Consider the following 286,094-nt stretch of genomic DNA (forward strand, 5'->3'; position numbering starts at 1 on the left):
TAGTCGATGGAAGATTGAAGTAAACTAAATTCTGTGATGCCAATAAGAATACGAAGAGTTCCCATCCTTCAGAGACTGATGTTATTGCAACTCGTGTAATTCACTGTTCGGCACTTGTGTGCCAAAGAGCGCCCTCAAACAATGTTGTTATACTCAGAGCGAACCGTATATAGTCCGCTTCCCTGTCCCATTTAAATTGCCTGCCGCTGGCGACGGTTGCCCTTTGACAGCCAGGAGCAGAAATTTGGCAGGGGACCAGACTAAGTCGTATAGTAACCATGATAAATGAGGGACTCTACAGACGTTTTGAAGGAAAGCGCTGATCCTAGATCGGCCACGTAGAATGCAAACAAGGATACTATCGATCTATTTATTACTTAGGAAAAAACCCAGCGATAAAAATGTTTTAGTTAGCAAAAAAAGAGTAATTTGGTTATAAACAGTAAAGTTAGCAATAGGGGAACTCATCATTTTTCAACAAACACTATAGTACATGTTTCACAGTTATCCAGAAATAGCAAAATTCGATGAAAATTGAAACATAGTATTTTAAATGGAAATGGTAAGTCGATAACAAAAGAAACTAAGTTTCTTAGATTTACTACTAGACTGGCAGATTACAAATCATTGTTACCCTAAAATAATTTATCGACTTTTGTTTGCATTCGCAGAATTTAAAAATTGGATTTATTCAACTTCTATCAGGATTTTTTCACTTGAAAATGTGACTGTATACTATTTGATATTTATCTGGACTCCATTTCGTCAGAGAACAGAATTGACAGTCGTTGAAATGTGGAACATTTCTTAATATTGAATAAGTTTTAATATCTAATCATATGGTCGCATGCTTCCTGTATTAGGGAGCTTCCGGCTTAACTCATTCGTATATGAAAGTTATGAATGCTTGTTGTGTACTTTTTATAGGATGAAAAAAGTTGATGATTTTGCTCTTACATTTTCGCGCATATAAGCTTATAATGCGACGCGCCCTGAGCCCATTCTTACCGTACACGAAAAGGATTTGTCGTTTTCGTCCACGGTACATTCTTTCAATTAAATTGCATCATTACTGCATGTGTTCTTCTTTTCCACTCAGTGTCTTTTTGGACCGTCCCTATATGATAACCAAAGCCAGCGGAAAATTAACAAACTTAAAGTTTGTTCATTTTCCGTTGTTATTTCCAGTTGTATCAAAAGGGGCGTGACGCCTCACGTTGATGTCGCACATTCCATCAACGTCTTCTTTCGTGATTAAATGTGACACCCTTCCGTGTACCATCTTCCACGAAAGAACATTTATCACACTTTAAAAACGGTTTATTAGGATGAGTTCCCAGCAGCGAGCGTTTTTTCAACATGTACAAAGGAACCTGAAGGACGGAACGGTTGATGGTGACCTACTTGTGAATCAGAATCTTGAAAAATTACTTAACTCTTTCGACGCTAGACCTCTGGGCTCTAGACTATACCTCAGCCGAGTTGTATAGGGTACCGATGATTTGTAAAAACGTAATCGTCGACATTTTTGTAACCTTAGGGGTTCATTCTGCATATTAAATGTAATACTCTGTCAGTTATGGCGAAGCGAAGGAAAGCTGACAAAATACGCTCGTTTATATGGAATCGTGATTTGGGTCCATAATCAAAGCGTGGGCACGAGCATGGGGCTTTTGGGGGTAATTTTCCGCTGTGTCCCTTTGAATTTACTTTACTACTCAAAACATTACATTCAGAATCAGCTTCATGGATGGGAATTATCTGAAGCAGTCTCATCTCAGTCAAGTTGCAGATAGAGAGAGCAGTTTAGCTGCGAAAAGCTCGTGATGCAGTGTTAGAGTTTAAGTTTCTTAACTTTGATTCCATTTTTTAATTGTTTAAATTTCCATAAAATCGTTCGGCCGCAAAACTTTCCACGTACATTTTTCGCAAACCACAGCTTAATCATGATATATTCAATCCGACATTAAATACAAAAGGCTGGAATATTAAAAATGAATCATATTTGCGAATGCCCATACTTTAATGTGAATCGTCGAAATTGAACCGACATCGTCATTTCGGAGACTGTGATACGCGTAAAAAGTACTAGCCGACAAAACAAATAGAACAAAACAAAATAAAACAAAACAGTGTTACCATAACGACTATAGCATTAGACAGAATAACAGACAGACCGTCCATCAACAAAAACTCCGAGCCAAACTTATAAAGTCGCGATAATAATGACGATGAGAAAGGTCAGACTCCGAGCATGGAGAATAAAAATATAAGTTTTATATGGCAACGCTATGATGCGCTCCCTTCGCCATGATAGCCTACACATGACTATTTGTAGCTTCAAAGTTAAACTGAAGATTATGTGTTGTATTAATAATAGAAGTGAATAATTGATGCTTTAGCCCGCAGCATTTTTGTTATTATGATGTTTTGTCAGGTTGAAGGTTTTGTTCACTAGTATATTCCTGATTTTTCCACCATTGTTGTACACCGTCTGAATGCAAATTTCTTTTTCTAGCGTGTTTTCTTTTTCTATATTTCGAACAATGTACTCTGTAATTTAGTGTAAATAAGACGTTGATGTCAACAAGCCCGAGTTCTCTTATTCCAGACTTAAAATATTTTATGTTAGGTCGCTTTCTATTTGATTTAGCACATAGGAATTATTATGGTTTTCGGTAATAGGCCTACCTGAGCCCAGTTTCTTTGAGAGTGACTTTGTTGATATAAACCACACGAAATATTGTTCATTTTGCTGATACAGTTTTTTCAAAACGCGGGGAGGATGGGCCAAGGCTAACCATGTCTACCGTCTATTTGATGTTTCATGAATACAAATTGCCACCGTATTCATAGTTTTATTGGTTTGCAATTCTGTGCGCAATTATCGCACGATAATTGTCAAAAACTCTTCTTTGTCGACGGCGCATTTCGATGGCCTCATTAATATTCGCATAAATTAGGATCTGTGACGTCATCACCTATCCACATAACACAACAGCGGTCGTATCGGTAGCACAGCGACTGTGCAAATGTGAAGAAGGGACCGATAATATTTTTCCTTGGTTGAGTAGGATTATCTTTCACGAGCCCAGGAGCACAGAGCTGCTGTATTCTTTACTGTCATCTTCATCATCTACCAAGACTCCGCCTATTTCTGCCTTTCTTTGAGATTTAGTACGATATTTTTGTGTCACAAGCGATCTTCGATCGGATCCCCGTACTACATATATGGCTGCAGAGAAAAACATGGCGGCGACATCAACGGTCCCATATACGATCAACGTGTGCACAGTATGGTGTACATAATAACAACTGAGCACTTCGTCCATCGTTATTCTTAAGCGAATTTAACCATCACAAAACTACAAGAATGCCACTAACACAGATTTCAGTGATCCCGATGAAAACTGAAGACGATGAGGCGGGTAACACCGACGGTTCTCTGAAGGTGAGTTTTGGCTATCGACTCGAGCTAGTCCGTGAGCGGGGAGCATTTGTGTGTTTTACAAGCTGTAAACGATGACTTTTAGTTCCAATTCCAGTTTATCTTTGCTGTTCCCGGTGTTATAGGGTCACTTTAGCCTAGCCTTGAAATGTTTATATTAACGGTAAGTATACTTCGAAAAATTTGCGTTGTTGATAATACAAAGGGTGTATCAGACTCCGGCATCGGTTACGTAGGGCTTCAGAGACCTTTGTTATCAAGTGTATTTACAAATACACATACAATAGATAGACGGACTATATGTATTGTAGCACACACTAGTCGGTTTTGGCTCGACGTGCAGCGAAACTTTTAATAATAAGCACGATGGAATTGCCAGAATTCACATTTTTAAAAATTCGAACGATTTGTGCATCAACCAGGACATAGGACAATATTGTTAGTCTCTCCGTCACGTTGATGGAAACATGACATTATTATTGCCAGCCTTATGATGCACTCAAGTAACATCATATTGAACCACCACATCATCTACATTGATCTGAGACAACCATCCATTTAAACAAACAATCAGTTTACAAATAAACAAACAAACAGTCTATTCCAGGGCTCTAAAGCCAGATTTACAGTATAGACTGTTAGACCATAGGGGGATTCAATCTCCGATGATGACGATGATGATGATTAAATATTTAAAAATGAAGATAAATAAACATATATTTGGACTCAGTAATTTGTTGTTATTGTTGTTGTTATTGTTGTTGTCGTTGTTGATACTATTTGCAAAAAAGAACAAAGTATGCGCTGCAAATTTCAACACAGCCTAACTATACATGTGCGTCGCAAATTCAATACAGCCTAACTATACATGTGCGTTGCGAATTCAATACAGCCTAACTATACATGTGCGTTGCTGCCTAACTATACATGTGCGTTGCAAATTCAATACAGCCTAACATTACCCAAGGGGTGTCACTTCATTGCCACACACTTTTTTTCGATCGCCAAAAATGCACCTAGCATGCATCGAAATCGGTAAAATTCGACGTAGGGTCAAAGCACATTAGTCCTTCTCAATAATACTCCAACATTTTTACCTCTTACCGATGAAAAGTCGAGAATCAGCAAGTTTTTCAGCGTATCTGGACGTCTCTTACAGTTCAGATTTAAAAGGCGAGGCAGTGTATTGAGTCACGTGGGCGCTTTTCAAATCGAACCAATAGCAGAGCTGAATGGACCAGCGTGAAAACCCGGAGGCAACGTAAGTTTCTCACATCTTTGGAAAGAACGATCTCTTGCTGCGGGTGAACTGGAACTGTTAAAGTTACCAGAATTTCGTATGCAGACGCACGCAGACAGTGTCACCCATAGTCTTCCAAAGACGTGAGAAACTTACGTTACTGCCGGGTTTTCACGCTGGGCCCATTCGTTCAGTACGGGCTCTGACCCTACATCGAATTTTACCGCTCTCGATGCTTGCTGGGTGCATTTTGGCGAGCTCTGCTATTGGTTCGATTTGAAAAGCGCCCACGTGACTCAATACACTGCCTCGCCTTTTAAATCTGAAATGTAAGAGACGTCCAGATACGCTGAAAAACTTGCTGATTTCTCGACTTTTCATCGGTAAGAGGTAAAAATGTTGGAGTATTATTGAGAAGGACTAATGTGCTTTGACCCTACGTCGAATTTTACCGATTTCGATGCATGCTAGGTGCATTTTTGGCGATCGAAAAAAAGTGTGTGGCAATGAAGTGACACCCCTTGGGTAATGTTAGGCTGTATTGAATTTGCAACGCACATGTATAGTTAGGCAGCAACGCACATGTATAGTTAGGCAGCAACGCACATGTATAGTTAGGCTGTATTGAATTTGCAACGCACATGTATAGTTAGGCTGTATTGAATTTGCGACGCACATGTATAGTTAGGCTGTGTTGAAATTTGCAGCGCATACTTTGTTCTTTTCTGCAAATAGTATCAACAACGACAACAACAATAACAACAACAATAACAACAAATTTACTGAGTCCAAATATATGTTTATTTATCTTCATTTTAAAAACTTTAATCATCATCATCGTCATCATCGGAGATTGAATCCCCTATGGTTAGACAGCCAAGATATTCCCACTTACACAGTTACAGTCTGACCTATAACCGCATTCTTTATTCTCATTTGCTCTGTAACTTCAAACATAGAGAATGACTTTTCATACTGTCAGACACAAAACACCCACTTCATAGTTTTTTTTACCAAACATTCCATGAAAACTTGCGGAATAAAAAAGATACCAGAGAATCAGCTACACAGACCAAATAGATACATGTTATTATGTAAACACAATAAATACATTATGCTTGTGTGATTTTTGATTAATTTAGGAGTCCACATTTATTGGATTACCTGTTTTCTCAATGCACATACCATTTCTTTCTGTTTGTACCAAAAAGCTGAAAATTTTCAGAAAACAAATTTTGGACTAGAGGAGGCTGCAGCACATGTAATTCCACTGTGTATACAGTGTCCTCATGTAGTCTCCTACTTGTTTGTGATTTTACATTACAGCTGTGTTCCTTGTCATGTCAGCTGTCACAAAACAAGTCCATGCTACATGAACTTGTATGTGCTACTCCACTGACAGTTGCATTCTGGGTAGGCAGGTTGGTACTTTGCAGAGAGACCATACAGTATACCGTAACACAGTGTTTTTTATCAGGGCTTGTACCCAAATAAATTAAAACTTGGGTTTCAAGTCATGCTAGTGGGGTTTCCTTTCGAATATCGATGCAATTAAAAAAGAGAAAAGCAGATATGTAAGAAAGCTGTACTTACCTTATCCAAAGTCTTTGCCACAATTGTCAATGTATGGTCAGACAGTTTCTGTCATTTTGTCAAGCCCTTTATGCATGTAAAAATCTAGACAATGGTTAACAGTTTTTGAACTGTGAAGTGACTGGGTAATATTTTCGATAACTGATTCGAAGAAAAGTATGAAAAGTGATATCTCCATATCGTCGCACTCTAGCAAATGTGAACAAAGATGATGATGTTTTCTGATCAGTGAATGTAGAACAATTTTTCAGTGAAAAAATGAATGAGCTATATACAAACACATAGATTGGGCATATTGGCGCGGCAATGTTCGTTTGCATCCCCTTTGGCATGAGAGTCTACTGTAAGTCTCCCGTAATAGCCTGTACCTATCAAGCCTACAGCCTCATGAAGGAGACAATTTTTGCGACCTGCATGCCTTTAGGGAAACAAATCATGTATTCTGTTATAGCCTGTTACTTGGAATAGACTGTCAATATATGTAGGTATATGACAAGTATACTTTGACATGTGTTACCTCAGAATACTGGTGCTCAATGACTTTGTGTGTGTGTAGTTTGCCACTTACATGTACAACCCGTGCTATGCTATTCTCAAAACTTTGCCACTGGAAGTCGGGTAATTTATCTAGAACTCAATTACCCTGTTAATCCTTTGATAACTGAAATTTTTCACACCAAAATTTTAGTGCAACGTTGTGCAAATATTTATAAAATTTTCTGTGATATTTTGAAATTTTGGACCAAATGGACATCACATTTCATCAACTACTCTATTTAATCAAACTTTTAGCAAACCTCTGAAAAAAATTGACTTGGATAGATTTTGTAAAGGCAACAGGAACTGACTTTGATGCTGAAGGCGTTAAAAGGGCTGACCGAGACCTCATTCATGAACATGTCCATGCTTCGGCGTAAACAAAGGCAAGGATGCAGACACACCATCCGGATTTATAACAAGAATGTTTGTAATCTAATATATGCTGTATAGATTTTGTCTGATTGTAGCTGTTGTTGGTTGTCAGTAGACAAGGTTTCATAATCCAGTTGATGAGGAAGTCTTAAATTTCATTGATTGCACTGAAGACTTTTCAGTGGACGACGACATCGAGTTTCCACCATATGCACAATGTGATCTGGCTCTTACTTGTGTAGGTGTTATTACTAGCTGGTAGCCTTATGCACAGACCAAAAGAGGAAATATCTGATATGTTGGTGCAGTAAATAACAACTGGTAGACAGTCAAAATGCCTGACTGGCCTCAGAATGGGGTCTGACCTCAGAAATGGGGTCAGCCATAACATCTGTTTAACCATGCCAAACCACATTTTATGTCCATGATCTGTGTGGACTGCCTGCCTGTTTATTTTGGTTGCTCTCAAGTTTCAAAACTTTTCTACATGAGTGCTAATGTGAGAAACACACACTGTATTGCAAGCAATGATATCATGTCAATCACAGTTATCATTGTTAATGAAGCCATTCTTTATCGTTGTAGGGTCCAAACTATAAAATTTCAGAACTGTTTCGGTCTATTCTTGGATTTTTTTGAAAATCTTTGATGATGTTTAAGACATTTGCCAGCAGATATTACAGATACTCTGTGAAGAAGTTGAATATTATTATGGTAGTGAGCATAATTATCAGATTTCTGTATCAAATATTTGCATCCTTCCTTGTATAGAACCAAAAACAATCTAAAGCTTGAATTTTCTAGTGATATTTTTCTGTGCTCAGGCATAATAAATATAGGAATGTGCATTATCATGATTAGAAATACATATCTTTGACCCTTGACTGCTCACTTGAATGAACTTTGACCTTCCCTCATACAATAATTATAAACAATAGCATTTCCTCTATTGATCTGTATTATTTGAACCTGTACTATTCTGTCAGCAGTTTACTTGAATTGTTAACTGATAAAGTGATTAGGTTGACAATCGGTATTTTATTGGACTTTGGATTTGATATCACTCAACATTTATGTTAACACATTGTCTAGACCATATTTTGCCTCTGTAAACATCTGTCAGACTTTAAGTATACATTTTTCTTGGCCAGATGTGTTCTTTTCCGTTTATTACAATCAAATTTGTTGTACGTCATATTATATTACAGCACAGGGTGACATACATATAATTTCTGCAATTTTTATGAATTCATGTATACAATCATCAAAAATGTTTTTGTCAGCAGTGAATTCCTTCTACCCCTTCAACTGAATGACTAAACTTGCAAAGGTAGGGTTCAAGGATGTGTGAAGCTTTGTTATCAAAAGGTGTGACTGTGTTCATATGGGGTATGCAGTTGTGCTACCTCATTCAGGCCGAGTTTACACTTCTTTTTAATTCCATCACATTACAGAGAATAAGTTCTCCCAATAAGCAAATATTGACAAGCTATGTTACTAAATTTTATGCTTTTATATCTATCTACAGTCTTCCTAGACTTGTTCAAAGTCTGTGGGCATGTAAATATCAAAACAGAATAAATTGAATGAATAAACTTCAGCAGACTATTGGTAGGCTGTTGCCAAGACTGTGGGGTGAATGCTTTTGGCCCACAAGGCCAGCCAATACTGTAACTGCTGCCAAGAAAAGCCTTGTGATTGGGGCCAGTCAAGTGTCTTCCAAATATATTCATGTGATTCTGGTTAGCGTACACAGTACCAATCTACTGTATGTTTTAGCTTGAAACGGATATTTCTCCCAAAGTCGGCAATTGCTTCAAACAGCATACATTTACATGTATACATGTATGTACATCATCAACATTTTTATCATGTGAGTCTAGCTGTCACTCTATGTGAAATTGTTTAAAGATTTTGGCAATACAATACGTGATTTCATACATATACATGAGGTTTGCTATGATACCAACATTGAGATCAGCAAAAGAAAGTCACACGCCATAAATCTGCTCGATCTGAGTAATTTTGCTGATTCAGACGTTTTCTTTCAAATGGATGTGACTCACCCAAAGAGTTCATTTATTTCAGAAGTAGTCGACACGTAGTCTGAAAATTACTGAGTTTCTTCATGCATAATGCATACAACTGACATACTTCTAGGTAGCTTTTCTTTACCAAGGTAAAATACAATTAAGACATGGTACAATGTGTGCCTCTAGTTACCCGGCCAACTCCATCACAAATCCCAGCCCAAAACCTGTTTTCTTATAGTTTTTTCTGTTGTTCAATTCTCAAGAAACAGGAAAAACACATACATTAATTATTACATTCCACAATAACTTACCATTGAACTGTGTGATGATTGCTTGAAAAATGTATAAACAAAAGCTCAGAATTGGTTTGAAAGTGTCACCATCAAAACAAATATTATTTGTCAAATTTCAACACCACCAAGTCCTAAGACTATAGTATAATGGTACTTCCCGACCACACATATACTTGAATAAATATAAACAAAATATTTGTTTTCAGGGATGGATATATCTATCTATCTATCTATCTATCTATCTATCTATCTATCTATCTATCTATCTATCTATCTATCTATATATATATATATATATATATTTAAATAATTATTATATTCATAACTTTATATATACTTCAAGTATAAAGTTGTGTATATATATATATATATATATATATATATATATATATATATATATATATATATATATATATATATATATATAATAACACAAAATTACTTCAAGTACAAAGTAATAATATCTGTTAAGTTTCATGCATCCTGCAATCATCAGACAGAAGTACTGTAATTTCCAATGAGGGCATATATATATATATATATATATATATATATATATATATATATATATATATATATATATATATATATATATATATATATTAATTATTTTATTTATTTATTTATTTATTTAAGTACCAGATAGAGGAAACCTGTTCCAATTTTGTTGCCTTTCTTCTCCTTATAAAACACAGGACAGAATGCATTTAATGATATTAAAACTTCAGTTTGTATATAATGTTGCTTCACACTTGCCAAAGGTACCTATTCACAGTCACACAATACCTGTGGAATCTTGTTCATGGCAAGGCAACCTGTTATCGCAGCACAGGCATTGCAGTGAACACTTGGACCAAAGCATGTGATGATTAAAATCAAGTGGATGGATACGAAACGACGTTTCAGTGCTTGGCATTCTCTACTCGTAGCACTACAATATTACCATCATTCTACCTGAAGAGGTATATTCCCAGTGTTGATGGCTTTACTGGTTTCACGGTTCCGATCTAACTTGCATGGATGTAGTCGAGTGTGATTTCAGTATTCAGGTTGTATGGTCCTTGAATTGATCATATCAATCTGTGGCGGACCAAATCCTGCATTGCTTTACCAGCTACATATATCAATTCAGTATGTTTCTCCCGTCGCCTGTAGAAATGCTATGACTCATACATGACATCATTGCTTCACCAGATCTGTGTCTTATGCAGTCACCCCACCTTCTAAAAACCTTTGAAATAAAATGACAAAGTTGTTGCTTTTGGTGCTGTCATTCATCATAGGCATTCCTAAATACCTGTGTATAATTGACCATTGACTCCAAGACTCATGTGGTATGGTTAATACCAAATAAAACATGTATTCAGATGTTCTTATTTTTCTTGATAAAACATTGTCTCAATTTCCATTAGCATGTAATTTGGTATGTGTATGTATACCAAAAATTTATGTTATTGCTTTTTTGTATGTGTTATTTTAGTGAAACAAATGTCTTTTATCATTTCCTTTGAGTGTAATTCATCTGTCAAAAACATGATGACTGACTTCTTGAATGACACTGATACAAAACCATATCAAAAGATGATAATTCTGGGTCTTCAATAATTTTGGAGGTAAATTTTTGTTGAGTATCCCACCATTATGAACAGCTTGACATCATCTGTATCTGCTCTTCCATGCGGCCACCAGATCCCAACTTTTTACCAGTCAAATCATTATAATAAATTATGTACAAAAGCATCAACTTCTCAAAATATGTTTTTGATTTTGACATACTGGTATGTGTATCTGTGTCAACCTATGCAGTTGCATTTGGTATTTTGCAAATCATTTGATACAGTACCCAGGTACTTTTTTCTTATTTTGTATTCACAGCAGGTTTTGTACATTCAACATACAGTACTGGTAGAGTTACACAGTATAATTTAACCATTTCTTTCAGTAGCAGTGTACATTTATGATAAGTACACCCAAAAAACTACTGCTTTAGGCATTGTATTTCAGGCTCACTGAATATGTATATACTAGTTCTTAACTATGCAATTACAGTAGATGTTGACAGCTACCCACAAAGGTCAATGTGATTTAATATGAACTTTTCACTGTGAACAAATTTGGTTTTGCATGTGTGAATAAATTTTAGTATTATTAAATCAAAGTTGTAGCGCTTTACTTGAAAACGTCATATACCCCAGGATAGTGTCTGTACTGCAATCTACTTTTTTGCTTGTCACATTAGGTTATTTTTCAGACACGTTTTAATAAATAGAATGATGTAACTTTTTCAAATTTTTGGTAAAATGATTTCTCCATTGACAAGAACATGGTGATCATGTCGATCAGGAATTTTTTGGTCTTTATTCATGTTATTGGAGCAACCACAGAGACAATATTTAGTTAAACAGTTAAATCTTGTTGGATTTTGTCTGAATTACATCTTGAATTCGGTCAAGAGAAGTCACTGATAATGGTCTGTGTATTTATAAATGTGGCTGATGGAATGTTTGAACTTGCTGACTGCATTGTTCTTTTTTGTGGAGCAACCAAAAAATATATGTATGTGGTAAATATTTGTATGTGCCACCAATGGGTACCCCTGGCACGTTAGTCTTGAAAACTTGTATCAGAAGTTATGGGCACTAATGAAAAAAGACATTCCAAAAATTTGGTCAACTTGCAAGTTTATTGAAATAACTATAACAATATCAGTAGTTGACAGTAAACTAGATTAACTACCCTGTATGTATATGGAATTTCAAGCACCGACTGTCGTTATGAAATATTCACAAAACTGGATTTCTTTGTTGTGCTTGTCACATTATTAGAGCACAAATATGTCAGACTTGCTGGTCTGAGAATGAGTGCTTCATGTTTTCATGAGGCATTTGTTGCTAGCCAACAATGTTCTGTATCTCTGTATGCATTCAGCGTCTGTGATCTTTTTTTTCTCTCTCTGTCTCTATGTCATCTCAGATGTTAATTTTGTTTGCAGTTTCTTATTAGCTTTTACCCTTTCTTTGACGTAGACATACAGACAAACAAGTCGAAATGCAAATATGCAAATATGTTTGCATCAGTTTAGCATATCACGAAACACCACTCTCACTTTATTACATCGTAAATTATTGAGCAATTTAATCTTCTTTTATTGGACAGTAAAGCCAGAAAACAATACAAGACTGATGACAGGAGAGACTGATGATAGGAGAAAATACATAGCACTTTTTAATGAGGTTTGTGTGATGATGGAAGATTATTAATACATCGGGGAAAAACAGAAAAGCTAGGAATTTCCAACTTAATGTACTTCAAGAAAAATTCAAAAAATATTTTCCTTCAAAGGATTTACAGCATAATGCATAATGTTGGCACTTGTCTTGAAGTACGATCAAATCTTTACATGTATATCCTCAAAACATCATCACGACTCTGGACAATACAGCTGCTTCTTTTATCTGTGTATGGTCTGATATGCACAATCAATAACATTTCTGAATTTCTCATTAACAGTACGGTAAATGTCATCAAAGTGTATTGCATTGTGCCGTAAATTGGAATATTATTCAAACAATTGTATGTTAAAGTTAAACTTTAGGTTTGAGTATTGATTTTCCTTTACAGTGGAATTTTGACAGTCTGCACACAATTACGTCTATGGCTTGCTTTGCTAACATTCTTGATTGTCTCGCTGATATCATTAACAAATTAGGAACAAACAGAATAAGTTCTAATCAAACCGGCAGCTTTATACATCGGTGTATTATTATATTAGAATACTTCTAACCTTTTGATAACAGAGTGTTCATGAAAATAACGATTCGGGATGGACAGCAAAAAATTAAAAATTTCTCAGAAATATTGGAGGAGCATGCAAAGGGATAATGTTGACAGTTCAAAGGGACATGATACTATTGTTTGAAAAAAAGACAATGAAAAGGGACGTGAAATTGACAATGAAAAGGGACGTGAAATCGAAATTTCTAAAAAAAAACAACATCACCATATCAGGCTTGAAAATGAAGCATAAAGATGGAATGATTTTATAATGTACAGCACCTTTGAACAATTTTATTGGACACTGGCACTTTATAAATTTTCTTGATTGATTGATTTATTGATTGATTGATTGATTAAAATTAAGTACAAATGAGATAAATGAAGGAATGTCTGAGTTCAGAAAGTATGCCGAATTTAGGTTTATGACCAGCTACATGTATAGAGATGTGCAGATATCGTACCTAGGAAGTTTATATGTTGTATTTAAACTGTTCAGGAATGCAGTGTTCAGTGTTTACAGCAGTTTAGAATTCATATTTCATTGATTTATGCACGTAATACACAAACATAATTTGCCAACGGGCTCTCTCTACTGATTTGTTTTCAAGTTTAATATTATTCATTGTCCATGGTTCTGTCTAGCTGACATGTGCATGATGAATGCCAATCTATGATAACATTTTAATTAAAGTGTTGATTTTAGAGACTGTAGTTTACGAAGGACAAATACAATTGGTTTTTGTTTCACACAAATTTCTGTGGATCCTCTTACACAAGAACAAAAATGAAAACAAAAATGAATTCTTTAAAGTGAATGTGCCACTGGTGGAACTAAAATTGCATGCTGACCTTCAATTGAAAATATCATTAAAACAATTTTCCACAAATCTATTTTTCCAAGAACCAGCTGGCATTAGCTGATTGATGGAAATTCTCAACATGGAGGATCTCTTTCTCAGACTAAGTAGGGGGCATCCCTTCCTTTGCAACATTTCTGCTTTCATCACGCTTTGAAACTCCCATCTTCCCTTTGTTGGCTTTATCTAGATACATGATCTTAATTTGTACAGCTTTGATGTTCTAGGCAAGTCCATTCTGTGAATCTGCTGTGGGTAGATGGTCACCTTGGGGCAAACAAAGATGTAATTGTTGTGTGGTGATAATTACCTAGGCAACCAGACGATTCTCGCTATCATTGAGACCTGTATCATCATAAGCGCTATTTTGAATGTACACATAGATTCTGATGATTTGTATGTGACGTACATGAAAGAAAAAAAACCAAGGCTGGGGTACAAAGCATTCAAACTTGAACAATAGAACAAGGCTTCTGTATGCATTCATTTGTATGAATGCTTTCAATAGGCTGCATTTAAAGTATTGATCATAGCTGTATGATGTTGATATTTAGGATCATTATGCTGCTGGGTCAAGGGTCACCTGTTGAGAGTCATGATCTTGTAAGGAAAAATTATATTTACCGGTAATATCAGCACGTGTGTCTGTACATTTGATTGCATTTAGACTGCTACTGCACCTCTTTATATGAACGTATACTGATGCAATTGATCGCAAAGTGACACTCAAAGGTTATTTTTACACCTGATGTGCTTTGAAGAGGTTGTTTTCATGGCCACTGAGAGGTGTGAAAAGGTTTAGAGAGGTTTTGCGCCTGTGAAGTGCTCACTTTCAAGCTAATCTACAATGGTAGTAGGGGAAAGAGGCATATTTTCCAATCAGGATATCAAAATGGTTCATTGGCAGTTGTCTGTAAACTGTGACTTAATTGTCGCTGAAGACCAACACTGTGCCTTAAAGGGACAAAGTCGGCAATTTTTCATGAATTTTGTTTGATACGAGATACTACTTATATTGTTTGACATGTTGAAAGATAGTGAATGAATGGGTGACCGTGCATATATTCGACCCCGGTTTTAGAGATGATAAACGAAACCTTTGCGAAAATGAATTAACGGTCATGACCATTAATTCATTTTCGCAATGGGTTGCATTTGTCTAAAATCCAGAGTCGAATATATGCATGGTCAAACAAAATTCATGAAAAATGGCCGACTTTGTCCCTTTAATATGGGTTTTCACAAGTGAAAACTGGCAATGGTATTTAGTAAGTGGCAAGTACCAAGCAGGACAGGCTGACACTTTCTATGTCCCAGACATCGTTCCTTTGATTCGGCGAACACTGATACATGTATTATTATGGAAAATTGAAAAATTGTACAATGGATGGCACAAGACATGCTTACCCTCCTCATAGTACCTGACACAGTTTGAGCACTGATATTCTTTATTGTTCTGGCCTTGATCTGACCTGGTTCTTTATCAAAGCTGTTTCCTGTTTGCCAACGTAGATTATATTTTGTTGTTATTAGCTCTGTGACCATAGCAGTATGGTGGTATGTTGGTTAAATGTCAATGTCAAATACATCATTTATGATAAATTGGACAGGATATTAATTTTTACATGTTCATGTGAATGTTTTTGTCTCTGGCGTATAATAACTAACCCACAACTTGCTGATAATTACTCTATGAAAAATGCACAATACAGCTACTATACATGTGTACCTTTACTAGTCTATTTTATTGCAGTGAAGTTCAAGTTTTTGCAGGAACTTGATTGATTGCACGTTTATGATTTTAAAGGGTGTTTCTCTGTAGATCAGATTTCACGAGAATTACTTTAAGATAAAGTACACTTCTGAAGGGAAAATGCCATAGCAGTCTGTGAGTATTGCTAAACAAAAAAATGTCAGACCACAAAACGGAACTGTTCTTTGTACATGATGTGAAACGAGATCTGTTCTCCGTAATAACAAATTTTTTGGAATGAAGGAAACTATTGAAATATTCACTGTGCAATTCCGCTAGGTCCACCAAAGCACAGGATGTGCCTCATAATAGTTGTTCCCACCAACCACACTGGTGCATTTACACTGGTGCATTTACACTGGTGCATTTACACCAGTGTTACTTCCATGTAGAGGACCTACCTCAGATTTATTCAAATTGTTGTGAAAGTACAGCTATTGCTATGAAAGCACAGCTATGCTTCCAAAAGGGACCATTGTGTAAAGTAATTAGCAGTCTTTCATAGCTTAACTGCTATAGGCATGTAGCAAGTGTAGCTAATGAGGGTAACAGTGTTCCTAAATAGATGCTGGTATTATTTTCTTTGTCAGGGACATACATGGTTGTTGGTAATAGCCTCTTTGTGAGTTTCCTTGTGCTGAGACCATTTGTAAACTTCAGCTTACAATTTATAACTGCGTAATTATCTTTGTTGTTACGCTGTGATGTAATTTGACTATGAGAATGATGTGTATGCCCATGTGGATGTAGATATTAGGAAGTTGAACAAAAAGGTACCAGAGCCATATATTACATATTGATATGTGAGTATAATCGACATGTTTATTTGAAAATATATTTAACAAAATAGAATAACCCTACATAGTATATGTAAAGTTATACTAGTGAGATATCGTTCTTCAAAAAGTATGGTCCTGAGACACTTGTAATATTGGAAATTCAAGAATAAAATTTATTGATGTTAATTATCTGGATTTACGGGAACTACAGGTATGATGCACTTTTTCCAAGGTAGAAATGACTCACCAGGGTAGTCATTCTCTGTAGGGAGCTGGTATGTGAAACCTTTCTTTACATGCATTAAAAACATGTACTGCCAAATAATATTGCTTGTACCACACCGAGCAGGGACAACAGATTGGACAGTGAGCAGTCTTCAAGGCTGTCAAGAAAACAACACTTTCACAATATTGCCATCTCCAATTTTGAATCAAGAAAATTATCACTTTCTAGCTAATCTATGCCTAACATACAATTGGTATAAATTTGAGCCTTATAAAATGTGCTTTCTAAATTATCTCAGCTCCCCTCTGAGTTACCTTGCTCATACAGAAGACACGAAGCAACAGCTGTCGTTTCTCATCAAAATGTCTTATGAGTAATCTCAGGTAATGTGAAAGGACGCTCTCTTTGAGGAAAAGGTGTTAAAGATGTCATGAAAAGGCAGGAAGTACATTTCTTCATCTGTTTCAACAAGCCTTGTTTGATAAGTTGCCAATGAGATGAATGACTGTAACTTACCTTAGTTGACTCAATGTGTTTTAAAGACTGGCAATGTAATAACACATCATTAACACACACACACACACACACACTGGCAACTCTGACAAAATTGAAACCTGTCCAAAGTTTCTTAATTTGGCATCACGTCAGCTATTTGTCACAGAGACATCTTTGATATACAATTTACATGTAATATCATGCGAAATGTTCCTTATGGAATCAAAGACAATCTACGACAAAGTGATCTGAAAGGTATTGTTCTAATGACACGTATTGCCATGGTGATAGGATTGACTACCTGCATTCTGATATCTGTATGCCATTAATGCATGATCCAAGGCACGGAAATATTCTCCTTTTGCCTTGTATATTTAAATGATATTCATGAATACACTTTACATAAATTAATACTAATACGTCATGTTTCGCGGATGAAATGAACAGACATTACCCATTCTGACTGGCACAACATCAGTGAATAATCAATGGCGTGATCATTTGAGTCATGGGTCACTCGTACTTAAAGGATTAAAGAAACCATCAATTTTGGTACATGCATTAGCTGAACGTACCATCACATCACCGTACTAAGAGACCTGTTGCTTGGATACTTCATTGTTTGTTGCACACAGTGTGTAATTTGGGCAAAATTATCAGGAGAACTTTGTACTACACTTGGTGTGTGTCCCTGCATGAACTTAAGTTCAGCCCTTATAGAAACTCGCTGAACCTTGTCAATACTTGATAGGTTAATAATGACACGTTGCTTTTAAGTACTGGCATGAAGACTAAAATATATATGGCTCTATTTACAAGCGACATGTACTGTGTTTTCTTATCGCACCTCAGATCACTACAATGTGCCTTCTTGCTTTCCTTCAGATAATACTGTCACAGTATTGGTAATAGTAATAGCATTTCTACCTAGGGTTTAGGAACATTGTAAGTAATATACATGTATACATGTATTTACAAGGCAAGGGAACCCAATTCTGGTGTAACCCTACATATACCTGCTAGACAGTATCTCATCCCCATGTCCCAAGCCAGTAAAAAGCAATATTGAGCCAAAACCATATGTATTTCACTCACTTGGTTTAATCTATTGCACTTGTAGTAGCTTTAATCCATAAAAATCATGTTTATAATATCTACGGTTTCAGGGCCTTCAGATGTTCCGATTTTTTGTCGAAATCTACCATGTGGTGCATGTTGTACTTCATTAGTAACCGTTTTCCTGCCAGACAGTATCACTTCTCCATCAGCCAAGTCAGTAAAAAGCGGTATTGAACCAAAACATGATGTATTTTCACCCAATTGGCTTGGTCTGTTACAGCATCTTTAGTCCATAAAAATCAACTTTACAGTATTTATGTTTTCAACAGCCTTCAAATGTACAGTATTATGTTAAAATACATCATATGGAATATGTTGTGTTTCATTAATGTTAACCATCTTGACCTGGTGGTGAAATATGGACTTGGCAGGAAAAGGGGTAAAGTAGTATTAACCAACTACTCCTGATGGTGAATGATGAACTTGATGGGATAAGGGATGACCTTCACACAGCACAGCTACCTCAGCAAATTTATAGCAAGAGGAACCCGCTTGTAAAATGATATACGGAACTAGCAAAACATTTATGATTTAGAGGATATAATATTTCATCATTCCACACCAGTTCAAACAGTGCATTGTTTAACTTGCCATAGATACATGTACTCTGAGATTTGAGAATCTTCGGGCGGTACCTTGGCATTTGTCATGGACAACCACAGACTGCAAAAGAAATACGTAAGAAAGTAAGATGACTCAGCATGCCATGCGATACAACATTGGGTGCTAATAGAATTTTAAATCAGCGTTTTTACAGAGCATCAGTTATCACGTATCCCCCGTACAAATGTTACTCGCGAAGTTTGTTCCATCGGTATTATGTCAAGGTCTTCAAACCTTCAGTATTAACTCACGGCTGAGTCATCATGGACCTGAAGTGAAATATGTGCACAACATAAGTTGCTGATCTAATTATCATTTAATTACCGTGAATTATTAACCTCATGAGATGTTGGAATACTTCTGCATATTTTACATGGATATGACAGTTTTCCGTGTGATCACAGACATGTGATATGATTCAGTCAGTCATTTCGGAAAGTTCTGGTCAAGAGACGGTTTTCAGTTTTTATGTTCTGTGACTTGGAGTGATATCCGTCTTGTCATGTGAGCAGCTTAACATCCAGTTTCCAAGTATGAAGTATATTATTCATAAAGTTATTTAGGATGCCATCAGGAAGTTATAAGATAATCTGCTGAGAAGGCAACGTTTCACGGCTGGTATCAGAGAGTGTATTTATCATGATATACTGTATCTGCCATAATGGACTCAGGTAAAAGGTAAGCAGAGATCAGCATTCTTGATGTCGTATCTGGTGAAAGTTTCCCTTGGGATGGAAGAACATGTGAAAGTTAGTAAAACAGTCGATGAAAAGTTCAACTGCATTGTATGCACCAAGCTACACGTAAATTATTTCAGATTGCTATATTTCTCCTTGTACCAATGCATGCCAGTGTCGGTGAACCAAACCATAAGGTCACCCAACCAGTGACCTTAACTTGACCTCAACTCACCAAGCCACCTAGATAAATTCAGTTATCAAATTATATGCCCTTACCCATCGTCCACACATGATAGCTTATATTCACAGTTCAAGGACACAATGAACTAGGGTATACTCAACGGTACAGTACATGCGGGAAAAATAATGTCATTAAAAATATTTAGCATAGCCTCTTGCAACCATCATTGGTCCTCAGTTACACTTTGCTGTTGTCAGTCATCACGACAGCAAACTGTTACACATGTTTTGATGGTCAGGGCAAGGCTGTTGTACAAAGTGACTGTACTGTATATCTTGTACTGTTTATGTAAAAAACTACATGTATGTAAAAATAGTTCAGTCAAAACAGCCTCAGTTGAACAAGGTGTATTGTCGGAAAAACTACCGAATCCGCAAAACCAGCTAATTTATATATTCATGTTTGGCCTTTGCTAAGTGAACCTACTGCATAAGCTGATATGTTCTGAGATTTTAAAATCAGTCACAAGTACCGGTATATTTGTCTTACATAATTTGGATATGGTATAATACCAGCATTAATTCTTATACACCCCAAGAAAGCAGCCATCATAGATTAGGCCAAGAAAAGTAAAAAGTTTGTTTCTCATCCTAGACATATTGCAAAAATAATGCGGTGATGCGGGTTTTTTTCTCTCAATTTTTTTATTCTTTAATGAACAAGAACGTGCTAAAGCATGAAAACAACATAGGAATGCATGCAGAGATAAATGCACAGCAGTGTTGCTGTAGTATTTTTGTATAGCAACAGTTCTGCAGTTTGACTTTTAGTGCAGCTATATGCACAGTTTTCGCAGTGACATATGTTGTACAGTTCTGAATGGAATGTTAATGTCAGCTATTTTGTTTACAGCTCTGTTTTATACAGCACTGTGTGATGCACTATCGTCACGCATTTTTGTATTTATTTTGTTTTTTATTTTATTTCCTCATGAGCAGAAAAAAAATGTGGCGGGTCTAAATTTACGCGCATGAGGATGAGCAACAAACTTTTTATTTTTCTTGGCCTTAGCACTGCAGTGGTATGTAACTAGGTCAGTTCAAATGTGTTTGTCATTTTGTAACATCACATCACAGGTACCTGATGATGCCATCACAATATTTGCTCATCTTATCATTCTGGCACCCAGAATCCTTCGTCTGATCGTGTGATCAAACTGATCCTTAAAGGGACGATATATGCCATTTTTCATGAATTTTGTTTGATACGAGATACTACTTATATTGTTTGACATTTTGAAAGATAATGAATGAATGGGTGACCATGCATATATTCAACCCTCCTTAAAGAGACGATATATGAAACCATTGAGAAAAAGAATTAATGGTCATGACCATTAATTCATTTTTGCGCTGGTTCATTTAATTTGTCTGAAACCGGGATCGAATATATGCATGGTCACCAGTTCATACAGTATCTTTCAAGATGTCAATTAATGTAAGTAGTATCTGGTATCAAACAAAATTCATGAAAAATGGCCGACTTTGTCCCTTTAAAGTTTAAGCAAACCACTCTGATCCATTTCTGCAGAAACAGATAAGCACATACATAATGTCCTCCCTGAAGCATTAAAACCTCCGTCAACATACTTATGTGTCTTGAACAATAGAAATGCCAATTTCTATAATAGAAAAAAGAAATTATGTGCCATTGAAGGTATGACAAATGCGGAAAACATTAATGTAAAATTTTGTCTGAAAAATTACTCTAAACGTTGACAACTTTTTAGAATTTGAATTCATACCTTGTATTACTCTGAATGTAAAAACTGAATTGAAGTCTAGTGTCTTTATAGATATTGGTGTAGCAACTTGTATATCCACTCTGCATACAAATCTCAATTCAGCTCTGTGCGATGACAGTGTCATTATTCATTCATGGAATATTTGTCAGAAGATGATCTGTATAATGGACTTTTTGTAGACTTTTACATAAATGATAAGTATAAAATGAGTGATATGATGAAATCTGTATAATTTTAACTTCATGAGTGAATTTTTTGTGCATAACTTTACGAAATTGATGAAAAATGAAAGATAACATGGTGTCATGCTACAATTCATTTGCTAATGGCCACCTATTACCCCCACAGAGCTACATGTACCAACAACTTATTTTAAATGTCATACTTGGATCAGACAACGTGAGTGCCAATGTGCTGGTCTGTCAGGAAAGCTTTATCATCAATTTTCCTTCAGGCAATTTTTATACATCAAACTTTGATGATGATGTCGTATTTTGTATTCAGATAAGTCCTAATACCGGTGCCAACTTTTTGACGCAGAATAATATACTTTTTATCTTCTTTCAAGCAGGGGATCATAGTTGGTCCTTGTCTGGTTGAATGTTGAAAATACATGTATGCCAACTTTTTCCCATCGTGCAGTTGGAACTATCCTCAACAAGTTGCAGCATGTGATTTCAGGAATCATCCAGTTAGTGTCTATGAGTTGTCTCAGTTTGAAAAATTTTGTCTGTTAAATATGCCAATTATTTTGTCAGTTCAGAGATGTCACGGGCATACATGTAAACTGATACTCAGCAAATTTTGACTCATTATAGGAGAGGATTAACCCTTTGAGTGCTATAATTTTTTCCCTCCAAAATTTTAGTGCAAAATTTTACCAATTATTATGAATTTTTCTGTAAATTTTTTTGACAATGTTGAACCAAATAGACATCGTATTTCATTGGCTCCAGTTTTAGATCAAAATTTTGGCAAAAATTTGAAAAAATTTTGACTGGGGTATGTTTCATAAAGGTGACAAAAATTGACTCTGGTGAGTAGATGGTTAATTAACTGATCTGATGCTAAGCATTTTCAGTACAGATGAATCTTTATCTCATAAATTCCAAATGTAGGGGTGTGTAATGGTATTCAAAACCATGTGCAAAATACATGTATGATGTCATAGTGCTAGACATTGAAATGTATTCTATACTGATTCTGTGGCAAGATGACAAGTGTAGATAATTGCCTTTACCCAACATCTGAATTTTGTACAAATGAATGACACCACAAAATAATAAATATACATGTAAAGCAGCTAGGTTTTTAATAGATATAAAAAAATAAAGAAAATGATCACATACATGTAGCATATTGACATTTCCAATATTAATCTTTTTCACCCACCCCGAGTACAGGTACTATCAGAGCCATTGTGCTGTGCTTCGTGTTATCTGGTAACGTTGGTCTAGATATGTTTTTGACAAAAAAATGGTTCATATGTATTCATGGATGTAAAAGTGTATCTACTGGTATTCGTTTCGTGCTTTAATTGAAATCGCAGACAACCCACATTCACCGCCAATAACACCAAAGAGCTTTTATGCATACATGTACAGTATTTTGCACTGAAAGACATCTGAAATGATAATATCCCTGTTTAATTAATTTTATGGAAATTCGGGTAAAAGGTAGATGTAGCTTGGATTGAATCCCAAGGTCAACTTGAAATTGAAATCAATGAGTCCGCTACCACTGAATTTATCATGGTATATTTCTGAGGCTTAGTACATACAACATGACAGACTCATTTAAGGAAGAAAATTAAGGGCTTTGCAGAAATACGTCACTGTTTCCCTCTAGAATTAGGTCTTGCGGAAATAGAGGCGGTGTGATTTATTCGGCGCAGGATGACTTCATGTGAAATGTAAACTCTGACACGCTTGATGATCGTTACAAGTATATATCTGTCATTGCAGTTAGATCAGGCCCATTTCAAATGCTAGAATATGGTACTTGCTACAGAGTAGCTTGTCACAGAAAATTTTGGAGCCGTTCATTCAAGTGGGGGCTTAGTGAATTTGATTTTACAGATGTATCAGGATGTGTAATTCACATCCTTCGTAGGTACATGCTGTACGGTAGTTTTGGGCCAGCAGATATACAGTATTACGTATTTGCTTGCAGTTTGTATCACACAACCCCTTGCAAATGTACTTGGGCAAATCATTACACAGCGTGTATGGAACTGTTGTTAGTCCGATACTTCTTACCCTGGAATTGAAAGATAAAACTTATGCACAAATTTGTCTCAAGGAAACTTTAAACCATTCCCGTTCCATATCAAGATTAGGAATTTTGTACGGAGGGAACAAATGTATACCAACAATTGAAATTCAAAGTGGCAGCCTTCCCTGTGTTTACTCTATTGGGGAAAATAAGAATTTTCCATTCTCACAAAAATAAGCTGGTGAAGACTATTTACTCCCTGAGCTTCAAAATGAACCCCTACTGCAATACCAGAAATGTATTTTAAAATTTAAGAGTACCGGTATATCTTGTCTCCAAGGCACAGCTACTTTTTTATTAGCATACAGCCAGCCCGACAGTTAATTGCCTACTTTCATCTGAATATCTCTCACTGTTTAGGATGCTTTTATAACACTGCAGAGGTTTCATATAGGAACAGAGTGGCAGACACTTAGTCTCGGACCTTTCCTCAGTTTCATACCAGTATATGTTACGCTTTGGAGGAAGCATAGCCTACATGTACACCATAACCAAGGAAAGATCCTAGACTACAAATGTTGGGATTTTAAAGATCATAGATATTACCCCTGCTTGTCTGTACAATTTTGCGTCAGATATCCAATAGGACTATTGTGGATTCCATTGTGCTTCCTATCAACCATCAACAAGAAGTTATCTACATGTAGTCAGTTATCTTTGCATGATGAACAGATGTAATTTTAAGTAACATTTTGCCACTTACTTTTAAACAATAAAACGCACCAAAAGAGGGAACATATTTAAGTATTTGAACAAGAGTAAAATGACTGGAAAATTGAACTGCAAATTAGGTATCCAGCAATGTCATTTTATCAAACTGTGTATGTAGTCATTGTTCACTTTATACTGGTAGGATATTTATTTCCATCAGAACTGGTTCAGTCATAATGAGATGACAACTCATTAAGAGCTGTTAATTAGGTTAATTTTGACCAGCTATAAAGTAATATTATGCAGGAATCTTTTGTAATATTCACAGCAGTTTTTTTTACTCGTTCAAAAAGAAGCATTCTACATAAATGTACAGATCATATGGCCACCAAGATCGTGTCTGCGAGTATTTATTAGTAGATATTAATTGTGTACAGTGCAGTGTTTGTAACCTTATCTTGTGTAGTGTTTCTGAAATGTCATCGCCAGTATCATCTGTGATGCGATCAAATTCCATCTATTTGTTTTAATGGTTTTGTAAATTGGACATTTTGTCTTGTGGTCAGTGAAATCCATCCGCGCGTGTTTTGTCGGCACAGCTGCATTTGTGCGAGAAGCAGATGCATGGAAATTACCCTTTACCAGTCTTACTGGTTTAATTAACTTCATCTCACCATTTCTCTGGTAAAATGTATGTCTTTATGGCTGGGTATGAACTCACATAGCTACACGCACAATGACATGCAGTACCATACAACATGTGGGTGGTATACTGGTAGATTAATGAATATCCTTGGTCTGATGTGAATGCATTGGTAACTTGAGTCATGAAGGCACATTGTTGCACAGACCATTATTATTTCTCAAGTACACAGATGAATATTAAAGGTACACCTTTCACAAAATAAGCTGCCGAAATATTTAAGCTGTTTTGAACGCATCAATCATATCACGATTAAAATGTGACAAGACTGCAAACAATTCACTTTGGTGACATTTTGATCACTTTCCCTGTCTACATATCCACAGAAAATAATTTAATATTAACAAACATTTACATAATTTATGTTAATTAATGTACTTATTCATACAATGCAATTGCAATCCCATCATAGTGATTAAGTGTACATTGAAATCATTATTTCATACTCAACTAGCATTTAATTTCTACCTTCAAACAAATTTGTTGCTGGTTTTTATTCTGTTGGTCCAAAAATGTCTCTTTAACCTCATTCAGAATAAATACTTTTTGTCCTTGTAGGTTTATTTCAAAGACTTCCATTACATGTAATATTTTAAAATTGTTTCATGTGTATGATATACTGTATGTACGAGTTCCTGCTTGATATAATTTTTGTATTAATTTTTGCAGAATTGGAAGACTGTTTATGGCATTGTAGTGACTTGAAAGGCATTTCTTTCTAGGGAGGTCCAATTTGACCATAGAAAACAATTTACATTGTACAAACTTTGGTCATTGAAAAGCATCAATTGATGAGAGCTAATGTCTTTCCCCCTCTGTGAGACAATCTAGCTACATCCTTGAAATTGCTTTTGAATCTTTCATGAACAGAAATGGCTTTTACTAATAACAATCAGACGTCATGCTGGGTTAGAATGCATTTCATATCAATCAAATGAAATGGAAATTATGTAGGGAAGATAGTCTACTTTGTTGATTTGCTTAGCATTAGGGGGTACATCAACCCCAAATTCTGTCCACATTACTTACTGGTAATATTTTAGTCCTTGACGTATCACATCTGCACTGTTTAAACTGCTGTGGTTTTCAAGTCTGATGTACAAATGGCATAATTTTCAACTGGGGAAGTTTAAGGTGTTGGACTATATATCGCTCTGCTTTTTTAGCAATCAGAAGAATATGTTTCCACAAGGAAATAATATGCAAATTGTGCCTTGTTATGTAAATTCATAAGTGTGGTGAATTTTGGTAAATTGTACTCTGTCCAAGGTGTACATGAAATCATGTATTAGTAAGCTGCTCATGAAGTCTTTGACTGTAATCCAGAGTATGGCTGTACAAATCTTGGATGTAATTAACTAATTTATGTAAATTTGGGATGAAACACTTGTGGGTAGGGCATATAATTAAAAGAGAAAACAATACGGATTATTTGGCATTTACAATACAATTATTCAAACGTACTCATCTCAAAAAACAAAGCAAACAAAACAGTTCATGTGATGCATGAAGCATATATGACACACATGTAATGTGTATTTTTCACCATTTAAAAAAATTTTGTTGGAGTACCTATATGCGAATTCAATGTTGAATTAGAATAACTCGCTCATCATCAGTTGTGAACATTCATCTGTAAATTATGCTTGGGGCCATTATGTAAAATCATAGTTCTCCAGCCATGGAAGAGGGCCCTGTGGTTCAAGGGGCAGGTCATTTGTCAGCTTTATCTCAAAGCAAATCAACCAACCTGATAACTATGTCCATTGAAAACAAAGGACTAAAAATACTCAATGTCAACAAGAACCAATGCGAGAACCAGGAATTGAGGACTGCCTCTTTAAATGAACATGTTAGGGTAACCTAAAAACAGTACAAAATGGGGGGTGAGGTGGATGATGTACATGGCATGTTTATTGTACATTTTCCTTATCTTATTAACCTAAGAAGCCTCAGGGTATTTCAGCTGGTGAAAACAAAAAGTTCAGTTGGTCTTGAGGCACAGGTGAAGGAGTATAAATCTGGAGTATAAATCAAAAACTGAACTGCGGTGAAATGTGTTATGTCTGAGAGTTTCACATGATTAAGCAATCACCAGAGTACATTTTGGAGGGTTACTTTGTGAAACCAATCATCTGTATTGCCAGTTGTCATGTGAGAAGAATTTGAAAATAATAAAACTGGGAAACAACCCTGTATTTTTCATATTTTTTCACATTTAAAGCAAAGTGCATCCATTACCCGTTAAAGAAAAATTTTGACATCAACTTTTAACAAGGAAACTGTAAGGAACACTCTTTCATAATCCAGAATAAAATTCAGGGGTGGTGGTCCTTCAAGGTTATGAGAGAAACAAATAATATCAAAACTACCTAAAAACATGGGCTATGTAGTTTATGTTTAAAATGGCTCCTAAACTGTGTGCTTATTATATGAACAAATAAATTTTTACACATGCACTGTTGTGGAAACTTCATTTTGCTCTGAATGCATCAGAATGAATCCACAGCAAATCTTGAAAAATATGGTAAAAATTTGAGTGTCTGCAAAAAATCTCCTTGCCGCATCCTACGTGTACTCTGGAGTCAAGACGTGTACTTTACATAGTGTCACCATACCTGCACTTTAGGAGTGTTCAATTCATGTGCCAGTGCATGATAAATATACTATATGATATATTTGATTATTGAAAAATATGAAAAAAAAACCCGGAATCATTTAAAAAATGCAATGAAAAGATAATGTGTACATGTTGTACATTGTAATTGACACACATATTTTCAGCGCGTGAGAACATTTGGAACTGAAAGTTGTTGATGACAGATGATAAATTTCAATAACATTTTTGTAAAAATATTGATGACATTTAACTTTTGTCATTCTGAGTGAAAAAAAAATGCATAGTTACGGAGCTGAATTGAACTAGAAATCCTGCTATTTTGACAAATGAACAGTTTGTGTAATGTTGATGGATGATGTTTAGTGTAAGCTGACAGATTTTTGTGATTAAATGGTGTTGATTTATAGACTACGCTTCACGACGCGTTGTGTTGCTATCGCATGTAGCTGATAAACAAAAATGTCAGTGGTTAATATGTTCAGCATCCGTACCTGCGATGTTTTATTAGGTGATTGAATTGTTGTGATAATGCGAGGCAGGGTTTTGCCGAATTATTGCAGTGGACAGTGGATAGTGGTTCTCTGATACATGTGGGCAGGATGCTGGCCTTTTTAATGAAGAGTGTGATTTCTCTCGCTTTCTGTTCAGTTAAAGCTCCATAAGCTGTATCTTTTGGCTATATTTTCAGAACTTTTGTTTTGTGGTTTCCCTACACTTTCTACATGGAATCCCTAAACTGTAATTTAATACCAAGTATTTAGCATATCAACACAACCTATATGGGTATAATCAACATTATTATTGTTGAAAATTGTATTCAAGTCAGGACAAGAATTCATTTGTAAACAATAAACAATACTCACTACACACATACAAGCTATGTTGACAAAAAGAATACTCGAAATTTCAGCATGACAAACGGATTAGGGTCAGACACGGTAGTTGATATACAGAAGCAGAATACTGAAAAACTTGCCACAAGTTACAGCTTATGTCCCTTTAATTTTCAAAGAGACAAGAATTATGCCGGCACTGTCTTCATATTCCCTTAGATAGATAAATAAACGTGTTCATAATGCATCACTGACTATCCCCCAATGTTAATACGAAACTTTGTCCCAGTCACACAACTCCAGAAGTAATTCAAATAAATCTAAAAAGAAAAGTGCTTAATGAACAACTTACAGTGGGGTGTGCGTGCTCTGTAGGCAAAAGATTGTGGCGTCAGGACATGAGGCAGAGCTTTTCCTTCATCACACTTCGTGCAAACAACCTGCGAAACGTTTCAGTTTTCACATCATAAGCCAGCTGACACGCGATATTGCTCGCTTTATGGAGTCCACATGCCTGCGTTTGAAAGTGCTCATTTAATTAATGTGAAAATCATGTATGCAACCAAATAGCCAACAATAGCACTATGAATAGACTTATAGCTATTCATTTCATTTTCTTTATCAACATTACCCCCACAAGGAATGCATTGAAATACAGTATAACTGCCTGTTTTAATATGCCTAGTGTGATTGCCAAGTAATGTTGTGTGTATGAGATATCTTCTTGGCATACCGGTATATAAGAATATGTTCAAGTTGACACAGGTCAGAAAGGACCTAATTGTTACCATGGCAGCTGCTTGATAAATTGTTTCATTTCGCAAATGTAATCTGGCTTGATGGGCGCATACCATAGAGGCATAGAATCAGCTGGTAACATTTTAGATTTCTCATTTTAGGGATTTTCCACGCTGTACCCTGATATAAGATATTCATAATAGAAAGAAACAAAGAAGCAAATGTTTTCCACCCGAAAGCTGTTAAACATCTGAACAGCGTCAGTACGTTCTGTTGTTACGAGGTACATGTACAATGTACTAGTACTTTTATAAACATCAAAAAAGATTTTTCCCAGCAGCATATCGTGGCAGAAGATATGTTTACTGTGCCGCTCAAGTTTCCAAATTATGTGATAAAGAATTTAGTCTTCCAGAGTCTTTTTAGGGAGTTTTGCCAGATCTATACGAGTTGATAATAATTGATGTCTGTTTTGACAGATAAATTCCCAATGGCAAGCACTCATGCACTCTATCCTTTGGCAAATCCGCCGAGTTTATCCAATTTATTTTTGATAAAATTATCAAGATGACAGTAGCAGAGCTGAAAAATGGAAACAGAATCTCTTTTAATGCAATTTCAACTGTTCATGGAAGATACGTGTATGTGCGGTATTATTTACATTTGTACTTGCAAAATCAGATACCTTGTGACTGTGTCTTCCTCTTTCCATCAGATCCATTTTTCACCTTGCATTGATGAACAATATATCTGAATCAAAGAAAACATGAGGAGTCTTACTCTAAACCAACACTCACATTAGTTTTGTCAATTTGTAGACATCCAAGAATGGTTGGTAAAACATCTGAAATAAATGATTTTGAGTGAAGTGTATATATACCCCTCTTGTAGTTTTGTTTTCTAAGTAATTGGTTTAACAGAAAGAAACTCATTAAATATTTACAAAGCCACAGCATAGCTTGATCCTCTGTTTCCCTGGGACTTAAGTTTTTCCAAAGCTCAGCTAACTGGACAATTTCAGAAAGGAAAGTACTTAACAGTATAATATGTTCCATGCACTTTAACTATATGCTATCAATGGAGCATTATTGTCGAATATCACCCAAAAACATTGACCGGCAATTTGACTGGATATATTTTGGAGCTACCTTGAGCACAGCCACAAGTGCTTAAAAGCTTCCAATTAGACAGAAAAAAGAGGACAATTTTTTTAGGCTGTAGGTGATAATTTCATCATTTGCTATGTTTTGTTAATGCAAAAGTTGAGAGAAGTTGATTCTCCTACAAAAAAATGTAGAAAAAAACCGTCCTTGTACAGTCTTTGATGATTGAATCAATCATTCACACATGAAGCTCTAACCCCATGGTGTTCATTAGCTACCATCACTGTATTATCAACTCTCCATACACATACAGCTACATGGTATATACTGGTGTTAGGTCAACAACTCCATGTACATGTAGTTATTGCAAAGAACTCTATTTGAAACTTCTCATTTTGTGAATCAACATTACTGCTGTACTGGAGCTTTTGCCATGTGTAAGTTGATATCTATTGTTATTTGCTGTGTTTAATACATACCGGTACGTTCATGTAGAGAGATACTAATCCAATAGACACGTCCATGTATTATGCCCGTATTACAAATGTACATGTATGTCACATGGTACCGTACTGTATGTTTAACCTTTTTCCTGCCAAGTTCATATTCACCATCATGTCAAGTTGATTAAAACTAGTGAAGCAAAACCTGTCTCATAATCATATGGTGCATTTTAACAAAGACTTGAAGACTTGAAGGTCCCTGAAGACAGAGATAATGACTTTTACAGACTAAAGCTGCTATAACAAATAGGTGAAAATATATATGGTTTTGGCTCAATGCCGCTTTCTACTGACTTTGCAGATTGGAAGTGATACTGTCTGGCAGGTAAAGGGTTAATACTGGTATATGCATACTACCGTAGTACAGAGACAGATGCATACTGGTAGGCATGCACTGTGCATAAATTGATAATTTGTCAGGTAGATACTGGAGTACACTTGTAGAGTCAGTGATACACATCCATGCTGTTTGCATCAATACATGCATTGTACATCATTATATTCTGTTTGTATTCATGCCTCGGTGTAAATATTGGTTTGTGTCAGAAATTGGCAGAGGTTTCTTGTTGTTTGTCAGAGAGTTCCAGATACAGTTGAATAAGTAGGTTGCATCTCGCCAGAAAGTCCGACGCTGACAGGGCTCGCATCAACTTCTTTAAAATTTACAAAAACAGCAAATTAGCTTCTTTCCCTTGGGACTGTTACTCTTTCAGAGTGGGTTGACGTTTCTGATAATAATAGCTAGTATTATTACATTGACGTGCCACTGTCACTCATTGTCAGCGTCAACATTGTCCCATGCCGTCTGCCTTCCCTTCATCCGAGAGCATCCAGTAGGTCTCTTTGAAAGCTTGCTACCCAGACATCTAAATGCCTGCTGGAATCGGCATTTTCAAATATTTGGTTCCAATTAACTAGTTTGCAAAGGCACGCTGATTTCCCATGGGGAAAGCTGGGCTTAAGACAAATGTTGTATTTATCATTTCCTCATCCATAAAGTAGACGATGTTTGAAATTGCCCATGTTGCTGAGAGAAAACCATTTTAATAGTTCCATTGTAGACTTGTCATTGTCCATGCTTTAGTTCAGATGAATATTTTGTTCGTTTACTGACAGATCTTCAATATTTGTCTATTAATTCTTTTATCAGAATAAACCTACTTTAGTACTCTATCATGCGGTGGTGTATTAAAATTTCTGCAGCCATGTGAAAGATAGAGATACTGTATCCGTCCCATTCCCCAGGGGTTGAGATAATTGCTGGTTTAATATGGCTAATGACTTGAGCAGGTATGGGGTACACGTAAACCTGGAGCCGGCTGGATCAGTGTTTTCAGGGCACTGTTTCAGCATATTAACTGTAGGAAGAATGTTGGTCTTAACATTTGTGGTCATCACTCTGCCGTGTAGGATGCAGTACTGTGGTTCACTCTTTGACAACTCAAACTCACATAGCTGAAAAAAGGAAACATATAATCTACAATAATATGAAGTAGAAATCCAGCCATTGTGCCTACATGGTTGTTGTATGTTCATGGTCTGGGCTTATGTGTAGGGTCTAAGAAGCTTTTAGTCGATTGGTAGGCTAAAACTCTTGTTGAATTATTTCCAAGCAGCTAATCAGAGAGCAAACAGCGTCAGTTTCAGACTCTTTAAGTTGCTGTCAATAATGACAATATACCAGTCAGATGTACTGTAACTTTCCAGATGTATTAAACAACATCATTCGTAACCTGAGTATTGGAACCGTTGTGTCAGGAAATGGGTGCCAATATTTCACGAGGCAAATTACTTCTTAGATAGTGTTGGAGTCTGTCCATCAGCTAGCAAAAGCCACTACACGATGCCAGCATGGTCTGAAAACAGTGCACCACATTCTGAACTGATATTTCATCATCAAATGTGAGCTTCCCTATAAATACTATAGTGTTAAGTCCACATCAATAATATATGCTCGTGCAGGACATATTTGACTGTTCAAAATAATTTAAGAGTATGGATTTAGAGGCCCTTGCTTGTGTATTCACTCATGAAAACAATGAATTCAAACACTTGTTTGTATAAATCATTTCATTACAGCTGTAAAAATGTTTGATTTTATCAGCCTAAGGAAACTGGGAGAAAATTGGAAAAAAGTTTTATTTTCCTCATAACAAGATGGTGAAAATGTAATTTTCCAGACAGGTTTCAAAATAAACCCACAGAAGGGATTGTAATATTATGAAAACGCTCTCTGGGGCACGTTTTGCCTTAGCTGAACTTTTAACTGCACACATGGTGTATATAGTTTGTAACAACAACAACAGGAAGTAGAGAGTACATTGACCGGATCAGCTACTTTTACTCACAAATCTGTCGTCACTTGTCAAAGTTATTAACAGTCAGTGTAGGCATTGTTTCTGTATCTGTTCAATTATGCAAAAGTAATTGTTTATCTCTGATTATGTGCCTTCTACATCAATACCCGATACATACATTTCCTGGTTTCGTAACCCTTTCCACGAAGCCTCTTGCTTTGTCAGTTTGAAGTGGGGAGAAGCTGACGGCCACAACTTAAATGCAGTGATGTAATGAGATATAGTTACAGGAATTATGTCACATTTCCTTCCCTGTCGTCCAATGTGGTGAAACACTCATTTTTAAATTGTACATGATAAGAAAATAACTAGAACTGTATGATAAAACTGGGCTAAGAAGTTTGCCCGAAAATTTTTGCACAAAATTGGAATTCTGTATAGCACTTTGTGTCAGATCCTATCTCAAGGTACAGTTAACCGTTTGTACAAAGTGAACAGGACGTTTCCTAGTTTGTAAAGTGAATGTGTTGACAGTTTTTGGAATACCAAACTTATTTGAAAAGTTACACGTAACCTTGTGTGATTGCATTCAATATTGGCTGACATGACATTTGACAATCGCACTTCTGACATGAACAGAAAGAGACTTTAAAGGGACAAAGTCGGCCATTTTTCATGAATTTTGTTTGATACGAGATACTACTTATATTGTTTTACATGTTGAAATATACTGACTGAATTGGTGACCATGCATATATTCGACCTCGGTGTAAGACAAATTAAATGAAACCATTGCTAAAAAGCAATTAATGGTCATGACCATTAATTCATTCTCCTGATGGCTTCATGTATGGTGTCTAAAACCAAGGTCAAATATATGCATGGTCACTCATTCATCAAGTATCTTTCAACATGTCAAATAATGTAAATAGTATCTCGTATCAAACAAAATTCATGAAAAATGGCCGATTTTGTCCCTTTAAAGTACTCTGCAAGTCTGGCAGTAGCTTGATCTCCTCAGTGGGATTGTGTGTTTACTTTACCACTGTGCACTGCTGGATATGCAATTTCAAACTGTGTAGACGCCATCAAACATGGCTGTTACTGGGTGTTGAACAGGTCATTTTTGGTGTTCATCCTGTGCTTTTCTAAAATAACATTAAACTTGACCAGGTCATATGGGGCTTTGCCTTGCACTGTTTGACAGGATAACATCGACCTTAATTTGAGCTTTCTGTATTTTTAATGCTCCATCCACTCATGACTAGATGTGCATACATGTACAGCAGCGTATCATATTTCTTACTTGTGCCTTAAAAAAATTGGGGAATAAAGGAAATTTATAGTCATAGCAAAATGAATCCTTGTTATGTGAACTGCATTTATGTCAGATACAGGCATACACATAATCATAGATGAAGTACCTTAGAAATACCACTCCATGACTGTAAATAAATGTGTTAAACTGGAAAAAGTCTAAATTTCCATATGCACATCATTCCACAAACAAGTATAGTGGCTACGGAACATCAGTGAAATTTCTTTATTTGCCTGCAATACTTAGTTTGGTACTCTACATACAGAAGAGAACCATGGAACTTTGGTAAAAATCTACTGGTTTACAGTATGTAGTGGCCTTTCAATATACACTGCACAATTTGTTATGTTCAAAAAGTGAATGATTTTCCATAGGCTATATGTTATAAATAGCATTCTGAAGAAGGAGTTTAGATGCTAACATCAAGTGTTCACATACTCCTCTTGAAGTGGATAACCAATCTGTGAAAATATATAGCGCTTGTTGAAAGTTGTCATCAATGATAGTGCTGTTTGTGCCATGCTTGGCATATCAAAGGCAACGGCCTCATTGTAAAACTTGGCGATACCACACATTTAGTCAATAAGATAGATTTGCTGAGTGAGTGGTTGTGGACTTGTCCTCCCTTTAGTAGCTAGCATCGACTACTGCAGTTAAGTATGCAATCAGTGTGCTACAATCTGGTCTTGTAAGATTAATAGTTCCGAGGTCAATCTAGGTCATCCGTGTGTACAGTCTTAATGTCTGTTTATAGCACATGCAAGCTGTCCTGTACATGATAATAGAGAACGCTGATGGAATAGACTGCAATGATGATGGCCGTGTTTACCAATAGCTCCATTGTTGTTTGTTGGCCAGATATGTGAAAGTAAATTTACGCTTCAATCCTCTACTAAAGATTTCAAAGTTGTGCAGTTACTCTATGCCTCTACAGTAGTTATGGCAGAGGTATTAAAGCCCCAATAGCTGCGAATGTGTAGTAAATAGGTCTCAAAATATCCTCATTTTTCCAAGGCTTTTCTATGAATAAGACCAATTAAAGACTGAAAAAGTGTATAACACTGTATAAGTGTCGAAAGTGGCATGTCAAATCAAATGTTTTAACACCAGTTTAGATTTCCCGCCATTTTCAAAAAACTAATCATGTGATCGACCAAGAAAGTAAATATTATAACAAGAAAGTGTTGGCCATCATGTGTTGTGCATTCAAGTAGATGGCATCAGGCTTGTTTCTTTTACCGGTATGATCATGATGTGTGTGTGTGTGTGTGTGTGTGTGTGTGTGTGTGTGTGTGTGTGCAGGAAATACTGCATTTTTGCACTTTTCCGTGGGGGTGCCATTTTATGAGTGCAGCATCCGTTTATTATTTACCATAACCTGTTAAAACACGTAGACATGTTCCAAATCAGCGAGCTATAATACTTGTATAATGTCCTTCAGTTAGCACATTTACACGAACCAACTTTGATTTGAAAATAAAATCATGAAAATAATGCATAAAATTCGCAGCTACTTGGGCCTTTGCTATGCCATTCTTTCAAGGAGACACTTTATCATCACGTCCCAATACCTATTACCACTATACCGTTACATTTTGTTGATAGTGAGCTCTAGGTCTTGAGATGTACTTTTCTCAGAAATATACATGTACCTCAGCAGAATTTCAAACCACTGTCATTTCTGAAGGTACTAGTACTAGCTTGAAAGACTGTGGTCCTTCTGTGCAAGACAGGTACATACCGATATGTACAGAAAGATGATGCCAGATTGGAACCAGTGTAATAGTTGCTGCAACTCACAGTAAGCTTTTCTTCAACAAAGCATATGATTATTAATGATCTAGTTAGTTTTTTCAACTTTTGATATAGAGCTCACCTGAAGGTGTATGAATTTTCTAATGTCATAAATGACCCTGATATACCTAGCTTGCAAATCACGATCACCCCTTTGGCAGAATACGTGATTCCATATTCCATTATTACCTGTTTTGGTTCTTCTATGCATTTTATGATACATGGCTGGACTGGCCTTCACAGGCCCACAAATCAGGATTAACCCGCTTTCCTACCTTGTTGTCTGTTGCAGTCGGGTAACATCCATTAAGGTAGAACGCACCTCGGGGACAGACATTCGGACTCTCAAACTTTTACAATTCTCTTCTGATATACCACATGTGGGGGTTTATTTTAAAGCTCTTGGTGAAAGGAAACTTTTCACTGGCTTAGTTTTTCGAAATTTGAAAATTTTTATTTTTCTCCATAGAGTTAACACAAGGATGGCGGCCATTTTGAATTTCTAATATCGGTAAATCTTGGGTAATTTGTTTCTCTAGTACCAAAATTTGCACAGTTACCCCCTATTTTTATTCTTGATTTTGAAAGAGAATGATTGAAAGATTTCTTGATGAAAGTTAGAGCAAAAGTTTAAGTCTTTCACTTTCGAGGTGCATACTACCTTTAAGTAAATGAAGAATACTGTATACAGTGAATGAATTTGATCTGATTTTACTATTTGATAAAAAGAGTTTCTGTGTCTTGGCTTGCCAAGATATTAACATATAGACATGGTGATAATGTGTGTGTTTCACAGTGATCCATGTTCCACAATTTGTATGTTCATTTTATTGACTCTACCTGAAAATAATTTACATGTACATGCAAGTACATGCAAGTATGAAAAATATTATGGTTTGTGATGCAACAAAAATAATTTCTATGAAGTCACATGATTTTTGATGTCATTTTCACTTTTTTTGTTCATATTTTGTCATGACTAAGCTGTAACTTTTTAGCTACTATAGACTATAGTCTATAGAAGCTATTGGGATGGGTATCCGTCTGGCGTCTGTCGTCAGTCTGTATGTATGTATGTATGTATGTATGTATGTATGTATGTATGTATGTATGTATGTATGTATGTATGTCCGTTTGTGAGGCGTCCGTCCACTCAAATATCTTGAGAACCACAGTACTTACTGATTTGATATTTGTTGTGTAGATGAAAAATATAATTTTGAGAAACTTTTTTTTTTAATTTTTTGATATTGTTGAAAATAGGCAAATTAATGCCAAAAAAGGCGTTTTTGGTAAAAAATCTTCTTCTTCATAACTGCTGGTCAGACAGCTTTGTTATTTGGTGTACAGGTCCTTAGGGATAACCCAAATTAGATTTGTTAAATTGTGATGAAATATGCAAATGTGTATTTTTAAGGAATTTTTTTGTCATTTTTGGTCAAAATTTGACTTACATTGTATGTAATTCTTGTACTGTATAAACCCTATCAATTCACCCAGAAAAAAATAATTAATATGATTTTAAATAATTGAATTAATTAGGAAATCATCAAAGCCAAAATAATTTTAGTGTAGAATTATCAGAAAGTTGAACTTTTTTTGACAGTTCATAGTGAAATGCTTACCATCTTGGAGGATTAAAACACGTAAAGGCAACTTTCCTGAATCCCAACTTTGACATATTCTGAACCGTCATTTATTGTGCCCTGTATGTTATCTAATAGTTTGTCATGATAGGGTGGTCAAATAAATAGAGATAGAGAAAGTTCTAATTTCCATTTATGGTTGACTTGGTAAGGATAAAATAAAATTACTTTTCGAGGAAAAAAATAGAGTGGTCAATTAAAAGAGTGGTCAAAGTGATAGGGTTTTTATGGTAAAGCTGGGCTGTAAGATTCCTCATGTGCTATTTATAGCAATTATGCAATCTGTGTTAACAGTGCAATGAAAGTGTTACATGATTCCTTAAAATGCTTTTGATGATCTTGAACTTCTTAAGTTTCAAACATTTGTCTCTTCAGTGTGCTTTCTCTGAGTACGTACAGTCTCAACTTATTCAACAGAACTTACTTACAATGTTAATTTGAAAGTTAAAATGTGCTTGGTTAATAGGATGAAAATACTTATAAAAATAAGCAGCTTAAGATTCTTTATAACCTGACAGATATGCTGTTTTTTCATGACGTAAATCTTGATTTAAGCAAGTCTTGTTTACTTTAATTAGAATGTAATTTACTCTCGTTTATTAGCTACTATAGACTAATATAGTCTATAGAAGCTATTGGGATGGGTATCTGTCCAGCGTCCACCATCAGTCTGTATGTATGTCTGTATGTATGTATTATGTATGTATGTATGTCTGTTTGTGAGGCGTCCGTCCACTCAAATATCTTGAAAACTGCAGTACTTACTGATTTGATATTTGTTGTGTAGATAAAATATATGATTTTGAGAAACTCTTTTTATTAATTTTTAGCTACTATAGACTATAGTCTATAGAAGCTATTGGGATGGGTATCCGTCCGGCGTCCGTCGTCAGTCTGTATGTATGTATGTATGTATGTATGTATGTATGTATGTATGTATGTATGTATGTCCGTTTGTGAGGCGTCCGTCCACTCAAATATCTTGAGAACCGCAGTACTAACTGATTTGATATTTGTTGTGTAGATGAAAAATGTGATTTTGAGAAACTATTTTTTTTTATTTTTTGATATTGTTGAAAATAGGCAAATTAATGCCAAAAAAGGTATTTTTGGTAAAAAATCTTCTTCTTCATAACCGCTGGTCAGACAGCTTTGTTATTTGGTATATAGGTCCCTAGGGATAACCCAACTTAGATTTGTTCAAATTGTGATGAAATATGCAAATGTGTATTTTTAAGGAATTTTTTTGTCATTTTTGGTCAAAATTTGACTTACAATGTAATTCTTGTACTGTATAAACCCTATCAATTCACCCAGAAAAAAAATAATTAATAGGATTTTAAATAATTGAATTAATTAGGAAATCATCAAAGCCAAAATAATTTTAGTGTGGAACTATCAGAACATTCAAGTTTTTTTGACAGTTCATAGTGAAATGCTTACCATCTTGGAGGATTAAAACATGTAAAGGCAACTTTCCTGAATCCCAACTTTGATATATTCTGAACCACCATTTATGTTATCTAAAAGAAATTGCTCATAATAGTTTGTCATGATAGGGTGGTCAAATAAATAGAGATAGAGAAAGTTCTAATTTCCATTTATGGTTGACTTGGTAAGGACAAAATAAGATTACTTTTTGAGGAAAAAAATAGAGTGGTCAATTAAAAGAGTGGTCAAAGTGATAGGGTTTTTATGGTAAAGCTGGGCTGTAAGATTCCTCATGTGCTATTATAGCATTATGCAATCTGTGTAAACAGTGCAATGAAAGTGTAACATGATTCCTTATGATGCTTTTGATGACCTTGAACTTCTTAAGTTTCAAACATTTGTCTTTTCAGTGTGCTTTCTCTGAGTACGTACAGTCTCAACTTATTTGACAGAACTTACTTACAATGTTAATTTGAAAGTTAAAATGTGCTTGGTAATAGGATGAAAATACAGATATAGATAACCAGCTGAAGATTCTTTATAACCTGACAGATACTGTATGCTGTTTTATTATGACGTAAATCTTGATTTAAGCAAGTCTTGTTTACTTTTATTAGAATGTAATTAACTCTCGTTTATTTGCTATTATAGACTAATATAGTCTGATGAAATATGCAAATCTGTATTTTTACTGAATTTTTTTCCATTTTTGGTCTGGCCATCCTGAAATGAGCTATCAAAGATATCCTCCTTCTTCATCAATACATGTGTCACAAAAGGTTATTCTCTACATAACACAGCAGAGCTCTGTCAACTGTTGAGTTGCTTGTTTTTTCAAAACCGCTGGTCAGACAGCTCTAATATTTGGTTTACATGTCCCTAGGATGACCTTAGTGAGATAATTTCATACAGTCAGGAAATACTTAATTTTGTATCCATGTCTATAGTAGCTTCAGGGACTTTGGCCCTATGTTTGATATTGTTGAAAATATGCAAATTAACACCAAAAACGGCGTTTTTGGTAAAAAATCTTCTTCTTCATAACCACTGGTCAGTCAGCTTTGTTAATTGGTATACAGGTCCCTAGGGATAACCCAACTTAGATTTGTTAAAATTGTGATGAAATATGCAAATATGTATTTTTACGGAATTTTTTTTTCCATTTTTGGTCAGGCCATCCTGAAATGAGCTATCAAAGATATCCACCTTCTTTATCAATACATGTGTCACATAACACAGCAGAGCTCTGTCGACTGTTGAGTCGCTTGTTTTTTCGAAACCGCTGGTCAGACAGCTTTAATATTTTGTTTACAAGTCCCTAGGATAACCTTAGTGAGATAATTTCATACAGTCAGGAAGTACCTAATTTTGTATCCATGTCTATAGTACATGTAGCTTCAGGGACTTTGGCCCTATGTTTATATACATGTAATTATGGTTTCTTGTTCCACTCTCAAAAGCATGGCGAAGTTGTCAAAAACAGCATCTACTAGTATATGCTAAAATGCATTTTTTATTGTTTACATTTGAATTGTCATCTAGACCAGGATTCACTTGTCAACAATTTTAACAATGCTGTTTACACTTGTACAGACTGAGTTGACATTGACAAGCTCAATACTGTGTATCTCAACACTCCTTGGGGAGTAGAACAAGAAACTGTAGTTGACGTTAAAAATAGCAATGGTGAAAAATCCATCAAAAGTTACAGCTTCTTGCTTTTAAGCAGTGTCTACCTGATATATTTTATTGGTATGGATCTATTTCCATAATTTCAAGTTATAAAGTCTGGTCAGAGCAATATATAAATCAGATCGTTCAAAAATATTTGGTTCTGTTATTTTGAAAAATAAAATGGCAGCCAGCTGTATTTCCCAAAGTGTGCCCGGAGAAAAGACTAGAAGAGTACCCAAATTATGCAAATCAGGTGACATATTAACTGCATATACCGGTAGTATAGTATAGCATAGGTGAATATATAATTCTAGCAATAATGGTAGATATTCAAACATCATGCATTTCAAAGGACTATTTGCCTGCAAATAAATTGAGTAAGAATTTAAAATTTGCGAAGAGAAGAAGTGAATTATGGAAGAATGTACACCATTACAGCTATCATAAACTGAAGGACCCAGTTGTGTATGGGTCTCTCACCAGAAACTCCAACTCCAAGCACACTGGTAGTTTAGGTTAGAGTTTACAGAGACCCATGCAGTATAGTACATGTCTGGATCTTTCACGGAATACAGCTGGTCGTGCTTGATTAAATTAGCTCTGATATTAACTCAGCCAATTCTCGGTTGTCATGGTAACAGTGTCAAGTAGGGTCACCCTTTAATTGTGTATTTTCTCAAGTCATTTCTTGGGTTAGTGTTCCCTAGAGAAAATAAAATGACAGTACAAGATACTTAGTGTCATGCCACTCAGATATTTCTAAGGAATCAGAGTAGTCCTCTTGACCACAACAAGGCCCATTGACAGATTTAGTACCTAAATTGTTGTAGCAGTATATTCTATAATCATTATTTTGACTTTCCAATGAGGCAAGTATTTTTTTTTGAAGTGAATGAGGATGAATGAAAACGGAAAAAAATATTCTGATGAAATTTTACAAACCCTTTGCATTTGATTACGCCGTGTCTATTTTGTGGCAAAGTCACTTTATTATTCTGATTGTCCAATGTGACAAAAATTTCTACTATGAATGGAATGAATATGAATGAAAATTGAGAGATATATTCGAACTGATGAAATTTTACAAAACTTCGGATGTGGAAATTTTTCTGGAGAATACCAATAAAATACCAATAAAATAATTGTATTAGTTGTGTTTACTGAAGGTAAATATGGTTCCAAATGAAAAATTATGTGTCATTTTTCACGTCCATATACCTTTATGGGCCCATGTGTGATGGATCCCTGATACACGTGCTGGGACTGGCTCATGATGTGTAAATATGGGATCTAGTAATGTTAATATTATGCAGACAATGAAATTTAGCTGACAGGGTCTTGATAGATAGACCATTGCACTTTACATAGATGCCTTGAGACAGCTGAAGTAGACTTACTGACGACACTTTGATCATTATCTATGAAATAAACTGCAATATGGAAATGGTATAGCACTTTATTAAGAATTTACAGCATGGATTGGGTTGACTGTAGAGAAGTTAAGTTGTGTAACCTCTCTACATGTGTTCTTTAAGGATCTTAATGGTAAAATGTCTGTATTTACTTTCGATTTCACAGACCTCAGATGGAAGTCGGCCTGGTACGGCACCCTCCATAACGGTGACTCGCGAGACGATAAAGCGGCTGCCGTGCAAAAGCAAATCCATGGGGGCCATTCAGAGAATGTCAACAGACAGCATCGAGTATATAACAACAGAACGGCATGAGAAAATAACCGAATCAAAGCCACCCACCACCTCTCGGCCGCAGTCTCGATGCCAGTCATCTGTGTCAATGGTCTCATCCAATGCCGACATTTGCCGTATATGTCACTGTGAAGGGGACAGCGAGTTGCCTTTGATTACGCCGTGTCTATGTTCGGGAAGTCTGAAATTCGTCCACCAGCAATGCCTTCAACAGTGGATCAAAAGTTCTGATACCAAGAGCTGCGAACTTTGCAAATTCGAGTTCTTTATGCAGTCGAAACTTAAACCAATTGGAAAGGTGAGTGAACTACTGGAGTCTAGTCCCATAGCCTCAAGCGTTTTCTCTTCATCTATGTTGGTAATGCTGGATAATTTATACATGAGTGCCCATCGTGTCAGTTTTGTTTGTCTGAATTGGTGTTAAAGGCCTGTGCCAGCGTCAGATTGTCTCGCAGTGAAATCGACTTATTAGATTACAATTTCAATAGAAAACAAAAGGCTTTGACACTCCATAATCCTCTTAAAGACTAAAACAAACTTGATCCCGGGGATCAAGTCCCTGGCCTTTAACTTCACGTACATGTGTGCCTGTTGTTAATATGAAACAGCAAAGAAAGCTATCGTTGTATGTCTCGATGATGTTCAAAATAATATGCAGCGTGATTTGCTACGGTATTATAAGTACATGAACATTGAAATTATTTTATGAATATTGTACCATCACAGTATTTGAAATTAAGAAATACACAAAGAAAATTGAATTCCAAACATGGCATGTGATGAATAAAAGTTATTTTACCATATGCCAGCCATATCTGATCCGCTCTAATCTACTTCTTTGATTTTCAGAGTTGGTGTTGCATTAGGGTAGATGTTGAGAAAAGGTCATGCAACTGACTCATGTAGTATTGAATATGTAATGACGTTGCAGTTTATAAGTCAATTCCAAATAGTGGTTCGCAATTATATATTTTAATGTTTCATGTCTGGGAAGATATATTTCTCATAATAAGTTATCATATATACGCTACAAATTGCAATTTAAGACAATGATAGAATTTATGTTTGCAAAATACCCCCATGGGTAATAAAATCATATGTGTGTCAAAATTTATGTCATCATGATTGGTAAGTTTGTAAATGTTTTGAAATACTATGCAGAAATTTTTCTGTGATGCCTGTGTATATGTGTCAGTGCAGCTGTGATAGGGACAACAGTAATTTGCCACTAGCTCTGAAATATTGTATATTGCACCTATGGTGTTTTCTGGAATCCTGGCAAAAAGCGTTTTGTGTGCTGTCAGTATTAGTGTGTGAATCCAGCAGACTTTGTAGATACGGAAGTACTGAAAAGCTAGGGAAACTTCTCTCTCTCTGTCTCTGATAATCACATGACATTCCGTACATTTTGACAGCCGAGTAACCAGCATCTTTGTTAAGTGAACCCAATCAAGCATGATCAGTAGATATAGTTCCAGGAGTGTAACAAGTACTACAAGCACTTCACAATCAAGTTCAGTGTTGTAACTGCCTTCTTGTAACCTGGAAAGAATTCCATGTCAATTTGAAAGATCAAAACCAATGAGGAATTATACCATTCTTTAAAAGTTTTACAGATATACAACTATCTGAAGACTTTCACAGTAATCCTCTCTCCGACATAAACTAACTCTGTAAGTTACATACGAAGTATGAAAATAAATTTAAAATTCATTCTTTTTGATTTTCTTTTACAGTGGGAGAGGTTAGAGATGTCATCTAGTGAGAGAAGAAAGATAATGTGTTCAGTATCGTTTCACATAATAGCAATCACCTGTGTGGTGTGGTCATTGTACGTGCTCATTGACCGCACCACGGAGGAAATCCGCCAAGGCGCCCTGGAGTGGCCATTTTGGACAAAACTTGTGGTCGTTGCAATAGGCTTCACCGGCGGGCTGGTGTTCATGTACGTCCAGTGCAAAGTGTATGTTCAACTGTGGCGTCGGCTGAAGGCGTACAATCGCGTCATTTACGTACAGAATTGCCCGGAAGGGAAGCGAGTGGAACTGATGGTACAGAAGAAGCTGGATGGCAACAGTGGGGAACAGAAACCCCAAGGAAGCCAAGTAAACCAAAGCAGTGAGAACCAAGGAGAAGTTGCTTTGTGAGAATTTACAACCGAAAAAAAACAAACAAACTATTATAATAATGACCTTTCGGTAGGATCAAGGAAGTTTTGCTGCTATATGGATGCGTTCTGTAAACCTACAAGCAACAGTGCAAAAATGGTAGTGTTTTGCAACAGTCAACACGTCTCAATGTTGCCGAGCTATACTTGTCAAATAGTGAATACTCTACAACTAACATTACCAGTGTTGTCAGAGGAAATTAAAACTTTCAAGAAGCGAACGAGAACACTGTCATCTAAAATAAACACTGGATAGGGGTTCCCAAATGAAGCTATCTTCTGCCATTGCCTGATACAAGATACTCAGCTGTATCGTAACAGCGGAAGAGCTCACAATTAATCCGAACGATAACAATTCTACCAACACTGTCAATCAATCAAAAATGCTGATAAGTATCATTCTTACATCACCAAAGGATGAACATGTCCATAATATGAAAGTTGCCAAGAAACAGCTGTCACAGATTCTTAACAAGTGTTTCTCTTTCTCGTTGAGTGCAAGAAAAAAAATCTGTACTTACTCAAGTTTACCTGGTCGAAGAAAATTAATAAATGAAAATTTGCTGTAATAGAGTGTAAAAAGCTACTCAAGACAATATATTTGTATTTCCTAGAAATTGCAGGGCTATTTTGAAAGATGAAAGAGTTTTTGTACATCAAGCTTCAAAAATATGATAATTATAACTTCTTAAATCTGTAAATATTATGTTTTACTATTCTGTAAAAAAAAATTTGTCTAGAGTGAGCTTGTGATTGTGGGAGTAAGGGAATTCTTAGGTCAGCTGCTTGTGTTCGACATTATGTGTATTTTGTCGAGCAAACATTATGACAATTTGTGAATGTCCGTCAAGCAGATGACTTTCATGTTCAATCTACAGAATTGTGATGTAATGCTTTACAATTCAGATATTTTCCATCTGCATTATAGAAGACCAGTTGTGATTGGACGAGAGCGTCCACACTGTGTATACATTTTACCCAAATGACCAATGAGAGGCTGCCGCTTTGATGCATGTGTGACACCTTTATTTTGTAAGGCTGTGATTTGTCCTCTTTAATGGCTATTTTGTGATGTGTACATCAAAATTTTGGGAGGAAAATCATCGGGGATTCAGTGGCCCCTATCTTCTAGTTTTGATGTGTCTTTTAGGTTTAGCAACATCACTACACAATATCATCTGTGAACTCGAGTGAGTAATTTTGGACACTTTTTATTCCATATCTGACTGTATGTGTACATGAAAACCATATTTTAACATTGCAACAACTTACAGAGTGATCCTTTGTATAAGTACCGGTTGAATTGCTGTGTATCTCTGCAAAATTTCCTCATATCATAGTTTATCATAAGCAGCATTATAGTATACACAGGTACTAGTGTAAAGGTACAAAGTTGAGTTAAAGGCATGTGTTTCTTTTATTAGATTTATCAGTCAGTGGTCAAATTTTGTTAATGACAACAGCAACAACACCTCTATAATCCTTCTGGGTCAAAGTAAGTAAAGTCTTTGGTTTTTAAGTTTTTTGAAGAAACAACTAATAAAATTTTCACAGAATTTTTTATCTTTGGCAATATTCTGTGGCAAAACTAAGCCTTACAACAGTCAGATTACAAGCATTTAAGGCTGTGGTGAGATGTGCATGTAAAACAGTACATTCCAGAAGCATATAGTTACAGGAATGTGCATGTTAAAAAACAGTAAAAACAGGCACATTGATATTGTGTAAAATTTGTTGTGTGTGTTTTTAACCCAACCCGCCATCTGTTTGTAATTTTGAGTGGATGCCAGACAAAGAATTTACATACTTTGGCCTTATCACCAAAAGCAATCGCATCCTAAGGATTGAAAAACATGCCTTTAACTTCTAACACCTGGCCACATTTGCAGAGTTCATGTTCGTGTCAAGTTCAATGGTACAATGTTCCTGTAAAGAACAGCATGGATTGGAACTTTCTGCTCGCCACAGTCGTTGCCTATCCTCATTGGCTGCATGTAGCCATGAACATAATGTAACAAAATATGTATGTACTCGTGAATTTCAAGTGAAGGGTGTATAGCACAAAGTTGTCATCACTTTGTAAAATAAACAAAAGACCAACAGAGAACCAATCAGACACTAAAATTGTGAATATATTATGCAAACTTGAACTGATTGGTTGAAAGGTCTGCTCATGAATAATAAAATGCACAGGTGTAATTTACCATATTCATTCAGTGCACATGTCATTGTGTTTTCCCAGGTGTTAAATTAATGCATCCTTTGAAATATAACAGAAATATAAAAGACATTTAACACTCACAGACTCAGTTCCAGTAATGATTTACACTTTTCAATCGAAAAAATGTCCAAGTGATTTTAGAAAAATTTGTTTTCAAAATTTTGTTCATTTGTAATGGCGTACTTCAATATGTGTGAACGATTTCACTACGCTATCTTTTGTTGAGTGAAATATTATTTAATGCTTTAAAAAAAACAAAAGAACATGTCACATATTCCCAACTTTTCAGAATAGCTGTGGTGTGTCTGTTTATTCATATGGCCAAAGACTGATACCTGTTTGACTTTCTATAATCACAGTGAGGGACTCTTACAAAATAAATTAATCTTTCATCCTTTGAACCCTGCTCAGGTAAATTACCATATGATGATATCATAGGTCATCAAGAGGTCATGGCTCAAAGGTGAATGAAGTATATGAAGCAATGAAGTATAATACTATGACCTGCGGTTGCATGTGCCGTTTCTAAGCAACAACTATTCCAAACATTTGATTTTTATTTTCATTACGTTAATACATATTGCTGCTGCAGATGAAAGAAGATTCAAGGAGAAAAAAAAATTAAGCAATGTTTTTTAAAATTTTGCCGCAGCCTTTGACCCCCCTCTCCTTTAGATGTGTGATGTAAATTATGGTTTTGGGTTTAACGTATAAAATTCCAAAGAAAGGATGGAAAAAATAGTATGTAACAGCTGTGAAGTTCTCATGATACACTTGTCCATGTTATTCAAATTCTCAGTAATTGTATCTCTTTGCATTGCTTTGGTGATTACGTTTTAAAGGGACATAAGCTGTAACTTGTGGCAAGTTTTTCAGTATTCTGTTTCTGTATATCAACTACCGTGTCTGACCCTAATCCGTTTGTCATGCTGAAATTTCGAGTATTCTTTTTGTCAACACGGTTTCTATGTGTGTGGTGATCACTGTTTATTGTTTACAAATGAATTCTAGTCCGGACTTGAATACAATTTTCAACAATAACAATGGAGATTATACTCATATAGGTTCTGTTGATATGCTAAATACTTGGCATTAAATTACAGTTTAGGGATTCAATGCAGAAAGTGTAGGGAAACCACAAAACAAGTTCTTAAAAAATAGCCAAAAGATACAGCTTATGGAGCTTTAAATAAAATGACCAGACCGTCCGGTTGAATACATACCAGAGCTTGAACCAAATTGAAGGGATAAAAGGCGCTAAAAGCAGGCGTACCTTGCAATCTGATTAAAACAAGATGTAGAGTACGGCGACGTCTTCTTATGCGTACGCGGTATTCTCTCGCTGTCGCCTCTCACTACATCTGACCAACTCCCATAGAAGGTCGCGTTCAAATCTCGCGCATTTAAGCAGCCAATCAGATTGCACATTATGCGATCCATGTAAACATACGATCTAATCGTCGTTCACATCTGCAGCGTCAAGTACACAACACGATCGACGCACTTTCTAATTTCAGTCTAGCAATTTGTAGCCGCTCGGCTGGCTTGTACACATTATGTAGTGAGAGGCGACAGCGAGAGAATACCGCGTACGCATAAGAAGACGTCGCTGTACTCTACATCTGATTTTAATCAGATTGGCGTACCTTGCAAAACTCATCTTGCGGTCTGCATTCCTAGCTATTACTATACACTAATTATACCTATGTCACAGATTTCCATGTTGACACTAAATCTTGTACCACCCATTGTTTTATTTTTGCGGCAGAATGTGGCACCATGTGACACATGTGCCACAGCTTTCCAGTTTAAGGAAAAAAGCCACAGCAAACCATCTTAGCCTTGTCCCTATGAAAAATAATGCATTATGTACAGTACAGATCACCAACAGAGAACTCTGAAAGCAAAATTAGCTTGTCTGACACTTTTGAACGTCACAATGTAGTCCAACGGCAATGATTGTGTGGTTAGAGAACCCAGGCTTGAGAATCAGGTTTGAATATGTTCAAATTTGTCTGTCACCTGACAAAAAATCTTATGAACTTTAAAAACCAGTTTAGCATGTATGCAATACAGTGATGATATGTAAGTACAGGGACACAGGAGATGAATACATCGAAGGCTTTCAAACAAAAATGCTATATCTTGATGAGAAATTATGCAAACCCCCCCCCCCCCCCAGATACTTGGGACTGTTCACAGCAGTACTCATACATAAATAAATGTATTCTGTGTTTGAATGAAAATTCATATCTATGATGTAATTCAACACTGAGGTTATATGGGTTCTATGCGTGGATAAGAATCAACTGGAATTTAGGGTGAAAATTTTATGAAACGTTGGATAAACGCTCAGTCACCTACTTTTCTCTAGTAAAAGTCAATATATTTAGAGCATGTATGAAGCAAATCACTTCTGAACATCTTTCACGAGTAACATAAAATACGATGTTTGCTTGAAGCTGGTGTGTTGCATTTGTATCAATTTCTGTACACCCTGAGGGTAATCCTATAGAAAACCTGTTTCTTTTCATCACCCAACTATTTCACTGGTAGATTTGAAATCACAGTTACACATCGCATCAGACATGTCCCGTTTTTTTCCTCCCAGCGATGCTTCAGTAATGGGACTGTTGTCATGGAAACCAGATTCAGCAACTGATCTCCACATTTCATCAAGCATGACCAATCTCTGTTTTTACTCTGTTCAGGTGTTTTACAATATCACGCTTACCATTGGTCTCCAAGACTGCAGGTCTCATTGCTTGAAATCCAGCATCCAAGACTGCAGGTCTCATTGCTTGAAATCCAGCATCCTGTGCAAACACGTGTATCAAAGCTGATCTCTTCTTATTCAATAATAGGAAGTGTGAAAACGAAGGACACTTCAGTTTAGATTATGTTATCTTCAGGCAATAGACAGATAGCATAATAATATGTATGCCCCAAGCAGTGCGTCATCACTATCGGCACTGGTTTAATTCCTATTGAAATATTTCAGTTTTCAACACATTCTGAAATACAAACTATATATTGGTCAAATTACAGTCCCCATGCAGTCTTTTTCTATAGAAACTAGTGATTTCTCATTCTCAACCTTACTCTCTTGTGTTTTCATTATTGCGCCATGTATCTCTTTTTATGAAATACCAAGGGCAGCCTGTTCACTCCAGTTGAGTACATCCACAATAGAAAATCAGACCGGATTCCTGGATTATTTTCATGGTAAATTTGAAAAGCAGCCCCAAAAATAGATGTAGACAGCACTGTTAAACCCTCTCCGGCCAAAACCTGATCGCAATTGAGGTGTATAACCAGCAAGTCAGCACAAAAGGGTTAACCTAATACGTGTTAGAGATCCAACGAAAATGTCACTGCAGGTTGAGGTGTTCCGGTATGTTGGACTCAATGAATAAATACCTCTTGTATTTAGTTCCTAGTATCAAGAATATCTAGCTGCTTACAGCATCTCATAAACCTGCATACCATTTCACCTTAGCAACTTTTGTTTTTGCTATTGCCACTTATACTGCACACCTGCAGGGACAATCACTTTTATTTGAACAACAGCAAACCATCGTCAAGTGTGACTCATTGGGCCCTGGTTTTGTTTTGTTTTGTTTTCTTTTACTTGATAGTATACAACAGAGTAATTTACCTAAACTTGTCTTAAGTCTGTAAATTTTTTCTGACATTTGCTGATTACCATGGACACATCGCTTTTACTATCTAAAATTTTAAAGTAGAACATTAATTTGCCAAAAAATCACAGGAGAACAAAATAGACATTTTGTATAAACTTTCATAATCTCTTAATAGCTATCTGCCTGCTTGTAAACTCTGATTGAAAGTTCAACATTACACAATCGCACCAAGCCACAAGTCACTGAAATACAATTTGCAATGCAAGTCTTTGATTTGTATACATGTATTTGTCTGAGCTACACAACCATGGTACTGTCACATGTTTGTTTCAAAATAATTTAATATGACCCTGTGGATTTTATTCTATGTTGTATTGCGACTTCAGCATAGATACTTGGCCTTGAAAACGACAAAGAGTTTACTGGTAGGGTGGTGTGCGTACTTGTAGCTGTTGTTCAAGAAACCTTCAAAGTTTTTAGATCATCCAAAACCCAAAATAATCAGGGGTATACCTATAGCAAAATGATATTCAAAAGATCCATTGGTGAATGTGCAAAAAGATTTTAGGCTGACACCGAGTACAAAAGCTGAATAAGGGAAATAACAATAAACACAGACCACATCCTGTGACCTTGTAAACATCAATGCACAGTGTCACAGATCTGTACGTTTGTCTCAAAATAATACTGTGTGACCCTATCAATTGTATTCTGTATTGTATTGGGACTTCCACATAGATGCATGGCCATGAAAACAACATAGAGTCTCCCCACCAAGACTTGGACCCCTTGACCTTCCCTTTGAAAGGTCAAGGGCTGAAGTACAGTTGGCAATATAAACATCTTTCAGAAGCTCGATCTTCCCATTGTATCTTGGTAATCCATATTATAGAGTTTGAATGCTGGCTAGTGAATCAATTAAGCTACATTACTTTGCTTTTCCCCCCATGCTTTTACACTGTCAACCAAAGCATTTAATTGTTGACTCTTTTGGGTGAGGTTTCAGGTCATGACGATCGCTTTCCATTTTTTTTTTATAATAGTGTAATTTCCTCACAGATGTCAGGTACAATGACGACAATAATGACACTCTATAATGTCATGGTTTTATGTTATCAAATTTTCTAATTTATAGGCAGATATTTGGTGGAGACGTCATCAACTTTCATTGTGACTGTAATTTAAGCTGATGTCAAATTTTTTTTGAACACATCAAAACAGTTATTATGAGGAAATGGCTGCTTGAAGTTTCTATTGCTAGGAGAGAGTCTTCGGTGAAATAGCTTTGATCTTTATTTATTCAAATATATTGTTTAAAATTTTTCACTGCTGGTTGACTGATACCACAACACAGATGGTGTCCTTGTGGAACATTTTCATTACAAAACCAGTTACGAGTTTGCTGTTTTCTGGGTATATTCTGCATTTGGAAGAAAAATGTTAAAAAATATTAACAGCCAACCGATTTCTTTATATGGAAAGTGTCTTTGCTTTGCTGAATGACATCAATCAGTTGCTGAATCTGGAACTTTTAATTTAGAACATCAATTTGATGAAACAGTTATTTTATAACCTATGTATAAATATTGTTCCTCAAAAAGTCTAGGGATACTTGTGCTGAAACAGCCAGCCCTAATTTTATTTTTTTCATCGTCAATATTTTCTCTTATCTGTATTTTAATCTGCATTTTCTTTACTTTGGTTTTTTAAAGGAAAAGTTAAAGCTTTTGTACAAATGTTGATGTCTGCTTTAAAATATTGAAAGAGCAAGATAATTGCAATGTACCTGGTAGATGTTGGGTAGGAAATCACAGCTGAATTCAACTAATGTGGTGAATGCATGGATACGGTGATGCAACCATCATATGACGGTTCACTGTACAATATTTCATGAATGCTATCAAAATACATCTCTGTTGAACTATCGCTGAAAGCTCCATTTACTGTAAATTTTGATATTAATCTGGGTTTTTGTTCTTTGTACATTTCATAGTCAAGTCAAAAATGCCCTGTGTTTGACTTAGTCACAATAGCCTGCGTGCCAATTGTAATTGAATCACTGAATTTAAAGGGACAAAGTTGGCCATTTTTCATGAATTTTGTTTGATACAAGATACTACTTATATTGTTTGACATGTTGAAAGATACTGAATGAACGGGTGACCATGTGTGTATTCGATCTAGGTTTTAGACACGATACGTGAAACCATTGCGAAAATGAATTGATGGTCATGACCATTAATTCATTTTCGCGATGGTTTCATTTAATTTGTCTAAAACTGGGGTCGAATATATGCATGGTCACCCATTCATTCAGTATCTTTCAACATGTCAAACAATATAAGTAGTATCTTGTATCAAACAAAATTCATGGAAAAATGGCCGACTTTGTCCCTCTAAAGGGACAAGCTAAGCTGACGCTTTTTTTTTTACCTTTTTCAAATTTAAATGTCAACTACAGTTTCTTGTTCTACTGCCAATAGGATGCTGAAATACAAAGTATTCAGCTTGTCAACTCAGCCTGCTAATGTACTGATTGAATTGTTATTGTTGGCATGTGATTTCTGGTCCGGACTAGAATTCAAATGTAAACAACAGTGCACTTTACATATTAAATATATATGTATGTGCTGTCTTGACAAACTAATTAGTTAGCGTTTCCATATGCTTTCAGGAATACAACAGGAACTTGCCATTGACAAAAAAAATATTGTGAAAAAAATCACTTTGAGTTACAGCTACTGTCCCTTTTATGCTAGACTAGAATTCATTAATCAACAGTCCCATGGCATATTGAACAGAGTGTGCTGTGTTTGCTAGGAGAATACCAAGTATTTTATCAATCTTTAGGAAGAAGAATTGAAACAAAAATAATGAAAATATCATCATCATTTACAGCTATTGTCACTTTAAAGTAATTATAGTTTGTTTCTTATTAGCCAGATCACCTGCTTGCTCATCTAAACTCATAGTCATACATCTTTTTAAAAGATTGCCTCAGTTTAGACTTGTAAACAAAGCCAAGTTCAGCGTAACACATTTCTATGAGACTTGCGGTACAGATGTCATACAGTTGACCATTTTGTACATGAGCTGACTTGGACAAGTGCAATGAAATCCAGTTTTTGGGCACATTTGTTACAACACACATTCATTGAACTTTTCCGGCATGGTAATTATGGGGTGCCGATATTTATTTCAACGTTTTTACTTTGTATTGTTATGATCAAAAGTACACAGCAGCAAAATTGTTCAAGTGAAAAGATACATTGCAACACACAGGCATAAGATTTTGAGTAAATGTTGTTTTTAAAACTTAAAACTTTATTTAGATCTGTAATCAAGGAGAGTGCCCCATTTCAGTATCTAAATCTGCTTGATTAGGCTGACCCTACAAATACCTTGTAACTATATGCTTCAGTTGTGTCTTCCAAAACTAGTAACTTTTTATCCCAAATCACACAACTTTTTTGCACCTTTTGACACCACAGTGTCATCATATGCGAGGTGTTAAGTGTCAGACATACTTGACTTTCAAATTTCTCCAGATAAATTTACATAGTTTGAGCGTTCAGTTTTAATATTCCCTCTGGCTGTTCAAACATGTTAAGAAGCCATTACAGAGAGTTATATCATATTGATGTATCGTGCAACGATGTTGTTTCTAGCTATCTTTTCCTCAGTTTAGCCAATCATAATCAGACACAAAAATACCAGTATTTTACACAAAGGTTTTTGCAAATAATTTTAAAATTGCATTAATGTACTCCTTCAGAAATCACATTGGTATTTTTTGCCAGAGATGAAGCTTACCTTTCGCAATTATGTACTTCCTGTATTCAGCTTGATATATTCAAAACGAAAAATTACTTTTTCAATTACATGTTCCAGTGACTTTTCTTTTTAATTGTGCAACAATGCAATAAGATATTATCACATGTCGTGGGAGCCTCTGTGTTCTGAGGTCCATAGGCTTTTGGGTATTCTCATACATATGTCTATTCAAATGTACACTACTGGTATCTTATAGGCAACTCTATGTGAAACTTTCACCTAATTTTTCATCTAGAAATCACATTTTTATCCCCAACTTTGTGGACTTTAAATTATGGATTACATGCACACCATATATTGTGGTTATTGCAATCCTCCAATTATTATTTTCATCAACAACAGTTTGGATTTCAAGGTCAAAATCAACGAATAAGGCCCTTTGGGAAACCACTTTTAAAACTACTAAGGTCAGCGGTGACATGTTTTTAGAACACTGAACTTGGCTTTTCTTCAGACTCGTCAAATTTTGTTGATTTCATGATGTGTTTTACTGGGTATGACGACATGAACCACGATTTGTCTCGGGCTTGAAAAATCTTACAACCCTGTCTGTATATTTTGAAAATGAATTGTTACATGTGAAATAAATAGTAAAAGATAAACTGGACCTTTTTGCCTGGACTGTATTCTTGTGCCCACAGGCATGTAAATGTATATTTGATTGATATTTTTGTTATAGGGACAGTATAGCGGTAACTTTTGACAAATTTCATACTTTTATAGTTACTGGTTCTACTCCGTGAAGCATGTTCAGATTATATATATACAAAATATTAAGCTTGTCACCTCTGCCTATGCATGTGTAGACTGCATTGTTACCGCTGATGGGGGAATTCTAGTCTTGACCAAAATTCATATGTAAACAATATTTTGAATGACTATGCACTTTACATGAATACAAGTCATGTTGATAAGCTGAATATTGGGTGTTTCAACATATTTCTGGTGAGGAATATCCCAGAACCTATAGTTGACATACAAGACAAAAATTGTGAAAAAATCATCAGAAGTTACAGCTACTGTCCCTTTTAACCCTTTCACCACCATGGTTTGTCCCAAATCCATTGTTTTCTATGGTTAAAGTTGGACCTGTATACAGGGAACTGGGGGTGAAAGGGTAAGGGTCAATACTGTGGCTTTAACTTTTGACAATTACCACTATCAGATTTTATTTTTGTTCCAGAAAATAAGTATGTTTTCACTAATTGTTCTGGTCTTAGAATCTATTGAAATCTATTGTTTATGCCAGTACATGAGTACAAAATGCAATGTGTTTGTTGGAAAATCAATTCTTATACAGGGTAGTCAAGGCACAATTATCACCAAATATATTTGACTCTATATACATGTACTTCCTACAGGCTATGTTGACTAGTTGAACACTACCCGTAGGCATTTTGACATGATTCGGGAACAGAGCATGGAAATTTATTTTTTGCAGACGAAAGCAGAGAATACAGCAAATGGATTGAGGTTTGACAATTTCTTATTGGCAAATTCGTGAAAATTTTGAATCTACTGTATATTTATTCATTCCATGAAACTGAATTGTTTTTATCAGCTCTACACTGCAGGCTGGTGCTTGTACATTGTGTAAATAAGCATAATCTTGTGTATCAAACAGAACTGAGTTATTGCATCAAGTGGGTACATCAGTTCAGCTTAGAGGGCGCACTGTCAAATCTAGTACATTGATACACTAACACCAATCTCTCTCAAGTCTGCTTCAAGACTAACAATGACTATCTAAGAAGTCACAGCTTGAAATCATGCATATGATTTCTCTGTGCGAGGAACATTTCCTTGCATGTGCTCACGAGTGCAATACTGCGCCCTCTAGAGGCAGTTTCTGAATTTTGCTGCCTTTGAGACGTGCATTTAGTCCTTACACTTTGCTAGGACTTTCCCTGCATTTTCGGTCATTATTGATAAAACTTTGAACATATTAATATAAGATGCAAATAGTAAAAAAAACTAAAAACAGCAAAGCATCACTAAAATTTTAAAGAGTTAAAAAATATTTTAATACAAAATTACAAACAATATCCAAAAATATAACTATCATCAGATTATAAGATTTGAGTTTTATCACAAAAAATATCTCCGTATCAATGATAGTGAACTATTTGTCGTAGTTTCCCTGATAAGTTGATTGCAAATTTTAATTGAATGTAGCCATTTCATTGATACAAACAGCTTATGTGCACGCATACTGAATTAGGAGAAATTTGTAAAAATGACATGATTGTTCTAATGTTACAATTACTGCTAACATGGTGGCAACATGCTCTTACTTTCTTAGATTATTTTTCAATTTATTTTTTTATTTTTATCTATTATTTTGTTTGTTCATTTGCTTGGCAAACTTCAAACACTATAAAGCAGAATTAAAAATTGACAATACTAGACTTGATGAAACAAAATGCTTTTGGCAAGATTTTACATTGAGTTGTCAGCTTACTTAGTCTTACACTCATTAGTTCAAATCTATTCAGTTTGCTGTTGATCTGTCTTCTCAGAGATAACTAATAAAGGAATACTTGAAGTTTCCAAGAAGACAGATCAACGGCAAACTGAATCTTCTGCTTCAAAGATGATGCTTGACATGTGACAAATTTGAAATTTGGATGCCAGATGGTGATTGTTCACTTAATTGATATTTGTCAAGATAATCAGTTTCCACACCTTTGTGATTTTGATTGCAATATGAGTCTGTCATTTACTGGCAGATAACACTTTGAACAACAGAGTTCCGCCCGACATGCTGGCATATCGTCACCATGTGAAATGGAGGGAAGGCAAACAATATGCAATATTGAGGGAACGAATTTCACACAGCTATTTTACAATGCTCTGAAACAATGGCACAGATGAAGGAGAGTGGACAAACTTTGAAGGAGTTATCAGTGTCATTGTTTTAGACTCTGATGGTCCACTTCAAAGCCAACATCAACTGTAACTCTAAGAACCTACACGCTGACCCAGACCCAAACTCATACCAAATCATCAAATGGTCTTGCCAGTTGAAACAGTTTCATCACTTTTTCCACCTACGTCCACTGCTCTAGATGGGCCAGTAGCTGTAACTTCTGATTATCTTTTTGACTATTCTTGTTTTGCACATAAATTGAAGGTTTTTGCTCTACTTTCCAGAGTACGTTGAAACTGTGCGTATATCTCTGCAATGCACTGTTACTGTTTACATCGATTTGAATTCTAGTCCAGACCAGAATTCACTTATCAACAATACCATTGCAGTTGACTCATGCACAAACTGAGTGAACAGGCTGAATATTATTCATAAACTTTGGGGAATACAACGAAAAACTGTGGTTGACGTACAAAACAAAATTGTGAAAAAAAAATCATCAAAAATTACTGCTATTGGCCATTAATGCCTGTTAAAGGTGATTCAATGGTTTCCACTATACTTGAATGGAGTATCAATGTCTTTTCTTCTTTCTCATTTCTCTCATGTAGTCAAATAACTTTGAAGCGTCCTTCTCTCCAACTTTGATCATCTGCTGTAGGGCCATGGCCTGTTCAAATGATTGCCAAAAATCTTCAGGCCACATGTAGAAACTGTGAATATGAAAGGAAAACAGTGTAATTAGAAAAAATATTAAAGTGAACAAAAATACCTGGTATGGACAGGGAATTAGAAAACACTCTGACATGTGGTAGTGTTCTATCAATCACTCACAACAAATATGTCGGAAGTTGCAGTGATCATTCACAAAATCATCCAAAAAATCTTTGTGCTTCTTCTGAGCAAGTGAAAACGGTAGCATATTGAAAGTGAGAAAGTCACTATCTGACAATTTTGGTTTCTTGCGAAAGGAGTTTATGTTGATCATCATGTAGTTTCTGGCAGACTCAAGAACTTCTGTGATTGCTGTATACAGGACTATGATGCATAAGCTGATGATAATGGCCAGTGGGATAAAATAAATGACTTCAGCAAAACAAAACTACCAAAAAATAAAGGGTCCTGCTAATGTTGGCCAATAGAGGGATTACCACTCAAGGTGCTCAGTCATTTATAAATTCTCCTAAAAACAAAAACCAAACATTTTCATCACAATACCTTAGGGAAGTTAGACAGCCCAACTGTGCAACATTTTCCTATTTACTTTATTTGTTTGTGTTATTCAGGGCTTTGAGTTGAACTTACTCTTCAGTCACGGACACATCGCTTCTATCACCATAGGAAACATCAGGTGCAGGGCATCCCATGTGATTGTAAGATCCAAAATGTGGAACTGGTGATGGGAAAGTTGGATCCTCATTATGTCTTGACTCGGCTTCCATTCGCTCATTCACTTTGTCACACACGTAGCATTCAAAGCTAGTGATGAAATCACCATTCCCGACTTCGTCGTCGTGCCACATTCTGTTCATCATGTGATCAATTAAAAATTGATTTGTCACGCCTTCTTCTTTGAACTTCAAATACTTCAAGTACTCCTCATCGTCTTGGTCCACAGCTGTGATGAACTCGGCCAACTTTTGTGGGGATTCAAAATCTTCCATCATGATGATGGATTGGTCATTCGGCATCCAGTCTCTGGCTTTGGAGGAACCCCAGTAAATAGGTACGGATCCCACGTGAAGGGGTCGGAAGAGTTTCTCGGTCATGTAATCGTCACAGATGGCGTTTTCAAATGCAAGGTGGAACTTGTATCGTGAGATGAAAGTTAAAAAATCCGGGTGGTGCATCGTTAAAGTGTCCTCCAACTCTTCGTTTGGGAGCTTTTTGTTATTTAGACATTCTCCGTATGAATCTATTTTTATATACTTCATGAGTTCTTTTACATAACGGTCACGATCGGAAGCGACATTGCAGTGAGACTGAACGTATAACACGGAGGCCAACCCCTCAGAGTCTCTCAGTCGGTTTTTCTCCGTCAACGGTACGGGTTTTCTTGCCGTCAAATGGTCCAGTGACTGAATTGGTAACGAAGTAAGGGGGAAATCAGACTCGCGACGGAATGTCGCGGTGTGATTGAACATTCGCATCGTGGGATTGTGAGAGAGAATGTAATTATTCATGGGAGACTCTTCGTGAAGCAGGGCCCATTCGTGGTGGGGCTGTCTCGGTAGAGGACTCTCGTCTGCTCGGAAGTCGGTCCCGTAAAATATGATACCCCTTGTCATGGGGTTCTGCAGTTTTCCCTTGTCCTTTGTCGCTAAACACGATCCTCTGCCACAGTTAATAGTCGCACTGTCACCTTGGAAGTGTGGGAATAAGCTCCCCGTCCACCACAACACGATTGGCACGGACGAATTTCCGGATGAGAAAACAGTCTTAACTTTTGGCAAGAAAGAATCGTCACTGTTTGCCAATACTTGGACAGCAAATAATAGTAACACGTACACATAGTCCGCCATCACGTATACTTACATGTACTAACCAGTTCAGAATTTCGAACAATTCTAAACTCACTAAGGTTCAATGCATTGCCAGCGAGCGTCCTCGTCTAAACTGATACCAGTGATACTGATAGACTTACATGTCAAAACCCGGAAGTAACAGACGATTTTCTTCCCCCCTCCAGATTTTAGTATGGCTGCAAAAAATGAATATATCTCCTTAATACAGAACAGACTCGAAATTAATACAACTGTACGCGAATGTAGCTAATTATCTATTTCTATCCATCAGCGCATACTGTAGCAGGGATTCTGGTTTCTGAATCAAGTCGGAGAAAATAATGAATATTCATCGCTGTTGTTTCGCCAGCAGCAGCTCCGCAGTTTCCGGGTTTCCCAAGATTCCAAGCGAGTACCAAGATGGCGATGCCCATAAGGACAGCACCGTGGAAGGTATAAACTTTTCGTAATGTTTTAAAATTCATTTTTACAGTTATATGTATTGCATGTAATAGCGTTTAGGAGATCTAGATTCGAGTACGAGATAATACTATTTTCGAATTCAAATGATCGCACATTTTACGGCCGCATCTTTTGCAGCCAGAATCGTGAGAAAGGGACGCATGAGTCTGGGCCCTGGCTCCTTCGGCGAAACATGAGGCGGGCTGTTTTTCACGCCGTTTTTCACACTGTTTGCCCTGCCCCGCCATGGCCCGATCCATAGAGAAACCTAGTGAGCGCTTCACCAGCTACAACTCTAACAACCAGCTACAACTGGTGCATCAACGATTACAAAGAATCGAATAGGAAATACTTCTATAGTAGCGGCAAAATTGTAGCGTAGCTGCAAAATTGTAGCTCTACGGTGAGGCGGTCGGTGAGTTTTGGTTTTTGCGACATCGCTCACCAGTAGAGCTACAATGCCGAAGGCCCTGTAGCATACAAAATAAGCACGCTGCACATGGCACGGCATTTTGATGTAAAATCCCATATATTTACTGCATTTGGTCGTACCGATTTATCACTACTGAAGACTAAACAGTAAACTGCCCTAACCTTGTCGTTTATGGGGTTTGGTATTTGTTCAAATACGTCGATCGCGTTCCAAAAACATTTCTTGGAGCCGCCATTACCAACTTCCGGTAATGGCGGCCCCCAGAAACACGCTCAATGTTTATGGAACGCGATCGACGTGTTCGCGCTAATACCAAACCCCATAAACGACACGGTTAGTGTAGTATAGTGTTTAGTCTTCAGTAGTGATAAATCGGTACGACCAAATGCAGTAAATATGCGGGTTTTACATGAAAATGCCGCGCCATGTCCGGCGCGCTTATTTTGTATGCTACAGGGCCTTCGGCATGTAGCTCTACTGGTGAGCGATGTCGCAAAAACCAAAACTCACCAACCGCCTCACCGTAGAGCTACAATTTTGCAGCTAAATTGTAGCGCTACGGTGAGGAGGTCGGTGATTTTGGTTTTTGTGACTTCGCTCACCAGTAGCGCTACAATGCCGATGGCCCTGGGGAGTATAAAATAAGCGCATCCCACTGGACTAGGCGTGTTGATGTGAAATGCTACATATTTACTGCATTTGGTCGTACCGATTTATCACTACTGAAGACTTAATTACTATACTTAGCTATGCTAAGCTATTATTATGAAAATCAGTTTTGGCTATGTGAGCTCATTACATATGCACTTTGTAGGCTAACTTACACAGAAATACTAAAACTTCTTTCCAAAGTGTCTTCATGGATGTACATGGATCACATTTGTAGAGGTTATGCAACGTTCAAATTTTCCAAAAATACCCGAAAAGTGACAACTCAGCAATACAGGGCAAAAATGAAAAAAAAAAAGTGTGAACTATCATCGAATGTTCTTCTTGTTGTCCTCTCAAATGTTTTCTGGTTTGCAATTACAAATAAAAAAATCAATGTGAAAGTCATCGCATTGCATTGCATTCTCCATCTACAGTCCGTGCCTATTTGTGGCTAAACTGTTATATGCAAATATATGAAATGTTATATGCAAATATTTCACCTCCAACCGTGACTTTCCCCATATATGGATTAAATCATTGTTAGAGGCCAAGTGCAATCAATGCTCTTTTGTTCTAACTATCATGGGGGTCCGTTGAATTACCGCGGCAAACTGCTATTTTTTACCTGATGACCATGATGGCCGAAGTCAGCACATATTGTCCGCGGGAAAATAGTCTATGATACGCATATATCAGGTATTTTCCATTCTGAACTACCATCACTTGAGAAGCTGGCAATATTCAAATATTTCAAAAAAGAAAAAACTACCCAAAATTAGCCGGTTCACTGATAAATTGGCCTAGTTCAGAAACTTTAAAACCCAAATCCACAGTCCCGAAAGAGCAGAGTCGAACAATGCCGTCTTTTGAAGAACGACTGCGTAACTGACACCCGATACACTGCTAGCAGATTGTTGTTACGATCCGAAGGTCAGGGAATTGTGCCCTGTAGTGTTAGCTTAGCATAGCTACTATATCCTACACTACACCTGGTCGTTTATGGGGTGTGGAATTTGTTCAAACACGTCGATCGCTTTCCGAAAACATTTCTGGGAGCAGCCATTACCAACTTCCGGTAATGGCGGCTCCCAGAAACACGGATGCCCCACGCTCAATGTTTATGGAACGCGATCGACGTGTTTGTCCAAACCCCATAAACGACAAGGTTAAGTGTAGTATAGTGTTTAGTCTTCAGTAGTGATAAATCGGTATGACCAAATGCAGTAAATATGTAGCATTTCACATCAACACGCCTGGTCCAGTGGGATGCGCTTATTTTATACTCCCCAGGGCCATCGGCATTGTAGCGCTACTGGTGAGCGAAGTCGCAAAAACCAAAAATCACTGACTGCCTCGCTGTAGCGCTACAGTTTTGCAGCTACTTCCATAGGGGCCCCCTCAACCGTCTCCCCTTTCTATGATATACAACATGTATATCAATGCCAACCCTAAAACAAACCCTACCCCCCCCCCCCTCGAGAGACCGTGTTTTAGGTATTTGGACCTCACTCACCAGTTACACTACAATGCCAAGAGCGCTCTTGTTTAGAAAATAAGGGCGACACACGTAGCAGCATGTGAGTGTGAAATCCCACATATTTACTGCATTGGTCGTAACGATTTATCACTACTGAAGACTAAACACTATACGACACTATCCTTCCTTGTTGTTTATGGGGTTTGATATTTGTTCAAACACGTTGATTGAGTTCAATTAATATTGAGCATGGGGTGGCTGTGTTTCTAGGAGCGACCATTACCAACTTCACCTCTTTAATGATTTTGAATATGCACTCATACGCTACATGTGCATCACTCTTATTTTCTGTTACATGAGAGTGTCTTTAGCATTGTAGCTGCTGGTGAGAGAGGTCCCAATTACCCAAAATCCATGGACCGCCTCACCGTAGGGCTGCAAGTTTGCAGCTAGCCATCGAATAACCCCAAAAAGCACCAAGTTCTGATATTCTAAACAGAACTTCTCAAGCAACTAGTTGTTCATCATAAAAAAACACCACTCTTAGTGCAGTTCACTCAGCAGGTTATTCTATGGATCTTGCCTTTGTAGTGGTAGGGACGACATAAAGTGTCTGAGTGTAAAAACAACCCACTTCATGTTCTGCCAATGGATCCAGGGCTAAGACTACGTGTAACAGTCCAGCTGTAAGCACAGCGATAGTGTGAGGGACCATGTTGAAACATGAAACTACAAGAAAAGCCGACCTGGCCTACTTCTATAGTTTGAGCAAGGCCATGTTCAGTTGCCAACATTACCAGGTCTCCCACCGCATAATGTACACTGTAATCCTTTGAAGTCTCATCCCTTAAGTTACAAGATCCATGATTATATTGGTAAAAAAAGACACTACCGAAAAAAAAACATAATTCAAATATAGACATAAAGGAAAAGAAATACAAATATTAATATAGAAGTTAGGGATGGAAGATAGACTAGGGAGCATTATTTTTTTCTCCCTGCTTGGAATTGTTTCAAATGTGATAGTGTTGAAATCCCTTCAATGGAAACTGATTTGTGGAAAAGAAGATCCAATTTTGTTGAACTCTTCAAAAATGTAGAAAGTTTTGCCTCTCAAGGCAAGATTATGAGATCACCCTACAAAATAGGATGTCAAATCCCATACATACTTACCGGTATCAATGGTGGTTTTACTGTATTCATAGTGTCTGATCCACTCTATGCTTTGTGTTATTGCATTCATTACCAACAATCATTTCAATGTTTTCTCCCAGGGTATTTTATTGAGACTTTGTCGTCAACAAGCATTCATACAAGAGGCAAGGTGTTTACAAACAACGGCAGTATGTTGCAAGAAGAAAGCTGGACATGTCAAAGTAGGGAAAGGCTTTAAACCAGTGACATATGAGCAGGCTAATCCTCCGTATCGAATTGGCGTGAGAAAAAGCTGGAATTCTTTACACACAGGTAAAAAAAAAGCTTGTTGTATCCTTGTCATTAATCCAAAACGGTGAGCATCAGTGATTTTGTTTGACATGCTTACTGAACCCTTATCCTGTCAGTTAGTAACACTTCCCCATCTGGCAAGTCAATAAAAAGCAGTACTGAGCAAAAGAAATACAATTTTCATACACACATCATTTATACACACACATAAATACAACATACAGGACTTGTTATGCCTAACCCATTCGAACCAATTTGACCTGATGGTGACACACGAACTTAGTAGGATAAGATTTAAAAGCTCATGAGCTGTAACTTTGTGAATTATTTTCATGACTTTAGTCTCAACCTGAAATTTACTGGAGCTTGTTAATATACTGCCCGAAGGATGTGTAATGTATATTGCAGAGCACATGAAATTTTAAACTCAGGGTGAAGATAAATCACTGACACCATACAACAAAAAAGCCCGCTCTGAGAGTAGAAAAGATTGCATATCACTGAAATATGGAACCACAGTACATAAAGGGAATTAGTGGAGGATTGAATACATGTACAGGGAAGACACTTATTTTTTATCCACTTGCCCGAAGGGGGTTCAGTTCACTTGTCCGAATTGGAAAACCACTTGCCCAGTATTATTTACGTGTTTGAAAAAAGCTAAAACATCGGTTTTTCATTTCACCCACTTTATTTTGAAAATTATCATGTTATCATGATAAAATGTCAGACATTCTCATAGGGTTCTCCTCACACTTCTAAGAGTGCAGGACGGCTCATGTATATTCAATTAATTATTAGAGCCCCACTAGCTGTATCTTTTAGCATTCTTTACGTGATTTTACTTCTGAACTAAAACAAGTTTTTGGAATGTGCTCTTTGAGGGGTTGGAATACAAGTATTGTTAACTGCCCAGTGAGACTGCATGTGCAATTTTGAACAAGAAAAATAATAAATGTGTGCCCAAACGTAAAATGGCACCCCATGCAAATATAGCAAAAACAGTGTACACCGTGCATATATCATTTGAATATTCACGGAAACAACAGAGTAGTCCAATGTAATGCATAGTGTTGAATATTTTCAACTGGGACACATATGCTTTGTTTTCTTTGTAGTATGGCAATCAAAATAATGGTTACAATGTTAATTTACTTGTCCAATTTTTCAATAAAGAATGTTTTGTAAAGCAGTGAAAGACTATATCCTGTAAATAGGTAGAATTTAAAGAAAACCACAGAAAATAGGAAGCCTTTTTAGATCAACAAATTTCAAGATTTACAGCTATTGGGGCTTTCATATTCATAGAAAAAATTCTTACAATTCCTATAATAACAGCCATTTCAATTGTACCTTCAAGGTATTTTTGCAGTTAAAAGTTTTAACTTATCTATACTGAAAGAAAAAAATCTGCAGCTCTAAAGGTATGTTTGAAGCTTCTGAAAATAATGTACTTCTTTGTCATGTTTTTTACTGCGCTTATATCATGCACCAGCCCTATGAAGTTTGGATTACCATTGCACTATACCAGTATCCTATGTTTTTCTAATAACCTAGGTGGTCTTTAATGCTCATGCGCAGACTAAATAGAATTTAAACCAGCAACCTAAGGCATCGTGTTTTTCAATGTATTTTGCAAGCTGACTTTGTCGATGTCGCTCCAATTGCTTCTTGACAGTCGTTTTAGAATGGGAAAATTCACAAAAAGAGAGGTTGGTCGCCACGGACAAGTAACTTTGGCTTATTGACCTGAAAATTAAGTCAGTGTTCATTGAAAATTCTAAGACTGGACCCGTTGACACCAAAGCTTGCTCATGACTTTCATTGCATGCGGTCTTGCCAATATGTCACTCACTCACTGTCACTCAACAAGTTAACATTGAAGAGTACGTTTTAGTAAAAGTCTCATTTTTTGTGGTGATTTTTCACCACTAGACTTTTATTTTACCTTATTATAAACGCTCATACAAAGCACAAAAACCGCTGTGTGTTTCTTTTTTTTACCGTATCGACATATTGTGAGACACTGTAACCTCACAGTCAATGCAATGAACTTTGGTGAACGTACGCTCCACCAGCTGAACAGCTTTTTCATATGCAAAATCAGCGTACGGTATTTAACCGGTGGTATTGTTTGAATTGCGTTTTATTGGAAGCGATTATATGATTCTTTTCATCAATTCTTCATGCAATTTTATGAAAAAATCTTATGGAAATGTTCACAATGACATAATATGATACCGTGTTCCCTCGCCAGAAAATCGCTCTCGTGAATTTGATTTCTAGGTAATTATTTTTTTTTCACTTGTCCCGTCGGGCAAGTGGCATCAGAGGTTCACTTGCCCGAACGTGACTTTCACTTGCCCCGGGCAATCGGACAACCCTTAGTGTCTTTCCCTGATGTACCACCAACAAATATGACATTCTCGTTAGGAGCAGGACTTGCATGATTCCAGTATTTCATGAATTTCAATGTACATATAGACTGTACAATATCATAGGGTACATCCTGCACAATGTAAAGTGTACTGATGTATTGAACCTTTGAGTGCTGTAATTGTTCCCACCAAAATTTTAGTGCTACATTTTTACCAATTTTTATGAATTTTTCTGTAATTTTTTGATAATTTTGGACTAAATGGACATCACAGTTCATTGGGTCTAGTTTGTTATCAAAATTTTGACAAAAATCTGAAAAAAATTGACTGGAGTATACTTTCTAAAAGTGACAAAAATTGACATTGGTGCTCAAAGGGTTGAGGGCACATGATATGAAATTGTTTGACTTTCATTGCAAATTGTGGTATGACTGCTCCAAAGAAACCAATTTCTTTCATTCTTTTTTTTTCAGCAAATTTGCATGAAGAGGAAGGAGCTCCAGAAAGAACAGTAGAGGACGTTTTCATCCGTAAATTCATTTATGGAACTTTTCATAACACACTTGCTGCAGAGACTATCATTAAAAGGAGGGCAAATCAGATTATTATATGCCTGGTTTTAAGACGAATGATGCCACCAGGAAAGTACTATTTCCTCATTGCATATTCAGAAGCCCTGCTTTCCTATTGGTTGAAATGTATCGTCAAGTTAGAAGTTCAAGTGGTGGATGATATGCCCATATACAAGTGGCTTTGAAGTTGGAGAGTGTGAATGCAAAACACAAGTCATTCAGAGAGACTGATGGATTATGGGTGATAGTTTAATGATGTCATTTCCTGGGTTTTTTTTAAAGAAGAAAACAGATTTTTGGTGTCATGTGATAGAGGATGGAAATATACTCACCCGGTGAAATACTGTGAAATACTTTATTTTCGAGGGGATCTTATTTTCGCGGATTTCGAGGGTAGCAATTTTGCGCGAAAATAAAGTCACCACGAACATTTTCCAAAGTCTTGTCATGTATACAATACACACGCTCTCATGTCACACACACACACGAAGAAAACAACAAAAAGTGTACGGACAAAAAAAAATCTTACTTTATTCGATTTTAAAACAGTATTGCAGCATTGAAGAGAAATATAATCTAACAATATTCAAAATTGAAAAACGCGGAATCGAAATAAAAAAATACATGGAAATGGCTTCAACTTCATGAACGTAACGTTAAGTACTGACTGTACAGTAAAGACTTAGGCAACAACGTACAAGTACTAGTACTGGCATAACTTAACTGTTCAGCAGAAAATTTTGACATCTAATTGTCCATTCTCAAACAAGTCCAGCCTGCACAAATCCGTTGATAACGATGTCGCGGCGAGTTGACATGATTTCATGGCACTTCATCAACCATTTCGCGTGGAGCGGCTTGATGACCGATGTACGAAGATCGATGTTGGCGCCGGCGGGGGACGTGTTCGGTGTGTCGTTTTCTTGTTGATCGAGGGATTCGGTGACTCTATCTGCATACCATGACTGGAAACAGTTCTTTAACTCTTCTTTGAATTCTTTATTTACTGCCAAATCGAGTGGCTGGAGTCGGTCAGTACAGGCTGCTGGGATGTACACTACGCTGATGTTGTTTCTCTGCAGTATACGGTGCATTTCTTTCGATCGGTGAGCTTTGTAGACGTCGAACAGACAGAGCGCACGTTGGTTTTCGTTGACACCGAGCTTGCTGCGTTGGTCTTGAATGTAAGGAATGATGACTTCTTGCACGTATCGCGTCATGGATTCTTCGTTACTCCAGTGAGACTCGGTGTGCGTGACGTCCCATGTCTCAGGAAATGTGACGGCTGGATGGCATCGGTCAGTCTTACCGCCATAGATCACTTGAGGGGGCAGTAAAAATCCCGCTTGACTGATGGCTAACAGCACGGTGATCTGACGCTTATCGTCCATACCATTGATTGTCACTTGCTCTGTGCCTCGTTCTTCCAGGGTCCATTCGCCACCGGGGACCAAACTGACCCCAGTTTGGTCCCAGTTCACTATCAATTCACTCGGAATGTTGTGCTCGGCGACAACGCTGTGAACTCGCTCGTGGAAAGCAGACTTGATCTGGTCAAAGTCACTGGGGAGGTGCTTAACTCCCTTTGTGCCCTTCCGCTTCACAAAGTTCATACGCTTCAGAAGTGACTTAGCCCAAGACTTGGTAATCTTGATAGAACCACCATACTGTTGAAGTCTTGTTCTGTCCGCGTTTTGAACGATACCTTGTGCAGCAGCCATAACAATTCTCGTGTTGATCGCCCCACCATTCAGTCGCACTTTCCGTATCCATTGCTGCACCTTGATATCCAGTTCGCGACCAAGGAGAACTGGCTGACCTCTCTGACCTTTTGGTAATGACGTCAGGGGAGACGCTGGGTTTTGTCGTTGTCTCTTACGGAAAGAATCTCTTATGCTTCGCACGGTGCTTTCAGAAATGCTTCTGCCTAGCTCTTTACTAAAACTTCGAGATGTTTTCATAACACCATTTTCGATGGCTGCTTTGGCTATCTTCGCTCGCATTTCATCTGAGTAGAAGTTGTAGTCACCACGTTTACGTTTGCGAGAAGCTAAACTGGAATCGACTGCTCTGTTGGCGGCTTCGGTGACTTTAGCTTCCACGAGTGAAACTTCTTCCCGCGGATCGGGAAGACCCGGGGTCGAAGACGGCGCCACTTGCTTTAGCCAGCGTGTGAGAAGAGACATGATGTACGTTCGTCAGTGTCTCGTAGAGAAGTGAGGTAAAATTGCACGGGAAAGTCAGTTTTTAAAGGGAAACATTCTTTGATCTTTGGCGATCTCTTTTACATGCCGCTTTCGTCCGTGTCATCTTTTCAAACAATTTGTCATTGATCTCTTTTACATACCGCTTTCGTCAGTGTCATCGTTTCAATCAGTTTGTCATTGATCTGCCGCCATCAATTAGTAGTTGATGAATTCACCTTTCATAACCTTGATTGACAGCTGTCAATAAACACTGCCGCGAAAGACGTTTTCAATGCGGTAAGTGTACAATCAGGAAGTGTGAATCATTTCTTTACAAACAGGTGGATTCGGTGACAGCTCAGCATCGCCAGGGTGATTTGATAAAATAGCTACTTTGTAGCTGTCAAAACCGCATTCTTTTGTTTGACATTTTGCTTAGCACTACTGTCGGCGTAACTGCTTTTGATCTCCGCGAAAATTTGATCCCGCGAAAAAATCACAAACCATGTGTTACGTGCAGAGAAAACGAACAAAAGGGTGAACTCAGCAGTTAACGTTTAAACAAAATTTATTACGAAAATAAACTAATTGCTAAGTTAGGGATAGGATACAAGCTTTAACGTGTACAGACTACTTATCTCAGCTGGGACGGCAAAGCTCCAGTCTCAGAGTTGTAACAGTCAGTCGGATGAAAGAACAGTCCTTTGGCTTGCAGGCTTGAAGTTGCACAAAGTCCACAGTATAAATCCAGCGTTGGCAGTGAAGGTCTTGAAAAGTCTTGAGAATGACTACTGCTGGAGTTTAGTAACACACAAGAGACACGATCCCAAAAGTCTGACTGGAAGCTGGCACGTCCCTTTTATAAAGGCATATAAGAACAATCTAGAACTTTTATTGACATGCTAATTACTGTTCTAAAATTATCTCCCTACACAACTAATCAACTTTCCAGAACATTCCAAACATGACTAATTGAATTCAAGGTTGTGAGGTCATTAAGGGCAGTGACCTTGAGAATGTTCTAGACTAATTGAACTCAGGTCATGATGAGTGTGGGGGGAAATGACCTACATAACACACCCCCTCTTCAAAAAAAAGAAAATTTTTCAAAGAAAAATCTTTCTTTTGCAAATGTAATCTTGAAAAAGATTTAAGTACTCAATTTTTTTTTCTTACTCTAAAGTAAAACTTCTTGAAAGTGAACAACAATAACTCTAAATACGAGAGAGACAGTCTGCAATTAAATTGCCTCTGCCTTGGATATGTCTAATGTCAAGGTTAAACTCCTGTAACAGTAAACTCCATCTTAGCAATCTCTGATTTTTGCCTTTAAATTTCTGCAGAAAAACAAGAGGGTTGTGATCAATATAAACCACTATTGGCTGATTTGAAGAAGTAACATAAACTTCAAAATGCTGTAAAGCTAATATCAAAGATAAACACTCTTTTTCAATTGTAGAGTAGTTTCTCTGGGATTTGTTAAATTTGCGTGAAAAATAGCAAACAGGATGATCTACACCATGACTATCCTCTTGCAATAAAACAGCACCAGCAGCCGTATCACTAGCATCCACAGCTAATTTGAATGGCAAAGTGAAATCTGGTGCAGACAACACTGGAGCACTTTGCAGTATGGCTTTAAGTGTATCAAATGCCTGTTGGCATTGCTCTGACCAAACAAACTTTACTTTCTTTTAAGTAAGTTAGTCAAAGGCTCAGTAATTGTGGAGAAATTTGGACAGAATTTTCTGTAGTAACCAGCCATACCGAGAAAGCGCATCAGTTGTCGTTTGCAGTTTGGTATGGGAAAACTTGAAATGGCACTGATTTTGGCATCAACAGGTTTTACCTCACCCTGTCCTACAGTATGTCCGAGGTAAGTTACCCTTGCCCAACCAAACTCAGATTTGGCAAGGTTGACAGTCAACATTGCTTTGCTCAGTCTCTCAAAGAACTTCCGCATGAGCTTGATGTGTTCCTCCCAGGTGTCACTATACAGGACGACGTCGTCAACGTAGGCTGCACACCCGTCTAGCCCGGATATGACGTCGTTGATCATCCGTTGGAACGTTGCCGGAGAGTTCTTCATTCCGAATGGCATCACCTTGTACTGGAACAATCCGTCTGGTGTAACAAAGGCGGATATTTCACGAGCACGATCCGTCAGAGGGACTTGCCAAAATCCCTTCAGTAGGTCAAATTTTGTCACATACTTGGCTTTTCCCACTCGGTCGATGCAGTCATCAATCCTCGGGATTGGGAAAGTGTCTGTCTTTGTTAAAGTGTTGACCTTCCTAAAGTCTGTGCACATACGATAACTGTGATCTGATTTGGGAACAAGTATGCACGGCGAACTCCAGTTACTTTTACTGGGTTCAATAAAGTCATTGTCCAGCAGGTATTTGACTTCTTCCTGGAGATATTTTGCTTTTGTTGGATTCAGTCTGTATGGATGTTGTTTTACAGGCTTACTGTCCCCAACATCAACGTCGTGATAGATGACGTTTGTCCTCGTTGGAACATCTTGAAATAGGTGTTTATATTCGTGAAGCAGTTCTTTCACCTGTTGTTGTTGTTCTGGCTGGAGGTGTGCCAACTTTGTAGACTCCAGCTTCTCCAGGATTTCTGAGTTCTGAAGCTTGACCGAGCCCAGCTTTGCGTTTAGAGTATTTCACTCAAGTCAGTTTCAGTATCACTATCTTCATAATGGTTTGAACTGACTGCACTGACAGGCTGAGTTATAGTAGGATTATCCCTATCCAAATATGGCTTAAGCATATTTATGTGACATAGCTGTTTTTGTTTTCGCCTGTCAGGTGTTATTATGATGTAATTTAAATCACTCAATTTCTTATCAATTAGGTATGGCCCAAAGTAACGAGCATGGAGTGGTTTGCCAGGAACCGGAAGTAGAACAAGAACTTTTTGACCTGGTTCAAACTTCCGTTTTGAGGTGTTTTTATCATATTTGGTTTTCATTGACTGCTGAGATGACTCAAGATTTTCTCTGGCTAATTCACATGCTTTAGAGAGTTTTGTACGAAAATCTGACACATATTGCAAAATATTCAGACAATCATCATCGTCTGATAGGAATTTCTCTTTAACGAGCTTAAGTGGGCCACGGACTGTATGTCCAAATACAAGCTCAAATGGGCTAAAACCAAGAGACTCCTGAATTGACTCTCTAACAGCAAAGAGCAGAAAATGAATTCCTTCATCCCACTGCTTCTCTGTGTCAAAACAGTAGGTCCTAATCATGTTTTTCAAAGTTTGATGAAATCGCTCAAGAGCACCCTGACTTTCTGGATGATAGGCGGATGACCTATACTGTTTAATGCCTAGCTGATCCATTACTTGTTGAAAAATACCAGACATAAAGTTGGAGCCTTGATCGGACTGGACACATTTAGGGAGGCCGAATAAAGTGAAAAATTTGACTAAAGCTTTCACTATAGTCTTTGTCTTTATATTTCTCAGTGGTATGGCTTCTGGGAACCGAGTTGATGTACACATTATTGTCAGCATGTACTCATTTCCTGATCTTGTTTTTGGTAGGGGCCCAACACAGTCTATTAGTATCCTACTAAATGGTTCTTGAAATGCAGGAATTGGCTGTAAAGGGGCCTTTGGAATGGTCTGATTTGGCTTTCCTACCATTTGACATGTGTGACAAGTTTTACAGAAATGTGCTACATCCTGCCTGAGATTAGGCCAATAAAAGTGACTGAGAATTTTATGATAAGTTTTCCTGACTCCTAAGTGACCAGCCCAGGGAGTTTCATGGGCCAGGCGCAATATTTCAGCACGGTAGGGCTTTGGAACCACAATTTGATGTTTTATAGCCCAATCGTCATCAACCAAAACATCTGGAGGTCTCCATTTACGCATGAGAATACCAGAATTTGTATAATAGGAAACAGAGCTATCTGAAGTTTTACCTTCATCATCTACCCTGTCAAACAAAGACAAAATATCTGGGTCTTTGTGTTGTTCTGCAATGAGATTTGATCTAGAAAATGTCTGACTTTGGTCAGCAGAAGTTTTACTGGAAGTTTCAAATCCACGAGGGATAACGGAATGATCCGTGTCAAACACCTGACTGAGAAAGGTGTCATTTAAGTCAACATCTGTGACATTATTTTTGAGAGTATTTTGATTCTCGGAAGTTTTCTTTGACATGGCTCGAGTAATGGCACATGAAGGGAAAAGGCCGGAATTTCTTCCTCTATTGGCTCTGGATTTTGATCTAAACTAGGATTATCAGTCACAAGTGGATTAGTAATGACCTTGTCCCCAGCAAGGTCGTTTCCAGAAGAAGGTGAATCCCTTCAAAAGGCAAAAAAGGCCTAATACCTAAAGTCACAGGTCCAGAAACAAAGTCCGAAGACAAATAGACATTATGGAGAGGAACAGGAATGTAGTCATTACAATCTACCCCCTTAATAAGAACTTTAGAACCTGAAAATGACTTTTCAGAAAACGGCAGGGTATCTGCCAACAAAAGAGACTGGGAAGCCCCGGTATCTCTTAAATTTTGACAGGGGTAGCGGAAGAGAAATCACTAGAAAGTGATATAAAACCATCATGAATAAATGGCTCGAAAATACCCATAATGCTATCTTGAGAAGAATTGACCTTGACCTCATTAATTGGGGATGAGAGGGGTTTAACCTCAGAAAATGTGTTGCACACATTATTAGACTCTAATTGAGTTGATGAAGAAATAAAGCCGGTTGGCTTAGATCCACTTTGACCACTTTGACCTTCACGTTTTCTTTTCATTTGAAACACTCTGACATTAAATGGCCGTCTTTCTTGCAATAATTACAAGAAAGTGTACCGAACTGTTTGTCAGAAGGAGATTGAGACTTGGGATCTGATGATGGGGAAGTGTTACTTGAATTTTGTGAACTGTTGTCATTTGATTTCCTACTCTCCTTTGAAAAATTCTTGGATGAAAAGGAGGAGTTAAATTTACCTGCATTGTTTCTGTATGAAAAGGGCTGGGATGGTTTGCTGAGAAATGAAGATTTGTGGGTCAACGAATAATCATCGGCCAAACGTGCAGCAACCTCCAATGTATCTGCCTTTTGTTCATTGATAAACGTCTTGATGTCACTCCGGATGCACCTTTTAAATTCTCAATCAAACAAGCTGTCGTAATTTGTCATAATTCTGACTGACCTTTTCAGAAGAACACAAACGATCAAACAGTTGTTCCATTGTTCGAGGAAATTCAACATAAGTTTGATCTTTCACTTTTTCAAAGTCCCTAGATTTCTGACTGTAAGCTTCAGGCACAAACTCATAACCCTTGAGTATTGATTCCTTCATAGAATCATAATCTGAAACCTGCTCTAGTGACAACTCAATGTAAATTTCTCTGGCCTTACCCGTCAAAGCGCTCTGCAAAAGCACAGACCATGACTTCCTTGGCCAATTCATGCTCTCAGCGATTTTCTCAAAATTGAGAAAATATTTGTCAACATCCTTTTCTTGGAAATGGGAACTAACCTGAAATGCTTAGTGATGTCAAACTTGTCCGAAGGGAAGAATTTTCCTGACTGTCCAAGCTCTAAACGTTTTATTCTACCTGTAATCGCTGTTCTCTAATCGCAATTCTTTTTCTCTCTGTCTTTCTTCCATTTCTAATCTTTCCTGCCTTTCTTTTTCTTTCTGTCTTTCTTCCATTTGCAATTCTTTTTCTTTCATTTCCTTTTCTAATTCCAATTTCTTAAGCTCCAAATCTGCCTGTCTCTCTTTTTCCATTTGTAATTCTTTTTCTCTCATTTGTAATTCTAGTTTCTTGATCTCCAAATTTGTCTGCATTTCTAATTCTAATTTTCTGAGTTCAGAGGTAGACTTGGGCTCATAATCTTTCAGGGTGGATTCCTCAAATTGGCCTAAATCAACTAGATGTTTGGCAATACGGTACTGTATTTCCCTCTTGCGCATAGATCTTTTAACTTCTACTTTAAGGAAATTTGCCAGTGCTATGAGGTTGTCTTTTCTGAGGGAATTAAATGTGTCTGATCAAGGTCATCCATAATTCGTCTGGTTTAAATTCCGCCATGATTAAATTTCGCTGAGTTCACAGTATACAGTAGTTTTGAAAAGGCTGTCAAAATGTTGTCAAACGGCTCAAAATATTCGTCTCCCGGACGAGCCCCCAATTTGTTACGTGCAGAGAAAACGAACAAAAGGGTGAACTCAGCAGTTAACGTTTAAACAAAATTTATTACGAAAATAAAACTAATTGCTAAGTTAGGGATAGGATACAAGCTTTAAACGTGTACAGACTACTTATCTCAGCTGGGACGGCAAAGCTCCAGTCTCAGAGTTGTAACAGTCAGTCGGATGAATGAACAGTCCTTTGGCTTGCAGGCTTGAATTTGCACAAAGTCCACAGTATAAATCCAGCGTGGCAGTGAAGGTCTTGAAAAGTCTTGAGAATGACTACTGCTGGAGTTTAGTAACACACAAGAGACACGATCCCAAAAGTCTGACTGGAAGCTGTGCACGTCCCTTTTATAAAGGCATATAAGAACAATCTAGAACTTTTATTGACATGCTAATTACTGTTCTAAAATTATCTCCCTTACACAACTAATCAACTTTCCAGAACATTCCAAACATGACTAATTGAATTCAAGGTTGTGAGGTCATCAAGGGCAGTGACCTTGAGAATGTTCTAGACTAATTGAACTCAGGTCATGATGAGTGTGGGGGGAAATGACCTACATAACACATGAAAGCGCGAAAATAGAGTCCCTCGAAAGTAAAGTATTTCACAGTAGTGTTCAACACATATTTTTTCATGGGTAACTTAATTACCCTTTCAAAACTTGACTTTGGTCCGTTCCCATTGACTTTAATAGTGTTTTTAGACCTGCATACAGGAAAATGTGATTGAAATTTAAAGGGTTGATCATGTAAAAAGAAAAACAAAGGTAGAGAGACTTTAGAAAGAGTTGCATCTGTTTTACTTTAACCCTCTCACCACCATGGTTTTACCCAAACCCATTGTTAACAATGGTGATCTTGGACCTGTTTACAGGGAACTGGGGGTGAACAGGTTAAGACAAAAATTCTGCCCTTGTTTCTGCAGCATGCAAAATCTTCCTGAAATATTGATTGAAAATGATGCAAGCATGTTTGTTACTTCCTGCCTAGCTGTGAAAGGATTGCAAGTAGTAGCTGATCTGACATGCTGTAAACTGTAAGCACTGTGTAGAAAGAGGTCCTTCCAAAAGAAAGATAGCTGGCACTGATAGACAAGTTGGACCACAATTAGTACATCTCTTCGAAATGACAAATTTCTTTGCCAGTCAGAGAAGCAAATAATATATGGATTCACCAATGGTATAATCACATTAGTGGCTCGTCTTTAGTAATTTAACCCTTTCACCACCGTGGTTTGGCCCAAACCCATTGTTTTCAATGGTGTGTGTGGACCTGTTCAAAAGGAATGGGGATGAACCAGTTAACAAGACATCTGAGTGTAGTTGTAACAGGCAATTTGTGCATCAGTTTGTATTTTTTCATTGAGTCAACCATATTTGTATTTCCAAGTTCATGTGCACAGAAATGAGAACTAACTGCATGATGACTTTGCAATAAAATATCTACAGAAACCATTTTGATTCATTTAGCATTTCATCACGGTAGAAAGTTTTGAAAGTGAGAAAGCACATTTCAATCTGCCAGTCAACAAACTCATGAAACAAATCTTTTCGTGTCGATTATTTTTATGCATACAGAAATTTGCAGTGCCATCTACTAAAACATACTGCGCTGGTTGCAAGGGTGTTGATCAGAGTGATTGGAGTGTTTTTTTCAAATTTAATTTACCAAATATATCTCCAAGTATTGTAACTAGTGTGTAAGAATATTCATCCGAGGCAACCACATGTACATGTAGTCAAACTACACTTTGTCAGCAAATGCCAAGTTGTGAAATAATGCATATACTGAAGACGGTACCTTGCTTTGAGAGAAATTTTGACACAAAATCAGGATACCTATGGATTAACTTTATTTATTCTTTATTTTGAGAACATGCACATAAAACTAAAGAAAACAAAAAAGACACAGAACATACCCACAAAAAATAAAAACACTGGACATACACTTCACATAGAACATAAGTAACAAATAAATTTAAAAACAGTCTGAAAAAGTTGTGCACTTAAAGTTGCTGTGTCGAATCACATCAAAGGATAAAGCTTTGATCCGATGATTTTTGCTCTCCATCAAACGAACGTAGAAATTAGAACAGACCATTCGTTGTTTACTTTGCAATGACAAGAAAGGTTTCGGATATACTCAATCAGTGTCTTATACCCAACAATAATTTGTAGATTTCACACTTCAGTATGATAATAAGTTAGTATCTTGATGTTGGAGTTGTGTGGGTTGTACTGACTGCTGACATGGATGTAGAATTTGCATTACCAATACTTCAATCACCTCAAGACATGTCCAATATGATGGGAGGGAACCTTGAACAAAATGTATGGAAACTCAGTTGAAACATTTACCAGTTTGTTTCCCTGCAAATAAACCATTACATTTATGCTTTACATTACATCTTACATTTAGAGAAGATCTCATATCACTGTACCGTGACAGTCAAACAGGTCTTTGCAGTCACCCCAATGGTTTGTCACCTCTTTATGATGGTTAGTTTGTAGCAATTTCATGACATTTGAAAGGTTGAAGGCTCTCTATAGAACAGTAACCTCTGTTGTATAGACGGTTGCAACAAGTAATTGCACAAATTTAGAACAAAACCTGTTATATTGCTCTGAATGCAGGAATCTTAACAAGCTGTGTCAAAAAATGCTTAAAATCAATTTCTAAGTCTGTATTGACTGATTGTATATCTGCATCACAATTGATTCAGAAATTGAACACGTCTTATGATTTTCAGGAATTTAATAATATTGAATAATTTTAATTTTATTATTACTGTCCTCTGTTCCGATCCTAAATTCATCACTCAGCACACCCAACCTCTATAGAAAGGCCACCTCAATATAGCGGTGCCTTTTTCATGGTCCCTTGTGTGACCACTATACACAGGTTTGAATGTATTTGCATTGTCAGCAAGTTTATAAGGTTATCAAAATGACATTAGCGTTTCTATTGTTCCCAGGATCATCAGGGCATTGGTTTTAGTCGCAAATTATCAACAACAGGCATAGCATCAATGTACAGTAAAAAATTAGCAAAAAGGTTGATTACATAATATAATAATGTCCATTGGAGAAAGAAGATAACAGTCTACTATATGAGAAACACTGAATTCATTTTGTCAAATCTGTGTTGCAGGTAAAAAGCATGTAACATTGCAGTGCAATCGTTCCCTGTACATCTTGAGAAGTAATTGGTTATTTGTCAAAGCGTTTGGGTGTCTGTTGAATCTGTGTATAATTAAAGCATCACAGGAGAGCGGAGATAATTCACATATTATTTGCAGTCTGTTTGTTTGCTTGCGTTTATTTGTTTACGTATCTGTTCGTTTGTTTGTGTCATTTGTTGTCAGTTTTTGTTTGCTTATTTGTTTGTTTAATCATTTACTTGTTCAGTACTGAGCCAAAGCCCCTGTGGAAATCTATTCATTTACACAATCTCTTTCTAAATACGTCGCTTGGGAACGTATTATCAGTAATAAATGCCTACGGCATAATTTGTAAATGTTCAAAGGTTCTGTCTTCAGCGTCTTGATCACAGTCACCTGTGGTCTATTCCGCTCTGTGTCTATGCACCCCATAGACGAGTGTACATATGCTTCTCAGGCATGTGTACACACGTCTATGGGGCGCATAGGTCCACAGCAGAATAGATCACAGGTGACTGTGATCTTGATGATTTACTGAACGTCCACCGATCAATAGGCGATGAACTATCACTCCAAGATGCTGTGCCGATAGAGTGGAATCCTAACCATTTCTGTGTCACACGGTATTACCTTCAAAGGGGTGGGGTGGGGGACCATTCCATCTGTCTGTATGTTCGAGTTGGTTGGAAGCAGAAGTAAAAGGAATATGGCCAAAAATGCGTTCAGTCTGTGTGAAGGAACTTGACACGGTTGGTGCCATTCCAATATGTCTGTTTTTTTGAGTTGTTTGGAAGCTGGAGTAAAGAAAAAACCCAAAATTTCATTCTATCTGTTGGAAGGAACTCAACAAAGGGAGGGGACAAAGCTGTTATTGCTAACTGATAATATCTTTGGAGAATGCTGTATCCTTTGATATTTTCTTTATTTTTTGTTCCAGTTATGAGTATTTCATTCGATCCCCTTACCAGCAGTTTTTCAACGACAGATTATTAGCCTTGCCAAACCAATGAATTTACAATAAAATGTAAGTACATGTTCAATAATATAAGCTCTTCTGCTTTTCTTTTTAAGTTATACACTTGTTTTTGTGAGTAATTTGTAACATTGCACCATTCAACTATACAGCACCTAACACTTTTGAGAAATTGAAAAATATGAAGATCCAATTATCCCAAATTGATTCCAATTGTGCTACATGTAAATAACAGAGTTTGTTATCGCTAATACGTCAGTTTGGAGTTGTAAGGAAGTCAGGTTTTCCACTTTCGTCGCGTGAGGGCCAATATTTTGTGTATAAATGAGGGTACAGTATGAGGGTAGTCGATCGGAACGCTACATGTGACAGAAAGATGGCGTCGGATCGGTAATAATTATCGATTTTTACAGCATTACGAAACTATATACTTGTTTTTTCATCAGTTGCGACATTTATTACTCGAGTCCTTTTCTGTTTGCTCCTGTAGTTCATTATTTAGACTTTAGTTTCAAGCACCAGCATACAAGATAATGTAGTGCTTTGAGCTACAGTTGTACACTGACCAACTTGTGCGGTGTGTTAGCCCCTATGGCTATTTGTATTTTACTGACCAAAATTTACAATCTGATCTTCAGATACATGTTTTGGATTCCTGTCGTTAGGTCATAGAGTCTTTGAAAGTGTCACTATCCCTGGCGATGGATTCGGTCGATTGTTCAACTGCAACCGTCAACAAATTAATGAACATGATGAAGGGGATTAGGGAGAGTAACTAAAGAGTTGTAAACTGCTTTTTTTGAAATACTATACAGAGATAGCGAGGGTAAGTAATAGCCACACACGCAACACACGCAAGGCTTGTATAATGAAAAAAAAAGAGCTTACAATTGTCTATTGGCGAAGTTTTCCCTAACAAATTAGAATACAACAGAAATTCACGTAAGGGCAAGAATTGCATCCGAACATGTTTATCTGCAATGTACATAAACACAACAAAGAACGTTCGGATTACATATGCTCAGTACAATACAGACAAAAATGACTGCTCCTACCTATTACCACTGTATTTCTACATCATAAAACTTAAATTAAAGTATACTGATATTATAAACCAAATATACATCGAACGTTTTCTAAAAATTGCAAAATATTAAAAAAAAATTAACGTTTAAATCGTTATGGGAATTCTGGTCATACTCCCCCATGTACTCTGCTTGCGTGACAGGACTCTGAAACAGTTATATGCCAGTGCCAGCACTGTGTAGCCTTCTACCTGGTTGTCACCGCTTCACATGTGACCAGACAATGTAAATGTTAGCTGAAAGAAAACAATTGTCGGACTTATTACCTAATAAACAGTAAAATTTAATACATTACATTTATTGAAATAATAAAAAAATAACAATAATTCTTTGACACAGTTATCCACTCATGCTTTGAGAAAAATAACGCTAAAGATTTGAAAGATTGGCATACACGGTGCAACAGATTCTTTTCTATTCTAGAAAGCTGTTTGCCTCCAATTATCCTCCGATAAACGCCGTTGAAGTCAGCGTCTACTATTTTTTATTACGTACGATTGCGCATGTGTTCTGCATAAGCTTATCTGATGAGAAAGTCACGTACTTGGAGTCAGCTTTAAGTTTCGCTGATTGTACTCTGATTTGTTCTTTTAAGTGTCACGTGACGATTGCGATCTTATTGAGAATATTTCATACGCATGTTTCGCCGCATGTCTTCATCGGATGGCGAACTAAATACGCCACTCAACTCGAACAATTTCTGTCCTGTAAATGTGGCGAGCGGTAGCGCGAACTCTGCAGTGCTTTTGTGATATTCATAAGAATAAATCAACTTCATTAGTTTGAACAATACGGTGCAATTGTCAACTGCCCTCTGCAGTCCACATGGTTGGGCACAATTAATTATTGGAAAAATTTTACAAAATAATATATCCTTCGTAAATTTAATGTTTTTAATTCAAAATCATTGAAGGTGAGGTTGAGGGAAATGGTGTATCTAAAAGTATGTTTTCAAAATTTATGAAACGATAAAGTTGTCTACAGATCGTAGATAGGCCAGACATCATCTCCCATGGTTATACGAAGGTCTCTTCTCAGGTTGATGTGCCTGTAGCGTTTTCATGATCATCAGCATCTTGATACCTTGCTGAACGTCCATCGTTCTCGGGGTGCAAACCGGGGGTATTTTGAATTACCTCTATCCAATGTTCCTGACGCGGTGCTGATGAGTTCAAATCCAAGCCTTTTGATGTCATTTAATATTGGCAACACACCGATCCTACTAACAGGTTCAGCGTATCGACGATCAATGATCGTTTGTTCAAACTCCAAACCATATATTGCACAATACTTTTCCCATCCGGGTTTATTTATCGGCGGATCTTTGGCAAGACGAAGATGTGACATTAAAGTAGGCATAGCCTTTATCACGTCTGCGTGCGCGTATAATGTAAAGTCCGGCTGAAAGTCATCATATCCAGTATATTCTCTGTGAACTAGCTCTACGAACTGTGGATCGTCTGACCCAATTACCAGTTCCTCTCTTCTGTGTTCAGTTTGTTCCTTTTCCACTGCTTGTTTTAACTCATCAAGTTGATAGAAGTCCGCCTCTCGGATCAGCAGCTTATAATCTTTGAAATCGTCAGGCAGACAGAGCTCTGACAGTCGGAGAAAGTTGAGAATGTGGCGGAAAACTTCCCCGTCTCTGTCGATCAAGTAGGTTCCGCTGTCGTCAGTCTGGACCGGTACGCGCCCACTGAACATCGCTCCCAGCTTAGAGTCTGGATAGCGTGTTAACGTAGTCGGAGAGGTTGTGTAGAGCTTGCCTCCAACGTCAAGTCTTATCATACGACCTACTTTAGTTTTCAACTTTCGTTCCATTATAAGTATCCCCGTGTTATCTGCTTCGAGAAACCAAAGTTGTTTCCTCAACTTAGCGTGCTGCTGTGGAATGCGCATATATTAACGGAAAAAACTATTGCATTGTGGGATGGCAATTTAACATTAATTTATTGTAGCTTTACTGCTAAATTTACAGGAAAGCGAACATTTTACAAGATTTAATACGTTTGACATTTTTCTTGTACGGTCAGACTGCGTTTTAAGATTTATATGTAAAATGTATTAAAACTAACGATAGACACATGAATCAAAATGTCAGTATGAAAGGCACAATAAAACAGTGTACAATATGTGAAATTAAAAATAACATCGCCGATTCAGACTAGAAGTTTTGAAAACAGCTACTTGTTTTAGCCGAAATGTTTAGTATACCCGAGAAATCTTCGAGTATTCCAAGTGTTCTATTATGAAGGTAGACCTAAAGTGGCGTCCATCAACGATTACGAAGTCCAAAGTTCACCGTTAATTGTTTATCCTGACATTCTCCAAAGTGTGAGCTTGTCGGTTAAACATTGATATCTGTAAAATATATATCCGCTTCAGTCAGACAGAGTACGGTGACAGTGTGTCCAAAATGGCGACTTTGAAATAAACACGAAATAACAAAGGCTAATTAGACGTAATTTTTGTTGAATTTTCCAGTTATGGCCAACAAGTAATTATGAGAATTGATAAATTATTAATATGAATGGTACAGAATAATAAAATCTTGCTTTTTTACAAACAATGTTGTCTATTTTGTGTAAACACCTGGAAACCCCATTGTTGTTATAATTATAATTTTTAATAAATCATGATTAATAGGACCATATTTTACACATTGTAATCTGCTTATGTAAACAACCCTCTGGAAACCCTTATTTACAATCTGTGCCAAAATATACAAGTGACACCATTACCCATGTTCAGTCTACGGCGAAAGTTACTACACATTGTATATTTATTACTTGAATCCTTTCCTGTATGCTCCTGTGGTTCATTATATAGACCTTAGTTTCAAGCACCAGCATACAAGATAATGTAGTGCTGTGAGTCAAGTTGTACAATGACCAACTTGTGCGGTGTCCTCTATGTACTGCAGTAAAACCCCTTTAGCTGCTTCTTTTTGTCTTTTATTAACTAAAAATTTCCATCCAATCTTTGGAGATATATTTTGCATTCTTGTCATTAGGCCATTGTCTTTGAAAGTGTCACTATTTCAATCCTTGGCTATGGATTCAGCCGATTATTCAACTGCAATCTGATCGTCAAACTACCAAAAAAAGCAAGATTATATTGGCCGGTATGGGTAATATCAATGGCAAATTACACAGGCCTAGGTAGCAGCTGTTTCTTGGTGAAGGAGATTCAAGGTGATTTTCAAGTGCCTGGTTGAAGGATATAATATTTCAGCCATGTCATTTAAGTATCCGTAGCGGCTCTTTATACTAGTGAATGGGTGCGCTGTACGACAACCTTCATTCACAACGCTCTTTTACTTGTACCTGTTACATCTACTTTTCCTGTGCTATGAAGGTGTCAAAGTTTGACAGAAAACCACAGTGGCATGTCTTTGTCATGGTTTGACACTGGTAATTCAGAATCTGGGAGTTTCACGCTCTGCAGCACAACTTCGCTGTAAGGACATTTGTCAATAAATTTCTCAGTTCGATATATTAACACGATTTCAAAACAATTTACATTTAGATATGATATGATAATGTAAAAGACGGAAAAGGATGAAACTCTCAGGGTCCATGGCTAGAGAATGACAATAAAGAACTCGAACACTTAATTCACGCATGTATGCATAGGTAAACAGGAATAAACACCTAAGCCGTCAAAAATGCAGATTTTTGAACCCTGACAGTTTCTTCTGGTCACACTGCCCTGTTTACTCTGCTTGTGTGACAAGATCCTGAAACAATTATATGCCAATGTCACAGTATAACCTGATTGATTGTTACCTTTTCACATGTGACCAGACAATGTATATGTTGCCTGACAAATGACATAGAAGATGAAAATATTATACTAACATGTCCATTGTATTGACTGAAAAGAAAACAAATGTTGGACTAACCTATTAAAAAGTTTCTAATAAAAAGTATAATTTAATACATTACAAACACTATTGAAATAATGAAAAACAAATAGCAGTGATTCTTTGACACATCCACTCATGCTCATAACGCTAATACTATACATACACTTCAATAAGAATTCTGTTCGATTCTAAAAAAGCTGTTTGCCTCCTACTATCCTCCGATAAATACCAATGCAGAGGAGCGCCTTCCCTATTACTGACTGTGCATGTGCTCTGCATATTTGATGAGATAGTCACATATTTGAGTCACCTTGGAGTTTCACTGATTGTACATGTACTATGATTTTTACAGTGTGACGCGATTGAGAATGGCATACATGTTTTACTTTGACTTCAATGTTACAAAATAACAACTCCTTTAAATCGAATAGTTTTTTGTTTCAAAATCATTCAAGGTGAGATTGAGGGAAATAGTGTATCTAAACATTATGATTTCAAAATTTGTGAAACCATAAATTTGTCTGCAGATCGAAGATATGCCAAACGTTATTTCCTATGTAGGTGTGATGGCCCCTACACGTCACGGAACTTTACTTTCGAATATAAACTCTACATTTTCTTGCCAATATCTTTGATAATTGTAAGATATTTTATTTCTCCACAGCAAACTTTTCATTCTGTACAGAAAAATTTATTTTGAGGTGAACTGTTTCTAAAAACTTTTAACAAAAGTAACTTTAAATCTAAAAAATAGACTTAACTTTAACTTAAACAAGGTATTTGTTTCTCAACAGTATTTTTATTCTGTAAAACAGAAGTAAAATTGTTTACGAGTGCCAACTAAAAACTCGCTTTAGATTTTTTTTCTGAGCATGAACTGTGTTGCTTAGAGCAGGAAAGTTAAATTCCCTAAAGAAAAGTTTTATTTTCCATGAATAAAATTAGTTTCTCTATGGAAAAAAAGATTTTCTCAGAGCAGCAAATTAAAATACATGGAATAAAGCTTTTTATTAAATGGAGTGAAATTATTTTCTGAAGGTCCTTTAAGAGATATTTTCTACATTGAGTATAATTTAAGCATTTAGTAAAACAGAACAGAGAAAGAACGAAAAAGAAAGCACGAAAAGGTCAAGCTAACTGTTCTTGAATACGCAATATAGTTACAAGGAGAAATATTTCATGTGAGGGCGCAATTACCTATTTTGCATAGCAAACTCTTTCAATTGCGACAAGGCTTGTATTGCGACACAAACGTTTTGCGGAAGTATGAAAGACCGTAGGGGACATACCCGTAGAACAAAAATATCTCGATATCTCGAGATTACTCAAGTTCGTTTGGCGTAATCCAATTTTTATCATCTCGAGATCTCAACAGTTTCTCAGTTCTGTTTTATCAACTTCAACTAACCTTTCTTCTCTAAAATGAATATTTCAAATGTACTAGGAGTATGTTGTGAATAAATCACTCAGCTTTTAATACAGCTATTGGAAGTTTACTCTTCAAAAAACAAAACAATCTCGTCACGGATTAAATGGTCAGTCATCAGAAATAAATTTTGTTTTTAAGTATTTAAAAATGCAAAAGGAAAGATTACTTTAAATATTAACCAATCGTTGTAAAGCATAACTTCTTACAAAATGTTAGAAGCTTACCACAAAAAATGGGTTTTCTTGAAGAATTAAAAGTGCTTACCTTGAAAATAAAATCAGTTAAAGTATGTTAGAGTCGTACTCGCAAAAATGAGAGAGTTTTGTATGCCAAAATTAGAGTTGCATCCACCAGAATTAGAGTTTTGTTCTCGAAATAAGAGTTGTGCCCATTAAAATTAAAATTGTATTGTCAAAATTAGAAAGTTTAGCCCATCAAAATAGTTTTGTCCCTCATAATTACAGTTGCATCCAACAAACTTTAAATTTGTCTTGGGGAAACAAAAAAAACCTCATAATTATTAAAGATATTGTCTAGAAAAATGAGAGTTTACATTTCAAAATAATTCCATGTGACGTGTAGGGGCCACCGTACCTATGGTTATACGAAAGTCTCTCGGGTTAACATGCCTGTAGCGTTTTCATGATCATCAGCATCTTGATACCTTGCAAAGCGTCCATCTATCTCGGGGTACATATTTGCGTACACGATCATCTGTTTCCAATGTTCCCGACGTGGTGCTGATGAGTTCAAATCCAAGTTTTTTGATGTCGTTTAGTATTGGCAACACACCGATTTCACTGACAGTGACACTACCGTTTTGATGGTTTATATAAATCCTTTGTTGGAACTGCAAGCCATGAATTGCACAATACTTTTCCCATCCTGGTTTATCGATAGGTGGATTTTTGGCACAACGAAGATGAGAAATGAGAGTTGGCATGGCCTTTATCACGTCTGCATTCGCGTATAATATATAGTCCAGCGGAGAGCCCTCATGGATGAAGCGGTCTGCACTAAGTTGTCGGTAAACTAGTTCTACGAACTGTGCACCATTTGACTGAATTTCCGCTTCCTCTCGTCTACGTTCCTTTTCCACAGCTTGTTTTAACTCATCAAGCTGATAGAAGTCTGCCTCTCGGATCAGCAGCTTATAATCTTTGAAATCGTCAGGCAGACAGAGCTCTGACAGTCGGAGAAAGTTGAGAATGTGGCGGAAAATTTCCCCGTCTCTGTCGATCAAGTAGGTTCCGCTGTCGTCAGTCTGGACCGGTACGCGCCCACTGAACATCGCTCCCAGCATAGAGTCTGGATAGCGTGTTAACGTAGTCAGTGAGGTTGTGTAGAGCTTGCCTCCAACGTCAAGTCTTATCATACGGCCCACTGTAGTTTTCAACTTGTGTTCCATTCTAAGTACCGCCGTGTTATTTGCTTGGAAAAAATATATTATCTCTACCAAGTTACTTCCTCAACCTAGCGTTTTGCTTTTGAATACGCATATATTGGCGGAAAAACTATTGCATTGTGGGATGGCAACTTGACATTACTGTTGTAACATTGTAGCTCTGTTTGCTGCCAAATTTACAGGAAAGCGAACATTTTACAAGATGCGTCTGACGCTTTTTTTCTTGTATGCTAAGACTGCGTATACCTGAGAAATCTTCAAGTATTCCAAGTGACTTGAAGTACAAGCAGCGTCTATTAACCGTTTATGCTAAGTCCAAAGTTCCCCGCTAGTTGTTTATCCTGACATTTAGCTTGTCGGTTACTGATTGATCATTGATACCTGTAAAATATCTACCCGCTTCAGTCAGGCAGAGTACTAGTATCAGTTTGACTGTTTGCCTATAATGACCGGGGGTAGGGGGGGGGGTGTAAACAATGTACATATCAGGGTGGGCATTGCAGCCGGGGCTGTATATTTAATAAACAAAAGTGAATGCCCTCGTTGAAGCACTTTCGCTAGCGCTGCATCCACATACTTGAGGACTGCATAAGCTGTCCGCATGCTAGGTGTACAAGTTTGCAAAAGGGTCTCCTTCAGGACCAAGATTTCATGTTAACGTTACGACTCGTATTTAAACGAAATGTTTGGTTCCAAGTACAAGGTTTACGAGGGAGGGGGCTGCGGATAAGACACTGCTCCAGAGCTGTCGACAGACTTATCTGACTTATGCCTTGCATGTTATCAATTTTCGTCAACGTACTAGCGCATCTACAATCTGCCAGACACTGCCCTGTTGCCCATCACCGCAATAAAATAGTTAAGTGGGAAGTTTCTAATTTAGTTACTAAATGATGAAATTTTCGATATTATACTCTGTCTCAAAAGGGATGGGCCATTCTAGAGTTTGGGAGGGGTTGACCAGATTGTCGGCATGTACTTTACGTATGTTCAGAGATTTGGCAATGCTTTCCGAATTTTTTACGTTATATTTTGTCACGATTCCAAAAATGTTCATACCTATTGTGATGTGAATACTATTTTTCCGAAGTTTATGAGGCTGAAACAAATGTTTTTATTGCAATTTTTATCTGTATAATTCTTAAATATTTTGACCAACCCTCTAAAGAGCTTACTACTGGTCGGTCCCCTCATTACAGCTGCAACAGTCGCTGCTGACGCAAATGCCCTATTTTCAGTCACGGAGAACGTCTTTATATAAAGCCGATGAACGCAAGTATGTAGGCTAGTGTCACGTGGTCCAGTGTTTTTTTTTGGTCGTCATTCAAGTGTTCTTGATGGTCGTCGCCAGATCGGTAACTCCTCAGGTGCAGCCAAAGAACAATGCACTTTTAAAGGGGTCCTTACTATGATAAGATATATTGTGCATGACAAGTAATGTGAACTGACTAATAATTTGCCCTCCCACTGAAAATTTTTCGACTTACCTTGCCGCACTCAATCTTCATTTTTACCCTCTCCCCACATATTTTGCCTGTTTCCCCTCCCCACTGTGAATGTTTGAAGCTCCCCTGCCCTGTGGCGAAAAAAACTTGCCGATTTCCCCTGCCGTGGAAAAATTTCCCCTCAAAATTTTGTCATTCCATTTCCCCTGCAGATATGAAGCTACCCTACCCTGTGATGAAAAAAAACTGTAGATTTTCCCCTGCCCTGAGAAAAAATTTTCCCTAAAAATTAACATTCCCATGCAGACACATACTGTAGTGGCCTTGCATTTGGTTTCCATCTCGCAGTACATAGAGTGAGATGTGGGGTCAATCGATAGGCTAAGTAGTCTGGGTAACCTTTAAAAGGTATAAGTACTTGCACTGTGTCCCCATCCCCGGAAACACCATGGCTGAAATTCCCCTGTCCCCGTTTTAGCCAAGCCCTGTCCACAGGACAATCAACCAATAGCTACCCTGCCCGACAAAAATAACTAAAATTTGCTCCCCTGCCACCTAAAAATATGTCCCCTGCCCTAGCAAAATTAAAATTTCCCCTGCCCTCAAACATCGCTTCCGGAATAGCTTTTTCGATGAATAGCTCCGTTGGCTGCACCTGACTCCTATACATGTAGGATAGGTAATAACGTACATACGCGGCGTAGTTTGATCATGATATGTCGAAGACAGCTATCTACAAAGAGGTGGTCACCACTGTCAAACAGACTGGGGTTATCACAGAAGTCGGTACGCCTCAAGTGTACTGTGCAGTAGTGTCAAGATACAGTCTATGTCCAGAAACCACAATCTTGAAATCGTGTTGCAAATCTACATATTGTCATGACTTCGTTACCTTTGTTTATTACAGTCTGACACAAATGCAGCATGTCTCTGATGTCTTTTACTTATTAATAGCACAGTCCTCAACATGCATGGATTACTGTCAGAATGAAACTGCCTGATTTAGAAAAAATCCACACAGAGTACATATGGGGAAATCGTCTCTTCATATTGCCCAACAAGGTCTCCCGAAATCAAGTTTAAATGCGTTTCAGAATGTTAGAATATGGAACTATTAGTTGTGGAATTGTCAAAATTAGTCGCCCTGAAGAAGGTTTGGCCTATGCTAAACTACTGTACATTTCTTTTTCAAGCTATAGTGACGATATGAGGACTCGGCATATCATAATTCAGTACACTGTGGTGTCACACTCTACTTGTTTATATAGTTCTAGCCGTCAGCTAGACTTGGTTCAAGTCGGTTGATTTTATAAAAAATAAAAACATGAAAATAAACACTAAAAATACCGTCAATGACGCTGTACCTTCTCTAATGTGTGGCCAGGTCAGGTAATTGGTTGTTGGCATGGAGTTGTTGGTAAATAGTTGATGATGTAGGGGCATGAGGTGGGATATGATGGACCCAAAGAACCCAAAAGATGATTAAATACATCAATCAAAAAAATTCTAAGCTACAGTATAAACTGCCTAAAGATAGTTCAATGTGGAAAAAAGTTAAACAATTCAGAAATAAGAATTAACAGTCCAAAATAGTAATGACGCACTTCCTTACTGACCTGAGTGCATGTGAAATACACAACCTGGCATCTGTAAATTAAATGTATACCAAGTGATCATTTTAAGTCACTTTTAACTGTTTTTAATGGATTTTCCAAAGAGTCCTGTGGAAATGATGAAAACCGCTTATCTGGTCTTGTGTTTGTATAACCTCATGGCTGATAATTGTCATAGTATTGAAAAAAATTGAAAGTGAAGAAATTACTGTTTTTAATAGGCATATTTTCCTTGAAATACATGACCGTGTAAAGAATATATGCTAAAAGTGTTTAAGAGTAAATTTCTTTTCAAAAAATAATTTAATTTGTGACCAAAGGATTTTTATTCTTTGAGTTTACAAATTCAAACATTGCAATTTGTTCAATCATCTTGTGCAGTGCAAAATTTATAAAATGACTGAAAAACAAAAAAAATTGGCAGAATTACAGTCTTTGTGATGTAAAATTATGGGTTGACATCACGATAACTGTTAATCTGTTTGAAGTACTAATATACTATAATTTAAAAAGAAAATTCATGCAGAAACGGTAAATATATTGTCAGCAATGTAGTGTTAATTTGACTTTACATCAAAATATGCCTTTGCTGGATACCAAATATATAGGGCGAAATATCAGCCATGTTCAGCAAAATCCACACAACAGCATTGATCCTTTTCTAATTTGATTTGATTTGCTTATGTTATCCTTGTATGACAGTCAGTACAATATGGAACTTGAACACAACACAGTGAATAAGTATGCTGTAAATGAAATGGTGTGGCTGCATCCACATGCAGCAATAGGAGTGCCTTTGTCTCTCACCCTTTATTTCCAACCTGTCCCATCCCTGAAAAAATAGTTTGGTCTTATATTTATAATGTTAATAATTTCTGTATTTGTTAAAATGTGCGCATCTCAAAAACTTTTGATCATAAACATTTTCATTGTTTTTTATAGCTGACCAATCAGTTAACCTGTTTATTTTGAATATTTGCGCATTTTTCCTCAGTATTTGACATTTTCTGAATACCTTCTTATTCAGTTTGTCATTTTCTAAAAGTTTAAATGCTCCATTGTGTGGTCAAGCTTTCCACAAGCATCAAATGTGGTACTTCATATAGGAGGGTCTGCCTCTAGAGGGCGGGCATCATGAACACTCCTGTGTTTGTTGGTTAATTCCTCCACGTAAACTTCTGATTGTACTGTAAACATTGAACATGGCCCACAGCTTTGATGAGCAGGAAATTTAACACAGCGCCCTCTGGCGACGAAACTGAGAAATGTCATTTACCCTTGTTGTGAGATGAAGAAATGTTTTTATCCAGCTATCACCATATCCACACTGTTTAAAGGTGGTGTGGCCAGTCAGTAATTAAATAGAGCACATTATGTTTTTTTCTCATCATTTTACCATGTTTCACGGCTAAAATTAGATGAGAATTTCATCAGAACGTAATAAAATTTTCCCAGTTAATGCAGGTATGGTTGACTTTACAGCCCCCAAAATGACAAATTTTCATGGACCCATTTACAACACTGCACATGTAAAATTGAATAGGGAACCATTTAGTTCAACTTCCTTAGAAGACGGGGTCGTGCAGTAACAATGCTTCAATGTCTTTGGCAGATTTTCAATAATTTATACTGTACAAGATAGATACCACAATATAACTACACTGTAACTGACAAAGAACAACTGTCACAATTCTAATCAACTTATTTTCATAAACACTTCACTTTAATGTACCAAATTTACATGGCAATGGTAAGTTTATTCTGCAAACAGTCAAAATTACTGATGAGCAGCCCCACAGATCTGACAAATCCCCTTGCTCAACCTACCTCGCTTAGCACTTCCATTACACTTATTTATACGTTTTGCCTCATCCCAACACTCATCACATACCCTTTTTTTTCCAACTTTGGTGGCAGTTTTAAATAGTGCATGTTGTCTAAACACTAATTTCAAATGTCGCCTCCGGTCTCTCATCCCTGAATACGTCCTATGAAGTCCATTTATTTTAGAATGGACAGATTCTAAACCATGCTCAGCCAACAAACCTATTGTCCTCCACTTCTCAACAAATTCAGGGACGTGTATAACAAGCACATGGAATTAGGGGTTATCGACTCTTCAGGGAAAGCTACTGGAAACCACATCCCTAGTTATAGCACAATTCTTTCAAAGCTTTAATCTCGTCATCACTGAGAAACCTGGCAACCATGTATTTTTTTATCTTTTCCATAATGCTGAAAAGTTGTAAATATTTTTCATAGACATTGGTATGGGGACTCAAAATCTCTAATAGCTCTTGATGTCTAGCTAAGATAGTGCTGATGTGGTTACCCACAAAAGAGTTTGAATGATATGCCTGTTTCCGAACACCGAGAACATTTTCCAGTACATTTGTTAACTGTGTTTCTAACGGACCCTTTTGCTGCTCAACAGTTTCAAATACCTTGTCCAAGTTACTCCTAGCTTCAATTTTTTTTTTCTTTACATATCTGAAACATTTCATTAGCAATATCCACATTTTCAATTTGCTTGTCAATTATTTCAGATTTAGAAAGAACAGTTCCACTACAATGAGAACACAGGAAATCATCTTGCTCTACTTCAGAAGATGCATATTCCACACAAATGCTATGATACCATTTCTCACAATTTGAGCATTGTACCCAATCTAAAGTTTCAACATCTGTTTTATAACCCCTGAAATGGCACACAAAGGGTGATTGCAAGCATCTTCCTCAGTAGTGCAACGTCTCCTTTGCCTCTTTTTCTTTCCCTTTTTCTCTTGCTCACATACAAAGGCTGCTAACAATTCCTGACTTGACTGGTACGCTGCCTTTGCCTCCTCATATTCCAAATTGGCTTGTTCAGCTTGGTCACTTGCATCCTTCAAACTCCATATAAACTTTCATTATCGTTTCTGTCAATTTGCCTACATGTCGTCTCAAGCATATTGTAAAATTTCAGTACAAGACCTAATAAAATATGAAGAGGCATTGGCACAATCTGATACACAGAATCCAGTATAGGCAGGAGCATTGGCTTAGTTATGTTTCTGTACTTCTTGCCATCTTTTTTATCATCTGAATTATATTGAATTAAATCATTCTGCATTTGGGCAATTGATCTGACTCTAGGTTCCCAGTCAGGGTTGGCAATAAATGTATTGGTAACCGAATCAAGCTTTACTGAGCAATGTGGTACCCCCTTTGAGAGCTGCTGTTTAGCAATATCACACCACAAGCATGGGTGCTTGGAAGCAGCACCCTGATGCCCTAACACATTACACAAAAAAGCATAATCCCCATAAAGGAAAGCTCTCAGGACTTGAAATCTGTTGTCAGAGATCTTCACTGAAAAGTTGGTTTGTAAGGCTTCAACTTGTTCTGTATACATGCCAAATATCTGAAATAAAAAAAAAGTAGCACAAGGTAAGTATGGCACCACCTTCACATAAAACAGTACTACCCCTCCCCCTGACAACTCTAAACTATCCCTAATGTTACACATACTTCAGATTTAGTGTATCTTTTGATTTGCTTGATTTTGACTTGTGTAATGTTAAGAGTGTAATGTATGGTCAGAGTTACGTAAACGCAAACGCAGCAGGCAGTCAGATAACTACCCTGTATTGCCCACCATTATACTACTCACCTGTTTCATGTTGTCATACGAGTCGTACGCCTCAAACATTGCAACCAATTCAATATTATCAGCACCGCAGTTTCCAACATTTGCCAATTGCAGACACAGCTTTGTTGTTGTCCCACCCTTATCACCCTGTTGAGCAGAACATACCAAAAATGAGAATGTATGCCTAATTCACAATACCCTGAAATTTTAAGGGCAAAGTTACCTACAGTTTAGCAAAATGATAATTTTCTGAGTATAAGCTCCAATATATTTCATTATAATCAGACTGAATGATATGCAAATGGACACCGATTTATTCAAATTTTAATTAATCAATATGAAAAGACTTTCAAACAATTATTCTGGACCTTTTTCTAAGCACAGTCGGTCTCCAGTATGATTTTATATAATTGTACTCACCCCCACAAGAACCCACACTTCATCATTAAATCTTGCATCAGCACTGATATTTCCCTTGGACACATGAGCATCATAGGTGGTCTGCACAATATGTTCCAAATTCGGACGACGAACATAAGCGACTTTTGAGGGACCTTTTGCTGAGGCATTTTTCGGCAGTATAGCTACACCAACTTCAACATTATCGTCAGCACTATTTCGCTCTGATAAATGTAAAAATATGCATTTATTAGTAAGATTTTCGTACATTTCAGACTTGTCTATTAATGTGACTTACTGGCCAACCTTTATTAGCGTTCATTTGCACATGATACAAGGAAACCTGAATTCATGTATTCATTGTATCTTGACATTTTATCTTGCAGGGTGTCGAGAAATATTTTCAGCAATACAACTTACTTGAAATTTCGTGATATATTTTTCCATCACTTGCTAATATGTCTATACCATGGCACTGAAGGAATGTTCTGAGCTCACGTAACCTTTTCATTGGTAGTCTGAGTAGTAGTTTAAGATCAAGAGTTTCGGTTGGAGACAGCACTGTGAAGAAAAAGTAGAAACAACATGAGCTACTCCGTACTAATAATCAGTCATATGAATTGTAATTCAATGTTAGACCCTTTTAATGTTATTTGTTGGCCGAGATTCGATTTATGAGGGGCTCCATCTTAATGTTTTTGTTTCCAACAGAGGCTATTCTATACATTAGCACTGTTCATAGTTCTGGATAAGTCACTTACCTTGACTTGCTAATATTCCAGCCTTTATACCGGCTTGGGTATAGACATCTTTATAAATAGTCGCAAACTTAGCTAATGTTGACACTATGTCATCTGTTGTTGCCTCTCCTTTAGCAGATAGTGAATCCAAGAACTGCCAAGACAATATTAACAATTTATAGTATGTAACATTTATAATTAACAAGCAATATTGAAAGTTCCTGGGGAGAACGCTACAAAAATATTTATTGTATCATAGATCATACTTACACTTTTCAATGCATTGGCTCTCTGCTCTAATGACTTTTGAGATGCTATGCTGCTAGCTATAGCAGGTTTTGCCAGTTTGTGGTATGCTGTTCCTCTTTTATCTGATTCGGGGCTACGACATACAAATGTGTCTTTATCTCTACTAAGCACCTGCACATGCGCTTTAGCTTTCAGTTGTGCTATATTATTTTCTAATGATCTAATCTTTTCATCTTTAATCATACTCTCTTCTATCACCTTGGTACACTGCTGTTTCTTGGCTTCTAATTCCTTTTCTAATAATACAATCCTAGTTTTGGCTTCTGTCAAGGCTTTTTCGTATTTAGTTATTAGATTGTGAATGTTTGTGTTCAAAGCCATGATTTCTTTCTCATTATTGCTAATTTCATTATCTTTCATTTTAATTACATCTAATAATTCATTTTCTCTTATTTGTCCTTGTCTTACAACCATTGAAAATTTAGATTTTACTTCATAATACAACTGTACTACTTCCCGGTATTTCATTTGAAGTTCACATAGTTTGTCTTTGCTAGCTATGTTTTCATAAGACAATGCCAATAAATCCTTATTATACTCGTCATGAGTTTCTATTAAGCTAGTATTGAATTGACCAACTAGACTGTGTAATGTTTGTATTATTCCTTGTGTGGCAGCAATCTGATCATGAACTTCATCATCGCTAGGATTATGTTGCTTAGAGACAACAATTTTTTTATGAATATCATTGACTTTACGTTCTATGTTTGGGACTTTCTCACAAATTTCATCGACGGACACTTTTAGTTCACAATTATCATCAGAGGGCCGAATCCAAACTGATTCATCACTGCATACTTCAGTTATTTCTGCAAACTTTAAAATTGGGAACCCTTCAGTCTCAGAGCTTTCAGAGCTAGTCACGAACATCACTTGCTGTTTCTTTAATGGGAGGGATACTTTTCTTGCTAATCTAACATCTCTAACAATTCGCTTAAAGGATCCACTTGAATTTGCCACACATACTTCCACAGCACTTTTCCTAATATCAACATTTCCCACCAAAATTTCCCCGAATGAGTTTGTAAACAGAACTTGATCACCCTCATTTACGGATCTTATCATATTATTAGGGTTTAAATGGGGGAGGTTTGATTGAGCTTTACTGTTTTGCCAGTGAATTTTCTCACATATTTAGACTTTCTGGTTAAATGCTTACTGGAAAAACAGCTTCCACAAGATATACCTGAACCAATGTTTTGTTCAACTTCCATTATGATTCAGTATAAACTTAACTTGACCTAAAGCTGATTAAGTTTAATAATTTGATATTAGTAATTTGTTACTTGTGTCCTTGTGTAATTACGTACTATTTAATCATTACCAAACAAACTACTACCACCTTAAACTAACTTCTTTATCATCTACTAAACTAACCACCACAACCTTAAACTTTATCATCTACTTAACTACAACTACTACTACTACTACTACTAACTCTATAGCATAGTATACTAAGTACTATGCATCACCCTACTTAACTAACTTTATCATCTACTAAACTAACTACTAATACTAACATCTATTAACTTTATAGCATACTACACACTAGCAGCACCAGCATCTAGCTAGCTAGCAACATGACATGTCGCACATGTCAGTCTCCATCACACCTTCACCGCAGCTAGCATGAAGGCTGAAATTAAAAGAATAATATTATAAAAAATACAATAACAACGATGAAATAAAGTGTGATAATGATAGCAGTGAAACAAGTACGTAGCTGTTGTGACGAGACTTGGTAAATAAAAGACATGACTATTTCAGTTAACATCTAATTCCGGGAAATTTCTAATACATACAATTCTAAATATGCCATAAATGGTGCTAAGTGATATAACTATGATCGTACGACCATAAATTCTGCGATTTTGCCAACTTCAGCCTGCACGAGATTGTGCGTGAATATGCGAGATTTGAAAAAATTCGATCACGCACATGTACTTTTTCCCCCACGCAAAATATTAGAAATACGACTGTTTTGATAACCAAACGTGCACACGATTTAATATCAATTAAAAACTGATCTTCACGATGGCATATGTACAATTTTGATTCAAGTATGAAAGAAACATGAAAAACTCACCCAAAAATCGGCAATTTTCCGGCGCCGCTCCGGAAAATCCAGTCGCGCAATGGCGCACTCCGGATATGCTATAGTCTGCAGCATGCCTTTACACGTTCAACTGCATTTTGATTCAAGCTGTCTGATTGGTCAATTTTCTAATATGACCTTATAGCTAGCCACTCAAAATTATGCTTTTAACCGACGCCCAATTTGAAACCATCACGTGATCTCAGTAAAGACATTGACCAATAGGCGCGCGGCAGCTGCAGAATGCGGAAGTAACATTTAATTTCCATCTCCACGTACGCGCAAACGGCTGTGGGCCGACGTCCGATTTTCCTGTCTAAAACTTTCACTCATTTTCGTTCATATGACTCTGAAACTCCAGAAAACGATTGAGAAGAAAGGGTTATCTTGAAATATTGAGGTACTCGCCGATATTTTGCAAAATTAAATGAGAAAAAATGCAAGGAAAATGCCGACAGGCTTACACAATGACAGTTTTCAGACTCGGAGGCATATGATCATCTCTGCAGATTATGCAACAGGCCCAGATCACGTGAGGCCATGAGGGGATATCCACGCAACTCAGTACCAAACACGAGCGCTCACAGAGTGAGCAAACACAAAGTGAGTACCCCTAACGTCAGCTCAGTAGTCTGTAATACAGTAGATTGTAGTCAACTAAGAAACCTTGGAGAAAGGCTTAACACTGTGGCTATGCCGCTAAGTCCCTTTTGATTTTTGTCATAGCTCAAAATCGTTCTCCCACACCTCAACCTGAGCCATGAACACCCCCACCAGTTTATGATATGACCCATCACAATGGCATGACGTCCACGGATCTTGACAGACGGAAGTCCTGACAGACGGAAGTTCTTGACAGCAGCATATTGGTTTTCAACTCTAATACCTTCTCTGTCTATAAATAGACACGAGAAGGTAAAAAACGTTTCTCTTGTGTCTCTTCTATTTCATGCAAACCTAATTGAAATTTGGCGGCCTAGACCAGGGTTCCTAGCGATCGAACGCGTTACCTTTGAGTCTGCGCAGTAGTAAATACGGATAGTTTTCAATCGGATTCGAACCCACAACATACGGCATCAGTCGCCTAGCTGAGAGGCCTGAGACAGAACCAGTCGGCTAAATCTCCACTCCCAAAAAAGAGTGGTTCAATAGCCGGCTAAGTTGTTACATTTTTCTGACTGAGACCTTTCAACACGTTGCAGAGTTCGTGAAGCACTCACGCACGCATGCTCACTATCATACATCGCACATGCACACTTTATCGAAGCGAAGAAACGAATTTCATCGCTTTAACTGGGCGAACGATAACCTCGGGGACAATTCGGGGACAAGTAAGTTAATTTCTGTCGGATTCGCGTGAAACTCCCTTGTATCGAGTCCACCCAAATCACACGTTTCATATGAAAACAGAACACAAATCATTGCCTCAACTCACACGTTCACAAATCACAGACCTGAACCAAGTCTAGCCGTCAGCATGAACTCAGTACAAAGGCATGCATGTATAGGAGGTGTGTCAAAGACTTGCAGTATAGGATAGCATAGCCATACTTTCGACACTTCCGTGTAGCCCATAGTCACTCGTTACCATTGGTGTGTATTCATTCCCTATCATATTTGTATATTTCAGAAGGGTTAAACGCGAATATTTTCATCCCTGGAGTACGCTTGCATTAACAAAGTAATTATTCAAAGATCATTGCATTATTCCAAAGGAGGCTAATATGAAATTTTCTGATCATTGCAACTTGTCAGGTGATTTAATGTTTTAAAAGTAGGGCATTACATCGGCACATTGGCACATCAAATATTAAAGGACGGTCCCTCCACAAAATTGTGCAGGGACCGTGATTAAAGGCGCCCATTTTGGAGTGCAATAAATCATACCCGTTTCATGGTTGGGGGATGTGAATAAATACACGCATACAGCGATTTATTACCAAAACCTGATGTTGTATTTGCTTATCAGATGAACATCTTACTATAACCACTAAAGTTAAAAAGCTTGCAACATTAACAACACCTAGAGGGGTGATGGGATAAAGGTCATGCAGAACCAATCGAATTTTAAAACATCACTATAAACTGTCTGAAGTTCCAACTCTTCTATGAATATGAGATCCCATGCTGAGCCATATTATGCCAATATTACATGCTACATAGATATGAAATCAGAAGACGTATGGATGTTTCGAAGTAACAGTTCTCAGCCAATACATGTAAGCCTACAAGGTTAAATAGATCAATACCTGTCGGTGTTTGATGATGCTTTCTTTCAATTCCAAATGTAGAAATCCTTAAATGGACATACGTTGAAATTTTTTCCAAAAATGATTACCTATGTTGACTTAAGGGTATCGACACTAGTAACTTTGCAATTAATACAAACTATAAAAGTCTACTGAGAAATTGTGTTCTATAATAAGATATACACTGCTCAAAACATTAAAAGAGTAACATTGTAGCTTGTCAAAATCATCCATGGCACTCAAATCTATGCATTACAACTTCATGATTATAAGAGTGAATTATATCCATGCATTCACATCGTAACACCATCTGGTCAAAAATAATTCTGTAACTCCAATGCATGTTTTTACAGCAGATCAAGTACCTAACCTTACTGCGAGTACTACCTTCAGTCTCTCTTGAATATTGTCATTTGAATGTGAATATAAGCACTGGGGTAGATCATTTGTTTTAATGGGAGGGGGAAGAAATTTCGAAAAAATGCATTGTCATGGTTCAAGAAAATGAGAGCGAGCTCTGGTTAGCAAATCGCAAACGGCTAACCATACCTAATCGCGAAGAAAATTTAATTGTGGGTCTGCAAAAAGTTCTTCTATTCTTGTCACGAGGAAAACAGATTTTGATGAGACATGCGTTTTATAACCTAACAGAAAACCACTTTCAGGCCCCTACAATGTAAATGACCTATCCCCTGACAACAGAGGACACAAGGTGTCATCTTACAGTACTAGAATCAAGTTGCTTCTCACATCTTTCTTCATGCTTGTGCCTCCGATAAGAGGTAGCGCCCTCCACGATCGTCTCTCGGGATTTAGGAGAGCACCTTCAAGCAGCAAGTTCAATACTACTGGAATACTATTGGCTCGTACTGAGAAAGATCTGGCCACCGTCCTGTTGGGACGGATTGTGATCTGACACTATACACTTTTATTGTATAAGTGATAGCTACACATGATTTGCAGTGATTCCCAGCGGGTAAAATAGAATGACCTGTTGCTTTCGTGAAAACAATAACGGAAAAAATATATTGAAATTTGCTTGTGAGTCATGAACGGGGTTCAATGACATAAGTTTACATGTTGTTTCAGTTGTCTTGCACGACTTTTCCCGGGGATAACGGGAAAGGTACACTTCGTTGCTTCGTTGACACCACCTAGGAAAGCTACAGGCTTACCAATGACACTACTCCAGACAACTGACAAAGTTGAAATCACTGACATGAGCAAGTGAAGGTCATGTTTATCTTTCGGTAGTATGGTGTAGTGCAGTATCTCCTAACAAGCACGGAGGCAGAGTAGTTGTGTACAAGAAGAATGCCTAAACGCGATAAAGTCGTCTATCTGAACAAACGCTGCCCGCAGAGCATTAACTTTTGATGTTGACATTGTCAGTGTTACGTAATGCCTGCACCAGTTCATGTACATCCTTCGCCGAGCCCTTCCTGAAAGTCCACCGACCTCTCTTGTCGATGGGGCCTTGATCAGAGGCGGTGGACACAAGCGTGAATCCGATCTTTTCTAAATCGCGAAACAACCTAAACCGGCTGAATTCAACAGGACCTTCATCATAGTGCATGAAAGCCGAGTCTAGATGCAGACGGACAGTCTCTTCATCAATGAACTCATACCCATCCATGTAACGTGCATCGTCAGACCATTCCGGTAGGCCTACCGCCATGTCATGCATGTAGTTCATGTGCTTCATCACAGAGGGCAAAGATTCTACGACCTTCCTTTTTGCAAAGAGAACCAAGTCCTCCCCGTCTGCACAAAATTCAACATAGTCAACTTCTTCCGGTTTCCGGATAGAGTGTTTTGCACTTTCCCTTTGTTGTCTCCATTCAGATATGGCCATTTGCAGCTCCACGATCTGATAAAACTCGGCCTCATCCATCAACTGATCGTACTCTCGGAAATTCTCAGGCAAGTTCAGCTTTGAGGTTCGGAGAAAGTTGAGAACATAACGGAAGAGCTTCCCGTCTCTGTCAATCAGACAGGTTCCATCGTGGCCAGTTTGGACGGGAAAACGTCCAGAGAACATTGCTCCCAGCATGGAATCTGGATAGCGTGTCAACGTGGTGAGGGATGTTGTGTAAACTTTGCCTCCAACGTCAAGTCTGACCATGTCACTAACCGTAGTTTTAGGTTTGTCCTCCATTGTAGTTGGTCAGCTCATACACCGACAAAAGCATAAACCACCAAGTTTGCGGTCGACTTCTTTGGTTCACGGGTAAATGCTTGCGGTCGACTTCTTTGGCTCACGATTGCTCTCAGTACCGTGGTTGGCTCCAACATTTACGATAACTGTGTGCACAAGACATTAGAGCATGCGCTATGGTTTTCGGCTCTCTCGGGACAAGTGCGCCGCTTGCGGCAGGTAGAGACATGGCGAGAAGCAGGATACAGGCGCTCGCTTGAAATCACGTGTCGAGTTACGTGAGTGACATAGTCTGTTTTTAATGACAGTAATTTTACTATCATCCGTTGATGATGAAGAGCCGTCTGCGACTTGTGTTCATTTACTTGGCTGTGTTTTGCGTGAAGCTACCGCATTGATATCTTTTGCACACTTTTTAAAAGCAATATGCTGATTGGCCTTCTTTATTTATACTTTTTATATCAGCAAAATAGTCACCTTTTGTGATTCCTGAATTTGTCATATTGTGTACAATTAGGTGTTTAATATGGCAAAAAAATCAGACATTTATAAGAAGACGCCAAAATAAAAAAAAACAAAACAAAACGCTAAGCGAGATCGGCTCATTAGGGAAGCTTCAGTAATTACAGGGGGTGGGCTAAAGGAATTGGATGGAGGGTCAGTTTTTAGAAAACTGTACAGGGAGTCACTTCTTATAAACCTATCTTAGGGAAGGATCACTTTTAACAGAAGCTGATCTCACGACCAAACATTCGATTGTCCATGTGATATTTCCTGAATAGAAAATCACCGACGAAATACACCGATTCTTGTAAATACAACACAAAAAGAAGATGCAGTGGTATCCTATATTAATCACCTTGAACAGTTAAAAATGATGAAAGACAAGAGACAAAACATATGTCCCTGACAGTACAGGTAGCAAAGTGTATATCAATTATAAAAGGTCTATAAACGTGCAGATATTGCTAGTTTTGTATAGGAAAAAAATCTTCATAGACCACGTATAGGTGATCAACATTTTCGGTAAAAATCCAAAATCCAATTTCTTGTACACATGTGCACTTGTAGCCACCCTATTCTAAACAGGTACATTTATATCAATTATCAGACATCTATAAATGCACAGATATTGACGGTTTTATATTGGAAAAGAATTGTTCATAGTTTTCTCATAGATTACCATGTGTAGTGAATCAATATTTTCGAAGAAATCTAAAAGTCCAATTTCTTGTACACGTATGCACGTTTTACTTCCCTATTCAAGCAAAGTACATTTACAGAAATAATAGAATATATATAAATATACAGATATAGCATGTTTTGTGGAGGGAATTGTTAATAATTTGCCCGATAGACTCCCGTGTATTATGATTTGATATTTTTTCCGATGAAGCACTATATCAACCACATCTTGCCGTCTTGTAGTTGCGCAAAAAATGGAGACCCTCCAACAAAGGCATGCATAAAAATTAAATGACCCTTCAGAAACGATTACGTGAAAAGTGGTGACCCTCCCTCTAAAAGACCCCCGTAATTCCTGTTAACTTACATAACTTACATAACAATTTAACCAATTATTATGTAAATTAGTATTTACGTTTTCAGATATTCCAGGGGAAAGGTCACAGTTTAGGTGTGCCCTGAATGCCCAGCCAACCAGTTTGTAATTACTGTAGGCTCCCATAGATAACGAAAGAAAAGAATAAAAAGTCTTCTCTTTCTCTCCCTCTCCCCCTCTCTCTCTCTCTCTCTCTCTCTCTCTCTCTCTTTCTCTCTCTCTCTCTCTCTCTCTCTCTTTCTCTCTCTCTCTCTCTCTCTCTGTCTCTCTCTCTCTCTCTCTCTCTCTCTCTCCTCTCTCTCTCTCTTTCTCTTCTCTTTCAAGGCCAAGATAGTGACGTATTACTATCGTGACATGAAACAAAACGTTGTACACACAAAAGCTGCATACATGCCACAACTTTTTATTCAGGTTACAACTCTACTTACTAGTTTCCACTCCATATAGAATTCAATCGTTTTGTTAGTACAGGACGTATCTCGAAGTTTGTACGTGACAATCTTCTTGAGATCACGCGACCTTGTATTTCCACGAAACGTGATTGCGTAAATTTACAGTCATTTTCAAGCAAGACCAATACATGCCTTATATTACGATCACTTGTATTGGACGAAACTATTGAAAGTTTCAAGAATACGTCAGCCACATCGTGACATGCACGGCCTTTGTTCATAAACGATACCTGTCGTGGCTATAATTCTTACGCTTTAAATACCGCCGATGACAATCACCCCGGGTACGAGGCTGTCGATGGGAAACGCGGGACTAGACGCCAACAGTTTGCAGTTCTTCATCGGTACATCGGCGCTGTTTGTATTCAGTGTGTAAAAATAATACTTTCTTCAGTAAAACTGCATTACTTTGTTCCAGCAGGTACAGGTATGTCGCGACATCTCCATACAGCATGACGATAGTACGTGCCCGGGGTAGGTACAGTTCACTGCTGACTTACCTAACGACCGGACCAATGGGGGCGCTGTTTTCAAATACCCTCTTCCTCCTCCTAATCACAAAGGTTCGATGACGCCTACGCTCTCTTTTGAGGTAGAAGGAAGACTAGATGTCGCCAGGAAATGAAAGTCAAAAGCAGTCGAGTTAATAGAGACTTCACAGCCATGGTGAAAATTGACGACTGGACATTCATATGCCTTATATAAGGAAAAGGCATGCGTCTCAGGTAGAATACCTTTAAAGGTATACTGTCACCTGTTCCAATTTTGCCACAGTTACCATGGAAGGAGATAATCTAACCAATCACAGATTTTAAGCTGGTGGCCGCTTTTTAAAAAGCGTCCTCACATGGGCATTTTGAATACCAAGGAACCCTCTTTGACCATGTATGGGCATATTTAGATTACAGGTGACTGTATACCTTTAAGGTTAGATGCCAACTTGGCACGCCTTATTGGTTTGATAGAAATCCTCTCTTTTGTAACATTAAAGTAATGAACAGCTGGCAACATTCCAAACAAAATTAAAAACAGTGAAACGTCCTAAAGCTAAAAAACATAAGGTAAATGTAATAAAGTAGTAGACATTATGTAATAGCGTTGAGAAGTCCAAATTATTATAGTAACTTACATTACGAAACATTGCCTTTTCTTTGAACACGAAGCATCTGAATGCCTTGTTGTTATTCGTATCGCTCATATACATGTATACAGTACAGAAGAATCGGAAAACTCAAATTTTCACGAAAAATAAGTACTTGACACCAGTTTCAATGCCCAAGGAAATGTTTAGCAAACAAGAGAATTGTGTTAAACTTCGGTTTTGCAGTTTCAGCGTCAATGGCGTTGCTGCTTGGTTTTTCCTTTGCATTCGATTTTTTCAAACGATTCTTACAATATAAGACTTATACTTAGTATGTCGTTTACTGGTGGAAGGACAGTGACTTTTCCGACATTGTACACCTCTTAATTTGTCGTACGGATTACCATTCAATGTACCACCCCAAAGAAGGAGTAGATCAATGAAACATTGCTCATTGTGGCCAAAGGCTATAGCCTGTAAAATTTAAGAAAGGGGGGCTAAATGTCCATTATTGGCCATTGTTTGTCGATTATTAAGAAACCCCCTGCCGCAGGCGGATGTACATGTAGCAGTGCGCAATTTATTCGGTTTTGTTGCTCTACTAAAGTTTCCTTTTCCGTGAAGATAAACAGAAAGATTTTATACCACTATACTGTACACGAATTAGGCAGGCACTAATAGTGTAGAAAGGCGAGTGTGGTGATTATGATTTGATCGCCCTCTTGAGTCTAAAAAGTGAAAAGGACTAACACGAGCGATGTTGTCAGCATGCGTCGTCAAATATATTATCATAACAAGATAAAAAGAGTACGACACAAGTGTGATACCTTTCCCGTGGCAAAACCATGAGTGAACTGCAATGGGATTTAGATTAATTGCCGTTTACTGTATTAATTTATAGATAAAAATTTTATGCCGCAATATTTGACTGAACGTTCAAAAGTGCAAGAGAAAGGAAAATAGTTCTTTAACATAATCATCATTTTGATGAAGACCATAAAACATCAAATCAAAGAGTCCGACCACGAATTGAAGCAATAAACGAAGGCGCCAAAACTGGCACAGATTTGCCGAACACTTTTTATGTTCAGTAGCAAACATATTAGTTATCCTTTCCTTTTCCAGTACTGAGCTAGTTGTTTTGTGGGATGTGCTAATTGTACCACCCTAGGCATCCTCCACAAGGGACCGTGATTTTAATTAATTTAAAACGACCCATTTCCGTTAACAATGCATGATTGACATTCGACTATCTATCATTGATTTACGTAGATTACCGACTGCAATACTTTTGCGCGCCTTGTTGCACATATTGCGTAGATAGACTGGGCATATTTAGCCTAAAGGTGATAACATTTATATCATCAATAGAGACGCCCCTACGGTGTCAGCTTTTAACTTTGTATGTCGTTTAGGGCTTTGATTGGTTTACAGAGTATGTTCCATCTTTTAATAAATTAGTTTTTTGTCGTTTTTACCGTAAATCTCTTCCATTTTCATATTTACATAGTCGACGATGTAAATACGGATAGTTTTCAATCGGATTCGAACCCACAACATACGGCATCAGTCGCCTAGCTGAGAGGCCTTAGACAGAACCAGTCGGCTAAATCTCCACTCCCAAAAAAGAGTGGTTCAATAGCCGGCTAAGTTGTTACATTTTTCTGACTGAGACCTTTCAACACGTTGTAGAGTTCGTGAAGCACTCACGCACGCATGCTCACTATCATACATCGCACATACACACTTTATCGAAGCGAAGAAACGAATTTCATCGCTTTAAGCTGATTCTCTCCCTCTCTCTCTCTCTCTCTCTCTCTCTCTCTCTCTCTCTCTCTCTCTCTCTCTCATCACACACACTTACATACACGCACACATAATCTCGGACTACGATGCACACATGTAATAATTTACCTGGCGGCCACCCACGGTCTTGACCGTTCAAACAACCCGTTAGCAACCTTTCTTCGGATTTTAATGGTTGATTTTGCATTTTAAGTGACAGAAGATACTAATTCCTTGATCCTTAAACCTATCCAAAGACACCAAAATCACTCGCATAGCTATTCAGTTGATTGAGATATGACTCGTTAAACACCATTGGGGTTTCCGTACACACACACACACACACACACACACACACACACACACACACACACACACACACACACACACACATACATACATACATACATACATACACACACACACACACACATACATACATACATACATACATACATACATACATACATACATACATACATATGCACACAAAAACCCGACTCGATGCGAAATCCATGTAACCTCTATAATCCTGTCGTCTAACACCTCAGATTGATATCTTTAGGACACTAAAATCACAATATCTTCTTTTTCGGTTTTTATGAGCTAGCAATCAGAGAGAGAGAGAGAGAGAGAGAGAGAGAGAGAGAGAGAGAGAGAGAGAGAGAGAGAGAGGGGGGGGAGAGGGATGGATGAATGGTACTTCATTTTATTTCCCGATTTTCAGTTTATTTCCCGAAGTAAACAATCTAATAATGTTTTCTTTTACATGCCATTTCACTTTTATTCCCCGAATTCGATTAAATATTTGTAACTTGGACATTTATATCACACCATGTAATAATTTCAAATTTGCATACTTAGAGCCCTAGCACACCGTGTCTGAATATGTTTTCGTGTGAATCACACATTTTATTTTTCCAACGGTGCAATCTTTGAAACTTTCGACAAAGCCACAGTATGTACTCTCGACCTCGTAGCCGTAATAAGTACTGCAATGTGAAATCAAATTTTCGCAGAGCTCTATGTAGCTGTGGACCTAACAAGCTGCAAATATTCATGGCAATATTTTATGCGATGCTATCAATTTATGTGTTATTTCAAACTGTCCTACATGTTCCCAATGGCGATTAAGTTAATACGCAAAACAACGCAATTCCGTTTTTCTGTACTAACATCGAGCCATTCTCACTACTGCGTTACACATATAATTAAGTGTTTTTCGAGGACTTTTCTGAGCACAGTGCATGAAATTCATAGTTTACGATCGTGGTCTACTTTCGCTTCAAATTTTGGACGTCGCCGTGTTTTAGCTACACCACTGTAACGTGTGGCACATTATACGGCAATTCTATTTTCCGTACATACCCATAAAACAATACGGGAAAAGTGTAATATGCTTTGAATGTCAAGTGTAACATGTGATGTTTTAGTACAACGCGATATCTTAAGTTCAAGGTGACATACTATGTCCAACCTTGTCTAGTAATACGTCACTACAGCAATTAGAATCACGTGTTCTAGATCCGATAAAGTGATTCACTTTCCTGGTTTTTCATTTCTGTATCAACGTCCTGATTGTAGCAGGCTTTTGTCTGTCAAAAGCAAACGTGAATTAGGACAGGCATATTCATTCACCAGGCTCCGAAAACAATAGACAAATTACTCTTTATCATTGGGCATGTATGCTTTATTGTAAAGCTGGGGTTACAAAGCTGTTGTAATTCAAGCGTAAAAAATCCATTTTGAAATAAAAGTGAATAATTATAGACGCATTGAAGAATTCCTAAAATATTACTCTCGGAAAAGGATCATTTCGCGGGCGAAAAATACACAAGCACAACGATTTCTCTGAGAGCCGATGTGCGATCTGGTTTATGGCGAATTACGTTTGCGGTGGAAACAAAAATCGATCGGAGAAAGTTTATTCAATTAATGTTGGAAGAAATGTTGTGATTCTGATGCTCTCGCGGGACGAAAAAAGTCGCGCCAAAAATTACTTTTACTTGAAATCAATATGTAGGCTAAATCAAACCAAATATAATAATATTTGAGTTTCTGATAACCAGACTTACTTTATTTATAACCTGAAGATCTCAAATTTTTATCGCTTTTTCAAATAAATCACGCATGATTTTTCCAATTTTCACAAATATTGAGGTGATTTCATTAGAAAAAAACATTGAAAAGGAGGGGTCAAACCTACCTACCGTCAGCTATTTTCCCGATGGTGCGTTAACAGAAACACTTTTTATTTTGGCCTCATTTGAAAACAAACTACTATTGACTAATTGAATCACATTATTTCAGTTATTTCAGTTCGCCAGAGTTTTCAATTTTCACAACGGCTTTGGTGTCTCCATCTTCGGTACCCTTGGCTTCCATTTTTCTGACGACATCCATCCCTTCCACAACCTTGCCGAAGACAACATGAGCGTCATCTAACCTGTGTGTTCGAGAGAAAACAGCCCAGCATCAGGCCCAGCATGTGAGGGTCATGGGAAAACAGCGCCCCCATCGACCCACGGTGAGTTATAACGAGTGATAGTAATTTTGTCGTCGGCGTTGAATAGCTTGGCGGATGTCGGAAAGCGTATGTCGTCTCTCGCAAAAAGTCTTATTTGTTCCGTGTTTATGAATTTGAACAATATCGACGCCTTATGAAGCATTGTATTGACCTACCAGTCTGTCTTCTCTGTACAGATGAAGAACTGTGAGCTGTTAGTGTCTGGTCCCGCGTTTGCCATCGACAGCGTGCCTAGTTAATTAAAAAATGAATGAATAATAGTTTATCAATCTTCGGAATAACCTCTTTTGTTGGTCGTCGGAGGAAATGAATAAAGCATTAGAATTAAGGCATGTATTAAACTGTAGCCACGACCCGTATCGTTAATTAAAAACAGGCCGTCCATGTCTCGATGTGGTGAACGTATTGTTAGCACTTTCAATAACTTCGTCCAATACAAGTGATTGCAATCAGCGTCTATTGCCTTTTGCATATACTGGATCAATTGCACTGAATAAAAAAATTCACATTTCGTTGAAATGTGAGATTGTGTTGCCTCATAAAATTGGCAGTCACAAACTTTGAGATGAATCTTCTTTTAAAATTGGAGTCCCATGTACGGTCGTACCTTAACACACTATTGTTAAACCGTTCAAATTACGTATCGCTTGGCAAACTACTGAACCAGTAAGTGTTAAAGATATCAGTCACAGATATCAGTCACATTATCTGAACTAGACACAATACGGATTTTATTGAAGTAAAAGGCAATATTGCGTTCAGTCAGCGTCAGCTGGAAGCAGACAGTACTTTTATGGTCTGTTGCCATGGCATTACCCTCATGATTCCCACACACAACTACACGTACACGCGTAGAATAATAATTGACTTAAATGACCCGAACTATTTTGACGAAGGCAACAAATTTTCACAGCCCAGACGGTTGCTTCGCTATTGGGTTAATAAAGGTTTACCCACCATCATGAAAACAGCGGGACAGGACGTAATGTGGTTGTAAACTGTCATGAACAAGAATATCACCTATATTGCCAAATTTCATACTTTCGGCTATTTGACACATAGTAATGTAACGAAAGACATTGAAACACGCCATAGGATGGGAAAACTCAGTAGTTTTACGGCCCTCTCATCGTCCTCCGAATCTCAGATAGTCGTGATAGCGGGAAAAAGTTTACGGCGTATCATACATTATCGGAACGCAATGGAGTTTATTCAGCTAAATCGTAGCATCCTGCTGATGAGTGACAGTTGACCATCTTTCACAACACAGGGCAACAGTAAAACCCCTACTGTGCGATCAAAATTGCCCAGTAGCGTACAACTGAGGTAATATTGCCCACCCCCCTCAGCGACGGAGAAAAATTTTCAGCTCAAATTTTCAAAACGTCCAAGTATTTTAAATTTCATTGTGCATTTAACATAGTTACAGCAAGTCCTTGTGAGTGAAGTTCACACAAACCTATTTATGAATACAAAATCATGGAACTGTAGAACGCTGACTGGGTATTCGCGTCGGTGCATGCTTCTTTCTTCCGGTGAAACTAGTTCTCTCCCGTCCATGAACCCTCATTATCGATCGATCAAGCGCAACGTTCGATGATCGGCCTCTCGTAATTCAATCAAACAGCCGACCAAATCTTGCTCGAAGCGACATTCAGTTGACAACTACATTGTTTTGTTTTGTGTTGTAAACAAGAATTAACTTTTAGCTCTTGCTACTTCAAGTGTTAAAGTTCTCATTTAATCCATAGTGTCAAGTAAGTTGAACAAGGAGAAATAATCAGCATAACTCTGTTTGTGTGTATAAGAAAGATATATATATATATATATATATATATATATATATATATATATATATATATATATATATATATATATAAAATATATATATATATATATATATTATATATATATATATAAATACATAAACAGAATACTTCAAGTACAAAGTAATGAAATCTATTACTTAAGTTTCATGCATCTTGCAATCCTATCTGAGGATTGCAAGATGCATGAAACTTAAGTAATAGATTTAACTACTTTGTACTTGAAGTAATTTGTTTATATATATATATATATATATATATATATATATATATATATATATTATATATATATATATATATATATATAATATATATATATATATATATATATATATATATATATATATATATATATATATATATATATATATATATATATATATATATATATTTATCACATGAACTGGCCCGAATTCCCACCTGTGTGACGTAGAACAGGACGGATAAGAAATCCGAATTACCCCTGTTGTACGTCATCAACCGGAACTTTTTTCTTGCATGGTACCGTTCATACATGCTGGCGTCGCGACACGAACACATTTGTTGTGATCGATGCCGTGCTAGCTCGCACGTTATTTTTACAAAAAGGTGACCCGATAAATCCAGACATGGAAACATAGAAGGCATATTTGTCCAACGAAATGTCAAGTCGCTAAAACAATAGCTTTTTCCGAGAATCGAATGGAGGTAGCGACGATCGTTATTTTAATTATAACGTCTCGGCTCCAGTCGAGTCGTGTGGACGTCGTACCTTGCGATTTCGGTTGGCGATAAAACCGAAACCTACACCTCAAACTGAATATTGAGTATAGTATAATCTTCGGGAAAGCGACATAGGAGGCACAAGCCTAAAGTCATTCGACTAACTACGATCAATTTCCTTAATTAATCACACAAAAACTCCGTAAAGTCTCGCTCGGAATCAAACTTGCAGCGCGGCGTTGCATAGGCTAATGCTGTAGCGAAGAAAGCTGTCGAGCTGTGTGCAGCGCTGTGGAATCCCATGTACTTCGAAAGTTGACTCAGACAACACTCAAAACAGAGTTTCCGTCAACAAAACTAGGATGTATCCATGGACGAGATATGTGTCAATGCAAACATCAAAGTTCGTAAGACGAAAACATTGATGACCGAGATCGGGATTGACGAGTTGACACCGGCACGGCAGAGACCGGTGACGGCAACGTTGTGGGCACCTATATGCAATGAGTGTGTCATCGAACGGAATCTTTCGCGCTCGCAAAGGTTGTAAACTTGTGTGATATTTTGAAAGCCACGGCATCTCTGGGAATGAGAATTACTGTTTCGATCGTGTCGTCTCATTTACTTCATAAATATAATTGTAAATATTCTAAGTAACTCTGAATACTATGGTTATCCGTCGCTAGCACGGTGAAAGCTATGTCCGCCGATGGCCAACTTGCCTTGGCATCGATACAGCGCGAGACAATATTGACACGTTCACGTGACCGAATCCGTACGTCTGGTTGGTGGAGAACCCCTGTAATGTAGCAAATTTCAGCTTGATGGGATTTATGAATGAAAGTATCTCCTGGGTGACGTGCCGCTTTACTCTTTAAATGAAAGTAATCCGCGTAAGTAAAACACAAATCGCGACGAAATTCATGCAATTTGTTACGATAATTTTGATCCATCTATGTCAAAAGAAAAATAAGAAGACTGTTCATGTGATAAATATATAATCCCATGGTATTTTTCTCTGTTTGACGTCATCGTATACTCGTGTTTTTCGCGGAGCCGCACAACTTCTCGCCTTCGGCTCGAAGTTGTACGGCTCGGCGAAAAACACTCGTATACGATGACGTCAAACAGAGAAAAATACCATGGGATTATATATAATATATATATATATATATATATATATAATATATATATATATATATATATATATATATATGTTACGTGCAGAGAAAACGAACAAAAGGGTGAACTCAGCAGTTAACGTTTAAACAAAATTTATTACGAAAATAAAACTAATTGCTAAGTCAGGGATAGAGTACAAGCTTTAAAAGTGTACAGACTACTTATCTCAGCTGGGACGGCAAAGCTCCAGTCTCAGAGTTGTAACAGTCAGTCGGATGAATGAACAGTCCTTTGGCTTGCAGGCTTGAAGCTGCACAAAGTCCACAGTATAAATCCAGCGTTGGCAGTGAAGGTCTTGAAAAGTCTTGAGAATGACTACTGCTGGAGTTTAGTAACACACAAGAGACACGATCCCAAAAGTCTGACTGAAGCTGTGCACGTCCCTTTTATAAAGGCATATAAGAACAATCTAGAACTTTTATTGACATGCTAATTACTGTTCTAAAATTATCTCCCTTACACAACTAATCAACTTTCCAGAACATTCCAAACATGACTAATTGAATTCAAGGTTGTGAGGTCATCAAGGGCAGTGACCTTGAGAATGTTCTAGACTAATTGAACTCAGGTCATGATGAGTGTGGGGGAAATGACCTACATAACACACCCCCTCTTCAAAAAAAGAAAATTTTTCAAGAAAAATCTTTCTTTTACAAATGTAATCTTGAAAAGGATTTAAGTACTCAAATTTGTTTTACTCTAAAGTAAAATTTCTTGAAAGTGAACAACAATAAACTCTAAATACGAGAGAGACAGTCTGCAATTAAATTGTCTCTGCCTTTGATATGTCTAATGTCAAGATTAAACTCCTGTAACATTAAACTCCATCTTAGCAATCTCTGATTTTTGCCTTTAAATTTCTGCAGAAAAACAAGAGGGTTGTGATCAATATAAACACTATTGGCTGATTTGAAGAAGTAACATAAACTTCAAAATGCTGTAAAGCTAATATCAAAGATAAACACTCTTTTTCAATTGTAGAGTAGTTTCTCTGGATTTGTTGAAATTTGCGTGAAAAATAGCAAACAGGATGATCTATACCATGACTATCCTCTTGCAATAAAACAGCACCAGCAGCCGTATCACTAGCATCTACAGCTAATTTGAATGGCAAAGTGAAATCTGGTGCAGACAACACTGGAGCACTTTGCAGTATGGCTTTAAGTGTATCAAATGCCTGTTGGCATTGCTCTGACCAACAAACTTTACTTTCTTTTTAAGTAAGTTATTCAAAGGCTCAGTAATTGTGGAGAAATTTGGACAGAATTTTCTGTAGTAACCAGCCATACCGAGAAAGCGCATCAGTTGTCGTTTGCAGTTTGGTATGGGAAAACTTGAAATGGCACTGATTTTGGCATCAACAGGTTTTACCTCACCCTGTCCTACAGTATGTCCGAGGTAAGTTACCCTAGCCCAACCAAACTCAGATTTGGCAAGGTTGACAGTCAACATTGCTTTGCTCAGTCTCTCAAAGAACTTCCGCATGAGCTTGATGTGTTCCTCCCAGGTGTCACTATACAGGATGACGTCGTCAACGTAAGCTGCACACCCGTCTAGCCCGGATATGACGTCGTTGATCATCCGTTGGAACGTTGCCGGAGAGTTCTTCATTCCGAATGGCATCACCTTGTACTGGAACAATCCGTCTGGTGTAACAAAGGCGGATATTTCACGAGCACGATCCGTCAGAGGGACTTGCCAAAATCCCTTCAGTAGGTCAAATTTCGTCACATACTTGGCTTTTCCCACTCGGTCGATGCAGTCATCAATCCTCGGGATTGGGAAAGTGTCTGTCTTTGTTAAAGTGTTGACCTTCCTAAAGTCCGTGCACATACGATAACTGTGATCTGATTTGGGAACAAGTATGCACGGCGAACTCCAGTTACTTTTACTGGGTTCAATAAAGTCATTGTCCAGCAGGTATTTGACTTCTTCCTGGAGATATTTCGCTTTTGTTGGATTCAGTCTGTATGGATGTTGTTTTACAGGCTTACTGTCCCCAACATCAACGTCGTGATAGATGACGTTTGTCCTCGTGGAACATCTGAAACAGGTGTTTATATTCGTGGAGCAGTTCTTTCACCTGTTGTTGTTGTTCTGGCTGGAGGTGTGCCAACTTTGTAGACTCCAGCTTCTCCAGGATTTCTGAGTTCTGAAGCTTGACCGAGCCCAGCTTTGAGTTTAGAGTATTTTCACTCAAGTCAGTTTCAGTATCACTATCTTCATAATGGTTTGAACTGACTGCACTGACAGGCTGAGTTATAGTAGGATTATCCCTATCCAAATATGGCTTAAGCATATTTATGTGACATAGCTGTTTTTGTTTTCGCCTGTCAGGTGTTATTATGATGTAATTTAAATCACTCAATTTCTTATCAATTAGGTATGGCCCAAAGTAACGAGCATGGAGTGGTTGCCAGGAACCGGAAGTAGAACAAGAACTTTTTGACCTGGTTCAAACTTCCGTTTGAGGGGTTTTTATCGTATTTGGTTTTCATTGACTGCTGAGATGACTCAAGATTTTCTCTGGCTAATTCACATGCTTTAGAGAGTTTTGTACGAAAATCTGACACATATTGCAAAATATTCAGACAATCATCATCGTCTGATAGGAATTTCTCTTTAACGAGCTTAAGTGGGCCACAGACTGTATGTCCAAATACAAGCTCGAATGGGCTAAAACCAAGAGACTCCTGAATTGACTCTCTAACAGCAAAGAGCAGAAAATGAATTCCTTCATCCCACTGCTTCTCTGTGTCAAAACAGTAGGTCCTAATCATGTTTTTTCAAAGTTTGATGAAATCGCTCAAGAGCACCCTGACTTTCTGGATGATAGGCGGAGGACCTATACTGTTTAATGCCTAGCGGATCCATTACTTGTTGAAAATACCAGACATAAAGTTGGAGCCTTGATCGGACTGGACACATTTAGGGAGGCCAAATAAAGTGAAAAATTTGACTAAAGCTCTCACTATAGTCTTTGTCTTTATATTTCTCAGTGGTATGGCTTCTGGGAACCGAGTTGATGTACACATAATTGTCAGCATGTACTCATTTCCTGATCTTGTTTTTGGTAGGGGCCCAACACAGTCTATTAGAATCCTACTAAATGGTTCTTGAAATGCAGGAATTGGCTGTAAAGGGGCCTTTGGAATGGTCTGATTCGGCTTTCCTACCATTTGACATGTGTGACAAGTTTTACAGAAATGTGCTACGTCCTGCCTGAGATTAGGCCAATAAAAGTGACTGAGAATTTTATGATAAGTTTTCCTGACTCCTAAGTGACCAGCCCAGGGCGTTGCATGGGCCAGGCGCAATATTTTAGCACGATAGGACTTTGGAATCACAACTTGATGTTTTATAGCCCAATCGTCATCAACCAAGACATCTGGAGGTCTCCATTTACGCATGAGAATACCAGATTTTGTATAATAGGAAACAGAGCTATCTGAAGTTTTACCTTCATCGTCTACCCTGTCAAACAAAGACAAAATATCTGGGTCTTTGTGTTGTTCTGCAATGAGATTTGATCTAGAAAATGTCTGACTTTGGTCAGCAGAAGTTTTACTGGAAGTTTCAAATCCACGAGGGATAACGGAATGATCCGTGTCAAACACCTGACTGAGAAAGGTGTCATTTAAGTCAACATCTGTGACATTATTTTTGAGAGTATTTTGATTCTCGGAAGTTTTCTTTGACATGGCTCGAGTAATGGCACATGAAGGAAATAAATCGGGTATCTCTTGTTCAATTGGCTCTGGATCCTGATCTAAAGTAGGATTATCAGTCACAAGTGGATTAGTAATGACCTTGTCCCCAGCAAGGTCGTTTCCAAGAAGAAGGTGAATCCCTTCAAAAGGCAAAAAAGGCCTAATACCTAAAGTCACAGGTCCAGAAACAAAGTCCGAAGACAAATAGACATTATGGAGAGGAACAGGAATGTAGTCATTACAATCTACCCCTTAATAAGAACTTTAGAACCTGAAAATGACTTTTCAGAAAACGGCAGGGTATCTGCCAACAAAAGAGACTGGGAAGCCCCGGTATCTATTAAAATTTTGACAGGGGTAGCGGAAGAGAAATCACTAGAAAGTGATATAAAACCATTATGAATAAATGGCTCGAAAATACCCATAATGCTATCTTGAGAAGAATTGACCTTGACCTCATTAATTGGGGATGAGAGGGGTTTAACCTCAGAAAATGTGTTGCACACATTATTAGACTCTAATTGAGTTGATGAAGAAATAAAGCCGGTGGGCTTAGATCCACTTTGACCACTTTGACCTTCACGTTTTCTTTTCAATTTGAAACAATCTGACATTAAATGGCCGTCTTTCTTACAATAATTACAAGAAAGTGTACCAAACTGTTTGTCAGAAGGAGATTGAGACTTGAGATCTGATGATGTGGGAGTGTTACTTGAACTCTGTGAACTGTTGTCATTTGATTTCCTACTCTCCTTTGAGAAATTCTTGGATGAAAAGGAGGAGTTAAATTTACCTGCATTGTTTCTGTATGAAAAGGACTGGGATGGTTTGCTGAGAAATGAAGATTTGTGGGTCAATGAATAATCATCGGCCAAACGTGCAGCAACCTCCAATGTATCTGCCTTTTGTTCATTGATAAATGTCTTGATGTCACTCCGGATGCACCTTTTAAATTCCTCAATCAAAACAAGTTGTCGTAATTTGTCATAATTCTGACTGACCTTTTCCGAAGAACACAACGATCAAACAGTTGTTCTTTTGTTCGAGCAAATTCAACGTAAGTTTGATCCTTCACCTTCTCACAATCCCTAAATTTCTGACGGTAAGCTTCAGGCACCAACTCATAACCCTTGAGAATTAATTCCCTCACAGAATCATAATCTGAAGCCTGCTCTACTGACAACTGAATGTAAATTTCTCTGGCTTTACCCACCAAAGCACTCTGCAAAAGCATAGACCAGGACTCCTTAGGCCAATCCAGACTCTGAGCAATTTTCTCAAAATGAAGGAAATATTTATCAACATCCTTTTCTTGGAAAGGGGGAACTAACCTGAAATGCTTAGTGATGTCAAACTTGTCTGAAGGGAAGAATTTTCCTGACTGTCCCAAGCTCTAAACGTCTCATTTCTAACTGCAGTCGGTGTTCAGCTAATTCTCTTTCCTTTTCTTTTTCCTCTCTTTCTTTCTCCCTTTGTCTTTCTTCCATTTGCAATTCTTTTTCTTTCATTTCCAATTCCCTCTCTTTCTGTCTTTCTTCCATTTCTAATCTTTCCTGCCTTTCTTTTTCTTTCTGTCTTTCTTCCATTTGCAATTCTTTTTCTTTCATTTGTAATTGCATTTGTATTTTTTCTTTTTCTAATGCCAATTTTTTAAGCTCCAAATCTGCCTGAATTTCTAATTCTAATTTTTTGAGTTCGAAGGAAGACTCAGGCTCATAATCTTTTAAGGCAGACTCTTCAAAATGGCCTGATTTAACTAAATGTTTTGCAATCTTGAACTGTATTTCTCGCTTGCGCATAGATCGTTTAACTTCTACTTTAAGGAAATTTGCCAGTGCTATGAGGTTGTCTTTTCTGAGGGAATTAAATGTGTCCTGATCAAGGTCATCCATAAATTCGTCTGGCTTAAATTCCGCCATGATTAAATTTCGCTGAGTTCACAGTATACAGTAGTTTTGAAAAGGCTGTCAAAATGTTGTCAAACGGCTCAAAATATTCGTCTCCCGGACGAGCCCCCAATTTGTTACGTGCAGAGAAAACGAACAAAAGGGTGAACTCAGCAGTTAACGTTTAAACAAAATTTATTACGAAAATAAAACTAATTGCTAAGTCAGGGATAGAGTACAAGCTTTAAAAGTGTACAGACTACTTATCTCAGCTGGGACGGCAAAGCTCCAGTCTCAGAGTTGTAACAGTCAGTCGGATGAATGAACAGTCCTTTGGCTTGCAGGCTTGAAACTGCACAAAGTCCACAGTATAAATCCAGCGTTGGCAGTGAAGGTCTTGAAAGGTCTTGAGAATGACTACTGCTGGAGTTTAGTAACACACAAGAGACACGATCCCAAAAGTCTGACTGGAAGCTGTGCACGTCCCTTTTATAAAGGCATATAAGAACAATCTAGAACTTTTATTGACATGCTAATTACTGTTCTAAAATTATCTCCCTTACACAACTAATCAACTTTCCAGAACATTCCAAACATGACTAATTGAATTCAAGGTTGTGAGGTCATCAAGGGCAGTGACCTTGAGAATGTTCTAGACTAATTGAACTCAGGTCATGATGAGTGTGGGGGAAATGACCTACATAACAATATATATATATATATATATAATATATATATATATATATATATATATATATATATATATATATATATATATATATATATATATATATATATATATATATATATATATTGGAGGTAGTAGGGGGGGACTTGAAAAGTTTGCTCTGCCTGTAAGGGGACTTGAAAATTTTTGGTTCCCTTTTGTGTTTTAAATTTTCCAATTCCAAGTTTTCTTAGGTAATTCAAAGAAAAATGAATACTATTTTTATGTCATCAAAATGTTGTAATGTTAGTAATAATTTCACAAAATCTAGAACCATTTTGTCACATTTCATGACTTTTATCTCGAAAAAATCTAAACCTGTGATTTGTCGTAAAAAACAAACTTGAGCCTAGTAACAGGGCAGAAGCTGCAACTGTTAATGATTTCTGCAATATTTCTATGCAATATGACAACTACAGTTTCTTGCTATCTCCCTACAGCATGCTCAAACACATAATATTTAGTTTGTCGACAAAGCCTGTATATATAAATATAAATATGAATTTGGTGATAACTTAATTGGAGTCCAGACTGACAGTCAGTTGTCAGTGATACAAATGCATGGTACACATACATAGGCTGTGATAGCAAGCTGAATAATAGACAATTCAACATGCTGTAGGGAGTACAACAAGAACACAGTTGCAAAACTGAACCAAAAATATTGCCAAAATTATCAAAGTTAATACAGCTACTGCCTACGGGTAGTGCCACTATCATTAATGCTCTGCTACTGCAGTGTCACTGTCACTGCATACCTGAACAGTGACAGAGATAGCTCTGACTCTGATGTACATGGTAGTTGAAGAAAAGTTTGGGTCAAATGATGCTCATGACAGTGAAACATACTTGTACACAAGATCAGGCCAGAGAGCAACACATGGAAGAACACAAAGAAATTTTTGAATTCTGGCATATGAGAATAATCAAATATTAAAGAAAAAAGATGGGGTCACCATGCTTGATTTTCTAAATTTTCACATTCTTGTTATAAAATGACACAGAAGTAAAACTTTGAACAGTAAAGACCAATAGAAAAATATGTGACCAAATGGAATGATTTATTTTTTAACCAAATTTGCAATTATTACACCCAAAAGTTCAGAGATTAAACATTTATTGAATGGAATATTTTAACCTTCCAGTATTGTCAATTTACAGTAGCATCTAATTCATATATGTCTTGTAGTTTGTAACAAAATTTTGGTAGGTCACTGTGCAATATGGCAATTAGCCAGAATTCACAATTTGCCTACTCTCTCATGATTGTCATTTTGTGTGCTCTTCAGCAGGAGCAATTGACCTGGCCGGAGTTGGATTAACTCAAGTTGGCTTTTAGACCAATAAATCTAAAGAATTCACTGATGCATTTAAAGAACTTGCCTTTGGAATATGACTATACAAAAAGTGCTAATACAGGTAGTGTTGAACACCTGTGAGCAGAACGGCGCAATACATGCTTATTTTTTCTGCGCTCACATCCTTTACAAATATGCGGGCCTGTGGGGACTTGAAAAAATTTGACTATAAAGAGGGGGACATTTGAAATTTTTTTAAGGTACTTAGGGGGGATCTGAAAAAAAAAGATTTCAATCGAGATTCCTCCAGCCCCCCCCTAATCGTTATTTGTGAACGCAGCCTTAATCGAACTTGGTAGTATACGTCTAACTTTAGTATCCTTGTAATTCATCATGAATGTAAAATATTCGAGTGTGGGTAAATTACAATGCATCGTGGGAAAAAATCGTCAAGGCTCACCTGGTCCCTCGTGCTTCAAGATGAAATTCTCATCCGGGAACTCCAGCCCGTAGATGCTTCTGCCGCCCGTACCGTCACCTCTAGTGATGTCACCACCCTGGCACATGAATTCTGGGATGATGCGGTGAAAGATACTCCCCTTGTAAGTGAGACCAAGCTCTCCGGTACAAATGGCGCGAAAATTTTCTTTAAAATTTGGAGAAAAAGGTACGTGTTATGATGAAGTTATTACGTTTCATAGTACCTGTGCTGACAGGACATATTGTAGCAAATATAGTACAGAGACAGATTATAAGAATGCAAAGTGAAAAATACCATCTCAAGAAACAATTCTACATGATCGGATTAAAGTCATACTCAGATTTATTTTCAATTACTACACAATCGGCCGAGTGTGTGTGACAAATAAAGCTGCTGAGGATTATTGGCTTATTTTAGTCCCATGCCAAAACAGTTCAATATTACATTTTGAAGGCATCACAACTCGTTTCTCAAGCCTAACAGACTTTTATTCCACGGGGAAAACAATTGGTTTTTGGAGAATCAAGGATCACATCCTCTGCATGGTAGAAATAACGATCCCAGAACGGCGAAGAATTATTAACACATTCGCCGGGGCGCGTAACACTGAAACTTGGGGCCCCTGGAGTATTCTTCTCCTTGAGCCAACGTAATTTCACAAGACATTTGCGTATTCTATGGTAGGGTAGTATGCGCTTCGAAAGTGAAAGACTTCACTTTATGCTCAAACATTCCTGAATGAAACTTTCAATCATTCTCTTACCAAATCAACAATAAAAATTGGGGGTCACCGTGCGAAGGTTTGAACTAGCGAAACAAATTACCCAACATTTTGCGATATTTGAAATTCGAAATGGCCGCCATTCCTGTGTTAACTCTATGGGGGAAAATTTAATTTTGGATTTTCAAAAAACTAAGTCCGTAAAAGTTTTCTTTCTCAAAGAGCTTTAAAATGAACCCCCAACATATGGTAGATCAGAAAAGAATTGTAGAAATTTGAGAGTTCGACTCTCTGTCCCCGAGGAGCGTTCTACCTTAAATGGAACTTAACATTTTCATTTCCAATGCTGATGTTAACTTTGTAAATTACTCGCCATCAATTACGATGATCGCTTTTTGAAATATCAGAGATATTGAGTGACTTATAATAACTCGATTATTCTGGCATTAAGTAATCAAATTATTAAAGTTGCAACAGCATTCTAGATTTTATCGATTTGTTTTTCAAATAGAGTTAATCGTTGTTCTCAGCGGTACATACATACATACAAACATACATACATACATACATACATATATAAACATCGCAACGTCATGCCATGCAATGCCATACCATTGAATGACTATGCATATAAATGGATGAATAGAACACAATAGCGCTTCCACAGATTATAACAGTGATAACTCCGCTTCAAAATATGATTAGGAGGACGGAATTTCTGTACACGTAGGTAACTGGGTAGATTTCTATTTGATGTACATGAAAATTACAATTATTTTCCGCATGGACGGTCAGACACGGAGAAAAATACTTGAGTATAGAGACAGCTACGAGATGATGGCCTCTCAATCATATATGATTATTCGCTCCGACCTTACATTGAAAGCAATTATAATTTTATAATGCATTAATATTAATAATTTATGAGCCAGAGGGACGGTGATGTTCCACGTCGTCTGGATACAACTCAATAGAAAGACATTTACAGGAGGTAGTTATCAATTTATCTTCTCGGTTATAGAACGTGGCAGGTGGGAGCTTAATTTGCATATTATAATGAGCTTACATTTCGTCCATATGATAATCATGATTACGGTCTGTTTATTTGTTATACCAACTGGAAACCAACGAGATAGATGTCGCTAGGCGTTGAATAAATGTGTCGTCCTATTTTTCAGAGTTGAAGTTTTTGGTAAGTATCCAAGCACAAAAAAAATCATTTTCCAGTTGCGAATAAGGGTAAGTAATCGGTTTCTCGGAGTTCGATATTCTCAGTGCTTGCTTTTTCCAACCGTGCATTTGAAACTCCTGAAATGTACTGTGTGACGATTTTATCATATATTTTACCTGAATGTATTTATTCAATGTCATGTCACTAATTTTCAGAAACGTGTCCCAATTTGCAACGAATGTGCATCTGTTCTCCGTCCAAGAGTTTCAACAATCCCGTACAGTTTTTCCCCGAATACTGGTGTGTTTATGGACGTAACGTTGACCGCATTCCATGCTGGAGGTTAGTTATCGATTCCAATGTATGTTACGGTGTAAGGTCGCCATCTGCCATCTGTTGACAATTACTGCTTTTGCAAAAACAGCGTTGGCTATTTCACACGGCAAAGAGAGAAATTGAAGTTTCAGCCGAACCACTGCCCTTTAACTATTCAATTCTTAAGACTAGGATATCATCAGAATATGACAGTTTCATTTCCCATCAGTTTCATCCTCTTCAGGTGTTGCGCGTAATACTTTCACATAACGATAGATTGAACATGTAATTGTGCTATGCGGTGCAGAACACCTTCGATAAAGCCGCAGTGCCGAAGCGGACGTCAAGCGATTCAAAATACACATTCGAATTGGCATGACAGTGGTAAAATGAACGAAAGCGAGTTGCAAAAATTTAAAACAGGGATAATCGTTATGGTAGACTTTTAAAACAAGGCAAAGTTGCTCGTTGTTCCTTTTGTGATTGGGAAGTTGTGTACAATTCCTCTAGCGAAGAATACTTATCCCATCAGCGATTTTAACTGACAATAGGCTTGCAAACTAAAGTATGCGTTATAACATTATAGTCTGTATATGATTGATATTAAGTTGTGGATATTTTACTATTGTCTGAGGGACATTGCACACAGCCATGTTAATCATGCTGTCAAGGATTTCTTTAGCTTTGAACGTTATAAGAGCGGCAGCTAGCAAACCAGGCGATCACGGCATTTTCCCTTTATCTTTACGACTGTTAGAAAGCACACGGACCTGAAGCAAGCATTGTCATGGACATTTTACGAACATTTGTCATTTGACAATGAACACAAATTAATAAGCTAATAAGTCCAGTTGTATGTCGGCGTCTAGTGACAAAAGCTGAAACATTTTATGATATATTCATTACTTTGTGTTCTTCATAACAAACCTGCCTTTACTTTCGTCTCTCTCGATGCACCGAAATGCCAATTTGGCCATTCCGAATGAACGATTTTACTGTTGACTAATGTGTTATGATCTGGACAGAAATAATTACTTACATTACAACTGTATTGACGAAATGAAAACAAAGCACTTTTAGGATGATTTTTTAAAAATCATAAAGTCTCACACCTAGTGACACTTTCAACAAAATAATGAGCCATAACAAATAACGTCAAAATGTGAAAATCTGAACTTTGCGAAGAGACAAGCGCGAATCGTTCAAGACTACGAGATTAAGTTAGTAGCACTGGCTAAATAGAAAACAAGTTTAATAATTTGTACTGAAAAGACTTCCTTGTCGCCATGGTAACTATCTCCAATTTCCATACAGGAGCACATGCACATGACAATTCCATCAGTGGTGTATGAATAATCGAGAGCATGCGTTGTAGCATCAATAGTTAATGTCCGCTTACGGGCAATGTTGGTATTACCGATGTACTGGCTTGATAAAAAATTTTAAAGGGCCAGTAGCTGTCACCTTTTATGAATTTTCTCATCATTTTTGTTTTATTATGACAACTACAGTTTTTATGCAACTAGCAAAAACATGCATGTTGCGATACACAGTGCGCTTCACACGCGTACTCACTATATTGAATCGAGCTGACTAGTTAAGGTAGAAAGCGCCTCGGGCGCAGGATCGGGCTCTTAAATTTATTTTATCAATATCTTTTGGTCTAGCACTTGTGGAGACTCATTTTAAAGGTTTTGATTTAAGATTTATTTTTACCGTCTCAATTTTTCGAAAATTGAAAATTTTAGTTTTCCCCATAGAGTTAACACAGGGATGGCAGCCATTTTGAATTTCAAATATCGGTAAATGTTCGGGTAATTGTGTTTCTCTTGTACCAAATTTTGAGCGGTGACCCCTGATTTTGATTCTTGCTTTGGCAAGAGATTGGTTAAAATTTTCATTGAGGAAAGTTTGAGCAAAAGTTTAAGTCTTTCACTTTCGAGGCGCATACTACCTTAAACATGCCGTTGGGGTTAGAACGAGAACTGGCAATAGACATAACAAACAAATATACTGGAAAAATCACCGAAAGCTATAGATACTGTCCCTTTAATTTTACCTGTCAGAGTATATCTTTTTTTAAAAGATGGAAAGCTAGAGAAGGTTATATGTAGCTGGCTATATTTTGTTCTCAGTAATTTAAAGCCACTTGAATGTCCGTCTACATGAATTTCAAAAACGAATAACCAGTTTCGTTTTCATTTTCATCTAGGTTAAAAATTGAAGACGGCACCTCAAAAATGTATGTTCTTTAAAAGCACTTTGATCAATAAAATACCTATGAAATCCGTTGTTTTCCTTTCTCTGAGTAGCAGAGCTCCTTAAAACATTTCGGTGACTTGACATGTTCAAAGTGAATAAATAAAATATTCAGCCCTGAAATTCTGGCTTTTTTATGAAGATAATGATAAAAAATACACCTTTCGATATATCTGTTACAGTATTATTCTCACTTGAAAGACAACCAAGCGACACATTGGTCCATACTTTATGGGGAATCCCAAATCTTGCTGCACGCTGGTTTAATTGATTTATGCACATATAATGGCGGACATAGACGGGAACCAAATACGAGATGACGTCGCGCTGTGCAGAATACGACAATCAATTTTCAACAACATAATACTACGAAATTTGTCGTTCGCGAAACAGATTATATACATAATGTTCCCACTAATACATTTCTATGCTTCATATAATAAAAAAATATTATCCTCTATTTTATGTCTGCAATATGCGGAATCGGATTTTCCCCAGGTTACGAGTACGTACAAATCACGCGACACTAAGGTTATTACCACGAGAGAACGTACAGTCGTGTAAACAACAAGGCTTGCGTTTCTGATCTGACATTGCTTCCATAAAAACTCATCATATTAAATAACGTGTTATTTTCATAGAGATCTTATAGGCTCGAAAACGACACTCATATTTCCAGATACGGCTAAAGCAAGTTGATCAGCGCACTTTTTTCGTAAATGAGTGTTCATGGTTTACTATTCCCAGTTTGTTTTTAATGCGAATAGAGTGAGTGTGCTATTGTTTGTTGCCAATTGAATTCAAGTCAGGTCATAACTTTGTTTGTCAACAATAGCTGGTGAATATTACACGTGTACCAGCTTGCTGATACAGTCCAAATGACTGCATTCTGAAACTCTGATTCAGTCGGGAAAAAATACCCAAGAACGATGGAAGGGTACCATGAAACAGCAAAAACAGGTTAATTGATTTTTGGCTTGGCTAACACAGATATTGTGTGACACTGGAATATCGGATTCATATTGAAATATTTCAGATATTGCGGTTGGATCAACGGAAAATGTTATTACCTGCAGTTTTCGGCACAACATCAGGACGCAGCTGTAATACAATAAGACATTTTAATTAGATTTTGAATAATCGACATGTCAATAAAACATTCACACTTAAACAATCATCGCGCACTGAAAGACAAATAAAATAGCAGCATCAATGCATTTTCTGATCAAATATGTATTTTTCGAAAAGTTTATTTACTTTGGAAGCCATTCAACATTAGACAGAAGAATCGCTGAGTATACAGTGCCGCAGGGAAATGATAAAAAGTATTAAAAAAAGATAATAGAAATGTAGAACTGTAGAGTGTACGACTTTGTCATTTACAAACTTAATATTTATGTTGACACAGCTACCTTAAAGTATACTAATTAAGCCACCATCCACTCATCCGATTCACAGCATCTCCTCAACAACTCCTCGACCGTCTTTAATCATCTTATTGACCAACGCCCCTGTTTATTCCGCTATTGTCTCTCCCTTTCGATGTCTTTTCAGTATGTTGGAACTACAGACAAAGAGAGTGCATTCAGACACTTCTCAAAAGAACACATCTTTTCTGTTGATGAAACTCTAATATTTGGATCAGCATTAACGGGCTTGATTCAGTTAACCATGTAACTGTTTGTACGTAAAATTCTGTCATTTAAAAAGTGCAATTTTCCTAATCAACGAACCCGAATGTAATTGACGACTTCAACCTAATTTCCGGGGATACCCAAGAGACAAAAGTAAAATTAGCATAAAACTATCATCAATTTTTGCACGCAAAGCCATTTTTCGAATTGAAATCATTCGAAACAAAGATGGCAATATTGTCAATGAGGCGTATCTTGTGACCGGCAAAAGTATTTCTCATTATTTTTGGGATATCACTATACTTTGAATGGCCTTTCTTTAAAATACACTGTATACCTCAATGAATTTCTTGTCTGTATAATTCTTGAAAAAAAACCCGGCAAGTTTCTCATATGTAGATCCCATTTCTTTATTGCGGCGGTATACAACATATTGTTTTCTGAAATTATTTTGTATATCAATTAGAACAATACCAACGTTTATCATATTGACAGATATCTGTACAGAGCAATGTATAGTTGTCGGCTTTTACTGTCTGGTAAAGTTGAGATCATCACTCAAGTACGTGACCCAAATTAAAGGTATACAGTCACCTGTATAGTACGTGACCCTAATTAAAGGTATACAGTCACCTGTAATCTAAATATGCCCATATATGGTCAAAGGGGCGTTCTTTGGTATTCAAAATACCCATGTTAGGGCGCTGTTTTTAAAAGCGGCCACCCGCTTAAAATCTGTTATTGGTTAGATTTTTTCACTTCATGGTAACTGTGACAAAATTGGAACTGGTGACAGTATACCTTTAATGCATCTACTTCACGCATTCTATCTACGGGGAGGAACATATAACGAAAATCTAAACTTGGTGATATGGAAATTAACACAAGTGGCAGATCAAAATGATCTCATGTCCAGGTTCATATATTAAAAATTGGCTGTTATAACATGGCAACAAACTATAAAATGCACGTATTTAAATTATGATAATATGAACCACAGCAGACTTCCTCCACTGACAAAGCCCGTGTCTACATAGAGAATGCCAGAAGAGCTTGGGTTTAGTGTTTTAAGTGACCATGATTTTGACAGTAGGATGCACCAGTTTTATCACCAAGTAGGTAATGCCTTGAATTTGTTTTAGATCATGTGTGAAGTTGGACAGTGTGACCCTAGCAGAATATTTGTTATCTAATTGAAAGCACCTGTACGTTTTGTTCCTCATTTTGAACACCCATTCGCTGCATCATTTCACCACGGTATTGTCCCATTGAAACCAAATAATGACAAATAACAACAATTTTCAAGTAATGACAACCAACAAAAGATATAGTCCTAATATTCTATAGCCTAAAAGTTGTATCTGTCCTTTTCAACGAAGACTTTTTCGTCGGAAACGTAAAACACTTATCCATTTAACGTGAAACCTAAGATCGAAGATAATGATAATATAACAGCAATTGACCGTGACAAACTATGAAAATTATGCTTTTCTGCTTGTCTGCCTGTCTGTCCGTCTGCCTGTATGTCTGTTGTTCTATCTATCTATCTATCTATCTATCTATCTATCTATCTATCTATCTATCTATCTATCTATCTGTCTGTCTGTCTGTCTGTCTGTCTGTGCGTATATCTAAATGGTATATACACAACACCCTCTAAATATATACTGACCTATTTAATCTTATAACCTACCTACAAACTAACCAACCCAACCATCTGATGTCCCTGTCTAAATCATACCTGCTTAACAATCCAACTACCCAATCCATCCACGTACATACATTAGTGATCACTCACATATCTAGCCAACCCTGTCAACCAAACCCATCTGTCGATACTCCCATTACGACCCCAGCTCAGTCTATGATTCCGAAAACCGACCCAAAACTTTTACCTGACAAACACATGAAACACACAAACCAACGAACAATAAATAAGATTAAATTCTTCCATGAACACTGCGAGAATTTTTTCCCATCGGAAAACACTGGATCAATTAATGATGATCCTGAGACCGTTGAACACATAAACCACAAACAAGAAGGAATTAAAGTAACCTGGGAATCAGAAAATGTTGACTCGATCGATGCACAGACAGCGAACGAAGGTGTATTCTTATCATTGCAAGCGTTCTAGATCATGGTCGTCAAGGATACGTGTAATCGCACAAACGGTCGACAATGAAATATCAGAGTATGGGCCTCAGCCATTCGCCAAGGAAACTTCCGTGGATTAAAGAGCCGGCAACTTGGCGAATCCGGCACAGCTGTTAACATACGCATAAGTCAAAGTATTCATCTTAGAGACAAGGCACAATTAAAACGGTAAAACGATATCTGTCTTGTGGTCCTATATACATTTCCTATTTTAATCCCCTTGCTCTTCAAAATGCAATTTTAATACGTCACGTCTCATTTATTGCGATTCTAAGTGTAAAGGTTTCTTCATGTGTATAATAGGATATACATTCAAAGTACTATTTAGCATTGAATTCTGACATCCCCTGTTGAAGATAGGCCCATTCGTATTTCTATCATCTCAATTAAACCGCTCACTCGCTCTTCCGCCTTATATTAACGCAGCTGATACCTAGCTATGAGCGTGCGACAGCTGTGGTTCCTGAAGTTAATGTCATAGGTCACGAGACACGCAATCAAATGACATGAGCTTTGACGAATGTACCACTGGATTGACACTGCCATTTTATGGCTATGATTGCCGGCTGGTGGTACATCAAGAGAGGCAACTATCCGGCAAACTATCAAACCACCAGATTGGCCGTGTTGATAATTTTACATAGAGATATTGACTGGGGTACAATTGAAGGCGTTTGTTCACGACGAGATCTATGGCTGACATCACGCACGTGCTCTAATATTTCTGAAATGAGAAGTATGTAACGAACAAGCCGGCAGGATAATTCCTGAGAGAGACTACTAGGTCAACATTCCGAAGAAGTGTGGCGTTAACTTTTGCTAAATACATACATCGTTGTAATGTTGCACGTGAGCTGACAAACAAGGGTTATATTGTACAAAATATTATAAATTCATATACATAAGCTATTAATATCAGAAAGAGATTAATTCAGAGAGAGAGAGAGAGAGAGAGAGAGAGAGAGAGAGAGAGAGAGAGAGAGAGAGAAGAGAGAAGGGGCAGAGGGTTTGATGGTCAGGCTCAAGTACACTTTCTCTGATATCATGACTTTAAGTTCGGTAAATGTTAAAGGTCATGTAATAATCTGATCGCGTAGACATTGAACGCTCATCCTCAATACATGTGGCATAAATTTAGCTATTGCAAGAGTCAATACCTTGATATGTCGTTATCTCGGGGATAAAGGAGGATAAATGTTATGACAAAAACACTATCCCTGCCTACCTCAAATATTATCCTGCCTGTCGGGCTTCCATCTATCGAAATGTCAAAAAAGCACCGCGTTCTCGACATGGTTCTGGGCTTGCCTCTGGTTCGAAACGCCCAGGATATATCCAAGGGTTGGAGATGAAAGGAACTTTAAACGGCCTGCTAGATTCTTCAAATGCACCGTGACCCTCGGAAGACACTATCGGTAGCTGCCAGCCTTCAACTTTCACCTTTCTGCTGTCTGTGAAGACTAAGTATCGAATTTCGGGTCAGCATGATCGTCTCCCAGGGACTCCAGGTTAAATTCCTTTAAAGCTTCATATAAGTATGCGTCTGGGTGGGATAGATGCAAATACCATTTCAGTTTGGAAGTTCTGGATCTCGAGAAGTCGATACAAGCAGACAAGTATGTGTATTACAATATTCAATGTGTGAAAAGTCACAAACTGTATTCGAAAATAAGACATCAGCGCCCAGCAGATCATAAGTGATATTCAGATATCTCCAGTTTGACGTCGTGTAGATTATTTTTATGCAGTCTCGTGTAACTATGTACCCCAACTCTTGTAGGCAACAAAATGTAATTGACATATCTTCATCTAATTTGAACCGATCTGAGCTGCGTTTGGATAAATTGAAAGAGGTAAAGGATTTTATTTGTCAAAGAATAAAATCGCAATTGAAAACTAAATATCTTTTTTTGCAAATGCGGAAAACGTTCTATGATAAAATAAGCACACAACCTTTTGTGTTCGTACAATTATTTGACAAAGTCGCCTCCAAAAATTTCACAACATTTTGTACTTTCCCGCCAAGTAGCAATGGACTATCAATGGTTTGAGGCACGACAGCTGTGTGGATACTGTACTGTAATTTCGCGAGGCATACTTATGTGCTGTGAAAGAACACATACACGGCATTTTACGCGTAATTTTTTGAATTCTAAGCCATGTTTGGAAGTTGTGGTAAAACGAAAAAACTCTAGACAAGGTGCAAATATGTCATTTAATAATTTTACCGATGCCACGGACGTATTCGATGTTCGCCTGACAGAGACAAGGGTCCGGAAAAGCCATCACGATTGTCATATTAAAGTATCGAGCTATTAGTGGATGAGGTCGCTGCAAAGTGTATTGAAAATGCTCCATTCTCTTTAGCTTTCATACAACTGGTGAAATATGAGTGTCTTTTAAAACATTTCACTCTGGGCCAGATGGCTCGAGAATATGAAAAGCCCTACCACAGATGTCAGTTGCAGAAATTAAAAGGACCTTTAAAAAAGATATAAATCAAAGTGGTTCGGCTGGGTAAAAATTGGAAATTAAATATCAATTTAAGACAATGATTGATCATCGTCATGTGGGCTCCAATCGTATCTATTGAATGCTAGCTTGAAACAAATGTGAATTCTTGGTCACAGTGCAGTAAATACCAGAGTTTATAGGAGGTTCTTACCACATGACACATTGTTCGTTAATAATCTGGAAAAGGATTTCTTGAATCGTTTAGAACACGTCCGGCACACATTGGCGGGAAATTGCATATGCAGACTGACTATTGTCTCACGCAACTACTAATCTATATTTAGAACAACTTCACATAACTGTGCAATTCAGTAGATAATGTTAATTGATATGGTATGTAAGTATCACAGTTGTTTCAATTATAAAAAACAAATTTATTTCTTAAAATGATTAATACGGTTGAAGCAACAAACATAAATATTGAACAAGTACTCATTTCGGTCCGAACGAACACCAATCAACTCATCTACAACTTTCATTGTTGAAGTCGATGTTTGATACGACCGATTTCGTTCGCCATCTGATATGCTAAGAAACAATCTATTCAGCTAAAATCGTCTGTTCTTGAAGATTACCAAGATGCGTTCTTTGAATCACATACGAAATCGATGCCTTTAATCAGGTCAACCACGTAACGATGGACTCGTTCGTAACTTTGCAGCGGATCACAATCTTCTAGATGCTACCTTCTGTGAACGCGTAATTTTTAAAAACATTATTACAATTTTCACGACTGCTAAATAATCGATATAAGATATGCGTCCACTTCGAGGCACTCAAATCGTACCTTTAATATGAAATACGCCCACACAAAACACATTTACGTGTGTGAATCATTTGCTCCATCTCACAGCGACATGCCTCTGAGAATTCAATCACAATTATCATAATTTACTAACACCTCTTTTGCACTGAGAGAATAAAATATCTTGCCAGTAAGTTATTTTAACCTTTATGTCGAGAAACATAAACAATGCCATTGAAAGGATATTCCAACGGCCGTTCAATTAGTCACTGCTGGTACGTCCTCTCTCTCTCTCTCTCTCTCTCTCTCTCTCTCTCTCTCTCTCTCTCTCTCTCTCTCTCTCTCTCTCTCTCTCTCTCTCTCTCAGTACACAGATGTCCTCGTGGGAAATTAGAGTGCTCGATGCTGAGCAGAGCGTTATAAATAAACAAAATACTTCAAGTACAAAGTAACATGCATCCTGAGGATTGCAGGATGCATGAAACTTAAGTAATAGATTTCATTACTTTGTACTTGAAGTAATTTGTTTATATATATTGCCAAACGTGCAAAGATTAAAGCTTTTTTATATATTATATATTTTCATTTTGTTTCCGCGGATTGTACTGCCAAAATACAAGACTTCCATAACTGAAGCGTTTTTGGATGTGCGCTGAACAGAAAGGGAGATGAAAGACGACGGACACTAATAATAACTAATCTATCGTCTTGCTTTGTTTGATGATTAGAAAATCGTACAATTCGGTCTGTTTTGCAAAAAATCGTCAAATATTTATCAAGCTTCAGTGCAGTGATGAACGAGGCAATGATGTTTCCAGAGTACAATTGTTTTGCGATCAAAGGGAACAAAGACACTGTACCAGATCCTTTCTGTCGTTAATACTATAGATGACGAACAATTGCATTGCGTTTGCTGTGTCATTACTGATCTGTCTTTTAGAGTATGTCATGGCTAAAAAACCAATTTATTTGTCTTTGGTACGTGTCCGCTGTTATTCCTAGGTAAACAAAGGAAAATTATTACTCTTTTGGGTGTTCCGTTGTCACCAAACTTGATAATTATCATTCATGCATTCTTTCTTTCACGCAGTGTGTATTTATTTACAAGTTTGGTGGAGTTTTAAAGCCATCGTTGTTGGTAATGATTTCATCGTCTGAGTGACAACAGTGGTATTTTCTGTTCATATATTAACGTTGTATGATATAACTCACGACTGAAAGCAAGAACACTTTAAGGTAGTATGCACCCCGAAAGTGAAAGACAAATTTTTGCTCAAAGTTTCCTTGAGGAATCTTTCAACCATATTCTCTTTCAAAATCAATAATGAAAATCAGGGGTCACCGTGCAAATTTTTGTACCAGAGAAACAAATAACCCTAGATTTACCGATATTTAAATTCAAAATGGCCGGCATCCCAGTGTTAACTCTACGGAGAACATTAAATATTTTCGAATTTCGAAAAACTAAGCATGTGAAAAGTTTTCTTTCTCCAAGAGCTTTACAATGAATCCCCACATGTGGTATATCAGAAGAGAATTGTAAAAGTTTTAGAGTCCGAATATCTGTCCTCGAGGCGCGTTCTACCTTAAATAGATAGTTCATCCCTGGAGATACTGTGATGCGATGTGAAGCGCTTCATCGTATCTTTTGAAAATCCGGACCAAAGCAATGCCGACTCAGAAGTTTTCGATTGTCATGGCATAGCTCTCTGCTGACAACATTTTTCAGAAAAGTGTCCCATGAACGTAACATGAAAGCCTTATTATCTGCAATTTTTACAGTCTTGTTCTTTTTGTGTTCTCTCTCTTGTCCTGTTCGCAAAATCATGTCATCAAATTACTCTGGTTACCCATGGCAACGGAGAAAAAATTCACAACAAATCAAGCCGTAGAAAGAGTTGAATGTGCATATTTTACCCTCAGATGGTCGACTTTGAATTCTGCTTTCACCATAAAGCTGTGCTGACAGTTTATTCATTTCAGATTTATGACTCGGAAGGACATTAGTTGGAATTACATCCTCTCTGCTTCATTTTCTGTCGATCATAATTTCACACAAGTGTACAGCTTAATTTGTTTTACCTGTATTTTCCATCATACTGAGCCGTGCTCGTTCACTCTTCAAGGAAACCCATTCACAGTTATTGTCACGGGACAAGTTTCATTACCAAGTAATGCATTGCGGTGCCCTTTTCCTCCTTTTAATATCGGCGCGGCTTATTTCTTCTTGTTTGCAGACGAATGCGCCTGTAAATAGACTTATCGTCACTCACTCGCTCATCCGACTTCTCATCGGAAAAAAATGTCGACCGAGAACACGTCATTGTCGCTGAACATCGCTGCGACGTCAATGGAGATGGCTACAACTGTTTCGGATCCGACGCTGTCGCCGTCTTCAGACGATGTGATATCCTATGCGGTGTTTTACGGCTATTATTACTCAATCCTGATTCTTCTCACGGTTGTAAACATCGCCGGTAATTCTCTGGTCGTAGCCGCTGTTATGAAATTTCGGGCGCTTCGGAGCAATGTGAACAGCTACTTCATTGCCAGTCTAGCGTGTTCCGACATTTTGTGTGGTACCTTTTATTGTCTCTACCAGCTTGGCCATATGCACACAAGTGTCATCTCACAGATGGGGTGTAAGTATTTTTAGTTGCTCCCAGATGAGAGTATCGTTGAGAAATTTGCATCTTCTTCATCTTAAGACAGTTCAAGTAATCTTAATTACTAATCGGTTATGGAAAGTGTATATTGTCGCAGGAGAAACTTTATTGTAAGTAAAGACAATATTATCCTATTAAGGTAGTTTACGCCTTGAAAGTGAAAGACTTAAACTTTTGCTAAAATCTTCCTCAATGAAACTCTCAATAGTCTCTCACCAAATCAAGAATAAAAATCAGGGATCTCGGTGCAAAGTTTGAGAAACAATTTACCTAACACTAAGTGATATACTAGTAGTTTAAATTCAAAATGGCCGCCATTCCTGTGTTAACTCTATAGGGAAAATAAAATTTTCGATTTAAAAAAAACTAGGACAGTGAAAAGTTTTCTTACTCCAAGAGCTCTATAATGAGTCCCTACAAGTGGTAGATCAGAAAAGTACTGTAAAGTTCAAGAGTCAAAATACCTGTCTCTGAGGTAACACGCATGCTACTTGATCGATTCCCCTTGCTGGTTGAGCCATACTTTCCATAAATTAATGAAGGATGGTTTGTTGCCAACACGTAAAGGTTCAAAAAGAGGCTATTCACACCATTTGGCCGGCTTCGCCAGCATCAGCTACAAACGGAAGAACACAGTGTTGATTATAATGTGATCAATGCTAACTACAGAAATGTTTAAGGGAAGTGGTATTAGTTGAGACAGGCAGTGCACCTTGAGAAAGAGGTATAATTTTTACAGACTGCAGATATTGTGGAATTCCCTACTTGCCCAATGCTGCCGTTATTAGGCGGTGTACTTTCAACCTATCGGAAGAAAGACAAAATGTTAAATCACTGCTCCTAAATCTATTACGCGATTGACATGTAATACGATCCTCGAGATATCTGTTTAAGCGATTAACTTGATAGGAAATAAGTAAAGGAGAGTCGAAGTTCGTGGTGAAATTCGGTCGTCATATTCCACTCTTTAAGTACATTAACTAGAACACGTCTAGAAAATAGGGGTCTTATGCTTGCATATCTTTAAAATGCAGCAAATTTTAACATATGACTGTGACATGCATGATATAAAATTCCCCTTTTTAGAAACAGATGGAGAAATTATCTTACTTTCTTTTCTTCAATTGTAGAAAAACAAAGTACATTCGAAAATAGGATCATTGTATCTCGTATAACTGTTTGTATATTCTCATGTGCTTTCTTTGCCGACGGAATCTTCTTGAATAGGGCATTACAAACAGTAAATCAAACACTGTAGGAGACATAAAGATGTATTAACATGATACTCTATCTTTGCAGCCAGCTGGGTTGCCTGCCAGGTTATTTTCTCTATTCTCAACGCCGGTTTTTTGTGCTCGTCGTATAACTTGGTTACCATAACGGTAATACGCTACATAGCCGTATCCGATCCATTGAAGTTCATGGGCAGGGTCACGAAACGGCGGGCTATCGTCACGATAGCAACAATATGGCTTCTGTCTGTGGTTGTCTCTTTCTCTATCAACATCAAGCGACAGCCCGGTAGGTAGAAGTTGTAACTGAACTCTTACAAAGCTATTCTAAAGCTGATGAGCGGTAAGATTGTGTTATAATTTACTGTATTTGTGTGACTGGTTCAGAATATACAATTACACACACGCATGCTAATGTTGAATGTTGGAGTGTGTATATCCTAATATTAGAAGATTAAATAATTATATATCTTAATTATCTTAATATATATATATATATATATATATATATATATATATATATATATATATATATATATATATATATATATATATAATTGAGCATAAGATATATGCATATTTCCTGATGTTTGATTATATATATATATATATATATATATATGTGTGTATATATATATATCCGTGTGTGTAATCTCTCATGTAGATCTTATTACACACATACACACACACACACACACACACACACACACACACACACACACACCACACACATATATATATATTATATATATATATATATATATATATATATATATATATATATATATATATTAATGAATTAATTAACTAATTAATTCAGGTGAATATATATATATATATATATATATATATATATATATATATATATATATATTAATGAATTAATTAACTAATTAATTCAGGTGAGGTATAGCTATGTTGATGGACCAATTTATTGAACTTTTGGACGAGCTTTGAAAGAGAATACAATCCTTCATCAAATGCATCATTAGATGTATCATTGGAACGGAAATAAGCAAACGGTCAGATGGATATACTATGGGTGAATCGATAAATGCCAACTGGAGGTCTCAAAACTTAAAACAGCGGGTGATAAAACAGTGTATACGGAAATGTAGTAAGCAAAATAGTGGTCTAAGAAATTGACATATATCACAATTATTTGTAATATGTACAACATGTTTGATTATTTGCTTTCTTCGTTTGTCTTTGAAATTTACTTCGCCCTTGCACCTTTTCAAAACACCCACGCAAATTCATGGATGGAATGTCATGGTTATCGTTAAATTGTTCACCCAGTTCACTTACTCATTTATAGGCTTTTGTTGTTTCATTTGTGATAATTATAAATTAATCTATGCAAGTTGCTTGGGTTGAAAGAAGTCTTTCGCTTACCGAGTTTCACCATATTGGACTCTAGAGTAAGTGATGTTTGCATTACACAGTGTATCCCACTTGCATATCTGTTCTCAATCGCCATCCTTCACATAAACTGTAGACCTGGCTTATGTATAAAAAAGGCAAAAATGACGAAAGGCGAAGAGTTTGCAGTGATGCAGCTCTGATCATGGTATTTTGTCTATCAGTATGTGTCATAGATATGACAGTATAATAGATACAGATAAATAGGTTGTGGATCTTCATATGATATCGATGTTGTATCGTTTAGTGACCTGATGGAATGTGTATTTACTTGATGTATAGATTAATGCATCGATAAATGAATACATGCTATGGAGTCTTGATTATTGATATTGAGTTTTTTCTGTGCGACATAACGCAAAACATGATTTGAAAATAAAAATTTTTTAGATAACATTTCAATTTGCTGTAAAAGAGGACACAGTAGATTTTAAATGCGTGTCAGCAAAAGTAATATTTAATAATTTGATTTGCATTGGTTATAATGAACTTAAACTTACAAAACTGTTGATTTGACTGCAGTCTTGCATATTTCAACTGATATGATCTGATGTCAGTACGGAGCAAGCTAAAGTCACGTCCTGGGCGCACACACTTGACTTGATGACCCTGCTTTACGTCACTTCCGCTGACAAGGTACAATATATTGGAACCATTCAAGCATCCGTACGAGAAGCGGAGCTCGAATAGTTATAAGCCTTTCATGAACATTTTATCAGACAACGTAAATTAAAACTGAGTTTTCTCTATTTTGATGAGAAGTTATACGTGTTTTTGGCGAAGTATACCATAAATTATAGGTATGGGACAGTGGATAATTTATATAAAATGATTATTGCATTGGAACATAGTCAAAGTAACCTAATTAGAGAGGGCAAATACTCTCCATCGAATAAATAGATTGACGAGACAGCGTTTCGTATTCATCAATAGTAACCCAGCAAGTCGTTCGATGAATTAATAATAGAGACAGGGTACAGAGCCAACCACTACGAGGAAAAACCTTTGAATTCATATAAAGTGGTTTATTGGTACTAGCAGTTATAGAAAATGGCGCCTATCATCTCTACGGCTGATAATGTTTAAAAAGTTATGTTGCAGGTTCGGAGAAGAAAATAGTAAACTAAAAAAAATTATGAGAAAACAAACAGACACATACGTACGCGTTAATAATTCAGGCACTTAGGCAAGGCAACTTTCATTGAAACACGATATGTGTTTTACTTTTTTACATTTCAGACACATACACAGGAATCTGTTTGTATGAAAAATTCCAAAGCGTTTGGCATTTGGTCGTGATTCTCGTGAGCTACACTATGATCCCGTGGATTCTGATGATCATCCTCTATACGCGAATTGTGGTGCTTGTCCGCTATCGACTGAGAACAAATGCTGCAAAACAGGTACATACACAACAAAGGGATAGTAATATCGCGATGAAACATTTCTAAAATTAACTACAATCTTTGGATTTCAGATTTTTGTTTCAATAAATCACCTTTGCCAATTCCCTGAAATTATTATCCAAAGCGATTCAAACGTTCTCGATACAAGATAATTAAGGTAGTATGCGAATCGCAAATGAAAGACTTGAACTTTTGTTTAAACTTTTCTCGTGGAATCTTTCAAACTATCCCCTTTCAAAATCACGAATAAAAATTTGCGGTCACCTTGTAAAGTTTTGTACTAGAGAAACAAATTACCCAAGATTTACCAATATCTGAAATTCAAAATGGTCGCCACTCCCGTGTTAACTCTATGGAGAAAATATAAAATTTTCGAATTTCGAAAAACTGAGACGGTGTTAAATTTTCTTACACCAAGAGCTTTAAAAATGAACCCTCAAAAGTGGTATATCAGAAAAGAATGGTAAAAGTTTAGAGTCCGAATATCTGTCCCCGAGTCGCATTCTACCTCAAACAAACCTCTCTCCAATTTGTTCAGAATCCTTACATATCTGTAATATCTCTCTGTGTTGCCCAATTTATTGTAATAACTATTGAATACCAGCAATAGCAGTTTATAAAAATGATAGTAATTGTGTAATGTTTGCAAACACCAAAGTTCAATCCTTTGTGAATCCGTATGTTCCATTATGCTCTTAACAATACAGCTCTCAATTTCGCTTTATTAACATGTAGAACCAAGTTCAGCCTAGTGACCAGCCAAGGCCAGAATCGAAAGTTGATCCACACATCTTGAAGAAGGAATTGAAAATGACAAAAACAGTCGCATTTGTGTTGGGATATTTCATCTTTGCCTGGATACCACTTATGACATATCTCTTCGTTTCTCTTTCTTGCAAGACATGTAACATCAATCACAATGTAAGGTAGGTTCATACCTCTGCCCAACATCTAACATCGAGAACAATGATATTTGTGTGCACTAAATAGCCACACGGAACACCTGTGCCGTAACATTTGCCATTTTCAGGCGTCCCCAACCCCAATATGCAGTGCATTGCACGGCTGTATTCTGCGCGCAAAATGTTGAACGGTTTCAAGGGACCCATTGAACTATTGCCAGAATATATCTAATGTGGCTCACGACCTGTTCATGTTGTTCCCAGGCTATCCTGAAGCGCGTCAAAGATAGCGTTCCACACTTGCGATATAAATTGGAAGAAATATTGCTGACATGCACGAAAACTGTCAATACACGGCCAATTTGACACCCCAGTCACGAATGTAAGATGTATATTGACAAGGTTATGATGAAAACGCCGCAGAGGATACACTTGGACATCGGCGCCGCGCAAGAAGTTATGTCAGATGTTTCAAAAGGATGAGCATATTCCTGCCCCACATGTGGCATCCGCTATTTGTTACCTACCTACCTGCCTACCTACCTACCGACCGACCGACCCACCTACCTACCTACCTACCTACCTACCTACCTACCTACCTACTTACCTACCTACCTACCTACCTACGGGCTAACCTATCCACCTGCCAAACACCTACACTCCTTCCTACCACGCACGTGCTTACCTATCTAAATAAATTATATATTTAAGTGATCGCATGTAGGGATATATGGACGTCAATGTACTTCGTAGTATCTGTACTATTATAAGTCACGGGCCACTGAAAATTTCACAATCTTTGATGCATTACATTTTCAGGGGAACAGTGCGACTACTGTTGCAAACCAATTCCTGTGTCAACGTCTTCATATACGCTGGTACGAATCAGGAATTCAAGAAAGCTCTGAGAGCCCTGGTGTGTCGGTTTTGTAATCGCAGGAACTCACAAATCGATCAAGACGCGTCCCTTAATACTCTGGCTACCAATGCCTGCCCCAGCGTTTGAGTCGATAAAACACACAATTACCCATTCAATACATCAACTTTACACTTTAATGATTGGATTAATGGAACAACTGTGTCCTGCAACATCTCGTGACAGTCGCTATTACATTTATATTCACAAACATATTTGCTATCTCAGGCAATTATATGTTACCTGACCAGTTTTGAACTCTTACACACAGAAAATGAGATAGCAATAGCTGGATGACGCATCCATTTCAACAATCAGGCCATATACTTTATAGGTATCGTGTGAACGACGCCAGAATAGACATATTGTGTGTGTAAATACAGCCTGTTAGCCGTAGATCCCCCGGGTAAAGTGGTATCGCCGAGTGACAACGCACAGAAGAGGAAAATCGATTTTTGCAATAATAATGTAGTTTTTATAGTCTGTTTGTATGGAATTTATCTCTCTATGATGACTGCTTTCATTTCGAAGGCTGATTGATTGTTTTCTCAGGAAATGCCCAATTACATGGCAGACAATTTCCTTTGAACAAACACATCATTTGATGACGGAATTTGGAGCATACACAAGAAATGCTTTATTAGTGAGCACTCTTACATTGCGTTAGAAAGCAGCACTGTTGGAAAATACTTGTGGGTATCCGATACTGAAACGATTGTTTCAGTTGAAGAACCTCGAAAGCTTTTTATAGAATTCCAGTAACGTTATACCGAGTTATTCTGGTCACCTTAACACTTACACGTTTTCAATCCCTGTTTTCAAATAACTATTTCGAAGGATGAAAAGTGAAACCAATCAGAATTTATGTAAAAAAAATGATGAACTAACGCTGCAATTATGAGGAGGAATTCTGTAAGGTGTATTTTCAATTTAACCAATTCAAATTATCCACAGCATTAGAAGTAAAAAGCAGCATTAAACACCTCCAATCACGTTTGAATGACGGGTAATTTCATAGTGAAACGTTCCACAGAATGTGATAAAAGAAATAAAATTTTGTAGTTTTTACAGACAATGGTAGGTTGTTCAGGCTGAAAATAAACTCCAAGCAAGCACGTGTTGCAAGACAGCAGCCGGCACATTGTCTATTTGGAGTACATCCGTATACCCGCCGGAAGGAAATGAAATTGGATTTCGCTTGAAGGACACGTATGGAGTGGACAACCCTGCAAAACATCACGAACTTGACGCAAAGTAACCTGATTGTATTTAATCAGGAGCTATTACAGCGAGCGACGTCAAGTTGAAAAATTAACCAAACAGCCAGATTACTCTTGTCATCATTCAAGAAATACTTTCTATTCGTGGTGAAGATTCAACCGTAATCTTGCTTATTAATAATTCGTACAAGCATGGTCAGAACTGATTGCAGTACAATTATACCTAATCGAGGCAAAAATCCCCGGTAGTAATTGTTGGAAAAAAACACTTTTTGATGATCACAAAATATAAAAAATCCAATAACCTATGAAGGGATGATGACGCATTTTCCGTATTGTCATTTTGGCGATAATTATCGTCTTTGAAAATATACCCTTTTCAGAGCAAAGCTTTTGACAAGTGTGATCATTGTTTAGGAAAGACGATGCTGAAACCTTGCACTATGCTTCGACCTACATTACAAACTCACGCAAACTCGGTACATAGCATCTTATATTGTATTACAGAAAAAAACCCGGAATTTACGAACCACTTGCACTCACAATAAATGTGTCCATTTATTTTGATCAAACATTTTAATATAGATGCGTCACAGAAGTTCCGATGACAGATGTTTTGTGCCATGAAATTAACTCTATCAATCCCTCGCCAAAGAGAATTTTTGACAACTCAGTAATGGTTGCCAGCGACCTCTACCATTTATGCTGACAACTATCACTAAAAAGATTAGCTTCCTCCCAGAGGCGATGTTATTACTCAGAATGGAATCATTCTGCCTCATTGAGATCTAACTCCGCAATGTTTGACAAGATAGATATGATTTTATCAACTCATCACTCACATAAATAAATAAACAGATAAGCAGATAAAAAGATATCAAATAAATGGATAAACATACCTGACTACACCCCCTCATACATACATACATACATACATACATACATACATACATACATACAATCACTTCACACTTGTTCACACTGCGTCACTCTTTCGTAAAGTTACACATTCTCACCATGGCGATTACAGCTCTCATCTGTGTCAAATGAAAATGATTAAATCACTGCACCTGACGCTTATTAAATTCAATATGACAGATTTATATCACGAACACGGAGGTAACAAAAAATTCTCATAAAAAGATGGCTATGGTTGTAGACTCTTTTGATTTAGGATATGAGAGCTGAGCACAGTTACGTTGAAACTCATATCTCACTGCGTGTGTGGGAGACTCGAGGTGAAACTGAATTATGTATTTCTTGATGATAAGAGTATACATTGCGCCTTGCTTATATAATAGCAACATATTTTCATGATAGGCATTCCTAAAGGCTTAACATGAGGCATGTCTCCTTTCTTAATTTCTCTTTATTTTCCATTTTAGACAATTCACATGGGAACTTTATGTTGACCACACAAATAATCAAAAGTCTCTTGAACCCTGAAATTCAGTTTTAATGTTGATTTTCCGCATGGTCCTGGAAATATTTGTTATCGTTTAACCGCAAGCGCGTAATCTAATTATCCGTCGTCGGGTAATTTACAGAAACGTGACGTCGGAAGGAAAGGAGAAATTTATCGATGGCACCCAGGTGTTACCTTCTATCAAATTTCTGTGCCTTGCGTTCCAACCATTCTAAATATTTTATGATTATCTGTTCACGACGAAATGATTACTACGGGGAAAACATTGAAGGGATGTTGCGTGGAGTTGTAAATTTACCGACAGAAGCTTTGTTTGTATTCGTCCGTTCTAATGAATGATTTACGGACAAGCTGCGGTGTTTGTCATGCCTTTGTCGATCGATTTGCCGAGCATGGTCTGATCGCAGCTACGGCTACGAGGCGCCAAATGTAAAAAAAATTACATACATACATACCTACCTACCTACCTATCTACCTACCTACCTACCTACCTACCTACCTACCTACCTACCTACCTACCTACCAACCTACCTACCTACCTACCTACCTACCTACCTACCTACCTACCTACCTACCTACCTACCTACCTACCTACCTACCTACCTACATACATACATACATACATACATACATACATACATACATACATACATACATACATACATACATACATACATACATACATACATACATACATATATATATGCGTGTGTGTATGTATGGATGTATGTAAATTATTTTTTTTACATTTGGCGCGTCGTAGGAAAGACTATCAAAAACTGTGTAATTAGACTGATTTTCACTTTGCGCGAGGAAAATAATCTGGAATTTATTTCTTTACGTTTTGAGACTTGAGATTGACTTACTTGCTTTCTATCGACGCCGGTGGCGCTGTTGAAGATATGGTTGTCGCATATTGTCAACACAGCAAACAGCTGACTTTTATTTTCCATTTGAAAAAAAAAGACAAGCAGTGGTTTCTCCGACTAATGTTTCTGTCCTCATAGCATGTTTTCGATTGCTGTACATGAAATACCATTTTAAAATTCTGTGAATACCTTTCTATGCATTCACCTGATATGATCTGTTAATAAAACACTTAAAATTCCAGACGAAGTGTTGTTGTTTTGTTCAATGAATGACATGCTGAATACTTTGGTAATTGTCGCCGAGTCGAATTGAAATCCACCCATGTGTTATGTTTCCATTTGAACAAGTCATATGCACCGTCAAAGTAGAAGTTGAGGATAGAATCGCTAAAGCATTCTGATTCACTTGCCGATATCAGAGAGAGAGAGAGAGAGAGAGAGAGAGAGAGAGAGAGAGAGAGAGAGAGAGAGAGAGAGAGAGAGAGAGAGATCTGTAAAAACTAAAACGAGACAAGGAGCAGAGTCGCAATTAGGCGGACTAATACGGTGAATACAGTCGTGGTTATTGGTGTACACAAAGTCAGAGACACAAGAACAGTACAGAGCATGCTTAGGAAGATGGGTTTTACCGTATTACACGCCGAATGGATCGAGTAAGTAAATGATAAAATATACAAGTCGTTAAAAGTGAAAGCAACATAATTTGCATTATTGTGTGGTAAAACAATGACATAGTTTCTTAATAATCGACTATATGTACTCAAATAGCACAAATGCAATTTATAAGGAGGTCAACTATCAGCCCACTACGATTTAAGCCAAGTTATCTGGCTTTCAGGAGCGGTCGTCGTGTCATTAGTATATATCCATTGCAGATGGTGCAAGAAAGTGTCCGTCCACAAGAAGAGCTGAAGTTTATGCTAACATTCATTCTTTTAACATGTTGCAACATGCCAGAACTCATGTCTGACAATACACATTGACAAACATAGAGTCCAAACGGCAGCGATTTTTGCGCTAAAATGATAGAACGGGTAAGCAGCGAGAGGTACTTCTAAAAGCGTTAAAGAGGTGGAACTGTAACACATGGTACAGCAGTATATAGGAAAGGGCATTGTTCTGTAAGGATTTAGGACATCTTTACTTATGCAGAAATCATGATACAGACGCCACTATTATGACTGTTGATCTTAAGCTAACAGAGTTTCGCTGAGCTTCAATTTGGCAAACCAATTAAGCTGCTCTCACATCTCCGTAATAGACAGTGAAAGTAGAGCATAATATATGCCCTTCAGCCATTCAGCATCAATTTCGGCAGCAGTATGGTCCAAATGATTACTACTCTGTTGAAACCTTCTTTTGTCCCTTCCCCTACTTTACCTCAAATTTTCTGGAAGTCCGTCGCTTTTTACGTCAGGCTAGTCTTCAACAGTCAAAGTAGGTAACATTTTAGTGTACGTGCATTTAACCCACTACCTTACATCGGAGTTATAGAGAAAAATTAAAGTTGACATGCGCCTCGAAAGTGAAAGACTTAAACTTTTGCTCAAACTTTCCTCAATGAATCTTTCAACCATTCTCTTCAAAACCAGAATAAAAATAGGGGGTCAAAGTGCAAATTTTGATATTAGGGAAACTTATTACCCAAAATTTACAGATATCTGTGTTAAATCCCAGAGTTAAATCTATGGAGAAAAATAAAATTTTCGATTTTAGAAAAACTAAGGCGGTGAAAAGTTTTCTTTCTCCAATAGCTTTAAAATGAGCCCCCACAAGTGGTAGATCAGAATAGAATTGATAAAGTTTGAAAGCCCGAATATCTGTCCCCGAGGACCTTAAGGCATGAGAGATGCTACCAGAAGGAGCAGGTTACACAAATTGTTATCTTTGAAAAACTGTTTTCATGTCGTTCAATGTTTGGGAAAAGGGAATAAACAAATTTCATCAAACGGGCGGTATGACAAATGAAAACCATATTAAAAAATCCACTCATATAAATGATAACACCTTATTCAATATAATATTATAAGCATCGATATACCTTCCAGGAACTTTCTGAGTCTGAATGATATCTTACCCAAAAACGTTGACTTGCACTATTAATGAAAGGGAGCTCATATGTCATGTTTTCTTTGCAGCAGTCGACGAAAATCCATAGGGGATTTATTTTCTGATATTGTTCCAGATCATTGATCGTAAAGGAAGCTACCAGTGTTCAGGTTCAAGATTCAATGTAAGGCTTCACTTTGCTAATGATTGTGTTGCGTTCAGTCTTGGATCACGGTTTAATATCGTCGCGGGCCCGCAATAAATCAACTATACCCCGCACCATGGCCAGCTCACCGGGGAGGGAAATGGACACTTTCTAGAATTTCATTTTCGGTTCTTTATGGAGCTATCAGCGTTTTCCCCAGTATTAACAGCTTAGGAAAGTCATAAAGACAGGTTACAACGATAGCAACATTTGGCGAACAAACTGATGGTAGACATGGAGACTTTCTATAAATTAATTGACAAACAGCGACCAAACAGCAGCATGTTTGATGTCAGCCTTGCTTGCAATATCTCGACTGTTAGCAAGATGTATACCCACTGATCCACATTACGAATTCGCCCGTAAAATAGCGGCAAATCAATATTTCAGGATCGATAACGAACATGTAGACCGATTTGAATGAACGCTTTGATTAGAGAAGGGGAACAAATTTGTTTCCCCTCTAAGCGGGGCGATTTTGCTAGAGAATTGCAACAAATGCTAAGGGGAAGGCTGGAAGATTGAAGTATAATTATTTTCTCCTCGGGCTGGTTTTCGTCCTTATTGCCATGCATTTTGCTCGGTCGCTTATCAATTAGTTGTATTCTGCAATATAAAATTAATACGGATGAGCGACAGCTGTACATGCTCAGATGGAATTACCTGTCATTAGTAATTACGGCCCACGCTGTCAACCAAGTGACTGTGTGCTGATGTCCTTATTCCAACGATCGACATAGTATTTCCAGACTCTTGCGAGTTTGAATAATTATAAACCTTACCTTCCTTGGTCTTGAAATTCGACATTTCTTAAGTCCCAAACTTCCTGACGAACGATTAATACCTACTAAGGAGATCCTTACGATCTCTTGAATTTTACTGGCTTCGGGTCTTACAGGTGGTAAAAATCCTAAAATGAAAAAAGGCTGAAAATTGTTTGCATTGAGGAATTAAATTCGTTTCACAGAAATCTATAAAGGGGGTATTGCGAATGTCGAAATAAATAATAATCAGTACAAACGTTGTTTGTTCATTTCCTCCTGCTTTAAATGTAGAAATTGGGAAGAGCCGCTTTGTGTAGCTTCATATTTTTGCGATAATGATTGTAATGACTTAATTCAAGAGCAACATTCGTCTATTTTGCATCGAGAATTCAAAAGACGTCGACATATTTAGAAGAAAATTATACGTTTGATAGCTTCGACGTTCCAGATTTATTACATTAACTTATGTCGTCCAAGTGTATATTGTTAAGAGATGAGAAACGGGACTATAAACTTATTTTTTTAAGCTCAACTTAAACAAACATAGAGACGTATAAAATGGATGTAGTTCAAGCCTGTCTATGTACGCTAAAGACTCAAACTTGCCGAGATTACTTTCAAATCACAACTGAAACTAGCGACACGGCATTGTTCGATGATACAGCAGAAGTCGACCTGACTATTCGAAGTCTTGTGACTCAGTAATCGGTGTTGGTTCATGGTCCAGCTATGGCGAGACGCTATACTGCAGACAATATCAGAAATCGCCGTTCTTACTGAAAATTGCAGCAATTATCAACGACTTTCATCTGTACCAAGACTGTATCGGTACCGTAAAAACACCCTTCACAGTAGCACTCGCGCACGCTGTATGTAAATTGTGGTGTATATGTATATGTGCATGTATACTTTTTGAAAGTGCGTTTGATATGTTCAGTGTGAGTGTACAATAGATGTATGCAAGCCATGCTGTGGAGGCTGAAGTCTTTTTTGTAAGCTGAGTGTTGGTCTGAAACCACCACCTGGTAGTCAATGGCGTTTGTTGCAAGAGTAAACTTTGAAACGTTCTAACGGTCTAAAAGGCGGTGTTTTCTACAAGTATGTGACGAATCAAACACTACAATGGCAAACTAACAAGGTGATCGCGATGAGAATGGATAGTGATTAATCTTCCCCGATTTACTAACTTCATTACTCTTGACGTATTGGGCCGTTAGATGTGTTCTGAAAGCCCGTCGATAGTATGGGCTATTCTCGTTTAGTCGCTAACAGAGCAGGACAGTATTTGTCGAAGTCGACCCAAACCAAACTTTAGCAAGGAAGCAAATGGCTAAATACTTTGTTCTGTGTGGTGTACTATGAGCAAATGCTAGAGTTACCTAATTAACTGTAATGTTATAAGGGACAGGGTCTCTCGACGAATGCTGTAAGGTTGTTGCTTGTACAGAAAAGACAATCCCTTATTTCTCGTGTCTGTCACTTTGGCTTGCTTAACATATTGACAGGAAAACAATGTCAGTCATTGGGTCTCAAAACTTTATAATCTCTGTGTCCTGTAACAGTGGGAAAATACTCCACTGAATAGTTACAAAAACCGCGATGAAATAGTATTGTGATTGCACACAAGAATTGGAAATGTTGTTTATTAGAAAGTCATGATACGAGAATGTCTACTGGGAAGCTAAATGACCACATTGACGTCACCAGAGATTACTTTTCACAAATCTGTGCCACACGTCACCACAACTTAAATTGCAAATACAAAATGGTTCTTTATCTCGGCAACATGGGACAGGGGATCAGAGAGTAGATCGTGACGCAAATACTGGTTCGTTATCATGTGACAAATATTTAGTTCCTTGTTCAATGTCCTTCTTTCGTCAGAGGAACAGTAGATATCAAACGTTCAAATCTGCATCGTGTAAATATGAGCACGTGCAATTACATGTAGCGCCACGGGTCGGGTAGCAATGATATAATGCTGATGACTGGGTATACTTATTTTGACATCAGAGTCAATAAGAAAACGAGGTGACCTCGAAGCAAGAGGTTAATACATTAATGCATATTTAAGTCCACGGTCTTTCCTTTTTACGTTTCGGAAATTAAGGCAATCAAATATATCATACGTTGATTAAACCATTAAGCAACCCTAGTTCAGGAACAAGACCGGTTGATATCTCTTACAGATAATATAAAAGCAAGATCGAATCAATTTTTTCTGAGGGCTTTGTTTTAGACGACAGGCCCCGAGTCTTCTTGGAGAATGAATCGGAATTTAACCTGTGATGTTTTTGGTGAACAGCGAGTGATTGGCATCCTGGCAATCGCGAAAGCGAAAGGCAAGTCGACGACACGTCCTTTGTTTTCAAGGTCGCTTGATATACTACACAAGCACACGGTCGTTCAGGGAATAATCGCGAGGGAAGAAACCTTTAGAGAGTGTTACAGATCTTAAATGACTTTGTGATTCAGATTCATGAATATTTTACCGTAAGGGTTGTTTGTTCTGACTTTCTCAGCCGAACACTGACCTGTCACGACACCTGTGAGTGCGACTTCAAAGTCCGTTTCGACAATAAGCGCTACGATATTGCCGTTGTACTCTTTGAGCATTCCACTTGATAATCTTTAAAAGTTCATTTTACTGTCACAAATATATTACTCAATGCTCATTCAATATGTATATGTGATAGTGCTTTTTATTTCAGATAGAACGCGCCTCAGGGACAGATATTCGGACTCTCAAACTTTTACAGTTCCTTTCTGACCTATCACTTATGGGAGCTCATTTTAAAGCTCTCGGTGTAAGAAAATGTTTCACTGTCTTATTTTTTGGAAAATAGAAACAAATATTTTTCCCCACAGAGTTACCTCAGGGACCGCGGCCATTTTTAATTTCTAATAATGGTAAATCTTGCGTAATTTGTTCCTCTAGTCCAAAAATTTTGTAATACCCATTCCATAGTCAATAAAATATCTGTTAATTCTTTAAAACTGGGAAAATTAAAATTAAAGTACACACTCCAATCAACCTGAATTATGTCCGCTTAATAAGGTTCCGAATTCATGACCGTTAGCAGTCAACTTAGAATAAAATGTCGGTCAGTCTTGGAGTCCTGAGCAAATAGCAATATAGAAAATCGTATGATTTCTCGAGATGCATGTATAACATGAAAAGAAATGATTCCCAGTAACCTCTGCTTGCTGGAGAGAGAGAGAGAGAGAGAGAGAGAGAGAGAGAGAGAGAGAGAGAGAGAGAGAGAGAGAGAGAAGAGAGAGGAGAGAGAGAGAGAGAGAGATAGAGAGAGAGAGAGAGAGAGAGAGAGAGAGAGATGCCAGTTTCCAAAACTATTAACTAACCGTGAACAGTTTCAATAACTGTTGACTTGGTAATTTTAAGAGCACCGACTGTCCATGCGCACATTGTAGGACACATAATATTAGATGGCAGGGAAGTCTGCAGCGCAGACGAAACGAGTGGTAGTAGCTGAGAGAGAAACTTCTAGATTTTGCAGTGACAAAACTGACTGGCCATGAAAGTAACAGCATACTTTTGTTGGCCTTGGACCTGTGAGTAAATATGTATACTGACAATATTGTAATAGTTCTTTTAAATGAAGAGATGTTACATATAAATAAATACTTCAGTCTGCATCAGTTGACGATGAAGTTAAAATGCCATTATATTGGATTTATCCCTGACATTCTGTATTGACCCTTCTTTCTGATTTTTGTCTTTTTTAACTCATCTACAACCAATCAAAGACGAGTAATTTTGTACCTTATCACGATGACCGACTGTATCACAGCCTGAGTTTTTGTCTTAACTTTAGTTCATGTCATACTTCACGTTGTGATTAGATATGGTGGGCTTGATCTCACATTGGCACAACACTTATGGCTAAATTAGACCAATCCATCAAGTGATCAAAATAAATTGTGGTCAAATTTAAGCCTAATGATAGAAAAATGATATACCCTGTCTAAAGATTATAACGGTGAGAATTTCAAGGGGCGATACGAAAAACGGTCCGCAGTTGATACTCAGCTAAACAATGTATGCGTAGTAGTTAGTAAACGCTACTGTGCGTTTTGAAATGCTTTCAAATCAGCCTGCTAGATTTGAATACAAAGACAGTTTCATCAGCACAAAGAATTTTACCATCCTTGCCAAAGAGTACCCCACCCTAAAGTATTAATGATAAACGTGTAATATTTGACAGGGATGGAACATCTTATTCTTGTTGTTATATCCATACTAGCATGATCGGCAAATTCACACAATGAATTATTTCCTCGTAGGTACAGGGAAGGAAATGGCAACGTTCAGGGTCCGATAACTTCTGATGCAATTAGTTGTAGTAAGAAAGGTCTTTGACAGTCATAACAAGTCTGTTTGCGGATAACCTCTGTCATAATGCTGTTTTTGTCATCGAAACCTTTTCCCCAAATGTTCATATCAGCCATACACAAATGTATTATAGTCCGGTTCGTTGAATTAATTTTTTTAAGTAATATATTTAGTGCAGTAGCGAAATACAGCTTTACGCTTTTATGAATTTATGTTTTCATGGATGTAATAGGTGAAATGCTCTCCTTTAAGGTGACACGGATATCGAATGAACTACTTGTCCCATAGGATTCCGGTAAAGGAGAAATACGATATGGCTGGCACTCAAGCTCAATGAATTATTCATGACCGATATGCTTCGGTGTACATTTTTCAAAGTCATTTTCAGAGTGTTTGGTCCCCAGACGTCCATAACCGTTGACAAATAGAGCTGTCATATTTTGCTGTGGACGAAATGGATTTCACGTTCGCACCGGTCATAGCTGCTATCGCTTGATAACTCAGCTTTCACAACATAAACCATCACACAAGCTTTTCTTAAAGGGACAAAGTCGGCTATTTTTCATGAATTTTGTTTGATACAAGATACTACTTGTATTGTTTGACATGTTGAAAGATACTGAATGAATGGGTGACCATGCATATATTCGACCCCGGTTTTAGACACGATACATGAAACCATTGCGAAAATGAATTAATGGTCATTACCATTAATTCATTTTCGCGACGGTTTCATTTTATTTGTCTAAAACCGGGGTCGAATATATGCATGTGAGCTTGAATGCCAGCCATATCGTATTTCTTCTTTACCGGAATCCTATGGGACAAGTACTCCAACTAGTTTATTCGATATCCGTGTCACCTTAAAGGAGAGCATTTCACCTATTACATCCATGAAAAGATAAATTCATAAAAGTGTAAAGCAGTATTTCGCTACTGCACTAAATATATTAGTTAAAAATTAATTCAACGAACCGGACTATAATACATTGGTGTATGGCTGATATGAACATTTCGGAAAAAGGTTTCGATGACAAAAACAGCATTATGACAGAGGTTATCCGCAAACAGACTTGTTATGACTGTCAAAGACCTTTCTTACTACAAGTAATTGCATCATACCGGTATCGAAACGTGCATCTTGCCAAAAACCCCCCAAAATCTTTGTGATTGAAAATAGCCACTTTACACCTCTTAATAGGCAATTTACTGGAGTGCATGATGGACGGTATGCCAATGCTTGCATTTGAGACAAAACAGGTCTAGTCCAATGAATGGTATTTTGAATTCAATGCTCCTTCGTTTATAAAACTCGTAATGTCATCTGCATTCAGAAATTCAAGGACGCCACGCAGCCATAGAAGGATTTCAAAATGACTACGAGAGGTGACAAAGATTGTGCGTATTAAAGTGATTTTTATAAAAAAAAAACAAAATTAGGAAAAAAACGAACAGGTATGCACAAGTAACTCATATGTTGGTGATTTGAGAAAATTTGCAAGTCGCTGCGATGTGTCCGAATGAAAGTGCGCTTATATGCACAAGGGAATATTTTCTAGCATGCGACATTTTGTTCGAATACCTTCTCATGAAAGGCTTAATTGCAACCGTGAGACATATCTTGGCGAGGTGCTCTGACGTCACGACAGTTCCCAACGGGGTTTTGGACTTATATGTAGACAGGCGTCGGTAGTTAGGACTAAGAGTATCGCGTATAAGAAATGTACTAAAAGAAGAAATTATATACTGATAGTTGTAATACAGTACAGATATCTGAACCATATCAAATACCATGATAGGAAAGGATAATACCATACCTCACCAAGTAATGATGGAGAAATAATAATTTGCCGTTTTCCGATGTTCAAAGGGCAAACAACAAGGAACAAGTATATAAACGTTTAAAAGAAGCAAGTAAACAGACGTTACTTGATGAATCGATATACTGATTGAATTCCACAAAGGATATTTTTGATATCGCAAGCATTATGGTTTTCATACAGAGTTTTACGACAAAAGTGGTGGCGTGCCATCTAAAAGCCTTCGTACATCCATTTCGATTACAGCGAAGGTGATAAATGTCTCATCGTTGGTGGCGCTGTCAATATCAATCGATAGATGGGACGATAAGATGGGTGACGTCAAAAGTTCAATGTAGGATAAAAAACTTAATTCCCTTAGTTTCCCCCAAACCCCCCCACCCCCCTAGAAACTTAATTGACTTATATTGAACCTGTTGCCAGGCTCTATCTAATAGATGTAAAGCGAAGCTAAGGATCAGTCAATTTAGGGGTGAAATAAAGTAATGTATCGTTAAGGCCCCACTAGCTGTAACTCTTGAAATTTGTTGACGTCAAATTATCTACCTATTCTTTCCTCTCTGAAATCTACCCTCTGAAGAGATATGAGCTTTTACTGCATTAGGAAACCATTCCTTTCAGAAACATTTGACATGTAAATTAAAATTTTATTAACGGTCATTTTGATTTCCTGGCATTTTCAAAATTTGGTAAATTAAAAAGGAATCAGAACATACAATGTCATAGTTGAAAACATTCACCCTTGTGGATTACAGTTTGGACTACGCTGTGCAGTTTATATGAAGATTTAAATGCAGATATGCATAGTATCAAGGGTTTTAGCTTTTCTGCATGGGGCTGTGATTTAATGTTTGGGCGAACATTTAATCGCAGTGTAATCTTTATCTTGTTCAAAATTGCATATATAGCCCCGGCAGTGTGTACACAGACCTAAATGACTACATTGTCACAAACTTTTTTAGTTTGAAAGTAAAATCATAAAAATAATGCTAAAAGATACAGCTAGTGGGGCTTAAGATTGGGAACACACTTTGTGTTTCATCCAATGTAAATACAACATACTAACAACAAACTTGAAGTTTATCAATGAATGAACAAGAACAACAACAATAAAGTCCAGGTTTCTCCTTCCAGAGGCATAAAAACTATCTCATCTGTCCTGGTGGTTGTAACAACTCAGTTCACACTGCTCCATTCAGGCGGACTACACATGCACCAGAAATGTAGCAAGATATAATTAAAAATAAATTCCGAGTGCAACCAGAAACAGTAGAGAAACTACCGTCTATGGTGCAACAGAAGCCAACAGCCTGCATTGTTTACACTAACTAGGCCAGGTGCAGCTCTGCACCGTGTTAAAACAACTCCCTCCGCTGGATTCAACACGAAAGTGTGCATTTCTGCTCTATTTTTTCAAAATATTCATTCCCCTGGCAATTTTTACCTTAAATCGATTTGTAGGATAGAAACTTTTTTAGGTCAAAACCCCCCCACCCCCAAACTAAAAGAATTAAGTTTTTTATCCTTCATTGAACTTTTGATGTTGCCCCTAAGATTGGTGAATTTTTCATTGTAACATGGGAACTGTGTGTAGCATAAAATGCTTTACGTGAGCTCTTGAATAGAGACTTCCATGAAAGGTCGAGTGACACAGTGTCTCACTCGTACAGTTTCTTCCTTTTAACAAAGTATGCAGAAATCACCAAAGTTCCGCCAACAGCATTCGAAATATGCAGTTTCTTCCGATACTACCAAAGCATCACAGTTTTTACATCACCAGAGGCGCCTCGATATGCTTTTTGCAAAACCTTATTTAGTGAGTTTGATCGGACCGTTTGAATCTGATAGTTCCGATAGTAGTAGAGCCCAAAGCTTATTCAAACGCTGCCTTACCATCAACGGTTAGGACACTGTAGCTGCACGAATCATTCAAAGAGGGTGCAAAGCTACCCGGATGTAGTGAACGTTTCTTCAATGTAAAGCAGAAAAGTTGAACAAATATTGCTTCGAGTGATATCGGTTTGGTTCTCATGCCACCTTTGTAAGGAACGATACCTAATAGTTGGCACGCACAAGAACATTGAATCTATTAACTGTATTAACCCTTTGAGCGCCAAAGTCAATTTTAGTCGCCTTCACAAAATATACCCAAGTCAATTTTTTTTCAGATTTTTGCCAAAATTTTGATAAAAAACTGTAGCCAATGAAATGTGATGTCCGTTTGGTCCAAAATCATCAAAAACCACAGAGAAAAAATCATAAAATTAGTAAAATGTTGCACTAAAATTTTTGGGGAAAAATTACAGCACTCAAAAGATTAATGAATGTGCAAGCTTAAAATGAAGAGTTGTATATCGGAAAACGTTTTCTTATTCCAATAACACCATTCTCTCCTTCAGGAATATTTCTCCAAGAGTATAAATTTAAACGTAATTATTTCCTTTCAATGATAGGTTTAAACTTACCGATTAGAAAAGTGCAAGTAAATAACGACAAACAAGCTTGTTTTCATGCTAAGATCTCCTGACAGCTTAATCATGATTGAGTGAAAGTGCGTGTGGTTAAGCATGGTATTGGCATAAATCAGGCCATCTAAAACACGAGTAGTGTAACATATGGTGTTGTTCAGCTAATTTCCAACGCTCGAGTAAGCTATTGTAAGCGTACTCGTCGACAAAAGTATCTTACATCAGTCAAGAAGAATGGGGTATCAGAGCAAGCGGCATAATTATCAAAACATCTACAACGACACCACTTCAGGGTTATTTGACAAAGCAGACGAAGAAATGCGCCATTATTCTCTGCACGCAAATTCTTTAGAAATCCATGTATCATTATCACAGTGGACGGAACGCACGTAGCGGCTACATTTGAAGGTTATGTACACAAGTTTTCTCAAAATTATAATTACTTCGCGAGGAAGAAACGCACAGTGGTCGCCCTCAAAGGCTACGCTTTGAAAATGGAAACAATTTTATGGAATATTCGTAACGGCAACAGCTTCACGATCGAAACAGGCGTCCAACAGCGAATGCATCAGGAAAAAAGGGCTTGGCGAATTTCTGCGTGGAGACAGAATACTTAGAAGCAACGCTCAATAAAATGACACTATGCATTATAACCATTGCAGGTTTAAAAGTAGACTGCCATGCCCTTTGGAGATCTCGATACGGATTGTTGTCATAGATCTTGTAGATCGCAAAAAATATTCACCCCTCAGTATTCAGTGACCTTGTTGACCTTGAACTTATGTGCGATAGCCTGAAGTTACTTCAATATCAAGGTCTGTAATCTTAATTCTATTAAATATCTTATCTGTAGGTCTTAGTCAGTTTGAAGAACAGTCGTCACATAGGTAGAGGAGGAAACGGGAAGTACAATATGTAATCTAAAAAATTCAAACGTTAAAAAAGGAACATAGTACTGAAGAAATACAGAATATCACAAGCTCTCAGCGAGCTCTCAGAAAAACTCAATTTCCGATAGATATAATTTTATCTTCAGAATTCCTTAAATCATTTAAGTAAATGAACTTCTAGAAATATCATTTGGCAGTAACCCCTTAAAATACGTTTACTCATAGCAAGAATCCCACCAATTATTGTCCATTGCATACAAAGCATGTGAACGTCAATTGCAAATAGTTTGACGTCAAGGAATATTGCGATTTTGGATAAACATGGATGCGTTTTGCAATCCTGATATGTGCATATTGTTCTCACTCATTATTATTAGCTATCCCGGTGTTTCATGTAATAAAGATACATTGAAATGGAAAAAGTGTATATTTCTCTCTCAGCATACAGCCATCAAGAGCTGTACAATATAGCATCTTCAAACACAATGTGATCACAATGAATTTCTAGGATTTTTGCTTACTAAATGGATGTTTTATTAATCAACTATCGTAAGGGAACTCCCATGATTGATGGATTCACACCAAAAGCGTTGACGAAAAAAAACGAGTAAATAATTTAGATGAATAGTCTGTGGACGATAACCTGTCTTCTCCGGAACCATCGATTTTCTGCAGTGTTGATCGACTTAATGTCCCTCGGAGTCTACTGAGTTAACACGGTACACTGTAAAACGTCACAAGAACTCCTTGAACAATCACTGTTGTGTATCCAAACCACTTACTGGGTATTAGAGTCACCAATTATGCAGCCATCATCACTCCCGTGTGCACGTGATCACTCGTTATCCGATGATACCGTAATCACCAGTTGAGTAAAATGTACGTTTTGTTTGCATTTAATGGATGGCATCTAAGGCACACAGACTGCATTTCCCCATTTCTTCGAGTAATACCTTGGCATTTAATGAGAGGTAATGCGAGCTGATGTTTTCCTGTGGAAACTTTGTGATGGCCTATAGAAATAACGCTCTGAACGTTATTTTAACCCACGTAATAGGAACTGTCTTTCTATGCCTGATCATTTATCACTTCATGTAATGTCTCCCTTGCCTGGTTACACAAAAAACACTCTTATGATCCAAAGTACATTAGCTCACGTCATATGTGTCCGCTGCTTTGTAGTGTATCCATTTTTTCCAGTTCCGCTTGGCAGTAAATATCGTCACACGATTAAGAAGTCCGCATGACTTCTTGGAAATTTAAGTCAGTGCATGCAACATGTCCCTTTTATCAGATTATGTCAGATTAAGGACGTAAGAACATCATGCGACCTGCGCGTTTGACTCTTTACACATAGGACTTTATAGAATTGCCAGAAACACACTTCTGTAACCCATTTTTCATGAACTTTTCTCACATAGCGTATTTAAAAGAAATCCATCAGTCTTATGTTTTTAACTTATTAAAAATTGTTTCTCTCCGCATTTCCAAATTACTCTTAATTAATAGGAATAATTGTAACACTTTGAAAGTATAAAATCCCGTCTCAGAGGCCCTGTTGGGAAGGTAATTTACCTTATCAAAGGTTAATGAACTCAGTGGTCATCTGCACCAGTGATATTATTAATTAGAACAACATGACCTCAATTATAAGGTCGATTTGCATACAAAACAGACGCACGTCATATTGACGGCAAATGCACAATATACGATACGATTTACGAGGATGTTAATAAAGTCTAGACGAAAGCAACTTACATGAATGATATTAATTAAAAAAATGAAAGCAGCCAGCACTTATAATGTTACAATGATGGACCATAAGAATTTCACATGATAGGTTCGTAACGTGTCACAGTGCATTTTACATACTAATTGTGACATGTAAATTGAAAATCAAGTGCTGTGCTGATGTTTGTGATTGGAGGCATTGTTGTATCTGTAATTCATATATATCGTATGATCGAAACCACGCCTTTATGTATTGTGTAGAAAAACGAGATTTCGATAATGGCACGAGAAGGAGCGCGAACATGAGCAGGGGAGAGAGGGCCCCGTTCGCTCTATCTCTGACGATATGTAGATTTTACACTTACGAAATAAACGGTTGTTAACTTTGATAACCGGGAGCCTCTCCTCTGTTCATGTATCCCGACGACCTCTCGCATGGCTCTTCCCACATGGCAGACAGTTATGGCACAGTGGCCTAAAAAGGGTTACGAATGGCATACCATCCGGAGAATGTTAACTTATAAGATATTTGCATTGCATTTTTCTCGTTGCTAATGTCGGTTACACACACACACACACACACACTAACAACTATCCGAACGAAGTAATTAACGGGAAGAGCATTTTTGGAAGTAATAAGAAAGTAGCTGACTGTAAATTAGAAAATATACAACTCTTAAAACTTAAATTTTGTCTGTTGGTTCATCGTTCGGTAAATGTCCGCCAAGTATATGATTTTAAGTGGTTCATCATTGTGTACATTGATGGGTCTCCTTAAAGCTGTCTATTCTGTCAAGATGGATCAGTTTCTGGGTTCAGATGATCATTTCGAATGACATTTCATGGTACTTTGGTTTGGAGATTCTGAAATACGTTTCCAGAACTGATATAACTCTTGCGACAAGAGAACATTCCTAACTCTATTAATCTCAACATTCCTCTCTGTATTGAGTTCTGAACTATGCAGTACAGTAGTACAATCGATTTCTGAAAGTTATTATAAATAATGGATTCATTAGGAACGGAATTCCACACTCGACCCAAAAAGTTAAAAAGGTAATATAGGTTATTAACAATCGATGTTTCGGATTAAAATAAGAATGCTTTCGAGGAGCTTCCAATCTTCATGGGCAGTTGGAATATGGGTAATAGCATGTTTATCATGTGACAACTTGTGTTTTCTGAAAGGTTTCACATATAAAATATATCCGTTTCCAAACCCCCACACCAAAAGAAAAACAACTAACAAAAAACAAAAAACCGAACAAACAAAACAATAATCTTTTGTGTCGACATAGAATTTTTAAAGAATGTTAGAGACAAAATAATGTTAGAGACAACTTATTCGTTAACAATCAATAACAACTTTATTTTACATGTACGGGCAGAATCATGATGGCAAACAGTTTTACAATACCTTTTCTTTTCTGTAAAAGGCATCATATACATGCACACTACGCTTCCGCCTGAATCACGTGAGCGGACAATTTTACAGTTAACGCAACATTAACGTAACACCATCATGAACGAATATAATTTTAAAGTATGTAAAAATCAGATAAATATTACAAGTCAGAAGATGAGATATAAGATCATAAAATGAGTATTTTACATACCCTGACCGCCTATTCACTGTCTATCAGACTCTTGGAATGATTATTCTAACTTGCACAATTGGCAAGTTACTTTCTTAAAGGGAAATTGCCGCTCTTTTTACCTTCTTGTGAAATCAAGAAAACATGGGATACCCTCATGAAATCACCCAGTGAAAAAAATAACAGTAAAAATGTCAAAAACGACCCTTTTCTGAATGCAAACAGATAATTTTGTTTGCGACCTCTTGACAAAAGGTTTTTTTTCCATTCCGAATTGCTTTCTTATAACAAATAAAAATTGCTACGAATTAAGGGAAAGCTTCTATCCTTGTTTATATAAAAGGCTTCGCCAGTTAACATAGCATTACTAAAGCTTGTAAGAGGTCCATTTGTACAAATGTATGTTCAGCTATGTACACTTGTGCACGGAACTTGGAGATTTTTTTGGTGCAGACCGTAAAAGTTTTGAATGCGTAATCTCGTCTGGATGCAAAAAGAATTGAGGTTGTGCACAGTTTAGCAATATCGCAGCATGTTCCGAGAAGTCAAACAACGCAAACTTGATTTTATATCAAACAAAAGTCTTAAAAAGGTGAAAGGGAACAATTTTGTCGCTGTAAAATCTAACCCTGTGTCCTACTTCGGAAAGATTTTCGTTTGAGGCCTTCATAACTAGTTTTACGACAAAAGGTATCTTATATATTTGCAAGAAATCCAACAACTTGCCTCAGTCTGTCTTTTCAGTGGCTGTATATGTTAAACAAGCCATGGTAATGAAAGTGCATTCAACTTGGAAAGAAAGTTAAATATATTGTTACCTGAACATACATTTAACGGTACCAAAAACTTTTATTAACCGTAAACATATATCGTTAATGTAAAGATATTGATAATGACAATTCTTGCAGCTTGTCTGATTTTTAATCGAGTGAATACTGCGTCGTAAACTGTCGTCTGCTACTACTAAGGTCAGCTATTTCTCCAACTGAGCATTAAATTGCTTAGTCACTAGTCATAATTGACGAACGGATTGCCGAACAGTAAGAGTAGAAGAACTTAAACCAACAAAATATGCAGTCAAGAAAATAATGAAATATTTATCGTCGACAGAGTGATGTAGAGTGTTACGAGAATGTTTACTGGCGCCACGAATTGTGAACGTTGTATTGTGTGTGACACTACGCCGACACTTCAAGCAGCGAATGCAACGTGGATTAAAAAGTTGAAGAGCATTCAAATTCATATCATTCATGCGATAGCCAGCTCGATTGAACACTAAAAAGCAAATGTTAAACATTTTTTTGTTGACTGTTATTGTTTATCGTCCTGTCGTATGTTTATGTATCTTCGTTTAACAACAGTTGGTGTTTTGCTTTCAGAGAATATATTGTTTTAAGTGTCTCAGTGGAACTGATGTCCAAGGAATACCGACACTGTCCTCACGGTATTAAACTTCACATTGTTTCACAGCAGTAAACTGTGTGGTTTAATCGCAGCATGCGAATGGACGAAGGGTTAAGACCTATAAATGGAACCCAAACAGAGAGAGACATGCAAAATGCTGCACAAAACGTTGATAGTTCTGAAAAACCAAGTAGGAAATATGCAAAAATTTTTGAATTGATACGTAAAGAAATGTGACACTTTAATTCGATTCTGTTTGCAATACTCCAGTGCGTTTAAAAGTAATGAGAATTATGTTTACACTCTGTTGCTGTTGTTGAAATTATGATCATGCAAGGACTCTCCCCGTCCAACACGCGTGATCGCGTGAGTGATCAAGAGAAAAACACCGGATTGTTTAGCGAACTTTTTGTCAAATTTGTTAATTTGTTCGTGAAAGCAGTAGTGAACACGTGTTCACCAGGTGCATGGACTATTCAATGGCCCATGTATCAAACGAAACCATTCGTTTCTTTGTTTGAGCATTAAACTACACCAGGTTACGGGTATACCAAGAGATTTTGATCAGTTGATGACAAATGTGCACAGGCGACTTGCTCAAAACCGAGCGGTAAACCCGTTTCTCGGGTGGCTTATTGCCATTACATCATAACACTAGATTTAAATTCTGGCTTCAAACATGAAAAAAGGAATTTTTCTGTTACAGAAGCTCACCGTGTTCCAACGGTGCAATATTGCGAATGTAGCAAGGATATTTTCACGTTTCGACATGTAATATCTGTATTAGCGCTATTACCATATATGAAACCATAGAGTCGTTTATACTTAATTACATACATACATACATACATACATACATACATACATACATACATACATACATACATACATACATACATACATACATACATACATACATACATACATACATACATACATACATACTATGTGTGTACATGTGTATGTGTGTGTCTATCTGTCTGTCTGTTTGTCTGTCTGTCTCTTTCTGTCTGCTTGCCTGTCATTCAGTTTGTGTTTGTGTCTGTGTCTGTGTCTGTACGTATTCAGGTGCGTATGGAACCTGTCGTTAAGATGGTATGGTATCACACGGTTTAGCGATTTCTTATGCTATACCTTTACCCTTTTTTCATTTATATGGTAGTTCTGTAGTAAGAACTATCGACCTGTGAAGAACCTCGTTCATAATGCTATAAAATCAAGGAAAAGCCAGTGAGTTTTTGAACCCTTAAAAACCAAAGCTAGCCATACGTGTAAGACTGCAACATTATTGAAACATGGTATTCGATCATGTCTGTATATTTTTTCGTTTCGTGCAAAAGGAATAGTGTTCTCCTCCACGCGTAATGCGAAGATTGCTGAAGGTTTCGGCAGAAAAAACAAACAAGAATCGTCTGTTCTTTGAACCATGCACTTTGTTTGGCACCCGGAACAATTGTAATACTTTAACGGCGCCGCTGTGACCAAGCGTGTAATCGTGATTTGGTGGCCTCTCTATGCATCAAGGAGCTCTGGCAAACGACATTCACATATCGCAATAGCTGATAGTGATTGCAGTGGATTTTATATATTTGTACCACAACCCAGTGTCGGAGACAAACATGTTGCATGTACGATATAAACGATTGGTTTGGGGATCACTGCACTTTTAAAAGTCATCAACCCATTCATTGATTATGGTAAAACCGGCATGAGGTTAGTCGTCTAGACAGCTAGCTGATTACATTGCACTTGATCTACAGCGTAGCTGTTGGACGATTTTCTTCTTAGCAAAAACTATACTTTATTCCAATCCATAAAGTGAATGTCCAAGAATATATTCAAGTGCTTGTAAAAGCTTCAGTTACTCATTGTGTAATGTGAGGCGCAGAGCAGTAAATGTAAGGTATTACATGTAGTTTTAGCTGAGAACGAAACCTTCCCACTTTCAGCTCTGGTTTTTAAAACAGCCACATTGTAGATCAAGTTATCTTTATAGACAGAGTGGTTTACTGTTCTACCCAAGGTGATCGTTTACATTATACACGCAACGTGTCTGTCTCAGACTGAGTTGTGGTACTAGTTTAAATCCACTAGATTTGCATTTTACTTCCTTCGTCTAACTTGTTCACTGTTCCGTTCACAATACCGGGCAGACTCACGTTTCCAAGCTTTACACGTAGCCCTACATTCATAAGCCGTGCATTCTGGTGATAATGACCTTCAACTTAAAACGTCAATTTACCTCAGAAGCATAATAACCGCATGAATTGAGAAATATATAGTTAAATGGGTAAAGTTTGTATCTATCATTTTTTGTCTAAAGCTTGGATAATATTTTTATGCAACACCAATAGTTGGAATGTTGGAAAGTCTGAGAATTCGACCTTTGCATTGTGACCGAAAACTGAATACTAATAAACTGTAACTTTTATGTATTTTCCCATATTTTTGTTCTGCGTTCTGTTTGCAAAACACTGTGAAGCAAATATGGATCCAGAAAAATATCTTTATGCTAATCGAGTCTGGTCCAATTCTCTTAAATATTATATTTACATTACATATTCCACCATGTGGCGCTCACACATACATACATACATACATACATACATACATACATACATACATACATACATACATACATACATACATACATACATACATACATACATACATACATACATACATACATACATACACACATACATACATACGTACAGCGCCCCTCTTTTTCTTTTACTCTCCATATCAGAAAATTGTATAGACATATTACGTAAATGCCACACATCTCGATAGTATAAACTGATCTTCACGACATTATTGAATAATTGTAAGCGACGAACCGTATGAGTTTAAATATCAAAGTTTGAACTCGCGTACAAGGTGGTGACAAAATTGTTTGAAAATTCTGTTCTTCTTCAGGTTAAAAGAGTGAAATTTGTCTCAAACTGTTGCAATTGAAGTTAGGTGGATTCTTAACCGCACAGGCAGAACGTTTTATCCAATATCCGACACAGTCTTCAAGTACTTAAAGCAAATGCCAGCATGCGAAATCGAGTGAATAGTTTTTTGATTTTCCCTTTGTTGTATATATTATCACTATTGCCGCCTACAGCAGTGTGACGTTAGAAGGCCTGAATGTGTGCGTATCTGACATTAAGGATATTGGTACTGGGCGGCGGTAAACGATAATGCTGCTGATAACTCTCCAGCGAAATCATGAAAATTAATTCAGGTGTTGCAATCACCTATTGCGTTTTTCACGGCTCTGAGTATCACGCCAATGCTAGGCGGTAGACAGAGAAGTGTCAGTAATTATTTCGCAAGTAACTCTTGCATTTTGCAAGTAAAACTCTAGCACGGATGAAAAGATGCAGTCTTCTATCTGCGGTTCCTTCCATTCTACGTCGTAGATTGTAACTATTTATTGCCCCAGTATTTTGACAGTGCAAGGGCCAAAACGTGATTCTTTTTGTGACTCTTTTTGTGTGTGTCTATCTGTCTGTCTGTTTGTCTGTCTGTCTCTTTCTGTCTGCCTGCCTGTCATTCAGTTTGTGTTTGTGTCTGTGTCTGTACGTATTCACGTGCGTAAAGAACCTGTCGTTAGGATGGTATGGTATCACACGGTTTAGCGATTTCTTATGCTACCTTTACCCTTTTTTTCATCTATATTGTAGTTCTGTAGTAAGAACTATCGACCTGTAAAGAACCTCGTTCATAATGCTATAAAATCAAGGAAAAGCCAGTGAGTTTTTGAACCCTTAAAAACCAAAGCTAGCCATACGTGTAAGACTGCAACATTATTGAAACATGGTATTCGATCATGTCTGTATATTTTTTCATTTCGTGCAAAAGGAATAGTGTTCTCCTCCACGCGTAATGCGAAAATTGCTGAAGGTTTCGGCAGAAAAAACAAACAAGAATCGTCTGTTCGTTGAAACATACAATTTTTTGGCACCCGAAACAATCGTAATACTTTAACGGCGCAGCTGTGACCAAGCGTGTATTCGTGATTGGGTGGCCTCTCTATGCATCAAGGAGCTCTGGCAAACCACAGTTACGAGTGTAGTGATACATAGCGGCCGCCGCGTAGTTATTCTATGCATACTACGCGGCGGCCGCTATGTATCACTACACTCGTAACTGTGTGGCAAACGACATTCACATATCGCAATAGCTGATAGTGATTGCAGTGGATTTTATATATTTGTACCACAACCCAGTGTCGGAGACAAACAAGTTGCATGTACGATATAAACGATTGGTTTGGGGATCACTGCACATTTAAAAAGTCATCAACTCATTCCTTGATTATGGTAAAACCGGCATGACGTTAGTCGTCTAGACAGATAGCTGATTACATTGCACTTGATCTACAGCGTAGCTGTTGGATGATTTTGTCATCAGCTTAAACTATACTTTATTCATATTCATAAAGTGAATGTCCAAGAATATATTCAAGTGATTGTAAAAGCTTCAGTTACTCATTGTGTAATGTGAGGCGCAGAGCAGTAAATGTAAGGTATTACATGTAGTTTTAGCTGAGAACGAAACCTTCCCACTTTCAGCTCTGGTTTTTAAAACAGCCACATTGTAGATCAAGTTATCTTTATAGACAGAGTGGTTTACTGTTCTACCCAAGGTGATCGTTTACATTATACACGCAACGTGTCTGTCTCAGACTGAGTTGTGGTACTAGTTTAAATCCACTAGATTTGCATTTTACTTCCTTCGTCTAACTTGTTCACTGTTCCGTTCACAATACCGGGCAGACTCACGTTTCCAAGCTTTACACGTAGCCCTACATTCATAAGCCGTGCATTCTGGTGATAATGACCTTCAACTTAAAACGTCAATTTACCTCAGAAGCATAATAACCGCATGAATTGAGAAATATATAGTTAAATGGGTAAAGTTTGTATCTATCATTTTTTGTCTAAAGCTTGGATAAGATTTTTATGCAATAATCGGAGTAAGACCAATAGTTGGAATGTTGGAAAGTCTGAGAATTTGACATTTGCATTGTGCCCGAAAACTGAATACTAATAAACTGTAACTTTTTATGTATTTTCCCATTATTTTTGTTCTGCGTTCTGTTTGCAAAACACTGTGAAGCAAATATGGATCCAGAAAAATAGCTTTATGCTAATCGAGTCTGATCCCATTCTCTTAAATATTTACATTACATATTCCACCATGTGGCGCTCACACATACATACATACATACATACATACATACATACATACATACATACATACATACATACATACATACATACATACATACATACATACATACATACATACATACATACATACACACACACACACACACATACATACATACATACATACAGTGCCCCTCTTTTTCTTTTACTCTCCATATCAGAAAATTGTATAGACATATTACGTAAATGCCACAGCTCTCGATAGTATAAACTGATCTTTACGACATTATTGAATAATTGTAAGCGACGAACCGTATGAGTTTAAATATCAAAGTTTGAACTCGCGTACAAGGTGGGTGACAAAATTGTTTTGAAAGGATATTGTTACCTGGCGGCGGTAAACGATAATGCTGCTGATAACTCTCCAGCGAAATCATGAAAATTAATTCAGGTGTTGCAATCACCTATTGCGTTTTTAACGGCTATGAGTATCACGCCAATGCTAGGCGGTTGACAGAGAAGTGTCAGTAATTATTTCGCAAGTAACTCGTGCATTTTGCAAGTAGCACTCTGTAGCACGGATGAAAAGATGCAGTCTTCTATCTTCGGTTCCTTCCATTCTACGTCGTAGATTGTAACTATTTATTGCCCCAGTATTTTGACAGTGCAAGGGCCAAAACGTGACTCTTTTTTTTGTGAGCTGAAATTCCCCTGTGATCACGTGACTTTCGGCAGCGACACCCTTGCCAATCGTAGCGTTGTGAGCGCCGTGGTGGAGGTCGAAGACGTGGACCTACTTCTCGATGGTGTTGTTGACGTGAAAAAGGCTGTAGTCCTCTTTCTTTGCTCGTAACGATTACAGTGACAGAAGATCCCTTTCATATCTGCCTACGTTGAAAAGAAAAGCGACGTCTATGAGACAAAAAAATGATAGAAGAAAATATATATCACAGGCAACCTAGTTGCCTAAATAGCTACGCTTTGATAATTAAGACAATCAAGATAGTAAGTGTGGTTGGTTTGTCAGTTGAAAGAATACTGATGAACATTCAAAGAAGTGGTTTTAGTGAGAAGGAAATTGTTCAAAATACAAACGTGAATTCCAGCTTGATTTGAATCAAGAAACCTCAATACCAAGTTTCAAAGCAATAGAACAAGATTTGTCTGACCAAAAATGGGAAAATTGCTCCAAAATGTACAAATATGTAAATTTCACTATGATGTTAACAAACCTGACTAACGTCACCAAAAGCAACCTGCATGACAAAATGTCAAAGCAATTTGAAGAGCGATATCAGAGAAGACCATTTTTAACAAAAAATGGGAAAAATTATTCCCAAAATACAAATATGTAAATTCTACCACAATTTGAACAATGGTGACCTCTTTATACCTACATGGTAACTTTCAAAGCAGATGAAGTAGGCTTCAATCTGATAAGAAGAATGTTGACTGACAACGACGGACAATGCATCTATCTGATAAGCTCCGTGTCATTAACAACGGAGCTACATACCTACCTACGTACCTACCTAACTAACTAACTAAATAACTACACATACATTCGCATTGGACTAATTAATATATTGCTCAACATTCAACCGGAATTCACGGAAAAAATATCAAAACTTAGTTTTTGACGAGAAAAATTATCAAAAGTAACGTTGTTGCTTTTATTCACAAGATGTAAATATTTATGAATGCATAAATACTGTTTTGTATCTTTACACCGATATTTGCTTAAAAGCATAAACCCAAGTTACTATGTATAAATAATATGATATAGTCAACTTTTTATCATATTATACTTCCATTTAAAAATTTTCCCTGGCGTGGATTTGAAAATAGCATTATGTACCCAGCTGCATGGGTGTAAAGCTGCATCGTTTTGCCACAAGCGGTTTGGAAAGCAAGTTATCATTTACTCTTAAATCAGGTGCAATACGCCGACTCGAATTTTCTTTTAATCATCGAATGTATCTCTAATACCGACGTATATAACAATCTGTCATGGATATGTAACACCAAAAAGCATTGCCAAGTTAAATGAGCATTAATCTTTTAGAAATATGCTATTAAGAAGACAGCTTCCGGCTATTAGAAGTTAAGGCCGAGTGAACACAAAAGTTCATAGTGCTGTGTTTCCGTTATCATCTATATCTCTTAGCTTGTTATGTAGGATATACCCTTCTGAAGAACACTGCATGTGTATGATTTACAATAACTATCATTCCCATACCGATAATATCAACATTTTCTTGTTCAGTGAATTGGCAGACATTCTCAAAACCATAGCAAGGTGATAGCGATCTAAATGACACGGTGATGGGGTCTATCGGTGTGTAAGAGCCAATATAGGTAATTTCACCTTGTTCGAACGGGGTCTTTTAGTCTACTATATGTGTGGCAAAATGGATCCAATACATTAACGATTTGTATTGCTTGCGGCTGTACCCCTGTTCGGAAAATTTTTCGAGCGAAAGATAAAAATACGGTATTACCATCTGGTAATGAACGGTAAACACATCATTGTTTTGTATGCATTTGCAGCTACCCTATCTTCGATCTGTTATATGAATGTACTGATTTCTACGTTTTCACAAAAAAGCTTGAGAGTCTCACGCAAAAGTATAGTGCTACCATACTGTAATCCATAAAATCGCGTTCTTAATTCAGATACGCTCTCTTAAAAATGTCGCAAGGCACAAAAAGACGGCAGATCGTCTTCGGGATAATTTTAACCTTTTTGTTGACATCAATGCATCAATAGCTGACATATCCTACACGGTGGCGCCAGCTGTAGAGCTCGAAAAGAGTTTTCAGCCTGAGCTGAACTGCACTTAATTTTACCTCATGCTTCAAAACTAAATGAAAATGTATAATTTTGAGAATCGATTCTGACATATTCATAAATTTCAATTATTATAGTGGTGTCTATTACACTTAATCTAATGCAATTGTTTGACCTTGCTTGCACAGATGTTCCACTGCTCATTAATAACAGTCCCTTCATTAACAACGTCATTCATTAATCGTTAATATTTAATTGACAATACTATTATTGTCAATTTAAAGTGCTAACATTTGCAGGACACAATTTGTATTCAATAATATTTGGTAGGTAGAATTTCACGAAGCCACTCGGCGCGATCTATTGCTCATGACAAAATATAACATTAAAAGACTCTCACAACGGTTTGATTAGAAAAAAGCCACTTCCCGGGTACTATTCAGTTTTTGAAAGGAGAAGATCCTTTAACTTATAGACTTGGAGCAACGTTCATGCTTTTCGACCAAACTCTCACAAAAATAAAATCTTCAGCTACATTGGATCGAAACGTTGAATGTAGTATTAGACATTGTTATTCAAGTTGTACTGTAATTTCCTCGCCCTGTGGTTGACTTGCATATGTTTGAAGTTATGAAATACTCTTTCGATTTAATTAACGGTAAAGTTAGGACCTTCCTATTAGCCATTGGTTAATTACGTATCTCCTGATATGTTAAAGGGCGATGGTCGTCGGATCGGCGCTCAAAGGTCAGTAGGGACCCCACAACCGATATAAACACTGTGTCCAAGCTACGTTGGCGATTGATGAAAGTTAAAACATATTTGTCTTAATGTACATCGTAATATAAATGTCGCAGCTATTTTGACATGATGCATCTATATAGTGCATGAAATACATTGTTTGTAAACAAGAAAGTTGCACATGCGCAGTTCCGACGACCACTTGCCTTTAACGTTAAAACTCACAATAATATGGCTAAAAATGAAAATGAAATAGCAAGTATATTCTTACCCTGAATACATCATTGAAGAAACTGTAAATCAGCGGATTCATAAAACTGTTCGACATTGCGAGCCACAGGACACCGCAGTTGATCTTGCGTAGCGTGTCTTGATATTTAGGGTCGTGATCAATGTAGAAGTAGGGATGGAATTTCACAATGAGATTGAAGATGTGGAGAGGTAACCAGCACAGAGCGAACATGAAAACCACTACAATAAGCATCTTAATTATCTGCGTAGTAAAAGAGACAAAAAGTTGAAATAATCGATTGCCACAGAGCGAGATGTCCTTGGTTGGAGAACAATTTATGCGACATTTGACAGAAGATGGGAAATGCATGAAGAAACGAACACACGTCCAAGGAGTACGAGAAAGATCAATTTACTCCAGTAGTCTACAAGCAAAATCGGATGCCAGTTCTTCAGAAAGGGTAAGCTGATCCCGATCTGCTAGATAGCAATCGGCAAAGATGGACTGACAGAAAAGCTCCCATCAAGACCCAACAGCGTTGGTCTTACTGATTAAATCGTTCCAAAAAGACTAGTCGAACTACCTTTGACATAAAGTAGGACTTGTCACAAGCGTGTCAAAAATGCAGTTTCAGAAATCTCTGTCATAAACCCTAAAACCGGGCAACACATTTTTTAATGTCAAATAATTCACACGTCATTAATTAGTGAAATTTTGACCGGAGAGAATTTTAAGGAGCACGAGGTTGAAGAATAAGTTGCAGTTTGCTGTTAAAAGTGGTCCTCTGTGACACAGAATCGGTTACTATTTCATAACCTTTCATGGAGAACATAGAGTGTTCATGAATGCTTTATGGGGTGACCGACAAGCTAGAGAGCGCTTTAATTTTTTAGGAGATACACTTAGAGTAGAGATATTATATCAATGGTACGTGCAAGAGTAAGATTCATTCTGTGCTGGTTATCAACGTTAGTTTCTTTTTACACAGTGTATCACAAACCGTTTCGTTGTTTTAGACGACTGGGTCGATAACACAGCAAAGATCACACATACTTTGTACTGTGTGCTTCAGGTTGATCAAGCTGCTAGGATCGCAATAGGATGTAAGTCGAAACTGATAACTGATTTTTTCGAATGCAAAAAAGAAACCCCGTGCACTTTAATGTAATGTAATGTAATGTAATGTCATATGACATGATATGATGATGAGATGTATGTATGTATGTATGTATGTATGTATGTATGTATGTATGTATGTATGTATGTATGTATGTATGTATGTATGTATGTGTGTATGTATGTATGTGTGTGTCTGTGTCTGTATGTATGTATGTATGTATGTATGTATGTATGTATGTATGTATGTATGTATGTATGTATGTATGTATGTATGTATGTATGTATGGCATGCGTGCGTATGCATCTGGAGCTTGTAAGTGTGAGACTTGGTTCAGGTCGGTGAATTTAAAAAAATCATTCATAATAATTTCTCTTGTGTCTCTCCTGTTTCATACGAACCTGTTAGGAATTTGGCAGCCCAGGCCCGGTTTTCCTAGCGATTGAACGCGTTACCTTTGAGTCTGCGCAGTAGTGAGTTAGTTTCTGCCGGTGTTTCCGGGAGAAACTCTACTGTATAGCGTGTACCCAACTCATCCCGTTCATGCGTTTCACATGGAAACAGAACACAAATCATCGCCTTCACCCCACTCAAACACCACAAATCACAGACTTCAACCAAGTCTATGTAAGTGTCTGTAATATACATGTTTGTCTCATAATATGTATGTATCCAGTGAATCTGCCCATGGACATGACATTGACGTGCCTCACCTTTTTCTTAGAATTAGCATGTGATTTGTCTCTGGAGGTGTCCGCGTTTCCGGGCATGCGCCTGCCCCACAGTTTAATTGCAATTCTTGAGTAGGTGTACAGGAGTACCACCAAGGGCACGAAGTAAGTGGTCAGCACAATGAATATTTCATAGGCCATGGCCGCCTGGCTGTAAGTCTGCCATTCGTCACAGAAGTATATGAAGGTTTCGTCCTGCGCTATCCGACGCGCCCTGGCGTAGACGGCCTGGACGACGGCCAGGGAAACCGCTATGACGAAAATGACGGCGAGTATTATCTTGCTGCGATGTTTGGTGACGCGCACTTTCAGTGGGTACATCACGGCGAAGTAGCGGTCGATGCCGATTGCAGTCAGGGTGAAAATACTCACGATTACCGCAACCTGCAAATAAACAATGTAATATACAAGTGTTAGATAGACAGGCAGAAAAAGATAGATAGGTAGACAGAGATACAAGTATAATACGTAAAATGTAAATAAAGACCAATAAAAGAACAACTAAACAAACAGGATTTTTGTAAGAAACGTTGAGTATAGAATTTTCGATCAACACATTACCTTGAAAACGATTATGCCCATAGTTTATGTATCCTCCAGTTTTTAATGAAACATGACATGAATGAAGATTTTTTCCAAATATCCGGAGAGTGATTTTTCAATTTTTGGTCTGCATTTTTTTTAGTTTAATGTAGACATTTTAATCACAATGTCGTTCCCAATAAGTAGGTAATACAGAAGAGAATTAGCAAATACTGATTATTGGGGAAAGCGGAACAACTGTAATTGACATTGAGAGTGTATATTGATGAACGTCCGAATACATAATGGAACTAACATCAGTATTAATGTGATCTTCATGACAAATCGGTGTTCAAGTTCTGATCAAATTGGAATATATAACCATCGCTAGGGACGTAACTATGCGTCGAACACCGAGTCGTGAATACGAATTGCAGAGAGCAGCACTGTCAGCAATGAGCAAAACTTTCCGTTACTAACTTGATATCAAACTCAACTCCAGTCTTTCTATTTCTATCATTACTATTGGCATTTGAACTAGGAACTCAGAAATAGAAACGAGAAAAGGATTTCGTTTTCAAGAGAGATTTACTCGTAATCATATTTGAAAGTACGTCGATCTATAGGCCATTAGAGGAACGTTTTGCAGTAGATAATCTGTAAAACCTTAAATATATGTAGTTCTGTTCCCCGCGTAATCGTAGTCCCAGCATGCACTTGTAATATGTCTACTAATTCACAGACATTCTAATTCTTCTTCTTGGTGGTAAAGGGAAAATAACTTCCGATCGACAAATGTTTCATAGTTGAAAATGTTCGTCTGAGGTTAGACAAGGTTAGTAATATCACAGAGTAACATAGACAGAGTCACAACGCTTGCATGCCTTTTGTTCCATGGTCGTCTCGGTAGACTATTGGCTTTTCATATTAAAATGAGCTCCAAAGGTGTTAAACTTTTTGGAGGCTTTGTTTGTGGTTGATAATTACACGCGATTATGCAAAAATACGACGAGATGGCATCGTACTGCCAGTCGCGCAGCAACCATAGTTACTTTGTGAGCTCTCAGGCCAGAAACACTGCTTCACGCCAATCAAAACATAACACGCCAGCAGTTTCATAAACATGTCCTTCCTTGACGCACGTGTAAAAGAGGGTATGACTGACCGTAAACCATTGAGTAAAAGCAGACAGTATCGATAAAAGACTTTCAAATTTGGTTCAAACACACTCATTATATATTCATAAAAATATGAGAGGAATTTTTAAAACGGTAAAACTCATTTTCCTGAAGCTCAAAACACTCCCGTTTTCGCCAGCACGTCAATTCTGCTCAGCACCACACGACAACAACAACACAAACTTTGCCGAACATACCTTCGCTTAACAATTGGCGAAAATCAGAAAATTACCGAAGGATTCATGGTCGACACTCTTCGGAAAAGAGAGGCGAGAGCAACCTGAGGCGAGGCGAACATGGATGGGTTACGTAACCGCTTCACGCCTTAAACAATACCCGTTGTCACTCTATCCATGTTTCTCTATGGTAATATGGGAAATGATTCGTTGGTGCGACTGGGAAATCCGGTAACACTCTGAATATCATGAGGATATAGGATGTATGTATCATTAGGATGTATTGAATTACTGATTTTGCCATTTTCATAGTAACCATGACGACATTTCCACGGTAAGTTCAGATTGCATGAGTCCGGCTTTCCATAGAAGCGACCTCTCCCCAGGGAAGGGTGCTCTCTTTAAAAGGGTCCGGCTTGGATAACAAAATTCTTGACGGCCACAACGACGACACCGTCAGAGTCGACAACTCTCATATGCCAGAGGCCACGTGGGATTCTCTTGATGGAAGCACCGCGCGAGTCACGACAGGGAATGAAACGCCGTCTGGCGAAACAACATTCGCCACGGACGAAAATACTCCCGCCGTCGGTAAAAAACGTTCACATCTATAGAGATGGAATTCTCGGAAGCGTGATAATCTTCGGAAGAATGATGTAAATTTTACATATGTAGCCAATTCGAACATTTGGTATATACTATATACCTATGATGTAACTTTTTTGATTGCAATGCAGTGCATCCCTTTCAACGTGGAATGTATCTAAGCTCGCTGCTGATGTTCGAGCCGATGTTTTGTTATCGTTGGTAATTTATTGAAGTACTGCTGTAATTTTTTTCCGGAGTCCTCTTTAGCCTAGGGTATATACACTGTGCTAATGTGTAGTTATTAAATTAATTATTGTCATTTTTCCGAAAGCTAAGCAAAAATGTGATGGGATATTTAAATAGTGTTGCATATTTAATATGACCTGCTATCGTTCCAAACATTATCTGTACACTACTACGAATGTTTAGGGAAAACAGGATGAGAGCCTGGAGAATAGAAAAGAAAGATAAATGAATCCTTAGTCAGACGCTGCTCTAGAAACCGAATTTTTGAGGTTTCTGTCAAAGTTCGCGCCATCAGAGGACCTGAATAGATCAGCCAAATAGCTGTCAACTATGCAGGGAGACATTAAGCGTTGGAGAAGATAGCCTTTATTTCTCGGAAATTGTTAAAGTCTTTCTGTGGAACGTCTTGCGATTTGCGAACTGTTCGTGGAATTGCGTATTCAAACAATCTAACCTTTTCCTCACCCTTTTGAGCTTTACAGAAAGGTTAAGGCACACATTGAGGATTCCAAATGATAAAGTCTGTAATCAAATAAAGGTATATCATTTTCACTCATGAATATCGACCACAAATTCCTAGTAAAATTTAATGAATGACCTTTTCACTTTCAGTAATGATGCGACACAGAAAGACTGATAAACAAGAATTCGGTAGATTTGTTCAATTTATGTGTTCGATATTACATTTATGGTTGTATTTCACTTTTAGTTTTATCCGATAATTTTTAGTATGATTACTGTTTACGACAATTCGAGGTAAAATGGCATTGCGATCGTTTTCAAACATTGCAAAAATGCACCAGGCTTGAAAACGAAGAAAAATTGTTACAATAAAGATATTTTTATTCTTAGATACACATTCAGATCATGCGGTTTGCACTGTAAGAAATCGAAGTCAGAAACCTGGACCTGGAAAACATGATAGCCAACTACCCGTGTGAAGAACCGCACTTCTTTCAGCCAATTTAAATTGAAATCACTCCACTGGGTTTTGGATTTTTAAACATATCTAATAAAAATGTGAGTTTGTATCCCCGTTACCTGTTCAGTTACCTAACAGAAACCACTCGCAGAGGAATATATTAGGAATCTTGCCAAAGGAAATGTTAAGATTTCTACTTAAGTCAGCTTCCTATGAAAGCCCATAAGGTACTTTTCGGAAGACAAGAATAAATATTATCTCGTGCGCAGCTCTCTGCTTGTTTGAAAGCAAAAGTTTACCAAGAAGTCATGGAAACCCCATTAATTCAAAGGATGAGACTTTCAATGTGATGGGAAAAAGGCACTGCTTTCTCATCTGTTCTAATTATCTTTCTGTTTTTGTCGTCTTACTTTTACCTATAACTTATGCAATCACGCTGTGAAAATAACAATTATTTGGTACAATTCTGGGTAGTCTTTCCACCTTGAGGACAATTTTTCGCAGGCACGATGAACGTAAAGCATCAGCGGGATGCAAGCGGCAGATAATATCTGAAATCTGTAGTTTCAGTAAAATTAAGGAAAATTGAAAACAGAAAAAAAAAAGAATAGCTTCCTAATTATCGACGTTTAAGAGAAATTACCAGCCCAAACCAAAGACGCTAAATCCTCCTAATCTCTCTTTTTCACCAAGGGCATAAACATATTATTCATATCCTTCCCCGTTCCCTCAAGTTTCGGCTCATAATTCTCAACAAAGTTTTGTGTGACGTCAGTCGGGCCCAGTTGGAAGCGAAACCAGAGAAAAATACCACACTCTCTTCCCTTTCAGTCTGAACTTTCTTTACTGTAGTGGCATTTACATGTACACTTAAAGGGCAGTCGCCATGACAACAACATCTACCTTCGTTGCTTGCTGTGTGGGTTTACATTTGAGTGGCTTAATCGTTTCTATGTCCAATAAGCTGCATTAAAATGTTCCCTATCGGGAAGAACATCAAAAACACCGATACATACAAAGAATCAGTGCAGACATGAAAGATTTGTATTTCTCGTCACGGTAAAGTTTGACCAGTAAGATTTTTAAGACGTTAGGGATATCAAACTTAATGATTACCGGTACCTTTCACCGTCTTTAAGTATATTTTCAATTACAGTAACAACAGCCTTAGACTGCTAATAAAATGTTAAGGTTATTTGAAAATAAGTGAGATGGTAGGCTTGTAAAGCAAATGGATTTGTCTATTGTGTGTAGGTGAAAACATTGGAAAAAGAAGGAAAGAAAGAAACGAACAATCAAACAAGCAAGGACAGAAAAAGATAGAGAGGCAGGTAGGCAACCAGGCAAACAAACAAACAAACAGACAGAACAGTTGGACATACAGAGAGACAAAAAGACAAAGGGAGATAGAACGACATACGAGAAGAAAGACTGACAGACAGACACGCAGACAGTCAGCCAGATCAGTCAGTCAGAGGGATCGCAATGTATGTACTAATATATTAGCCTATAGGAGAGAGAGAGAGAGAGAGAGAGAGAGAGAGAGAGAGAGAGAGAGAGAGAGAGAGAGAGAGAGAGAGAGATCTATGTCAGTTGTTTGGCTCATTAAGAATAAGAATTCTTGTAGGCCTAACGCATATTACTACACTCGCACCGTGTTTTTCTTAAACCAACATCATTTTGTCTCCTGGATACGTTGATCGCAAACAGTTTACCAGCCAACAGGGTACAAGAGACCTCCGCTGTAACGCTGTATTCAATGGCCTGCTAACGCTCATTATCGATCTTGGTGTCCCGTACACATGAGACACCAACGATAAGCCAGAAGGAAATGTTGAAAGTAGAACGACACTATGCATTACATTTTAAGAATGGTATACCCGCCAGTCGCCACATTATTAAATTCAAATAAAGATTCGACAAGGATTCAAAAAATCCTGAGGACATGGTTGGAGAATTTCGCGACAATATGTCAAACGAAATAATAGATTCTTACAATCTTCTTTCTCGAGAATCTGCTATGCGTATGAGCGATGTACATGAAAGAAAATGTCCTTTAACCTCGAAGGCAGTGAACATATTTTATTCGAAACATTATTAATATTTAATAATTAGACCGAATATCACCTTTTTCCTCATATCGCTTAAAAGAGGTTCGTCTTGTGAAGGTCAATAAAAGATATCTCGAGGGCTTTTTGTGAAAATCATATACGTATATATTTCTTAGGGTTCTTTTGAAATTATATATGACTGACGCTAGTGTACAGACGTGTTCTCCCCTATTTGTCTCCTAAAACCTAAATCGGTGGCATATTCAACTTCAAATCATTGAAATTTCATGAAGTCATATTGTCTGCATCATACCACGCTGTAGTTAAGGTAGAATGCACCTCGAATTCGGGGACAGATATTCGGACACTCAAACTTTTTCAAGTCGTTTCTGATCTACCACTTGTGGGGGTTCATTTTGAAGTAAAAAAACACTTCCACCATCTTAGCTTTTTGAAAATTGATTTTTTTAAAATTTTTCTCTATAGCGTTAATACAGGGATGGCGGCCATTTTGAATTTCAAATATCGATAAATCTTTGGTAATTTGTTTCTCTAGTACCAAAATTTGCACGGTGAACCCCCGATTTTTATTCTTGATTTTGAAAGTGAATGGTAAAAGATTCCTTGAGGAAAATTTTAGCAAAAGTTTATGTCTCTTATTTTCGAGGCGCATATACTGCTTTAATGAATGACAACTATTTTGAATCGAAGTCTGCTTGTATCATATGCCTTTCCAAAATGTTTGATTGTCAACAAAAGGAACTGATTGATTTGAATACTGATGATGATGATAATGTACCCAATGAATAAGGCTCGAAATCAAAATTACTTGTCGAGACTGCTAAAAAAATGCATGTACAGGCAAATAGATGTTGCATTTAAGCAAAAGGCAATCGTACCTGGAATCAAACCCTTGAAGATAGATAAAACCAACGAAAATAGATAAAACCTATGAGTCATCACGTCATCCCTAAAAAAATGTTTCTCTGAACCCGAAATAATAGTGACCTCCTGCTATGTCCTCTGCACACGTCACGAATACAACAAACATCAACACACGACGACCACAAACATAAACCATACATTTAAATGTATAGACAGTTCTTAATGTGAAACATACGGTGTAAAATATTTCTTTTATACCACTGTGAAGTAATACTTGAATAAAAAGTGAAACTTAAAAGAGGTTCGTCCTGTGAAGTATTTCCAGAAAATATATCGTCCTGTGAAGTATTTCCATAAAATATATCTCAAGGGCTCTTTGTGAAAATCATATATTTCTTAGGGTGCTTTTGAAATTATGTATGACTGAGGCTAGTGTACAATGTACAGACGTGTTCTCCCCTATTTGTCTCCCAAAACCTAAATCGGTGGCTTATTCAATTTCAAATCATTGAAATTTCATGAAGTTATATTGTCTGCATCATACCACGCTGTAGTTAAGGTAGAATGCACCTCGAATTCGGGGACAGATATTCGGACTCTCAAACGTTTTCAATTCGACTGCTAAAAAATGCATGTACAGGCAGATATATGTTGTATTTTAGAATATATAACAATGTTAGCAAAAGGTAATCATACCTGGAATCAAACCCATGGAAATAGATAAAACCAATGAAAATAGATAAAATCTATGAGTCATCACGTCATCCCTAAAAAGATGTTTCTGTGAACCCGAAATGATAGTGACCTCCTGCTATGTCCTCTGCACACGTCACGTATACAACAAACACCAACATACGACGACCACAAACATAAACCACTCATTTAAATGTAGACAGTGCTTAATGTAAAACATACGGTGTAAAAGTTTTCTTTTATACCACTGTGAAGCAATGCTTGAATAAACAATTCAGGCATTCGATCGGAGATGTTCGTCGCAGTTATTTGAAAGACCACATCGCAGAATGTACTGCGCATGAACATTACAGTCCATATACCGTAGCTGAATTCGGTATCTGAATTTTAGTCTGTACGAGTAAAGCGTCACACGTATGGACATCAACTGCACCAAATATACAGTGAGTTTTGGGTCAGGGTTAGTGAAGCCAGACGCTGTTACCTCATCCGAGAGACATATACGTTTACTACTTGACGGTAAACAAAACATTTCGGACTCGAGTGCACAAAGATGTTTCTTTTTTCTTGAGTTAATAACCTCTGGAAGTAAAAATTGTATAATTATGTTTTTAACAATCACATTTTTTCTCTCCTTCACAAGACTTACAGTAGGCAATCTTATCATGGGAAAATTTTCGAGGATGCGAAAGTAGATAAAAATAAAGGAATATGGCGGGGGAATATAGAAACGACGGGATAATTGACAGGTCGTTCATCATTACTTGCGTTGAATTGGTTTTTTTTTTCGTGGAAACACAGAAACCCTGTGGGGAAAACGGTTGGCCAGCTAAAGTGTTTTACTGTTAGTAAGTTTAACCGAGCGTTCTAATTTCGTCAGGCCGTAAAACATATAGCGTACGACGGCGTAGCAGTTGTCAGCGGTCCAATGCAGTAACCTATCACGACTTCGCAAAGCCGGTAGATATAGATGACAGAATTGTCGGCATATTGCTCGGTCCTTTCGCAGTCTCGTGGTACGAAACAAAGACCAAATAAATAAATAAATAAATAAATGAAAATTGCGGGCATGTTGCAAAATTCCTGAATGAAAGGAGTTAAAATATATATTCAACAACGTAGCAATTCTGTAAATATCTACGTTGTTGTGAAAAAAAGCGAAAGTTGCCGGAGTTTTTCGGAGAAAACTCAGAATTTTCCGATTTTCCAACTTAGCGATGATCTGTAACAAAAACCATGCCAAACACTGCCACATAATACTTCCTTCTAGCAGTCATATTACAACCATCAAACCTTGTGGTGACGTAAAATGGTACCGGAATTTGGGTGGAAACAAACCAATTTACGTGGTCCATAGGATGAGGTGACGTAAAATGGTACCGGAATTTGGGTGGAAACAAAAGAATTTACGTGGTCCATTGGATTACATGACTATACCGTTTGTCTTGATTCAAATAGCGCCTCTTTTGACTTCTTTGTCTTCAAAACTATATACTAAAACATTGGGAATTCGTGTAGCATGACCACAGGCTAGATAACTGATCATTTTCTATCATTATCTCTACTCTTATATAGATACATGTTTCTTCCAAAGAAGCCGCTCAGTGTCGCTATGATAATTCAAACATACAGTAGGTATCTCAAATGCCTGCGTAAATTGTACTCAAATGATTTCGAATCCATTTGACTGAAATTACATCCCGAAAAGTTCATCTAAAGAGCTTCTGGAACGAGAGCGGGTACGTCTTAACACTGAAGTGTAACGCAGACATGTGCAAACTTTAAAAACAGTTTGAAACTTTCAAAAAACAGGTTCAACTTGGTGTAAAATCATCGAAAACAACCTTCGTGCCAGTTTTCATAACCGTTAAGAAAAACTCAACAAACCTCGCCTCGCTAACGTTTTTTTCGAGATTAAAATTAAACATGGCGTTCAAAATTTTTTTCAGACTAGGGTATTTCATTTGCCACAGGTCGTCGGATTCACTGAAATCCATCTTCATTATAACCCATTCTAGATTTGATAGGCAGAGTGAGGGACCAAAAACACTGCTGCTCCGAGTCTGCAGCAACATACACGGGTGTCGTCAGCATTGTACTTACGCACAACAATTCTGATACACTGATCAGAAATTATTTGCATTCAAACAATGATAGATAGTCATATAATTACATAGTCTTGATCTCGCAAACGACGAATGGCTTCATTGCCGTGGCCAAATAATCTCTTACTAGACTCTGCCGGATTGTATTACACATCTTGAATCAAGCTATGAGAGTTTATTTCAACCCATTGGTTAACGACTTTAATCACAGACAATAAATATAATGCGGTATAATTATATATAATAATCTAATATAATAAATAAAATATAATTAAGTAGGGTAATAATATAATGCTGAGACAATTTCTTTTCTCCATGCTATGTTAAGTTATGATACTCCATCATCTGTGTCCTAAGTTTCATCGTACAGCAAGTGTCGGGTATATAGGAAAGCGGAGTCCCATAACATTGATAAGGAATCAAATAACTTTTTGTGTCATTGGACGCTACTTGACCTTTGACGTCACAACAGTTTTATGTAAAAAATTGGAAAACGAAACAAGATTCAGGACATTTTCAGAAAATGAACATCTAATGATCATACAGTAAATTATAGTCACTCCAAAATATTTGAGTTTATGTCACATTATACTATGAAGTACATAATGAATACACGTGCACTGCACTGTGCAGGTTAAATTTTCGTTCTCAGTGTAGACTCAGCCGAAGCGTTGAGCGCGTTCATAGTGCATACGATCGCGCGAGACAGTGTACGATTGTATTACCCCTATTTGTAACAATCAACCCTATTTGTAACAAAATTTAATTTTCAAAAAAACTTTGCCGTATATGATGAATATTAATAAATATGCATATTTGTATGTTTGAGGGCAATTTTGTTTTTTTTTCCTTGTCAAAACCCATTTTTCCGAAACTGCTTTTGTTACAAATTGGTTGATTGTTACAAATAGGGGTGACATGTGTCAACCCTATTTGTAACAATCAACCCTATTTGTAACAAAATTTAATTTTCAAAAAACTTTGCCGTATATGTTGAAATATAATAAAATATGCATATTTGTATGTTTGAGGGCAATTTTCTTTTTTTTTCCTTGTCAAAACCCATTTTTCCGAAACTGCTTTTGTTACAAATTGGGTTGATTGTTACAAATAGGGGTGACATGTGTCAACCCTATTTGTAACAATCAACCCTATTTGTAACAAAACCTAAATTTCAAAGAAACTTGGCCGTATTTGATGAAATCTTGATAAAATATATATATTAGTATGTTCGGGGGCAATTTTCTTTGTTTTCCTTGTTGAAACTCATTTTTCCGAAAATGCTCGTGAGATTAATTTCGTTGTGCAGGTTCCTAGGGATAAGAGCCCTACTCGTAAGATATAATCAAGTCGTGCAGATACATGCCAAAGGTTTGTTTTAGGGCGATTTGCACCATTTTCGGTCAAAAATGTTAAAAATCTTGTTTTCTGACCGAAATCATACTAAACCTATATTGGGTTAACTTTGTTACAAATTGGGTTGATTGTTACAAATAGGGTTGACGTGTCAACCCTATTTGTAACAATCAACCCTATTTGTAACAAAATTTAACCAACTTGAAGCAAAACCTAATGTTCTACAAAACTTGGCCGTATTTTATGAAATCTTGATGAAATGTACATATTAGTATGTTTGGGGCATTTTCTTTGTTTTCCTTGTCGAAACTCATTTTTGCCGAAAATGCCGTTAGATTAACTTACGTTGTGCAGGTTGCCTAGTATAAGAGGCCTACTCGTAAGATATAATCGAGTTGTGCAGATAGGTTTGTTACGGGGCAATTTTCTCCAATTTCGGTCAAAAATGTTAAAAATCTTGTTTTCTGACCGAAATCATACTAAACCTATATTGGGTTAACTTTTGTTACAAATTGGGTTGATTGTTACAAATAGGGGTGACATGTGTCAACCCTATTTGTAACAATCAACCCTATTTGTAACAAAACCTAAATTTCAAAGAAACTTGGCCGTATTTGATGAAATCTTGATGAAATATACATATTAGTATGTTCGGGGGCAATTTTCTTTGTTTTCCTTGTTGAAACTCATTTTTCCGAAAATGCTCGTGAGATTAAATTTCGTTGTGCAGGCTCCTAGAGATAAGAGCCCTACTCGTAAGATATAATCAAGTCGTGCAGATACATGCCAAAGGTTTGTTTCGGGCAATTTTCACCATTTTCGGTCAAAAATGTTAAAAATCTTGTTTTCTGACCGAAATCATACTAAACCTATATGGGGTTAACTTTTGTTACAAATTGGGTTAATTGTTACAAATAGGGTTGACGTGTCAACCCTATTTGTAACAATCAACCCTATTTGTAACAAAAGTTAACCAATTTGAAACTAAACCTAATTTTCTACAAAACTTGGCCGTATTTGATGAAATCTTGATGAAATGTACATATTAGTATGTTTTTGGCAATTTTTATTTTTTCCTTGTCGAAACTCATTTTTTCCGAAAATGCCCGTTAGATTAACTTTCGTTGTGCAGGTTGCCTAGTATAAGAGGCCTACTCGTAAGATATAATCGAGTTGTGCAGATAGGTTTGTTTCGGGGCAATTTTCACCATTTTCGGTCAAAATGTTAAAAATCTTGTTTTCCGACCGAAATCATACTAAACCTATATTGGGTGAACTTTTGTTACAAATTGGGTTGATTGTTACAAATAGGGTTGAGGTGTCAACCCTATTTGTAACAATCAACCCTATTTGTAACAAAATTTAACCAACTTGAAACAAAACCTAATTTTCTACAAAACGTGGCCGTATTTGATGAAATCTTGATGAAATGTACATATTAGTATGTTTTTGGCAATTTTTATTTTTTCCTTGTCGAAACTCATTTTTTCCGAAAATGCTCGTTAGATTAACTTTCGTTGTGCAGGTTGCCTAGTATAAGAGGCCTACTCGTAAGATATAATCGAGTTGTGCAGATAGATTAGTTTCGGGGCAATTTTCCCCAATTTCGGTCGAAAATGTTAAAAATCTTATTTTCTGACCGAAATCATACTAAACCTATATGGGGTTAACTTTTGTTACAAATTGGGTTGATTGTTACAAATAGGGTTGACGTGTCAACCCTATTTGTAACAATCAACCCTATTTGTAACAAAATTTAATAATTTTGTAAAAAAACCTAATTTTCAAAAAACTTGGCCGTATTTGATGAAATCTTGATGAAATATTCGTATTTAGGTCTATATTTTGGGGAAATATGTCGTTTTTCAAAAAAATATGTTTTCTAAAATTGCGAGATGGTTTGTTTTGAAATTTGGTTTCTGGAGATAATTCCTTCAAGACGTATTGAATTGTGCTGATCTATGCACGACTCTTTTTTGGCAATTTCGCCATTTTTGCTAAAAAAAAACGGGTCAAAAATCTTCTTCTTAGAATCTACTCGTCCTATTGCTTTGACATTTTGTATGAAGGTTCCATGTGGTGACGTTTTACCTAATTTCAGATAATTCATCACAGATACGGCCTTGGCATTTGTTTGGATTCATTTGAACCCTCAATGCCGCTGCTTTAATTTATACACTTGTTGTTTATTGTAGGCTCTTGTTGGTTGTTTCGGCAAAAGGGTTTTTATTGCTTCCCACTTATCAAGTTCTTCCAAATATTTTGACGGGCTTTCTTTTTTATCCTTCGTTTTGATATGTGTTGAGCCTAAATGTTGTTGTGAAGATCAAGTCATTTTATGTTGTGAATGTTTGTTTGTTTGTTTTTCTATTTACGGTTTTGAGTATGGTTTCTGTTTGGTTTATGTTGCCGTGCATTCTCTGTCTATTAAGTTGCTTGTGAAGAATGCTACATTTTTTCTTGAAATCGATTGGGTATTGCATGTAGGCGAGTATCTAGAATTTTGCCTTTGATGGGTCCCTTAAAGGTTGGTTTTGGTTGATCCTCTGAGCAGGCATTGGAACGTTCCAGTTGGTTTTGCATTTGTTTTAATATCAAGAATGATTTCTTGGTTTTGCTTTTAGCCCTGAAATATTTCAACGTCGGAAAATGTTGTTTTTTTAGGTATTTCTCAACTGTAAATTCAAATGTTGAATGCATTTCCAGTGTCAGTAGTGTCATGAAGTCTACAACCATTTTAACATTCAAATTGAATATTCGTCAGTTTGTATAACCTGCTGTAGGGAGATTTTCACTGACAATTAACTAGGAGACAGAGACACAGGGTAATTTCCCACTCGATGTTAATGCCGAGCGCTGATGGATAAGTAACCCTATGACCTTTGATGAAGGGATGAGTCAAGTGCATGGCATATTTCGTATCATAAACCTCAAGAGGTAGACTATCATAAACGATGTTATTATCTGCATCGGCCGCACCACTTCTTAGATTCGGAGATTTTCATTCTGAATACTCTTCAGAATCACGTTTCATCTCTACTTTTTATGTTCATAGGGATCACGATAACATTCAATAACATTATGATTACTAAGATCGAGAAGTATCTGTCCCTCGAATTCTAAACAATGCACTTGATTATATTTTTATGATATTCTGAACTACTCGGTTATTTGGGTGACCGATACTATAAGGTCAAATACCAGATCGAAGGTATCTGGAACATAAACGACTCCACTCTCTAACTTTGGACACCGTATGTGTAGTGTCTCACCTATCTGTGCCTGGCTTGGGTTATGAGTAACTACATGATGGGTCCTTTCTGCCTTAATTCCATATGGTTTTCGGCTGCTGAAGCTTGATAAAATTATCGATTTTACGGCATTGTCATTGCTGTACGGCATTATTAGTGGAGTAATACAGAGAAAAATACGACTGAGGAGAAAAAAATATAGAACTCGAGGGCGACGTGATTGAAAGTTTTTAAATTTAAAGTTTGATGATGATTTAAGTTACTATGAAGCATCCTTTACAGAGGCCGACCAAAGTCTCGGTGGCCTGCAGATGGATAGGATAGGCAAAAGAAAAAATTTGTCCTGTTCCGATAACCCGACCTACCCTATTTTTTAGACTGCGACCCTAAACGTTTTAGCAACGTAAACACGGAAGAAACAAAAAGACAGAAAAACCCCGTAAAATCACGTGTTCGTCACCTGATATTTGATTTTTGCTTGGGACGTCGACGTCTTTTATGTAATTAGTCCTTTAATATGAATGATACGCTTTTTCTGGAAATGTTGTGGTAAGTGTTAGATCGCCCTGAACCCCTGAAAAGTGCATATTTAAAAAAAAATATAGGGGAAAAGAAAACCAGCCGACCTAACTGCCCTATTTTGAAACCATGTTATTGGAAGAGCACAATTTATGTTTTAAGTGTTACAAATAGCGTTAACTTTTGATACAAATAGGGTTAGTATGACTTCTGTCAGAAAAGAAGATTTGTTTTGCATTTTAGACCAAAATTAGTGACTGATGCCCCCACCAAATTTTGGCATGTATCTGAAAAACATGATTACCTCTTAGATGGAGGCCTTTTATCCCTAGAAACCTGCACGCCGAAATTTTATCTAATGAGTAGTTTAAAAAAAATGAGTTTCGACAAGGAAAAAATAAAAATTGCCCCAAAACATACTAATATGTACATTTCATCAAGATTTCATCAAATACGGCCAAGTTTTGTAGAAAATTAGGTTTTGTTTCAAGTTGGTTAAATTTTGTTACAAATAGGGTTGATTGTTACAATAGGGTTGACACGTCAACCCTATTTGTAACAATCAACCCAATTTGTAACAAAAGTTAACCCATATAGGTTTAGTATGATTTCGGTCAGAAAATAAGATTTTTAACATTTTCGACCGAAATTGGGGAAAATTGCCCCGAAACAAACCTATCTGCACAACTCGACTATATCTTACGAGTAGGCCTCTTGTACTAGGCAACCTGCACAACGAAAGTTAATCTAACGAGCATTTTCGGAAAAAATGATTTCGACAAGGAAAAAATAAAATTGCCCAAAACATACTAATATGTACATTCATCAAGATTTCATCAAATACGGCCAAGTTTTGTAGAAAATTAGGTTTAGTTTCAAGTTGGTTAAATTTTGTTACAAATAGGGTTGATTGTTACAAATAGGGTTGACACGTCAACCCTATTTGTAACAACCAACCCAATTTGTAACAAAAGTTAACCCCATATAGGTTTAGTATGATTTCGGTCAGAAAATAAGATTTTTAACATTTGCGACCGAAATTGGGGAAAATTGCCCCGAAACAAACCTATCTGCACAACTCGACTATATCTTACGAGTAGGCCTCTTGTACTAGGCAACCTGCACAACGAAAGTTAATCTAACGAGCATTTTTGGAAAAAATGAGTTTCGACAAGGGAAAAATAAAATTGCCCCAAACATACTAATATGTACATTTCATCAAGATTTCATCAAATACGGCCAAGTTTTGTAGAAAATAGGTTTAGTTTCAAGTTGGTTAAATTTTGTTACAAATGGGTTGATTGTTACAAATAGGGTTGACACGTCAACCCTATTTGTAACAATCAACCCAATTGTAACAAAAGTTAACCCCATATAGGTTAGTATGATTTCGGTCAGAAACAAGATTTTTAACATTTTTGACCGAAAATGGTGAAAATCGCCCAAAAACAAACCTTTGGCATGTATCTGCACGACTTGATTATATCTTACGAGTAGGGCTCTTATCTCTAGGAACCTGCACAACGAAATTTAATCTCACGAGCATTTTCGGAAAAATGAGTTTCAACAAGGAAAACAAAGAAAATTGCCCCCGAACATACTAATATGTATATTTCATCAAGATTTCATCAAATACGGCCAAGTTTCTTTGAAATTCAGGTTTTGTTACAAATAGGGTTGATTGTTACAAATAGGGTTGACACATGTCACCCCTATTTGTAACAATCAACCCAATTTGTAACAAAAGTAGTTTCGGAAAAATGAGTTTTGACAAGGAAAAAAAAGAAAATTGCCCTCAAACATACAAATATGCATATTTTATTAATATTTCGACATATACGGCAAAGTTTTTTTGAAAATTAAATTTTGTTACAAATAGGGTTGATTGTTACAAATAGGGGTAATACATACGATAAGGCATTCTCGACACGCTCGACTCTTCTTGTAAAATTGAACGAAAACGTGTATAGTGGTTAATAAGTTATTCACCAAAAAACGGGATTTACGTTCTCAATCCTCGTGTGGTTTGGTGTTGTCCGCGTTTCTGACAATGTCGAGTCTGCTGTGTGGTATTCTCGGACATTAATCTCTGTTTTTCGTGAGTGACCTTATGGTACCAGACACATACATTCAGGAAATTATGGCGGTTGGTGTAAAGGTGGGAGTAAGTTTGCCGGTGTATCTCAGGAAAACCAAGTATTTTGCTATGAATTGTGTATTTCTAGCTGCATAGATTAATCTCCTTTCTTGTTGAATATTGATCAAAGTATGCCGTGTTCAGGTGCCACGGTCAAATTATGACCTCGCTTGTAATTCTGCTCTATCTTCACGTGATGAAGTGTTCTTGCGCTCAGCCCAGAAAATGCTTGGTACGTTTTCCCAGTTTGATATTCAAATATTCAAATATTCGGGCGACAAGGTCGGTGATCAAAGTGAGTAACTGATCCCATGTCTTCGGGGCGAGGCACAATCTGTACTGAAGGTGATTAATTCCTCCTCTGGTCAGAGCGGCCATCTGGAAACACCTATATCGCCCGATGATCAAGGCGAGCACTCAACGATTCTGCGATCAAGGCGAACATTCTACGCGGCGATGACGTCAGTAGGCTACGGAGAAAAGCCCGGGGAATTGGTAGTGATACCTCCCCATTACACTGCTCTTCAAAGTTCAACGCATTTATTAGGTGATAGGCATCAGGTGATAAGATTCAACACCCCTCCCCAACCGTATAAATTCGGGGAAACTCGCTTATCTGACATTGTCCTTGAGCGGACTGCACGTGTCCCCGCCGAGTTAACACCTGATCAAGTTGACATTTCCCACTTTTTCGCTGTGCTGGCGTATCATTTGATCCTCTGAAATGTCAAAGTCACGGAATAGATCGACCAGCGCCCAAGTTTGAATAGTAGTTACAATGATCAGGTTTACAACTGTCTAGCTGTCTATTTATATTTAGTCTGTAGATCCGCTAGACTATGTTAATAGAATTTGATATGAAAGACTGACAGAATGAGTGGCGCTTATGAGTGGCGAGATCAGCGTGGCTAGCCTTGCAATCAATCTACTCTGTATACTCATTGTACATCAGTACTAGTCTACTAACTTTTACCTGTCACAGCAAATCTAGCTTAATGACAGGGGCATGGGAGTCTGAAAAGCAGCTTCAGGCGTCTTCTGTTTGCTACCTCCTAGACAAAAATGTCGGACATCAAGACAGACAACATACCATTAGGGGAAGACTGCATTAACTGTCATGGTACCTGAAATCCGAGTCCTTGCCTGACCAACTCGGGTGACAAACAGAAGACTTTTAATCCCCAATGGTGTGAATGTTCCATTGTTATGTTTATCTAATCCAGCTGGTGCCATATTGTAGTGCCATTGTAGGAAAGGCAGGTCTGTGAAATTGATCCTCTAGGGGAAGTAGGGTATTCCTAAGTTAATGGAGCTTTCTCGTAATGCTATAGCTTACAGTCCAACGTAATAAAGATCTAAAGTCAGCATTGCTTGAAGGCTAATCCCCACAACATCTAAACTCTGTACTGAACCTGTCATTTAAAATCTCACCCCTGATTAGGAAACTTTCATTATAATTTTAACACAGCATGCGTCAACGGATGATAATATATCGTTTGTCAAACTATAACATGTTAATCACGTTATATATGGTAGAGCTTTTGAAATATCAAAATATGAAATATGTTCCTGAGTATTCTTATCCAAAGAGTCACGGGGATATCACGTGATACAATGATCGCATTAATCCCATTTTCAATGATTTTGAATAATCATATTTCGTGAGAAATGTATTAACGTTCGTTTTACGTGGGATTGACAACATTATATTAAATAACAATTTATATCAATTATGATTAGCTATTAATGATAACAGAATTACACCAAGTTAGTAGTCATAGCAACTTGTCTGCATTATCATATCAATCTGTATTAAACAACCGTCAACTGATAATTTTGCCATGGCACGTAATTTGACATTATCTGTAGAAAATTACATTGGTGTTCCCAGTCTGAATTACCGAGCTCTGTGGTAAATTAATGGCACTAAAGGGAGAGTAGGGCCCTATGGTAGTCAGAAGCGGTAAGGTGGATATTACATCGCGCAGTCGCCACCGCATGTACCGACATTTTCCTCGCCGACGGAAATGAACTATTTCAATTATTGATTGTTTGATGAAAAATACTGTAGCGCAATGATTAGGATGCCAGCACGGTGCCAGAAACATTTATTTTTCCACGAACAATAAGATACTCAAAACACTTAGGAACCCGTTAAATACTAGCGGTATTTCAATATGCGTAACAGTATCTGTGTTTTTTCACGCCGGTCAATGACAAGAGAAGGAGACTTCCGCCGACTGTTTCCGTTTCTGGAAATTTCATTTGCGCGTACTTTTTCAAGCTTCTATAACTGTTTTACTTCTAATGCTCCTTTTTATCTCATCCTGTAATTGGGTTTTCGCCTGTTAGACAATGGATTAAGAATGCGCCTCCGGTAAAGATATTCGGGCTCTCAAAGTTTTACAATTCTTTTCTGATATACCACTTGTGTGGGGCTCATTTTCAAGCTCTTGGAGTAAGAAAAATATTTTCACTGTCTTAGCTCGTAAAAGATCGAAAATGGTATTGCTCTACATAAAGTTGACACAGGGATGGCGGCCATTTTGAATTGCAAATATCAGTAAATGTAAGGTATTTGGTTTCTTTAGTACCAAACTTTGCACGGTGACCCCTGATTTTCATTCTGGATTTGGTTAGAGAATAATTTTCATTCAGGAAAGTTTGAGCGAAACTTTAAATCTTTCACTTTCGAAGCGCTTACTACTTGAAATGAAATGATTATGAAGTCAAATGAGCACTGATAATTTGATACTGACAATCAACATTACTATTGATATTGATATTGACACGATGTAAATAAGAAGAAACTGTATAATTATCATGAGTGAAAAATGGGTCGCAGTGAAACTTTTGCAGCTTATGTCGTATTCACTCACCTAATGTATTTTGTCACTCTAAAGAAACATTTTCATCTGTTTGGCGGTATCGGCGCCAAAATTTAAGATACACGTAGAATTTGATTAACTTATGAGAAGAAAATGCAAATTAGAATAGAAAGACATTATAATCGGGTCGGAAGGTAGGGTTCTCATGCACCATTGATGTATTTTTTTAACCTACATTTTTGTAACCCTATGTTCCCAAAATCAAATAGTGTCCCATGGGGTTCATTTGGCGCCATCTTGGCCGCCATCTTGGACGCCATCTTGGCCGCCATCTTGGATTTCGACAATGGGGTAGGGGTCACATATTTACCGCTCGACGGAAACGGAAGCAATAAAATACTACAAACGTTATATTTTTAGAAAGCCAAGATCATGGCCTTTTCATTGATATATAATTTGATAGGGATAAATTATTATTCGAACGTCGATTAGACTATATCGGCCATTGACCGTAAATCGTAAAATTTGCTAAATTTCAAACCCAATAATTAAGTTCCCGTTCCTCCAAACAATTTTTCATAAGGTATTTATATATTTTTTGGAAGAACTTAGTGCAATAAACAAGAAAACAATATTAAAAGTATGCGTCTTGAGATTAAGTGGGTGCATGAGCTTGTTTTCTTAATACGTGGTATGCCACATATCCGTGTGTAATATAAGGGGTAGGGATAATGTTTCCCTTTCTGTTTCGAATCATGAATAATGAAACCATAACAATGTTACATTTTTTGAAAGTGCTGAATCAGGCCTTTCTAAACATTTATGGTTTTATGGGGAAAAGTCGCATATGTCAAAGTTAAAAAGCTCAAACCCTTCAGTTTGTGTCGATTTTAAGTGATTTTTTAAAAACAAAATTATACTATATGGGGTAGGGGTAATGTTTCCCTTTCTGCCTCGAAACATGAATTATAAATGTTATACTGATTGAAAGCTCTGAAATAGGCCTTTCCAAACATGTATAGTTTTATGGGAGAAAGTTGCATATTTGAAAGTTACAAAGCTTAAACCTTTCGATTTGTGTCAATTTTAAGTGAGTTTTTTAAACAAAATTATAAAGGGTAGGGGTAATGTTTCCCGTTCTGCCTCGATTCATGACCCATGAAACCATACAAATGTTATTTTGGTTGAAAGATCGGAAGAGGGCCTTTCTAAATATGTATAGCTTTCTCGGGCAAAATCGCCTATTTGAAAGTTACAAAACTTAAATCTTTCAGTTTGTGTCAATTTTAAGTGGATATTTTAAACAATATGCACAAAAAAGTTAGTCCTTATAGTAGGCCAGGTATCGAAATTATCCCGTCTTAGGCATTTTACCCACTATGATTTTCTGTTAGCTAGTATTCTCAGCTGTCATAATCTGCTTATTTGCCATTTAACTGATGCTGGGTAAGAGTGTAACGACTTGTTTTGTAGGAGGCTTTCACGCCCTCACTAGTAAAATAGGAATGGGTTAGGGGTAACATATTTACCGCTAGTCGGAAACAAAAACAACAAAGTACCATAAACAATACATTTTTAGAAAGCCCAGATAATGCCCTCACCATTGGTATATAACTTAATGGGGATAAATCAATATTCAAACATCGATTAGATTTTATATCGATCATAAAATGTAAATTGTAAAATTTGCTTAATTTCAAACCCAATAATTAAGTTCCTGTTCCTCCAAACAATTTTTACAAGGTATTTATACATTATTTTAAAGAACTTAATGCAATAAATAAGAAAAAAACATTAAAAGTGTGTATCTTAAGATTTATGGGGTGCGTCGATTGTTTTCCTAATATGTGGTATGCCGTATACCCCTCTATAATATACATTTAAGGGATAGGGGTATGGGTCATGTTTCCTCTCCTACCAAACGCAGCAAATAAGGAAGCCACATAAATATCATATCTCTGACACATTAAGGCAGTTGTTATTCTAACAACATATGGCTTAATGTGGTAAACTAAAAAGTATTCAGTGACAGTGGCTTAACTCAAAGTTTATGTTACTTTACTGATATCTACTTGTTGTTATGAACATGAAAAATACTCTTCAAGGCATTAAATACCACTAAAAAAGTTAAAATGATGGTAAATAAAAGACGTTTTACTCATTTCAATAACTCAAACAAGGGACTCAAACAAGGGTACGAAAGTTAACAGCTATATAACAGCTTGGATTTCATCAAAATCGCTTAAATTGATATATCTTTTGGATGAGGCATCACAGTATGTGTATGTTTTCGGGAAATTTCGGCATAAGGCATCAATATGAAAGTACTTTTTAAAGATGTAAACAAGTTCAATACGCATAATTTTAAAAACAATATGTCAAAAATTATATATTTCACACCCACAAACTCTAAATTGGATTTCATAGTCTTCATGCTAAGTTGATATGACAGCAGCAATAATTAATCCCTTTTCTTTAATTGTATCGCAAATGATATATAAGCAATAAAGCACCATTTGAAAGGGATACCAAACGGTTTTAATCGGTAAACAATATATACGCACGAGCTCCACGCTTGTGTATAAGGAGTGAAATGGTCAAAACTGAGTGGTATAATCAACCTTGCTTTATGACATGCCTCGATGTGAGTGCAAATCAGTGCATTGATATGTATAGGAACATTCGGGAGGTTAGCGGGCTTGTGAACGATGTACTGACTCGTTTTCATGGTAACCCTGTCCAGTGAAGCCCTTCGACATTTTCGACGTCAAAGTAGACGCTTAACGCTAGATGTAAAATATCCATGCGCGCACTGCTATTTTGACTTTCGTTAAAATCTGTTTGATGCTGGTCGATAGTGGCAATTTTTTTTTGAAAATGCCCGGCATATAACTAAATATCATATAGCATTAAATGTGAAGAGGCATGTAATAAAAATATTATTGCCTGAATACATGGGTTTATGTGCCTTCGCAGCAGGAGACAATCTGCCCTCCTGGCGTCGGGCAAATTGTCACCTGCTGTCACCTACAAAAGGCATGTATTAAGGCAATAATATATAATATTATGTCAGTATATTTAAACTTGTGATGAAAATAAAAACAGTGTGAAAGAAACCCACTATGGAGATAGGAGTGGCCAACTGTACAGTATATCATAAATATATGCACAGTCACGTGACCGTCTGGGCGAATCAGAGCTCACTATTATTAGTATTGCTTTTAATACCACATGGGAACATGAGAGAATCTTTTATCGCTCAAAACCAATCACCATTAATCCACAATATAGCTTCTCCATACTAAGATAGATGGATCGACAACACTTTACACTCCTTACCAGAAAACAAGAGATCATAACCAATTTGTCGAAGTTATTTTACAACGCAGAACACTATATACTCCCAATGAGGATTACATTTTCGACTGGGTACTAAAATTCAATAGCAATTAAATAATTCTGGAAGTAAAACCCGAAAGCCAAATATCACAGAACACATATAAATTAAGCAACTAAATAGTAAATAGAAGGCGAACAAACACTTTATACACCGGGCAATAAGAAGGCGAGACAAACCTAAGAAAATGACTAAAAGACTTATATTCCCATTGACACCTCAATGTTTAAAAAGCCTTGGAAGTGAATCTATCATTAGTTTCTTATCATAGATGACATTTAGCTAATGTTAGACCCTGACTTCTTTGAAGCATAGACCCTAAAAACGGACGTTTTAGGGTCCATGCTTGAAGACACCATTCCACCAGCATGACCGAATCAGAGAGACCAGATTGATCTAACTTTCGAGTTAGATCAGCCACCAGACAGCTGAGAAAAAAGAAGTCAACATAATCATCAGAGCCAAGCGAGTTAGACAACGGCTTTACACATTATACTCCAAAGAGAGGGCATTCTTACACAATTCACAAAAAGCGTTCAAAAGCTTCGTTAAAGGCATTTTGCGCGATCCCAGGGACTGGGCGTGGCTGGTTGCGACGCGAATGCAAAATATCAGTCATGCTGAATCAAGGTGTAATCAAGTAATAGCTCATTTATAGATTGAGAAAATCCTAATCCCGACAGTAATGATGGAATACAAACGTTATAGAAAGTTGAGAAAATTTGCCATTTCTTTGATTTGTATGTTGTACATTCCATGTTGTACAGTACTGCCTGTACTAGACATGAACAGTTTATACATTGGGCACGTATTCTTTGCTGTTTTTCCATAGTAAGGTCCCCGCAGTCCGAGATAAGTCTTTCAGAACTATAGTGTTAACCATTTTCTTCGATTACTGTAATCTACTCCGATAAATTCCCACCTAAAGCCGCAATTTTCAATCCCAGTTTTCCGCATTAGTGGAGTTCTCCTCCCAATCAAATACCTGGCCAGTACGATGTTTGATTTCTATAACATCAATTACACAAACTGATCTCAACCTTATGTCACCTTTTGCTAATCCTGCAAACAGAATTTACACAAGCGTTTGATTGACGGTCGGTTCAAATCGCAAACGGTCATTGATTCCCAACCCCACTCGAATTTTCTAAAACATTGTCTTCCAGTCGCGTTAGAATTTGAATATAACCACAGATTCGATCGGCAGAAGCTTCGCGCTGACCGCTTGGCAGTCTGTGTGCGTTTTTTGCGGCCGGAAAAAACTAAAATGTGGCAAGTTGTCTAGCGTGTGCCCTCGTATTACCTGTTTGGTGTCCACTGACACAACGAACGCCGCAATTGCTTCACGCCCTTTTAAAGGGGGTCTATTACAGAGAGGTATGTGACATACTACATATTAAGAAAACATGCTCATGCAGCTTCTAAATCCCAAGATATACACTTTAAACATTGTTTTTCTTCTTTATTGCATTATGTTCTTCAAAACATGTATAAAGACCTTGTAAAATTGTTTGGAGGAACAGGAACTTAAAGGGACAAAGTTGCTGTTTGATATGAGATACTAGCTACTTATATTGTTTGGCATGTTCAAACTGAACGAATGGGTGAACGAGGGGTATACGGCACACCACATATTAGGAAAACAATCGACGCACCCCATAAATCTTAAGATACACACTTTTAATGTTTTTTTTTCTCATTTATTGCATTAAGTTCTTTAAAATAATGTATAAATACCTTGTAAAAATTGTTTGGAGGAACAGGAACTTAATTATTGGGTTTGAAATTAAGCAAATTTTACAATTTGCATTATATGTTTGAATATTGATTTATCCCCATTGAGTTATATACCAATAGTAAGGGCATTATCTGGACTTTCTAAAAATGTATTGTTTATGGTACTTTGTTGTTTTTGTTTCCGACTAGCGGTAAATATGTTACCCCTAACCCATTCCTATTTTACTAGTGAGGGCGTGAAAGCCCCCTACAAAACAAGTCGTTACACTCTTACCCAGCATCAGTTAAATGGCAAATAAGCAGATTATGACAGCTGAGAATACTAGCTAACAGAAAATCATAGTGGGTAAAATGCCTTAGACGGGATAATTTCGATACCTGGCCTACGGACTAACTTTTTTGTGCATATTGTTTAAAAAATCACTTAAAATTGACACAAACTGAAAGGTTTAAGTTTTGTAACTTTCAAATAGGCGATTTTGTCCGATAAAGCTATACATGTTTAGAAAGGCCCTTTTCCGATCTTTCAACCAAAATAACATTTATATGGTTTCATAATTCATGGTTCGAGGCAGAAAGGGAAACATTACCCCTACCCCATATAGTATAATTTTGTTTTTAAAAAATCACTTAAAATCGACACAAACTGAAAGGTTTAAGCTTTGTAACTTTGAAATATGCGACTTTTCCCCATAAAACTATATATGTTTAGAAAGGCCTGATTCAGCACTTTCAAAAATGTAACATTTTTATGGTTTCATTATTCATGATTCGAAACAGAAAGGGAAACATTACCCCTACCCCTTATATTACACACGGATATGTGGCATACCACGTATTAAGAAAACAAGCTCATGCACCCACTAAATCTCAAGACACATACTTTTAATATTGTTTTCTTGTTTATTGCACTAAGTTCTTCCAAAAAATATATAAATACCTTATGAAAAATTGTTGGGAGGAACGGGAACTTAATTATTGGGTTTGAAATTTAGCAAATTTTACAATTTACGGTCAATGGCCGATATAAAGTCTAATCAACGTTCGAATAATAATTTATCCCCATTAAGTTATATATCAATGAAAAGGCAATAATCTGGGCTTTCTAAAAATATAACGTTTGTAGTATTTTATTGCTTCTGTTTCCGTCGAGCGGTAAATACGTGACCCCTACCCCATTGTTGAAATCCTAGATGGCGTCCAGGATGGCGGCCAAGATGGCGGCCAAATGAACCCCATGGGACAATATTTGATTTTGGGAACATCAAAGTCATTAACTATAGACCCTAAGGATTACAATGTAGGTTAAAAAAAATACATCCATGGGGTGCATGGGAACCCTACCTTCCGACTATATTAGTTACATTACGACTTGTCTAAGTTTTATAATGTAAATTAGTGAAATAACATGAAGCACGTTTCACGCCTAAACTACTTTATTCCGTCGAATTAAATTCAGAAGCAGTGATAACGCATCAAGTCTTAATATTACAACAATGTATGGGGAACACGCGGCTCAGGTTCTATACTGGCAGATAAATAAAAAAGCGACTGCTAGCGTTATAGTAACAAGATTGATTCTGTCAATTTTAGAAATGTTACGCTGCTTTATGGGAATTCGAATTTTCTCGACAAAAAGTGGTTAGACCACCTTTAAGGCATTGAATAACTAAACTCACCTACACGAGAGGAAATGAGGTCGATGGGTTAATTAAAGCTCTTAGAATATGTCGTCCAAATGGGGAAATCGTGCGAGCTGTGTTCTGAGCAGTTGCAAAGCAGATGGTGCTATCTAATTTATCTATCCTTTTCTCGCCTTCCTTTTCTTTCTATTCTCAAAAGGGGTGCACATTCAAAACGACATCGATATCCTCTATTCTGATGGAAATAAATTGGCGCACGATTAGTAGTCATATCTTGCCCGTCACTACGAACCTATCGTTATTTTATCATTCTCCACCATGAATTGGCGAACAAACAACGCTATTGATCATACAACGGACGCACTCATTACGTGTTGCTCTAGAAATAGCTGCTATCCTTCAAACTTTAAGTCGATAAAATGTTCTTAACTTACACATGATATGCTCCATTTGGTATTTTCAGATGACGTTTTTCCTTTGTAAATATCGTCAGTGTACCGGGTCGGACAGGTTCCGACAGGTTCTCCATTTGCCCGATACAGTGAGAAGGCCACCTTACAGTGCTTGGAAGCCCCCGGCAGTTGTTGGTGAGCATCGTTCCGCTGTGGAAAAGTGTTCCTGTTGCACGAAGGTGTTCACGTCAATGACTCAATGCTCATTTTGCAGAGTTGCAAGTTGCAAGATGAAATTAGGATTTAACGTTTGTCAGAGTTTAAGATGCCGACATATAATCTTGGAGAGATCATATATATATATATATATATATATATATATATATATATATATATATATATATATATATATATATATATATATATATATATATATATATAAACAAATTACTTCAAGTACAAAGTAATGAAATATATTACTTAAATTTCATGCATCCTGCAATCTTCAGATAGAAGTGAAAGGATTACATGAAACTAAAGTAATAGATTTCATTACTTTGTACTTGAAGTAATTTGTTTATTTATTCATAACGCTCTGCTTAGCATCGAGCACTGTAATTTCCCACGAGGACATCTGTATACTTCGATATATATATATATATATATATATATATATAGATATAGATCCACGAACCGATTTTTAGAATACTTTGAATTACCCCGTCTATACCATTATAGCGATAAAGATCGCACTCTTTTTGGAAATGTGTCCTTGTGCTTACATTTTGCATATTTCTTGATCGATCTTGATTGATCATAGATCAACGACTGCAATCATAGTATCGCATACTGGTTTTTAAAGCAAATCCGAATTCGAAGTCGGTCCATCCGAAACCACAGTTTGCAAAACCTGTGCTTTGCATATTTTCACGTGTTGTAATTTTTTTCCTTGCAGCATATTCAAATCCTGCACTGTATTCGTGTACTTATCGACGTAACTTCAGTATCTATGCCTATGTATACCATACACACTTAAATTACTTATTGATAATGTAAAAACGTAAAAGGCGTTTAAGTGTGATAATACACATGCTATTTTTTGTTAAAATGCATTTTACAACAGGATGCTCGTTGTGACACGTGGCCTTTGTTGAACGAATCTGCAGGTTTAAACGGGTATTCATGACTTATTAATAACATTCGAGTTAATCACGGATTGACGGTATTTAGCCTAAATTGTGAATACCTCCCATGACAGTCGCAAGCGTTCGGCACTCGTGGTCAAAGATAAAGAACTAATCCGAGATCAGGCTCTGCTATTTTCTGATTCCAAGGCCTGCTTCTGCTGTGCAAATTAGTAGGCCCGTCTGTCAGAAGTAAGAAATGTGTCTTTCCTTGACATGTAGTGGTGTTTGGGAGAGATGCGGTGTGACCCGAGACTTGAAGTTTGGTCATGTTTGTCGCGGGCGATGGAGTCAAGATTCTCATTTCCGTTTCTCAGATTTATGGTGCAACATTGTGCCATCAGGATTTGATGACAACCAGACCGTGTGCGCTGATGTGATTGGCTGGTACATTTTTGAAAACTGATTCGAAAGACAAAGAGTGCCTCCGCAGTCAAAATAGTGGTTTCTTCGAAGTACAAATATTACACTGCCATGAATGATTTGTTTATCTCTGAAGGTAATTTTACTTTCCTAGTAACAAAGGTCAGTTGACTCTTTCACGTCAATCTCTCTATCATACTTGAAACACTGCTATTTTTTTTCCGAATGGAATTAGACTTTTTTGTTTTTAGATGTATTTATAATTTTATCCAAGTGAAAGAACTACCAACATTGCATCTATTCCTTCTTTGCTTGAAACATATACATGCTTTACTCTTTTTATTGCGCATTCAAGTATAGGCAGGCCTTCACTTCATAACCAAATTAATTCACATACTTCACGTCTTTCTGAGAATGAAGAGTTGTTCCTCTCGTATCGACAATATTTTTATGTATACAGGGCGCTACTTAGAAGGACAGACCAACGGAATCACAAAACATATTGTAATATTGACATTGACCGACTGACAGGGCATTTCTGTAATGTTGACGGTATTCAACTTCGAATAATTATGTGCTATACAAGTAGCAATGTCCTTCCACGATGATTGAAATAATTCTGACGCAACCGCATTGATATTACCTGAGGGAATCATGTATCCGATGAACATCAGGTGAAGTAACTAAGAACAATTAACTGCCTACTTCGTTTTGTTTAGATGACTCTGCAGACATTTCTGCAAAGCTTGAAAGTAAATGCATTGACATCCTTTTTTTCTATCTTTTTTTCCGATCATGCTCGAATTTGCAGAAAATCATCATTGTGGTCAACCCTTGGAAAAGGTTGGTCAAATTATAGTTCGTATATGACGTCACGAAAAAGTCATCGTCATGATTGCAATTTTCATGGATAGTTACAAACTGCTGACTAAAACCTGAAATAATACTCGCATAAACGTACTGGCGGCAAGCAGCTTATCTTAAAATATCGTTTGTCAATCTCTGTAGGAAAATGGTGTTGTATGTTTTGGGCAATAATCATTTGGCCATTTTGCTCAAATTATCCTCGACTTCGAATAAAATTGTCGAATATCGAGGGATTGTCGTCGAAGAGACTAGATAAAAATGACAATTTTTTCGAATCCTGCAGTGCCTTCATATTATAATTACATTATAAATAATAATTTAATGTCTGGTTTTAGAATATGCTCCGTATATCACACGTACCGGATCGAATCAGGATTCTGATTGTTATAGTCACAAAGGTGTTTTCTTACAGCATATATCAGAAACGAACATTAGCAAGTCCCTAAATAATGCAATACGAGAAAGCACTCTTAAAACTGGCGTTTTTTGATTTTCTGTTAAATCCTCCCTGAGGGATGTAAATTTCATTGTACAGATGCGACGAAAGAAGGGTGGAATTAGGAAATTCGCAAACATGCCACAAAACTAATTCTGAAACGCCAGAGCTCAGAGGAGAATTAGAGATCAAAGAAAATGGGATTTGCTGTATGCCTTGAATCTTAAACGAGTCCGAAATATGATCTCCTATCATCACTTTTTTCTCTTACATATTCAGGCGATATGACCACCATGCAACAATTTGCGTGGAACCGATACAATTTCTGCCAGTGACGTGACAGAACGTCGACCAAAAAAGGTGGCGCGTTGCTCCCCAGGTAACGCACTGAGCTTGAATTCAAGCACCAAGATACTGAGATAATGACACTGATCTCGCTAGGCAGGTTGAATGTGCTATCAGCTAAGTTTGTCCTCTATTGATAATGCTATCAAAGTGTGTTGATAACTATAAATTTTTTGGATGATAAAGTGATCTTAAGTCTTACTAATATTCATCTTTGTGAAACTGTGTTTCGTATCCTAAGCGTGAAGTGAAAAAGAAGTAAATTGTAGTACGAAGTGACAATATTGATAGCGCAGTAGAGTGGCATTAGTGCTTAGCATGATAAAGTGGAAAGAACCCCGAAGACATTTTTGATGATTATAAAATCATGCTTTTCTTTACTAGATAGGTTAAGCGGGCTAATTTGAAACTAGTAATTTGTGAGTAATACAATGACGTATTGTGTTTTTGAATATCGGTAAAGAAAGGTAATTTATATCTGGTCTCTAAAATTTTAACAACAACTTCCTATAATGAAAAAGTATTGACGGTTAAAAGTTTGCCTGAGCAAGGTAAGCGCAAAATTTTAACATTTTATGATCGAAGTTGAACTTCGTATTATCTTAAAGTATCAATGGCGCATTTCAATTTTCATGCAGCCGCGTATTATATTTCGGTATTGGTATCTATCCTTCGCACTCCTCAATGAAATTGATATACCCAGTGATAACCAATAATTGCAGCATATCAGCACTGTGGTACTATGAATTGCTCATTTCACAAGAACTCCGCAGGTCACATTATAATCGTGAAATACACAACCACTATCTCTCGCTTATCGGCATAAGTCGGTACCCACAGTTCTTTGTCGGTGGTAGAGCTGCTACGGTTTTATAGCCATCATACGGACATGGTGTTTGCGTTTGTGTGTGTGCAAGACTTGTCAAGTTACCTAACTGTAATATACTTACTCCAAAGAAAACTGTGGACAAGGTGGATGGTTTTTCGCGACAGGCTGTGAGAGGTATCTGGTAACAGCTTAAAGTGAGATGGCCTGGGGCTCAATGTGATACGTTATTTACACGGAGAGAGTTTCCAAGACTAGCTTAAGAACGCCAGGAAAGCTTGTACGTTATCAGAGACGATGAACTCTCTAAATGATATAACGTGTAAGTGAATTATCTGTACTCGTTATCGCAAAAGTGCAACAGAAGTTCAGCGAATTATCCTCCGCGGGGGTCATTGTCAATCAAGAAAGGGGAGCTGCCCTTCTGTCAGAAATTTTGCTCGAAAAATAAATACTGACGTTTTTTCAAGTGTCATGGGAGCAAATATCGTCGTTAAGAATTTACTGTTTGGAGACGCCTGACAAGGACAGAGGAAAAGTAATTACTTGCATTTACCGTAGGGTGATAATAAATGTCACCTCGATTCTAAGATATATTGCTTATGGTAGACCACAGTATCGTGTTGTGCTGCTCGCATTTCTGTTCTGATTCATGTGGAAAAATGTCCCCCGTGATAGGCACGCCGAAGTAAAATAATTTACTTTGCAAAGCAACAAACAGACAAATTACCCCCAAAATATAAAAACAAACAAACAAACAAACAAACAAACATATCTCAAAATTAGGATGCCTGATAGAAAAAGTTCATACAATTAAATCTAACGCCTTCAGACTGCGGCCCTGGACGGAGTTTATGGTATGTTACTAGACAAGACAATTAATTTGCAACTTGAATTGACAGAACAGATTCACCTGAGAGAGAGAGAGAGAGAGAGAGAGAGAGAGAGAGAGAGAGAGAGAGAGAGAGGGGGAGGGATTCTGCATACATAATACATTTTCCTTTAGAAGTCAAGAAATATTTACCTTCAGGATAGCTGGAATGGAAAACAACACTAAAGGCGTATGGAGTAAAGGCGAATGGAATAATTTTATCATTGAGGATAACAAATTCTAGATAAGAGTTAAACCACTCTTAAAGGAAAAAGATATTACTGCGGAAAAATATCACAGATTGAAGACCTTGGCAAGCTCGGAAGGTCACCTTGGAGTAGAGTTGTTTGTGGAGTTGACATGAAAACTGTACGTGATAAGATGACGTATCATTGGAAAAAAAAACTAGAAGGTGATTCTATAACAAGAACTTACACGTACCGATAGGCTTTGTTTGCTATTCAGCAAAGCCTATAATAATTTCTCTTTCTCCCTTGAACATAATACAACGCCGCTGCGATTCAAGACGAGGGTTTAATACCAGTTTTCCGAGTCGACAAAACTTCGGAAGCAACACTCGTTGTTATTGCATGAGTGAACACTGCACAGTGACAGGTATGTAATAAATGTGGATACGTCGCTTTGAGAAATACTACGCGACAGTTTTTCAGATTTTGGTTAATATCCAGGGGTTGCGTTTTAAAATAAATATTCGTTTTTTTCTAGTCAACCGAGCCACCTGCTTCATGTTATCGTGAAACTTCGCACGTATTTTTTTTTTGAAACATGTGTTGACAGCAATGAACATAGAGAGGTCAATCATTTAGGTAAATGCCTGTGATATCCTGATAATCAATGCTCTAGCGGTGCCGAGCATGAATGCTGAAGATTCCATCATTGTACAAAATGCCAGAACTGCTGTCAAGCTCTGACAGATTATTTAAACATGCAGAGATAGTGCCGGTGGAATGTGAAATGATCGATTGTCATCGACTTGACTTCTTCATTTCCTCTTTGTGGTTATTCTCGAGGCGATTATTAGTCAGAAAGTTTCATGTCTTGTCTCTGAAGAAGAGCTGCACACACGTATAGGCTCTGCGGGTAATATTTACACGTAATATGTACATTGTATACCCTCGCTATTGCCAGTATTTCTCTCTGTGCACACATCGGGATATTTTTGGAATTTAGGCGTTAATACAAATACGTCAAACATGTTTGCTCTATTTGCTGGTATTTAGCTCTGTACGGGGTTCCGGTTTTATTACTGTTTCTGTTTGTCCATATAACTCTGCTTTTACAGGGGTCAGGGGCCTTAAGGTAGTATGTGCCTCGAAAGTGAAACACTCAAACTTCTGCTCATACTTTCCACAAGGGATCTTTCAACCATTCTCTTTCAAAATCAAGATTAAAAATCGTCGGGCGTCACCGTGCAAAGTTAGGTACTAGAGAAACAAATTACCAAAGATTTACCGATATTTAAAATGCATAATGGCTGCCATCCCTGTGTTAACTCTATAGAGGAAAATAAAAGTTTTCGGATTCCGAAAAACTAAGCCGGTGAAAAGTTTTCTTACACCAAAAGCTTTCAAATGAACCCCCACAAGTGGTATATCAGAAACGAATGGTATAAGTTTGAGAGTCCAAATATCTGTCCCAAAGGCGCGTAATACCTTAAAAAGCAAGGAAAACAACACACCAACACCGATCTTCTTCATCACCTGTACAGTCCGACGAAATTAGCTTCGATTTTTGTATTGTGTTAAGAACAAGACTGAACACTGCTTTCAAGCCATATTAAAAATCATTAGTACAGAAGGGTATATCTTTCTACCATGCATGCATGATAAAATGCAGCTTGGTAAACGCAGAATAAATACACATTGTCGTACATATACGCATATGTACTCTGGTGTAGGCGCCATAAATATTCACACGATATCACATACATATACATATCGATTATATGCGTATTTTTTTCGCGTGTCTATGTATCTCTTAGATTTAATTTGATTTCTTAAAAGCTAACTTAACATTCCGTCAATTGTAACGGACTCTGGTGTAGGCGCAATAAATATTCACACGATATCACATAGGCCTACATGTACATATCGATTATGTGCGTATTCGAGTCTGAGGCGAATATCACGCAAACGTAATTCATACTAAGTCTGAAACATACAGAGATGTTACCGTTATTGAATCCGCCATGCAGTATAGTAGTTTACTTTGCCGATAGATTAATATGCAGTGTCGATGTTAGCTGTTTACTTCAGCTCAAGAACGTACACCCAGGGTTAAGGTTCTCGAAATTGTCTCGTGTTGCGTGAACGCACAGAGAATTTCCGGTAAATTGATTTCTGTAAGTGTAATTTTCATGAAATTTACCATCAAGCCGAGTCAACAAAATCCAAAACAAATAAAAGACAAACAAGCAGGAAACTTGATGATCTACGAAAACATTATGATATTCTACTATTTGCGTAACTTCATTAAACAATCGCAGACAAAAGGCGGGCTCATATTTTTGACTCTCACAGACATTTCAGCTCAATTTCGCACGATGAACATTACCTTATGATTTTTATTCATTTGATTTTGATAAATTTTATGAAAAAAGATTATCAACGTTCACAATTCAAAGGTAAGACTTTCATTTGTACCAACTAATCATTATGAACACTAACTTAAAGGCAATCTTATCGATCAAAATTTTCTGTAGTTCAAAAGTCTTTCCATAGATAATATTACAACCAATGAAGAGTTTCGGATAAATATCGCCGATAAGTTCAAATCTCCTCTCGACCATTGTGATGCAGAAAATCGCAGATACTTTGTAAATTTCGTCTTCTGTGTTCTTAGAAACAAAATTGGCATATCGGATATTAACTGTCAATCGAATTGAAATAAGTGCCTCGTTAATATAATTTTCTCTTTTTCTCCGTCGCCTTCGTGTAAAGCATTTGGATGAAATGAAAACACTCAACCATGCAACGTTCATGTCACCACGTATGAAATCGCGGAATATTTCATAGTTATTGGGAATTGTTCTTTCATTGTGCCGGTCAGCTGAAAATACTGGAAGACTTTTCTTATTTTTCCTTTGTGTTGAAAAAAATGAGTTTCGCAGACGTTTTGGGAAAAGGTCACACATAAGTCATCACTCTTGAGCAAGCCTCTCGAAGCCTCGTCAGCGAGCGGCAGTCTTCACGCATATACAGGCTATACTGCCTTATTTTATTGAAACCCCAATACAGATTCTCCGGCATTCCCCGGATGGTTATGAAACCGTGTGTTTGATTTCACCTGACAAGTTAATGTACGATATATTAATGATTACACCTTGGAATTTCACTACTGAGAGGTTAATGAGACAATTATGAATTTATGGTGGACAAAATTAACTGTGTTAACGATGTACAATAAAAATAATGAAAGAACAGAACAGAATATGAAACTCAGTCGTTTCATTCGCATGTTTTATAGCGCTGCTTAATATTTATTCACGAGAGAGATAAGTACCTCTTCAGTCATTCTGCTTAACTAACCAAGTATTTCGACAGGAGTAATCTATTGGCCCTTTGTTGTCTTGACTTCCATTAATAACATATCAAATGCACTAGTCTTCTTTAAATTAATATCATTTACCGTTACGATAATTTATTTCAACTTCTTGGAGACACAGTATCCAAAATGCCGACGGGGATAGTCTACGAACCTTGCGGTAAATTCAGTAAGCCCAAGTGTCAGGTCTCTATATTGTGTCATGAATATTGACAAAACACAATTTTTTTCGCAGACACCGTATGTAAATGGTTCATGTAGGCAAGTGATATTTTTCACCAAGCTGATAGAAGAAGCCTTCAACTTTTCGACCTCAGTTGACATCATATTGTTTCAGCCACCATTAATTACTCCATATTCTAATAATTAGAGTAGGTTAGGCACCGCCGATATTAAAATGACTTCATTTTCTTAATACAGATATCAGATTATATCATTTATCGGTGCTTTACAGTACCAAATACAAATGAATAAAGCGATCGATAATTTGACACTGCCATTACCAAAAAAATTTTTTTTTTTTTGAAAATCAGAAAAACGTTTCATAATTCCGTGATATTGTGTAACAATAACCTTGATGTCAAAAATCAATGACCTTGAACCCGTTGACATCAGGAATTACCGATTCTTTTCGACAACTAATTGGTGACACGCTGACTTGAATACGTTTAATTTTAAACCTTGAAACCGCACTGGGTTCGATTGAGCATACGGAATCAGTGAATGAAACGAGACGCACTGTTGTGTATGGGACTTTGTGTTTGCTAGATGATATATAGCTTCTCGTAGGTGTGTTAAATCGCATTACCGTGTTTTCACACGTTTGCGTTATGATTCCGGTGGTGCTAGGTTATTTATGGCGAGTCGCAAAACCGGACCGAGACGAGACGAGACGAGACCAAAATGACCCCTCAGGCCAGGCGTTGTAAATACATCATATATATATATATACAACACTACAGAAAGCTTGCAGTTTGTTGAGAGTGTCAAAGATCGATGCACAAAGCAAGAGATAGCACAATCAACGATTGGAACAACTGAAAACATTTTCACGGCGTCACCGTAACCCCCATGCGTGCATGGTAACTTGTTAAACGGCCATCGACACGGCGCTCGATCACGATCAACATGATCAAAGTCGCGGCCACCGATGTGCCGCTCGGCCGGTGTTTTTCAACATCTATGTACATGCCAATTGATTAATGTAAACTCGTCAATCAACTGAAAAGTCTATTCAGGACTAAAAACTATGTTGATAAGTCTATTTTTGGCTGATGTCCCATGCCAATGAATATACACTGAGCTGTCAAGCGGAGCTGTCAATCAAGGGTGTCAGGAAAAATCTGAAGCGTTTCAGTAGCCCGGCATTGTAGCAAGTGTCACGGCGATCAAGGAAAGCCTCACAGAGACGTGATGCTTGTACAGCCTAGGGGAACACTGCTTACCATTTCTCCCGCTGTTCCCTTGTGCTGGGCGTAAATAATGAAGAAAGTCAGCGTAGAACTTTGATAGTGAACCTGAGCTCTAATCATTTTGAACAAAAAAGGGTAACAAACAATATACGATGCGCACTGTACACTTACAAATATTTCTTTGACCTCAACTCTTTAGAATATTTAGAATTTCTGAAAATGAAACTTTATTCATTGAATAAAATGAAGCTTTATTTTTTTCCCCGTGGCATTGATACAGATGCTGCCTATGTGCAAAAAAGTAACTTTTCTATCAGTAAGATAGGAGGTCTTTTGGTCTCGTCTCGTCTCGTCTCTGTCTGGGTTTTGCGACTCGCCGTTATTTATTGTATATCGTTACATTCCCTTTGTGGGGCGTCCTTGGACATATTTCACCTGTCTGCTTGAAGGGTTATTTTTAAAAACCGAAATTAGGCCTCGTCTGTGATGTTTTCTGGCTCTCGTCCCTTTGTTTTGTAGCACGTTAGAATTCACACAACTTCTGTCTCCTGTTTGAGTGTTCACGTATGACGTTGAAAACATTTGGGTCGCACGAAGGTGGAAGTATGAAGGGCTGATGCGTCTGCTATCACATTTTGTGTAGGTGTTGCTTTTCATGGAAATACGTATTTTTATATACGCCCCATAAACGTTTTGGAGGGGCGGAATCGTGTTTTGGTTATTTTCGTAGCAAATGGAAGATCTTCTTCAAACAAATCATACACTGAAAGGATGTCGGTGCATTGTAAGAAATGTGTCACATTAAACCTATAACACCATCCTTTGCCCATCTATTTTATGGTACGCAAGTACAAGCTCAGCCGGGAACTCATTTCCATATGTTTCTGGTAGTTACCGGAAATGATGTAAATGCTCTCTGACTAATGTCCTCCCTGTGTACAGGGGTATGTATGTGTCAAATTGACTTCAATCTAATCAGATGCTATACAAATGATTTATCAATAAAAAGACACACAGGCTCTTATACTAATCTCTAAAAAGGGCGAATTTTCCTCGAAACACGTAACCAAATTTAATTAAATCCTGCTGCCCTCTTCATAGGTCTGTAAATCTTCGTCAGAATTCGACTCTCTTCAATGCTTCTTAAAGACACATACAAACCGAAAAGACACGAATATCACGCAATAATACTGCAACGCACACATATGAATCTATGGCTATGTCAAAGCCCCTGGAAAACCGCTCGAAATACAACAAGTACCTATCAGTGCTTTGCATGGAGTCATAGACAGTAGAGGGGGGGGGGAGGCTATTGTCCATGAAGGAATACACTATGCTAATCACATTACTAATATAAATAACAAGCGTTCGGGGCAGCGCACAGTTGCCCCAGACGGCACATCTACGCCTGAAAGCAAGTGTTTTACAATACATCAGTGTAGCCAGACAGTCATCAATCAAAGGTGTCATCATTGTAATGGTCACGTGACTATTTGTATCGCTGTCGTTGCTGTTTTAGAATCTACCCACAGTGGCAATAACTCTTCATAGGTGCAGCCAACGAACAATGCACTTTTAAAAAGGTCCTTACTATGATAAGATATATTGTGCATGACAAGTAATGTGAACTGATTAATTTTAAGTCCAGAGGGTAATTAATTAGCTGGTCATAATTTGCCCTCCCACAGAAATTTTTTCGACTAACCCTCCCGAACTCAAACTTCATTTTGACCCATTTCCCACTTATTTTTGCCTGTTTCCCCTCCCCACTGTGAATTTTCGAAGCTCCCGTGCCCTGCGGCAAAAACAACTTGCCAATTTCCCCTGCCCTCGAAACAATTCCCCTCAAAAAGTTTTTCGCCAAGCCCTGTCCCCAGGACAATCAACCGATATCTGCCCTGCCCTACAAAAAAACCTAAAATTTGCTCCCCTGCCAGCTAAAAACATGTCCCCTGCCCGAGCAAAATTAAAATTTCCCCTGTCCTAAAAAATTGCTCCTGGGATAGCTTTTCCGATGAATAGCTCCGTTGGCTGCACCTGTCTTCACTCTTGTGACTGCGTGTGTGAAATACGACTTTTACTCAAAGCGATTTTCGAAAAAAGGCCGTATTCGATTTCCTTCACTTTAAACATTAATTCCGCTGTGACGCCATTCGGCACGTTCGTAGTGAACGCAAATCAGATTTCATAGTTTTCACGACTAAGGGGAAACTGAAAGATACATTATCATCCACCTGTATTTATTCCAGCAATTGACTTATTTAGCCAGCAGAATATCGAATCAAGCAGACGCGATATATATAACACAGGGACACAACTGGCTCAGATTCGCGCTTTACCGAAAACAGCAAAACAAAAGCCTATTTATTGATTGTTAATCTGTCACAGATTGTGTATACATATATAGCCAGCAACTATCTCTGCGATGAAAAAGACACAATTTGAACACTGTCCGTTCAATGAACTTACATCCTCTTCGCCGGCCCTTCACAGCCGCCTCGTTGAAGTTGACATTTACGCTTGTCAGACAAGCGCGTCTATACAGGATATTTGTAATACCAGTACTTTTATCTTAAATATTGATTTGAAATATACTTGCTAATATCATCTCGATACATGTTCATCTGTAACTCTTTTCCATGTTGAAATGCCCATAGGGTGAATATTGCAAAATCTCCATCAGCCTGTCATTTGCATAATATCTATCGAATAATATCCAATGTAACAAACATTCCAAAAGTGTTAGCTTTGACACACCTCCCTCGACACAAAAACAAAAACAAAAACAAAACAAAACAAAAAAACCACAAAATCCGACAAAACAAAACCAAGAAACCCAAAAAAAACATTAACAAAAAACAAAACAAAAACCGTACCCGTGATTACTGTGTGTTTGAATTTGGAATACAAAAGAATGGTTACACGATACTACGCTAAGGTCAGCGTATACGATTGTTGGCTTGACACTGTTTAGCTGTCTTCGATCAAATAATAGTTTTACACCATCTGTTTCTAGCTTTACGATCAGTCAATTTATTTTCGCATCATTTTCTGAACGCAGCGCACTGTTTACTGCACTACTCGTTCACGATACGTGAGATGACGGCGCTTTGCGCTATGTGCGCGATTTGTGAATAAAAAAGAGAGTCGAAGGTTGAAATACCTGTTGCAAAAATATCACCGTTGGACACATCCCTGTTCCAAAAATCCAGTGCCCGTACATTATGGTGGAAAACGTGAACGGCATGCAGAATATGGCTGTGGTCAAGTCGGCCAGAGCGAGGTTAATCAGGAAAATATTCAAGTCAGATTTGGTTTTGCCATACGACAGCACGATAAGGACTATAAGATTACCCAGAATGGAGAGTGCTATGTTGAAGCTGAATGCGCAGATCAGCGCCGTTTGCCATCCGCTGTCCAGTTGTAAGTTGCTTGAGTCATAGAAAGGTTCAGCGCTTGGACTGGGATCTGGATCAGGGGGGTTCTCCCAGTACCTGCCTTCCTTTTCAGAGCGGTTGAGCATGTAGGCAATTATCTCGGCGTGGAGGCGATCCCAGTACGAATCGTTGGACATTGCGGGGTTTGTTTGGTTCAAATTGTCACCCATCTCCATGTTGTATCCTGTCAACCTAAAAACCCATCCAGCAAGAAAAAATGATGTGATGGAAGGCGGAGAAGCTCTCTTTACATCCACGCGAGTACAAACTTCAAATGCCAGCACTATGCTAAGCGTCCGTTCGCTATCGCTCAGTCATTATGATATGAGAACAGGGAAGCTCTGAATATATATACTGCAAGCCGTGTGAATCTGAGGCGTGATTCTTGGCGAATAGCGTTCAGGTGGGAGTGGTCGAGGTTTCAATTTTTTCAATAAACTAATTCATTTGCCATCTGTCCGTAAACATTTCAAACCGTCGTATTCCCCTTAAGATCTTGATCAAAACAACTTGTTTCTTAATTCGGTTCCGTTCTGATGCTAATATATGCAAATTTATTCAACTCACAGCATACTGCGGACAAATAGTAACTTGTACGGCACGCTCATGGTAACGCAGCCAGGGATGCTTTAGGCTAGTGTAATCTACACGTGACTGAATATAAACTCAACACACCATGGAACTCACCGATAGACGGGCATCCATGATCCATTACTCGGCTGCGTAGACAAAGGCATAGATATTCATGCATTTCTCCGTCTTTTCATTTCCTTGTATTTAAAAAATATGTACTGCCGATTGCGGTTTGTAGGAAATGTGCTGGATTTTAACAAATATGTAAATTTTTCCAATAAATACGACGCGTCCACATCAGCTACCAAATATACGGCGAAAATGTGAGCAAGGCAAGTCAAATGTGCTCTCTCACATAGGGAGCTACCAAATCCTGGCTGTATTAATATGTTAGGGGTTCAGTACTACCACATACAGCTCTATTTGCTACGTTCACTCTTTTGACCAGAGTTTCCCCGGATCTGGCGGACAATTCAAACGTCATCAGATTGTTTGCTATTTCTAACAAAAACTTTGCTCACTCCATTCAGTCTCGCTCCGTTGACTGCCAAGGTTATTTTTTGGATTCCTTCAAAGGCGAAATATTTCTGTAAAAGTGTTAGTTCCTGATATTTTTACTACCAAGAATTTTATGAATATGAAACAGTTATAGTATGTCGCATCTTTTTTTCACTTCTGGAGATAAAAATTCCTTCAATATTTTTCCCAATCTAGACACTCTCATCAAAGTCAAGATTTTCTCTGGTCACAGCTGAATAAACATCGAGCTTCGATGATAGCAATACAAGAACATACACCCATACACATAGATACATACATACATACATACATACATACATACATACAGACAATTTTCTATTCTATTCTATTCTATTCTATTCTATTCTATTCTATTCTATTCTACAAGTTAATGGTTTTTGCAATCGGCGGCCGGCATTGTGGAATAGTCTGGTTTGACATTCGATTGAGGAGCTCAATGAGCTGATAGCAGAATCTTACATTGATACAATGCCACAAAACCTTAGATGGATAAAAATAGAAAGGGTGTTCTCATACTAGCCACAATACGCCCTTTCGATTTCATTAGGCGCCTTACAGATCAATGAAGTACTGCTCAACTGTAACTGCACCGTTTCGTGAAACCTGTAGGTTGGATTTCACGCTATAGACTCGATTTACACGTATAGGTGCAATTCTTGAATAAGAATAACTCGAGTACATTTACGTATGTGTATTAAGTTGCTCTATTTCTAGGATACATAAAACACCTTTCATATCTCAAGGTATTGAGTTTCTTCTCAAGATACTGTGGTCGGCAGAGGTAATCATATTGATGTCGTAGCCTACACGGCATTCTGGAGGCGATGCATATTTTATGGAAGGGGACTTGTTTCCGGGTGGTTTTTTTATACGTATGCTGCTCGCTCTCAAGTATCGAGCAGCGCATACAAAAACTCAGACCTACGGCCATCATATGGCCTGAAAAAATACGAGCTCAGTATGCAGGGGCTAAATGCCACATGCCTTTGTCGGGCAGTTCGCCGTAGAGTACTATTGGACATACCTGTGACTTGTGGAACGATCTCTGTGACCAGAATGAGATTTGATTACAAACACGTACACAAGGGAAGTAGATCCGTACTTCTGGACATCAGAAACTGCTTCAAAAGACATTTTCCTCAGTGCGCATGCCATATTTTTTCGACAGATTTGTATAAAGGTTAAATTAAGTGTTGTTCTAGTGCTCATAATGTGTAGAGCTAATAAAGATGATAACATTAAGTGGATAGAAGATATTACATCATACGATTCCAAAAGAGTTACCGAGGAATATTAATAATTGAAAGATATATTTAAGGCCAGGCTTTGTTCTACCACCATCGTTTTGATAAACGCCATATAAGTGTGTATTATTAAGATAAAAGAAGTGGGTCTATGCATGTGATAAACAGAGAGAGAGAGAGAGAGAGAGAGAGAGAGAGAGAGAGAGAGAGAGAGAGAGAGAGAGAGAGAGAGAGAGAGAGAGAGAGATATTTTAATCTTACAGTAACCACAATTGTAATAAAATCAACCAAAAATGTAATAAAACAGTCAACCATTAATACAACAATCCGGAACCACAAATGTAATAAACAAATTAACCATAAATGTAATAAAACTCAACCATAAATGTAATGAACTTGTATATGTGATCATTTGTTTATCAATGCCCTGATTTAATAAGATCAGTGTAATGTTATTGCATAATTTCCTGAAAAAAGGTTTCCTTTCCTAAACACAGGATAGATTGCATTGAGAACACTATCAGAAAACGGCGAAGTACCGTTCAAACCGTTAGATAAAGGAAGTGGAAGCGTCAAAATAGCTCGTCAACCAGTGATACCTCACAAAGTTTACAACTGGCGACTCAGAACAAACAACAGAGAAAAATACAACCTTATAACAGAAACGTACGATACAAAACATGTTGACGAGAACATATATCTATATTTCAATCTAGTAAACACAATACGAACACTCCCTTGAACACAGTAGAATGAAATTAGACAATCCATCAATTATTCCGCACAATTTATCCACTGGAGATGAATTTGAGGCGACTGATGAAGACAGTATGGCAAACTTTCGAAACATAGCGTTAAGGATCGCAGTCTCGTCTCGTCTGCTTCCCCCCAACTTAACTGTATCCCTCCTCGCCTACCAGCTCGAAGGGATATTGCCGCTATGTTAGGGGAAACCCTCGTCTTCGATGACGTCACACTTGTTCGAAATACAGGCATATATATATATATATATATATATATATATATATATATATATATATATATATATATATATATAAATGGATGCTAATTATAATAGTTGGACTTACATTTCCATTTTAAAACGATTTTGCATGATGTACACACAACTGATCTTTCGACTATTTTACAAAAGTTTTACCGAACACCATTTTTCATCTTTACTTCCCGGTTACAATTTTGTTGGCTTCAAAATAGAAAAGCAAAAACGTCGCTGTAGGAAGTTGCTTCTATTAGCTGTCGAATTATGGGCTATCTGGCAGGCTTCTGATTCTATTTTGCACTTAAAGGGAACGCAGTGAGGAGGCCATATTTTAACATCCATAGATAATGTCATGTCGACCCACTTTTATTGTATCCATCAGGCACACATTGTGTTTCAGACGTACAAGTCAAGAAAATACATGCTTTCCTTAAAGGAATTGAAGTTGTTTACTTTTTGCAAAGTTCCCAGGCCATGTTCAACTTTGCCCATAAAATTAGTGAATCCTGTTTCATAGATATTCCGATCCTTTGTAAAAGTTTTTTTCCCTTTTGTTCAAAACATGTTTTCACATGGCGGTAATGATACAAATGTGATTTCTCTTTACAGCGGCGTACTTTTCATGGGGGCTAGTTAATGAACAATATGATGTCTTTCCTGGGTAAGGTCGCTCTGATGAAAGTATGTAAATTAGCCCTTTTCAAGTTTATGGAATGACTCCCATGTAACTTGTAAGACTACCCATATTCCCCACGTTCCAGTATTTCTGTCGCAAATTGCACATTGCTTCTTGCCGATGAGGGATGCTCAATGCCGGTCGGATTAGTTCCAGCTGTTCATAAGCACATGCACAGCGTGCTCTACAGGATTAAAAATGTAATAAGGAATCGGAATTGCCGTCAATATGAATGAGAATGGATCTAAACTAACCTTAATTCATTGAAATTCTGGCTTTTATCCTTGCTGTCTACATGTCATTAGGGTCTTAGATTCTTCCCACATGGGATTGATATACTCATCAGCGTAGCATAAGAGTTATAAGCTCTCAGAGTCGAGATGGCATGGTCATTGAGTGAGTTAGCATATTCTTGTTGTTCACTCTATAAAATTTACCCAATTAAGAACGATCCTGCAGTTTTGCAGTCGGAATGATCAGTATAGTATATTTTAATGCGTTCAAGGAGAAATTGTCTGCCAGTACGACTTTCAAGGTTGAATCTGAAAGGTGAAATTCAACACTGTCAGATAAACCAAACTCCTCGTTTTGAGAGAATATGACGACGAAATAAAGACAAAATGAATTAAAGCTGCAAGCAGCATCACCAGGGTCCAAGCGAGATAGTACTTTTCAACAAAAGGAATTTTCAGTCAAGTTCATTTGCTGAGAGTGTTTGTTCCTTACTGCTCCATATGAAACAACACAAGGTTATTCCGATCCATTTGTCAGCCTTAAATTAGACATGCAAATCATTAATAATACTTTTTCTTAAAGTGATTTGCTAGAGAAGGTACTTCATACATATAAATACCATACATGTAGTTGCCACTGCAGTTGCCGAGAAACAGGAAAGTAGGTCTAAGGTCATCAAAAAGTTTCAGGGGAATACCTGGCTATCTTAATACACAACAGAAAAGCCATCCAAGGTGTCCCATTTATAAAGAACAAAATGTTTCTACCCATAATTTCACACGATTTATCCACTGAAGATGAACTTGAGGCGACATTCGAAACATAGCGTTAAAAGATCGTAGTGTTATAGGCCTAATACACAGTCTCTCCACTGTGGAGTAGATACTCAGAACTGAAACGCAGATTACAGCTGTGTCTCCCCGTGCCTAATCGTTCCCGTGCCTAATCGTTTCTATATACAAGACAGCGAAACATAAAATACAACTAAGTCTTACAAAATACCCTAAACGCAAACAATCAAGATATGAACGATGTGAGGCCTTGCTATCCCTTTATTGCATTTGAAATATTCTTCAGGTTTGTCTTTTCTGTTGCAGCCATTCTACTTTATTGCGGCCGTGTTTGAATTCCCCTCCCCCTAAAGGGGAGTTGGCCATTTTTCGTTTCCAAACAAAAGAAAAAAAATCGCAAGGACGCATCGCTTTTTTAATCCACCCAAGGACGAGAAACTTTTTTGTTGGCCTTACATGAAAGTAGGTCATAGGTCATCGAAGGTCATCCAAAAACACAATTGTTATGCCATGCTTGTCAATTTCGGTTGGTTCTGATCAAGAAGACTTTTTAACATTTTGGTTATCGTAAGTTTTTCGTGAATAGAAATATGACTTCCAAAGTGTGCAACCGATGTGAACACCTTTTGCAAACTTGCTGGCACTGCCATTGACAATGATCTGAGCAAAAAATTCAATCAAAGTGGTCAATTGGTTCAAGAGAGCAATATTACCGGTATAAAGGTTTAATTGAATTGAAAACATTCAATACGGTAGTCAATGTCACGTGACTGCTCGGAGTTTGAGTTCTAAATTTTAGTAGACCAAGAGGAAGCTTTCTACACAAGAAATTTGAAGTGGTTTTGCCCTGTATTTTTGATAATATCCATTATGTGGATTTTCTGAAAATCAAAAATGGCCGCCAAGGTCATGTGATCGATTAAGGGCAAAGTGTTCAATACAATACACTGGCACTCCCTACCCTCGAACAAGGTGTGAAGTTTCGAAATGATACGAGCAGTAGTTTCTCAGATTAGGAGCGACAAAAAGCTTAGGAAAGAGGAATTCAAGGAGAAAAAGATGAATATGTAAAATTCGAATGAAACCAGTAGGGGCCCATGCCCAGTGGGCTCGGGCCCCTTATAAACATGAACTGTATTCACAGGGGATTAGCAGATGCTGAAAAGGCCAGCAAAATACCGTACTACCGTCGCGTCACATGGCGCTAATTTTATTTCTTATACATTATTTTGTAACCATTCTATATAATGACCTATTTTTATCAGTAAGTTCAAACCTCAATTATATCACAGAATCAAGAGATATACATATCCTTTATGAATGAAAGTTTCAATGGTAATGGGTTTTTTTTTCATGCACATCTTTCATCCTGACTATTGCTTAAGCAGTGATCGATGATCTCTAACGCCCACAGCCGAGCAGCTTGTCGAACTTCTCTGCCGCCGTGGCTGCCCTATACCTGTGGCACCCTATACTAAGCTCTCCATTGTTGCAATGTCGGGAGGAGACGATACTCGTAATGAGATGGAAACAGCGAATATCGGAATAGCAAAAAGGATGAGAGATTCGCTCTCGGGCATCAATCTTGTTTATACCATCGATGGGAAATATATATTGTTTCTGAGTTCGTGTTTTCCTTTAAAGAATAAAGCAGTTCTTTGGTTTTGATCAGCGCACGATGTTTACTTGAACCAGAATTACATGTGTCAACTATTTGCCGATTGCATCATCATATAGCGTGAAGAGAAACAGTGCAAGTTAAAATCGTGACACTCCTCTCGATATCGTTAATGCAATAAATACTGATAAAATCTTTGGCATGGAAGAAATAGAGGATATATGAATAGAAATTTATCGACAAAGAGGGACAAGGAGAAAATCTTTCTGATCTGCTCTGTTTTTGCATGCACAGAAAGCAGAGAATGGCTGGCACAGTGATATAAGCTATACTTGTCTTTATGTTGAATTGCAATACCGATGATGAACTTGCGCTTCGGTACGCGTCTAGCCATACTAATGGAGTTCGCCAACAAATTGTCGATATGTTCCTTAGCACCGCGTTGAGTATACAGAATTGCTCCATCTTCTCGATGCACTATCAAGGCTATCGTCGACTACTGAGCTTCTTATTATTTCTACGACAGTCTTCGCCGATTTTCTTCTCGTATGCAGTTAACGGCGTTCAAAATTCGACGGAACTCATGTTCAACTTTTACAATACCGGATACCTACATGTAGGTGCAAAATTTGGGCCCAAAAATTAAAAAATTATCACTTTATTTATATTAGAGGATCACTGTCGTCTAGCGACATCTCTCTCTGATATTTCACTATCACCTTACTTATACTTTATACAGTCACCTGTAATCTAAATATGCCCATATATGGTCAAAGGGGCGTTCCTTGGTGTTCAAAATGCCCATGTGAGGGCGCTGTTTTTTAAAAAGCGGCCACCCGCTTAAAATCTGTGATTGGTTAGATTTTCTCTTTCAATGGTAACTGTGGCAAAATTGGAACAGGTGACAGTATATTACCTTTAAGCTACTGTAAAAATTGACCGCTTCAGACCATGACTACTTGCCGGCGAGTAGTCAGACCGTGGCGCCGGAATTCCTCGAGCTATTTCCACTGTTCCATGGCGATATTTGGTCCCTGTCGAAAGGCTAAAAGGCTTTCCTTCAAAGCCCGTAGTGTCCAGCAAATCTGAAAACATAAATGAAGCCGACGTCATCTGCACTCCATACTTCAGACATTTGTTATCTAAGGGGCCGTGGATAATTAATACATGCACACGGTAAACGAAACTAAGTGCGTTTGGCCTCAACCCCCCCCCCCCCCCTCCCCTAAACGAAAGTTTGGAAGTGCGAAAATTCAACCAAGCCTCATTGTGTATCTGCATCCAACAATCGGTAATTACGTCGCTATGAAATCACGCATACTCTACTGACCGTCCCCCCCCGCATATCCCCTCTAAAATCAATCTCTGTTCAGCGCCAACGCAACAATGACGCAACCAATAGAATAAAATGAAACTGTGTGTCAAAAATGATTGTTACGATATTTTACTCGTGCATTGATCATCTCAAGTATGTCAGAAGAATGCTGGTGTAGCGCCGGTGCGGTACTGGCCTGGTACACGCCAAACAATGTAGCGCGATATTTTGCAATACAGAAAAACGTGTACCGAGATGTTGCGATAGGAAAACTTGTTGTACGATTTTTGCGCACGGTAATCGAAATACAGCCAGACCCCCTCTACCAGGCGCCAAATGTAAAATAATCATTTTACACATTAGAAGAACATATTCATACGAAAAGGGTGTATTTGCATGCATTTATCAATAAAAAACTACTATAGCATAAGTATAAATAAATCAATACAGACATAAGTAAATACATATATGAGTGAAAAAAACATACATATATGTGAACCAATTCACACAAGACCTATGAAGACAGACATATACATACATACGTGCATACGTACGTGCATACATACATACATACATACGTACGTACGTGCATACATACATACATACATACATACATACATACATACATAAATACATACATACATTCATACATACATACATACATACATACATACATACATACATACATACATACATACATACATACATACATACATACATACATTCATACATACATACATACATGCATCACTCACGCACGCACATACATACATACATACATACATACATACATACATACATACATACATACATACATACATACATACATACACAAGCCCATATGCACTCATGCACGCACGCACGCACATACATACATACATACATACATAGCCCATATGCACTCATGCACGCACGCACGCACATACACACAAACCCACACACTCATATACATACATACATATATACATACATACATACATACATACATACATACATACATACATACATACATATATACATACATACATATACACACATACAGGATCGAAAAGTTTACATGAGGGGAACGAAGTACGCTTGCGTATATCCACTCGCACACACACACACTGCTACTCGGAAAAGTTTACATGAGGGGGAACGAAATACGCATGCGTATATCTACTCGCACACACACACACACACACAGTGCTCTGAAAAGTTTACATTAGGGGGAACGAAATACGCATGCGTATATCTACTCGCACACACACACACTGATCCACGCCGCCCTGGAAGATATCCTATAATGCATTGCTGTAAGCCCAACGCCTAAACCGGAAATAGGCTCATTTGGCGTCAAGACACCAAGGCGAGCGGACCGGCCTCGCTCATCCAATCTTGCCGCATATGGCAAGCAATTGCGATAATGACGAATGCTTTATTTCCAAAAATCAGTAAATGACATGCTTTATCCATCCGTACTTCAGTGAGACACGTTCCCCAGTCAGTAAATGACAATGGGGCCGGGGTACCCCAGGCCTCCCACAAGTATCAGAGTGTTCACAGCCCCGTGGATAGCTGTGATATCGCAGCGGTACTCGTGGCGAACGCGATCGAGTCATTGGGGTCATCGCCACAGGGATGACCCCAAACCAATGACCCGAGCGCGTTCGACACGCCACAAGTACCGCTGCGATATCACAGCTACCCCGTGGATTGTTGTAGCGAAGCCAGCAGTTTTTCTCACAGAAACAAGTTGCATAATATACTCAGTAAAACGTTGTCAGGTACATGTAACATGAAAACTGACTGAGTCGAAGTGACTAAGGCACCGGGATTGATTTGACCACAATCAACGACAAGAGGGTGTGAATTACTTGGGTCGAAACGGACAGGGGTCGAGGTGACCTGCTGCCCCGGTCCTCAACTGCAGGCCTGACGGCCTGGCTATGTTTACATAAGGCGTCCACAAGAAAATCACTAAAAGTAGGCAGAAAGAAAGCCCCCATTACGTGAAAACGCTAGGGGTCGATAGGGGTCGGATGACAGTTTGACACATTTCGTACCATTAAGAGTCGAATGATACTACATTGACCGGGTTGACCATATGACTTTCATCAAAAACGTCCGGGGAAAAGTGAATACATTTGATGTTTGACCAAACTTTACAAAGCATCAATTTTCGATCAAAAAATTCACGCGTAGAACTAATGAAAATTCGTAAAAAAATACCACTGCCTTGTACATCAGGCACTAAAATGTCGTAGGCGTGAAAATGAGTTTATTAGAAAATACACAGTGGCTCTTAATATTAGTTTGAAAATTCCAGTTCTCCGTACTCCGTTGCTGTCTAGTTCCAGTGGGCATACTTGGCATTCCAGACATTCATTCCCTGCTGAGTGGAGCTACGTACGATCCTGAGTAAAGTATAGCAGAGAGTTTAGAGAGCAGAGAGTTTAGCAGTAAAGCTGTTGCTTTAGTTCCAGTAAGCTGTTGCTGTAGTTCCTGTTGAATGCTGTATTTAACCATTAAAGAATATAAGCCGAATGGCAGAGAGCTGTAATACACGACTCCCAGTGTTTATTGGCCTGGGTTGGGCCGTTAACCCCAGCAGAACTTCGCCGGCATGGCAGGTACCATTAAGTCAGAAACCCTTACGGGGCCTCTAAGCAGTGTAGTATTACTCAGGCCGGCTACCACTTTATCACTGTGTAAAAGCCCTGTACGAACCCGACTCACGACACAAAGGCAAGAAAGAGAAAAAGTGTCGCACATCTTTGTCATCGTCACTAGCCTTCGACGCCGCGAGGTACGTAGAGTCCGAGTAAGAAGTGTGAGCTCCCCGGTGTGGCACTTCCGGGCCTGCAGATCGTCGCGTCAGTGTGTGTATCTCAGAGAGAGTAGCAATGTGTGTGTTTGTGTTTGTTGTGTGTGTGTGTGTGTGTGTGTAAGTGTGTGTGTGCGAGTGGATATACGCATGCGTACTTCGTTCCCCCTCATGTAAACTTTTCAGAGCAGTGTGTGTGTGCGAGTAGATATACGCATGCGTATTTCGTTCCCCCTCATGTAAACTTTTCCGAGTAGCAGTGTGTGTGTGTGTGTGTGTGTGTGTGTGGCGACTGGATATACGCATGCGTACTTCGTTCCCCTCATGTAAACTTTTCGATCCTGTATGTGTGTATATGTATGTATGTATGTATGTATGTATGTATGTATGTGTATGTATGTATGTATGTAATGTATGTATGTATGTGCGTGCGTGCGTGAGTGCATGCATGTATGTATGTATGTATGTATGTATGTATGTATGTATGTATGTATGTATGCACGTACGTATGCACGTATGCACGTACGTATGCACGTATGTATGTGCGTGCGTGAGTGCATGTATGTATGTATGTATGTATGTATGTATGAATGTATGTATGTATGTATGTATGTATGTATGTATGTATGTATGTATGTATGTATGTATGTATGTATGTATGTATGCACGTACGTATGTATGTATGTATGCACGTACGTATGCACGTATGTATGTATGTGTCTGTCTTCATGTCTTGTGTGAATTGGTTCACATATATGTATGTTTTTTCACTCATATATGTATTTACTTATGTCTGTATTGATTTATTTATACTTATGCTATAGTAGTTTATTTTTATTGATAAATGCATGCAAATACACCCTTTTCGTATGAATATGTTCTTCTAATGTGTAAAATAATTATTTTACATTTGGCGCCTGGTACCCCCTCCCCTCTAAACACAGAAGTTGCGTTTACTGTGCGCGTGTTTTAATTATCCACGGCCCCTAAATTTTACCGGATTCCATACTTCGATGTTCCTACCAATATCTAGCACTTACTCTGTAAATACTTCTGAACAAGTTAGATGAGGGAATCGTTGATTGTGTGGATGCACATTGCTAATGCAAGACGCAATATAGAACGTTTCAAAGGCAATTACTTTGGCCTCGCTAAGTATGTTTTTTATCAACGTACTAATTTAAGTTTTATTCGGCGGTTGTCTCAGTTTAACGTCACATCCAATTACGATATGCAGGCCTTTCATGTCAAACCCTCGCATGACGTCTCGGCGTCTAATAATCTTCGCACTGTACAGTGGCTAATTCACTTTGTTTTCAGTGATGCGATTAACATAACTTTTTTATGAGTGCGCAGATTTTTTATGTGCTGTCAACTTTATTGCAAAAGTTTGAATAATTTGCAACATTGGGTGACAAGCAATCTTGAATGAACGACTGTAAAATAATATTTCCGTCAGCCAATTATATTAGCCATTTTTATGTAAGCAGACTTACTTCAGTATTGATAATTTCGGCAGAAAATCCATGGAAAGTTCGTCTTTGATTCCTTTCAAGATTATTGATATCGCTGTTATCTTAATCGGCCTTACTGGTTCTATAAGATGTCTGTTAGAACAATCGAATTAATATATCTATTGACATTTTATTCCTCAGTCTGCAAATGACACAAACACTTTCCACCACCATTTGAGTAAAAGGCGATGTAATTAGAGTATAGTTAGTTGATATGAAGATTAGTTTTTAATAGGCGATCTTAGTAAGCAGGCCGTGAGATGAAATGATATCTATTCCGGAGAGGGGCCGGTGTACCTGGCTTGATACGATTGCCTCCAGAATTTCAAAATGGCGGGAGCAGTGTTTTACTGCCTTTGGACTCAATTATAGTTAAACTTGAATCGAGCTGTGAACAGACTATTAATACGGGGACTGATGGAGTCCAAAACGACGACAGACTGCCATAATCCTTATTGGAATCATTAAGGTATTATCTTCTCGATCTGAATGGCGATATTGTGTCATTAAAGACAAGATAAAGACGAATTAAGCCATGTTTACCTCAAGGTCAACACTGTTATTGACTATTGTCTGTCTCGTTCATGTTTGTTGGACTTATAATGATGATGGGCTGAGAATAAAACGGTGTAGATAATGCCGAGAAGACTGAGACAAATATTTGAGACTAGGAATTTTCGAGTTTCACCTAGCGTCAACTCTGCGATGCAACAATGCAATCACCAGTTCACTGGACGAATTAGAGATACTGATACATGGCATACACAGTAAATAACTAGACAGACGCACGCACGCTTACATACATACATACATACATACATACATACATACATACATACATACCATACGTACATACATACATACATACATACATACATACATACATACATACATACATACATACATACATACATACATACATACATACATACATACATACATACATAGAGACAGACAGACAGACAGACAAATAGACAGATAGACAGACGGAAAAAAGACAGAATTAGACACAGAGAGATACAAAGATACTGAGAAAGACAAGCACACGTAGAAGGAGAAAGGATATGCACATACACATTTCAAAGCACAGGAAATAATTTCTATGAATCAGATTTTTAGGATCTCTCTAATCTTATATATTGATGCTAACATTTTCAAGGATGCCACATATTATGTACTAGGCCAATATTCTGAAGTTCAACGAGCCCTCCCCTCAAAGATATTCGATGTATTTTTACCGTTTGACGTCGAACGTCCGATCTCTAAGATTAAAAAATAAATTGTTTTACGACCCTACGCCGTCACTATCAGTAGCTGGTGTTTCTTATGTTACAATCAACAAGCAATAGGCTATATTCAAGAGGCGATTCACACACAAACTGCGTCTAACCTTCGTACCGTCGTTGGGCAAATTATAAAAGTTCTTCATCATCGTTTGCTCAAACCACACACTCGTCAAAATGTCCCCTACTTTGACCTAACGCGACAGAAGGCAATGAGGATTACCTAATGAGCTATACAGGGCGATTAAGGCTTCATTATGAGCCATGCGTACATCCAAAAAGTAGTATGTATTATTTCTAATCGATACAGTTAACAATGTAAGATACCATCGGGCATTTCCGATCTTAATGGAGTGAATCGACTTTGGAAACATTGTCTGTCTCTAATGATCGTGGCTGTAGATGAGGTTATCGATATTCCTTCAAACCTGGCGATAAATGTAGTAATCATGTACAATTGTGAAGGAGCAGAGCCTTACCGATATCATACAAGAGTTATGATGCTACGAAACAATAGTAGAAAAACAGTTATTTGTGTTTTTTTCGCCGAAAATGAGCGATACAGCTCGAAACACGACTCTTGTCGGAAGTTAACATCATGGAGGCATGGGCCAGTGGCTAGAGCAGTGGACTCATGATCAAAGGATGGCGAGTTCGAGCCCCGGCATGGCTGTGGTGTTGAGCAAGGCACTTATTCCTCATTGTTTCTCCCCACCCAGGAGTGATGGGTACCTGGTAGGACAGAGGTTGTTATGTGTGCGTTTAGCTCTGCTGCGCTTATTGGCTGCACATGTGAGCTGTTGTTTGCTCCCCAGGGAGTTGAGTGGTATCATATTAGGTCCAGTGACCAGGGGTAATAATAATTGTAAAGCGCCTGATCACATGTATTTGTGGATATGTGCGCTATATAAGAACCCAATATTATTATTAATATTATTAACCATAATTAGCACTGCGGTTGTGGTGTTAGGGACGTAATTTTCTCACATACCTTGCCATTTGGAGTGAGGGAATGACGTTGTTACGTTGGGATAATAGAATCTCACACCCTAAGGGCCTTGGATCAGATTTCTCACACTCGTTGGGGATAGTTCGTATTACACTCGCCTGCAGCTGAGTGAGACAGAATATCTCCAACTCGTCGAGAGAAATCTGATCCCAGGTCCTTGGGGGTGTGAGATTCTATTATTCACAAATTACTATCTGTACATTTGTTCTCTCAAGGTCACGGTGATCGAGTAGAAACACGGATAACAGTCTCGCTGCTTCTTAAAAGATGCTTAAATGCCAAGTCAACAAACGGAGAAATGACGTCATTGGATCTAGTGGCCTTGACGTGTGTTCTCAAAAAATTCATTTATTTCGCTAGCACGATAAATAATAATCCGTGTGAATGAGTCGTCATGATATGTTATGATGTAGTGATGACGTCAACCATCGTCATGATATGTTATGATGTAGTGATGACGTCAACCATCGTCATGATATGTTATGATGTAGTGATGACGTCAACCATCGTCATGATATGTTATGATGTAGTGATGACGTCAACCATCGTCATGATATGTTATGATATAGTGATGACGTCAACCATTTAGCACAACGGTTTGATGGAAGTTTCTTTTTACTTTATTTAATGAAGTTGCGTATGGCGGTCTGAATTACCGAGATGTGTTTTCTACGTCTAAAGCAAAGTGAACATAAAAACAACTATGGACTACAGACGCATTTATCTTGTATGGAACATAAGTTTTACTCAGCAAGAAAGAAATCATTCTCATGTTGCAGTTCCCGCGAAATATCAAAAGATCAGCAAAAAGCTTTTACAACTAAGTCGTCGTCGCAGATTTCTGATTTCTTCAAATACTATTTTTATAAATAGTCATAGTTTTCTGAAAGTGTAAGTTTTATGGTATTTCACGTCAGTTTCACAGTTTACACCATTTAGGAGGGAGTATCGAACCCCTATCTCCCTATCATTTTTACCATTGAGAACAATACCAAATTGGTTTTAGGCAGGCAGTGCACCCTAAAGAATCAAATCTTATATAAATTTTCGTATTTAGGGTCATAGAAAAACAGAAATCCTGAACCACGCTTTGCATATTTGCCAATTCAATTTAAATGTTCGACATCAAATAAACAGAATACGTCATCGATGTAACATACGCATTCTATACAAAATGCAGCTTTAGCCAGGAGAGGCAGCGCACCCTTACGTACCAAATGTTAACATATTCTTTTCGTATTCAGTGGGTCATAAAAATCCTGAACCATGCTTTTGCCTATTAGCCAATTCAATTCATATTTTCGATATCAAATACACAAGTTACTAAATACACCAGGAACGTGACATGTTGAGAGCTGCATTCTGTGGTAAATCATGAACAATATATCGATGTGACGTATTCAAATGTACGTACAGTTCCTCTGCCTCGCATTCATTTCTCAAGAGGATGAAAATTCTATTGAAACTTTGAGGAGAGTCGCTAGTGACGGCATTTGATTTGCATCGTTATACCATTGAAATGGTAAGATAAGATCACCCTCTCTTGAATCTTGTCAAATATCAAATCTGAATCTTGAAAGCAGGGTAACAAGCAGTAATCTAAAATGTTTGAATATATTCCGCAGGGAAATCAAAATAAAAGCCTACGTGAAAACTTTGAAGGGATAACGTCGCTTTATGAGTCTTTTCAGGGTCATGAGAAACCTTCTGAAAGTTAATCTGACCTCAAAATGCCGGCCATGCCTATCGAGCATGTCGATGTAACCTCCATATACTGAGTAACAAGTCCTGCATTTTTGTGAGAGCAGCTTTCAGCTCACTTATGGATGTTTGACTGGTAAATGTCAGAAATTAATAATGTCCGCTCGTTCGCGGTTGAGAATTCAGCCGAGCAGTTTTGACTGAGTTTAAAGATATCCGACTCTTTTCTACATCGGCATGAATTGACAAAAATGAAACTTGAAGATACATTATTTTTTCCAAACTGAAATATAGGGTAAGCTTGTCAGATTAGCATACTTATATATTGGAAATTTCACTCTCTGTACAGTAATTGGGAAAGCCTTAGGGCGACACATTGTGATACTAAGGGTGCTTAACTTTTGATGACCACCTTAGGGAGCCGTCTACGGCCTGGGGGGGGGGGTCGGAGGAATTTCATCGGAAACTCCGAAATTTCGAGTAACCCCCTGCCAACCATGATGAATTTGAGTAACCCCCTCTCTAACTCAGAAATTTTGACTGACTCTCTTACTTAGAAAAGTGAAATACCAATACATGTGTTTGTAAAATTTACAAAAATACAGCAGTAGTAAAGACTTTTCAAATGTACCCTGCTAGATTATCATGATCGGTTATCTCATGACGGTTGAAAGGTGATATCAACAAAATGAAATTCAAAGTGACAACAAAATACAGATATAAAATCTCACGCTATAACAAGTATCCAACCATATACTAGTAGTATTATTTAATATGGATTGGTATCATGACAGGGTTTTCAGTAGGATATCTGACTTGGCAGAATTTGGAAGTACAGGGGGGGGGGAGCACGTGAGAGGTTAAGGGGCTGTTCCCTATCTTGCATGGAAAATTTTTTAGAAATTTATGTGTGCAATGGTGCAGTTTGGTGCAATCTGAGACGTGTTTTGCATTTGATTCTTTTACTTAGTAAACTGTTAGAACACCCAAAGGGGAGAGCACGAAGATTTTGAGAAATGTGTGTGTAATGGTGCAATTTGAGAGGTGTTTCAATTTATTTTGCACTCGGTAAAATTGTTTGAAATTACATTGATCACTGATATTTTTATGGCATTTTTTGCATAAACAGTGTTTGAGTCACTGTATTCAACAACCAAACAATGACAATACATGTTGTGAAAAAAGTTCTAAGTTTTCAAGAGATTGAAGACCACAGAATATGCAGGAATGGAAAATCTGTGACCTTTTTGTGTAATTTCTCCAGCTGCCAGCTTCTAATGGAAAACCTAAAGACTGTATGGTTAACTGTCAAAATGGTTATTGAACTGAAGTCAATTGAAATATATACTTCTGTGATAATAAAGGATGAATTCACGACAGTTCAGTGTTGTCCTAGATCCTGTGAAAAAATTGAGAAAATGATGTGTACAATGGTACAATCTGGTGCAGTCTTAGAGGTGTTTGCAATTGTATTTTACTAGTAAAACTGTTAGAACATCCCAGGGGAGAGCAGGAGAGGGGTGTCCCCCTCTCACATCGAAAATGTTGAGAAATTGGTGTGTGCAATGGTGCAATTTGAGAGGTGTTTCAACTGATTTCGCGAGTAACCCCTTCTTCCTCTCCACATTTTGAGCAAACCCCCTTGAAGTTTTCAATTTTTTTGAGTGAACCCCCTTACATTCCTCCGATCCCCAGGCCGTAAATAATGACGACTTAATTATCACCACAAGCATTTCCAACAAGACACCCAAGAGAGATCAAGGTCACCATTGAAATAAGTAAAGATGATGGTTATTAGATAGCGGAGAACTGATACATGTTGTCCTGGATTTTATCTGGGTGGTTCAAACTCTGAACCACACGATACAGAATGACAGATTGCTAATGACCGACACTCCCATCACATGAAATTTCTCCATGCTCATTTTTTCCCGGTGAACTTCAACTCGGGAAACAAGGCTAGCTTTAAGTTCAGTCGACGAAAATGAACGTTCTCTCTCTCTCTCTCTCTCTCTCTCTCTCTCTCTCTCTCTCTCTCTCTCTCTCTCTCTCTCTCTCTCTCTGAGATATATTTATATATAATCCCCCCGTATTCCGAAAGAGTGTGGCTGCGTCGCGGACTCGTGATTCCCCGTGTAGCGGCCATATCCCCCCTCGCCGATTATATATTTATCACATGCATAGACCCAGTTTTCCGTGAATAAACCTTCCAGGAATGATAATTACTTGGAAAAAACGAGAGGGAGTATTTTACAAGAATTCATACGCTTGTGTTATGCGGTCGTGGCTGGGTCACAGCTGACTTGACTGCGGTCAGCTCAACATGTCGGGGCTGCTCCTATGGATAATTAGCGTCTCTCGTAGGGCTTTTTCTGTGCGAATCAAGCAGAAACAGGAAAGACTATGGATTTTTAATGCAAGGTATTTATTTGGTACTTACTATAACATCAATTTTAGTGAAAATTCATTCATAAAATTATTGGACGTACAAGCGGGACGTCGCGACACTCAGCCGCGGCTGGCGAGAACGGGTTATTTTTGTCAATATTCGAAAATCATTCAAATAATTCTTCTTTGCAAAGTTTGTATGAAATTTTCAAAATTAACAATTATTATGTTTTACGAATTGTCAATTGTATGTTTAATATTTTACGAATAAAATGAGCGTGTTTAAATATAATGAAGAACAGTGTTCGGCTCTGACTCAATCGGTAAGACAACATACAAGCAACGAGTCTTTCTTAGCTCAGACGCGAGACGACGGAAGTTCAAAAACAAGGTACAATACAGGAAACGTGATGCACAATATGCATGGACAAAACAATAGCTTGCACCTTTAAATGCACTGATAACATTGTGAACTCGTCGCTCTTGAAAAATATAATATCGTTTCTTCTGATGAGTCTCAAGTCCGGAGTATCGTCATTGCTGTCAGAAATAATGTACGCTCTTTGCTTCATCGGCTCGCCCCGGGGGCTCGACTGGTTGACTGCCGCGGCAGCATGGATCGTGATGTTGAACTTGAAACCCGTCAATGTTGCTTCAGAAAACATTCTTACTGCTGTAGGGATGATTGGTACGTGTCTTGGGTTATCGGCTATGCTTATTATGTTGTTTGATGGACATCGACAGAGGCTCTTTTGACGAGGTAGACAACACAAAATGCCGGTAACATACCGTTAAAATGTCAGCGGTGTACAAATCAAACGTTTCAATCGAAATCAACGACGAAGAAACACAAATTCATAAAAATTCTAGTATCGACGGTATTTTGTGTTCTACACATATATTTTAATACTCCATATTTCCTTATGTTTCATTACCCTCCCACTTTTGCATTTCAGGGATTTGAAAATAAGTTCTGAACTGAACAGCTGATTTTTTGTTTACGTTTTAAAAGTAGTCCGGGTCCCATATCCACCACATGTGGAATATGGATTCATCGTAGTCATATACCTATAGTGTGACGTCACATTATAAGGATTAATGGGTCTATGTATGTGATAAATATTAGATATATTGGATATAAGTATATATAGAGGATATATTAGATATCAGATATAAGATATATGTATAAGAGATATATATATATATATATATATATATATATATAGAGAGAGAGAGAGAGAGAGAGAGAGAGAGAGAGAGAGAGAGAGAGAGAGAGAGAATTGTGTTTATGCTCTGTTTACATCCAGTGAGTCTATGAAATCACTTCCATTCCTTATATACAAAATCTAATTACTTTCTGCAAATTGTATGTAGGATGGAAAAAATATATTTGAGTGGTTGCATATTGATTGATACCTTGTAAACGAATATGTCACCAACAAGTTCCAATAATAAGTACATAACTGCTCTTTATTGTGTTCTATTGGAGTCGTTCAGGGCACCCGCGGTTTAATCACGGCAGCCGGCGGACGTCGAAGGGAAAACACTCTGAAACGAGACAATAGAATAAAGACAATAGAGACGATAGAATACATCGAAAAAAAGAGATAACTCACGATAATTATAAAGTGTCTTATTACGAGATCGAGGGAGGGAAATGACATAGTCTGGAGGTACTCCACATATGAATACGCCTCTTTTATTGCCGAAGTTAAATAATGATATGTTTACAGAGAAAAGCCGTGGAATATTATCATCCACCCTCTTTACATTATTCCTTCCTAGATGACAAAAGCGTATGAATATTTCTTAACAATATCATTTTTTAAAAAAAGGACCTAGTAAAAACATGCTACATCAATCATAACATAGATTCACAGCTGTCTCGGTATGTGCTGTGTACGTTCCCAACACATCTTTTTTTTAGTTTAAAGGAGGTTTTATCTGATTGCTTACTTAAATAAGATGAAGAGAGGAAATACTATTCAATTATAATACAAGAAAATCATGACGTGCAATTTTACATTCAGCACAGTGGAAGATACGATGAAACACTGACAAACAATCTCCATTTGCATGTTGGCTCCATTGTCTATGTCTCATTATGTTGAGGAAACACCTCCCGGGCTAGTTTTTTCACCTTTCCCTTTGCACAGTTTGGAAGATATGAGATGATATGCCCCTTTGCATTTCAATTTGCTAAATTCTTTAAGCTTTCACAGAATTCAAAAGAAACCCCAGCATTCTTTCAATTTTGTTAGTTGGGTGTCGGTAGTCGTGATCATTGGTGGATTCACATTGCTTCGGATGAGGTTCATGTAAATATTGAGCCATGTTCAAAATATGTAATATATGTGTCTGCTGCTGTCTGTCTGTCTGTCTGTCTTTCTGACTGCCGTATGTATGTATGTATGTATGTATGTATGTATGTATGTATGTGTGTATGTATGTATGTATGTATGTATGTATGTATGTATGTATGTATGTATGTATGTATGTATGTATGTATGTATGTATGTATGTATGTGTGTGTGTGTGTGTGTGTGTATGTATGTATGTAACATGTATGTATGTATGTATGTATGTATGTATGTATGTATGTATGTATCTATGTATCTACACTAAGTACCAGATACAACATGTTACTATAGTTTATTTACTATAGGTAAGCGGACGAGTAGGAGGCGGTTTACATGTTTTAATCATAGACTCTCGAGAGTTTTTCTCGAGGGTCTATGTTTTAATGAATCATACTTGAACATGGTTGGAGACTAAGCTACTACCACGGTTACTCTACCCCACCGGTATTGACACAATATAGTATGTAGTTAGGCGGATGAACGCTGTTGCCCATTGCTATTCAGTGTAAAGAAATCTTATATATGGCAAAGAGAAAGGCATTTGAAACGTGTTTTCGATATCGGTACCCCCCTAATTCAGATCTGGTATCTCCTGAAGACAATTGTCTACATGTTGTCCTGATGGTAATTACGCTTGGTTTGTTCTCGCTTGGATGAAATGTCAAAACATCTCTTCTGGTGCTTAAGGCAGTGGTTCAAAATGTCAGCGAGAGAAAGATGAGTCTCAGTAATGCAAATAACGTGTAAGATAAGTACAAACTTTTCACGTGCACCACAGGTGGACAGTCTCATGTATTTCGTATGGCTCTGTAAAGCCAGTCCGACGCAAAAATAATTTTGTGACTGACTTTAATTTTCAGTGAAAAATATTTCATCGGTAAGTCGAACCACGTTATTCTTCTAAAATTAGAATGGTATGCAATAGTGAAGCAGCGGTTGTTTCGTTCGTCCTCTCTCGGCATTTTACAACAAGAGCAAATTTTCCATAGACCCTCGTTTTTCTCGAGGGTACTATGATTTTACCCGGTAAATGTTCCAAATGTCATATATTGCGCAAGAGGGGATGTTCCAAATGCCACGACTCTTCAAAAAGGTCTGACCCTCACGTTGAGGTACAAACATAAATTAACACACATTTCGTCGCCAGAAAGAACAAAATCTATTTTCAATCTGGGCCAAGTCTGGAAAGACATGATTGTATGTAAAGACATACGTATTTTCAGAAAGAAATCCGGGTGGTAACTTACCTTTTGAATCAGTTGCCTTGCCAGACTGCCAAGACTCGCGAGTAAATATGACTTTACGCAGGAGGACATTTCTTCTCGAAAATGTTAATGTCATGAAAGGAAAGATCCTTTTAATGTTGATAACAATCACATTCAGTCAGTCTAACCGCATCACCATTAATAAATGTCGCCAATGCAAAAAGCATTACGTCAAAACATTGCATTTGATAAGGCCAACACTGCAGATTTGCGTGACTATTTCTGCCGCCTTGCTTTTAAGGGAGAGGACTAATTGGGGAGCATACAGAAATCCAGATTTTTCTCTTAAGACAGCTAGTATGTCTGTTCACTTTGGTAATCCTTTATAAACAAATTTGTTACATCAGAGAATATATGTATGTTGGCTGACGAATGGGCTGAAAGACACCGTTCTTGAGCCGCTATTGTTTCTGATCTGTGAGAGACATGGGAATCCACAGAAGATTATTTAGATTTACCGAGGGACTGTAGACAATTTCAGCATAAATAACCTCTGCTAAAACCGTACAACTTCTTATTGAAGGGCTGAGGTCCCTGCCCTGCGGTCAATCGAGTAAAATGTACATGCGAGACCGAGAGAAATGCACGTGAGACATCACCGGGAAAATCTTTCCAATACGAGAAGGCGTCGAGATAAATTAGAGAAAACTTGTGTCGAGGTCACAACTCTGCGCAAATTTGTTTATAAATTACAATACCTGGTGTTGCAAGCTTCGAACATGCTTCTTTTATGATCGCTTCACGATATGCGAATGAATTATTATATTTTTATGTGTTTAGATTATGAATTAAGGCATGTGACGGTAATAACTGTCTGGGATGCATGATGATCACACTTTGCGAAAGCATGGGACAAGGAATCGCAAATTGTCGGATATGCTACACAGAGTTTCTTGAAAGAAAAATAATTGGACACAATCTAAGTGAAGTAGTTCTTGGAAATATATCGTACCGTTCAAAGACAGATAGAAAAGGGCGCACTGAGAAAGCCCGATAGGCCGCCGGAACAGATAATCAGACTCTTATTTTTCACAATACTTTCAGTTGCTGACATGTTGAGTATGTGGACTCATTTTGAATCTTGTTGGATACATGAAGATTCACAGAAAATCATGGGAAACTGGGAAAATTGCAAACTGCCATGCAATCAAGTGTAAATTCTGTCCCGAGGATTCAGTTTTTGCAACACTGTCTATAAAAAATATCCCATTAGAATGATGCGATTAGCAAGGTAAATCGGAAATTTACCTGAATCGAAATGCGTTTCCTTGTCCCTTAATGGTAAACTCGAATAATTTTCAGTTGTCAGTGAAATTGAACGTAAATTTAACAGCAAAGGCAATTTAAACAAGAGTCTTTCCATTCTTGATTAAACTCTCGCTTTTACTGTCTATGATGTTATAGAGGTGTAAAGGCTTGATGTTTGCGTCACAAGAAAATTGGGCAAGTGTGAAATTAGACACAGACCAAAACGCAGTCACAACGCGATTACCTGCTTCCAGCAGGTAAGATATCTGTCTTTATGAAACTGTACACATCATCAGAACGAACGTGAGCAAATGAAATATAAAAAGTTCATTCAATCGAGGGACTAGTAGCCGTATACCGTATACGCTGAAACTTTATCGTGCCGTATATCAAAAGCCGAAAGCATTACACGCAGGTTAGCATCATTTTCAAGAAGAACCCTTTTAAAGTGCTAAAAATGCAAAGTGTATGAGATTTACAATTCACTTTTATTCATTAATTTTTCATTCTTCATACACGCTACATGCAGTTAGTCTTGTAATTAAGCTTATTTCCTTCTTTGCATAGCCGGGCCTGTGAATGAGGTGTTGGTGATAATCATAAATTGTACACGTCGGTAGGTAGGTAGGTAGTTTTATTTTTTTTGAGAAGGCAGCCGCGATCAGGCAATTGCCCAATCATGCCCATATGTTAACACCTTACTTTCACAACTTTAACAACGCTACAACGGTTTATATTAATAAAAATAGCTCGTGTTATCCCTTTGGGGCGAAGGGTGTTACAATTTAAGACCGTTTTAGGATGTTAAGGGACAGGCTGCCTTAATTATAACTCAACACCGCAAGGACGGTTGGATTAAATTTCCGCCCGGCTGCTTGAAAAATTTGCCACAGCCTGCGGATTGGGAATGTAAAATGGAAATGAACAATGTCATCTAAATCTAAAGTGTTTCACATTCAGGACATGTCATGTCTCGTCTGAAATCTCGGTACCTTTAAGGTAGAATGCGCCGGACACTCAAACTTTTTCGATTCTTTTCTGATCTACCACTTGTGGGGGTTCATTTTGAAGCTCTTTGCGAAAGAAAAAATTTCATCGTCTTAGTTTTTCGAAAATCGAAAATTTTATTTTTCTCCATCGAGTTAACACAGGGATGGCGGCCATTTTGAATTTCAGTATCGGTAAATCTTGGGTAATTTGTTTCTCTAGTACTAAAATTTGGTGACCCCCGATTTTTATTCTTGATTTTGAAAGTTAATGGTTGAAAGATTCCTTGGGGAAAATATGAGCGAAAGTTTAAGTCTTTTACTTTCGAGGCGCATACTCCCTTAATACTATTTTGCCACTTAAGTGAGTCATAAAAGTCCCCGCAGGCTGTCGACAATATTTTCAACATGGCAGATTTCTATACGTAAAACACACAAGATTACAGATGTAAGACTAATGCTTGAGTTTATTCAGGCATTTCATACCGAAAATGCCTGAAAAGATGAAAAGATGCATGAGTTTAGCTAGTTCCAGAAACAAACATAACGTGTTGCCATAAGAACTATTGCATTTGCGTTCAAAAAAATATCAGATCACCATCCTAGACTCTTAACTTGCTCAGTGGCGAGAAGTCGACTTTTTACCCGCAATGCATTTCGATATCATGCAAGTTGAGCCCTTAGCACAAGTCAAAAGCAATGGCATACCAAGAGGAAGGATCATGATTACTTATCATCTTCTTAAGGGGCATTCATTTATTCAGTGAGCAGATTATACTTGTCCTTTTAGTCGACAGGGATTCATTAATTTTGACAGAGGAACAGGAAGAATTTGCAGGCCCAACCCCCGGCCATAATAACCAAAGTCTCGTGAGTCGATCTCTAAACTCATGCGGTTTGTTTCGTAAAGTGATTACACATACTTCTTATAATACCCATCTATTGCGCAGCTTGTTTATTTTTAAATGTCATTATCAACACACCGCAACCCGTAAAATTTGATCAGGTCACGGATCATTCCATAGAGCTTTCGTCTTGACATTTCTTATTCTTTCCTTGAAATGGAACGGTGATTAAATTGATTCACAGTGTATGGCCGTTTTATTTATTTATTTATCTATCTATCTATCTATCTATTTATTTATTTATTCGTTCATTCATATGTGTAAATAGATTGTCAGTAATGAAAAGTTACAGTGCTTTCCATTAAGGTGTCATATTACAGTTCTCATCTATTTTTGAGGTTTTTAATTGCAATTCCGTACTTTAAGTGCTTTAGATTAGGGCTTCTCTTTATAATCTTATTTTAATTCAGAGGGTGAGGAATATGGTGTACCATACAAAGTAGCCAAACTAGTCAACAGTATATCTCAGGTTACAAATTGACAACATCGGGCTTTCAAAGATAACAATAGTCGCAAACATCAGAAGAAGAAAACCCATGAGTGAAGATGTAGCAAGCTTGATCATAATACAAAATGTAAAAGGTTTTGGCGGCGTAGGAAGAAATAAGCCATTGTTTCCACACAAATGTGGCAATTTGGACGGTGCAAGGGCAATTTGGAAGCGAGATGTCAGAACGCGGGCGATTGGAGTATCCACACTAAACACCCTAAGCGCCTGTGCATACCCGAGCAGTGAAAGCGGATTTGGTCGAAGTTTCAGCGTCCGATATCAGTGACAGAAAAACTCGACACGCTCTTCGCAAGTAGGGCCTAATTGCTCTTCCGTTCGATTTTGGACCTAGGAATTGAAAGGAATCAAACAGTTGCTTTAGAAAGGTTTAGAGAAGTTGATATACCCTATACAACGGCTTACATGGATTTGTTGTGGATTACCGATCCAGAAAAAAACCGCCATTTTAACTGGTGAGGAAATGACCACTGATAGTATCGATGGGTTAAACTGTTTTTCTAATCATTATTTAACACATTATTTAAGGTAGTATGCGCCTCGAAAGTGAAATACTTAAACTTCTGCTCAAACTTTCCTGAATGAAACCTTCAACCATCAAATCAACAATAAAAATTGGGGTCACCGTGCAAAGTTTGGAACTACCGAAATAAATTACCCAACATTTTGCGATATTTGAAATTGAAAATGGTCGCTGTTCCTTAACTATCTATGGGTAAAATTAAATTTTGGTTTAAAAAAAACTATGACGATGACAGTTTTTCCTTTCTCCAAGAGCTTTAAAATGAACCTCCACAAGTGTTAGATCAGAAAAGAATTGTAGAAATTTGAGAATCCGAATCCAAGGCCCTGTCCCCGAGGCGCGTTCGGCATTGACAGCTGGGTGTAGGCCGACAAGAAAGTGTCTTTGCAGTAATCTAACTGAATTGATATCAGGCGGACGATACATTTCAGTACAATATATATATATATATACCCCAATAGTGACGGAGAGGCGCCGATGGTAAAACTGACCTGTAATCACACCGTCCGCCACTGATTTTCTATGTATAAACATGATTTTTTTGTCTGCATCAATCAGGCTTAATCAACACTTATTTGACCAGCGGCAATACGCTAAGGACGAAAATACCGCAAAGGGTGCACTCGGGTAACAGCGCCTCGCACTGCCATTCAGTCCGCGTCCAGCAATACACTGTGTTGCTGTCCCCGTGAATACTTTGAGGTAGGTAAGTACTTCATAAGAACTTGGCAAAGTGATACGAAAATTTGATATTTTATGACGTTTGACCCAACTTGGAGGCTTATGAGTTGAAGGACGTAATATTATGTGATATGGCGCAACCAAATATGAATAACATAAGTTAGCGAGTTGTACAAGTATCATATTGAAGCACTGGCGATTAAGTATTGTGTATCATATAGTATGAGGGATTATTTTGATCAGTGTTAAATAGATGAAATTCGAATCATTTCCCTTCTCATAGCTTTAAATCTATGATCTTATGTAGCGTACATTTTGCATACGTAACTTTCTCTAGACTTACAACCTGCTCTAATTCTGCTCGAAAAAATGAGGTAAATACTTATTCTTAACCACTTCACTGTCAAATGCCTGCTTCATAAAACGTTCTTCTCACCATAACGACATTTTCTCGAGCTAACGGTAATCATCAAAGTCTACCTGATGGACTCCCATTGAGCCGTCAGAGCATTTCGTTTGAGTCTGGTTCTACTTGAATCCAATAAAGGTAATAAAATATGTATTGCGTGCAAATCTGGATCCGATCAGAGAGAGAGAGAGAGAGAGAGAGAGAGAGAGAGAGAGAGAGAGAGAGAGAGAGAGAGAGATTATATACAATACCTGTTTACACCTTAAATTTTACAGACATTTTCCCTTTGCTTCACTCAGTCTCTAATCAATTTGCATATTGGGGGAACATGTACTTTTCGTGCCTTCAAAATTTCTCCGTTTCTTTCTAAACATCAAAGGCACCGACATCAAAGACAGATGTCCTATTCCCAACATATCAGACGAACGACAAATTATAGAAGTATGCATATTATACTGTGTGCGCTGCCGTCGGGTTGAGATACCACCTTTTGGATGAAAGACAACTGTCATAATCATGACTTAACCTCATGATACTGATAAGATCAAATATTTGACGGAGGTGTTGTAATCTCCGTGATTGAACCAAGTTGTCGCGCAGACCAAGAACGTTTTGATACAAGTGGGCCAGTCTGAGACTGTTTACCATTCTGCTTGACTTCTGCTGAAGGATGCACGCCGCATGGATTCATTAATTCCTTGGGCAGATTAAATTTTCCTTTTGTCGTAAACCAGGAATCGCATAAAACCTTTTTTTTACTCATTTGAGATAACTTTCAATCAAGTCAGGTGGTGAAGAGATAACCTTGTTATGTTTCTCTGCAGTGCACACAATGACCCAGAATTACGAGTACAATGGGCTTTGAAAAATGGTAACGAAAAACAATTTTGATTGGTTGGGAAGTCGTGCCTTAAAGGCTTCCAAAAACCCCCAACTCATGCACTGTACAACATTCCGTCTAATAGTTTCGATTCACTTAAACGCGCGCCCGCGAATTCTGTCGTCATCGGCCCTTTCTTCTTGCGAATTTAAAAGTTTACTATGGCAACGTAAGAACCGAAAGGGGTAACGTCGTTCTTTAGGGCTTTTCCAGAAATTGCGACGGAAGCACATGCCGAGTACGGAGCGTGGGACTTTGGGCAGATACGCGGGTAATACTAGCGCCCTGAAATGCATTGAATTGCCCCATTTGCGATGTTATTAATTGTCATTCTCAGTCGACAAGACTCAGAACATTTATTTGGCTTAACTTCTTGTTTAAATCCGAAAACTAATCTTGATTATGGAGGTGGCTGGGGATGCGTCATGACGTAAAAAACAAACAATATCATACATTTGACGATAGGGATATTAATTGAGACAGGTTTTGCAGCAGATGAACAGAATACTGCTCTCGTCATCAACAACGTTCTGTCGTTAGGAGCTGCGTTACATACTTCTTTGGTTTATCGACAAGGTGGCGCTTTGGGTATGTCTATGTTGAGATTGGTGAAGACTGATGGCTTGCAGGCGATTTGAAAATCTATGTCGCCATTTTGATGCTCTTTTTGGTACAACAGAATCATGTAATCTCGGCAATTGATAACGATAACTTATTATTTGAATAAAAAAATGGCAAACGGTTGAGTAAAACTTAATCTGCGTATTGTTTGTGTGCAATTGAGCATAGAAGAATTAGCATGGAAAGTAAATACGGCTTGATAAACAGACCCTAAGTAATTTTTCAAATATAATATCAAAATCAGAAACAGTGCAGTTCCATTCTGAAGTGAAACATGTTACAGCTACTACGTCACTACCAGTTTGCAAATGGCCTTATCTCACATGCTATGACGCGTGGCCGATAGGTTGTCTGATCTGATACATAGTTTTTTGTAGTGAAGGTTTATTATCATGTCATTAGGCGGACCTATTAACACCTTAACCCTTTGAGCGCCACAGTCAATGGGTATGGACGCGTGGCCGATAAAATATATTATAAAATATAACCCTGTCAGTTTTTTCAGATTTTTGCCAAAATTTTGGTAAAAAACTGTGACCAATGAAATGTTATGTCCATTTAGTCAAAAATTATAAAAAAAATCCAAAACAAATCATCAAAATAGGTAAAATGTTGCATTAAAATTTTGGCGGGAAAAATCACAGCACTCAAAGGGTCAATCGCGTTTGCTCCAACCAGCTGTCTTGCCTCCTGCGATAATCCCAACAGGACAAATATGTAAATTTCTTCAATCTTCTGCAGAGACCGTTCAGAATCTGCAATACATAGACGATGTTATTTCAATGAATAACTCTGAATTCAGGAAATATCTCGCTATGATTTATCCTCCAGAATTGGAGATTAAAGAAACTACAGAAACGGCCTTTTCTGCTTCATATCTGGACATTTTACTTGAATTTGACTCTAATGGTCACCTTTCTACTAGGCTATATGACAAGAGAGATGATTTCAACTTTAGTACCATCAATTTTCCACACCTCATAAGTAATATTCCACTCTCACCAGCTTATGGGGTATACATTTCCCAGCTTATTCGATATGCTAGAGCATGCAGTTCATATGGTGATTTTGTAGAGAGACATGGCCATCTTTCTTACAAACTGTTAAATTAAGGTTACACCAGAGCAAGACTTGTCTCTACATTCAAACGCTTTTTTGGCGGGTATCACAAGCTGTAGATAAATACGATATCTCTCTTCGACAAATGATCACTGATGACATCGGTGACATTGGGCCTTAGTTAGTGACCACTACCTATCTGACTTATAGATTGATATATGGCGGGTGCCACATGTGGGGCAGGATGCGCTTACTATTTTCGAAACACCTGACATCACTTCTTGGTCTTCTGGCCAGAGGTCCATATAGCTTTCTTTCATGAATATGACTTTGTTTGTGTACCGTCTATTTACTGTCTGTTCTGTGATGTTTTGTGTTTATGTTTACAACTATCGTCTTACGAATTCTGACCTACTGTCATTGGATTATGGATTGGTATGATTGCGATTATTATACTAGCACTGTTTCTCATGCTCATATGCCTAGCATGACCGATAGATTTTTATCCGACCTGAGGCAAGGTCTTTCAGTGATAGGTTCATAGTAAAGCGATTATACAAATATTTATAACTTATTTACATATTAAGGTGGTATGGGCCTCGAAAGCGAAAGGCTTAAACTGTGCTCAAACTTTCCTTAAGGACTCTTTCAACCCCTACTCTTTCAAAATCAGAAATAAAATCGGGGATTATCCGTACAAATTTTGGTACTAGACAAACAAATCACTCAAGATTTACCAATATTTGAAATTTAAAATGGCCGCCATCCCTGTGTTAACTCTATAAAGAATTTTTTTGATTTTCGAAAACTAAGAGGTGGATTTTTTTTTTCACCAAGAGCTTCAAAATGAGCGCCAACAAGTGGTAGATCAGAAAAGAATCGTAAAAGTTTGAGGGGCGGAATATCTGTTCCCGAGGCACATTCTACCTTAATGAGGGTCTTCAAAGCCAGCTGGATATCCCTGTGAGATAATCCCTACAAAATAAATACCTGCCATCGTAATGTCATTGATTTCATCTCCTGCACAGACCGGACAAAATCTGCCGTCAGTGTTTCTAATGTGATGAAAATAATAGCTTGTCATGGCCATTTCGTGAATTCACAATGTCGAATACAAAAACAAACGACCGAGATGTTTGTGCTGGTCCACATTTGGGTGTCGACTAGACTGAGGAGCAAATAGGAGTCAAATATCTCTAATACTTAGAACTTTTGAAAGCTAGTGTCTACACACTATTGCATTCATCCTCATGCGTGTCTATGATTTACCGAATGAAAGCAGAAACATCTAACGCTTGGCGTATATGTGATTGAACCTTTGCAACTAAAATGAGACATAAATTCGAACAGAATATATTAAATCTGCGCATAGCTAAGGTCGAAAGACGGGGCACAGTAAACCAAGCTAGTCAGACTAATATCAGGTAAACAATTCACGAAATTTGAGAATGATACTCGTCTTCTCATACCTACACTTGACCTTTTTGTGCACATTTCCTATTTTTTGTTACTGATGATGCGCGTTTGTACCGCGCTGATAGACAATGTTTTACGCAAGATTTGGTCATGATTGGTGCAACATGGAATAAAAGTCGCCTCGAAACGCCTCTAAGTTATCTGTTTCAGTTTTGAGGGGCTGGTCCCCTTTAACTGTCATGAAGATGTTTTAGAAAAGTCACCTTGGAAGAAAACCAGCAAGCGAAGTGAGAGTTTACTTTTTAACTACAGTGCAAAGGGTAACTCTAAGGAAATGTGACTTGCGGGTATATCACTTTGATTTGGAAATATGCTCATTTCGATAAACAGTCGGATCCCCCGAAGGCCTCTCTATATTCTGCCGAGGAACTTTGAGTAGCTGTCGAAAAGTGCAAACAACAATTTGAAATTGGCACATAACTCCTGGTAGAAGAGCAAGTAAAATGTACTTGTTTTTCACATCAAAGACGACGGGTAAGATATACTGCAGCACACCATAGCCAAGATATCAAGGTAAGATCGTAACTCAACTGTAGGCCTAAATTACTTGTCAAGATAAAGATTTGGCATTCAAATATTTATGCCGAGAGTGCAAAGGGCAGTGCCAAGAGTAAATTTTACACAACTATTGCTACATCCTAAGGACCTAACTAATAAATTGATCCTAAAACAGGCTACGTTTTCAATTATGTTATCAGTGTATCATCGGACTGGGGCATGACAAGTAATCAATCTCAGTTGGTGACGTAGTTAGCCGTCAGCAGCAAAGGCGACTGACGAAAGGATCATCAAGCCAGCGTGTTAAACAACAAAATTAGAACCACAGTCACTTGTTGGCTGAAAGTCAGCTCCACGCATACGCGGCCCCATAGACGTATATTTATTTATTTATTTACACTTTTACTGAGCGACCGAGTTACTCAAGGAGTAATTTTCGTCGGGGCTCAAATAAAGAGCAAAAATCTCAAAAAAGAACAAAACTAATTACTAATTACAGAGGAACATTTTCTTTTATAAATTGTTTCACTTTCACCTTAAACGTTGTTATATTTGGAGCATGTCTTAATGCACTGGGTAAAGAATTCCAGACTTGCGATGATCGATATTTAAAACTTCTCTGACCCATACATATATTTGCTTTGGGAATATTAAAATCCATTTTTTCTACAGAACGTGTAAAATATTGATGAATTCTACTTCGGAAGATTAACATATCTGAAAGATATTGCGGAGCATTACCTGTCACACAGTTAAATGTTAAAATTGCAATGAAATAATAAATTCTTTGTTTTACTGACATAACATTGAAAACAGAAAACAATTGTACAGAAGGAAAATCATAGGGCAATTCAAAAAGTACACGCAAAGCTCTCTTCTGCAGTGTAAAAAGTTTCTCTAGATTTTTCTCAGTCGTGTTACCCCATACTACGCAACAATAATCCAATGTGCTTTGAATTAATATATATATATATATATATATATATATATACACGTGACGTACATATACATACGTCTATGGGGACCGCTGCGCGTAGGAGCAGAGCGGACTTTCGGCCAACAAGCGACTGTGATTACGACATATACGGCGACAGCACTTTTCAAGAATGCGCGCAATTTGATGTGGCTCGCTTAATTTTGAGTGCTGCAAAACCTGCTGTCATTGGTGGCGCTATCTACCTTTATCATATAACAAGGAGGTCTGCGTGTGCTTAAAATCGGGGATAACCGTACAAATTTTGATGCAAAATTCCCCAAGATTTAGGGCCTACCGATATTTGAAATTAAAAATGGCCGCCATGCCTGTGTTAACTATACGGAGAAAAATAAAATTTCGATTTTCGAAAAACCATTACGGTAAAAAGTGTACTCACACCAAGAGCTTCAAAATGAACACCCACAAGTGGTAGATCAGGAAAAAAATTGTAAAAGTTTGAGAGTCAGAATATCTGTCCCCGAGGCGCGTTCTACCTTAAGCAATCGGATAAATTCATTCCACCCTCTACATACTGAGATCGGAGCTATTAGTTTCAGACTTTATAAAAACTGTTTCCAAATCTATTGCGAGCTGCCTATTAGACTCTCCAATCCTGCTTTATGTGCTGCTTTATACGGATCACGTAACTCTGTTCGTAATGTCAATCACTTCCATTGACGTAGTTCCATCAACGTGCTCCATGCTCCAGTCACCGACATAAGGTATTCAATGATCTTTAAAGACAAGCTTATCAACCTGAAAAGCTTTCGGCGCCGGCTTATAGACCTTGTCAGACGAGAGAAGTAGAGCTATGCACACCATCGTGGTTCGATTCCAATTCTAAAAGAAGTTAAGATATTATTCAAGGTAGTACGTGCTCTCTTGTTACCGCATTTACAAGCGTGTCAGGGAATCATATTCCTAGATATGTTCAGCAAGTTGCTTTTTTCACGTGACTTTCCACCAATCAGATCCTCTCTATTTGTCTATCTGCTTTAATCTACCAACATGCCCGTATTTCATTGCCTCCTATTTCCATACAAAATAGCCTGTGTCCTTTCTGCTAGATAGTCAAAACCAACTGTACTGAATCTAAGATGCGTATCAAATTGGTAATTTTTGCCAAGGACGACTATCAGCCGTGAGGTTCTCCTCATCAGTATCAGTGTGTGAGTGAGGTTATATTATTCTGACCAGTACTGAAAATTACGTGAACAACATTCCTGAGAAAGCTACCTTGTGTTTCATTTTCAGAAAATCCAGAGGAAGCAAGCTCAACAAAGTAGAATTAAAAACCAAAACACAAAAAAATGGGAGCTTCGCTAAAGGAGAAATATATACATGCAGTTTGGATTATAAAATGAAGTTGAATACGAAGTCACTTTAGGCATAGACCTTGAAATTTCCATATAATGAATTGATGTCAGTGAAAAAATCAGACCTACTCATTTTGTTCAAAGTGGCCATACATGTTGGAAAAGTAAACAGAGGGAGTAAGAGATTACGTTTGGTGAATAAAAGAAAAGCATATGTATTATGATTTTATTTTTTTAAACCATTTATCTACATTATCAATTAAACGTATACTGTGTAAAGTAAAGTCCCATCCAAAGAAAAAGTTTTTTTTTTCAAATTTAATAAAGGTGATTATGACACACAAAGCAAACACACAAATCTACACCTATAAGTACTGTATAGTGCTGATGTGTAGTTTTAAATGTATGTATAACTTACATCAGTAAGTGTGATTTGTTTGAAGTTTTTGTTCATTAGCAAAAAGAAAAAAATACTGACACCATTAACTTTCATAATTTTTGTTGATTAGTCACTTCATTTTAACTTTCAAAGTTATCATCATTATCATTCACATTGTAGGGACACACAGGGCTCAAAAGAATATAAAACGAGTATGAACAAGTTGCAATTGGCTTTTTCAATCTATTTTTCAAAACACTGCGCATTTGCTGTGTGTTTCAGTGTCACGCTCGATGCTCAAGTCAATGAACTTTGAACTGCATGCAAAACAAAGTTTAGATTGTCTTTGTGTACCAAGTGTTAAAACTTTGCAGATAGGCATTTGCTGAGAGCTACTATATGAAAATAATACGATAAATTTCACGTCTGGCATTGTAACTTATCAAAAACATCTTACTAAGTATACATTTTGTCTTTTTTATTGTGATATCATATTCAATTTTTAAGGAATAAAGAAGTTTATGAATATTTATAACAAGACGACGGACCAGACAAAGGAAGTCTACAAAAGGACTAGCTGCAATAATTGTAGCCCACGGGCCGTGCGCCGGCTTTTTCTGACGCGTTGGCTGTGTGGCTGTGTAGCGCCGGCCCGTGGGCTACAATTATTGCAGCCACAATAGAAGTCATATCCAAATGATATCATGAAATTGCCCCCGCCCCCTGCAATAAACAAAACTCAAATACAACAAAACGGGCTTCATGTATAGAAACTTTCCGATGACGCACATATACTGACTGTCAATCATAAATTTGTTACAAAGTATCGCCATTCAAGACATTACCTGGTCGCATGTACTTGGCCTACTTCATCTGTTACAGAGCTAGGAACTTTAGTTCTAACTCCCAGGCCACCACAGCTTGCTACTCAGCCGGTTGGGCAGGGAAGATTTTTCCCTCTGGTTTTTTATTTTCTTAGCGGTTTTTTAAAAGCCGAAACAACTTCACTGCCTTGGAACACAGGTTTCAAAGTGTCCCTGCCGTGCAGTGATCATTGAGCGTAACTGCCGAATGTTTATCTAAAGTGACTGTTATAAAGTTTCCCATCGCTATGGTAACTTAAAAATTATGAATGAACTCATGATCCAATCTTCATAATTGGTCAGACCTTGCAATGCACAACCACAAGTGTACAAAAGAACACTGACCTTGACCGAGCCTGCTCATAGAATGACTCCAGACATAGCATGTACCATACCGTGGTTGTGCAGATTGCGAGTTCTAACTTGGAATTTTACAGAAAATAAAAAGAATTCTAATGTTACAGAAGTGGAAAGATTACCCGGCTCCGGTCTTCCAATTCAAAACAAAACTTGGCAAATTTCTAAGGACATTGCCTACACACGATGTCGTCCATACATGTACATCTCGAATGAAATGATTCAAATATATATTGTAACAAGGACCCCTGGATGATTGACCGGTCACCGTTTGTTCTGTGACGGATTATTTCGACAGCAACCACCACCCGACTGCACTACAGATCGACAACTTTTACCCTTTTTCTATATCATCTCCGATGAAAAGGATTTACTGTTAATATTTTGAGAAGACAAAGAGAAGATAAAATTAGTATCATACTGATGAAATCATCACGTTTCTCGCGCTATTTGTGCATTCAAGCAGGGCAAACTAACACAATGGTGTGTGGTGGGCCAAGAGTGCATGAATAGGTGACAGACAGTATCGCCGTATCACTCTCACTGCTGCTAATGTTTGGAAAATAATGTTATTCCATCGACAATTGTAATGGAAATACCATTTCAATAAATACCACTAATGAATTTTAAAACTTAGTAAATCGAGTAGTATATTTCCAAACTCTCCCTTCAAAACCTTCCCTACGTCACGATTTAGACGGACAGTAAATGTATGGCAAGTGAAGCAGTGGCCGGCTCAGGCCTCCTGCAGGATTATAGAGGTAGAGTTTGAAACTACCCTGCTTCCAAATCTATTGCGAACTCCATATTAGTCTCTCCAATCCTGTTTTATGTGCTGCTCTATACGGATTACGTAACACTATCCGTAATGTCAATCACTTCCATTGATGTAGTTCCATCAACGTGCTCCAGTCACAACCTGAAAAGCTTTTGTCGCCGGCTTATAGACCTTGTCAGACGAGAGAAGTATAGCTATACACACCATCGTGGTTCTATTACAATTCTAAAAGAAGTTAAGATATTATTCATGGTAGTAACGTACGTGCTCTCTTGTTACTGCATTTAGAAGCGTGTCAGGGAATCATATTCCTCGAGCTACATGACTTCCACCAATCAGATTTATCCCCTCTATTTATCTATCTGCTTTAATCTTCCAACATGCCTGTAAGATGCGCATCAAATTGGTACTTTTTTCCAAGGACGACTATCAGCCGTGAGGTTCTTCTCATCACTACCAGTGTGTGCCGTTATATTATTCTGACCTGTACTGAAAATTATGTGAACAACATTCCTGAGAAAGCTGCCTTGTATTTCATTTTAAGGAAATCCAGCGGAAGCAAGCTCAATAAAGTAGAATTAAAAACAAAACAAAACAAAATCAATCGGATTAACGATAAAGGAGAAATATATACATGCAGTTTGGATTATAAATTGAAATTGAATACGAAGTCACTTTAGGCATCGACCCTGAAAATTTTATATAATGAATTGATGTCAATGGAAAAATCAGACCTATTCATTTCAAGCAAAGTGGCCATACATATTGGAAACATAGGGAGTGAGAGATTTTGCCTGAATGAAAAGTGTTCTTTGACAGAGAGCACAAGAAGACGTGACACTATAACCTTATGGAGCAAGAAACCCTCCTGGGCCCAATTATGGTACCTACCCTGGCTTCTTGCTGTAAGACATTGTGTTGAATCGTACATATGACATTTGTTGCATTTTAAATTTCCTGTTCAGCTGTATGACCCTCTAATAGCTGAAAGGAGTGAACACAAGCTGAAGTTGCTCTCGTTTTTAAAGAAAGCGCCCCCGCGGTTTTCAGCAATTTATCTGCATGCCCAGGGTCGCGCACACTGAGGCAAATAGATGATTTCATTAAACCATATTCCCTTCATTTCATGTGAGTGGTTGAACAGATCTGGGAAAGCAAAGCATATTTGTATCCACGCAATGCACTTTATCAATACGGCTAGTTTTCAATCGGGTTCGAACCCACAACATACGGCATCAGTCGCCAAACGACAGGGCCCTGAAGTCATATTGACTTTTATCTGTTTTCAAGTTTTGAAGGTCGGAAAGCATTTTTTGATTTCTGCGCTTTTGCGTCTTTCCTAATTTAAAAAATTCAACAACGTCTCCGCGTAATGTTGAATTCATACGAATATCATTGCGTGTTCAGCGGGGGGCTTTTCTTTGTAAAGGCGAAAACTTATAAATAGCGATATGCTTTTACCGTGACGATTCTCTCGTAGGTTGTTTACTGTCACCGTTTGAATGGCAGATGTCCACAAAATGATCTATAACATCACGTGTAATCTTTAGTCAACTCAAGGACGTCGACAAGCGTCGTCACTCATCTTTGCAGAATCATATTTGAGGTGTATTCGCTTGTAATTTCTTTTTTCGTTGTTGAAAATTAAAATCAACAGAGTTCAAAGTTATTTTTTGGAGCGGACACCTTTTCATGGCTTCGGCGCGATTCTAAAATTTCCGTTTGTAGTTACTGAGAATTTTTATGAACCTCGGAAACAAACCGATTGACATATTGAATGCTGACGACCACCTGGTCGACTTTTTTTCCAGAATTTTAAGAGAGGTAGGTATAATTATATACAAATTTCAATCATTCGTCACATCCGGGAGTTCACAATGTTACTATGTGAGTAGTTTTTTGGATTACCGATATTGATGAATATTTATAGTGTGCTAATAGCTGATATGTAGATGAAATCATTAGGAGAATTCAGACCTCAAAGCCCTTAAGGTCTTGCGAAGGCATCCTTGCTTCATGCGCTTGATATTAGCTTTATACTGATGTGGTTTCTAAAGGTAAATCTTCTCAAATCACATTGCAGGGAGGTATCAGCTTACCAAATTTGTGTAAGGTACAGTTACGAGTGTGTAATTAAAACACGTGCATTAAGGCAAAGAAAATTAATCGCGTGTGACCTCTAACACCATTTTTCCCATCTACATATGCACGACGAAATTGGGATTTTAACTTCTCCAAAACACGATAAAGTACAACAATAGGTTCTCACAACTTTTTTATTGCGGGCAGGTTTTTGAACAAGTAAAAATATTTTAAAACAAAATCTGAACCATCAAGTACATAATTTACCAACAAAGTTTTCGCAGGGTGTATGTGGATTATAGTTAACTAAATCATCAACCTCCCCTGAACACCATGAGTTTTGTTTGTCATGCACTTGGGGAAATAATCCTTGGCTAATTACCGAATCCTTTCCCCTCAGAATTTGTTCAAGTTCTCACGTTTGAGACACCTTAGTTTATCGAATATCTCAGAACAGACCAGGCCGATTTTGTCGTGACGAAATCTGGTACATATGGAAATCTTGTCCAGGGGCTATTAGATTTCGGCTACCTTTCGTGTCAGTGGCTTGAAATTGAACGATTGTGAAATTATGGAAGGATGAAGACCTTGTAATAATAATAATGGAGCAATTCTAACTATGCATATCATTTCCTCAATGCATGAAAGGTTCATGAACAAGCAGCTTAAACAGGGGACTAAGTGCCAGAGGGCAGGTGATCGTGTGATCCGAGGGGGGTTACTTTAAAGTGTACGGGTATGTGCCGCCACGGTCGCTTTCACGACAAAATCCCTAAACATCATAAAAAACATGAGCATTGGTCGATAACAAAGCAAATGCCCTATGCTTTAAGAAAGCTTTCACATGCAACAGAATAAATGTGAAAATCATTCCACAAAATGTCAAGCAAATCCTTAACAATGGGTCATAATTTTGGATTAGACATGGGTAGATGTTTTTGATTTGGGAGGCACATCCCCTTATGAAAATATCAGGAGTATCCATGCCGGTCCACTTGACTGAAGTCAGGAGGGCAAACATTCACCTGCCTCGAGGGTACATAGTTCTTTATTAGGGCAATAATGTTTTTTATTACATGCCTCTCATACGTCTATAGTTTTCAATACAAAGTTTTGGCTTTATTAGCAAATAACAATCATATACTTTATTCCCTTTACAAATTATGAAATAGAACAATTTTCATCACCAAACATCACATCATTAATGTATTTAAAATCACTGTGATGTTATCGCGGTCTATCGATTTTTATACACAATTTTTAAAAATATCCAGGTTTCCTAAACTTGTAATCTAATCATCTTGTAATCCTGTAGTTGTCAAGTTGAAAATAGTTCCGGCTTACTTCCAGTCAAATGATGAGTGCGAGTGCTTCATGAACTCTACAGCGTGTGGAGGGGTCGCAGTCTGAAAAAATTGTAACAACTTAGCTCGCTTATTGAACCACTCTTTTTTAAGGGTGGGGATTTGGTCGAGCTGTTTTGAGTGTGATGCCTTCGCTAGGTGACTGTGTACCGAATGTTGTGAGTTCGAATCCGATCGACAATTTACTGACTGGCCCGCCGCGCTACGTCATCAATTAGTTACCATTCAATCCTATGGAAAGTAATATATGAGGCAATAAATAAATAAATAAATAAATAAATAAATAAATATGTACATATATATACACTACCATATATGTAATATATTATATATATATATATATATATATATATATATATATACATATATATATATATATATATATATATATATATATATATATATATATATATATATATATATATTATTTGTCCCTACAAATATCATATCACCAGTCTTTACGCACACAGTTTATGTTTCGATATGCTGTTGAACGGTTGAAGTTATCATTGAATGCATATTTTTACATGATCATCTCCCAACAACAATAACTTAACTCAACTTTAATACCCGATCTTGAACGCACGGCAGTGCAATCACAGTCGTTTGGCGGGCTATTCAGCTCTGGGACTATTCCACCCATAGACGAGTGTACGTGTTTCTCGCTTCTGTACACTCGTCTATGGGTGGAATAGTCCCAGAGCTGAATAGCCCACCAAACGACTGTGGTGCAATTTAGAGTTGCGTTCATGCACACTAGGCCGGTCATGGGCAGGCAACTTGAGGCAACTTCAAGTTGAACATCGGACAAGAAGAGCAGCCTCTAGCGGCAGATTTTTCCAGGAGCGTACGCAGAGCGATGCTTTTACGCCGATGTACAGGTTGTACGGTACGATAGCATATTTACCTGTGTACAGCACGTCATGGTGAAGCTGTTTATTTACAGCACAGCTTTACAGCGCTCAGGACGGGACTCTATTCAACTGCTCTGAACTTTTCCCAACCCGGCCTCGGCACTATTAGTTTAGAATCCGAATCGAAATTTTAATCAGATGCTCACTTCACGGGACGTTGACCTCCCTGTGAACTTATCGCTCATTAGCATCATGGTACATCATACGATATTCTCCATTTCATTCATTCATACGTCTCTACACACATCGCATGTTGGATTAACGCTTACAAAGTCTGTTAAGTCATATATGGATAGTTTTCCTCTACCCATATAATAGTAGTATTCTCAAGAAGATTCCATAGAAACATCGTGCAAGTTAATCGCCCGCCGGGTTTGTACTACGAGTGGTAGCGCAGCATGCTATGTTCGATGCCCGGGCCCTCAGCTCAGCTTATTTGGATCTAGCACTGTTCAATGCTCAGCCGTGTCAGCTGTCATCGCGTATCATAACGACAAAGGTATCAATTGTAAGTGTGGTCACCGTAGGTGTTCGGCCTGACCATGGAGTCTGGATCAGGCGATAACGGGGGTATTGTTATTTCAGCGCCTGGAAAGGTCATATTACACGGAGAGCATGCCGTTGTCTACGGAAAGGTATGTACACAGTACATTGTAATTTGTACCCTTCCAGGGTTGCCACGATCACCAATAGTGATACAATGATAGTGGGCGATGTTATGTATTCAGGTAAAAACAAACTGTTTTTAACCTCCATGGGTATATGGAGGGGCTATGGAGATAGCTAGTAAATACCTGCTTCCGCCCCCAGGAATATATTCGTATGCAAACTAACGATAACTGGTGAGACTTGACACGACCGTCTGGTGATTGTGCACTGTACGCCTTTATTTACGTAGAATGATCGGTCGGCTAGCGTTGATCGCTTCCGAGATCTGCCTTGCCTTGGGTAGTTCACAGTTCACAAGCTAGTATAATTATTTCAACCGAACCAGGCAAGTAGAACGAAATTCCAGACAAACATGGATCGCGTTGACCTGATAAAACGTGTACATTATCGTGACAGTACACGTAATCATGCGTAACAAGAGAGGGGGCGTGGTCGCTATCACCACGATGTTCCTCACTGAAATCATCGGTAATAACCATTGCATTATTCTATTATTCGTATCATGGATAGCACTTGCTACAGTACAGTGGCTCGAGGTTTTGCCCATGGTTCTGTCTGGTTTTACTGTCCATCCCAAAACTCCAAGCTAACCCTCTAGCTACGCGACTGCAGCAAGGATAGCACCATATTTTACTAGTATAAATGGGCGACAACACAAAATTATCTCAAAGCAGTGCACAAAAAATTGACAGATACGCTTTGTTCACTAACACCTCTTGGGGATTTGAAGGGGAACTCTAGGGTAAGTTAGGGGTAATTGAAATACTGTTAGACTGAAACAGTGAAATGAGAGAATTGAAAAAGAAACCAAAGTATGCTATCCTAAATAATGAATATCGGACAAAATGTAATCCACAAGCAAAGTGCTTGTTTATTAAAAACAGGTACTTTCTCACACTTGAATGTTGTACAAAATACATGGAACTGCTGCAGCCATTTTCAGTTGAGTTGAAAGAGGTAATTGATTTGATGGATGTTGTTGTAAAGGGATCACTTTAAAAAATCAGAGAAAGTTTCCTAGAATCTTCCCTTCCCTTCCAGAGTTGTTTGTGAGCACAGTCAAATTTACTGAAACTGGTATCTAAGATTTCCAAATATTTCAGCAGTGTTATATGACAATAGTATTAAATGCAAATTTAATGTTTTGTTTGTGTAAATCCATTCAAAATGTTCTCATGAAATTCTAGACATGATGACACTCTCCAGAAGACATACTTTCTGTAACATAAGTCTCCACTGCAACAACTGTTATCATCTTGTGTCAGTTAGTCAGGAACATTTGTGTACATGATGATGGAGATGGCTACTCGTGCATGCCTTTAACCCTTTTAATGCCAAATTTGGAATAATCAATCTTATTGTTTTTCAGTAGCAAAGTTTGACAGCTGTACATTGAAACAGTGTCACAGGATGGAAATCTGATATCAAAGGGAACAGGGTTCTGTCATAGTCAACGTAAAAAAATTTCATTGCATAAATTTTGTATATTATGTAAAAGAACAACAATTTACTGGTACCATTGCACATGTGTCTGTGTTTTCTAGGTTGCTCTGGCTGTCAGTTTGAATCTTAGGACATATTTAGAATTAAAAGACACTGAGAACAATGAAGTAAGGTTAGATCTTCCTGATATAGAACTCCATAGAGTATGGAAGCTTGAAGACATGTCAGTGATCTTTGAAAGTTTTACTGGAGGTAAGTGGTGTACAAACCAATGTCATTTACCTTTTGCAACTCTTTTTATCAAATCAGATAAATTAAAAAGTACAATTGCATGTTCAGTATTTTTATTAATAAAGATAATCAATTCAGACTGGAGTTCAAAGTTCAAAGGTCAAAAATATTCCCACAGTTTTTACCCTAAAACAATGTACAATTGGGTGAGATATTTCTCAGTTTTTAATTCTAGCACAGGATATCGTCATAAAGCAAACAAAAGGCTTTCATTGGCTTTTTGATGGTTATAATAGCCACTCATGTGTTTTAATTTTGCACACAATGTAATGATTTTGATATCTGTATGTACATGAATCACATGATATAATATGCAAATTGACTTAATTTGCATTGCAATGCATCTTCTCATTTTCGAAATCATTGAACAGACATTGCTTGATGTATAGGTTAAAATCTATTGCCGATGAATTTAAAGATAACACTCACATTGTAGTCTCTAGGTTTAACTAAAATAACCCTAGTGCCATTGCTTGATTTGAAGTTATCTGGATTCTTTATCCAACCAATCAACACTAGTAATTATCATTTCTTTTCAATAATCTTTGCCTAATGTGTTGGTAGGCCAAGTCAAGTAATTGGAAAGAGTTGGGTTTCAGCAATGTTAAGGCGGGAATATTCAGTTATTGCCCCACGTACACTTCAGGACAACCATTTCCTAAGCTCTGCTTTATATTGCTGACCTTTTGAATCCATCTTCTGAAGAACAGAGAGCTTGTCATGACATCTTGTCGAAAATCTTCTTTGAAAAGTAGTGTAGGGTATTGATGTTTAGTTGAAAGAAGCATTATGACTATTTTCAGATATTGAAAAAGCACCATTATTGTAAGTCATTACAACTGTCATCAGACAACAGTTTTTCTATGTCTCATACTTTTGTCAAACACAGTTTTACGATCACTAATATTTTAGACTTTTTGCATGGACTCCATGCTAAACCCCTTGGCTTAAACAGTATGAGTTATCATTTGTGTCATCTACAGCCAATTAAAAAAAAAATTGTTACATTATTGTGTTTCTTATTGTTTCACTCCGTTTTGTGGCACACTTGCTCTAGCGCCCTCTATATTTTCTGCACGCTATTTTGTTTTTCACTGTGACAGGTGACATAACACAGCCAGGCCCACCAACTTCTGAACAGTTGGCTCATCTAAAAGAACTTGCAGGGATTAAGAAAGAAGAAGATTCTGAAGTCAAATATTTAGCTGTCATTGCCTTCCTGTACATCTATCTGGGAATATGTTCTCATAAAAGGTAGTTTTTTTTTCATGGATTGGGAGTTGTTTGTATGCATTACTGCAATTGTGGGTTATTGTTTGTGGGAACGCCATGCCCGCCACAGTAATGCTGTGAAGAAATCCCCATACTAAATCAGTAGTTTACAACACCGATCTGTATTGCTAATATTAAACTTAAAAAATACAAAGACGCACAAAAATTCTTCAAATTTGCATATGCTGGGAAGGTCCTCCGCAAGTAGTGGCAGGGCAGCTGTTGTTGTACTTGGGTAACCTCTGGTCTCTCTCTTAGCTCTGATATCCACAACTTAGTGTAAAGATGTTTAAAATTATTTTAGTAATGCAACACCCGTCCAATGATACTCCGACACAAACGCTGTAGTTATAGAATCATATCAATATGAAGGGTTTATCCTGCAGTGTTACTGTGACAAACCTAGCCCTCAAACAATAGTGATGAGTTGGTAGAGTTTTTTCGAAAAGCTACCGTGATCGTAGATTTATGCTGATGATCTGTTCAATCAAATGGTGAGAAAACACTGACTGTGTGTATATGTACAGTAAATGCAGGAGACGCCATTCTCCTGTACAATAAATTTGTAGAATGGTTGGACAGTCAAAAATCCACAGTGCATGGTAAAAGAAAGATGATGTTACAGCTAGCATATGGCAATTTGTTTAGTGATGTGCTTATCAATTTTTTCCAACCCAGAAAATCCAAGCTTCCATCACTTTGTTTGCGAGTCAATTCAAACCTACCCACTGGTGCTGGTCTTGGCTCATCAGCTGCCTTTTCAGTTTGTTTGGCATCTTCTTTACTCACCTACTGTGGTGCTGGTAAGTATGATCCAGCACTTTTGGTCCCAGAATTTTTCAACATGGCCAGATTGATTGCTTAAGTTGGAAACTCAAACCAGTGCTCTGATAACTTGTTCCATTTACAACCAAAAACCGTGCGCTTTTGGTGGAACCTTTAATTTACCCACTGATGCTTGCTGATATATTCACACAGTTCATTGCCATCTTTTGAAACTATCTTCATCTCTTGTGTAATATTTTAGTAATTAGACACTGATCAGTATTTAAGATGCTGAACTAGTGGTCAACAGTGACCTTTGATGACCTCATAACCTAGTCAACACAATGATTTAGCTCAATCCTAATCTTACCCATGGTCAAGTGTTACCGGTACCTCAATACTGGAAAAAGGATGAAAGGTCAAAGGTCAGCACCATGTATGGGTATAAACAGATAAGGAAACAATGACACCTGTCATAAATTTTACCAGCAATAATGCCAGTTAGCTAATGACTACAGCCATTTAGGCGAATATTTGATTTTTAAAATGTTACAGTGTTTTACTGATAATGCTTGTGGAGCAACTGAAGTTTTCATCGTCTTACAAAACTTGAAATTTCTAAAATAGAGTCAACGAAGGGGTAATAGCCATTTTGAATCTTAAATATCAGTAAATTTCAAGTAATTGGTTTGGTAATCAGCCCCATATTTTTGTTCTTGATAGCGAAAGAGAATTGTTCAAAGTTTCACAGAGGAAAATTTCAGCAAAAAGTTTAGAATTTTTAAGTTTCAAAGCAATACTACCCAAATTACAGTGAACGTATTCTCTATACTCAATGCATCAAATACCTGTATTGTTTGATGTCATGGTTGCTATGAAGAAAGCCCTTTCATTTCTACCCATTCAACAGCAAACAGTGATGTTTTCCCTTAAAGGTAGAACGTGCCTCGGGAACAGATATTCAGACTCTCAAACTTTTACAATTCTTTTCTGATCTACCACCTGTTGGAGTTCATTTTAAAGCTCTTTGTGTAAGAAAACTTTCCACTGGCTTAGTGTTTCAAAATTTTCAAATTTTATATTTCTCCATAGAGTTAACACAGGGATGGCGGCCATCTTGAATTTTAAATATCGGTAAATCTTGGGTTACTTGTTTCTGTAGTACCAAAATTTGCACGGTTACCCTCGATTTTTATTCTTGATTTTGAAAGAGAATGATTGAAAGATTCCTCATAGAAAGTTTGAGCGAAAGGATAAGTCTTTCACTTTTAAGGCATGTTCTACCTTAAAGGGACAAAGTCGGCCATTTTTCATGAATTTTGTTTGATACAAGATACTACTTATATTGTTTGACATGTTGAAAGGTACTGAATAAATGGGTGACCATGCATATATTTGACCCTGATTTTAGACAAATTAAGTGAAACCGTCGCAAAAATGAATTAATGGTAACGACCATTAATTCATTTTCGCGATGGTTTCATGTATTGTGTCTAAAACCGGGGATGAATGTATGCATGGTCACTCATTCATTCAGTACCTTTCAACATGTCAAACAATATAAGTAGTATCTCGTATCAAACAAAATTCATGAAAAATGGCCGACTTTGTCCCTTTAAACAAGAATTTTTCAGGTCATTATTTGTTTACTTTCAGTTAAGACTTTAGATGTAGAAAAAGAAAGTCATTTTGGTCGATGGTCTCAAGAAAACTTGGAAACCATAAATAACTGGGCGTATGAAGCAGAGAGAATAATTCATGGCACGCCGTCTGGCATTGATAATTCAATCAGTACTTATGGTAAGTTGAAAAATCCTCATTTTGTGAAGTACTACGCTTCCACACCCAACATGCTGAATATGTCTTCAACCTCAGTAAATTGAGATGATAGAGTTCAAGCACACTGTAAATTACAAAGGGGTTAAGTTTAGTTTTTGTTTGCCAAGAAGTCATAAACAAGATCTTTTTGTCCCGGAGAAGAGTGTTCTTTGAGAATTATATATGTGACAATCAGAATTTGCTGCAGTCTAACGTAACACACACTCAGACATTGACAGTGTTATGTGACATTTATGTTTGGCCTTTCAAGTGGCATATACCTGATGAGATAACAAAGAAAGCAAATTTTCAGTCGAATTGAATTTCAAAGGAAGACATGTGTTTGCAAAGTGTGAATTTGATAGGTACAAATATAAAAACAATATGTGTACCGTGTCAAGAAATATAACCCTTTAATACCTCTAACTTGCCAATGATCTTGAGTGAAGTGGTTGAATTTCAAAAACAGAATGCCCATGATAATTGTATTCATGCACTATACATGTAGTTTGATTCATAGTGCAAAGTAGTGCAGCCACCTGATACACAGGAGTACTGGTAGCTTGTTCTTTTTTCTCCAACTCCAGGGGGCGCTATAAACTTCAGGAGAATCACAGACAAAGATGGTAAAGTGACCCCCAAAATAGTACCATTAGAACGGTAAGTGCCTCATGATACATACCCCAGAGATATCATTCTTACGAATCTTCACTTCAGTTTCCTAAGTCTATATATTTTCCAATGTACAATAAACTTGTTTTTTGAACGTATCCAAATCTTTTTGTCTACAAGCTCTATTTTTCACTGAAAAAAGTTAACATATTGTAAAACTGAAAGCTTGTCATTCCCGCTTGCTTTGTATATGAGCAATCATATCAGGGGGACAACAGATATTTATGGTTATTGGGGTGGTTCTGGAACAGATTGCCCATATAACCAAACCTCAATCAATAACTAACTTCATTTCAGAGTTCCTCTTTTAAGAATATTACTAGTCAACACAAAAGTGCCAAGGAGTACTAAAGTCTTGGTCGCCAACGTAAGGAAGAAACTTGAAAAGGTAACAATTTGTTTCATCTAGTTCATGCCACAGAAATTTTCAGTGGTGACACTGATATTGTTTTCTAAGTATTCTTAATTGGGACTGTACATTTGCCTAGGGCGGTTTTGACTGTGATGTCATCACTAGGTGACTTTGTGCTGTACAGTTAGATTTCGAATCTGATCGAAAATCTATTTGATTACATAAAGGGAGTATGGTAATGAATTACTTCATTATTTATTGAGAAAATAGTAAATTTGTTATGATAGAACTTATACACGCACAGATTCATTGCATGCTGTTTTGATTACTACGTAAAGTCACTGAAATTTTAGCTAATGGATAAGCTGTACTGTTGACCAATTATAGTGTTGGTTTGTAGCAGACAACACTCCTGGTTTCACCACAGGGTACAATTGTAAAGGACCATGAATATCTAAAACATGGCACACAAAACTCACTACTTTTGACTTCAAACCCCCCACCCCTCCCCTAAAAAGGTTTGGAAGTATGAAATCCAATGATGACTTTTGATGTGAACTAACACAATAAACTACCGCAATAGGTTATTACACTTCTGATTTCACCACAGGGTACAATTGTAAAGGACCATGAATAAACAAATAATATATAAACAAATAATATATAATAATATATATAATAATAATATTATATAATTAATATAATAATGTATAATAATAATAATAATATTAGATTTTTGAACAACAAATATCCTGAAGAAAGTCCAAGCAGTGGTTGAGTCTTAATCATATGCACTGTTTCCATGGTACCAACCGTTCATGGTACATTGTATGGATCTGTACATGATAATGGAAACAGAGTGAAATTCCCTTCCTCTCAGTGCTGTAAGGTTCATAGATCATGCATGTTTTAATTATTGACAGCTGGTAAACATCTGAACTTTGACAGAAATGTAGAACAGTGGTTAGAGGGCCAGTAATGCTAACTTTTGATGATTGTTTTCATTGATTTTGTTGTTAATGTCAACCATAATTTCTTGTTCTACTCCCCAAAGCATGTTGATTTACACAGTGTTCAGCTTGTCAAGTCAGCCATTGTGTAAACTTCCTTGTTATTTTTAGAAGTGCATTCTGGTCCAGACAAGTATTCAAATGTAAACAATAACAGTGTATTTTACACATATAGACACTAAGTTTACAAGCTAAATAGTCGGTGATTCAACAGTTTCGCAGTTGACATACAAAATAAAGATAATGAAAAAATCACCGAAAGTTAGAGTTACTTGCCCTTTAACCCTTTCACCCCCAGTTCCCTGTATACAGGTCAAACTTTACCATAGAAAACAATGGATTTGGGACAAACCATGGTGGTGAAAGGGTTAAACTACATAATTATAGGGAGTTTGTGTTTGTTTGTCTAGATATATCGCTACATCAAAGACAACCTAAGGCAAGTAGATTATTAATAACGAGTGGATGGAACCAGTGACCTTCAGTTGTGCCTAGTTCAGTATATAATGTCAACTTTCATAAACTCTATGATGCAGATTTTTAAAATTGCTGTCGATGGGAGTCAGCAGGATGGAGGATACACAAGTACATGCATGTGCTCACAATAAATTCCTGGGTTACGTTACATTTTTACTCTTTCAAATATGATTTTCAAGCAGGCAGATCATGAGGAAGATAGGTTCATACTAAAACACACTTATCCTCTTTAACCAGGCATATGTGACTTTGATCCAATATAACAAGTTAAGTAAAGCAATGTGACCAGACCTTTAATTTTTTGGTATCAATTTTGTTTTGCAGTATCCCGATATTATAGGACCAATACTGGATTCCATTGAAGGTATTGCAAACACTTGTGAAAAACTATTTGCTGATAGTGGTGATAACAATGATAACACTGCTGCTATCGAAGAACTTGAGGTAAAATATTTTTAAATCCTGAAGTAAGCTACGTGTTGTTTAGATCATGTGTTCACCAGTTTAAATGTTATGAATTTTTTCTGTTCTCTCTACCATCAGTTCTACTGTAAATGTCAGTCAGCAAGCACCTACAAAATCTTATCTTACAATCCTGTGTATTTCTGGTAGTTATTTTCAGTTTATATGTACGTTTGAAAATGTTTTCAAACAGGTATTCATTTGAACATGCCCATTATATGTATTTGTTATTGAAGTCTACTTGATAAAAAAAGTTAGATTGCTCATGTATAGGCATTTGTTTGCATCTGCCCTTGTATAATGCTTGAACCAATCCACAATCTTTCATCATGTTTCAACACATTTCAGCCCTTGCATTTCTGATTGTGAACCCCCGCAAATGCCATCAATGGTAGAAATGAACGTATAATGTCATGTATCTGAAATATCACCCCGTCTCAGTTTAATTTCGTAAAATTGTGTTTGCAGAGAAAAGGAAATGTTTTTAAAGTGTATTTACTATTTTCATATAGGGGCTGGTAAAAAATCTTTCCTATAGGTGACAAATTATCATCGATGGGCTGCCAGGAAAGTGGGGATTCAAAGGAGGAGTCACAGAGAGTGTATTCTGCTTTGATGGATGAAACAACTTCTTGCAGGAGAACTGTTAGCCCTAAACAGAGAATGGTTTGACCTCATTGTTATGTATATATTCTATATGTAAAATACAGGAAATGATGTAATAATGATTTTATGCATTGTGTTTCATTCAGGAGCTTATCGACATCAATCAACACCATCTAGCCTCAATAGGAGTATCCCATCCTGCTTTGCAACAAGTCTGCCAAATCAGTGCCAAGTATGGCCTGCACTGTAAGCTGACTGGTGCAGGTGGAGGTGGCTGTGCAGTGACCTTGCTCAGAAAAGGTGAGAGGTCAATGATGCACTGACAATTATTAGACTAGTGTGTCAAACATACATGCTTTTTTTCAATTTTTTTGGCTTGCTAATGTAAATGTGTCCATCCTTGCTCAAAGAAACTTTTAATTTACCTCTTTCATAATCAAGAAAAAAAAAGGGGTCACCAAGCAACTTTTGCATGAAAAAATTACTGAAGTTTACTGATATCAGAATTTTCAACTGGCAATTATACGATTTTGATTTTCACAGAATTTCAGCATCCTAAAAATTGTCTCAGAGGCACATTGCACTCAAAGCTTGTAAAAGGGGGGGCTTTACTATATTTACTTTTATACCAGTGATATTGCCAAGGTTAGAGGTCATACATGTGTAAGTGAGGTTTGAACCCTGGTACGGTTTGGGAAGTACCGTCATATGACTGCGCTGATACACCAAGGCCTGTCACACCTTGGTGATTAAGCCAGCGTATGTCAACTTATGAAAAATTTGGAGAATACGCTGGGCATACGTCAAATACTTTATGGGTAAGTTTTGTATAAGTTAAGAGCACGCTGAAGCACGCTGGTATACATCATAGTACGGCAAAACTTTTGCGCATGCACAAAACTTTTCGACGTTTCGTATGGCTCATACGTCCCGCATGCATGGGGCATAAGTTGTAGGTAGGTTATGTGCTCGTTGAGACATGTTCACACATGTTACTTGTAAGTTACTCATAAGTCAAAATGCATCGAGATAATTGTCTAGTGTACCAAAAACATATTTGTAACCTATGAGTATGTTATGAATACGCTATGTATAGGCCCAAAATTAAAAAAATACATCGTTAGTTCAGCAAGCCAGCGTTTTAGAGAAATTTTGATTCGTCAGCGTACGCTGGCTAAATCATCAAGGTGTGAGAGGGCCCATAGAATGACAGGGAATTCCAGGTAATATTTCTTGCTTATGGACTGTAACAGAATCACTGTATTTACCTAGTTAAAAGAAATGTCCCATTGTTTATTGAATGCAAATATGCTCAGTGTTTGATTCCTGTTTAGAAGTACATATTTTCAACTTCAGTAAGGGGATGCTTAAACAGTCATAAACATCTGATCCAAAGCATGTGTCCCCTTTTCCTGCAGATACCAGTCAAGGGTCAATTGATGAAATCCAGAAGGAGTTGAAATCCATCGGCTTTGATTGCTGGGAAACCAGCATAGGTGGTCCTGGAGTGACCTTGCACAGAAACATACACCGAGAATTGTCAGAGGGCGCAAGTGCAGCTATTCCCAAAGCATTATTGGAAGGACTTTGATTTTTGGGCCAGTCTTTTGTAGACATTTTATAAACCATATATTCAAATGCAATATTCATCTTAATATTGTAAGTGACAGAAAATGATTTTCATTGTAGTTGTACATTTCTTTTTGTAAAATTGCAACATACGATTCACATAGTTGTACTTTCCAATGAAAATGCACAACTCACCATTTGTTTATTTTCACATGCATAGCACATGGGCAAGCAATCACATGCCTGTGGCATATTGATGACATCTAGAATTGAATCAGTTTGAATATTTGTATGAAAAATTATATGTACATGCTGAGAAGTATATGTTTCCACAAATCCTATCTTTTTTCTTCTATTCACTTGTGATCAAATGAGAAGCAGTTTTATTGATGTCATTGAATCAAAACTGGCTGATCTGACTTTAAGACATATGGCCTCAACAGTAGTAAATGAGAAATAAAGACATCTTCCAAATAATTTGTCAGTGCAAATGACAATACATACACAGCATGTATTTAATCACAGAGTATAGGTTTTTCTTTGTAAAAACACAATTCTCAGAAAAGGGGAATATTTCTCACAACTGAACTGTGTCACTCTGTTTCTGGGTTTTCTTGGGGAAAAATCTGTGATCACACACCAATCTGTGTCACTGTACTGTGTTTCCATAGTGGTTCACTCGGTGTGGCATCGCTACAAAACTGCTCAAGGAGAATAGATGATTGGTTTTATGGTTCATGTGTGCAAAATTGATAATATTTGAGTAATACCCCTTGCAGGCCTGTGAATAATTTGGTAGGGGAGGTTTCTTGGTGAAACTGTTTGCAATTTGTCGTCTTATATCATGTGAATTAATAGAGTCTTTGCACCGTATACTTGTGTGAGTGACTACCCAAATTAAGTGGTGGCTGTCACCATACCGACCAAAGTGAATTCACATGTGTTGCACATGCATGGCGAGAAGCATCGGCATAGTTTGGTATGGCGCCCTCTACGGCGATACAGTTCAATGTTTAAGTCTTATCTAGGATTGAATATGTTAGCCAAATAATGTGATAGGCCAGACAGAAAATTGTCGTCTGACATCAAAACAGACATCATCACATTTTGTATTCAGATTATCCCTTATCAAAATTATGTAAAAATGTTTTTTGTTAGATTTTATCTTACTTGGAATTATGTGGACAATTTTTAAAAATAATTTTGTGATAATGAGTAAGAATGATTTTCGCCCAACTTTACATGAATCGGATTGTCCTGGTACAGGACAAAAGAGTTAATTTTAGTAAGCATATCTTAGAAAATGTTTTTATGGTGCTGTATTCAGAAAAGAATGCATTTGACAGTGGTAAATATAATTGTCTGAGAATTATAATTTTTTTTCCACGGGGATTCAACAAATGTCAGTGAAAACACAGACTGCGCCCCAGTGAATAACTTCACAAATGAATTATAAATTGCTTACTCCTTGAGACTTTTCTCGTTACTGCAAAAAAAGTCTTTGGACAGTGGTCGTGTCTTTTACAGGTGCTCAGAGTTTCGTAAATATGTAATTAATAATTATGTAAATTATTTGACTTTGCATTCCTATCGTTGGACGATCGTAGGAATACAGTTATTGTTTTAAAATGGCTTGCAGTCTCTAGATAAAGAATTCGAAGAAACGACAAGAAAGACCTGAATATTCTTCATGAAGTCAAATCATGCTTCTTCTGCACGGTGTCCAATAAAATGACTATACTCCTCACACGCCTTTCTTCGGACGGGATTATTTCAACCCCGCTTTCAATATATGTTACGATTCCGAAGGTTCTGACCAATATATTTATTACATGCCTCGATGTGAGTGCAAATCAGTGCATTGATTTGAATAGGAACATCCGGGATGTTAACGGGCCGGTGAACAATGTACTGACCGGTTCCCATGGTTACCCGGTCCAGTGAAGCCTTTCGACGTTTACGACGTCAAAGTAGACGCTTAACGCTAGATGTAAAATATCCATGCGCGCACTGCTATTTTGACTTTAGTTAAAATCTGTTTGATGCTTGTCTATAATGGTAAAATTGTTTGAAAATGCCCTGCATGTAACTAAATGTCATATAGCATTAACTGTGAAGAGGCATGTAATAAAAATATTATTGCCTGAATACATGGGTTTATGTGCCCTCGCAGCAGGAGACAATTTGCCCTCCTGACGTCGGGCAAATTGTCACCTGCTCTCAAGCACCTAAACCCATGTATTCAGGCAATAATATGATCATACTTCTTAAAATACAAAAGATTACCTGGCAAAAATATTAACCGCACGGAAGCGTATTTGTTCTTTCAATTGTCACAATTCCGACATGCCACATGTTTCCACTGAGCTGTATTGTGAGAGAGAGAGAGAGAGAGAGAGAGAGAGAGAGAGAGAGAGAGAGAGAGAGAGAGAGAGTGTGGACCGATTATATTTTCTGACAGGTCGAAACAGATAGGGCGTAGCGTCTGATGTTGACAGTATGTTTATCTCCTATAAGTTTATTTCGATCATTTTCAAAAGAAACTGGTCAATGATATCTATTGATGCCAAAAGCAATGAACATAAGGTAGATTTTAACCGTTTTGTCTTGATATGTTCTGCATATTTGACCTTTCAGTGTTAACAGTATTGGCTGCAATCCGTTCACAGGGCAGTTTCGTGAAGTACGTCAATACACAAAGTCGATACTATTGAACGTTTTCCCAACATGGAGATTTTACAGGAATCCGTTGCTAAATATAATAGCACAGGCAAAGATAACTCAATTGTTGAAATGTTATCGACAGAGATATATATAACCTTTACAAAAGTGCAGTAAATTATGATAATGGCCGCATATATCGTCGGATCATTGCACACACAGCTGTCCGTTCAGAGTGGTGCAGATGCGAGAGGACACTCGCCAAACTTTGGACTGTGAGGGCATTCTCACTACCTGAGTTAACGGTGTTGCACCTGCGGTGATTGGACGAACGACTCGTAAACAAGGAAGCGATTGAAACCACAGCCTGAAAATCTGGGGAGAACGAGAACAAATGAGTTTGTTTTGAATTTGACCGACTGTACTCGTACACACCGCGGTATAAAACGAACACCCTCGAGATGACTAAAAAAACAAATTGAGGATGTGTGTGGGTTGCTTATTCCCTGAGAAAAATAGTTGACGGGGGAGAATTTTGAAGACTTGTTTGTCAGATATTAGTGTACGTGTAAAGGGACAGTGTTGAATTAGGAGGGGAAAGAGATTCGATAAATTACTGTACTCTCAGTTGCATGCGCTTATGCGAAAGATCTCGCCGATAAGACCCAAATGAAACACTGTTCGGTTCAAGTTGTCGACTAAAAACAGCTATATATCAATCAATATACTATAATTTTGTCCAAAATAACAAACACGTTTGTCTTATGTTCTCCGAGATAAGTTACTGTACTCTCAGTTGCATGCGCTTATACGAAAGATACCCCAGATGGGTCCCAAATGAAACACCGTTAGGTTCAAGTTGTCGACTAACAACAGCTATATATCAACCCAATATCCCATAATTTTGTCGACAATAATAAACATGTTTGCCTCATTTTCCCCCGTGGACACAATAAAAGCCTGGTTAAAATTGAACAAAACATTGCAGCGTGATTGACACCATTACTATCAGTTCAGTGTATGATCATCTGGGTAGTTGTTGGAAGAAACACCGAAATGGGAAAATGCATTATTAAAATCCACTTTTCCAGTAGAGCTGACGATTTCTCACTCGTCGCCTTCTTTCTTGGAATATAGAAAAACAGTCCTTCTTTATTTCCCTGAAAGTTCTCAGAACTGCTCGTAAGTTTTCTTCATGCGTTATTCAGTAGGTCTCAAATGGAGAGAGTGAGTTGTAGAATAGAATAAAATAGAATAGGAAAATGTACACATGTATGTATGTATGTATGTATGTATGTATGTATGTATGTATGTATGTATGTATGTATGTATGTATGTATGTGTATTTATGTGAATGTATACCAACGAACAAGCAGGCGATTGGATATTGGAATAGAGGTGATTTTTGCATAAAATGTGACATTCGAACATATTTTGTCCGAAGTAAAAAAAATGAGGGAGAAAATGGAGGCTGCTTATAATTGCCCTCTCGTTATATTTTTACAAATTTCCTCCATCACAATTTGTTTTCGCCTCTTACAATTCCCCCATCATGAAATACTCTTCCTTCTGCTTCGTCTATTCCCTCTACAAGAGTCTCTCTATTCTTTGTTTGCCACATGTGTTCACCTTTCCCATCGGCAAACTTCCGAAAACAACCGAATCATATTCCATGCCTTTCCTTTTGGCCTTTTTCAAATCATGCGAGCACGGTAATGAAATTTTCTCGCACGCTAATTAGGAAAAGTTTCCTGTCCGCCTGTTGCCCGCAAGCTGATGTAGGGAAAAATCATCAGCGCGTTCGAGAGACACGAAAGCGTTTACGAACAACTTAACTCCTGATGTACACATGCATGGATATGTGCAGTGTGAATGGACGAATTCAATTTCGATGAACCGAGATATACAGTCATACACACAGATAAAGAATCGAGGAGAGAGAGAGAGAGAGAGAGAGAGAGAGAGAGAGAGCTTGGATGATGAAAACCGACATTGAGGATACTCAATAGTGTTATGAGGGATGTTAAAGAGGCGAAAGCTTCTTTTGAAACATTCTGTTGCGTTCCACAGAGTGGCGCCATTGCTCAGAGACAAATGTGTCATTTAGATGACAGCTGTGACAACAAGCTCACAACAGATACACAATCTGTCGAGTCGACCCGTAAGAAAGATTTCAATTCCCGCTATGGTGTTGCGTTATCAGATTACGGAGCTCACCCAAGTCTGTGAATTGTGTACCGGCCCCTTGGTGTAAATTTCACGAAGTACCGAGCGAACGTTTTTACTTGACCCCGAGTTGACCTTGCGCTTTGTTCAAGTCGACAAAGCATCAAATGATGCCAAGACAAAAAAGACTTCACGATCGACCAAAAACAAGCGCCCCGTCGTCATGGTAACAGGTTCGGAAAAAACGCACGGAGAGCATACAAACATCTCATCGCTCAGAATTGACACGTAGACACAGAAAGGTATAAATAGGAGGGCTGAGTGGCTCTTTTGTCGCCATGGTAACACTTGCGTCCGTCGATTTTGCAAAGAACGCCGCACGTAAATATTGAAACTCACTCGAGAGAACACGTGCTAAGTGTATGAATGAACAGTGCGTTGGAACTAACTCTGCCTCATATTCTCTGTTTTCTTCGGTCTGGCATCTGTTCTCCAGGTTTTTGAGAACCACACCACGCTGTGACGACTCATTCGTGTTACTGATTTCAATATTCGACAATCTGAGTGCTGATGTTGTACACCCTGCATCTTTGACATCCTTGACTTTGAGAGATGTTTTTAACCGTCGATAACCAGTGCTTGCACTCCAGCCTCTTTGTTCCGAACCAAGCAAAACAAACCATGGCGTTTAAGATCCACCTGAAAGAGGATGCGCTCCATCTTTTCTTCATAATTGCCATCACTTCTTGAGTGTGCCTCTAGAAGGTCAAACCTATATCTCTCTTTGCTAGATACACTGCATATCAGCACTGTCATCTCAGCACATTAACATCGTGTTCATCGTCGATTGTCTATGATGTCAGGGTTGTTTTTTTGTTTTTGTTTTGAATTGTGCAAATACAATGTATGTGCCGGTGATGTCGGAGAAAGCAGTTTGGATAATTTTCAAGAACTATAAGCCTTACATGCCAATTTCATATTTTTTCAGGTACATTACTAAAAGATACGCACGCATCAGACAAGCTCCTAAATTCTACATTAGAATTGCTCAATTAGGCATAAGTGTAACGACAGCGATACCCATCAATCATGTAGTGGACCCGCCCGAAGTGGCTGCTTCATGTTTTCCTTAAAGATTCCCCTCTCTCTCAACTATAAAGATACCAGATTATATTTATGTAGATATTTATCGACTATCATGCAGTATTATATCGCGTCTATCATCATACCACGTGCAATACTTTTGAAAAGTATAGCCAAAATTGCTCTGCAACATCAAAAATAGAATACATATGAAGAGTTTAAGAGTCTCAGATTATTCATATTGAAAACGAGTAGTTATCCTTCTCTTCGTGCGAGTCTATCACATGACGATAACGAATTCCTGCATGCAATATATTTGATTTAGTTCGTCATAATGCAGAGATACCATCTGACTACTTTCCATAGTAGAGTCAGAGACCCATACTTTAAGCTCAAACTAAACTATCGTTTGAGACGAGATTTACCGAGCTTAGCTAAATGTATGTGTATTAGATGTTCATCTCAACAGTTTTTTTTCCAGCTATAATGAGTATACGATAAGAGAAACAGTCTGCACCTGCAGCCACGCTCCTCCAATCTTCAAATGTCGTTAAAGGCCGAAGGGTAGTTTTACAACGTATGTTGCTAAGCTTTTGTCATTACCCTTAGATTTGCGATTAGTTTTGAGCGTTAGAAAGATGACAGCGAAGGAAAATATTATGGGATGCAAACTCAAATGCCTCAGTATGACGACGACCGGCCTAGCATCAAGCGTATGTGTGAAACCGTTAGAAATAGAAATAAACTGGCTCCAAATATCATTGAAAACGACATTGTGTGCAAGACACGAGGAATTTTCTTCGCACCTGCATGTTTACAGCCCAGATGGGACTGTTAACATTCACTAATGTCGACTGACTTTCAATTTTGCCCGGAGCTACCCTGTACACGGTAACATAGTTACGTACAGTGAGCTGCAAACGCCCAGCATTGTATTAACGGTGTCGCAATAAGAATTTCGATCATAAAATGTGCGAGTGTAATACAAGAAAAGAATTGATAAATTTAAATTGTTTAAACGAAAGACTTATATACGTGTGCTAGAAACGGAACGTTTTTGATAATTACAATCATAAACAACGTGAAATAATTTATTTTACCATCATAATCACAACCATCATCATCGTCATCGTCGTCATCATCATCATTATCATCATCATCATCATCATCATTATTATTATTGCGATCTTCGCTACTATCTTACAATACTATGCAACACAAGACATCTGTACGTAGAATACATCTGTCATTTAATTATCCACTCCACACTGGTTTTACTGTAGGTCTAAAGAAATATGAGGACACGCACGATGCTCACTGTTATCTCATCTTTCGTGTATATTGTCAGTGACGAGTAGAATGTAAAATTCAATACTTTTTATGTTATTATTCCCAAGACACGGTAGTAGAACTACTCAATTGGTGTGATTAAGAATATCCCTCTTGTCGTTGTCAATCAATCGGTAAACTTGTCCAGGACTTGGCAATCCTAGACGTTAGCACTTTTTCGTGTGTCACGAAATGATAACAGTCGAGCGAACTCTTTTTTACAGCAATTATTTCATGATATTGGCTTTATATGATCCGTTCCTCGATCACATCCTTGCATTTTGACGTAACCAATAGCTCCGTGTCATAAGTGTGTGCATTCGCTCGGTACAAACTTGAGCGTAGAAGACGATTCTCTGTATCTAGTAAATTACACTTTTCCCTAGGCACGCTAAACACCAGCCAGTACAGTAATTCTTGGTTGTCGGCAGAAAGTAATCTAGTTAGGTAAACGACTAACCCATTCAGGCAAAGTTGCACAAATCCTACCGATAATAGCGTTTTTGAGATAAACATGAATGGATATACGAACTCCCAGTTCTTTGCTTGACGTGAATACACAGGTTTACGTCTTTCTGACTGTCTCTTTCGATGCTTGAATTTACTCTTGCCCAATTTGTTGTCAACGCTCACTAACGCTGTCTACCTAAAATGATATACGTGCATGCGTGTGTCTGTCCGTCCATCCTTTCGTGCATTATACATACATGCATACATACATGCATCCATCCATCCATCCATCCATCCATCCATACATACATCCATCCATCCATCCATCCATCCATCCATCCATCCATCCATCCATCCATCCATCCATCCATCCATCCATCCATCCATCCATCCATCCATCCATCCATCCATCCATACATACATACATATACATACATACATACATACATACATACATACATACATACATACATACATACATACATACATACATACATACATACATACATAGCCAGGTACATTCAGTTGTTTTTGTGTTATGACGCAAAAGTTGCGTATCGTCAGCAATCATTAGCTGACCCTTTCTGGATATTTTTATAAATTCAAAGTTGAATCAGAGTGATCACTCTTTGTGATTTATTGATATAAAAGACAAGTAATACATCAAAACCACCCTCTCGGATTTGCTCCGATAATTGTAAACATTTCAAAATATAGATACGGTCAATGTCGATTGCTTGAAGGTTAGGAAATACATTTAAAGTTATATTAGTTGCACACAGGAGATGGTGTCTCGTATAAATGAGCAGGGCGTATTCGGCAAAGGTTGTGTCTCTGCGGTAAATTGATGTCTTTGTTCTACGGCGAAAGCTTGATTAAAGTCACAAGAGCAGGTCCTATGCTGGTGTGGAGAAAGACGAACGCCTAACGGGGGAAATGTATGTTTATTCTCATGGACATATTTTCGTTTCTTCCCGTGCGATACAGCGTGACCTTAGGGTGAATATAACCCATACAACGATTAAAGCCGCCATGTCTCAAACGAAAACATTGACGAAGAACGAATGTTTGCTTGGTGATTAATATACTACCAGGTCCTGACTCATGCTTGGGAGTTTTCCCTTTTCAAAACCGTTTAATCAGTTTTGTACTGCAAATCAGAATTATTTGGTCGTAACATGATAAATCGATTTGGTAGTCTGTGTATAATTATCTGCCTTTGGTTAAAATGATGAAATCTCGGAGATGAAGGAAATCGGGGAAGATATCGATCAAATGAGATAACCAACGTCAACACTTACAATACATATTGTGATTAAACTTTTATGTAATCTTCAATTTGGCGTTTTGTGGACGATAAAGAAACTCAGCAAGCAAGTATGAGTGTTTGAAATTGTTTACAAATGTGACAGGCAAAGAGATTTTCCTCGAATTATCCATGACATTACTCTTTCAGAATTCTACATTTTCAGGCGTCAAGCGTGTGAATATTTCCTTTCAAAGAAGAGAAAGACTGCATTTTCAGATCAATCTTTTCTCTGCGCGTTTTATTTCATTTTAGCATCCGTGCCAATATCTACTCGATGCCAATTCAGTTCTGAGTTTATGTAACTTATCACGTGACATTATCAAGATTGCCTCCGTGTAAAGTCTCACTTCAGACCGTTAAAGTGAATGCTCCACGTCTATCTGTGACCTGCACTTGATGTTTTGTCTTCATTCACAGCCTGAGAAAACTTATCAAAATTTCGAATTTTCAACGAGGAACCAGTGATGTGGATGCTTGGGGTGTTTATAGAAAATATCCTCGAACGTTCAACGTCTATGCAAGCTTAAGGGTGACTGTAAAGACTGGAAGAAGGCGTAAAATCATTGCAGTTGAGTCAACGTAAAAGATTACACTACCTCAAAGAACACTAAGAATACACTACAAAGCTGTTTCTGAATTTATCAAGCTATTGTTTCTGAAGCTGTTAGCATGTCGCGAATTTTCAAATAAAATTTGTTGTCTTCCACTAGTAGAAGTTTAAGTGACAAATTGGGTAAAGTTGTCCAATGTCAAAAAGGGACATCGACGAACACTTTTTCACCTTCCAAAAAACAGCTTTAAACCTGTGATGTTCTATCATAAGGTTAGCACGGAGGTACCTAGCTTCCCACACTGTAAAGTTAAGTGTTAAAGGATAGAACACCGATTAAACGCCTTTTTGTAACACTTTTTGAACGCGTCCAGACGTTCAGAAATTTAACACTACGTGTTCAACCAACGTTCAATTTTGAACACAAGTGTGCAGATTTTGAACGCTACGTGTTCATCAGATATTATATTGAACACCATGGTGTTCCATATCTGAACACACGTTGCACATGAAATGTGTTCAAAAAAGTGAACGCATTTACGCGTTCAAAGGGTTGTAACACTTTTTGAACGCATGGACGCTGTTCAACGATAAGTGTGTTAAAGGCTAGAACACATGATGCGCGCTTGTTGAACACCTTTAATTTTGGGCGTTCAGGGGGTGTTCAAGCCTTGGAATAACATTACAGACCACTGATATTCAATAAAATTATTTTATTCTAAAAATACACAAAGCATTTCTAGAGTAAAATACAATTACTGTAAGGCAAATAAACATTTGCCAATTTGTATGTAAAGTTTGTCAGAGGAAAATACCAAAGGTGCTAACACCCTCCTATCAAAAACATGAGCATTAAAAATCACCATAAAAATGTAGATCGTTTTAAAAAATATGAACAAAGTAATGACATAACAGTTTTTTCTGAAATATTGGGGATTACGTTTTAAGGTTCATACTTGTTTAAAATGTACAAAAATCACTGAAAAGCTCAAAATTTGGCTTACTTACTGTGTTGAAAACACGTGTATGTATGGAATGCACACTTCATTGTTGTAAGATGGTTTCTTAAAGACATTTCCTCTTGTATAGACAAGAATTGAATTGAAGAAAAAGAAAGTTAGTCAAGGCTTCTCTAGTGCCTATGATACATAGTTCTCCACATTAAAGTAAACACAACATGTAAAGTTGTCAAAGTGTCACAGTAAGGCACAACATGCAGAAAGTGGGGAAAGTTGGTCCTTGTTAGGGTAAAACGTATTTCCTTGTCCAACAAAGTCCTTCATGAACAAAAAGCTTTGTTTGTTTGTAATATCTTTAAATAACAATGACATAAATCGGTGACATTTCAAAATCTACTTCTCAGAAATTAAAAACATATTCGTTAAGACCTTTAAGATTCTGGTGTACCTTGCTATTAATTTTTTATACAAATGTTTTTACCTAAAGTGATAAAAATCACCCTTAAAATAAAAAATGTAGATTGCATCATAATGTGAATATCACCTTCTGGTAATCCCTCATATCTTAAAATGTCTGATATGTCTTTAATGTCTTAAAAATACAAAGTTTCAAATTTCTGCATAATTTGAACAATCTGAAAAAGGCTATCAGTAGAGATCTATGTCCTAAATATAAAGCTGTTCAATTAGCAGGTTTGAAAACGATTTTTAAAGAACTTTTGACCAAAAATGACGAAAATTGCCATGAAATATAAAAATTGAATATTTCATCACAACTAGCACAAATTTGACTAGGGTCATTCTTAGGGACATGTTTACCAAATATTGAAGACGTCAGTAAAAGAGAAGAAGATTTTCGCCAAAAATAGCAAAATTAGCCTCAAAAATATAAATTCGCATAGTTCATTATAATTTGAACATATGTGATTAGGGTAATCCCTGGGGACCTGTAATCCAAATATTCAAGGATTTGTACATGCTATTTTAAAGAAAAACCTTGGGATGTACAAATTTGAGGACAATGCTACACATCCACCTATTTAGCTGACGGCAAAGCTAAAAACCAGTTGCTAAGAACAAGAGACGTGTTAAGGTACAATACAAAATTCTCTAAGGTTTGGTAGCATGCTATGATCAACTAAATTTTATAAGGGCATAAGCTTCCAAAGACGTGAAGTCTCCTTTATCAGATGCAAGGGGGAATGAAAAATTGAAGTAGAAAGTGACAGAAATTCAGGGTGAAAATTTCAGAAAATTCAGTAATTAAGAGTGGACATTTTTACTCTGAATTTTCCGTCGCTTTCAGCTTTAATTTTTCATTCCACCCTTGCATCTGATAAAGGAGACTACACGTCTGTGAAAGCTTATTCTCCGGCAACATGTAGTTGATCATAGCATGCTACCAAAGCTTAGATTAATTCAGAAAAAAATACAGAAACTTATCAAAATTCAGTTACTGACCCCTGGAAGTTTAAATCTACATTAGAGATGAACTGAGGTTCTCAAGCTTGTTTCCAGACAGCTACCTGTACACTCATCTTCTTCATTATCTGTACCATGTGCACCAGCTTCTGTAACAACTCTTCGATTTCCAGTTAAATCCCACTTTTTACATCCTGAAAATAATGCAACAATAGGTAATATGGCGAGATGAGACTTTAAATGAAAGACAAGAGACTGATTAGGTTAAGGAAAGGGGGAGACTTTCATATACAGTGCCTCTTTTCAATACTGTTACAAAACATTGGTTTCTTCTTGTCATCAATTGATTAAAATAAAAAAGCCAAACTCTCATATGCTGAAACAATACATTGTATACTCTACGATATTTAACTGATTTTTTACATGCGATTGTCTCTACTAAAAGACATCAGCTGTGATTACGCTGCGGTACTATGCAAGGCGTATCGATCGCGCTCAGGTCAAGGGTTATGGCTTAAGTTGGTGTTACGATGACCCTTGACCCGAGTGAGATCGATCGATAGGCCATGGCCAAAAGTACCATCGCGTATCACAACTTGTTGTTGGTATACCAGCCACTGAAAGAAAAAGGTTTCTTCACGTAGTTAAGCTATTTCAAAGTACAATACGATTAATTTCGAAGGATATTAATACAGATGCTTCAAATATAATATCTTTTACTATTTTGGAGAGCAAACTTACCCTTTCTGGTCATGTTTCCGCACGATCACGACTTCAGGGTGCGCTTACAAGAAAAATGTCGCACTTCCGTTTTGATGCATCATGGGATAGGAAAAAGCACCAAACTTGAACACCAAGTGTTTAGAAATAGAACGCCTCTTGCACGCCGATGTTAAAATTAAAACGTTCATGGTGGTTTTCTGATTTTATTTTCAAATTTTCAAAATTTCAACAAGTAATAAACGTGTAAAATTATTTTGTATACTTTCTTTTTAGAAAAACATGCTTTCAGCAATTGTAGACCGGAAATATTTTTCACTTAGTGGGAAATTCGTCACACCAAAATCCGTGTACGTTTGCCGGACAGCGAGGCAGTAGTAAATTGAATATAGCCATTGTAAAGTAAAAAACACAAAAGACTGTTAATTGTTTCACAGTATTGTAAAATTTCTGTGATACTGAGTTTTTGAACACTTGAAGGAGATGGTTGTTAACACATAGTGTTCAGGTTTAGAACATCATTGTTAATAATATGAACAGTAGTGCTAACAATATGAACACTAGCCGTTCAAATTTGAACACCGACACGTACATTTTGAACGCGTAAAGACGCGTCTAGCGTCCGCTATTTTTACAGTGCATGTATCATAACATGTAATATTATTGTGTTTTAGCAAAGTAGTTAAGGAGGATTTTATCTTCATTTATCACTTTTATTTTATTGTCCTGTTCCCGGACCGACCCTATGTTCTACTCGTTATTTTTGAAACGTCCATGTTCGCATTTTGACGAAACGTGTGATTTTACCATTGCTTATTTTTACTTTTAGTCACAGAAAGAAAGAAAGAAAGAAAGAAAGAAAGAAAGAAAGAAAGAAAGAAATAAGATATGAAAGTTTCTGATAAAGCTACGCTACAGACACGGTGCTGAAATATGTTTTACTTTGGCTTCAAATGCATGGCATGTATCCCTGAAAATGAAAATGTTTATTAACCATAAAATCTACGACTAATAATTTTAATAAATTATGCACATTATAAAACCACAGTGTGAAGGTTCCCAACACTCTATGGTTGAACAGGCACGTCTTGGCGTCTTTAATATGTATGGAAAACGAATCAACTTTCTTTCTGTAATAAGCCTGCACCACCGAGAAATACAAAGACACCTCGAAGTATCGCATGTCATTGCTTCAAAATATGTACTGAATTGCAACGAGTGTCCCAGAGTATTCTGAGCGGGGTTCTGAACGTCTTGCTGGCTAGAAATCGACCCCTTCTTCTGGCGTCGAGGACGTTGAAGAGGCATTTGGCTGAGTCGTCGCTGATCGTTACCAGTTTCAGACGACGAGAAGACGAATACTTGGGGCTTTTAATTCCACCGCTAATCTATTCACTTCAAGTCAATCCGCGTGCTGAATTGATGGATCTGATTTCTGTGACGCGAGAATGGATGAATCCGCGACTCACGAAAATTTAAACCTGCGACTGTGAGGTATGTTCTCGTCTGTATATGAATTACCGAGTCCCAGAGAGTATACAATTAGAAGGTGCCGCCATTCTTTGAAGTTCTCACTGGGGCAGCCAATCAGGCGAGTTAGAGACTGTGTACCCGGAGGCGCTTTTAGATGTTACTAAGCGATTCTGACAATATCAACTATTTTGAGTAAAATTAAATTTAGGAACAGGAAATAAACTGCATATATACAAGTTAAAAAAACAACATCAACCAAAATACAGGAAAAAATAGCTATTCGTAACTGCCTTCATGCTACGATTTGAAAAACAGTCCCTCCCCAATGAGCGGTCCTCGTCCCCACTACACATAAGGAAATCCGCCCCGGTTTCACCTACTCCATTGAGAAAACTCTGTTACAAAAGCCGCCACTGCCATCTCTTTGCAATGTGGTACTCCTCTACCCATAACCAAATAACCGACTAAAACTCGCCAATCGCCCATTTGACTTTTATTCGAATTGCTCATTTACTGAGCAAGAGAACGAAGTTTCCAAATTTGTTTCCCCACGCCGTCTGTTGGTACAGAATAATTGCCGACATGCCAAAAACATCATTTACGAAGAGAGTTTTGCAAAAATTGGTGGCCGCCTTTGTTATCAGTACAATAAATATTTTCTTTACGTACTCTTCTCAGTTACGCAAGTACCAATGGCTCTTTATACTGCCTCTGGTGTACAATCAACTGTTCAATCCCTGCTTTCCTCACAGAGTCATACTAGTGGTACGTTTTTACCTTAAAGGGTCGGTAATGCTAACTTTTGATTATTTTTTTCATTGTTTTTATTGTCTCCTCTTATTGTCCTCTCCAAAGAATTTTTAAACACCACTATTTAGCTGTCAACCTTGTGTGTATAATTTAAAATGCATTGTTATTGTTTACATTTGAATTCTAGTCCGGACAAGAAGTCACTTTTCAGCAATAACGATGCAGTTTACGTACATACAGTTAAGTTGACAAGCTGAACACTGTGTATATCAATATGCTTTGGGGAGTAAAAAAAGGAATTATGGTTCTCATTCAAAACAAAATTGTAAAAAAAATTATCAAAAATTAGCATTGTAGGCCCTTTAAAGAAGTCGCACCCAAAATGCTGTTGAAGAAAGTGTCAAATAATCAAGAAATGGCAAGGGACAACAATATTTGTCCAAAAACAGACACGGCGTTAGTTAAATCTGCAGTAGACAACATGGTTGTATTTGGTTCACATCTCGCAAATATTCGACTTGCCAATCTACGCTCTTTCTATTTTACAAAAGTTGCGAAAACGGCCACCAATCTATCCACAGACTACAGTTATTTCCGAAATTGTTTTTCCAGTGGTATGTAAACAATAGTCCTTTCAGCCACTCGTCACTTGCGGTCACCCCAATTGTCAGAATTCAACTTCGACCAGTGCCATTCATAGCAAACCGAAGGTTATTCTTCGCAGTGCCGTTTTTTTTGCAAGGAGTATTAGAAAGTCAAGGCTATAAATTATAAATTTTGGAATTTGGAGATACAGAATTTATGCCCCTTATTGATAGCCAAATTGGGATATTTGGAGCGTAGGAAATCCCGACTATTCATCACCAAACCTCTGAACACTATTTCAAGTACGTTTTTCGGCAATTTTTCATCACCTTTCGATTAAACATGCATAAAATTTACACACGGTGTCACTCGAGTACTTGTTTTTATTTCCGTCTATACACGATGTGACACGTTTCACAGACCGTACAAGTTGTTGAGTGATTCATTTCCAATAAATTTTCATCTTGAGGATTGCCCAATTCTCGTCTCGCTGTTCCCGAGACCTAGCGAGACCTTTAAGAGAACGGGCATTGTAGAATCGGCCAGGTGCCCAGTCTCAAGACAGTTTCAATCATTACTGTTTGCTCTGGCTCTTGTCTGTATGGGAATTGAGATATTAGTGCAATGGTCGTCAGAATGTGTAGACAAGTCCCTAGGATATGTGGAAATTCAGCCCAGGCACATTAAATTTTACGCAAACTGTCGTTCTGGGCCTATCGTAGCGCATACATCCTGAAAATGTCGGCCGTCTTTGTGATCGATTGGTAATTTGGAGCGGTTAATTTCATAATGTACGTTGTGTTGAAAAAATACTGCTGCATGCGGCACTTTCTTTTTACTTGGAAAGTATATGTGTGCGGCAAAATGCCGGCTTGGGGGAAGGTGAATATGTAAAGTGGTATCATTTTGTATGAACATGTGGTGAATGTCAATCTTTGTAAAGTGCAAATATGCATTGTACACGAATGCTTGTATTTTTACGACTTTTCGCAATACATTGTAGTAAAATCTGTCCCTGGAATGCTTATTTAAACTAGCTGTCCCGAAGAAGTGCTACGATTTTCTATATGTATGTTTATATGTAATGGATGGATGGATGGATGGATGGATAGATAGATGGATGGATGGACATATACGTGTTTGCGTATGTACGTATGTTTTCCAACAGTCAGTCCGAGTGCAGTGAAAAACAAAGTGCCGTTTACAACGGACTGACTAGGACATGCAGATAAGACAACAGACAGGTAGATAGTAAAGATTAAAAAAATGCAAACTTTAGTTTTTTGGACTCAAGAAGTAGGTGTCACGTTTAGATTGAAGGGTGCCCGTGGAAGAGTTAAAGACGGGTTTTGTTGACAGCATGTTAAGAATTCCACTATGATGAGGTATGCAATAGTGTTATTTATAAAAAGAAGCGTACTTGAGTGATGACAGGACCGTGTTAGTTATATAGCACATCTACGCAGTTCGTAAATTAACAGCCGCTATATCCAGCTGTTCTTACATTGCACAGCTCAAATATTTCATGTTCAATTAACGACAGAATAGGAGCAAAGTTTAGGTCGACAATCGAGCAAATGGCACTTCATGGGACAACATCGTTAGTTGATGACCGTGTGCCTTCATGGTCATGCAAATACTCGCCAATGTGTGTGCTTGATCCTTGAAACCTAACGTCAACAACCAGTACCATTACTGAGGAATAGGTACCTGATAAGGCAAACGGCAATGGTTTTCTCTGCTGATTGAGAAAACATCTATTGCTCTCTCTGTCTCTCTAATTGGAAAAAGTTATCCAAATATACTTCCGAGACTTACTGGCATCGCCCTATGGTATTTGATCTTTGACGAAACGATACAATTGGGGTTGTATTTTCAATCTTTGAGAAGCCTGGTATCTATTTTTGCGTTTGCAAATTAGCCCCTAATTTGCCTGCTGTACCAGCAGAGTTAGAAAAGATATCGAGTAATTGTCATATTTTGTCTGGCTCATACACCAATGAAAACTTACATCGAGCACAATAAAGGCTTTCCTTTCGCACAGTTTGAAACATTTGACCAGGGTCACAGTAGCTGACAAAAACATAGTGCCTTTTCATATGATTTCTAGCAAGCGATCACGTTTGTGCCTCGGGCAACAGTATAGCATGCTGCTCGTCGCTCATAATTCCGGGTATTTTTCAAGTTTCCAAAATTATGGAGAAAATCTTAGCACATCCTAAACAACCTTGAACTGGTGATGCGAAGTGCAACAAACAACATCTTTGAAACTTGGATGTCCTTGTTGTATCAGCAGCTGTGACTCCTTGAACACGAAAGGGCAATATCCTTTTTATTCCAGTCAATGACTGTGCATTCATGATTTCTTTTCAATATTTTGAATCCGTGTTGTACACAATATTTTGCTTTTACTGAATCATCTAGCCTTCATTGCGAGATATGGCCCTGAAGAATAAGCCAATCAGTGTGCGTGCCACAAAATTGAAATGAGAAAAAAATATTTATTTTTACAAGAATGTCTTCAAATTGAATCGCCCATGACTTTACAAAGCAGAAAGAAAATCAACTTCAGGCATTTTGAGATTTGAGGTAACTGTAAGTATGTTTTGTGAAAGTAAATTGCTGAAGGGCAGGGATTGCGTGTGTTATCACAATTCTGCTGTAAAGTGTAGCGGATAATCACAATTGTGGCTTGAAGCTCCCCGACTTTCGTCAGTGAAATGGAACCACGACTTCGTCGAGCCAATCGAATCATGTACAATCCCAGTAAAGATGAGACTCCTCTGGGCATTGTACAAATAAATGAAACCAATTTTATGGAGATGAGATTTAGTGACTGTCGGAAGAATATCAAAAGTGCATTTACACGTTAGTGAAGCGTGCTGGCGTAGGGCGATAGATGTGTTTTTTTTGCTAAGACGCAGTTGTGAACATTCTTGAAGTTCATTTTGACAGCTGACGCGTAGAAAGAGGGCTTAAGGCCGAGGCTACATCGTGGGAGAGCAAAACAAGTTTCGATTGCGCTAAAGAGAATTGAGAATTTTTTCAAAGTAATCTGTGTCAATACAGGCGCGACGGCGACTTAAATGCGTCATTAATACGGGCAAAGCGACCGCATGATGAAAAGGTTTGACTCTCCGTGTATCAGCGCCTCGAATCTGATTCTCTACGTGGTAAAGATAACTTAATGGAAAGCCTGTGTTGAGTATCTGGTGAAACAAAGAGCCTTTCCTTAAGTGGTGTAGGTTCATATCTTCAATTGACCCTTATAACTCTTTCAGTCACTGAACTTAAATTAATTTTCGAGAGTGAGCAATTCTTTAGCTATGCCACTACTGCGCATGCGTTGACATAAAAGAAAAACAAAAAATCCGAACAAGGGCAGGCGAAAAACAAATGTCCTTCATTCCACATATGTATATCTTTCCTTCAGGCTTCTTGCTGCGGACGTCTGATGAAAAATGTGTCTGTCCCCGATTTTCTGACCCACATGTGTTGCTGTGTTCGATTTGTCTAGGGAAATGTAGTTCCAGCAGTCATCTGTTCTGAAGTACGAAAAGTCATCCAATCACAGATGCACGGCACAATTGCTGAAAAACACCATGACATTTCTCCAACACCGTTCAGTAATTTGAAACTGAACCACAATATGGAAATAACTCGGCCTTACACAAGGAGAAGCGCTACAACATTTTATGCATGTAATTTCGTTTTGTGATTTTTTTTGTCCTTCCGCGGTGATTGCATGTCAGGTATATTCATTAATACTTTAAGCATACTTGAGTTTTCAAAGGAACACCGATTCGAGAGGCTTATTACATCATATAAATTGAATTCTTTTACTACGTCCGGCTGCGAATGAGATAAGCATTTAATGTGTTAAGAAGGGGTATTCTTTCAGACAAGCTTCAAAAATTCGATACGAGAGAGGCCTATCCTGTCTACAGGGAGCTAAGTGATCAGTTTACCGTTAATCCCTATATCATGAAATAGTTTGAAGGTCGCAGAGATCGCCAGATGAAGATGCCCTGGGGAGCTAATTTGTTAATTGCTCATTCACATGGCGAACTGTTGCATAAAACAGGATAATTAACACGCTTTGATTACTCTGTCTATAGCGTAGGATCGCATGTCTGAATTACCCGCCGACGCGACATTTATCAGCTCGGAGGTCATTAATTCGTGCAGCAAATAATCGATAGTCCCTGAAATCATCTGACCAGACTTGCAGATGAGATAGCAGAAAGTGCATCGTGTACATGTACACCGTTAAATCAATTAAACGTCGAAAATAATTGATTTATGGTAAGGCGTCAAATACATGCATATAGTCCTTCAAAGCACCGATCTATCTTGTGGGACACGGGGATAGGGGGGTTCGGATAGCTAAGAAGTACGCTTGCATTTTTTATTTCTCTCGAACCCATTGAATCTACAGCTCGAACGTGAATCGGACATTCAACGATGGTACAATGGCTGTCCATGGCTGGCATGATACTTGAAAAGATTTTTTTATTGTTTCATTTTATTAAATTCATTAATATCCAACAGGCGAACGCCCAATGACAGGATGAGGTACATATAGCCCACTACCAAATGAGGAGCAGTGAGGAGTAAAGTGCCTTTCTCAAACGGAC

At 37.5% G+C, this 286,094-nt stretch overlaps 10 protein-coding genes across 11 annotated transcripts; 4 read left to right on the plus strand and 6 right to left on the minus strand.

Annotated features, from left to right (window-relative positions):
* The first annotated feature begins 2,979 nt into the window (after nucleotides 1-2,979).
* LOC139123035 (E3 ubiquitin-protein ligase MARCHF8-like) lies at nucleotides 2,980-47,459 on the plus strand. Its single transcript, XM_070689004.1, has 3 exons — nucleotides 2,980-3,451; nucleotides 42,957-43,382; nucleotides 44,821-47,459. Exons 1-3 carry the CDS (start codon nucleotides 3,374-3,376, stop codon nucleotides 45,229-45,231), a joined length of 915 nt encoding a protein of 304 aa, XP_070545105.1. The 5' UTR covers nucleotides 2,980-3,373; the 3' UTR covers nucleotides 45,232-47,459.
* Nucleotides 47,460-53,352: 5,893 nt separating this feature from the next.
* On the minus strand, nucleotides 53,353-60,483 carry LOC139123034 (alpha-(1,3)-fucosyltransferase 11-like). Its single transcript, XM_070689003.1, has 2 exons — nucleotides 59,125-60,483; nucleotides 53,353-58,532 (listed from the first exon to the last, which is right to left on the minus strand). The coding sequence occupies exons 1-2, from the start codon at nucleotides 60,339-60,341 to the stop codon at nucleotides 58,394-58,396; spliced, it is 1,356 nt and encodes a 451-aa protein (XP_070545104.1). The 5' UTR covers nucleotides 60,342-60,483; the 3' UTR covers nucleotides 53,353-58,393.
* Nucleotides 60,484-60,654: 171 nt separating this feature from the next.
* On the plus strand, nucleotides 60,655-68,387 carry LOC139123036 (small ribosomal subunit protein uS3mA-like). Its single transcript, XM_070689005.1, has 3 exons — nucleotides 60,655-60,776; nucleotides 64,621-64,813; nucleotides 67,644-68,387. The coding sequence occupies exons 1-3, from the start codon at nucleotides 60,744-60,746 to the stop codon at nucleotides 67,925-67,927; spliced, it is 510 nt and encodes a 169-aa protein (XP_070545106.1). The 5' UTR covers nucleotides 60,655-60,743; the 3' UTR covers nucleotides 67,928-68,387.
* A 14,013-nt stretch (nucleotides 68,388-82,400) lies between these two features.
* On the minus strand, nucleotides 82,401-83,231 carry LOC139122310 (BTB/POZ domain-containing protein KCTD1-like). Its single transcript, XM_070687706.1, has one exon. The coding sequence runs from the start codon at nucleotides 83,229-83,231 to the stop codon at nucleotides 82,401-82,403; it is 831 nt and encodes a 276-aa protein (XP_070543807.1).
* Nucleotides 83,232-93,693: 10,462 nt separating this feature from the next.
* On the minus strand, nucleotides 93,694-98,453 carry LOC139123037 (putative leucine-rich repeat-containing protein DDB_G0290503). 2 transcript variants are annotated; one of them, XM_070689006.1, is made up of 7 exons: nucleotides 98,258-98,441; nucleotides 96,133-97,807; nucleotides 95,884-96,016; nucleotides 95,543-95,683; nucleotides 95,144-95,346; nucleotides 94,745-94,870; nucleotides 93,694-94,495 (listed from the first exon to the last, which is right to left on the minus strand). In XM_070689006.1, exons 2-7 carry the CDS (start codon nucleotides 97,234-97,236, stop codon nucleotides 93,980-93,982), a joined length of 2,223 nt encoding a protein of 740 aa, XP_070545107.1. In that variant the 5' UTR covers nucleotides 97,237-97,807; nucleotides 98,258-98,441; the 3' UTR covers nucleotides 93,694-93,979. The 2 variants fall into 2 exon arrangements, with proteins under 2 accessions (XP_070545107.1, XP_070545108.1); XM_070689007.1 differs by lacking the exon at nucleotides 95,543-95,683 and having other exon boundaries at nucleotides 98,258-98,453.
* Nucleotides 98,454-100,190: 1,737 nt separating this feature from the next.
* LOC139123039 (BTB/POZ domain-containing protein KCTD1-like) lies at nucleotides 100,191-102,845 on the minus strand. Its single transcript, XM_070689008.1, has one exon. The coding sequence runs from the start codon at nucleotides 102,671-102,673 to the stop codon at nucleotides 101,882-101,884; it is 792 nt and encodes a 263-aa protein (XP_070545109.1). The 5' UTR covers nucleotides 102,674-102,845; the 3' UTR covers nucleotides 100,191-101,881.
* Nucleotides 102,846-109,223: 6,378 nt separating this feature from the next.
* LOC139123041 (peptidyl-prolyl cis-trans isomerase-like) lies at nucleotides 109,224-131,592 on the minus strand. The gene is made up of 5 exons (XM_070689011.1): nucleotides 131,374-131,592; nucleotides 127,428-127,458; nucleotides 121,871-122,056; nucleotides 110,235-110,310; nucleotides 109,224-109,998 (listed from the first exon to the last, which is right to left on the minus strand). Exons 1-5 carry the CDS (start codon nucleotides 131,440-131,442, stop codon nucleotides 109,863-109,865), a joined length of 498 nt encoding a protein of 165 aa, XP_070545112.1. The 5' UTR covers nucleotides 131,443-131,592; the 3' UTR covers nucleotides 109,224-109,862.
* LOC139123040 (adenosine receptor A1-like) lies at nucleotides 123,690-143,557 on the plus strand. Its single transcript, XM_070689009.1, has 7 exons — nucleotides 123,690-123,804; nucleotides 123,999-124,125; nucleotides 135,645-136,049; nucleotides 137,373-137,594; nucleotides 139,967-140,130; nucleotides 140,869-141,059; nucleotides 141,855-143,557. Exons 3-7 carry the CDS (start codon nucleotides 135,710-135,712, stop codon nucleotides 142,039-142,041), a joined length of 1,104 nt encoding a protein of 367 aa, XP_070545110.1. The 5' UTR covers nucleotides 123,690-123,804; nucleotides 123,999-124,125; nucleotides 135,645-135,709; the 3' UTR covers nucleotides 142,042-143,557.
* A 24,722-nt stretch (nucleotides 143,558-168,279) lies between these two features.
* Nucleotides 168,280-213,822, minus strand: LOC139123043 (prolactin-releasing peptide receptor-like). The gene is made up of 4 exons (XM_070689012.1): nucleotides 213,181-213,822; nucleotides 173,506-173,907; nucleotides 171,715-171,936; nucleotides 168,280-168,799 (listed from the first exon to the last, which is right to left on the minus strand). The coding sequence occupies exons 1-4, from the start codon at nucleotides 213,628-213,630 to the stop codon at nucleotides 168,629-168,631; spliced, it is 1,245 nt and encodes a 414-aa protein (XP_070545113.1). The 5' UTR covers nucleotides 213,631-213,822; the 3' UTR covers nucleotides 168,280-168,628.
* A 40,937-nt stretch (nucleotides 213,823-254,759) lies between these two features.
* LOC139123044 (mevalonate kinase-like) lies at nucleotides 254,760-267,747 on the plus strand. The gene is made up of 10 exons (XM_070689013.1): nucleotides 254,760-255,229; nucleotides 256,808-256,958; nucleotides 258,101-258,251; nucleotides 258,948-259,072; nucleotides 260,691-260,834; nucleotides 261,440-261,512; nucleotides 261,822-261,912; nucleotides 263,688-263,807; nucleotides 264,578-264,731; nucleotides 265,850-267,747. The coding sequence occupies exons 1-10, from the start codon at nucleotides 255,137-255,139 to the stop codon at nucleotides 266,020-266,022; spliced, it is 1,275 nt and encodes a 424-aa protein (XP_070545114.1). The 5' UTR covers nucleotides 254,760-255,136; the 3' UTR covers nucleotides 266,023-267,747.
* Nucleotides 267,748-286,094: the final 18,347 nt, after the last annotated feature.

Source organism: Ptychodera flava, chromosome 22, assembly GCF_041260155.1.
Source record: "Ptychodera flava strain L36383 chromosome 22, AS_Pfla_20210202, whole genome shotgun sequence".
NCBI lineage: Eukaryota > Metazoa > Hemichordata > Enteropneusta > Ptychoderidae > Ptychodera > Ptychodera flava.

Bases quoted from the DNA above. Each gene is read 5' to 3' on its own strand.
- LOC139123035 (XM_070689004.1), top strand. From the start codon at position 3,374: ATGCCACTAACACAGATTTCAGTGATCCCGATGAAAACTGAAGACGAT. The intron at 3,452-42,956 runs GTGAGTTTTGGC...TCGATTTCACAG, and splicing joins ACACCGACGGTTCTCTGAAG to ACCTCAGATGGAAGTCGGCC. The intron at 43,383-44,820 runs GTGAGTGAACTA...TTTCTTTTACAG, and splicing joins AACTTAAACCAATTGGAAAG to TGGGAGAGGTTAGAGATGTC.
- LOC139123034 (XM_070689003.1), bottom strand. From the start codon at position 60,341: ATGGCGGACTATGTGTACGTGTTACTATTATTTGCTGTCCAAGTATTG. The intron at 58,533-59,124 runs GTAAGTTCAACT...TCATATTCACAG, and splicing joins GATGTGTCCGTGACTGAAGA to TTTCTACATGTGGCCTGAAG.
- LOC139123036 (XM_070689005.1), top strand. From the start codon at position 60,744: ATGGCGATGCCCATAAGGACAGCACCGTGGAAG. The intron at 60,777-64,620 runs GTATAAACTTTT...GTTTTCTCCCAG, and splicing joins TAAGGACAGCACCGTGGAAG to GGTATTTTATTGAGACTTTG. The intron at 64,814-67,643 runs GTAAAAAAAAAG...TTTTTTTTTCAG, and splicing joins CTGGAATTCTTTACACACAG to CAAATTTGCATGAAGAGGAA.
- LOC139122310 (XM_070687706.1), bottom strand. From the start codon at position 83,231: ATGCGCATTCCACAGCAGCACGCTAAGTTGAGGAAACAACTTTGGTTT.
- LOC139123037 (XM_070689006.1), bottom strand. From the start codon at position 97,236: ATGATAAGATCCGTAAATGAGGGTGATCAAGTTCTGTTTACAAACTCA. The intron at 96,017-96,132 runs GTAAGTATGATC...TTGTCTTGGCAG, and splicing joins GAGCCAATGCATTGAAAAGT to TTCTTGGATTCACTATCTGC. The intron at 94,496-94,744 runs GTGAGTAGTATA...TTTTTATTTCAG, and splicing joins CGTATGACAACATGAAACAG to ATATTTGGCATGTATACAGA.
- LOC139123039 (XM_070689008.1), bottom strand. From the start codon at position 102,673: ATGGAGGACAAACCTAAAACTACGGTTAGTGACATGGTCAGACTTGAC.
- LOC139123041 (XM_070689011.1), bottom strand. From the start codon at position 131,442: ATGTCGAGAACGCGGTGCTTTTTTGACATTTCGATAGATGGAAGCCCG. The intron at 127,459-131,373 runs GTAGGCAGGGAT...ATTGTATTACAG, and splicing joins CAGGCAGGATAATATTTGAG to CTGCGTCCTGATGTTGTGCC. The intron at 109,999-110,234 runs GTAGGTCAATAC...TCGAACACACAG, and splicing joins TGTACAGAGAAGACAGACTG to GTTAGATGACGCTCATGTTG.
- LOC139123040 (XM_070689009.1), top strand. From the start codon at position 135,710: ATGTCGACCGAGAACACGTCATTGTCGCTGAACATCGCTGCGACGTCA. The intron at 136,050-137,372 runs GTAAGTATTTTT...CTATCTTTGCAG, and splicing joins TGTCATCTCACAGATGGGGT to CCAGCTGGGTTGCCTGCCAG. The intron at 140,131-140,868 runs GTACATACACAA...ATTAACATGTAG, and splicing joins GAACAAATGCTGCAAAACAG to AACCAAGTTCAGCCTAGTGA.
- LOC139123043 (XM_070689012.1), bottom strand. From the start codon at position 213,630: ATGGAGATGGGTGACAATTTGAACCAAACAAACCCCGCAATGTCCAAC. The intron at 173,908-213,180 runs GTATTTCAACCT...GTTTATTTGCAG, and splicing joins CGGTGATATTTTTGCAACAG to GTTGCGGTAATCGTGAGTAT. The intron at 168,800-171,714 runs GTAAGAATATAC...TTTTCAACGTAG, and splicing joins TCTTCAATGATGTATTCAGG to GCAGATATGAAAGGGATCTT.
- LOC139123044 (XM_070689013.1), top strand. From the start codon at position 255,137: ATGGAGTCTGGATCAGGCGATAACGGGGGTATTGTTATTTCAGCGCCT. The intron at 256,959-258,100 runs GTAAGTGGTGTA...TCACTGTGACAG, and splicing joins CTTTGAAAGTTTTACTGGAG to GTGACATAACACAGCCAGGC. The intron at 259,073-260,690 runs GTAAGTATGATC...GTTTACTTTCAG, and splicing joins ACTCACCTACTGTGGTGCTG to TTAAGACTTTAGATGTAGAA.